We start from the raw sequence: 243,793 nt of genomic DNA, 5'->3' as shown, positions 1-243,793 counted from the left end.
TGTGCTGCTATACAAACCGCCACAAACAATTCAAATACGTCCGAAAAGACCACTTAATTGCACACGTCACGAGTGATCAACATTCATGTCAGCATTTAGAATAATAAACTATCTGAGCAATAATACAGAGTTTTTATAACAATTTTGTATGTTTGTTTTTCTGTCTTTTAGTTTGTTACTGTGTTGCTCGTTGATTGGCATTTTTCTGTAGTCCTTTTGTGTATTTTTACTGTAAAATGAATGTTTTTTTGAGTCATATCGTGTATTTGTGCTGTCATTTTGCATTTTTTGGGAGATTTTTATGTATTTCTGTTGTCGTTTGTGAGTACTGTGGGTTTGTTTTGTTTTTCAAAAAAAATGTGAGTAATTTTGTGTGTTACTGTTGTCGTTTTGTTCATTTTTGTCTATAATTTTGTATTTTAGGAGTATTTTATGTGTTTTTCTCTTTTTTTACTGTATTTTCCTACAATATTATAATTCTTTTGTATTTTTTAAAGTATTTTTGTTTTTGTTTTGTGTATTTTTCTGTCATTTAATTTGTATATTTACTTTGGGGGATGCATACAATTAGACCGAGGGCCGCATGTGGCCCCCGGGCCGCCAGTTGCCTATATCTGTTCTAGAGGAATAAAGGTGAACAGGGCACAATACGGTCTCATCTGTACGTTAAGGATCAATCTATTCAATATACACTCAATTTAGATTTTATAGGTGTAGAGTCCATGTTCTAGCTAGGCAGGATATACTAAGAATAGGCTGTTGGGCCATGAGATAAGCACCCTCATACACACAGTGTTTTACACATATTTATTGAAATTATGGAGCTGTGTGCTGTTGACAATCACAGAGTTCCGCGAAAAGAGTAAATCTACACATTTCAAGGTTGAAGCAGAATGTTGATTATTAATGAGGAGTTTGGACTGCAATTGTGTGATTTTCCTTTCATTTAAATGATTGTATTTAGAGAATATGATACAAAACATGGGATGAAATTTCTTTAAAATCAAAAGTAGCTTTAAGGCAATAGAGTTTAAACAAAAAAAACCCCCTCTCAGGTAGAGACAATGCTTCGTTTGAGAGATCAGTTTCCAGCTTTGGCCGCTGTTGCTGCCAACTGTTCCAGCTTCTGCGGGAGGGTCACGGTGACAAAATGGACGCGGTCCTTCCTCAGTTTCTTCTTGACAGTCTGAGCCTGGCCCAGCTCCATATACTCCTGCTTCTGTCGCTCATACTGGGGCCAGCTGACCAGACCAGGGCCATTTGGAGAGCTGCAGAGGCATTGATGTAAGAGCATTAGAGTAATCTGAGCAGCAAAGCAAAACTCTTACATGAATAATTTACCAAACACTGAATTAAAAATGAATGAATTATACAAAAATGACCTCTAAAAATACACTGTGCTATCAATATGATACACTGTTGTTATGATAGGCCCAAACTTCTATGGTTAGTCTCATTGTTGATGGCAATTTTATCAGAAAGGACAGCAGTTTCCAACACTGAAGTGTCAGGTCCCATAGCTCTCTGTAGCTTTAAAGGGGCAGTAATATGAAAACAAGTTTGGATGAACTACGGCCGGGCCCATGGAACATCTACGCGCTGAATAGCATGTACCACGTTCGCGAGAATTCAGTCAAATGACTTGCTTCCACCGAGTAAAAAAAGGTCTCAGAGAGGCTCTTGACATCCGCTCATAGAATACATATTGATATGTGTCAATGATTCGGTACCACCAACTGTTGCAATATTTGACTCACAAATAAATGAGAAAATGACTGTGTGCGAGACATAATTATAATCTACGTTGAATTACCTTTGAAACGATATATCACACAACAATGTTACTATAAAATTTGGAAATTACCGGAAATGGGGGGTGGGCCCCCGGGGCCCCATTTCAAACAAAGGGCTCCGAGTGTCTCATCATATTCATTCATAGAGTATTCATAACAAACTGCATTCCGATCTAATGAGAACTAACGGAGGAGTAGTTATTTGAAAAATGGGGCCCCCTGGCTCCCCCATGACACGTACGGGGTAATGGGCCCTATTTATGTATTGGTATGCGTCAATGATTCGGTACCACCAAACGTCGTAATATTTGACTCGCAAATAAATGAGAAATTGGGCTCAGAGTGTCGATGTGTGCACATCCATAGATTATAGCTACCAAATTTCTGCCCAATCCTTTCACAAATAACAAAGGAGTAGAGTTTTTAACTAGTGTACACAACAACAACAACAAGAAGAAAATGGTGAGTGGAGTTTTGAGTCCGGTAGCGTGGCCTAAAAAATCACTTTGAAATGGTTTTGCTACAGTGATTTACATTCTTTTAACCTCATTCAGAGAGACAAAGATGGTTCTGTTTCCTCCCTCCCTTGTTATTCCATACTTTGTAAAAAAGTCAGCTCCAAATGGGTGAGGTGGATTTTTCCCCACTAATAGTCATAATGTGGAAACTCCTCTTCCCGACAAGCCTGACTCCTCCTACCCTACATAGGAATGTGAGCTCCTCCCTCTCAAACTACCTCACAGGTAAAACAAACATAGCAAAGTTGGGTTGATTTTACAGTTAATGTCACAGTTAACATTTATACGTTCAGTTTGAAGATAATCCGAAGTGTAACGTGAGCGCTCACAATCAGTTTCACTTTTAGTAGCTGTTATATCGCCTCGTATCACCTTTATGGGATGATCTGACGTGTTTCTGACCCAATGCAATGCAGCGGATGGACAAACCAATGCAATATCACCTTAAATTGATTATTTCTGTGGTCAGAAGAGGTGAGGATGACAAGAAGGCAACGTAGCAGCTCATATGAGTGTTTCAAACAGCTGACTGTTGAGAGTTTACTTCCCTGTGGCGCAGCACGAGCGCTTAACATCAGTTTAAATTTTAGCAGCCGTTATATTGCCTCGTATCGCTTTTATGGGATGAAAATTGACGGACTGTACTGCCCACGTCTGTCCAGCCAGCTCCTGGTCCATCACATCGCCGTCTTTTCTTTTTTAAAGCTCTTTTTTGCTGAGATTTGCGAGTGTCTCTCCACTTCCAGGTTTTTCTTCTTCGTCCGTTATAATGGCGACACTTCAGTGTTCTTCTTCTAATTTGTACGTTGCATTTCCGGGAACAAGACCCCGATGTGTCGTGTATGAACGTACAGTGTGAGCAGTCAGATTGTGTCAGAGTCTCGGACCGTATAGTGTGAGAACATGAATCGTGAGCTGGAGCTGAGTACAACGATTGAAAAAATTGCACAGTGTATCCCAGCCTTTACTGAAGCAGCGTGAGTTTTTACGACTACTCATGCACGAAGGCCCAAGAAACAGCCTTTTTTTAGGAATTGTCTGAAAGTGACTTTTCAGAGGGTTAAAACTCCAGAAAATAGGTGAGTTTGTATAAAAATAAACCTCAAATAGTATGTAACAAATGAAGATGGGTGAAAAAAAGCATCATACTGGACCTTTAATGTACTGTATCTAACTTACCCGTTTCGGGCAAAATTTGCCCAGTAGGCCATCATAGTCCGACAAACCTTTATATCCTCTTCTGTGATGATGCCTGATAGCCCAACAGAGAGATCACTGCATTAACAACACATGTGACCCGAGGATGTTCACTTCTACAATCATTAGAACCTGTTCACACTTCTCAGAGAACATTTCCTACCTATGATCTTTACGTGGTCATCCCAGAAACAAGCACCAAACATCACGCCAACATCATCTGCATGATCCGCCTTCACGAAGCTCGGTCTGCTTTGTTTGAGCACCTCAGGTTGGTACACAAACTCGTAGACATACACAGGAACACCCGCGTCTGCACATTTCAATCAAATCTCAGCAGGGCCTAATCTGAGATGATGTAAACTCGAGTGCAGCTTTTTCAGAAATTTGTTTGAAATTTAATCAGAGGAGCAGAAGACACGCAGTTTTTAAAGTATTTATTTGAGTCTGACCTGAGTGGTATCCTGCTACCGTGACGACCGGCAGTGTCATCACCAGATCTCCAAGGATCTCTGTGAAACCGTCTCGGATCTCCTCAGGTGTTTTGGCATTTTTCAAGTATTCGTCTGTAATGAGACCATTTGCCATGGACACCTGAAACAAAACAAAAAAAAACAGATAATTTGTTGTTTTTTCTACTATAATAAAACTGGGAGGTCATGCCAGAGGTATCCCAATGCCTCTGGAGAAGTGTTATAAATTATATTGTTCTTACTCATACACAATATAGGATAAAACAATATCGTCCCAAGCCATGCGACAGTACTCACTCACATGTGCTATAACTTAGAGAGACACAGCACTGCATAAAGAAAAAATAAATAAAAACATTGCAAATTCAATCAAATTATCTGGTATCAAACCTAAAAAAAAATCAGTCAATGACATAAGCTTTCAAAATCCTTAAAACAAGCACATATTTTTTGCCCCCTAAAGACTAAAATTGGGCTTAAAACTGATAAAATTCCTAAAATCAATCCATGTTCTAAGGTGAACAGGTAGGGGATTAGAACCGACAACCCTCCAGTTACAAGCCTGCTTCCTTAATTATTAATCAACCACTGCCACAGAACAGGGCAGAAAAAAGCAATGAAAACCCACCTGTTTATGATTGGTTTACTTTAAATTAAAATGACAATCTTTTGATTAATTCAAGAGTTGATTTTAAGAAATTACACAAAAAAGAATTTTACTTTGAATTAAGGCACAAAAGCTCTAATTTAATATCATTTTAACTTTCCAATACAATTACTGAAGTCAACATCAAAAAGAAGAACCAAAAAAAGATGTTGCAGTGTTACATGTCCTGCAAAGAAAATAAACAACCTTTATTAACCTGTTATTGTTTCACGACAGTCATAAATGTAGAAATTGTAAAAGTTATAATATATGTAATAATCTTGTTGCTCTGTGAGTTTTTATCATAAAGTCATTTAATATCATGTTTCTGGTTCATTCTAGCTGTTCATTTAGTTGGTCTTTAATCTTTAAAAAAAGCAGTCATTTTTGATAGAAAGGGATTTTTTTTTAACTAAGAATAATACTTTTTTTTTTTTTTACTTTTCTGAAAGTTTTATTTTACAGCTGGTCACATGAGCACTTGATATGGTCCTATCTCTTCAAAACAAAGCTGAATTATTATTTTAGCTCTGTATCCATTTGTTTATACTGTATTTTGCAGCTGTTTGTATTTTATTATGCAGTTAAGGACCTGAATATGAAGTTGTACATTTTGGCCTTGCTCTAATATATAATGATGAATGTTAGTGTAGATGATGAATCTAGTGTAGTTAAAATAAAAACTGCAGACTAGGATGGCAGCCACACTGAGCCTTACCCCTGATGGGTTGAACATGTTGACCACAGCCAGTGTTGACTCTCTACTCATGCCGTTCTCCCACCCTGGGGGGGCAAAGCTCTGCAAGTATGAGAAGAAGAAGAAGAAGAAGAAGAAGAAGAAGAAGAAGAAGAAGAAGAAGAAGAAGAAGAAGAAGAAGAAGAAGAAGCTTTAAGAGGATATCTACTGTCACTGAGGAATAAAATAAGATCAAGACCTTAGGCAGGAGCCATCCAAACTCATGGTTAGTGATGCCCATCATCACCGGGACCTTCAGCACCTCTTTTTTCTTCAGAAGCTCACCGGCTGTGTCTGTCAGAAACACACCGTCCACCACAGCACCCAGAAAAATCGTCATCTGACCACAAAACAAAACACACATAAAACAAGAGCAATCAAATGTGTAAACATGAAAAATGCATCTAAATATAAAAGTTAAATCTAAATGTAAAAGTTAAATCTAAATGTAAAAGTTAAATCTAAATGTAAAAGTTAAATCTAAATGTAAAAGTTAAATCTAAATGTAAAAGTTAAATATAAATGTTAAATCGGTCACCAAGTGTAAAGCTAAATGTTTGGGCGGGGCCTCATGATTGACAGGCACTGACCCCCCCACACCCCCCCACACTTTGCATAATTTCATTTTGTTTATTTTTTTCATTTAAATTTTTCATTAACATTTAGCTTTACACTTGGAGAGTGATTTAACATTTATATCTAGATTTAACATTTAGATTTAAATTTAACAATTAGATTTAGATTTCACTTTTGGATTTAATATTTAGATTTAAATTTTAGATTTATATTTAACATTTTGATTTAATATTTAAATTTAGATTTAACATTTAGATTCAGATTAAAATTTAGATTAATATTTAGATTTAGATTTAACATTTAAATTTAGATTTAACATTTAAATTTAGATTTAACATTTAAATTTAGATTTAACATTTACATTTAACATTTACATTTACATTTATTTTTCAAGTGTATACATTTTCAACAATGATATAAAACATGCTGTTTTACATGAATTTCGGTCTCAAAGGAAAGAAAAATTAGCTAAAGGTGAGGAAAGTGAGCTAAATGTTCAAAATATGTTGGTTATGAAATATCTTTGCCAGATATTGGCAGACAAACAAATCAATAAAATAACGTGGGTAAAAACTTAACCTCCTTGGCAGAGAACACTACTAGAACTATCATCACTATTGCAGTGTGTGAGTACAGTCTGCCCTCTAGTGGCTTAAAGTATATCACACAAAATGTATGACAAAATAAATTCACTGGTATTCATGTTATTTTGTGAGGAACTTTGTACTGAAAATGATGTCAACTTAACCACTCCGTCACCTTTTTCGTAGTTGCTATTATTTCCTCTTGACTTTTCCCTCTGATGCAGCGCGTCATTTGTTCAGTGCTGCTTTGGTCACATCCACTCAGGTTGGCAACAATCTGAAAAAATCATAACGGTAAATAAAACATGCATCTCACAGTGCCTTAAAAAGCAGAAGTGACTGCTTTGTTAATAGACCACAGGTGAGTGAGCAGACGAGTCGACTAGAAAACTCGAAAAGAAGAAACTACGGTTAAATGATCAACGATGAAATATTTAGTAAAAGAAAAAGTTAAAACAAACTTTATATTTTTGCCTGAAAATAATCAGAAATCCAACTTTACCCACAGGATAAATTAATTTATGTTTGTGATACTTTATTTTAAATAAACTCCTTCTGTAGAGACAAACTAATGTGGGGCCCATAGTAAATGTGAGGTACACAAATGGGCAGCGACGACCATACAAGTGTTATCAGTTGGCCTACAGTAAATTACATTTTATTATTATTTCACTGTATTGTTTACCATTGAATTCAAACTAAAATGTCAAATTCTGAGCATTGGAGTCTCTGCTTTTACTACTTCTCAGAACAGATTGAAACAGTTAGCTGATCGCTGAGTGCGTCCTAACCCTTTCCCTAAACAGGCCACACTACAGAACTCACTCACACATGCTGTCTCTTAGAGGAGAAAAAGCCAAAAAGTGACACAAATTGTGAAGCTGTTAATAAATGTCACTGTGTGGCATTTTGCATCAGCAAATTTAACCGAGAATAAAAAAATTTGAGTTTTATATCGTATATCACCATATTGAGTACATTTTTGTTTGTCCATATCACCCAGTCGTACTGTACAGTGTTGATATGATTTTTGTCAATAAAAAGCAGCAGAATGAATAAACAAAGGTGATGTGAGTCAGTGACTTCCTGACTCGCTTCTCTGATCTTTTCCAAAATGTGGTTTTCATGTTCACTTGCCAAACACTGGCGATATTAGCTCTTCTCTCTTTTTGCTCGTTTCCACTGGGAAAAAGTACCTCCTCCGTGGTACCTGGTGCTGCTTTTTTATTACCTCCTTTGTTAAGGTTCCATAAAAGGCTCAAAGCAGACACTGACTGGTTCAGAGAATCATCACAGCATAGAGTCATCAACTCACGCACAGAGAGGAAGCATTTGATTGATATTAATTCTTGAGGATGGCAGCAAAAAAGTGCAATCCGTGTAGTCTGTCAGGTTGGTCCTCAATGGAAGCAACAGTGTCTGGTCTCGAAAGTGAGGAGTGCGGGGCCGTGCAGAGCCAATGAAAATGCCAATGGAAATGCGCCAAAAGCAGACGATCCATGGAAATTAATTCTAAAATGTTTAGAGCGAGCTTTTATTTGCTGTGGAACACGTCTTTAAACACAAGTTGGGGTCTCATTTACATCCCAACGTCCAATATTCCTCCCTCATTAGGGATACCTTGCATTTCTACATTGCTGTTGTCATTAATATTATGACCACTAGAGGGTGCTAATTATTTCCTCTCCATGTACCTTATAGATAGTTTTTACCTGCGCAAAATGCAAAGGAGTGCGTGTTGTGTAGGTGCCAAGCGTCGCCACTCCACTTTGAAAAATGGCTCTGTGAAAAAGTCCTTCAGCTTGTGGAGACAGAATCTGTTTAGCAAAGAAACAAATGCAGGCATCAGTGATCATTATCGCTGATGTTCATGTGTAACCTTTGCCTTCTTTACCAAAATGGATGCACTGATGCCTCCTGCAGACTCTCCTGCTAATGTGACCATTTGTGGGTCGCCGCCAAAAGCGTCGATATTTTCCTGCACCCATTTCAGAGCAGCCAGCTGGTCCAGGAAGCCCCAGTTACCAACGGCGTGCTCGTCTCCAGTGCTTCAGAGGAGGCACAGTCATGTCATGTTGTGCACCGCATTAGGAAATGTTTTAGTGCAACTTACACCGGCTCACCTGAAGAATCCCAGAATGCCAAGGCGGTACTGAATAAGAACCACCACCATGTTTTCATATGCAGCCAAAGGGGCGCCGTCAAACTGGGAGGCTGCTCCCATCACAAGGCCTCCTCCATGGATCCACACCAACACCTAGAACAGATCAGAGCAGCTCCTGTTGAAAACACTCCCCTACTGTGTTTCTAAAGTCACCCACTCCCTAAAAATAACATGCTTTTATAAATAAAATCACAAGCTAGAACATGAAAGTGTTGTACGGTACTTGTTTAAAAGTTTGCTGAGACTTTTTTGTCATCACTGCTGTCACTTCCTTTGTATTCTTATGCTGATTGTGGTTTTTGTGTCTCTTGTACAACACATGGTAAACATTAAAGACAATGTGGGATGGAGAAGACGCCAGATCATTTCAATCATAATTGAATATACCTATAATTTCAATCAGAATTATTAATGCTTTTTCAAAGTTATTTTAGTCGACTATAAAAACTTCCACTTTTCCAGTGAAGTTTGGATTTGTACTCCATGAAATAGCAACTCATTTTTAAGTCTTTTAGAGTATTTTCATGTACACGCGATAATACTAAGAGATGCACTTTGTCCTGTATTTCTGTAAAATCAAAGCAGACTGTTAACAGTCAGTAGGATTATGGAAGAATTTGACAAATCCATTAGAAAGTGATCATCTTATTGTTTGCTTTTTTGAAAAATGTACTTTATCCTAATATTTGGTCTATATTTTTCTCATTTGCATTGTGATATTCCACGTTACTGCACATTTGCAGACCATCTTATATAAACTACACTGTGCCTTTATGATTTCCTTTGATTCTGCTGAAAAAGTGAAGAGATCAAGCACTGTGACCAGTCATTGCAGTACGTACACAGGGAGTAGGGGGCGGGCCTAAGAGCTGAGATATATCTAACATAATTTCATTTGATGGTAAGCACACCAAATCTGTTTGAACTGTGTTAAAGTGCAGTGGTTCAAACAAACATTTCAAAACCAGAATCAGTCAATAATAAAACAGTAAAACACCTTTGTGCAGCGGTGGACTGGGACCAAAATCCAGCCCTGACATTTTCTGTCCAGACCAGCCCACGACATTATCATTATCATATTATCATAATGAGTCTCTGCTGCTCAACATGTGGCTCTTTATGTCTTCATTTTCATTATTAGTCCCCCAGAAATTCTTAAAAGGGGGAAACTTTTTAACCCCTTTTCCTTTCACCATTTTGCAACTTCCTTTGACCCAGTTTTGCCCCTTTTCAAACATTTCGGACACTGTTTTCAGACTTTAGCTGCCTTTTGCCAATAAATATAAATGTTTTCCTATTTTTTGTCCATTTTTGCTAATTCCTTTTGACACTTTTATCAAATTTTAGTCCTTTCTTTAATTTTTTTGGCCACTTTTCATCCAAATAAGCTAACTTTTGCACAATAAATACCACTTATTTCCTTTTTTTCCTACATTTTGCCTCTTAAGTTCCACATTTTTGCCCTTTTTCACTATTGTTTGCCACATTTTGCCCCTTTAAGCTACCCTTTGCATAACATATCTGGCTCCTCTTAATTTGCCCATTTTTGGCTACTCTTGACTGCTTTTGACCAATTTTAGTCACTTCACTCTTTTCTTGGCATGTTTTTGCCACTTCTGGACCATTTTTGGCCACCTGTTACCATGTCTGCCTCCATTCGCTCGTCAAAAAACCCCCAAAAAAACACGTAGCAGACCCAACCGGCCCACTTCAGGTCGACGGCCCACCGAGACAATGCCCAGTATGCCAGCTGACCAGTCCACCCCTGCCTCTGTGTTAACTATAGTAACATCTACCTGAATTGTTCCCCCTGTCCTACTCATTCTGAAATAAGACATCTTCCATAACCAGAAAAACCTCCTCCCATTGTCCTGTGGTCCAGTTCTGAAACCCCAATGTCCACTGTTGGTGATTTTGGCTGGTGATTAGCGTCCATGGCTTTGTTGTCACCATATGTCCATAAATATAAAGCTAATGACCAATGTTCTCTTCTGTTTTCAAAGACAAACTCCTAAAACTAGTTTGAAACTCTCCCACCAGGACAGAGCGTGGTAGACACAGAGTGGCAGGAGGAGCAGATGGAGAGGAAAAGTGTGCGAGAGGTCTTGTAAATAAAAACTGATGATGACTGCGAGGTGTATTGGGTTTATCATGTCATGAATGACCCAACAAATGTCAAACCATGATTTCCTATTGCCAATGAACACATGCACATTTTATCACTACATCATTTTTTTTCAATCACAGATATGTAATTAAAAAAAAAAAAAGTCTCGTCACAACATCAATAATTGGTATCCAGACACGTGGCTCTCTGTAGGATTCTGTGTTGCCAACAAAACAAGAACACAAATGGATCTTTGAAAAACTGTATCACTTGGTGGTGAAAACTGGTGTAAATATTGTTTTGTGAGCAGGATGCTGGATTGACTCCAGGAAGAATAGCTGTACTTGTTACAGCTAATGGAGATCACAATAAATACAATACAATTTACTGGTTCAATAAACGGGAAGAGATTAAAATTCTGATGTGGCTGGTTATGATTTACAGTCCGCATAAACAGGACTGAATCATAACATAACATAACATAACATAACATAACATAACATAACATAACATAACATAACATAACATAACATAACATAACCACGAGAGTGGACATGGGCTCGTCTGTGAACGGTCGCATTTACAGACCTTGGAGTCGCTGTTAGCTTACCAATAAACAGGAGTGAGGCCCAAGGCCAAGGCAGGCTGACTTATACTGTATCATATTTTTCTGCAGTCAGTGTCTTCTCCTCGTCCTTCTCTCTCTGCTCTGTTTCAGGTGTCGTGAAGCTGATGATGTCATTTCCTGATCTGTGGTTCACGGCTCAACTAGTCTGAGACACTCTGATGTTCTATCTCTCTATCCTGTTCTGTTGGTCCTTCTGTCCATTAACCCCAACCAGTCCACGCAGATGGCTGCCACCTCTGAACCTGGTTCTAACGGAGATTTCTTCCTATTAAAAGGGAGTTGTTTCTTCCCACTGTCGCTAAATGCTTGTTCATGTGGATCTTGTTGGGTTTTCTCTTTCTTATTATGAATTTTATATTTTGATAACCGCATAGAGATGACTTTGTTGTAAATTGCACCATACAATTAAAGTTGAATTGATTTGAATTGATGCCAAAAACACACAAAATGTATTAATTAATGCTCAAATTGTTCATTTTTAAAAAGCTGACATGAATGTTGATAATATGGCCCTCAAATCAGATACAATCACACTTTTTTTGGCCCCCAATTTTTAGAAATGAAAAGTTTGAGCTAGTGTAAATAGAGGTTTGAACTATCAAATCAAATTATTAAATTGACTATGTTTCTAATGTACAGTAGGAATTTATCAATTCACCACTTTAAAGCTACAGCCCTCAGAAATCATAAAAAGTCAACAGTTTCCTAAAAAATATAGATTTTGATTTTATTTTATTTATTTATTTATTTTTACACTTCCTTGTGTCATGCATGCATTTTCTACTACTATATTTCAGCTCACTCCCCTCTGAGTCACATTGAAGCATTGCTTAGATGGCTGTGTGCAGTGTGTGTCCCTTACCGGCAGTTTGTCTCCTCTCGACGCCTCCGCTGGGGTGTAAACATTGAGGTAGAGACAGTCCTCAGACACCCCAGGTGGGGTGAACTCCATTAAAATGGTCTTGGAGAAATTCACCACAATTTCTGCATCCTGAACGCACCTGATACACAGACAGAGGAGATGTATGCATACCTGTGTGTGAGACTTACAGCAGAGGTTCTAAACTACTAGGTTAGCAATAGACAACCTATTCAGTGAATGCTCTTTAGTATAAAGCTGAATAACATAACTTTGTTACGAATTTGTGTCAGTAATGTCAATGAAGTCATCAGCATTTCCTTATTACTTTCAAAAACGGTCGGAAATGGTTTTCAGAAGTATGTTGGTCACCGTGTTTGTGTGTCTGTTTGGGTACATGATAACCTGAAAAGTTAGGAACAGATTTTGATGACATTTTTAGGAAAACTGATAAATGGGATGAGGAACATGTGATTACATTCTGGTGATGTTCTGGCTACCAAAAGGAAAAAAATAAGTGTGTTTAAAGTATTTAAAGCAGGCATTTATTATTGATTAAATAATTAGATAATTTACATTTTTGGGGGTTTAGTAATTTTTTTAGTTAACAATGATAATTATACTAAATATTCTCAGCAACTCACAAAACGACAACAAAGAGAAAAATATACTGAAGAATGAAAAGACACAAAAACACAAAGAGAGAATACCAACTATTACCAGCAACACACAAAATGGCAACAAAAACACACTAAATGAGAGAAAAATACACAAGTTCCCAACAAAACACACAAAATGACTCAAAAAAACACACAATAATGATGGAAATGATCTCGATTAAAATGTTCTAATGTTCTAATCAGACAAAGGGGGTACTTGGATTCAGAAATAAGAGAAAGAGGGTATGTTAGCCAAAAAAGTATTTGGAGGCTCTCACATGGGTGGCTGATGAGTGCTATCCCTCTCGCCCTCCCAAGGCTCCACAGCTTGAGGAGCGGCCAGGCGGAGGCTCCCCACTGGGGGCTGTGCGTAGGGGATGCTCAGATACTTCTTCAACCGCCTCTCTGTACCTTTAACGGTGACGTATCCACCTCTGAGTCGGCCATGATTCAGGGTGATCACGAGGTCATCCGCTGCTGATAGAGACAACCAAAGTTAACATGGACACACATAATATCTAATAAAAATTGTGGTGATGAAGTTTTCAGGGAGAGGACGACATCAATATTCTTAGATTTTTATATGATTGTTTTCCGTAAACAATGCGGGTTTCAGAATTTGTGGGCGCACGGTGGATTAGTGGTTAGCACGTCCACCTTGCAGCAAGAAGGTCCTGGGTTTAAGCCCTGGGGTGGACATTTAGGTCCTTTCTGTGTGGAGTTTGCATGTTCTCCTCATGCTGCGTGGGTTTCCTGTGACTGTTATTGACTGGAGTTTCTAAATTGCCCATAGGAGTGAATGGGAGTGTGAGTGGTTGTCTCTCTGAATGAATGTCGCCCTGCGATGAACTGACGCCCCGTTCAAGGTGTATTCCCGCCTAGCGCCCAATGTGAGCCAAAGATAGGCACCAGCAGACCACCGCGACCCTAAAATAGGACATAGCGGTTTGAAAATGGATGAATGAATGGCTGCAATCATCAAATAATGATGACATTTGTACATTTTAGAGTAACTGAAATATGTAGTGATTTACATAATTCATGTTTTCCTCCAACAAGCCAAATTGGACGTTCCAACGGGCCAGATTCTGCCTGCGACCCTTGTGGTTGAAACACTTGTACTAGACTAACTGACTGTTTGACTGGTCAAACTGGAAGACTGGTAAAAAAAAAATAATCCAAAAACCACAGCGATCCATCAACCTGCAGTCAGTTTTAAAACATTCCTTAGTGCAGGGAATGCAAACAGGAGCAGAAGCACACCTGAGTGGAAACACTCAACACAGACATACTAACAAGACTGGGTGTGTTGAAACAAATGGGACTCTTAAAGTTAAAAATAAAATATCTTTAAATCCAACATTTGTGCATGCTAATCTTTGCTGCATTGGTGTTTGTAAGCAGAAACACTCATTTGTGTAACTTGTTCTGTAAGATATGGTTTTATTGGCTGAATACTTTAGTATTTTGCTGCAGTGATGTGACTCAGTGTGAAGTGTTTTCTTACCTGGAGCTGCCTGAGTGATCAGAACCAGGGCCCACAGCAGGAGAACAGTCACCACAGCTCTTCTCATCCTGAGCACTAACAATGACTGACAGTGTCCCTGCAGACAAAATACCTTGTTATTCAACCTCCCTCCCTCGCTCTCTGGGACCTCCCCTCTACACACTCAAACAGTCACAGGATTACAGGAACTTCATCCCCATTGATTTGACCTCTTCGCTGCTCTTTGATTACATCACAGCTGCAAAACATCTGCGCACAGCTGAGTTGACTGGGTAGTAAACAGACGCTGTTCTCCTGCTTCCAGGAAAAAACAGGGGTGTCACGTGTGCACGGCATCAAAATTTACCTTCATGCTAAAAGTAAGAAGGGGTGAGGCGATCTTATCAGCGTCTCCTGGCTTCAGTGTCAGTGCAGAGTATCGACTTGTGTATTCTATATCAAATATTTTGGGGATAAAAACACAAATGAGAGTCAGACCTATCTGTTTCAGAGTTCAAAGTATAGCCTGCTGGGTTTTGAGTGTCCTGGATCAGAGAAAACCACAGAATTAAACGCCATGAATGCAAATAACTGCACATTGTTTCTATTATAATGTGTGTGGGTGGGCAGCTATGACTTAATGAAAAGCACTAAATAAACTATTTAATGCTCTGTTGGTCAGTTTTACATGCGAGTAGTGTTTGTAATGCTAAATGAGCCTCTGTTCTAATAGCTTTAGTAGCACAAGGTACATACCTGAACTAACGTCAGTAAGTTTCAGTAAAGGAAATACTTTATTAATGTGTGCTAATGTATGAAGATGTAATTTTAAGGGATTCATGTTTTATTTATTTTTTTCATGTTTTTAAGTTGGAATTGTGTGTTGTTTGGTTTGTGTGTGTGTGTGTGTGTGTGTGTGTGGGGGGGGGGGTTCCTCTCCTTCTCTCTGTCTGCACTCAGGTGTGCCCAATCTTCATGATTGCCTCCGTTCACTATTAAAGCTGTACTTTAACTCCAAACAGTTTTTGTGTTATTCACCTTTCTTTACCTGATCTAATCTGTGGACTTCTGGTGTTTCTTAAATTCCTCACTTTGATTATTTTCTGCAGCAAAGGACCTTTTTTTTTTTTTTTTTTTTCACCTCCACTCTATTGTTTGTACTTTGTTGGTTTGATTTTTCAGTGATGGATTTTATTGATAACCCCTCGTTTGTCAACATGTCTACATTTCTGACCTCTGTACTTTGTTCAGACACTGCACCAGTGTACTGTAACGGGATAAAACAAAGCTCTGTGAAGCCCAAAATCAATTTAAAGCAGTCTGGTTTAATAAGTGTTTATTACAATGTAATATGGTGACATCTGCTGGTCAAACTTATAAAATATAGTCCTTAATTCATGCAAAGGCAGGAAAATGTCATAAATCTTGAAAACTGATAAATGTTTAATGGTTCATTTAATGTCTAGTTATGGGAGGAAGCCAGGGTACCCTGAGAAAACCCACGCAAGTACAGGGAGAACATGTAAACACACAGAAATCACCCAAGTATGCACTCCATGGAGGCTTGAGGTGAATGTGCAAACCACTACACCACGTGGTATTTAAATTATGTTGTTTCAAAATAAGTCTTTAAAACTTCTTTTAACTTTGCAAGCGTGAAATGTTCAATGTCGATTGTTGCAAAATATGTTTTTTTTTTCAATATTTTCCCACTACTATCAGCATTTTGTGAATTTGGTATTTCTACCACTATTACAACAACACAGTGGCTTTATTATATTTTGTCATCAGAATCAGAAAAGTCTTTATTGTCATTGATCACAGGTGAACAACGAAATTATGACGGACTACTCCCTCCCCAGTGCAGTCATGAAAAAATATCTAAATATAAAAATGCCTAAAATATAAGAACAATAAATATAAAAACTGTAAACATTTACACCCTGTAAATAACCTCCCCTATTGCAACCAATGAGAACCCTCCCCCCAACCATGTTGGTTGACCATGTTAGGTCATCAGCCACATGCACCCTGCTCTCACCATTTGTGGTTGGTTCGTCAGGAAGCTGTTGACCCACTCACAGATGAGATGTGGGAAGTCCTGGTCGGTCATCTTCTTGACCAGAATGTTCAGCAGGATGGTATTGAATACCAAGCTGAAGTCTATGAAGATCATCCTGACATAGTTCCCCTGTATCTCCAAGTGGTTTGCAGCGGTGTGGAGGATGGTGTCGGCCGTCGACCTATTTGCTTTGTAGGCACATTGGTGCTGGTTGAAGTCAAGGTTTTGTGGTAGGCAGGACTTGAGCTAATGGAGGATGGCCCTCTCGAAGCACTTCATGACTAGAGATGTTAGAGCCACCGATCTGTTGTCATTGAGCTGCTTATGGTGTTTTTTGGGGGACAGGAACAATGGTGGCTACTTTCAGACAGGATGGGACCATGACCTGTTTCAGGGAGGTGTTAAAGATCCTCGTTAGGACCCCTGAAAGCTGGTCAGCACAGGTCTTAAGTACTTTGCCGGGTATTCCATCTGGTCATGTCGCTTTGTGAGGGTTTACAGCCTTTAGAACCCTCTTCACTTGATATTCCTGCAGCTCAACCGAGTCAGTGCTGCTGGGGGGCTGTGAGGTTGGGGGTCTGGGTGGGGCCTCGCTGCCTCGAAGCAGGTGAAAAAGTGGTTCAGCTCTTCCACCAGCAAGGCATCAGCATTCCTGGCTCTCAGCAGTGACCGCACCTCAGCTGTCATCCCTGATCTGTTTTTCCACTGTGATGTTTTCGTGCAGGTCTTGATGTAGAACAGTACAGTCTCAGTGTATTCATCCAGGTCCAGGTGATCAAAGACAGTCCACTCAGTGTTATTGTAGCAGTCCTGCAGTCCTTCAGTCCTTTAGGCCAGATTCTAATAGGTCTTGTGGCTGGTCTTATTCTTTGTTTGAAGGCTGGGACCATGAGCAGCGAGATGTGTTCAAAAATGCTCAGGTGAGGGAGGGGTACAGACTTGTATGCCTCCTTCAGGTTACAATAGACGCTGTCTTATGTGTTTTCCCTCTGGTGGGGCCTTGTACATACTGCACAAACTTGGGTAAAACATTCTTTAGACATGATTGAATTCCCCAGCCACAATGAACACTCCCTTGGGATCAGCCTTCTGCAGTCTGCTTATCATGTCGTAGAGCTGGGAGAGAGCCATGCTAACATTAGCATCGGGGCTGATGTACACAGCTGTGGAGCACGACAGTTATCTCCCTCTGAAAATGGAAGGGCCTGCACATAACAGTCATAGCCTCAAGCTCGGGAGAGCAGTGGGTGTTTATGATTTTGCTCTCTGTACACCAGCTTTGATGCACGTAGATGCACAGTTTACACGATTTTTGTCTTACCGGAGTTGCTGGTTCTGTCGGAGCGGTGCATGGTGTGGTCCGCTAGCTGTACTGCCACATACGGTACGAGCGAGTGAAGCCAAGTTTCTGTTATTATTGTCACACAACAGTCACGAGTGTTGTAAACCGTTAGCAGTAGCTGCAGCTCGTCTGTTTTGTGGACCATAGATCTGGTGTTGGACAGAAGAATTCTTGGTAAAGCCGGTCTGTGGGGCTGCTTCCTTTGCATGGCAAGCAGGCCCACTCTGCACCCTCGCTTTTGTTGTCATTCCCCCGCTTCCTGCATCGCTTCCCGGACCCGATAACATAATTTAGAATGACGTTAAATTTATGATTTAATAACAATGTATTATCCATCCCCCTTCTTTTAATTACACCCCATACATTCACCAAACACACACAGTCACACAGGGGATCGGGAAGTGCCTCTCCATTGGGGAATGGAGAGGCACCATAACAGGGTGGTGGGTTGGTACACATATTTGGGCCTCTCCGGTGGGGGCCTGGCCCCTCTGTTGGTGGCTGGGCCACTGCATAGAGTAAAAGCACATCAAGATGGTGCGGTCGGGCGTGGCGGTGGGTCTCGGGGGGGCTTTGCCGGGGTTTCTCCTTGCGGGGTCTTTCCGGGCTGTGTCGGCCGGGTGGGGCGCGGGGGTGCCTCTCCCCCTTGGGTGTGGCTTGGTGCTTGCTTTGTCTCCTGGTGGCCTTGGGGGCGGGCCCCGCGGTGTGCGGGCCCGGGGCGGCCTGCCTCGCCGGTTTGGGGGGTGGGTGTGCTGGGGGGGTGCTGGTGTCCTCACCGGGGTTGGGGCAGGGTTGTTTGGCGCCTCGGGATGATGCTGTTTACTGGGGGGGCGGCGTTAGCTGTTCCGATGGTTGAGGTTGCTTTCGGCCGCCTGGTGGGTATGTCCTGCCATCTGCGGACTGGTGGGTGGGTCCGGGGCATCTTTGGCTGGGGGCTGCTGTCCCGCGCTGGATGTGTGCCGATGGGGTGCCTCCGTCCCCGCGGTGGGGGTCGCCGGTTGCTCGCGGGCTGGCGGGGGGCGCTGCCCCGTGGCTTGCGCTGTCCGGGGGGCGGCGGGCCCTGGGCTGCTGGCCTTGTGCCGTCTGGGGCTGTGCGGTCCTGCTGGGCTGTGGCCGGGACCTGGGCTGGGGTGGGGGGCGCGTCCCGGGGGGCTTGGCCCGGGGGCTTGCCCTTGGGGGGTCCTGGTCCCTGGGGGTACTCCTGGGGCCCGGGGCGCTTGGCCGGCTGGCCGGGCCGGTCCTGGCGGGGGTCTTCTGGGGCGGGTGGCGCGTGCCGCGCCCTTGCATACCTTCTGGTGCGGCCCCTGCTTGGGCAGTCCCCCGTGAGGCAGAGTGTCGGGGTGGGATTAGGGGGCCACATCCCGGCGGGGCGGTCTGGCTTGGCCTCTGGAGGGGGCCCTGGCTTTAAAGAACTGAAGCTCGTGGCGCGGGCGGCATCAGCATCTGGGGCGCCCGGGGGGGCTGGGTTGGGGTGCCTGGGGACTGGCGGGGGGACTCCCAGCGGCCCCCTGGTGCCTTATGCGGCTTGGGGTGTGGTCGTTCGCCCTGGGCGGGCTGCTCCTGGTGCTGCATCCATTCCGGGTCCTCCTGGCCTGGGGTCGGGTCCTTGCTGGCTCTGGGCTCACCGGCGGGTGCCCGCCGGCTGCCTGTTCGGCGTGGCTCTGGTCGTCTGCTGGGCGTGGGCTTTGGCTCCTCCGCTGGGGTCTCGGGCGGGGGGCTCTCTGGGCCCTCCCCTCGGGGGGCTGGGCGCGGGGGTGTGGGTGGTGGTGGGGGGGTGGGGGGCTGGGGGGCCTGGGGGTTGGGGGTTGGAGTCGGTGGCGTGGTGCGCTTGGTCCTTGGCTCCTTGGGGGCTTTTCGGGTGTGTATGGGGGGGGGCAATGGCAGCCTCTCGGCTTGGGACCTTGGGGGCGTTCGGGGGGCTGCTTGGCCGTGGGGTGGTCGCCGGGGGCCCCTAGATCTCTCGCTCTTTCTGCTGGCCCGACTGCTTCTTCGGGCCCGGGGGCGGCTCATGGGTTTTGCAGTAGCGGCTCTTGGAATCACATTTGTCATGGACGCACTGGCCTCGGGCTGTGGGATAACACTCATACTGGGCTCAACCATAGACACGTTGTTCCCAAATACCTGTTTTATGTAACTTCCACTCACTTCCTCCTCTGCTCACAGCCACCACCATTATTCCTAAGCCGCACACTGGTCACCAGACTGGCTTGATAACACAACAATAAGCACAATATACACAACCACAATTTCACATCACATCAAAAAAAAAAAAAAAAAAAAAAAAAAAAAAAAAAAAAAAAAAAAAAAAAAAAAAAAAAATAACAATGTATTATGTAAACACTAGATTTTCAAAGCTGCACAGATAATCTTTAGAGTTCGGCTAAATCAACTTTGCCTTTTCAGATTCACCCTTTGATATTTCCTAAATCATAGACAATGCTAAAGATTGGCCAGCAGATTTTGACAAACACTTATCACTCTGAACCTTTTTTATTTCCAATAGTTTCATTCTGATGTGGTGTTTCAGAGAGCTTTATTTTCTCTACCACTATATTTACCGACACAGATGCAAGCACACACCTGCATGGTATAAATATAGGGTATTGTTACACTTTACATGCAGGTTTTGGAACAAGAGAGCAATGTCAAACGTAGGGATAAAAACTGAGAACATGCAAATGTCAGGGCTTGTAAACAAATCATATTTCCCATATTTCAAGAATGTGGTGTTGCAAAACTCTCCTCCATCAAGTGACCCCATGATGAATGTACTCGGAGTCACAATCATTAAGCCTTTATTACAAAGTACAAGTTTACACATACAAGGAATTTGTTAAAATGAGAAATATCAATAATATAAAACACTATCAACAACAACTGTATGTAGGCGACCATTAAATTAAAAGAGATGAAAAGGGACAGGTTTGTAGAACAAAACAAACAAAACCCTGTATTTTGTTCATTCATGCTTAGATTTATGGGGAGCCGATTGTAAAGTTGCGCATGCTAAAATAAACAGCAACTTTTTGCAACATTTAGCAACAAACCATGTTTAATAAAGCTATATGAATTATTTGACTGTTACTTTTGACCAGATTTATATGTGGTGCAGAATGTAAAAACTGTGTTTCACTCTGTTTCTGTGTCACTGTTTCATAGCCAACGTATTTTTAACATTTGGCTCACTTTTGTTTCATTTGAGACAAATTCATGTAAAACAGCATGTTTTATATCATTGTTAAAAATGTGTTAACAGGAAAATCAAATCGAAATGTTATGTTTGAATCGAAATGTTAAATGTAAATCGAAATGTTAAATTTATATCTAAATGTTAAATTGGTCACCAGGTGTAAAGCTAAATGTTTAAAAATTATACGAAGTGGGCTGGTCAACGCCTGTCGATCACGAGGCCACTTTGTATCATTTCTAAACATTTAGCTTTACACTTGGCAACCAATTTAACATTTAGATATACATTTAATATTTAGATTTACATTTACATTTAGATTCAAATGTAACATTTAGATTCAAATGTAACATTTAGATTCAAATGTAACATTTAGATTCAAATGTAACATTTAGATTCAAATGTAACATTTAGATTTACATTTAACATTTAGATTTACATTTAACATTTAGATTTACATTTAACATTTAGATTTACATTTACATTTATTTTTCATGTGTAAACATGTTTAACAGTGATATAAAACATGCTGCTCTACATTAATTTCTGTCTCAAATTAAAGAAAAATGAGCTAAATGAGAGGAAAGTGAGCTAAAAGTTCAAAATAAATCTTTTGAATTTTGTAAAGCTTACTTTCTATTTTATACTTTTAAACCTGTTTTTATTCCTATGCACCTATTGTTGCACTTTGAGATTTGTTACAAACATAAAGTGCATTATAAATAAAATAATAATAATAATAATAATAATAATAATAATAATAATAATAATAATAATAATAATAATAATAATAATAATAAATATGTCAGCTATGAAAAAGTGACTGAGTTTTTACATTCGGCACCCAATAGAAACCAACCCAGATTACTTGCGATAGAGTGGGACACTCAGACATTACTAGATGGTTGTAATCTTGGTAAAGGTACTATCTATGTACAGAAAAGGTAGAGCTATGACCTGTCAACAAAATCATGGACGGTCAGTGATGATCAGTAATGTGCAGTTTTGACACAAGTTAAAATGGCTTCATGCGTTTAGTTCTGCTGGGTGAAGCACCTTAGAGGATGTGGCCCCTAGATGGCAGCAGTGAACATGTGGAGGTTCACACTGAGGGCAGCAGCTCGTGCAAGGAACCACGTGCGGAAGGAGAAAAGGATATAATAAATGACCAAAAATAATTAGTCTTTTTGGAGACATCTGATTTATTTTGGTTTTAGTTTTTTTTTTTTTTTTCTGTATGGTTTTTGATTGTAAATGTTGTCTTTTGATCAGTTTTTGTATTTTTTGTTAATTCAAGATTCAAAGTGCTTATTGTCATATGTACAGTAAGGAAAGATGTTTTCCTGTACAATGGAATGTCCACACTGGATGGCACAAAAAAAAAAAAAAAAAACATATCAATTTGATACAAAGATAAAAACAAAACAAAGAAAAGAAAAGTATAATAACAATAATTATGATAATTAAAAAAGTAATAAAAGTATATATGTGAAAAGTAGAAAAAGTATAATAGCAATAATAATTTAAAAAGTAATACAGATACAGTATATATAGTTGCTACTGTATATGTAGTTATTTTTTAAATGACATTAATTAATAAATAAATAAATAAAGACAAAAAAAGTACAGAAATATAACTTAATAGGAGTCTGTAATTAATATTTTAAAGAATCTACTTAATGTGGACTAAAACATAATATTGTAATATCTAAACAATTAAAACAGCAGTAAGAAAATATTATATTTGATCACATAAAACACAACTATGGCTACTCTAGAAATGTAAATAAGAAACTACTTTTTTTAAAACAAGATTTATTTATAAATATTCTCTTCAAAGACACATTTCCTTGACATAAGCGTTTACAATTTTACAGTTATTATACATACAGAATTGTTGGGAGGGTCTAGGAGGGATTTCCCATTAGCTGCAGCTATAACAGTCTGTTGGTTATAGGCTTTAACAATACTGTAACAAAACTGAAGAATATTTTTATACAATCACTGCAAAACATCTAGAGAGCTGTAAGCCTGCCTATCTGACATAGTATGTATATTAATGTAAAATCAAAGTGATGATGATGATGATGATGATGATGATGAGGATGGTTGGTCCCTCCAGCCTGCTTTATAAAGCAAGCTGTGACCTTTTTTCCTCCAATTGTTTTCCAGGCCTTCTTTGTAGATTAGCCTGTTTGTTTTCAAGCTTAACAAGAAGCGTTTCTACCTGGACATTTTCATTTTTTCTCGTAATGTGAAGTTGAAGTGACAGGAATTGTCTCTCATATCTCAGACTAACATCTAGGATGAATGACACCTCTTAATACTAATGTCTTGGTGTGTATTTGTGTTTCTCAGCTCACCCAGAGTTGCCTCAGCTATAGTTACCATCAATATCATGCAGAAACATATACGGTACCAGGTCATTGCATGCCATTAGTCAAGCAACAATCTAAATCACCACATTTCATGTTACATCCATGAACAAAAAAATACAATATCTCTTGAATGCAAAATGTGCATTTTAGCCATTTCCTTAAACTCCCTGTTTTACCTTAATATACAATCATAAAATCTATATTTAAGTTTGAGTATTAACACAATTTTGTTACAATTTAAAGTACGTATTTTTGTATAAAACAACTGTTCATTGTCACTTATATAAGATGTTAATGAACACGTTGCTGATCCTGAAAGCAGAATAATGTTTTTTTTTTTTTTACCATAACAACATAAAATACACGTGATATATTGGAATAAAAGTTGTGCTATTGATTAAACTCACTGTATGCCTTACCTTAGGTCAAACTGATGGATCATCAAATGGCAGAAACTCTTTATTGTGATCAGATTAAACCTGCTGTCCTTTTCGCCCTTCCTATCATAAACTGTCAAATAAAAAAACAATCATTTCTGGTATTTGAAATAAATATATTTAAAAAAAGAAGACAAAATGAACTGTCTGGAATTGAAATAAATATGCAGGCAAAGTAAAAATAGATGATTAATATGGAGTTATCCTGTACTGCTGTATTTTTACTGACACATGGTGACAATTATTAAGAGGGCAACCATTATTGGACCTTTGAGGAGTTTGCATATTCTCACTTGTGCTTTTGTGATTCTTGATACTCAAGGTTCTTTTAAAAAAAAAAATACAAAAACATGTTTGATTAATTAGTGTTGCCAAAATTACCCATAAGTTTAAATATTTGTGGGATTGGGTGTTTCTTTCTATATGTGACAGCAAAGTCAAAAGGTTGGAGAAAATCTCTTTTTTACATTTCATTTATTTTATCTTATTTGGAAAATGATGATAGAGTTGAGCTTTCGTCGAAAACGTGTGAGCCAATCCGAGTTTAGTGCGGCCCCTGACGTCAGACGTAAGGGGCGGGGCTACGCTGCGTCCTCAGCCTCTGTAGTAGCAGAAGTTGAGTGTCTCGCTGGAGCTCCATTGAAAGTGTGTGTGGGTAACAGCGGGCGGCCAAAAAGGACGGACGGGGGAAGGAACTAAACACGAAACAAACTCAGCTGCTCTGGTTACGTCACGTTAGTAGTAATTTTACTTCTGAAGACACGTAGAAACCAACGTTCACTGGTGAGACGCGCCAGCGGGTTTCGGCGGAGACGCGCCCTTTGATACGGAATAAACGTTAGCGCGAGAAGAAAGGTGGGAGTTTTAGAGTGAGGAGAGGAAGCGGACAGCCACAGGTCCCAGGTGAGACAGGCTGTCACCCAGAAGATCGCCGTCCTTGGCCGGGACATGCGGATTTCTCTGCTCGCTGGTCGGAGCGCCGCGTCGCATCACAAGTAGCGTCAGGAGGTGGAGAAGAAGGAACGGAGAACAGAAGATCCAGGTGGAGGAGGAGAGTCGGAGCCAGGCTGTCAGCATGTCCCGCAGAAAGCAAAGCAAGCCCCGGCAGATAAAGCGTAAGAGTCACACACACACACACACACGGTGCTGCTTTTTTTTTTTTTTTTTGGTTGTGTACGTGCGTAAATGTGCCACGCGTGTGCGCACGCGGTTGTAGAATAATCCAGATGGACATCCAGTGTTGTAGTGTATTGGTCCAAGTTCTCCAACTAATAACACGTTGGTTCTCCGTTGTGCCAGAGAGCTGCAGAGCCGCGTGTCCGTGCGTAAAAGTTGGTCTTGTTGGTGACGTTTTGTTGTTTCGTCCATCAGCGGCTCAACGTGTCGCCGTTCCTTCCTGTTTAATTCCGTTGTGGAGACGTGTGAGCTGAGATCAGGCACATCTGTGATGAGAATGAGCTCTTTTTTCATTTGTTTTCTGCCGCTGCGTTTCACTTGTGTTTTCCCAGAGATGGAGCGTCAGATATGAGCGCATGGCTGATCTCTGCTGCTGATAAGTGCATTACACACAATTGGATCTCTTTCCCCTTCAGCCTCCCCTTTAACTTAATATTACATCCAGACAGACTGTTTGTGTACCTTCTCTGTTTATTAAACATGAGGGGCTGATCCATCCAAAGTGGAAACATGGATGAATTTGTGAAGCTTCTCCTTTGAGCTCATGAGTTCACCTGCACATGCTCAATGCAGCTGCACATGCAGCTATCGGTTTGTTTGCTTGTTTCATCACAGATGGAGTCACCGTGTCCTCAGAGAGCTGCAGCCCAAAAGGCAACATGTGGAAGTTTAGACTTCCACTGATCACTTCTCATAAATACAGTTGGATTTTATGATGTCGGGAGTGGTGCGGCGGGTGTATAAAGTCATATCTGATGCCAGTGATAACCACTGTTTTCTCTGCTCTCTGGCTTTTCTTTCTGTGACTGTTAGATAAGAAATTATTTTTCATTTTTTTTAAAAATTTATTATTATATTTTTACTGAAAATGTAGTTCAATTTTTATGCAAAAACTTTCTGCTGTAGTGCAAAACCACTTTTTATTTCAATGTTTATTCTAAACTATCTTGAATATTCACTCTGTGAGACAAAGGTAAATACTAAATAAAAAGTATGCGTTTTACAAAGAAGGAAGCTAATTTTATAGTTGTATATTTAACAGTGTAGTTGCATCAGGCAAATTTAAACAACATCTGTTCATTGTTTTTAAATGTGTGTAATATGCAATTCAATAGATAAATAAAGCAATAAACTAATGGTGTATTCATTAGGGTCACCTCTAGTGATAGACCGATATTATCGGCCGATTTTTGCGTTTTTTATGTGTATGGCATTGGCCGATGCAGGCTGCAGCGTTTGCCGATTCGCATTATTTCATATTTGTTAAATATTTTTTTTAATTTGTGTCGTTCTACCTCACATTTCATTTCAATAAATGTTCCTTTTTTAAAAATTGAGGCTCGTACCATTTGTTATCATCATTGTGTAATTGTTATGATGTAAAATGAGGGAGCAAAAGTATTATCGGCTCAAAATATCGGTCCAAGAAAATCGTCAGTCCGTATCGGTCATTGGTCCTAAAATATCCATATCGGTCGATCCCTTGTCACCTCACATTTCTATTACTCAGAAAAGGTTGATTTTTATTTATTTTAAAAAATGCAATAAATTAAACAGGGTTTTATTAAGCACCAGGTTTTAAACTGAAGATCTGAAGCCCAAAACTGCCCCTTCAAAACACCAGACACAGCCTACAGCATGATTTTGCATGGAGTAAAATATACATAATAATACTGATAATTAGGTAAAACTGCTCTGTTAGTTAGAGAATGAAAAATGCACTTGTTTTGCTCTTGTATTTTTCCTGCCTGGTACACTTGAAATCAAATTGTTCTGAATGTAAGTTTGGCCTTAAAACATACATATTTTGGATATATCATCACATTGATTGGTAGGTTTGGAGTGCGGCCTCACAGTTAAAGGGCTTGTCATCATGTGTGTAGTTTGCATGTCTTTCTCCTACAGTTTGTTGGTAGTGACTTGTTTATTGTTTCTCTAAAGGAATCTGGAATAGGCTCAGCTTTACTATGAGTCAATCATCCCTCCAATCATTCCCTTTCTGGTGTCCTTACACGACTCGTCTCTTATCACATTAGTTGGCCTGGGTTACATTTTATTGTGGCTGGTGTGAAAACTGTATGTGGAAGTTTACATGTCCAGGAATCACTATCTAGTTTTTTTTTTTTTTTTTTTTAACCAGGGTTGTGTTTCGAAAAATGACAATGAAGGACTTTCTATAATCACCAGAGCCTCAAAATTTTCACTTCAATTTTTCCTAAATTCAGTGTCAGAGTTTATCTCTTTCTTTTTTTGTTTCCTTTTTTTATTGTTTATTCTTTAATTAAATGCCACTTTTGGCTATTAAACTTCCAGAAATTGTGTCAGACATGGTTATTTAGGCTAATTGATTGAAATGATTGCTATTAAATAATTTAATATTTCTATGCTGCAAAAGCGCACCAAAAGCATGCGCTGAAATCACCTCAGATTATGTAGGACAAGATTTGACATTTGACATTTTCATCTCTTTGCCCAAAAATCAAATCAAAATTAACTGTCAAAGCAATATTGTCATTTCAGGAAGTGAATTCCATAATTTCTGTCAGTTTCCAGCGATAAAGGAAAATCCAAGGCAGTTTTATTGTTAAAATAGTAAATACAAATATTAGTTGATGTCAGTAAATCTGTGTGTGTGCAAATTATTCAATAAGATATTTCATCTGACATAAACTAAACCACTCGCCCAACTTTTTATACATTTGGTTTTTCTGCTGTATTGGACTAGGTATTATGATTATACATGTGATTTTATTTTTCTCTAGTGTCATATGACAGTATATGTTTATCCATGTTAGTGTTTTATTAACAATCCTCCTACGTACTGGATTATCTTCCTCATGGAGATGATTTACACGTGTGTGTTTCTATTTCCTGTTTCCATGCGGTTTGGATTATGAGTGCCCAACTTCACTCCCTACCATGTGAAGGGTTGTTATGGTGACCTCTTGTGTTTGTTTTAATAACGACAACAACAATGCAGAATGTTCAGCCAATAAAGTACACAGGAAGTAAGTTTTTTTTTTTAACACGTATTTAACAGATCGTGTCGATTGATACATTTTTATTGTCCCCACATAGGAATTCCTTTTAGTTGCTGGTAAAAGCCATCTCGACAGGGCAGAAAGCTGCGAGTATCGAGGGAGGGTGGTCGGTGAGGGGGCAACAACGCTGACAAAGGGTGGCCATGACACCCCAGAGACATGCACACGTGTACTGTGCACGCAGACCGAGTCCAGTCTGCGTTTATCAGCCTTGGAGTTTGAAATACGTCCCAGGCCTGACGAGAGTTCACAACCTCTCTGTGGAAACAGAAAAAGGAAATAGACACATTGATACAGTAAGGTCATGAAGTATATAAACTAGGGCTGGGCAATTCCGATTCGATTTTTTTTTTTTTAATTCACTTAAAAATGACTGCTAATGCTAATCAGAATGTGGTTGATCAGTACATCTTGTGTTCTCTGTAAATGTCTACACAGAATCTACACGTGTTTCTGTTCTGTGTGTAACCACAGGGAGGGTTCACAGATACGACTCATCTGACCAAAGCGATGATAGGATAATGAGTGACTAATGTTCATGAACTTGAATGCAAACCACAAAGTTTGATAGTTTGTGCAATGCCTGATCTAAGCTTGATGAACCAAAGATCTACTGTTCAGCGTCTCCTGCAGAAGCAACAGGTTCCCAAATACATCTGTTCACTGTGAAATGTAAACTGACATTTACAGTTATGTTATTTACTTTATAGTTTTTGTTGTTACTTCACCAATAAGGTGATGTTTTCCCCTCTTGATCACTGTAGTGCTCTGGGCAGGGATGGGCAACTTCATCACAGCCTGGGCCACAGAAATGTGATTGTATCTGATCCGAGTGCTACATGATCAACATACATGTCAGCATTTAGAATAATGACCAATCAGAGCATTAATACAGAAAAAAGTGTTTTTTTGTCTTTGTTTTTAGTCATTATGTCCATTTTGGTTATTTGCTTGTGTTCTTCTTGGTGTACTTTATGTATTTTTCTGTCATTTTCTGCATTTTCCTTCTTTATTTTAGCATTTTCTGAGTAACTTTTTGTCTTTTTGTTGTTGTTTTCTGTATTTTCCTGTCATTTTGTAAATAGTTTGTGCATCTTTTGAGCTACTCTGTAATGTGTTAGTGCTTTTGTAGTCATTTTGTTTGTTTTAAGTGGTTTTTGTGTCTGTCTTTGTTGTCATTTTATGTTTTATGACCCATTTTGGGTGTTTTTGTGTACTTTGTGTATTATGTTGGGCTTCATATTTCTTCCAACTTATTGAATTACAATGTTTGAGGATTTGCTTTGGGTGCCGCAAAAAAATAGACTAAGGGCTACATGTGGCCGCCAGTTGCCCATGTCTGGTGTAAGCTATCTCTGATGTTGGAAATCTCCATTATGGTTATGAGTTTAGAGTCAAATCCCAAATGTTCTACTTTAAAAAACGCACACAGAAGGCTGCATTGTGTGGATGAACTCAGCTGTTTGCTTGACCTGAAAACTCACAGCAGAAAAAGCAACAATTGAAGAAGTTCTTCACCTAAAACAACAACATTACTGCTACCTTTTATTAAGACCTTTTTTTCTTACGACAATGGATGTAGTCTGAGGCTTTCTGGAGGCAAATGGTAGAGGAGGTGGAGAAGGGGCTGTTTGTGTTGCAGATAGATATTTGTCTGTGTCTCTTTGTGCGTCATCCTCCCCCAACCGTTGGTGATCTTTCAGCCTGATAAGGCTCCTCTCCTCGATTGTGAAGATAAGGCGAGCCAGGCAGGCGGCCCACTGAGGCTGGATCCCTGGGCTTATATTTTGGCGGTTTAGATTGGAGACATGATAAAACTTGGCGGCGATTGCTGCCGCTGATAGAGCAGAAAAGGCAAAAGGAAGGAGAGCTGGTGGATGGAGGGCACGTTGTAATTACATCTGGCTTGTTGCATGTTCCCAACGACGGCAGGGTTTTTTTTGTGCAAGTTTTTTAGTTTGATGATTAAATGGGTGGTCGGAAACCGTTGAGAAAGGGATGGATAGAGGAAAGAGTGGAGGTGGTTATAAGTGGGTAGATGGTGGGGGGAGGAGTGACGTGTGTGCTGTTAGATGAATGTGTGGTGTGTTTTTAATGGCAGCTCTGGCGCTCCCCCGCCTCGCTCACAAAGATGTTCAAGGCTGATAAGGAGGGCTGCTGATGGTTGATAGATAACACCCTGCAGATACACACTCCTGATTGGGTCCCTGTGTGTGTGTGTGTGTGCGTGAAAGTTTGATTCCAATGACATCAGCGCACCATCTCAGAGGTCAACATGAATAATACGTCGCCTCCCACAACTGAAAGCAAACAAGGACGCCTGCAGAGGCCAGACAAGGAAATCACCACTCTGACCTCCTCCTCCTCGTCTACTTGTTCTTTCTTTCATATTGCAGCGTTAATCCTGCAATGACTGCAACTCCACAAAGAAATATTACTACAGACTGATATATTTATAATTTCAATTATATAGGCTAAAACCTGAAGTTGCTGTTACTGTCAATTTTTTACGGCAACACACCACGATTAAAGTAAAGATAACATGTTTTACTGTTGGTTCAATTTTGGCTTCAAAGGAGCATTTAAAACTTTTATTTTGAAAATACTAACCTCTTTACACAAGGGTCCACAGTGCTTATTCATCAGTAGCTGTGTTTCCATCACCCTTGGAAATGCGCAGAATCTAAATAACGCAATAAAACTGGTAATGGAAACACCTGAAGTTTGAAAATAACACTCACATATCGCAAAAAAGTTTTGACGCGTGTGGAGGAATTGCAGACTTTTTGATATTGAGTCGTAAAAGCGCTATGGAAACACTTTTTTCTGCAACTACACGTCTCAGAATGTGACGTACCTGGTCACATGACCACTTCTCTCCAAGAAAACATGGCGCGGTACGTGTGGACTGATGAGGAGACTGGGACATGCATTATACTTAAAAATGATTACTGCCACATTAGACGTGAAACAACAAAGGAATACAGAGGCTCTGTTTGAATAGACCCTCCTATTTCCTTTCTTATCCACTGTTACTTAACCTCGTGGATGACGCCACAGGGTTAAGGAAAGGAGTTAGGAAATGGACATCACGTTTGTTTTGACAATCAGACGCACTTCCACTAGAAATATGAATTATGTTGAATAAAACAGAATGTGGATAAAAATGTCTCTGATCCCTTTTTCTTGAACCACAAAGTGTCTGTTTTATGTCAGTTATAATCTGATAATATGTCTTACATATAAAAATATATTCATTTTAGATTATTTATTTAAAGTTGTTCAAGGCATATTATGGCATTGGTAACCTACATGATCTCCGTTTTACTTGTCAGCGCTCAGGTGTGCCTGTCTCTTTAAATGTTGTCACCGCAAGGAATTGTAGGTCAGCATTATCTCGTCTCCTTTGGTAAAGGATGCATCAGTGTTTCCTAGGGTAAAGGAGGTAAAAAAGGAAGCATTGAGCCTCTTTTCCTGAGGTTAAACAGAACTGGGACGCTCCTTTATCATGGCCGCCACTTAAACACTTCCAGGGGTGAAGGAAGAGTGGATAGGAAAGGAGATAGGAAAGGAGATAGGAGGGACGATTCTGACGCAGCCACAGTGTTATAAGGAGGTTTGGAGCGTCCAGCTTTTTGCAGCGAAGTCTCGCGGGATGAGATTCACGGGAGTTACGAAGCTCCAGCCCAAAACGACCTTCAATGGAAAGACGTTCAAAGCACAATTATGCTTTGTTGACATTTAGAAATATCGCTTTTATCTTGCAAAAAAAATCTGTAATGGAAACACAGTTAGTGTGTGTAATTCTAGTCTATTTTAACTTTAAATCTCCATGTAGCCTTTAGGTTAGCTGAAGAAAGGTGCTGAGAGAGCGTCATGTAATGGGTTTCCATGGCTACACTGCTGTATCTTGGCCATACATCACAAAGTTGATCTCAAGCTTTGTGCAAGGGTGAAATTTGTACTTTTTCATGCTCCCAACTTTGTGGGATCAGTTTGGGGGACGACAACGGTCCCATCTTGTTTCTGCATGACTGCTGTGCTGCACACCGGTCCTCAAAGCAACGGCCATTGAAACATGGATGGGTGATCAGGGCCAGCGTCAGTGTCTGACTTCATAAATATGCTAGTGGAAGAATAGTAAAAAACACCCCATAAAGCCTTCTAGGAGTTGTTGAAGCTGTCTCGACAATATTAAACTGGCCTTTTTGCCTTCATTGGTCACATATATGTTACACATATATGAAATTTGTCCTCTGCATTTTAACCCATCCCTGGGGAGCAGTCGGCAGCCATTATGTGGCGCCTGGGGAGCAGTTCGGGGTTATGGGACTTGCTCAACATCCCACAGTGATGGCCGGCAACCCTCTGATTATAAGCCCAGCGTCCTTAACCACTAGGCCATTGCTCCCCTTGAACTCCTTAAACCCAATGGTTTAAGGGAAAATGACTTGTACCATAATTTTGGATGGATTAATTATGATTAAAATGATCTAAGGTTATTATATTGACCTAAATCAGAGGTTTCCAACCTTTTTCGGGTCCTGACTTCATTTTTAATAAACAGTATAACAAACATAATGAAAAACTGAGTAGCCAGGATTAGTGCACAATATACGCCAGCTCAGATATTTTTATACTGCATTTAATTTGAACTAGATTTATATTTGAGGAAGTGAAATTATAGAATAGCGTTGTTTTGAGATTGTGTGTGGTGTTTTAATTTGAAAAAGAATTGTATATTAGAACAAATTAAAATCTGTATTTTTTTTTTAATACTAATTACTAGAGAAAGATTTCAGGTGAACCCACATGGGGTCACGACCCCAAGGATGAAAAACACTGACTTAAGTTTTTGTAGGTTTAGACTTAAAACTATGTTTTTCAAAATTTGAACTTGTTTTAACTTCCAGCTGTGCGTGTGCGTGTGCGTGTGTGTTTTTTAATCACCTGTTGGTTAAGACCTCGCCTCACGTGATTGGTATATGAAAACACAATTGAGAGATTAATTCAGTCTTTTGTGAACAGAAACAGACCCAGAAACATTCTGAAAAGACGCCCACATTGCCTGGGTGACTCTCCCTTTTGTGTCTTTGTGTGTGTGTGTGTGTGTGTGTGTGTGTGTGTGTGTGTGTTTTTTAAACTCCTCCTTTGTTCTGTTTTTAGCTTGATGTGAACTTTAGATAAGCCTCAGGGCCTGATCTTAGGGGGAGATAGAGATGGCAGAGTGTGATTAAAGTTGTTATCAGGTCGGAGCAGGCGGACTCAGGAGGTGGGTGGGGGGGAGGGGGAGTTGGGGAGGGTGTGAACCACGCAGGTCTGGGCGGGAGCAGCCGGGGTCCAGACCAAAGCAATCAGTTCCAGCCTTAATGTGATTAATGTTGTTGTATAATTAGATGATAGGTGTGAATATGTTTCTTTTCTCACGCTTTCAAACACCCCCCCCCCACCCCCCCTTTCCCTAACAAGCGTTGTCATCGATTAATTTAATTAAACTAATACCACGTATTACTTATCCTAGATCTGCCTCAGATATCCCCAACATGTCAGGAAATTTTATTGCTAATATTTATCTGCATGTTTTTTTTCTTTACTTTAAATAATTGTAACTAGTAGGGCTGGGCAATATGGACCACGGTATACTACGATATAAATCTTAATATTTTAAACTCAACAAAGTCTGACCAAAAAGACAATTCTGGGTTAAATCTGCTGATGAAAAATGTCACACAGGCTAAACATCTGCGCTACATGTGCTACTTTTGGCTTTTTCTCCGATAGGGGACAGCACGTGTGAGTGAGTTCTTTAGTGTGGCTTGTTTAGATGAAGGTTGCACAATTGATCACATCTTAATTGTGATCACGATTTTGGTTGAAACGAATCATCGGCAATATTTACATTTAAAATACAGGCTCTGCACTCTGTAATAATGTATTTATTTTTTAGCCTTTGGTACATTTTACATTTTCTGGTAATATATTTAAAATTCTTATTTAAAGCTTGATTTTTTTTTTTTTTTTTACTGTAAACTGTACACATATTGTTTGTTTGAAAGTAGTGTCATATTGTCATTTTGATTACAATATTGATCAAAATAATTGTGATAATCAGAATCAGAATCAACTTTATTTACCGTGTAATGTATGTTATACACACGAGGAATTTGACTTGGTGAACTGTGCTCTCTCTAACAATGTAAACATTAAATAATAACAATCAACTAGAAAAAATCTAAACATAAATATAAACAGTAGTTAAAGACGAATATGTGCAAAACTATATAAAATAGTATAATAATAGTAATAATAATAGGATAATAGTGCAGTGATTATCATTTTGGTCATTATCTAATTGAGCTTTTCATGCTGTTCTGAGAATTAGTGAAAGCAGCTACTCCTAAAACAAGTATTTTAATACAAAATAACTAATTTATCTCAGAAATATGGAAAAATTGTAAAGGAGGACACCGTTTGACTGTGATTGTATGAATACAAACAAGTTAAAAAATATAGAATATAAATATATTGTCATTTTCTATAAAGCCAAAATAGAAAACTCAATATATTTTGAATCTGGATACATTGCCCAGCCCTAGCAACTAGTAAAGGCGAGACGTGTCGGCAGAAGAAGAAGAAGGAGAAGTCGTTGATTTCCCTGGCACATGTTAAAGCAGCTCGATGATGACGATTGGATATCAGCCGACCAATGATTGTCACGCTTTAATCAGATATCTTTGTGTGAGGGCTGCATATGACTGGGATCAGTCATACCCACATATACACACATCGCCTGTGCACATTTGCATCGACCTGCACGTTTTAGTGCACGAGCCACCGTGCACTGCTGCCTGTTACAGTTCTTCCTGCTTTTTTTCTTACTATTCTCACTTTAACTCGACTTTTCTCAATTTAAATTTTAATATCAGAGGTGAAAGTAATGTATTACAAGTAACTGAGTTGCTTCTATGGGAAGTGTTTGAGGATATTTCTAAATCAGTCATTTTTACTTGTACTTAAGTACATTTTAAAAGAATGAAAGTAATTCATTACATTTCTAAACCCAACCGTTAGTGAGTAAATTATTATTTTATACTTTTATTACTTTTATTTCATTATTATTTTTTTATTCTAAAAAAATAATAATTACTTGTTTTGTAGTGTGGAATGTTAGAAAAGGCTTAATCAAGTGATGTTAGTTAAGAGAAAACCAATTGGTTGCATACATTTTAACCTTCAACATAATATCTACAGTATTCTGCAATTCAATTAAATAAATAAAAAATGAATTGCATAAAAAAACAAATACATAAAAAATCAGAAATTTGAATCCGATTTTCGACATTTGTTTTCAGGCTGATATCGGACCGATATCCGATATCAATATCGGATTGGGACACCCCTAATCTATTTGTTCTTAGTCGTGCCATTTCTGATCAATCCCTTATAGTTCAGGTTGTGGTTTCTACCCATCATGTTGTTACCCACATGGCACATTAGGCATGACACTGTTTTAATGAGTTAAAGGGGACATATCATGGTTTTAAATCCTTCCTTTTTAGATATAAATCATACAGTTGTGGTCTATATAAAGCGGAACTGCAATGCTTGAGTCTGAATTCCTCATTATTATAGCTCCACCCCTTTTCTACCCCTTTTCTGATGTGCTTCTGAGAGCAACTCTTTTGGTGCGGTCTCTTTAAATGCAAATGAGAGACTCCATACCCCACCCCCTCTTCAGGTGACACTCGGTTCAACTCCACCCTGCTCGGCCATTTTTGTAGTTTGATAGAAGAGATACGGCTATGTAGCGGCGCATAAACTTTTTATTCAGAGGTTATTTACAAAATGTCAACAACAGAAGACTTGTCCATCCAGCTTTACATGTTTGAGCCAGAGTCTGACCCGGCGGGGTCCTCTCGTAACTTCTGCATCCTGGAGCTTGGACTACAAAATAAAAGCGAGAAATAAAAATGGCGGATTGCTCGAAGTGTTGGACCTGGAGTCGATGTCCTAATTTGGCAGTTCCGCTGCAAATACTGTGATGTAATAGTTCAAAAAACGTAATAGAGAATAGATAAAATCGAAACAGATTGAAAAATATGAGCTAAACAGAATATAAAGATATCTACGGAGCACCTGAAGAGACTAATTTGATTTTTTCTGTACTTCTAAGCACTCTAAATATACAACAAAATGCATTTAAGGGCTAAAAAAGTGGATTTAGCATGATATGTCCACTTTAAAAAATACATCTATACTTAGAGCCTGATTATTTTTTTTAACATTTTGAATTGAATTCATTGGTGTTATTTTATTTTTTAAATAATTGTACATTTTGACAAATCTTTTATTTTGTACAGATGCCTTTATGGAAAATAAATTAAGTTCCAATTGTGCAAGATTTGGTCTCTTCCTTATAAAGGTTATACATGAGATGTTTACTGTATGTAAGGGAACCGTGGCAATATTTATTATGAGAAATAAACATGATGGGTGAAAATAACTAGTGACTTTTACTTTGAATACTATTTTATTGAGGTACTTTTTACTTGTACATGAGTATTATATGTATGACTTACTTGTACTGGTACTTGAGTAACAGTACTTTACTGTTAAATATTGATGATGGAGGTGATCATGAAACTTAAATATCATAAGACACAGCTTTAAATGACAAATTTAACATGTTTTTGTTTATTTAAATTGCATTTTTGTCCATTTTATAAACAATTTTTGTATGAGGCAAGCTATAAATGATTAACATGAATCTTTTATTGGATTTAAACTATCATTCATCTTTAACTGTTATTCACTGTTTATTAAATAACAGGTTTTTGCCTGTTTTAGTACAGAAGTAGGCTCTCATCTCTGATCGTTTGATCAATATAATGGCTTTGCCCTATTTTATTTTATGTTTTCTACAAAACCACACATCTAACTTACCACATTAAGCATCTACTGTAACTAATTTATTTTTACTATTTTGTGTAAAACAAAAGAAGTTTTTCCTACACCTATAATACAATACAATACACATCCTGATATGTATTGCAACATTATAGCAGAAATCTGTGAAATTCAGTTTAAAATTTTCCTCTAGTCCATTTTATTTTCAATTTTATTGGCTTACTCGAATTTTATGTCATCACTAATAATAATAATAATATTAATAACTTTAATTTGTAAAGCACTCTACATTTAGTAATCTCAACGTGTTACAGAGACAAGGGCAGAGAGAGAGAAAAAAATAATTCAACGGACAAAAGCAATAATAAAGTCAACAGCGAAAAAAATCAATAAAACACAATTTAGCTGATAGCTTTGGTAAAAATCACTGGTGTGCTAAACTTCACAAAAAATGTGCAAAAAATGCTTAATTGGGATTAAACTAGTTAACTTTTAGTTCAAATTAAATTTTTCTATGCTTTAGAGTGTGAAATTCATGCTTAAATCATGCAAAACCTCCAAAAGAGAGATGGTGAGATTTTACACCAGAGTTCAAAGTTCATCTCTTTGCTACAGAAGCTCGTTGACGTGTGTGTATTTGGAGGATTCTTAGTTCCTAAAGTAGAAAAATACATAGAGAGCTTTCAATTTGTTCATCATTGGAACCAAAGACGAATATAAGTTAGTGTTTACCTATGTGTGGCTCACAGTCTGTGGATGTGCTGTGTTGGTGCGTGTGTGTGTGTGTGTGTGTGTGTGCGCTTATGGGCAGACTCGGTGAAAAAAGGGAAGTCTGCAGAGCTGATGGAGGAAACACCGTTTGTGTGTGTGTTTGTGCGTCGATGAGTTATTACTCTTTCCGGCTATTTACCCAAGGGAAAGCCCGCCCTGAATTATGACTCTCCAACTTGGTGCGGTTGTAAACGGTTTGACCTTTGACCAAATTTTAGTCATTTTTTTGTGTTTTTTTGTGATTTTTTTTCTGTTCTTTAAAGTTATTTTGTATATGTTGGTCTTTTTGTAGTCATTTTGTGTGTTTATGTGGTTGTTTAGTGTGTCTTTGTAGTCATTTTGTGTGTTTATGTGGTTGTTTAGTGTGTCTTTGTTGTCATTTTGTGTGTTTATGTGGTTTAGTGTGTCTTTGTTGTCATTTAGTGTGTTTATGTGGTTGTTTAGTGTGTCTTTGTTGTCATTTTGTGTGTTTTTTGAACCGTTTTTTGTACTTTTTTTTTTTTTTAAATGTTTTTGTGTTTTTGTTGTTACTTTTTGTACTTTTCTTGCCATTTTGTGCATTTTTCTGTTGTTTTTTGTGTTTCTGGAGTTTTATGTGTTATGTTGGACTTCATATAACTCCAACTTCATGAATTGCAATTTTTATGCAATTCGTTTTTTATTTGTTTTATTGAATTGCAGAATACTGTAGATATTATGTTGAAGGTTAACATTTATGTAACCAATTGGTTTTTCTCTTAACTACCTACCTTGACTACATCACTTGATTAAGCCTTTTCTAACATTCCACACTACAAAAAAAGTAATTATTTTTTTTTTAATAAAAAAATAAAACAAAAGTAATAAAAGCATGTATGATTCAGGCTGACATGGCTGCAATATCGAAATCATATCGAAGATGAAAACGTTGTATCGGGACATCCCTAATATGGATTAAACAGAGGGCCGCCAGTTGCCTATGTCTGCATTATTACGACCTCTGTAACCCCAATAACTGAAAGATGTTGACCATTAAAGGGGTCTTAGGGTTCTTACTAAGCCACTTCACATTTTAAATCTTATTGGGTCAATACTTTTTGAACATAACATCAGACCTGCAGGAAGAAAATACAGAATTCACTTCCTGAAATGGAAATTGCAATGTGATATGAATTATCCCTTTACATGCATGATTTTGGACAATCTCCTATATTTACATGCTAGTTTTACACATCAACAGGTGGTTGAATGTGTCGTAAAGAGACGGACATTTAAAATCTTTCCCAACATATCACAAAATGTTTTGTGGAATAACAGACTTTACCTCCTGGAATGGAAATAGCTTTATGACATATGAATAGTTGGCTATTGAATTTGAAAGTAACAACTTGAAATTTAATTTATTGTTTTAAAACTAAACTAGTATGGTAACTTGAAATTTGATTTTTTCTGCTAAAAAAAAAAATCAAAATATTTCTGCTTTTCAAATTCAATTTCACTACAAGGGGACAGACTTCCGGTTGTTTTTACGTCTACACAAACTCCTTTATGGCCCGTTGAGTAGAAATGTATTGAATTTTTGGAATGTACTAAGATTATTATTTTTTTCCAACAGGAAAAAATACAATTTCAATTTGTTACTTTCAAAATTTAATACCAACTATTAAGTTTCTGGTGGCTCAAATCTCAAGATTTTGTGTGAATTCAGTATGATATTCCGATTCGTTAATCTGAAGCATAGAAAATAAAATGAGAACAATAGTTAACTCAAACAACACCCGTGAGCATTTTTGGCATGATTTGGGAAAGTTTCATTGCCAGCAATAACGTCTAATTGGAGAAAGTTGACAAAAAGGAAACAAAACTGAATTTCCTTTATAGATATTTCAGTTACAGAACACAAATACCTATTCAGTGTTTGCACTTCTCACCTTTAACTGTTTCTTGTTTAAATTAAGTAAACAGAGCTTTTGTTTGTGCCTCACGGCTCAGGATTGAGTCCGGACACTCAAAGGACAGTGTGTTTGTGTGGATATATATCATAGTGTGTGTGTGTGTGTGTGTGTGTGTGAGTTCAAGTGTGTGTGAGCCACTAACCTGTGTTATGACAAGGCCCCCCCCAGCGACAGTGATAAGACCAACCATTTACGCCTACTGTGCTGAGCACTCTGTTCCGGGGTGTTAAGGCAACCTGGGCAAACAACAGCGCCTGACCTGCTTTTACAGCCTCACACACACACACACACACACACACACACACACACACACACACACACACACACACACACACACACACACACACACACACACACACACACACACACACACACACACACACACACACACACACACTCTTGTCCTCACCGACCGACAATAAATTCTATTGTAGCTGGAGGCTGCCGGGCTTGAATTCCCAGATCGCAGATATTAAAGCAAACAAACAGTGGAGATGTTCAGGTTCAAAGGTCAAAGCAAAGGCATGGAAACACAAGCCCTGATGTCCTCGCACACAATTTGCTCACACGCCTTAAATAACAGTGACCTTTGACCTCAGGTGCACCTGCTTCTGTGGAGGCCAGAAAAAACTATTGTAACTTTGATTAAATGTCACACAATAATCAATATTATGATAATAGGAAATATGTTTTACCTATAGGACTGCACCATTATTCATTTTAAATAGAAATGAAGGATTATGTAAAAAAAATTAAATTTTAAATGTTTTAATTTCATTTTTTTAAACTAAGGTCATAGTCGTTATGATGCAGCTCTATAATAACTTTTAACTGAGCACTGCTGGCCTCACTTACCATGCTGTGACTCTGTCGTGAGTTACTAGTTTATTTTTGATAGAAAGAAATGCATTGATCTGGACCATAAACACAGAGTGCGTTAAAGATGTTGTCAGACTCATTTACGAGCCCAAAAATTTGGAAAAAAGAGGAACTAGGTCATATGTAATGGCAAAGGGTAGCTTTAATGAGCAAACAATAGTGAAAAAAGGCAAAACAGGGGAACAAAAGAGACAAAATGTAGGGAGAAAAGGAAACAAGTGGTATTTATTGGGCGAAATGTAGCTTATTTGGATGAAAAGTGGCCAAAAAAATGAAATAAAGGACAAAAATTGGATTTAAGTGTCAAAAAGAACTTGCAAAAATGGATAAAACAATAAGGAAAAGGGATATTTATTGGCAAAAGGTAGCAAAGTCAAAAATTGTCACATACTTTTGAAAAGGGGCAAAAATGAGAAAAAGGAAAAACAGTAGGTTAAAAAGGGGTTAAAAAGTTTCCCCCTTTTAAAGGTGCAGTCTGCAACTCTCATAAAAGTCACTTTTTGTCATATTTGATAAAGCTGTCACAATGTAAGGACAACTTTACATCAAACTAGTAGTTTGATGTAAAGCCCCGCCCCCTGCTGCTCCTGCAGCCTTTGGCAGATTGCCAGAATGCACCGCGACCGAGCAAAAAGAACCAATCAGAGCCAGGATTGTGTTTGATGGGCTGTCTGACAGCTGTTGCTCACAGGCCCCGCCCCTTTCCCGGGTTGGGGCGCCGTCTTTTTTTACAGTTTATGGTCTTTTAACAGAGCATGTTATATTACTGTGATGTTGCTGTCGGACTAACGTTAGCTTCTTAGCTCCTCTGAGGGAGGGACGTTGGAAAGTTCGGAGGCAGGGCCACAGAGCAGCGGGGAGGGAGGGATCTGAGAGTTGCGGATGGCACCTTTAAGGTTTTTTGGGGTAATAATTAAAATGAAGATGTAAAAAGCCACATGTTGATCATCACTGACTCAATAACAGCTTCTACATGGTGTCACTGATAATGTCGTGCACTGGTCTGGACACAAAATGCCAGGGCTGAATTTTTTGTCCCAGTCTCCTTGTGGTCACCAGGTAAATTGGTCACCAACTAACGCTTCACATACAGATATGATGACATTTGATCACAGAAGACATGATCCTGATATATTACAGTAAAATAAAAACCCATACTTTCCTATTTGTGTGAATTGTGCTGCATTGAGTGACCATTGTAACTAGCGTGCGTGATTAATCTTTTATGGTCATTCTTTTTCATCTGTAAAAGAATATAAAGTTGAACATACCAGAAAAAAAGCAATATTTGCTAACATTTGTTCAGTTTTCTATATTTCAATTAAAAATATATGTAATAGAAAAATTGCATTAAAAAAATGTTCTATTTAGATTAAAGGGAGAAAAAAGAGGAAAGAAAAATAAGAAAATAATCATTTATTCTCTCTATCTTTTTTTGTATTTCTCCTAACTGGGTCAATGAACCCTAAATCCTGGATGAGATTATATGGAACAAAAGTGAGATTATTCAAGAATTAAGGTTTGTCCGGACATGAATAAATATCAATGCAATTTGAGCGGATGGAGACAGTAGGAGAATAATCAGGAGGATGGGGAGGCGATAAGGGGTGACTCGGCGTCCAAGACAAAGCGAGCAGGAAGAAGAGCTGCTGGAGGGGCCCCCTGGGAGCCACCTTAACAGAAGCAGTGCAGACGGGTGGCTCCGCACACTGTCTGCCTGCAGGAGCGCTCAACGGGTGTGGTTAGCACAAAGACCGCTGCTCTGCTCGCATCCCTCCAAAACACAGCTACTGTACATCATTATAGTTTGCAATATTTATTTTTTTTAAAAAGCACTTTTAAAGTGAACCACATCCTGACCCTCAGCAGGTGGATCATCACAAAACAAAGAGTGGTGTGTGTGATTCTGTATATACTGCTGCACGCGGGTTAGACTGTTTGAACAGGTGTACAGAGTACTGATATTTCTGACTCAAGTACTGTTACATACAGTAAACATCTCATGTATAAACCTAAAAAGGAAGAGACCAAATCTTGCACAATTGGAACTTAATTTATTTTCCACAAAGCCGTCTGTATAAAATAAAAGGTTTGTCAAAATGTAAAATTATTCAAAAAAAAAATTAAATAACATTAATAAATTCAATTCAAAATAAAAAAAAAATGCTCAGGCTCTAAGTATAGATATAATTATGAACTCTAAAACTGAGAAAATAACCTCCATTTAATGCTGTTTTGACGCGGTGCATTACGTTTAATCTGATTGGTCGGCTATGACGTGATGCATTTAATTGTTGTCTGGTCATTTCATTTTTTGTAGTTTCACAATGTCTGTTGATCATTTTAAAACAAAAATTACAATTTACTCAGTAACGTTTGGGTGTGAAAATGTAACAAATTACTTTACTTCTTTTAAAACGTACTTAAGTACAAGTAAAATGAATGATTTAGAAATATACTCAAGTACTCATAAAAGCAACTCAATTACAGTAACGTGAGTACTTTGACTGCTTGAACATGTGACTAAAAGGGGGCAGAGGCTCATTACAGCTGTAACATTTGTTTCATTCCTATTGGCTGCTAACCATGTCAAACAAATTAAAATTCACGTGACTTCATTTATTTTTTGCGAGATTCAAAGCAAAAAGTACTTTATTTCTTGAAGTCTCCTTTTTAAACACACTTTTTATGTAAACAATGAGAATACTTCCTCCAGGTAGTGACATCAACTTTATAATAAGCCATGATATCATCTGGTTTGGTCACATCCCACACACACTCACAGCCTTAAACACGCCTGGAGAGGATGTTCATTCAGTGACATGTGGAGCTGGAGCCCCTCCCTCTCTCATGTCTCACTATGTACTTTATGAGTCATGTGAGGCGGTGGTGTAGCAGTGATCCGGGTCTCTGGATTACTTTGTGCCATTGTAAACCATAGCGCTGTGACTCCTGACTGCTAACCACTGGGTTCCCGCGGATCCTTAAAAAGTCTTAAAAGGCATTAAATTAATGAATCTAAAAATAAAAATGAGGCCTTAATTGAACAACTTTAAAATGTCTTGAATCAATGTTTCAAAAGTCTTAAATTTGTAACACATAATAAGTATGATTTTATGATTGTAATTAGTGTCTCGTTTTGAAATAAATAACATTTGTTTGAAAAAAAAAAAAAAAAAAAAAATCACGACAGCGTGACAACATGGGGAAATGTACATTTAAAGAAAATTGCCCGTCCAACGTAGATTTTTCTTAATGGCTTTTCCTAATGGTTTTTATTTTTTGTGTTTTAGTTGTTTCATAGATTTCTGGTTATTTTTCTAGTCGTCTTGTGTATTTTTGTGTGTTTACTTTGGGGGCCGCCACTTGCACTACACACTGGAAAAAAATTCCCCTATGTGGCATTTTTTCCCCAATTGTGTTTACTGTGAAATTGGTATACATTTGAATTTCAAATGGCATTAAAAAGTGTAGGAACCCTGTAACTGAGTAGCCTGTCAATCATGTGTGTGTGTGTGTGTGTGTGTCCTGACTTTAAAACTAATGCCACTGGTGGTCAGCATCACTACTGGTGCAAACACCCCCATGTGTCATCTTAAATATTGTTTTTCTTCATTTGCAACTGGATTAAAAAAACACAAATTTTTAGAATTTAGGCCTCTGTGTTCTCTTCAGTTTATGAATGTTTTTGATTCAAGTGTTAATATTAAAGAAGGCTAATGTTAATTCATCTGAAAATCAACACATTCACAATTGTTTATATTACTATTTTTTTTCTCTCTGATAATGATGTGTTTAGATAGTCTGTGATTATCAGTTACTTCACATATAAAAGTTCCTTAAACAAAGATAGAATCCATCTGTACCACACTCTACAATGGTGACATTTGACTCTACATTACATTGTCTTTTATTAGACTCCTATACTTCACACTGACTGGAGGAGGAGAGGACAAAATCCCAATGGATAATTTACAAAAATGTATAAATATGTTGACATTTAATGTCAAACATTTTATTACGAATAGGGTTATAGTTCAGGTTTAGTGTTTGCATTTGATCTACAAAAAAAAGATGAATTGTATTTTGTCCTTTTCTGATTTTGTCTGTTTCTTGATTTTGTCTTTTGGACCGACCATGAAAAAAGAAGCAAGCGAGTCTGAAAATGGATGGATGGACAGTAGAGACAGTTTTCAAAGAAGGGGTTGTGATTTTGTCTGATGAAAACTACAATTGTAACACATTAAACCTTAACTTCTCTACAAACTTGACCAAAGCAACAGTATCCAAGTGTGAAGATCTGAATTTGTGGTAAATGCTGTCCTCAGTGCGTGTCGAGATTCTATGTTGGTCTGAGCTTTAAATGTCAATCTGAGGTCAGTGCTGAAGAATGCTAATGCTAAGCTAACAGAAAAACAACTGTGTTTGTAGAAGAGGAAACAGGAATACTCAAACCCTGACATGTTTTTTTTTTGTTTGTCCCATTGATGGAGAAGATGAGAAAATGAAGTTAGGTGAGCTACAAAAACTCACTCTGTCTAATCTGGCAGATGAATGAATGCTCAGCGACATTATTTATAACAGGCGTGTTGATCTAATACAGCCCAGACGGAGAAGGTGTAGAAGCAGCAGTGATAGGATGCTGTGATGTCTTTATAAAGTTAGTTTTTTAGGGCTTCTCCATTTTAGATTCCTCTTGACCCTCTCCTGCCTCTTTCTGTATCTGCACCCTCCCACCTTCATACCTCTATCACCGCTTCTTTCTTTTCTATCTACCCCCCCACCTCCCCACCGCCAGTCCGCCTCTCCCCCTTTCTGTCTCCAGCCAGACCCCGAGCCTCGGCGAACCAGGTCTTGGCTGTATGATAATGTGGAAAGTTGAACTGGCCCCATTACAGCGAGGCTGATGGGAAGCCCGATAAGGCTGTTGATAATGGGTGCAGATAGCGCTGACACAGCGGTCCAATAGCCGAGCCCTGCCTCCCCGCCTTCGACTCCCTTTCTCCCCCCCCCCTATTATCATTCCTGCCCACCGATGGGCTCCCAGAACGCTATCTCCTCTCCATTTCCACTCCTGCGACAGATAAGAATGGAAATACTGACTTCATAGCTGACTGATTAAAGTGTCTGCCTTTCTTGATAATACACAGATAAATTATGTTTTTTTTCTTCCTTTTCTTCTTTTCTTCCTCTCTCTATCTAGAAAAGGGTGGGGCCGAGGAGAAAGGAGAAATCCTCCCCTCGTTTCATTTCTCTCTTCTTCTGGTGTGGATTTTTTTTTTTTTTTTTGAGGAGGAGGGAGATGAAGTGCAAAGACGATTGAGAGATTTCTGCTGCCGAGTGTTATTTCTGCAGGCCCGTGTACATGCAGTGTGGTAGAAGAATGGAGACGACTTGTATTATTGGCTCTTTGAGTCAGTTTTCAAAGCAGCACAAGTGTCCGTGAAGGGCTGAGGAGGCGAGGGACTCAGAGATGGGGGGAGAGATAAGCAGGCAGACGGAACTCATGCAGCCCAGTGACTCCCACTGCAGCTACAACCGGTTCCAGGTTGACTTTTTATCGCCCATCGCTCCAGTTTGATAGCAGAGAAGATCCCTGATGGATAGGCTCCCTGCGTCCAAATCCTCTAACCCATTTGCCTTTATCCGACACACACACACACACACACACACACACACAAACCTCTATCTGCCTTCACTCTCTTATCTTCAGCTCTCCAGCTCTCCGTCTGTCCAACTGAACTTCTGTCCTCCATCGTTGTCGTCTTCCGTCTTCTCTCACCTCTTCCACCTTCCTTCCTCCCTTCTCTGGAGGAGAAATCCCTTCTTCTTCCTCCTCTTCCTCCTCAGGATGAAGACAATAGCTGGGTTTCCATTACAGATTTTTGCAAAAATAAAAGCGACATTTCTAAACGTCGACGTCAATGTATAATTGGACTTTGAACGCGTTTCCATTGGAAGTGGTTTTGGGGGAGGAGCCTCATAACTCCTGTGAAATCTCATCCCACGAGACTTTGCCGCAAAAAGACGGACGCTCCAATCCTCCTTATAACTCTCCGTATTCCTTTGTTGTTTCACGTCTCATGTGGCAATAATGATTTTTAAGCATAATGCTAAGAAATGTCCCGGGCTCCTCTTCTGTCTACACGTACCACGCCATGTTTTCACGGAGAGCAGTGGCCATGTGACCAAATACCTCACATCATGTGACCATGTTTGTCATGTTCTGTGACTTGTATTTGCAGAAAAAGTGTTTCCATAGTGCTTTTGCGACACATTTCAATATCAAAATATCTGAAGTTCCTCCTCATTAAAGCGTAAAAACTTATTAGCAATATTTGAGTGTTTTTTTTTTCACCAGTTTTTATTGCGCTATTTAGATTTTGAGCGTTTCCAAGGGTAATGGAAACACAGCTAGTGTCATTTACTAGGTTTGATTTGATGTCGGAGAGGATGCTACCAGTAATTTGTCAATAAAAGCTGCTCATTGCATTGTGAGCAACAACGTGCCTCCAAGCCCACGTACTGCAGGTGTTAACATTAGATATAGGAGCATCATATAACAGCGTTTCTCAAATGGGGGTACGCAATGACACTACAGAGGGTACTTGAGTGAGAGAAAGTGTAAAAGTTGCAAACGAAAGCATTAAAAATATGGGGTTATATAATGTATTTATAAGAAAGTGCCTTTCATACAACAAGTGTAAACCCTGCGCAAACCCCGCCCACCACACACAGACACAGGTTAAAATAAGGACAATGGCACATGGCTGGGTACAGATGATCTAGGTAAGGAGACATCACAAGGAGCCGTCTGCACCAGGAGCAGGACACAGACCGTGGGTACAGGGAGCTGAGACAGAGCCCCCAGTCCAGCAAAATATCAAAAACTATTCACTAACACTGAGGGCCATGAGACAGACAGCACCACTGCAGCCACGGCCCATCACAGCCCCCAGTGCAGAGGGCCACCTCTGAGGAAACACTGGGATAGTCGTTTTAAACAACTTTAAAGATAACACTCCTAAAACAGTAAAACAACCTTAAAGATAACACTCCTAAAACTATAAAAACAACATAAAACTACACAGAAGACAATCCTGAAACTACTAAAACTATAAAAACCACCAAAGATATCAATAAAAACGAAAAAAAAAAGAATAAATAATGAGTTAAAAGCTCATTTGAAAAGGTGGGTCTTGAGTCTGTTCTTAAAAACATGAAGATCACATTGTGTTGTGTGTGTTTGTTTAAAACCATATTTACTGAGTTAGACTTAAGAGCAGCGATGCTAAAGCAGCAGTGATTACGTGTGTGTCAGCCTTTGTTTTTCTATAAACTAAAGAAGAGACAGGTTGCTTGTGACCCCCAAAACATGTACAGTACATACTTCAATACTCCAAGAACACACAAGATGACTGCAAAATGACAAAAACAGACAAAATGACAAATACTCTAAATGACAACAAAAATTCGTAAAAATGGATAGAGCGAAACAATTACAACTCTCATTGGGCGCTGGGTGGGGGTACACCCTGGACAGGGCGCCAGTCCATCGCTGGGCAACACAGACCACTCACTCTCATTCACTCCTATGGGCAATTTTAGAGATCCCAATCAACCTTACAGTCATGTTTTTGGATTGTGGGAGGAAGCCGGAGTACCCGGAGGAAACCCACGCAGCACGGGGAGAACATGCAAACTCCACACAGAAAGGACCCAGGTGTTCACCCCAAGGCTTGAACCTTGAACCTTCTTGCTGTGAGGCGGACGTGCACCCACAACGGTAATATTAATGATTAAAACTATTCTCAAATTGGCGGCAAAATTACACAAAATGACAACAAATTCATACAATACCATTTGTTTTCCAATATAAATGCTCACATTTTTATGAAGATAAAAGTAGTCCCTGAATAAGGCTCTTGGAAGCTGCAGCGACAGGTTTACTGCTAACTTAATTTGGATATTAAGACTAAAACACAATCTCTAAATATTTAAGATGGATTCAATAATGGATAAATACAAAAAACTGAAAGTTTCTTCAAGTTTAAAACCATCTCATGGGAAATCAGATTTAAAGAGATTAGCATTCAGCAGGTAGATAAAAGCCTTCTATAATCTGAAATAATAAACATGAGGGGCGCGGTCATGTCAGGCTGACTGAGGTTAATAATGCTTCCTTTTATCTGTTCGTTTAAATCAAGGTTCTGAGCCTCTTAGCGGGGTTTGCAGGCTCTCCATAAATGACTGTGTTTTCCTGTTGATCCACTTTCTTACTTTACTCTTAAGCTTTCATTTGGTTCATCATTCTGTTTGTTTCTTGATAGAACGGCCGACATGGCAAGTGACCTTTGGAAGTTAATGTAGAGCCCTGGGAAAATACCCTCACATGCATGTTTTGGGATAATTTCGCAATATTAATGCATAGCAAGTATAGCAAATGGACAGACATGTCAAATCTTGCGCTTTGACAATTAACTTTCCAAGCAGTCAAGTCCAGAAAGGGCTTCTGATTTTCGAATTTAAAATTTCCCAAATTCCGTGTTAGTGCATTTTTGTGTTCACAGAAAAGCAAAGGTTTAGCATTTTGTGTATGTTTGGTTTGATAAACTACAATTGTGGGTTCCTGAGGTGACAGTGGTATGATCCCAGCACACAGACTGGTGAGGTAGGAGGTTCTTCATCAGATGTTGTGTTCTCCAGTGAGAGGGAACACTCACTGACCTCGATAGATTAAACCCAGAGAGGTTTTTCTGTCTGACACAGAGCAAAGTTAAGTCAAAATACTTTTTCTCTGACTCAGAAATATGGCTGCACGCTGTTTGCCAGTATGAATACCACCCCCCGTTCTCTGTTTGCGTTGCCTATATGTGACAGTTTAGGTCTTTTCGAGCACCTTTTTTTTTTTTAACAGAAAATCACCCTAAAGGTTAATTTGGTACCAGAACTTGTCGTTGGTGTTTGTTTTTAAGGCCATGGCTCTTTTATTGCTGTTCACACAGAGCAGTGAAAGGAAGGCTGAGAACCAAAGAAAACACAAAGGAAAAAAAGGCTGAAACTGATAAAAAGCCCTGATAAGAGAATGACTGTGTTGTGTAGGAGTTGATATCAATGTTATCTATCAGTCTTTTTTTCACTCTGTGAGCCCTGCTGTTGTTTTTGAGCCCTTATCTTGCTGCACCAAAATGCCAGGAACAAAAAGAGGAGAAAGAAAGAAATTACCGTGCAGATCATTCACGGGGGGTGGGCTGATAAATTGCTGAAATTAAGACCAAATACATACAGGCACATTTTTATGTTTTCTTGTAAAAGTATTTGCAATTTTTTGCTGTGTTTTTTTTAATTTATTTTTTTATATTCACTTTAAGATTTGTGGTTTCTGTGTAAGCAGCCACACCTTGCTATTAGCAGATTAGGGCTCATTTAACTCTGCGCTGCCCCCTGACACCCATTCATTACACACACAGACACACACTTGTTCTGCTGGCCTACGATAAGCTCAATCTGTCACTAATAGAGAGCCACAAGCCGTCAGACGACAGGTTTTTAGTTTCCCCAATCGTCCACGTCGACAACCGACGTCGGGATCAGGGCAACGCGATTGGTCGTCTTTTGTGAAGCGCGGATCCGTGTGGTGGCGTCCCAACAAAAACACCAAGCCCGGCAGGTCAGGAGCTCGACCCCACTTTACATTTCAATTCCTAATTGCTGTGGTAGCGATTACAATAGCTGTGAATTCCCAGCTGACATGGTGTCCGGTTGACATATTATGGTATAATCTTAGTATAATAATCATGCCTCATGTTGTCAAAACATCCAAAAAGTGTCTCAATTTTTACAAAAGGATGCTCCAAACTGTCAGAGTCCAAAGTATATTTTGCCCTTTCTTTGTGAAAGACTTCCTGCTTTTTCTTAACTCTGGTTTAATTAATCCTCTAATGAGACAGACTTTTCCCAAAGTCTTCCAACAAGTCGTTGTTAAAGTTCTGCAATAAACTGTCATCAACTTCAAACTAGATAATAGACTTGTCCTAACATGCCTTTAATCACTACCATGATAATATAAATGAGTTCAATCACTGCATTGCTATATATATATATGTATATATATATCATTTTGTGTATTTTTGTATCTTTTCTGGTGTAGTTTTGTGTATTTTTGTATCTTTTCTAGTGTAGTTTTGTGTATTTTTTGTATAAATATTTAGTTTTGTGTATTTTGAGTCATTTTATTATTTTTGTTGTCTTTTGATGTATTTTTCTGTAATTTATGTTTTTTGGAGTCATTTTGTGTATTTTTGTGTATTTTTGTGCATTTCTGTCGTTTTGTGTACTTTATTATAAATATTGTTTAGTTTTTTTGTTTTACGTCATTATGTGTATTTTTGTATCTTTCTGTTGTCGTTTTGTGCATTTTTTGTATAGTTATTGTTTTTTTTTGCCATTATAGTGTTTGTGATTCTGGAGTCATTTTGTGTATTTTAGTATCTTTTTTGTGTGTAGTTTTGTGCATTTTTGTTGTCTTTTTGTGAATTTTTTGTAACTCGGGGTATTTGGAAGCCATTGACAGGCACCGAGTTGGGGAGATATTTACTCCACACACACACGCACACAGACATTTCTTGCATTATAGTATAGATAGAAAAGTTATTTAAAATTTCATGCAGCAATAAAAAGCTTTCATCCAACGCTGCTAATGACTGAGACCATAGTTGAGACTAGCATTTAAACAATCCCAAAACTAGTTCTCCATTTAATTCTCCACCTTCTGTGACTGTTTTAGACGTCTGTGTTGTTACTTTCTGTCAGGTGATAACTTATTACTTTATTTGTTTATTTATTACTGAGTGTCAGCGGATTGGCTTTTAAAGCTCCACGTTTGCAGACAGGGCAATGTTGGCACTGACACAGTTTCCACTAGGCCTGGGCAATATATCGATAATCAAGAAATACTGAATTTTCTATTTTGGCGATACAGAAAATGACAATTTTGCCTATATCGATATATTCTTATTTTCTATTAAAATACTCGTTTTAGGAGACGCATTTGAATGCGTCCTAACCCAGACCTTCCCCTAAACAAGCCACACTACAGAACTCACTCACACGTGCTGTCCCTTAGAGGAGTGTTGCATTTTTCATCAGCAAATTTAACCCAGAATTGTCTTTATGGTCAGACTTTATTTGAATTAAAAATGTCAAGATTTATATTGTGTATCACTATTTTGAGGAAAAATATTGAGATATGAGTTTTGGTTTGTATCACCCAGCCCTAGTTTCCACCCAGTATCATGGGATAAATGCATTGGGTTACTCTTGCCCCAGAAAAAGTACTTGTCTAATAAAATGTTTCAAATGTTGTATATGTTGCAAAAACAGTTAAGTTTGATCTCCTGTAAATTGATGATGACAATAAAAAGACAGCAATCCCCTAATGAACTTCCTGATACATTCATAACTATAACTATAACACACTGAATATACACACACCTACATTTTTTTGGAAAATATCATGCATTTCCCCCATATTTTTCCTTATAAATTAGTATGAAAATGTAGTTTTGGCAACATTTTTAGACATTTAAATTATCAGTTTTTACATCAAATTTGGGGAAAAATGATGAAATGAAAATAAAACAGAATTTGGGGAAGGTTGAAAGGCTTATACTGTATCTCTATCCATCACCTGAAACTGACGGATAGAGATAGAAAACGTTGATCGATTGCACTGTTCCAATAAATCACTGTTCCTGATGCCTGAGATGTCACCCGTCACTGTGCTTTAAACTGTGTTTAATGATGTTTAGTGTAGTGTTACCAGACATACGCGCTTCTCACTTTTACATTATCAATGTGCTAAAAACAAATGAAAGCAACAGTCACATAATATTATTATAATCAGGGTTGTTACTCTGAAGATGAGGTAGATCTGGTTGTTTGCATCAGGATGTGTGTGTGTCTGATTTAGGGCTGCACGGTTATGGCCAAAATTATAATCACGATTATTTTGATCAATATTGTAATACCGATTCTAATCACAATTATTTATCATGTTAGGAAAAAAAAAAATCTGTTTTTATTACACTACTTTTAAACAAACAGTATGTGTACAGTTTACAGTGCAAAAATAAAAAATAAATTAAATGTACCAAAGGCTGACAAAATAAATATATTATTAAAGAGTGCAGAGCACGTATTTTAAATATAAATATTATAGACGATCAGCTTTATTTAATCGTTTCAACCAAAATCGTGATCACGATTAAAATTTTATTAATTGTGCAGCTCTAGTCTGACTGTTAACTAGGGGTATTGGCAAGGATGTTGCAATACGATACGTATCACGATACTTGGGCCACGATACAATATTATCACGATATTGCGATATTCTACCCAGTTAATATCACAATTAAACGTAGAGATGAAAAATCAAGTTGCTGTATATGTTCATCAGAAGATATTGATCATTCAGAGGACATAATTAGTCAAAACTATTTGCTTCAAAACATCCTATTTATTGTTTATTATTAGTGTTTTTGCACATTTTCACTAAAAAAAAAAAAAAAGAAAATACAGTGTTACACACAGCGTCATAAAATAACGTGCAACAAGTTTCTTTTCACTGAAAGTCTCAAAGTAACCATGACAACATAATGACGGCACTGTAACAACTGTAAGTGAGAACATTAAGGATAAATCATCCTGAGTTACTGATAATGCACAAAAATAAGAAAAAATAATTTCACCTATTGTACAGTTTAAACACTGATCTGAACAGAATATTATGAAAATAAAATGTCTCCAGCAGTAGAAAACACACAAACACCAAAATGTGAAAAATACAATAAGAAAAATATTGATTAAATATCAGAAAAAAATACATTTATTGAATTTTTTTAAAATTGATTTAAAAAAGAAAAAAAAAAAAGAAAATTTAAATCGGTACCCAAAAAATTGCAATATATTGTGAAATCAATTTATTTTCACACCCCTACTGTTAGTGTCCCAAAAAACCTTAAAATGCTTCATTTTGGACTTTCAGGCACCTTTATTTATATTTGTCACTGATTTAACTTAATGGATAACATTTATTTTTTGAAATGAAGAGGTGAAAAATTGACATCTTAAAGATGAGACCGCAGCAGAAAGATTAGTGAGAGGAAATAAAGAAACCAATGATGGAAGATATTTTAGTATATTAAGGTTCTGCTTTTCTCTGGTTAGATGTTATGAGATCAATCCTGCTCCGATTAGCATCACTCCTGCTTTCATTAAGCTGTGAGGTGTCGAATCGGGGCAGGATGCAGAGAAAGTGCTCCTTGTGTTTCTCACTTGACCCTGTTTTTAAGTTAAAAGGTTCCTTGGCTCTCTCAGGTTACCCCCGTGTGTGTGTGTGTGTGTGTGTGTGTGTGTGCAGCACACTGCCACTATAAAGCATGCTGTGCTGATTTAGCATCAAGAAGCTTTTAGATGACTTAGTTCCCACCGTGGATGGTGGAAGAAGGGTCAGGAGGTATCACACATCGGCTGTAATTTCCTCCAACCCTCTGCGGTTTCCTCGGCCTCACCTCTTTGTGTCTCTTTGCCCTCCGGCCCCCTCCACCTCATCCTCCACCCGTTGCCAGCCAGTCCTCTTGTCTGTGTATTAGTATTAGTGGCAGCAGCAGCAGCAGTGTCCCCTGAAGTAAAGCAATCTGCTGTAATCTATCAGCACCTTATCGGGCCTATCTGAGAGCTGAGAAAGCCGGGGCCGGGGCTGTGGCGCCGCTCTCCGGAGCTGATAAAGTTTCAGAGTTCAGTGATGATGAATGTTAAGAAACTACACCCTCGTTAAAAGCGATGTCAACTTGGCAAAGCCGGGTGACGGGGAGGGGACGGAGAGGTGGGAAGTAGGGGTGAAAAACGAAGAGGTGACGAGGAGGAGGAGGAGGAGGAGGAGGAGCCAAAAAGTGCATCTTTTTGGTACTGGTGATGAGTCAAAGGCTGACAGAGGTGTAAAGAGTACAGATATATCCTACTCAAGTACAAGTACTGTTGCTTGATTGAAATTGTACTCAAGTATTAGGGATGTAACGGTTCACTCAACTCCCGATTCAATTCACAATACTGGGTTCACGATACCATTTTGTCACGATTTATTTTACAAAATGAGACTGTAGACAAATGATGACTGAAAAATATTCATTTAAAAAAAAAAAATACTGTACTATTTTCTTTTATTTCTCATTGTCAAAAGAATCCCTTGATAAACTATGCAAAACAATGCAATTTAATTACAAATAAATCCTGAATGAAATAAAAAAAGAAATATTATATAAATGAAGAAGAAGAAGCCTACTCGTTTAAATTCTGGTTCTACAGTAAACTATACAAAACTGCATAATAGTTCCTTTTCTTTTAAAAAGTGCAACTGAAAATGTATTTCGAGCCTTAACAATTGGACTTAAAAACGAATCCCATATCAAAGAAATAATATAAATAAACAAACTGTGGCTTTCATTCTCTTTCTCTTTCTTTCTCACTTCTTTCATTTTGTTTTGTGGAAGCCAAAATGCTTCCACACTTCTGATTTAAAACACGGTGGTGTGTCCTGAATTTCGAATTCTAAATAGATAGTGCCCTCTATTGTAAAAAATGAATAAATATATTTTTTTCAAAAGTACTGCGATTTCAGAGTATCGATGTGATCCGTGACACCTTTGAATCGATTTTTAACTGCCTCACGATTAATCTTTACATCCCTATAAAGTATAGGTACAACTAAGTCATACATAAAATACTAAAGTACCAGTAAAACAAAAAAGTAGCTCAGTTAAATCACTCTCAAAGTAAAAAATACTAGTTACTTTCACCCCCACGTTTTGTTTTTGGTAATAAATCTTGCCACGGTTCTCTTGCACACAGTAAACATCTTATTTTTTACACATCACTGTTTTTACAAATGTGGCCTCAAACCTCTGAAATGTCCTTATTAAAAGATCTATGTCTAATGAAATGCATTATTTTGCACCGTATTTGTTTTATTAACTGACTACTTTGCCGTTTAGGAGCCTGTGCACCGCCATGTTGAAATGATGTCATTGATGACGTAAATCGTCCCTTTTCAGTCCATTGATTTCTATAGAAGGTGAAATATTCAGGATCATTTAGTAGCTTTTTCAGTCAAAATGACAACTTGTTGCTCTATAAATTAGTAAAAATTAAAGAAGTCGATGTAAACCTCTTTTGTTTACCGAAATTTGATAAACAAAATTGTTCCAGTTCCAACTCCAGCTGTTTTGTAGACGCCATGAAGAAGAGAAGAAGAGCTCCGTGCATGTAAATACAGGCAACCAGGATCGACTGCTGCTCATTAATGCCGACCCAAGTAGAATCTGTCTGCTGCAAAGAACCGGAGTTCCTGTCAGAAACCATTGAAGGTTTGGTTTAATAGGTTAAGTCCGGATTTTTTGCTCTTCTACATGTCGTCTACGAAACAGCAGAGATGGAACTGTCGCCCCCTGCGGTCACAGATTTTTTTGTTTAGCCTCTTTAGATAAACAAAAGAGGTTTACATCGACTTTTTTTTTTTTTTTTTTTTTTTTAACTTTTACTGATTTTTAGAGCAACCCAAAGCAGCACAAGTTGTCATTTTGACTGAAAAAGCTACGAAATGATCCTGAATTCAGGGGTGATTTGCAACACCAATTACGTCATTTCAACATGGCGGCACACAGGCTCCTAATCGGTAAAGTAGTCCCATTTTTAAAAGTTAATAAAATGAATTTGGTGTAAAATAATGCGTTTTGTTAGACATAGATCTTCTAATGAGGACAGTAGAGGAAGAGACCAAATCTTGCACAGTTGGAGTTTAATTTATTTTCCACAAAGGCTTCTGGATAAAATAAAAGTTTGGCAAAATGTACAATTCTTAAAAAAAAAAAATTAATAATTAAAAAATGTGATTCTAAATAAAATCGTTCTCAGGCTCTAAGTATACTGTAGCTACATTTATGAACTCTAAAAAAGTTGGGTGGGTAACAACATAATAGGTAGAAACCACAACCTGAACCCAAGAAAGTGGTAAAATAACCTCCATTTAATGCTGTTTTGACCCCGTACATTACGTTTTAATCTGATTGGTCGGCTATGATGTGATGCATTTGATTGTTGTCTGGTCATTTCATTTTTTGTAGTTTAACAATGTCTGTTGATCATTATGAAACAAAAAAATAATCATTAACTCAGTAACGGTTGGGTGTAGAAATGTAATGAATTACTTTACTTCTTTTAAAACGTACTTAAGCACAAGTAAAATGACTGATTTAGGAAAACATACTCAAAATAGTACAAATACCCATAAAAGCAACTTAATTACAGTAGCGTGAGTATTTGTGATCAGTTACTTTCACCTCCATAAGCTGTGGTATTATTATTGTGCAGGCTTTCAGAGCCAAACCTTTGAACCTCTTAACCATCATCATAATTATCATATTTCTTTATCATTTTCTGTCTTTAAACACCAGCTTAGTAATGATATCACAGGATGATTAGATCACTCGCATGGTCAGAAGCCTCTTATCAAACACAGATTTCAAATCTTTACTCTTAATCTACTCCTGTCAGTTTAAAATGTGTTTTTTGATTATATTATAGCGAAAAATTACACAATTGTCACATTTTTCTAGAGAAATTAATCATTTCCACATGAGTTTAGGAACATTCTCCATCTGTCCTGTTATATTTCCACCCAAATCAAGGAAAACGTTCAGGTTTCTAAAATATTTACAAGGAAGAGATGATACATTTGAGCCCAAAACATGAATGCATGTGATGCTGTTGTCAGTGTTATGTTGTCATTTCTGTTTTCCATCATAATGGAAAATCGGAAGGCCTACATTTGTCAGGTGGCAGCCTGAAGATGAATTTAGCTAATGCTAAAATGTTGTGCATTTACATATTTAAGTCTGTTTATGAGTATTGTCCTTTTTTTAAAAATAATTGAATGTAATCTGAGTTACAAAATGTGTCCGCTTTTCCAAATGTGAACAAGATCTTATTACGTTATGCCAAGGCAAATGCTCCAGGACCTAATTTTGAGCCCTGGCCCAGATGTTGACAACCTCCAATTTTAAGAATCAATGAAGAAACCAGAAATGTAATTTAGTTTGGATTGTAAATTAGCTTTTTTCAGGATCATGTAATTACAACTCAAAACAAAAGCAAAACCGTGATGTGTCCTTCACTCCAAACTGAGAATCTGTCCGTTTCAAAGTTCTCTGAATGTCCCAGTGCGAGCACATCGATGTGGCAGACCTCAAAGTCCCCCCTGATTAGCTGATAACGTGGGCGGCTCACAAAAGCTGCAGCACAAGTAACTGATAAAGCTTCAGGTAGTTGGTCGGCCAGCGATTAGTGGCCCAGTTCACACGGGTCACATTACACGCCGTCTGTAGAACGCTGGGTTTTTAAAGGGTGCTGCAGAGCAGAGCTGATGCTGGACGTGATGATCATCAGCGCCAGGATTAGGAATGTTGGAAACATGAACGGGAGACGGTTTCAGGGACAGGAAAACACACAATGAAACTAGTATAAGTTTTTAAAGTCAGGTCAAAATATAGTTGCCCAACATAGGGGGACATTGATAACACAACACAACACAACATATATGTAGCTTATCCTGAATATTTTGTGCAAAACTAAGTTCAGCAACCAAAGCAAAGCTGCCTAACCTAAAGTATTTATTTTCATATTTTGTACATTTATTTACTTATTTAATTTGTTTCATGAAAATGCAAACCAACATAGATTCCCCATGTACAGTACATCAAATAATATCACAGGTCAAGTTAGGGATGCACGATTATGGCCAGCATGATAATCATGATTATTTTGATAAATATTTTAGTCACTGTTTTAATCACAATTATTTATCATATTAGGGAAAAACCTGTGCTTTTATTGCACTTCTTTTAAATAATGTGTTTACAGTGCAAAATTAAGCTTTAAAATGGAATTATAATTAAAAAAAAAAAAAAAAAAAAAAAAAATCCTAAGAACTTAAAATCTACCAAAGGCTAACTGAATAAATACACTATTAAATATAAATATTGCAGACCATCAGGATGATTTATTGGTGCCAACCAAAACCGTGATCACAATTAAAATTTGATTAATTGTGCAGCCCTAAGTAAATCTGAATTCATAACCCAGCAATAACTCCTTGGTACTAATATGGGGATTCTAGGTAATGAAGACATTATTCCAGTTGGACATTTTTGATGAAAAAACAGCATTTTTGAGGATTTTGAAAAAATCTTTGACGTGGACTGATTTTAAAGAAGAAAAGGAGGCGGAGCATTGATACTTTGCTGTACGGTGACATTCATTCAGGGCTTTTGATTAGTGGCAACATTTTTTATCCTTATGTTTGTCAAAATTATATGCATAAACAGGCAAGTAATCATATTTAATAACGTTTTATTCCCCTTCCGGTATTGTAAATGTAATGGATGAACCATTTCCAACTATAAATTCACTAAAGTGCTTAGCTAAGTTACAATAAATCAATGTAAAAAAACATTTCGTGACAGTTTATATTGTGAGGATTTTTCAAATGTGGACACATTATGTTTAAAACATACTGTAAGAAGACAGTTCAATAAGTAAATGTACTTTAATTTATTTGCATTAAAACAAAGGGAAATATTCATATTTATTATTATTTCTGGGATTTTTCTGGGACACCTATGACCCCAACAGCCAGAGCACCTGGAAAACACCCACACAAGCACTAGGAGAACATGCAAACTCCACTACAAAGGGGTCCCAGGTCCATTATTGGAGATAAATTGGGTGTTTTAAATTGCGAATGCATTGGGTTTGACATCAGTGATGCGATTGATACAACAGATGTTTTATTGAAGATGGCAGAACGTCGTCTGTCTTTCTCTGATAGCTGCATTTTTCTTCGCTCATATGTCATCGTCATCATCTTCACCACCACCTACTAATCTGTAACTGGCACACAAAGAAAAAGCAAAGTGCTTCTCATTCCTTAAGCACACAAAAGAAGACCAAAAAGTGAAGAGAGAGAGAGACTGGGGGGAGGACAATTGTGATTGTGACAAAGTTCATGAGCGTATAATAGCAGCTAATGCGTGGCGGGGCGCGGGCAGCTTTGTTCGCCCGAGTGCCGAGCTCTTAATAGAATCTGATAGACAGCCGTCTCCTCGGGCTTGTGGGGAAGACTCACTCTCCCTCTCCCACTCCTCTCCTTGTCTTACTCTCACTCTATGAAGGAATAATTTGTCAATAATTGGCCGTGTCATTCTCGTCAAGACGGTTTGATAAGGCGTCGGCAGCGTCGCCTCCTTTGGCCACTGAGTGTATCTGAAAAAGAAAGGAAAACTTAGGAGAAGCGAGGAGAAAGGCAGCATGTGGCAGCAGATCTGAGGCGACGATAGGGCCATTAAGCGCTTTAGAAGTATTTTAGCTGAATTCACACAAAGCAAAAATAGATAAATAAATAATGAAAAGGGGGGAAAAGTGGAGCGTCAACTGTCAGGGAAGTGATATAGACTTTAAGAAATCATTTGGGAGGGAAAGGAGATAAAAGATTATCCCTCTTTTCTGCCAACTTATTGCCTCCTCAGCTATCGCTGCTTTTAATTCGCTTACTCAAGCAACCACGCTAACATGTGTGTTCAAAGCGCCTGTTCCAGCATCAGTGTGAGAAAAGTTCCCTGTGAGTCGCTTCCTGCCTCCTCCTAACCACGCAGAAACTTTCCAGAGGCGTTTTTTTTTTTTTTTTCCTCTGGATCTCTTGATATCTCTGGACATTTCAGATATACGTCTGTCACATCATCTGATTAGCGCAACCCACCGATGCAGAGATGCAGACACGTTCCTCTGGAAGAGAACTTCAATTAAAAGAAGTTGCTTCAACTGGTTCTTTCTAAAGTCTTTGTATCTTCCATTTGAATCAAATTTCCAACAATGGGTGTGGGAAATTTATGCGACTGCATGTGGATCAGGTGGTAAAAGGGTCATCTTCTGGTTGAAAAGTTGTGGGTTCGATTCCAAGGCTATACCCTTCTCTGTGTTGAAGTGTCCTTGGGCAAAACACTGAACCCCAAGTTGCTACTAAAGCTTTACCCTACCATGTGGATCATCAGTCACTGACTGACTTTTAAGCATAGTGGTTCCCAAAGTTTTTAGGCTCAAGTACCCCTTTGTCCTTTTTCTGAATCCAAATACCCCTTTTGTCCAACACCGACTACATTATTTATCTCATAATACTGTGTAAAGACAACTATAGAGCATAGCGATGGATGAATCACATTTTAAAGAATCTCGTTTTGTAAATTAGTGTAAGGAAAAAGTATTTAGTGCCTCCTGAATAGATTTATTTCAATAATTTTAATTCAATTAATTACCATCATCATTATTATCATTTTTAACTAAAAATAAACATTATAAAACCCGATATTTTTAATGATTTTATTTGTTGATTTCCCCACTCTCTCTCTGAAGTACCCCCTGTAGTGCCATCGCGTATCCCTTGGAGAACACGTACCCCCATTTGAGAAACACTGGTTTAGTAGAAAACTGTAAATAAAAAAGCGGTGCAGTAACTACACTATACTAAATTATTACTAATAAAAATACAGCTTTGGTAAAATGACAAAATATGAGCCCATCCAGATCCTGTTTTCCCAGCATGCTTTGCAGTGATGTGGCTTCAAACTGGATATTAATTAAAAACATTGATGATTATTGCTTTTATTTGTTTCAGTTCATACTTGCACATATCTGGCTGTTTAGTGTGTCACTATGGCCGTGATCATGGAATACATTACCTCAAACAGAAATATCTATGACATGATATATGCCCTCGCCTACATGTTTTTGGAGATTATTACACATATTCACCATATTCCCCAATAAACTGGTGGCAAGTGTTTAGAAGACAAATAATTCCTATATAGCGCAGGATTATATAGTGCAAGATCTTGCAATATGAAATCTTGTGAGATACAACTGAAGCTGAAAATTGGAGTTTCTAAAACAGTTTTTCTTTAGATAGTTTTTTTTTTTTTTTAACAGTGTCTGTAACGTTAACTCGTGTACTCAGAGTATCTTGGAGTAAACCTGCAAATCCCACACCCACAAGGAGAAGTAATGTGCTGGTGTTATTAGGTAACAGACATAAACAAGAGCAGTCAGAAAACACAAATTTCCGCCAAGTGCCAAATATCCTCTTTGCCAGATATTGACAGTTATCTAGATCGGTGATCCCGATTACTGTCCCCGTTAATAACGATACAGTAGGGACAAATGTATGGATACCCCTATTTTTTGGAGAAAAAGAAATCTTGTGCATTTGTGCAAACCAGATCTGATCAGGATGAAACTTGGTATACATGGATTTTCTTCAATTATGAACAACATTAAAAAAAAAATTAATTTCGCCAATGATGAGATATTGTGATCTTTAGATTTTTGAAATTGATCCAGAATCAGTATATTGATCAACATTGAATGGAATCTTCCATGGTGTAAAGTCTATTATGGTCAAAATGTTGTCATAATCCATTGTTGAACAGACAAACAAATTAACACTGGTGTAAATATTTCCTCCTTGAATGAGGTAATAATGAAATCTGACTATTGTAAAAGATAAATATCTGTGGGGTTTATTTTAATCTGCACATCTTCCTCAAAACAATGTGCTATGCTTTACATATTTGTCTTATTTTAATAATTGCATTCAGATACTTTGTCTGTGCTGTGGCCTGACCAGTGTACCCCTCTTTTTGCTCAAAGTTACCCAGTATAGGCTGTGAGCGTGAACAAGTGACAGCATCTAGATCCAGAAAAACTTTTAATAGATGAGATTATCTGATGTTGAAATGAAGTTTATGGTTGTTTTTTGCTTTTAATTTGTTCCCAAAAGAATTAAAATGCCATGAAACCTTGGAAGTAGCACCATTGAGTAGTTTCTTCAGGCTTTGATCCGTCTCTCAAATTGGGGTCAGCCGTGGATGAGCCGCTCCGGTCCTGTTGGAGTCTCGTCTCCGGTGGACTGGATTAACTGGTGCTCATTAGGTGACATTAGCGATAGCATCGTGTCTTGTCTTTCTGAGCCTGGCACGGCCTCGCCCCGTCTGGTCTTCCACTGTCTTTTGGGGCATTTGGAGCTATGCTGCCTGGCTGTAGCATGTGTGTGTTTGTGTGTGTGCGTGCACATGGATGACTCGTGAGATAATTTTAATATCAGGCCGGTGTGAATTGCTGATAGTGTTTTAAGGCAGTGCCCGGTGGACCGAGCGCTGGTAGTACCTATCTGTAATTAGTAACCATTCCCTATCACTGATAAGAGAAACTACGCCTGACCTTTTCCATTTGGTCACCATGGCAACACCAAACCCCCACCCCAGTGCCACTGCCCTCCCCTCCATATTATTTTAATGATTAAACAGCAAATGGCGTCAAAGATGTGAAGGGCTGATAAGGTGCATGATTAATAATAGCCCTCCACATGGTCCCCTGGTGTGTGTGTGTGTGTGTGTTAGGAGGACAAGCAGCCAGTGTCAAGCTGTCGTGGTGAGAGAGGCTGGGCTTATTCTTGGTGGGAATAATGGAAATTTTAAACCCGTAGTGAAATAAAAGAAGATGGAAGCCGTCGCCTTCACCTCATCAGAAGCTGCGTTTCCATTACTCTTGGAAATGAGCAAAATCTAAATAGCGCAATAAAAACTGGTAATGGAAAAACCTGAATTTCGGAAAAAAAAACACTCAAATATCACTAAAAAGTTTTTACGCTTCAATGAGGAGGAATTTCAGACGTTTGGATATTGAAATGTGTCACAAAAGCGCAATGGAAACACTTTTTCTACAAATACACGTCACAGAACGTAGACGTACATGGTCACATGACCACTTCTCTCCCCGAGAAAACATGGTGCGGTACGTGTAAACAGAAGAGAAAACTGGGACATTTCTTAACATTATACTTAAAGGAACATATTATGCAATTTTCACCCATCTCCATTTGTTCTAAGAATCCCAAAAACATAGTATTTGAGGTTTATTTTCCCAAACTCACCTGTTTTCCAGAGTTTTAGCCTCTGAAAAGTCACTTTCTGAGCAGTTCTGAAATCAGGCCGTTTCGGGCCCTACTTATGCATATTCATGAGTGGGCGTGTCTATAGACGCGATACAAGGCGATATAACAGGTTCTTCAATGCGCCGAACAACAAGAGCGGAGTACACCTCCGCATGAACATATAGTGCTTACACTACAGTGTGTGTTCACTGTGGAGGCGTGGCACCGGCAGCAGAACACACGTTCTGTGTTTACTTTTACCAATAGTCATCACTCCTTTGCTAGCGAGAAAAACAATGGCGGACTTTTGCAAAAGTTTGCGTCAGGGTTGGGGGTGGAGTCCATGGGTGGAGTTACCAGCGGAAGGGAGGGTATTTTCTTTCCCTAAGGTTTTGTGACATCACAAACCCTACAAATTTGAAATGAAGCAATTTTCTCTGTGTTGTAAGACTTACACAAACCACAAAAAAACGACTGTAGGGTTTTCTTTCACATTTTCTGTGCTGGTGGACACTCAAGTTACCTCATATGTAATCAAAAAAACTGCAAAAGTGGATTTTTCACAATATGTCCCCTTTAAAATGATCAGTGTTACATAAGATGTGAAACAACAAAGGAATATAGAGTTTTATAAGGAGGTTTGGAGCGTCCGTCTTCATGCGGCGAACTCTCGCGGGTTGAGATTTCAGGTGAGTTACAAAACAACCTTCAATGGAAACCTGTTCAAAGTGTTGACATTTAGAAATATTGCTTTTATTTTGTGAAAGTAATGCAGTGGTAAACCCAGCTATACTCTCTCACTAGACGTATTGCTGAGGAAGTGCTGTTTGCTCATAAAGAACACATTGTGATGTCCAGGGTTGGTTGGATTCCATAGAAATGCCACTCTGAGGTTTCTGCGCAACTTGGAAACTTGGCGTGTAGCTCAGGATGAGCGTCAGGCTTCCTCTTTTGGAGGAAAATCACTCTGTCACTGTAGAGAAGGTATGAGGTCAGGATTTCTCTGTTTGGAGGTGAAAAACAAAGCATTTGACGGAATCCCTTTGTAAAGTTTTGAAGAGATTTGCCAAAACCAACACAAAAAACGTACATAAAGCCTATGATTTCCCATCTCAAACTTTCCCCAGTTTTGTTTAATCAGTTTTCTCTAACTCTTTGACTTCATTACTGGCATGTGAAACTACCAAAATGGTGTCAAAGATGCTCAATAGGGATTCACAGAGTTGAATTTGCAAGTCGGGCAAAATCTTGTGAGATCGCATGAATTAGCATTTGACATGTCCGTCTGTTCATCTGATCTTAACCCTTGTTAACTCCTTTAAATTTACATACACTTTTACACCTTGTGTACACAGACAATCCGTCTCATAAAGGTGCAATAAAAATTTACTCTATTAATTCTTTCGTTACTTCCACGTCATCAGATCTTTTCAACTACTTCAGACCTATTCATAAATATAAAATGTATTACAATTTTCAAACCCTTTTAATGTTTGTATGGACTTTTTTTTTATCATGAGAACCTCTAGATCTTTTTCAGCAGGAAAAACACTAAATATGCAGTATTTCTAAAAATGAGAGCCAAAGTGAAATATTTTTGATGATGGATTACAGCCTTGACCGTGTCATTAATTGATAGCAGACATCATCATTTTTGGCACAAGGACAGTTTTAAAGAAAAAAATACTCTTGTATATTTTGCAAGATAAGACTTTCATGCAACGGTCTCTGGTTGGTAGGGGGTCATTACGCCTAAAACATGCAGTATGTTCCCTTTATTTTGAAGGTAAAGGCTTTGATCTATTAGGTATTCATTTAAAAATTATTTAGATATTTCATGATTACAGTATATGAAAATAATGTGGTTACAGTGGGAGTCAATGGGGCAAATTTGTTCACAAGGTTACTGTCACAGGACTTTGAAAAGAAAAATTGACTAGAATATTTAAAGCTAAACAAAAAAAAAAAAATGTCTAACGTCTAATGTTTAACACTTTTGTGTGTAAGAGTTTAAAAGACAGAAGTTGCATTTTATCAAAGTAAAATTACAGATACTTACATGACAATTAGGGACGTCCCGATACAACTTTTTCACTTCCGATACGATACCGATATAGCAGCCTTGGGTGTTGGCCGATACCTATCCGATATCAGCACAAATCATACATACTTTTATTACATATTTTGTAGTGTGGGATGTTAGAAAAGGCTTGATTATTAAAAAAAATATACATTATAAACTAATGGGCTACATATAATTAACCTTTTAGAATATCAATATTCTATGATGGAATAAAAAAATAAAATAGAAGATATTGAAAAAATGAATAAAAAAAACAATATCCATTATATCGGTGATTTAAGATGCAGTGCGATAAAATCCGATATTCGTTTTCTGGCTAATATCGGACTGATATTCGATATCAATATTGGATCGGGACACCTCGAAAGAAAATAGAAGAAATTTCATGATTTTAGAACGATTTTCTATCTGTGTGGGCCTGATACCAAATGATCCACAGATTTCTAAGTGTCTAAATAACTTATTTTGGTGTAATAAAAATCTATGAGTGGGTTCAAAAAAAGTGTCTCTTAACATTTGATTTGTGGCTTTTTTTTCTCCTTTTTTCTGTGTTTTGAACCAATTTTCTGTCCTAACGCATGAGATATGATTAGTCCTTTATTAGCCAGTGGTAATAATGGCATATCGGAGGAGATTGAAGATATAGGCTGATAACTAACAGAAATAAACGTTTTATTATGAAAAATAAATCCTGGGGGAAATGTTTTGCACTGTTCACAACCTTTCACATGTTTTTTTTTTTTGTTATTGTGTTATTTGCCTTAATTAATGGTTACAGTAACCACAATAATTCAGTAATTCACATGTGCACCAACTTATTGTTCTGTAATTATTCTTCAGTTCAAACCAGTCAGTGTTAGGAAATTAAAATTAAAGAAAAATAAATTGAAAGTAATGAAAAAGGGTTAATTTTATACAATATTGAAGATATTTTTTAATGAGCAATTTATAATGTTGTTATTGTTTCAAACTATAAACTGTAAATAACACAGTTTTGATGCTTTATGCTTTGGAATAGACAATACTTTAGTACATTAAAATGAAAAGAAACAAAATGTTTTTAATCCACAACATGTTTCCTAAAGCCAACTGTCATTAGTGTGTAAAATATAACGATTACAGATGTTGGAAAGCTTCTGATGGATTCCTCAGAGCTGGACATCATTGGTGTGACGTGTGTGCGTGTGTGTGAAAAAGAACATTTGTGTGTTATGCTGTTGTGTGTGTGTGTGATCTTGTCTCTGCTCCCTTCCATTTATTATCTCTGACATTTGGCTGTACTCCCTTCTCTATCTGACCATCATCTGAGGAAAGCACATTTTTCCCATCAGAAATCCCGTTGTGACTTTTTGCGTTGGAGGAGGAAGGGAGGAGTGTGTGTGTGTGTGTGTGTGTGTGTGAGATGCTTTGGCGGGATTTAGAGGGTGAGATTTGTAGATGTGAGTCGTCTTTTCTCCTCTTCCCCTGGTGTGCTGTAGGTTCAATCAGTGGAGTCATTTTGGATGTGTTTTCTCTGCGCGCGCACACACACACACGGACACACACACACACACACTGTGAACATGGATATTATCTGGGCACTGAGGGCTCCACTGATGCCCTGCCTCTTGAAAGTACCCCCTTTCTTTGCTGCTGCCAGCCGTGCGGCGGGTTATATTTAACCAGTTATCTCCTCTTCATCCCCTCTCCATGCTCCGCGGGGCTATCGCACCAACACCACTGCCCCCATCTCACTTTATTTTTATTTTGATTTTAAGCTTTGTGACAGGAGACGGAGATAACGAATGCAAAGCCAAGTTGTGAGATGCGTCCCCTCCTTTTCTTCTTCTTCTCTATTTTTGCTCTCGTTCCTACAAAGCCTCCCTGCTCGTCCCGCTCCCGTCCACATCTTTCCATCTCGATTGTTTTTTCTTGGGCTTTGCTTGTCTGTCACTTTATCTTTATCACTCCTCTGCCCTTTCATGGCCCCCTATCTCCCACATTCTCTCTCTCTTAGAAAGCGTTTCCTGCTAGGAGCTTTCTCCCCTTCACAGATGTAAAGCAGACAGATTCAGATCCTACAGATGTGCTACATCATGTGGAACTCTGTCCTATTAGATTTGACTTCTGTTCGTCGCTCTACGTACACCTGCTGTGACCTCAGGCACGATGCAGCCACTCAGATAAACACAATAAAACGTAGACAAAAGACAAGAGAAGTTCAGCGATACACAGGAACTGTTTTTCCCAGTGATTACCTCCTAATCACTAACACATATGCTATCAAACATTTCAGAAAGTTCTTGAGGTTTATGCTTGTACTTTTATAATTAGTAACTTTTAAACTTATTGACTCATTACATTTTTTTCTTTCCCAATATTTTCTATTGGAAATTTCAGTTTTTTCAACTTTCAAGCCCTTCCTCCCCATCCATCAACCTTTACCATGTTCAGCTACTACTTCAACCCATTTCAACTTTTTTTTATTATTAATTTTTTTCAACTTTTTTCAACTTTTTGAACCCATTTCAACCTTTTTCAACCTTATTGCTAATGTTCAGCTAATGCTAGGTTAATGCTATTGCTAAGTTAGTGCTAATGCTCGATTAATGCTAATGCTAGGTTAATGCTATTACTAGGTGAATGCCATTGCTAGGTGAGTGCTAATGCTAGATTAATGTTATTGCTAGGTTAATGCTATTGCCAGGCGAATGCTATTGCTCGGCAAATGTTAGTGCTAATGCTAGATTAATGCTAATGCTATTGCTAAGTTAATGCTAACAGTGGGTTAATGCTAATGCTAGGCTGATATTAATGCCTTTCACAGACCAAATCCTTTCAGATCCTTTCAACGCATGCGCGAAACGCAGCCTTTTTTACGCTAGTTCGTGTACTATTTAAAATGTTGAAACCCTGCTATTTAAAAATAATTTAAAATTTGTGTTTTGAGTGAATTTTGGTTTTTATCTTATTTTCTGTTTGGTTTTTGATTGTTAAATGTTGTGTATTGTGTTTTTATTTATTTATTTATTTTCACATATTTGAACGTGTACTATTAAAATATTTAACAAACGTCGTATGGTCGGTTTACCTTCATATATCACGTCCCAGCAGCTCTGTGTTAAGGATTGCGAATGCAGTGTGAAATTAAAGAAAGGACAAAAATTGGATAAAAGTGTCTAAAAGAAGTTGCAGAAATTAACAAAAAATAGAAAAAAGTCTGAAAAAAGTGTTGGGCAAAAATGGGAAAGAGGAAGTCGCAAAATGGCCAAAGGAAAAAGGTGAAGAGGGGTTACAAAGTTCCCCCTTTTAAGGTTTTCTGGGGGAATAATAATTAAAATTAAGACCACAGGTTGAGCATCACTGACTTAATAACAGCTTCTACATAGTGTCACTGATAATGTAGTGGGCTGGCCTGGATAGAAAATTCCAGGGCTGAATTTTGGTCCCAGTTCACTGGTTGTGGAACTGTCCTGAGTTCTGCTGGTAAACCTCCTCATTGGCCGTGTGTGTGTGTGTGCGCGTGTGTCAGAGCTGCTTCATCTCAGAGCGAGCGAGGGAGGAACTCTCACTCTCTGCATACCACTGTAATCTTTCATCTGCCTCCCGTCTTCATCCGGGGTTGAGATCAAGGAGCTGGGATACCAATCTGCTGCGTTGCATCACACACACACACACACACGTGCACACAAACGCAGAGGCCTCTTCCTTTCCTATCCACCTGCCTGCGGTTCATTTATCACGTAGTGTTGCTTTACACCCCGAGCTTTGGGAAACTGTGTGAAAACATATGATGGTTGTTAAAATAAAGTGCTAATGACAGTTAATGAAAGTGATGCTAGTCTGCAGGAAGAACATCCACGATTGTAGGACATTTGTTAAAATAGTAGAAATTAGTGAAAGTAACTCATTGAACTGTGAATGCAAAACATATGCAGTTTATACAAAAATCTGCTACAGGTTTGTTGTTTGGCAAAGGCAGGTTTACATCCTATTCTTTCAAAATAAAGGTGTCATTTATTCATTTATACGTCGTTGTAATGAAAAACATAATATTTATCTTAAACTAAGTATGTAGTAGTTCTCAAACTACTTAATATTTGCCTTTGTTTCTTGTTTTATGTGTAGTTTTTTTTATTAATTAACATAATTAGTCATTATGTGCTTTTTTGTTGTTGTTTTCTAAGACTTTGGAGTCATTTTGTTCATTTGTTTTTGGGGAACTGCATAAAAATTAGACTAAGGGTCACATGTGGTGTGGATCCTACTTACACACCTCATTTATCAAATACCTGATAGTTTTCTGTTTCTGTTAAGAAATAGATTCACATCTTGTTGAAAAGTTGTGAAATTGTGTGTGTGGGAGTTATTATGATAATGCTGTAATGCACTATCAATATTCCCTCTGTTATTGTTATTATTTTGTCTTCCTTGTGTTCCTTACGTCGATTAATTATTCTTCATAATTTTTTGCTGTTTATGAAAATCCTACAATGTCCTGGTGTTTTTTCAGTAGGAGGCTTTAGTGCCTCCTGGTGTAAGGGAGGCTAAGGAAGTGCTCAAACATCCATTCATCTATTTTTCTGACCCTCTTGCTCCTTTACAGGACCGTGGGGTTCTGTTGGTGTCTATCACCAGCTCTTATTAGAGCATTAGAGGCGAGGGTACACCCTGGACAGGCCGCCAGTCCACCACAGGGCAATCTCAAACATTTAGATTTTAATTTATTCAGGGTTTTTTTTTGTAAAATTTTGAGTTCATTTTTGACATATTTTGTTATTTCATCGTATTTTATTTAGTTTTGATCAGATAAACTGTTTCAGGTAAAAATCCCTACACAGTTTGTGTGCTGTCTGCACCCTGAGCTGCTGTCATATCTCATAGTGACTCATTTGAAGATTTCACAGCTAAAAACGGCATTTTTTTTCCTGTATGACAATGACCTTTTTTTAACCGACAAAAAGTGCACGCCTGTGTGTGTTTGTCTGGATGAAGATGTGTGTGAGAATTCTCTCCAAGGCCATGTCTTTGTATCAGCGCCGATATGGAAAGAAACTCAGTCTCTGATAATATTCCAGGGTAGAGAAATGTTTCCTAGACTTCACATACACATTGACCTTGTGTGTGTGTGTGTGTTTGCATCTGCTGAAGAATTCTTCCCTGAACTGGAGCGATTTATATAATGCACATAATGGATTTAGTCTATATCATAGACGTGTTTAGTTTAAGCAGCTATTAATACTAAAAGCATTATTTGCTGCATGCGCGTCAGCTGTCTTATCTCTGGCTTTGGCTTTTTAGATTTTTGGGAGGTAAAGGGTGAGGAGTGGAGGGGGAGGCTTGATGTCTGATACAGGAGGATTCAATAAGTACCTGTTGAATCGACACTCCCCCCCACCCCCCTTTCTCCTCCACCTCCCTCATGTGGATCTGAGGACGGTGGGAAAGTTCAAATCTGCTGCTATTTTCTATCTTTTATCAGTCAGCCTTATCGGCAGCCTTTCTCGTCTGCATGCCTGCCTTCAATAGTCCAGGGTCTCAGTTCGGGCTGCTGGAACTGCTCTCCATCTCCCTCCCTCCCTCCCTCCCTTTGTAGTCCTTCCATTTTCTCTCTCTACTGTGACACACCAACTGTTTTTGCTCTCTGTTTCCTCCTCTCACATAACATCAGCATAACTCGCATATCAGTTTAATAAATAGACACATTTCTAAGGGTTGTAGTACATCATCGCACACTCTGAAACTGAAGCAGTTAGCAGGGATCCCTGCATGACGTGCAGGGGTGGACTGGCCATCTGGCATACCAGGCATCTTCCCGGTAGGCCATCGACCCAAAGAAGGCCGGTCTGGTCCTCTGCGATTTTTTTTTTTTTTTTTTGAAGAGCAAGTTGAGTCAGACATGGTAACAGGTGGCCGTAAGTGGAAAAAACAAGGCAGGAAAAGAGTATAAAGTGACTAAAATGGGCCAAAAGCAGTCAAAAGTGGCCAAAAAATGGACAAATAAGCAGAACCAGGTGGTATGTAATGTCAAAAGGTAGCATAAAAGGGCAAAAATGTGTAACAAAAAGAGGCAAAATGTAGGGAAAAGGGAAGCAAGTGGTATTTATTGGTATTTATAGCTTTTTTGGATGCAAAGCGGCCAAAAAATTAAAGAAAGGACAAAAAGTAGATAAAAGTGTTAAAAAGAACTGGCGAAAAATTACAAAGAAAAAAGATATTGGCAAAAGGTTTTAAAATCTGAAAAAAGTGTCCAAACTTTTTGAAAATGGGACAAAGGAATTTGCAAAATGGCCAAAGAATATAGGTAAAAAAGTAGTTAAAAAGTTTCCCCTTTTAAGGTTTTCTGTGGAAATAATAAATAAAATGCAGACGTAAAGAGCCACATGTTGATCATCACTGACTTAATGGCGTCTACATGGTGTAATAATGTAATAACGTAGTGAGCTGGTCTGGACACAAAATGCCAGGGCTGAATTTTTGTCCCAGTGCACCCCTGGACCCCTACATGACATGCAGGGGTATCGAACTAACCTGGTGCGTTCAAGCATGCTGGGATCTACGAGATACATTCATCTCTTCAATGCGTTGTTGATATTGGTTAAGTGAACACACACACCCTGCTGGACTCAGTGCTGTCCACCCAAAGGACTCCAAGCAGTTTGTCCTTAAACACATTTACTCATCTTTCTGAGTTTAATTTTGTTTTCTTTTGTTATAGATTATGAGATATCAGCATAAACGCCTATGAAAATAGTACGATGCAGAGCTTTGGCGCCCCTTGGGGCTATAGCATAGAATCTTAGCAAAAGAGTGTTTGGTAGGTTATTTGTTGTAACGATACAGCAGAAAAGCATGTTTATGTTTAATTGATGCCACATTTGTAAGAAACATGCATTTCAGTCACGACCACTTTTGTCAAAACAAATGATTTGGATTTTATATAGCGCCTTCACTCGCTTTACATCGATGTGCATGCAGTCGTATACAGTATTTGGCGGTATGGGTCTGTTCCGGGACCTCTTTGCCCTTTCCGCGTGCTTATGTGGAAAGCCGGAGGCCGAGAGCCCACTCCTCCCTGACCTTCCATGAGCCCTAGCTAAAAGGCTAAAGCAAGGAGAGCGGTTAGCAGAAACACCCTGGAACAAAGCTGAGCAGATGTTAATAACAAAATGACACCTAGTTAGTTGGCAGTTGCCACGGTTTAAGTAGTGCATACTGTATGCTTTGGCCAATAGGGGGCCAATCTGGGCTGCTGGTTGATTAAAGGTGTGGCTGGCTTGATGTCTGCGGCCTGCCTGAACTAACGCTTTGCTCAATTTGTGGGGTGAGCAGCAGAGCTTTGTATGCGATATGATTCAATTCAATTCAATTTATTTAGATAGCGCAAAATACAACAAAGACATTTCAAAGCGCTCAACAAAGCTATAAAGTTCATAGTAAAAAAGAAAGAACCCAACAAGATCCACATGAACAAGCATTTAGCGACAGTGGGAAGAAAAAAACTCTCATTGACTATGGTTTGGTGTTTTGTGAAAGGGATGATTAAAGTCTTAAGTAACAAGACATATTGTCAATATCACAATTTCTAGAATTCTTGAGGTAGTCTGATTAAACCCTGCTCTGTGGTCATCTTGGAGGATAGAGTTTGGTCCCAGACTGTGGAGATCTGGGATTGCTACTTGTTGCTCTCAGATTGTCTCCAATGATGACGAGGCTCATTGTTTTAGTGAGAGAAATGTGGGCTGACCCTCACACTGCCTGCACCAAAACATGTTCCTCTGTCACACTAGCTTTGATCTGGACTTAACACTGAACATAATGTTCCACCACATGTTCACATTCCAGTACACGTGTTCTAGACACCAGCAAAAAAGGGGCTGATGGGGAAGAACATTCATGGCAGGGCATGAGGTCGGACATCTGCTAATTTTTCATGGGTGCAACCCACACACACATAAATACATGTTCCTTACAATTTAAACAGCAAATAAACAGGCTTTTTAACAGCATAAGACTTATTGCCAAGAATTACAACAAGGAAATAGTATCCTAATCTATTTGAGATGATACTGATATTTTTTTTTACCCTGAAGCTGGTAAGATATCACATTATCACTCCAAAACACATTTTGCCAAATTTACCACCTTCTGCTTGAGGATCAAACACAGTGAGTAAAGTAAAGCCACACTGGTATAAATTCTTCCTCTAGTACTTGTCATTTATCTCTATTTCTTGCACTTTATCTTTTTTTTGAACAAACTTCACATGCGTGGAACGAGGGTCACCAACACGGTGTCTACGGGCCCCAGGTAGCTCACCTGGACCATGTGAGGGGCCCTCAGGAGCTCTAGTCACCAATGAGCTCCATCTGAAATCTGATTTACTTTCCAGGTTTCAAACTCTCAAAGATAAATACATATGACAGATGTAGTTAGTGCTTAGTCGAGTTAAATACTGCAGCTCCACCTGATAGAGTTTTAGTATTAAATTAACCATCTTTAAATGTCTATTTTCACTGAAACATTGAGACAAATGTTTATAAGTCAGTGGTATGTTCTATATAGTATGATGTACATAAGATATATTTTTAAAACCACATGGTGGATTTTTGTAAAATATGACAAATGTCACATGTTACACGATTGGATAACGGTAGTTTGTATAGCTCGTAAAATAGGAAGATGATCATTTTCAATGCAATGTAATGAAAATGAAACAATTGCATAAATTAGGAGAAATAAAGCGTTTCTGACCTTTTTAAGTTATTGCTAGCTTTCCTTATTATCTTACCCTCTTATAAAAGTGAAACCATGAACATTTTCAAACTGGTAGCCCTTCAGACTATTCACTACCTATGAACTCGCTAGGGCTGCACAAATAATCAAATTTTAATTGTGATCAAGATTTTGGTTGCCACGATTAAATTAACCTGATCGTCGGCAATATTTACATTTAAAATGGGTGCTCTGCTACATATCAAATCAGGCACTTTCTCAACCATTAGTCAGCTGAAGCTTTGAGTTGTGCTGCAATTGTTTCCAATGAGTTGCATTTTGTGAAAGCACTCTGTCATAGTGTATTTATTCAGTTAACCCTTGGTACATTTAAAATTCTTGCGGTAATTTCTTTCTTTTTTTAATAATTTTTATTTAATGCTTCATTTTGCACTGTAAATTGTTCATATATTATTATTTTTTTTTAAAGTAGTGCAAAACAAATACAGATTTTTCCCCAACATAATAAATTATTGTGATTATAATCGTGATTGCAATATTGAGAAGTGATCAATGAATTAAGATTGAACACTGATTCAGGAAAAGTATCTGTTCTCATTCTGTTGGATCTAAGTGCTGCATTTGACACTGTAGATCATACAATTTTGTTGCACAGTTTGCAAACATGGGTTGGACTAAATGGAAAAGTAATGCAATGGTTTAAGTCATACTTAGTGGAACAAAGTTATTTTGTAAGCATTGGGAACTTTGAATCTGACAGATTACCAATGTCCTGTGGGGTTCCTCAGGGCTCTGTTCTTGGACCTCTTCTGTTTAGCCTTTATATGCTTCCTTTAGGACAAATTTTACAGAACTGTAAGGTTGATTATCAGAGCTATGCAGATGACACACAACTATATCTACCACTGAACCCAGATGACAATAGTCCCATAGAGGTGTTGTGTGACTGCTGAGAAAAAGAAAAACTTCTGAATGAGTCAAAACTTCCTTCAACTAAACCATGACAAGACGGAGGTGATTGTCTTCGATAACAAGGAAAAGAGGACTGTTTTCAGCAAGTATCTTGAGTCTCGATCTTTAAAAGCTAAAGACCAAGTCAAAAACCTTGGTGTTCTGATTGACTCAGATCTTACATTCAGCATCAGATCAAATCTATCACAAAAACAGCTTCTACCACCTAAAGAACATCTCCAGAGTGAAAGGTTTAATGACTCAGAAAGATCAGGAGAAACTGGTCCATGCTTTTATCTCCAGCAGACTGGACTATTGTAATGGTCTTCTGACAGGAATCCCCCAAAAGAGCATCAAACATCTACAGCTGGTTCAGAACGCTGCAGCTCGGGTCTGAACCAGAACAAAGAGGTCAGAACATATTAGTCCAGTTTTAAAGTCTTTACACTGGCTCCCAGTCAGCCTCAGAATAGACTTTAAAGTTCTGCTGCTGGTGTATAAATGTGTGAATGGGTTTGGCACCAGAATACATCAGTGACATGTTAGTCAGGTCTGAACCCAGCAGGTCTCTCAGATCTATGGACACAGGTCAGATAGTGGAGCTCAGAGCTCACAGTAAACATGGTGATGCTGTTTTTAGTTGTTATGCTGCAAAAAAGTGGAACAAACTAAAGTCAGCATCACATGTGAACATTTATTAATCAAAATTAAAAGCACTTTTTTGGTCATGTTGTTGATGCAATGTGTTTGTTGATGATTTTAAATGATTTTACTTTATTTTTTATTTAATTTTTTTGCCAACTTTAATGTTCTTTTAGATTCTGTTGCACTATTTGAGCATGTAAAGCACATTGAGTTGCCTTGTGTATGAAATGCACTATACAAATAAGTTTGCCTTGCCTTGCCTTGATCAAAATAATCATGATTATCATTTTTGCCATTATCGTGCAGCTCTGGAACTAGCTCAAAGTTTCAGAAAGGTTGGTGACCCCTGGCGTGGAACATTTCTTCATCTCCATTTCTGTGTATTTAGTTTGTATCACTATAGTGCCACACAGAGTCCAGAGATATGAAGTCAGGGAGTTTAATTGTTGGCAATTGTGGGAAGTAAAGTGTTTAAAAGTGTTTTAATGTAAACTGTCTCTCTGTGGGTGTGAGTGTAGAGAGGAAAGTACAAAGTGAGTCTGGTGGCTGTGAGACAGAGGAGCTGCTCTTAAAGTAGCAAACACAAACATGAAGATTAAAAAAAAAAAGTCATAAAAGCCTCGTCTTTGGCTTATCATAATGCACACATGTTCACTTCTTTTCATTAGCTTCTCAGCAGAGTTTCATGCCACTCACTCTCATTGAAAGTGCAGACTGTGATGCTATGTGGGAGTGAGGCGTCCTTGAGCAAAATGAAACCGTCTGTCAGGGCGAGTGCCTCTGAAGTGCTGCCAGAGAACAAACGTGTGTGAAACGGAATAATACCACAGAGGACTCGATCTATCTCATCACAACGTGTCGTAGCGCCGCCAGATCTGCTCATATTAAACACACTTTATTTGAAACTTCTCACACGCTGAATTTCCTGTAGCGCCTAGGTTCCCAAAATGGGGTACGGGTACCCCCAGTGCAGAGGTCAGCAACTTTTATCACAGCGGGGGCCACAAAAATGTGTTTGTTTGATTGGAGGGCCACGTTGTCAACATTCATGCCGGCATTTTGAATAATGAGCAATCTGAGCGTTAACAAAGAGTTTTTATAGTCATTTTGTGTGCTTTTCTGTCATTCTGTGTATGTTTATTGTTGTCTTGCTTGATATGAGGCATTTTGTGCATTTCTGTTGTCCTTTTGTGTATTTTTCTTGTAAAATATGTTTTTTTGGAGTCATATTCTGTATTTGTTCTGTCATTTTTTGTCATTTTTGTGTACTTTTGTTCTCATTTTCTGTAATTTTGCAATAATTTTGTGTATTACTGTTCTCGTTTTGTTCATTTTTGGAGTAGTTTTGTGTGTTTTTGGAGTATTTTCTGTGCTTTTCTCTTGTCTTTTATTGTATTTTCTTGCAATGTTGTAATTTTTTGTATTTCTTAATGTATTTTTGCTTTTGTTTTGTGTATTTTTGCTTTTGTTTTGTGTATTTTTCTGTCATTTTGTACATTTACTTTGGGGGCCGCATAAAATTAGACCAAGGGCCGCATGTAATACATATGTTGTATTACGGATATATGTTCAATCAACTAAAAATTATGCAAACAAGGGATAACTCTGACAATGTTTTTTTGTGTGCTTACAGATTATTATTATTTTTATTATATATTTTTCCATAACAGGATTGGTAAAATTCAGAGACAAATTTCACTGTATAAATACAATGTATGTGAAATTACATTATTACGTTGTGCAGGAGTAGGGGGTACATGGCTTCAGGTTAAAGGTCTGAAGGGGTACGGGACGGTGAAACGTTGGAGAACCACTGCTGTAGAGCATCTCTGTGTCGATTTACACACAAACAGGCTTATTATAAAACCACAGAATGACAGACAACATGCAGGGGAACGAGTCACCCTCTCAAAGATGTTATAATGTGGATTATTTTTCTTAAACATGATGAAATCTGATGAAATTTCACGCTCCGATATTTAAGGCTTATCTCAGCATCTCATTCACACAGCTTGGTTTAAAATGTAGCGTCTGATTTCTAAACAGCACAGTGTAAAAATTCCCTTCTCATGGCTGCTTTTAATGAATCCCACAAAAGGCTTTCAATATAAACTCATGGTAATGAATGGTCTGCACACAACACAGATGTGTCAGGAAGCCACGGACCACATTCATGAACTCGTCACTGATGATGATATTTAGATTGTTTTGCTTTATTACTAAATCATCATTAACTTCAAACTATTTTAACAGCATCAACAACAACATACGTAACACAATAATGCAATAAAGAAGCTTATTTTGCATTAATTTAATAGTTTTTAGAATCGCTCTCCCCTATAAGTGCTGTAAATGCAGTGAGTAAACTATTAAATCTAGAGAATAAAAAAATCTCTATTTAAAAACTTGGTGCAGGAAACTATGAATTGGAAGGATATGGATGTGGTTTGTTTATATATGCAGACATTATTGCACTTTACATTTTTAAAGAGAAAAGCCTTTTCAAATATGTATTCAAGCCATTTAGTCAGCCAAAATATGAGTTTGGATATTATGATGCACCTAAATGAGTCGTTACATATATAGAGACAGCATGTCATATACAAATCAGTGAGAAATTAAGACGTTTATGTTAAGATAATCGACAAGAAGCAGCTGAGACATACTACAGTAGTAATACATAGCAAAATGTGTTAATTTAACACTTAACAAAATAGGTATTTATATAATTAAAAAAAATATTTATTAAATTTTTTTATTTATTGTTTTATTTATTATATATTTATTTTCAATTTCATTTATTAGTGTCAATTCAACACCTGAAACTCTGAATCATTTTAGCTCTAAGTGTAATAAATTCACACCGACTCACACCTTTATACGGTTGATCGTACTCTTCACAAAAATCAATTGAACTAACACTACTCAGTGTCATTTTAAAATAGTGGTAGTGTCATTTTAACCCTCGGAGTGGCATTTCAATCAACATAGCTGCTAGGGCTGTGCCAAAATATCGATACGACAATATATCGCGAGGTCTAGCGATACGTTATCGATTCACTGGTGCCAAATATTGATTTAATTTTTTTTAAAATTTGTATTACATTTTTATATGTATACAGTATATATATATTTGCAACATACAAGACATGATGAAAACTGTACATGATACACAGATAATGCAGTACATACACAGTGCAATGAGACAATAGGTGAGAAGTGGATATTTACAAATTTACATACTGTATAAACTGTGTGTGCGTGCGTGCGTGCGTGTACAGTATACACTTTGTTTTACTTGGCTGCCATTCATGTGAAATTGATTGACACTGTTTTGTAATTCCTTTAAAATTGATTCAGTGCAGTCAATAAATTCTGAATTGGGATGAAATTTCCTGTGAGATATCGCTTATCATCGTATCGCGATATATATCGCAATATATTGTATCGCGAGGTACCTGGCGATACCCAGCCCTAATACCTGCTGTAAATATATCTTGGAAGTTAAAATAATACTGGAATATTAACACTAAGGATTTTATTGTGTACAGTACTAATGTCTTTATTGGTAAAAATGCAATCCCACTGGCTGGATTACTGTTGTGGTTTAATTCTTATCTAATAAACAAATAGGTCCTGTGTGTGTGTGTGTGTGTTTAGTGTAAACGTGTGTGTGTGTACAGTAGCTGTAACACGGCGTGGCTGCTATCAGGCCTGCAGCAACACGCTGTTCGGACATGGAAAGCAGCAGCAGGCAGATTCATTTCAGCTGAAGCGTTGTCCTCAGAGGAGAGCCCACTATCAGATGGGCCGGCTGCTGTGGAGAGGCTGCTGATCTCCTCTCACCTACACCTCCGCCTCCTCTTCAGGGGAGAGTTTTTCCTCCCCAGGGAGGGGGCATGAAGGATGCACCCCCTAACCGCACCATCCATCACACACCAAAGCTGGCCACTGCTGAGGGTGCGTGTGGGGATGTTGGCCTCAACACAGTATCGATCTTTGGAAGCAGAAGAACCATGACAAGATGTCTCCATTGCTTGTTCTCCTATGTATAAAATCACACAACGTATCCTTTCATCACAAACATGCAGTGAGATGTTTCCCCAGTTTTATTCCAGATGGGGATTACTATATTTCAGTGGTTCTCCCCCTTTCTCTTACTTCTGAAACCATGTATGGTTTTTGATGATGTTTGAGCTCAGATATTTTTTTTTTATTGCATTTTAGTAGGACTAGATTTTTTTCTCACAAAGTGAAAGTATAGAAATTCAGTTTTAATTTTTATAAATGAGAATAATAATTGAAAAAATTCAAAAATCAATTTTAATTTTTCAGAAATTTCAGGCGACCCCACATGGGGTCCCGACCTTGGGGTTGAAAAGCACTGATTTAGTGCTTCCTGAATTGATATATTCTTATAGTTTTTATCATTTCCCATCATCTCATGCCTGGGGTGGGACTAAGACTATCATTTTATTTGTTAATTTTCCTCTCTCTCTCTCTTTCAAATTCAAATTCAAAACAGCAAGTGTGAGAACCATGTACACACGAAAAGATTAAAATAAACAATGAAATAGGCTTTCACTATATATATATATATATACATATATATATATATATATATATATGTATGTATGTAGAACACAATTTACAATTAAGTTATAAATGTGGTAAAAGTTGAGGTCATGTACAGAATTTTACACATATTGATATACACACACATGCGCCCTGTTATACAAGCACATACATACATTTATATCTATACAGTACACATACACAAACGCCTACATATGTATATATTCATACATGTATGGGCAGACTATCTATATACTATATATACATAAATGTAATGGGACTGTAGGGTCTATGGGAGCTGGAGGTCGTTAGAGTTCCTTTTCCTGTCACAGCAGTCAATCTTGCTGCCGTGTTTGCACATTGCTGGACTTCCCCGAGCAGGTTGGGGAGTTTGTGGATGTCAGACAGGTTCTGAAAGTCTTTGTGGGTGTGTATGATCAGGGGGAAGTAAGTGTCTCTGAGGTCCTGGTAGCTGGGGCAGGAGGTGAGGAAGTGCAGCTCGGTCTCCACCTGGCCCTGGGTGCAGTGGGTGCTGCTCTCTCTCTCTCTCTCTCTCTCTCTGTCTCCACCTTGTCATGGTTTGTAAAATTTATTTTTATGGTCTTGGTCTCAGTTTTGGTTTGTCTCAGTCTTGGTCTTGACTATGTCTAGACTCTCCAAAGTCTTGGTCTTGATGCATTCTGGTCTTGGGCAAGTCTTGGTCTGAGACAGTTTGTTCTTGAGTACGACATTATTAATTGCCACAGTGAAGATTCTCCTGCAGATTTTGCCAGTATTTGTTGTATCAACCCCTTTGTAAACCTACTGCTTCATGTTGTTTCAGTGTTCCAGAAAGCTTGGGTTCCTCCATTACTCACTGAGGGTATGGTTTACTATCTCCTCAGCTATTTTTACTCTGCCTTGTCTCAGTGTCTGCCAGAGAAAATGCTCTTTAACTATTCCACCTTGTCAAATTGATTTTTATGGTCTTGGTCTTGTCTGAGTTTTTACTTGTGTCCGTCTTGGTCTTGACTCGGTCTAGACTTTTCCTAGTCTTGGTCTTGTCTTGGTCTCAGTGTATTCTGTTCTTGGTCTTTTCTTGGTCTGAGATAGCGTGGTCTTGAAAACCAAACTATTAAATTCCACATATAAAATTGTCCTGTATATGTCGCTGTTATTCGTTGTGTCAAACCTTTAGTAAACCTATTGCTTCATGTTGTTTCAGTGGTTCAGAAAGCTTGGCTTCCTCCATTACTCGCTGAGGGTATGGTTTACTATCTCCTCACCCAGCTACAGATACCTCCACCTTCTTTCTCCCCATGGAGCTTATTGTTGGCCCCTCATGGATCGTGGTGTTGGGTCGACTCTTTGGTTTCAATTGTGTCGCTCCATCCTGAACCGTCTCCCAGGGACCTTTATCAAGGAGACAAGTCTGTTCATTAAGGAGTTAATTTTCTCCGTTCTATCTCTGATTAGTAGTCAACCTAAAGCAGTGTGAATTCTCAAAATATTCATTCGTGTTATTAAAAAAAAAGGGCGTAAGTAGATGGAATAGGGGATAGTTAATCGTTTAAGTAGTCTTCCTTGGGAACTAGAGTTTTCTTCCTTTCTCTTTCTCTTCCCAGCAATGTAAAGAAATCTTTGCTGAAAGCTGGTCGAGCTCAGTAATTCAGTTTTTAAAGGATGGAGGGAGAGGAGGGGTGGAGGAGAGCAGGGGAGGAAGGGAGAGGCAGAAGAGGGAAAAAAAAGAAACGACTTGATGAAATTCCGCTATCAGCTCCGAACCAATATGCAAAATATCTCGCTGGAAATCAAATAGCTATTATGTTTTCATTTCCACGTCGGCGTATTTGCTTAATGAAGAGGAGACAGATCAGACCGGCAGAGAGAGTCTGCAGGAGCCGATAACCGCCAACGGCTCCCAGCTATCCGCACAGAGTGACGCTCCCAGTCACACCGCTTTTTCACCGGGAAAAAAAAGAAAGAGGGGGAGGGAGAGAAGGTGACGGAGTGTAAGGGATGGAGAGAGAGAGATATGGAAAGGGGACGGAGGGAAAGAAAGAGAGGTGGAGGAGGCTGAGGTGGGGATGAGGGACAGAGAGATAATGAGGAAGAAGAGGAAATAAAGGAGAATATTTCACTTTCTTGCTGCTCAATGTGTGAAAACACCTCCAATCCCTGAAACCCGGGGCCAGAGACATGCCATCGTTCACTATTTGTGTCTTTGATGTTTGCTATCCTGCTGCGTTCAAGAGCACAGGGTGGTTTGTTTATTCCGCCGTGGGCATTCGTCAACACAACAGTCTGTCATTTAGGGACTCGCTAAGAGTTTTAAAGGCTTTTATTTCTGCACATTTGTTCACAGACACTGACAAAGCTTACCAAAAGAACCTCTTCAAAATAGGTTTTATTCTTCATTTGTGTTCATCACAGCGGGAATTGTGTTTGTTGGAAAAATTACCTGTAGAAGTATTTAAGTATTTATTTGAAAGTCTGTATTCAAGCACATAATGTTCATTCTTTTCATTAACTTGGTTAAGGCAGGTTTTTGTGTTTATTTGTTGTAATTTTGTCTATTTTTGAAGTAATTTTGTATATTTTTAGAGTAATTTTGTATATTTTTGTAGACATTTTGTGTTTTTTAGAGTCTTTTTGTGGTTTTGAGTAATTTTCTGTACTCACTTTAGGTTCCACACAATATTAGAATTAGGGCAGCATGTGAAATATGTGAAAACTGGTCAGAATGAGGACACACAAACTTATTTCTAACTGATCTTTTAAATCCTAAACTCAAACTATAATGAAATGTTCATATTAGAGACATTAAACAGGACTTTAAATTAAAAAAAACATAGACTTTTAGTATCATAGGAGTCTTTAAAATGACTGTTGGCTTAAAAGCTTGTATAATGGAATTTGTTATCATTGATGTTAATCCCCTCATGGACATACTTGCAAACTTATAAAATTAACCTGTACTGAGTTCCTATATTAGCCAATCTGTAATGACTACGTAGTTGAACCGGTGGCCATAATTGGATACTTTTGTTGCAGGTGATGTGTCAGTCATTCATCAGTCTGTAGAATGCTAAGAGAGAGTATTGCCAAAGCTGCCACTGAAACAATGCTAATAAAGTTTAGCGGACATTTCTGACATTTTACGAGTGAAATATCAATCATCCTCACAGTAATACCCGTTATTAAAAGTAAAATAAACTATCAATCCCTGTCAATCGTTATTTTTCAGAACACTTTTCCTCCGCACTAATGCAGAAAGTGCTTCAAAGTAACTTAAAATAAGATGGAAGAGAAATTACTGTACGCCCTGCTGAGGAGAACTCTGTCCACCTCATGGTTATGGACCATAGAAAAATATAAAAGTATAATACGTACAAAAAGACTTAGGACATAGGACACAAGGAAATGGACATGACTTATTCTCATCAGTCATAATTATTTGTACAGTAAACACAGTTTTTTTTTATGGTTGGAGAGTCCTTGTACCCTTCATTCTTTGGTTATATTGTTTTAAAACAAAATCAAAAGAACAAATAAATATTGTGGTCATTTTGTTTCACTAACTTATAACCAAAACAGAAATACAGAAAAATGAAAAACCATAGCAACGCATAAGTCACATTAATGATGAACTGGTGAATAGAATTGTCATTAATACATAAATAAATCAAAACTAAAAAAATTATGTTACCAAAAGCCCACACATGATATTATGTGATTAAAAGAACTAGAGGTGGTGTAATGAATCTATTGGTGCTCTCCGTTTCTTGTGATCAACTTCCATGTGTGTTGACGGCTGCCGTTAGCGGTTTTATAATGTGCAAAACAAGTTTTTCTACTGTACTCAAAAAAGCTGTGTAAGTGTCAAATCGTAGAAGTTCTAACATTTATTGTTCCTCACAGTCGATCGTCAGTCACCAGTTTATTTGAATACTATTTGGACCGAAACACGCTCTGACAGAATGTGACGTGTTAAGCTCTCTCTCCATTTTCCCCGTAAATATCCATAAATCACACAAACAGAACAAAATTGAATTTTAAAACCGAAACACGCTGTTTTTGTATTTTTGTTTTAGTTTAAGTCATCAAAGCAAAAATAAGCACACCTTTTATTTGTTATTTTGATTTGGTTTTAAAACAGAATAACCAAAGAACGAAGGGTACACGGATTTTGGAGTACCAGTGCCCACTGTCTGGGTGAGACATGCATCACTCCATTTACTCTCTGGTGAAGTCTCTGAACTGCTAGTGTGGAAAAGTCTCAATGTGTTGATGGAAGCGTGAGCAGCAAAGTCAGTAATGGCACTGTGATGAGAGCGCTCGCTGTTTAAAGTACAAAGTTGATTAGGAGTATTTCTTCCTCGGTGGTGGGTAATTCTGCAGGCTCTGATCAATAAGTGGCTCCTCTCCAGAGCGCCACTCGGTGTCAGAGAGCTCCCGTATCTTCCTCTTCCTCTAAATATCCTCATTTAATGTTTCTTCTCACAAGTCTGTGATCTCACGATACAGACCCCCCCCCCCCCGCTTCACTCCCTCACTTTCCTCTTGCTTTCAGGTCTGATGTATTTTTTCAATGCAGTAGTTATTAGCGTGAGAGCGGCGTGTGTTTAATCAGCTTGTTGAGCATGCAGGTTTGATGTGTGTTGTCTCTGTGTTTAATCAAAGCGCTGCAGGTTTGACGTGGACGGAGAGTTAATAAAGCTGTATCTGCGCCGCCTTCATCAGCTGTAGCACTTTGTTCCTCTTCTCTCCTCCTCCCAGCTTCAGACAGTATCTCCACATCTGTCCACACCTCAGCACATCTGTGTCCATCGACAGGCCTTTTTTCTTTTACATTGACTTGTAGAAAAATATGAAGAAAAAAAAAACCGCGATCCTTTGTTCTTTCTTGTTTTAATGCTCAGATTAGCCATTAAGCTAAATGCTGACATGAATGTTGATAATGTGGCCCTCAAATCAGACAATCCCAATTTTCATGGGTCATTGTGATAAAGGTTTCCCAGCTTTAATATAGGGTACCGGTCTGCAACCTTTATTTTCAAAGGAGCAATTTTTTCTCATCTCACCTGGATTAAAGTCCTTCCGGAGCCAAAAAAAAAACCCATCTCAGTGAAGACAATACAGTGTATAAAATTCTATACATAGTTAAAATTATATTAAATAATATTACAGAAAGTGTTTTTTAGTTGATGTTTGTCGGGCTACAAAAAATAGATTTAATAGCACATGGCCATGTTGGTCAACACATGCTTTTTTTTTTTTTTTTTTAATTTTTTCTTGTCTGCACATGCGGTCAAAGGTCAACACTACAAGAAGTGCAATCATTATGAGACAACAATGTTTTGTTATTGCAATAAAATAAATTGATTTATATTATTGCTTAATTTTGACCATCACTAGCCCTCCCTAAGGAAGGGTAAGAAATCTTTTATTATAGGGAGGATATAAAAAGGGAGAGCAGTGTTACACCTAGGTGGAGGGGGGGAATAGATTATTTTACAGGGAGGGTGAGATGTGAAGTTGTAGAACATATTGTGCTTATTACTGTATGTTGTGTAATCAAGCCAGTATAGTGACAAGTGTGAAGCTTAGCTATAATGGTGGTGGCTGTGGACAGGGGGAATGAGTGAGTGGTAGTACCTAAAGCAGGGATTTGGTCAACACATGCTAATTGCCAATTTCTTGCCACATATCAATATATATATATATACCCTGTCTAACCATAGAGTAATTTAAAGGGATCCTCCACTGTTTTCCCAATGTGGCCTAAAACTAGGGATGTCCGTATACAACTTTTTCATTTCCGATATGATACCGATATTGCAGCCTTGTGTTTTTTTGTTTTTTTTGTTAATAAAAAATAATGCTTATTTTGTATTGTGGAATGTTAGAAAAAGCTTGATCAAGTGACGTTACTGAAACAGAGAACAATAGTCAGTGACCCATTTATTATTAACCAATTGGTTACATACATTTTAACCATCAACATAATATCTACAGTATTCTACAATTGAATAAAATAAATAAAAAAATGAATTGGGGGAAAAAGTTTTTTTTTTCGGAAAATCCGGAAATTTGAATCCGATATTCGATATTCGTTTTCAGGCTAATATCAGACCGATATCTGATCGGGACACCCCTACCTAAAACCTTTGAAATGTCCTTATTAGTAGATCTATGCCTAACAAAATGCATTATTTTGCACCATATTCGTTTTATTAACTTTTAAAAATGAGACTACTTTATCGTTTAGGAGCCTGTGCGTTGCCATGTTGAAATGACGTCCTTGATGACGTAAATCGCACTTTTCAGGAGGTGAAGCATTCAGGATCATTTAGCAGCTTTTTCAGTCAAAATGACACTTGTGCTGCTTTGGGTTGCTGTAAAAATCAGTAAAAGTTCAAAAAAAGTCGATGTAAACCTCTTTTGTTTACAGAAATTTTACAAACAAAATCCGTGACCCAAAAAAGTCTGTGACCACAGGGGGCGACAGTTCCAACTCTGCTGTTTTGTAGACGGCATGAATGTACTTAAGTACAAATATGTGGCTGTACCAGCCTGTCGTTGGCCGATCTGGTTAGATCTCTGACACTAAGCAGGTCTGGGTCTGGTTAGTAGTTGGATGGAGACCGCTGAGAATTCCAGGTCCAGGTATCTGTCATTGTGTCCTTGGGCAAGGCACTTCACCCACATTGCCTAGTATGAATGTAGTGTGTGAGTGAGTGTTGGTGGTGGTCGGAGGGGCCGATGGCGCACTCTGGCACCCTCGCTTCCGTCAGTCTGCCCCAGGGCAGCTGTGGCTACAATAGTTGCTTACCACCACTAAGTGTGGAGTGAAAGAATAATCCCTTAATTCTGTAAAGCGCTTTGAGTGTACAGTATATATGTAAAATCCAATGCATTATTATTATTATTATTATTATTATTATTATTATTATTATTATTATTATTAAATGACATTACTGATTTAGAAATATACTCCAAAAAGTACAATTACACATAAAAGCAACTCAGTCACAGTAATGTGAGAACTTGTAATCCGTTACTTTCACCTCTGTCAAAATCTTCAAGATGTCTACTGCGTTGTTGGTGCTCGAGTCCTTCAGGTTTTTCTAATTTCTGCTTTACTTTACATTCATTCTGGAACAAAGATGATCAAAGTCATTGACAGTTTCTTTGGCCTGAGGCTTGAAATACGAACATGCTCTCTCCAGGATCCGGATGGTTCTGGTTCAGCTCATAACCTCAAAGCTTCCAGCTGGATGAGATACAACATGTGGCTCTTTTTTTTAACTACTTTTATTTCTTCATCTATTCAACTTCAGCCCAATGTTCCTAGATATCATGGCACACCAATTATAAATGCCCTTAACTTTAAGAAACTTGCAAATGAAGCAAACTTATCAACTCGGTCTCCACCAACAAATGGACTTGTTGGAAATGGGAGAAACGTAGCAGGAAGAAGAGCAAGCGGTGCTGGAACTTTCCTCTGATGTCCGACAGCAGCGATACAGAGATTGCTTCATTTAAACTTCAGCCGTAATGAGGAGAGAAATCATAATTCAAACTTACATTTTAAACAGGGACTTTAATTGGAATTTCATACAGAGAAACCCCTTTGTACGATTATGATTAAAGGAAAATTAATTGTATGAAAATGTTCTTATAGATACTGAAAATTAGATCTAGACAAGCTCGGGCCTTGTGGAGCTAATTCTAAAAATATTTTGCACATGATCGATCTTTATTCTCTCCATTTTTTTTTTTTTTTTTATGAAGGTCCAAATCTAGCTGTGTTAATTTTATCTGAAATTAGAGTGAACCATGCAGGCGTGGAAGTTGAAATTAGCCTAAAGATGTTTCATTTACAAAGACAGAAACACTTTGTCAGCCGGCGATTGTTTCCCCGGCATTATCTCTGCCTGCTTTTAATTGCTTTGGAAGTGAAATTAACAGAATTAGAAAAACTGCCTCTCCCTTCTCCTACAAGCTTCTTTATTCACGGGTATTGTTGTGTGCTTTGTATAGATTATAGACGCCTTTTGTTCCAGCATTGTAAATATATACGCCCCCAGTCACGGCTTTAGCGCCGCAACAATCCCTCCGCTGTTGGTTCAAGATACAAACTCCTGAAAATTAATTTACAACCTGTCCGGATGGAGGGGGAACGACACGATTCATTTCGCTCTGATTTAGTGTTTCTGTGCCCACCCGCCTCGACTACTTTCCAGGACGTTAGCGTGCTTCCGATTTCACGTCTCTCTGTGCAGTCTGCAGCACGTTAATCCTTTTTAAAGAAACACTCGCCCTGCTTTAACACCGTCATCGCAGTCTGCTCCCAGGATGCTTTGCTTCTTTCATTTATTTATTTAAAACGAATGAATAAAAAAAATGGATGAAAACTAATAAACAAATCTCAACAGAAATCTCGATAATAAAAAAATTCAATTTCAATATGATGCATTTAATTCGTTCGACAAGGGACAAAAAGAAGCCTGTGCTTGTCCAGTCCCACCCCCCGTTCTTCACCATTAACAACTGCAAAATCCAATGAAATAAACTAAATTACAATTACAATACAAATACTCCAATCGAGCTTTTAAGAAAAACAGACCAAAAACAATCAAAAGTGAATGCACAGGCGCCATCAACATCTATAATTGTCATTTCTGTAATTTACAAAGACAAATCTTTTGTACATTTTTAAAAACTGCATTATTTTCACAAAACCACCCCACAAATGGAAATGCACATCATTTTTAAATTAGTCAGAGCACACTGTTGTCTCAAGTTTAGACACAAACATGTTACATTACAAAGTTTTTATTCCTTAGATACACAAAATATGGATCTAATTAGCATTAGCCTATGCTAGCTTAGCCTTTGCGCCATGTGGAAAGCACAACAAATCACATGTTAACTGTAACAGTTAGCCTATAAATTTACAGCAATCTGTCTGCCTGATATACAATACTGTATAAAACAATTGTATAGGATTTTTTTTTTACTACGGTTGAAAAAACAATTGTAATTAAAAAAAAAAACAAACACATGAGCTAAATAACTTTTTCAAATTAATTAATAAAATGTTAAAGAAAACTTTAAAACTAACTTTAAGAAAAAAATGCTTTTAATCTTCTTTTTTTTTTTTGAAGAAAAAAAGATCGTTTTTTATTGTGGAACGACACAGGTTTAACAAGAAAGGGCTTTTTAGGAGAACAGAAAATCTATTGTAACAGAGTCGTTGAGAGTACGCTGCATTTCAGAATTTTTTTTAAATAAGTCAAGAAAAAAATGAAGTAAGAAAAAAAACAACAATGTAATACTTCTTCATTCTGCATATTGTTCAAAACTTCTATTTCTGGCTCTTTTTCACAAATCCTTTTTTCTAACCTATCGTGTAAGTTCTGGGACTGTTAATGCACTGTTAGACTGTTCATCATATATTAGGACTTCATTAATAATGAAGCAATTTGAAAAAAAAAAAACAAAAAAAAAAAGAGTCTCATATTAAATCCATATTAACTGACTCCCATTTTTGGATGTAATCTTCAAACAGGCTAAAATAGATCAAAAGTACTGTATAATTACTGTGGTCAGCAGGGATTATGAGACTGTAATTGATAGTGATCAGCCCAGCACTAATCACTCTTTTAGCTATAATTTTAAGTATACTCTAATTTGGCTTTAAGGTCCCTCTTGGCTCCGTGCTATTAATCATATGGATTAGAGCGTTCAGCGTGTCCAATTCTTAAAATCATGTTTGAATAAGTCCATTTTAAGATGAAAAAAAGACCCTTGGCTGTGTTTAGGTTTTTTTTCCTCCTTTTTTTGACAAACCCCACAGTCCTAAGCAGCTTGTTATGCTTGCTTTCATTGCCTAATGCTTACCTCTGCAGTTGGATTCACAGGAAGACGCTGATGTAATTCACTCTGTGTCTAGAAGCTTAAACATCAATTTAATGCGGAAAACAACAGATGTGAAAGATGTCTATTTATCTCTTTTCTCTACACGACTACCATCATTTGGGTTGATTCTATCCATTTATTTCATGTGTCAAACACGAGGCGCGGTGTCCTAATCCGGCCCTTTACACCAGTGGTTCCCAACCAGGGGTACGTGTACCCCTAGGGGTACTTGGAAACATTGATGAATCTATTTCCAACATGTTGAGTCATTTTTAAGCCTATTTCAGACACTGTACATGCTCATCCAACATTTTTTCCACCCGTTGACAATAAACAGCATGAATGGAATAAACAATATTGTGGCCTTAATATCCTACTAAATTGTTACCAACATGTTATGCACCTTATTAAAAATGTAGGTAAATATATTCTCTGCTATACAATAATAATAATGCACAAAATTGATATTTAGTATGCATTAAATGTACAGGTTGACATTTTCAAGCTATTAACAACATGTAAATAAAACAAGAAAGGTTATTGAATTGGAGTGACGAAGGGGTTCTCCTCATCTGAAGAGAGGGATCGGAGGGTACATGAGATAAAAAAGGTTGGGAAACACTGCTTTAGACCATCCAATTTTTCCCACAGGAGAAAGTAGAAAAAGACAAAAAAAACATGAATTATTGTGTAAATTACCAAATAATTCAGTTGTAGATCTCTCAGCCCTTTGAAATACACAAATTCAATGAAACTCTACAATTTTATGAGAAAGGTAATTTTCCCATCCATGACTGCTGTCATTTTAAATCTCAATTGGTTCAAAGAACTAAATCTTCCTCAAATTATTACACATAATTAACCCCAAATTAAAGAAAAATGACTCGGGTGTGCAAGGGTAACATCACGCAGCGATCACCTGAGAGTTTGCGTGATATTTCAATTTTGGCTGCAGTTTCTGCCTGACATTAGGCCACCGGTTATAGAGATTAAAAAAATATTGTAAAAATGTGTGATAAAGTGGAAAACATTTAGGTGATGGTTTTGTCCTTCCAGCGTATTGCGTCCTTCCAGCGTATCACGTAATAGATCTAATACAGACCCTTTCCAAAAAAATTACAATATCATGGAAAAGTTGTTTAATTTCCTTTCATAGATTATAGATTCAGGGCCCACAATTTGAACAATTTTATTTATTTGTTTGTTGTTACATAATTTTGGCTTCCAGCTCATAAAACCCACAAAAACAGGAATTTAAAAAATTAGAATACTATGAAGAAATCACCATTTACTTCTCAGTTTTTGCAGAAAAAAAAGAGGAGAAGAAAGAATTGGACTGTTGGCCAGTGATCCATGGTCCTCTTTTCAGATGAAAGTAAAGTGTGCCTTTCATTCGGGAATCAAAGTCCAAGGGTTTGAAGGAAGACGGGTGAGGAACAGAACAGAACATTTCACCCCAAATCATGACTGACTGTGGATATTTCACACTGGACCTCAAGCAGCTTGGGTTCTGTTCCTTAAATGGTGATTTCTTCACAGTATTCAAATTTTTGGAATTCCTGTTTTTGTGGGTTTTATGAGCTGGAAGCCCAACATATGTAAAAATAAACAAATAAATACTTGAAATCGTTCAAATTGTGGGCCCTGAATCTATAATTTATGAAAGTTTAACTTTTTGAATGGATTTACTGAAATTAAACAACTTTTCCATGATATTCTGATTTCTTGGAAAGGGTCTGTAGATATTGCGAGATTTGACATTTCAGCCTCTTTGCCCACTTGTTGAAAGGAAATAATATTGTGTACATGAGTGATATTGTCCAAAAACATGCATATGAGGTCATATTGCAATTTTAGAATGTTTTGTTTAAAATGTTAATGAAATAATAATGAAGACAAAATTGCTATTTCTATTTTAGGTGAATTCTGTGTAATTTCAGTCTGTTTTCTGGGTTCACAGAAATTGGAGGCCCTATGTATAATGTCCATGTACTCAAACAAGTGTACTCAATGATACAAGTATTAGCACGGTCTCTTGTAATTCAATTTATCTCTATCTGTATGTTATAAGTGTCAAACTATGCTACTTAGTAAACTTTGTTTCAGGTAAATCTTCTAACATGGATTAATCCTGATTTCTATCATTTCTTCATTCTACAGTTTTTTACAGAATATTTTTTTTTCCAGCATAAATGATAGCCATGTCATTTACTAGACTTTGTTTTTATTGCTATGGTGATCATTCAGAAGTTTTCAATGTATATGAATATCAATGCTTCTTTATGTCACATTCTTTAAATCACTCTGGTATCTGAAATATAGTCATACGTGCTTTGTTACAATTGTTTTATTCTAAGATGTTAGCTTGTGGCTAATGATTCTGTGACTTAAATCTTGTTTGACTTCATTAATACAGTTTTTCAGCTCCACACTAAAAGGTCCAGGAAAGTTCAACAAACCTGTGGATACGTGCAGTAATTTTACCATTTAACAAAAAAACTGTGCTTTTTGTAAAATATAGCACTGACTTACTAATTTAACTTTGCAGTCTTTGGAACATGTATTATGGAATATGACTTAAAATTTGGATCAAATTTGACCCTTCCTTATAAAAAGGTTAAACCTCTTAAATCTCTCTTAATCCTACAGGTTTGCTCGGGGATCTTGATTGTGGCGAGGAAAACACACCCTGCGACAACCTGAGCCTATCAGGAGAAGAGGGCGGAGCCTCGGACCCAGACGACTCGCTGGAGGGCGACAGCTCCAGTCCACTGCCCTACTCATCACTGTACAATGAAGGTAGGACCGGTTGAAAATGTCGTTTATTACCTTTAAACATTGTCACAGATTTACAGTCCTAGAGAGCTGCTGTCCTGCATTTAAAAAAAAAAACAAAAACACATCTTTTGGTGATACATCATGAGCACAGCTCTATTATTACACATTCATTAGATTCAGGCGTGAAGGTACACAAGGACTAAAATATTAATAACAGAGGCTCTCAAGGTGCAGAGTTTGCGACTTCAGTACTCCACATCCCACAATGCAATGCACGAAAAAGTCAACAAACGACGTGTTTACAGTGGATATAAAACAAACTTTCAAACCTTAATCATTCAAAGTTCTTTCTTTTAGGAGTAAATTATGTTCTGATTCATTGATTTATGAGGCATGCACTATAATCTTATTTAATTATCGTGGTAGCAGCTTTAAGTTTGTCAGTATTTACATCAAATTAGGGAAAGACAATGAAATGTCTAATCTAAATGGTTTAAACCTGACTCGGAATTTGCAAAAAAGTTAAAACGGAGAATAGCAGAAAATATTTTAAATTGTTTAAAATAAAACTTTTTTTTCTTATTGTGGAACAATTGATACCCAGTAAACATTGAAAGAAATTAAAACAAGAAGTCTGTGTGAGTGACTGTGAGCTCCTTATCGAGTGCAATAATCCCCCATGTGTGGTTTACTGGCAGTTATTAGTGGTTATTACCATGTTTATCTCCACATCCTGGCTTTTCTTTAATCAACAGATGTCCTACCTGCTATCTGCCAACCAGAGACAACTGTAACACACTCTGGCTTTGCACGCTTATCTCTGTTTGGTCTAAAATGTTTCTTTAAAAAAAAACACACAAAAAACAAAGAGCAAACAAAAATTAAAGCTGTGTCCGCTCATCCTCCCCCTCCCCCCACTCAGCTGTGTGATAGCAAGAGTTTTCACTCATATTTCTTTTTTAAGATTTCTCCGCTCGTGTTCTCTTTTTTTTTTTCTTTTTTAATCTAAAAAATTCCTGCTCTTGTGAAATTTTTAGGGGCTGAGAGCGATAAGCGTCTGCTGGTTGGCTCGGTTTGATAAACCCATGGAAATTCTGTCAGGTGCTAATCAAGACCAGATTAGAGATTAGTGTGTGTGTGTGTGTGTGTGTGTGTGTGTGTGTGTGTGTGTGTGTGTGTGTGTGTGTGTGTGTGTGTGTGTGTGTGTGTGTGTGTGTGTGTGTGTGTGTGTGTGTGTGTGTGTGTGTGTGTGTGTGTGTGTGTGTGTGTGTGTGTGTGTGTGCGATGTGTGTGTGGAGATTGTAGAAGAAGAAGAAGATGATGAGGGAACTTGTGCATGGTCGCACATGTGAACAAGTTTACAGTAAACTGATTTTAACCCTACACACACACACACACACACTAGGAATGTGCGATATTTCATTGTTTATCATTTATCGTCAAAAACATTCTCATCGGTAAGAATTTGCCATCCCTCGATATAAACGATAACTTCCAATGTCTGAAATTAGCGAGGTCCACGGGCCATTTGTCCCTCAATTTAGCCAAGAATGCCCAAAAAAAAACGTGTTCCATGGGCCAAAACTGCCTCGTTTGTTGTCAACAACTTCCGTAACGTTGTTTACGGAAGCTCTGCACGGTGTGCACCGCCACCGCCCCCCGCACACACCGCCATCTGTGTGTGTGTGAGGTGTTCGTCACGACGACCAGAAGCTACTATGCTGCGATACATCACGGACCACTACTTGGTCAAAACCAGACAACCATCCAACAAAGGGAACCGATTAAAGTTCCTCTGTCAGATCCACCCAAAGTCCCACAAACACAGGGACAGAGATGAACCTGTAGCAACGATTATGAACTGGAAACTCAACTAAAGCTAACTATGCTAAGCTAACCCACCGACACACAGACTGAGCTAAGTGCTAACGCTAACCACTCCATGTAAGGAATAATAGACCAAGTAAAAAGAACACAGAGAAGTCTTACTGTCATATTTAACACTTGTATGGAAGAATAAAAGCTAAACATGTCACACGTTGTGTGAAATAAATATTAGCATAAATACTAATGTCACTATTAATTCATCCCATCCATCCATCTTCATACCCGCTTATTCCCGTTTTTAACAGGGTCGCGGGGGTCTGCCGGTGCCAATCTCCGGCTCTCATAGGGCGCTTGGCGGGGGTACACCCTGGACAGGGCGCCAGTCCATCACAGGGCCACAGAGACACAGACAACCATTCACTCTCTCATTCACTCCTATGAGTGAGACTCCAATCAACCTTACAGTCATGTTTTTGGATTGTGGGAGGAAGCCGGAGTACCCGGAGGAAACCCACGCAGCACGAGGAGAACATGCAAACTCCACACAGAAAGGACCCAAGTGTCCACCCCAGGGCTTGAACCCAGGACCTTCTTGCTGTGAGGCGGACGTGCTAACCACTAATCCACCGTGCGCCTTAATTCATCCCAATTTGTGAAATGCAATATTTTTTAATTTTATTTCATCAGCAGTAAAAACACTACAATAACACTAATAGTGATCCACATGCACAAATATATTCCATAAAATATCAGCTCATGAGCTGTTTGAAGTGTTTGTAAGGAACCTGTTTACACTCATTTATTTATTTATTTATTTATACTTTTTATTCATCGTGATTTTTATTGTTATCGTGATAAATACTAGAAATTATCGGGATACAATTTAATTGTCAATATCGCCCATCCCTAACACACACACACGCACACACACACACACACACACGCACACAGATGCACACACAAATCAGTAATTTTAATTGTTCTTAAGTACGTTTTAAAAGAAGTGAAGTAATTCGTTACAATTCTACACCCAACCGTTACTGAGTAAGTTATTATTTTTTTTGTTGTAAAATGATCAACGGACATTGTGAAACAACAATGAAATGCATCACATCATAGCTGACCAATCAGATTAAACGTAACACATGCTGCCAAAACAGCAGTGAATGGAGGTTAAAGTAATTAAATTAATCAATTGGTGGTATTTTATTTAAAAAAAAATAAAAAAAATTGTACATTTTGACAAACCTTTTATTTTATACTGATGCCTTTGTTGGTTTCTTCCTTTTTAAGTTTATATATGAGATGTTTACTGAATGCAAAGGAACCGCGGAAAGATTTATTACCAAAAATAACCGTGGGGGGTGAAAGTAATTAGTAACTTTTACTTTAAGTATTATATAATCCAGCCACTTTATACTTGTACTTTAAGTATTTTATGTATGACTTACTTCTACTTGAGTAGGATACATCAATACTCTTTACACTTCTACACACACACACACACACACACACACACCCCTGTTGATTTACCTCTCTATTTTCTCTCTCTCTCCTCTCTCTGGGGTTCCTCGGTTGCCCGGTGCAGCCATTATCAGCCCTCTGTAAATCAGCCATGTTTGACGAACCTGCTCTTTCAACCTGGGATCAATACCAGGTCTTTATCAGGCCAGCGCTGGCTAATAAAGGCAGGGCCTCTTATCACCATCTGGAAGACACACACACACACACACACACACACACACACACACACACACACACACACACACGGTCACTCACACATGCGATAACTGCTCCGATAATAACTTTACCCCGGAAAAAACACATTGTAGCAGTACCATGTCCCCCTGTAACACCTCGTCCTTCTTTTCCCGTATAACGAACACACCAGGAGTCATTACTGTAGATCAGGGTTGGGGTCAATTGTAATTGTTTTCGCGTATTTGATAATTAATTACAGTTATGGCATTATCCTAATTGGAATTGTATTTTTTATGTATTTTTTTAAGCTGTTGCTGTCGTAATCGTAATGAAATTGTAATTGAGTTTAGATAATTGACTTTGTAATTGTAATTGCCATGAAAATTCTATAAAAATTGTCAATTATAATTTAACGTTAAACTATGGAACCATGTCACAGTTCTACACATATGTAGTTAACAAATATTAAAATGTTTCATATCAAGCTTTCCCACTATTTACCATTTAAAAAATAAATAAATCTAGGGGTTTACTGACAGAAAAGAGGCTCAGACGCCCACACCAAAAATATTAAAACCTATATTTTTATTGATTAGGAAGACTAGCATGGTAACCAATAGATGGGAAATAAATTATATGATAGATTTTTGTTTTTAGTGTATTTTACAGCTGTTATCATAAGAGATGCTAACAGAAAGCTAACATAAGCTTTTATTAAGTTATTCATTTCAGGCTCAGTGATTGTGATTAATATTTAGTAATTGAGAACATAATTTGAATTGACTTTGAGAATTAAAAAAAAAATGTAATTTAATTGTAATTGGAAAAAAATGTAATTTACCCCAACCCTGGTGTACATTAGCAGGAGTTCAATGTGTATTAAGGACGGTTTGAGCGTCTGTTTCTCTCTATCGTCTTCAGTGTCTGTGGAAATATTACATTCCACATTTAATCATCAGAGAATCACCAGATAAAAATCAAGCTCCCGTCCAATAAATGTGCGTGGCTTCCCTCTGACCCAATCATCACACTCTCATTTGGGCCGACCTGCAGAGTTTCTAAACTGCTTCTCATTACAACCTGATTTAATTAAGGCTGAGAAGTCTGTTTGATGCACAAACTGGGAGATGTAATCTGCAAAGTCAAGATGAAGGCCATAAACTCAGGGTCTTCACTGTTGGGTGGATGTGTTACTCCTTCCTTTCACAACCAAACTACTGGTTTGAATGGTTGGTCCTCACAGGACACCATAGTAATACTAAACAACAAATATGTATTTATTAAGGAAGTTTAGCGAGCATTCCATACAGAGGTGGACTGGGACCATGTTGAAGATGTTATTATGTCAGTGATGCTCAACATGTGTCTTAATTTTAATTATTATTCCCCAAGAAAACCTTAAAAGGGTGAAGCTTTTTAACCCCTTTTTTTTTACCTATTTCTTTAGACCATTTTGAAACTTCCTTTGGCATTTTTTTTTGCCCTTTTTCAAAAAGTTCTGACTTTCTTTTTCACCTTTTTCAGACTTTAGCTCTTTTTGCCAATAAATACCCCCTTTTTCCTATTTTTGCAAGTTCTATTTGACACTTATCCTATTGTCCTTTCTTAATTTTTTTTGTTGGCCACCTTTCATCCAAATGCTTCATTTTTTCCTACATTTTGCCTCTTTTTGTTCCACATTTTTGCCTTTTTTCACTATTGCTATTACACACCACCTGGTTGCTCTGTATTTGCCAGTTTTTTGGCTACTCTTGACTGCTTTTGGACCATTTTTGTCATTTTTTACTTTTTTCTTGCCATGTTTTTGCCACTTTTGGACCATTTTTGCCTCCACTCGCTCATCAAAAAAAAAAAAAAAAAACACGCAGCAGACCGTACCGGGCCACGTTGGGTCGACGGCCCACCGTTACGATGCCAGATGACCAGTCCACCCATGATTCCATATCATTGCTGCTGATATTTACATTTCAAGTCATTTGTAATAACGGATACATCTTTTCTGCTGAATCGGCTTTCCTGGAACCAACAAATCAATCGTTTTTTTTTTTTCTTGACTTCAACTGCTGTTCTTCTTGTTTTCCCCACAGCATTGACTTTCTCACAGAAAGCCTCCCAATCTGCATTTCCAACATTCATTCCACAAGGGTTTTAATAAATATTGAAGTGATTTAAGACACTATAACTCAATCTTAGATGGCACCTTGGCAAATTTTAATGTAATATTCATAATAGTTAATTATCATTCTTAAAATCCCTTGTCCCCCTACAATCAACATATGAAATGAGAACATCCATATACACAGGATATACACTGTACATGAAGACAAATTCTTATAAAACAGAATATATGACTCAAGACAAAGAAGGAAAACATTACTAAATTATAATATTAAACATAATTGGTAACATTGTCAGCATAAGGACTAAAAACAAAAAGTACTCAAATCTTTAACAGTAAACAACAATAAATCAAAAAAGAACAAAATAATAACTGTAAACAATGAACTAGAGCACTTCTCACAATGTTGTAATTTTTTAATAATTAAAAATTGCAGTGCAGAAAGTACAGCGCAACATAATTTCTAACCAGCAAAAAAGTTGGACCAATTAATCGGCTATAATGATAATATTAATATTAATAATAATCAATGTCAATGTCTTTTTTTCTCTAGTATGTTTAAAGTGCTTTACAATAAAATAAAATAGGCAAAACAATGAAACAGATTAGAGGTAAAAACAGTAGAAAATATGTACACAACATACAATAAGCAGTGATATAAGTGGTGCAAAAGGCCGAAGTGTACAAGTGTGTTTTAAGAAGAGTTTTAAAAGCTGATCACAGTCTGCACAGTCAGAGGTAAATCGTTCCATAGCATAAAAATCGGCGATGAATCAGTCATGGCTAAAATTGACCGGATCAATTGATGTGGGGCTCCAGTTTAAACAAGGCAGTAAATCAGGCGCTTTGACTGTAATTGACTGTGTCTGGACTTCTCTGTATATTCTTGATGGTGTACTATAATCTGAAGTGTGACGACTGGACAGAGGACTCCACACTGCTATTAGTTCCATTAGTTTTTCTCCAACATGGTGTCCTCCTTCACTGACCAGCGCACGGACGGACGGACGGACTGAGCCTGGGTTGGAGCGGGTGCTTAAATGAGATAGGAGCGCTGGGGGAATTGAACGGAGCACTGCAGAAGTTTGGAGGCAAGGAGAGATTGTTTGGTGACTTTGCCCTGCAGGTGTGACAGCGGAAGTTCATCTTATCAGATTGATGGAGACTGTCTCACTGTGGGGGGAGGTAAAAGAGGGAGAAGGGAGAAGGGGGGGGGGTGCAGAAAAGTGTCTGTCGACTCCTCCTGATACCTGCCTCCCTGTCTCAGATGATATGGGAGATAATATTGATAATATTAAACGCAATAACTGTGTCTGCTGCTCCCCCTCCCTCGCTGCAGCCCTGCAGGATAAAATCAATGTGCCATTCAATGTGATTTATAGCTGAAAATAATGGCCCTGTTTAGGCAGGGGGAGCTGTGTGTACAGTACCAGTGTTTGAAAGGTGGACGTGACATGAAACTGGATGATGTGTGTCTGTGTGTTTATCCAACCAACCACTGTTACACTAATAATGGGGCGGTGGGGGGGGGGGAGAGTGAGGGCGTCACGTGGTCGCTGGGCATTTATGATCGATTGGGCGCTATCGCTGTTTATCGGAGCGGGAATGCAAGGGTAAACACGGCCTTTGTGCAGACGGTGGAGGTGTTATCGGGGAGGAGGCTTTGGACGGGGTGGGATTTGGGGAAGGTAGGGGGGGGCTGTGAGGAACAAGACGAGATCAGGACAAAGAGTTGTTATAAGGCAGAGGTGGGCAACTTCTATCAGAGTGGGGGCCAAAAAAATGTGTTTGATTGAAGGGCCACATTTTCAACATTCATGTCAGCATTTAGAATAATGACCAATCTGAGCCTTAACACAGGAAACGACAGTTTTTACAGTAATTTTGTGTTTTTCTGTCATCCTGTGTAGTTATATTGTGTAAAATGTATGTTTTTGGAGTCATATTGTGTATCTATGTTGTCATTTTGCTTGTTTGTTAATAATAAAATAATGGGTTTGCAGTCATTTTTTTTGTTTTTGTCCTTTGTCTTTTTGTGTACTTTTTTGTAAATTTCTGGAATTTTGTGTGTTTTCGTTGTCGTTTTGTGTCATATGGAATAATTTTGTGTATTACTGTCATTGTTTTGTTCATTTTTGTAGTAGTTTTCTGTGTTTTTGGAGTATTTTCTGTGTTTTTCTTGTCTTTTACTGTATTTTCCTGAAATGTTGTAATTCTTTGTATTTTTGACCTATTCTTGCTTTTGTTTTGTGTATTTTTCTGTCATCTTGTATGTTTACTTTGGGGGCCTCTTAAAATTTGACCGAGGGCCGCCAGTTGCCCATGTTTGGTTTATGGAATAAACAGTTTAAAGATGCAGTGCTTTAAAATTCTCATTAAAAAAATAAATAAATAAAAAAAATGAAATATGACTTTTTTTCTGTTTTAAATATCGTGCTGGATCTTATTGCAACATCACTTATTGTGATGACTCAGCATTGAAGCAAAGATCTGGGAGTGGCTGGGGAGTAGAACAGCAACAAAAAATAGACAAGATGACTCCAAATACACACAAAATGACAGCGAAAATACACAAAATGATAGAAAAATACACAAATTGACTAAAAAAAACATGAAACAACAAGTGAAACACAAAAAATGACTAATCTAAATCTTAATTCTTTCTCTTTATTGTATTTCTTATTTGCGTTTTTGTAATGTGGCCCTCGAACCACATTTTCACATTTTTGTGGCCCCCGTCTCCGCTTCATCAGTTAGATGAAATACCAAGAATAAGAAATGTATCAACTTAAGAGTGTTGACAAAAGTAAACTTTCCCCTTCGATCTGTTCCGAATCGTCCCCTAAAGTTCAGCCACATTTGTTTAGGATGATGAAATAGTTTTGTGATGTTTGTGATTCAGCTTCATGGAGCTCGTGTTGGAGTCACTGTAACGTTTGGCCCCGTGATGGTGTAAGCACAAGGAAATCAGCAGCAGATATCTTGCACTGATGCAACTATTAATCTAATCTGACTAATCACGAGTCCAGCTAATAGGTAGGACCCAGCGGGCTGATGAGCCGTCCGATAGCAGCTGCACAGGCAAAGTTCAGGGTTCACAAATCTCCTGCTGGATAAACACACGTAGACGTTCAGGTCCGGCCACGTGGAGGACGCTCTCACACTGATGTGTTTGATCAGCGAGCAGAAGGCCGTCTAATCAGTGCGATCAATGCTTTAGGATATCAGTGCTGATTAGAGGAGCACAGGCAGACTCTGCAGAGGGAGGAGGAGGAGGAGGATGAAGAAGAAGAGTGTCAGAAAACGCTGAAGGGAACGAGAGAACAAAGTCAAAAAGACTGAGTCAGTGGAAATGTTTGACTTGTGTATGTTTCAAACAGAACCGCGGACGGAAGACTCCGGAGGAGGAGGCGTGGATGAAGAAGACGTCCAAAAGGACAAACTAACGCTGATGCACAGCAGTGAAGAGGATGATGAAGAGGCGGAGGAGAAGGAGGAAGAGGTGTTACAGTGGAGGGGTCCAGGTTAGTGCATCGCTGCTGCTGTTCAGGTTTTGTGTTAGTTTGATATTAATATCTCATATATTTTACATCGTCATCTATTTATAACATCACTAATGAACATTCGGACTGATGATGTGAAAAGAAAGGACCACATTATTATCCCCCACCACAAAGTGGAAGTGGGATATAGGTTTGAGCTCCGTGCGTGCGTCCGTCTGTACGAGTTAAAGAGGACAGCTTTTCTCAGAAACTGTTTAAGATAGGATAACCAAATTCTGTGTGTGGCTTCAGGGTATCAATACCTTGATGGAGTTCGAAAATGAGAAGTGCGCAATTATTTTTTCTGGGGTTATTGCCCTTGTTTTGTTTTTCTTTACTCTGGGTGTCATGGTAGTCTAAAGTCGCCATCTTGAAATCCCATGGCCTACTGCTCTCTACAAACTATGTTCTTGTATTTTCGGCCTGAAAAAAAATGCTTGTGAATGCGTTTAAGTGTAGTTTTTGATAACACTCCTCAGACTGTGTTTGTGAAAGTTAAGCATAAATGGTGTGTTATATAAATCACTGCCGATCATGGTAAATGTTAGCATGAGCATTTACATGGCTTTTCCCATAGACAATAGCATGAAGCTCGCAGACTTTTTGTACAGTGGTATTTTTATCCCCTGCCACCAAGTGTGGAAGGTGGATATAGGTTTGAGCTCCGTGTCAGTCCGAGTTAAAGAGGACAGCTGTTCTCAGAAACTGTTTAAGATAAGATAACCAAATTCGGTGTGTGGCTTCAGGGTATCAATACCTTGATGGAGTTCGAAAATGAGCAGTGCGCAATTATTATTTCCAGAGCTATTGGCCTTGTTCCGTTTTTTTTTTGGCAGGGGATGTTGAAGACTATGTGTTCTTGTCAAGATTAATGTAATTTTGTTTATATGTTTCTGGCTTTGTAGGCGCTCTGTGGAATATGCTGTTTGAGCCCCCCAGTTTGCGTAGCTACATGGAGAGATTCATAATTCATTAATTGGTTGATAAACTTCTAAATGATGAGCACCTGTCAATCATTCTGTGTTGGTTGATGTCACAAATTGTGAGACTTTCGAGTCCAATGATTTAGACTTAGTTGTCCCTAAAGCATATGATGTTTAATTCTTGTATTTTACATTACAGCACATATAGGGACAATGACAGGTCAGTTTCATTCTCCTCTCATGAGGCCGAGGACTCAGCTTTGGGGCCCCTTTGGTGCTCAGGCGGCCCTATGCAATTGCATATACCGCCTATAGCCAGAAACACCTATGCCCCAAAGCACAGGTGGGTCAAAGCTAAGGTTTCTGCTCCTTTTCCCTTGGTCTGACCAGAGTGTAGACTATTTATTTACTAAAGAGGAGGGTAAAGTGTTGAGATTAATTAGTTCTTCATACTAAGTGCAACCTCCAAATGCATCCACCCTAATGACTTTGTTCACATATAAAGGGATATTACATGTGTTTAAGAGTATAAGTTGATATAATTGACTCCAAAGACATTTCTGACACAAATTAGCTACAAAGTTTCATTGTTTGGCTATAGAATTGCTGAATCTATTCGACAACATACCAATAAATCCCATTGTCACCATTTCTTAGCTTCATTTGTATGCTGTGTTTTTGAATTATTAAGGGTTTTTTTAGTGCGGTCAGTGCAAAAGAAGAAACGCCACCGACTGGAATGAAACATTTTTAAACATCCTGGGAGAATTGTGATGAGCAAATCACCATAATTTTATTATTTATTTCCTCTTATCGAGGTTTGTTTGGTTATTTATTTCCCTCTTTTCTCTCTTGTCTTCAATGAGTTAAACAATGCAAGAAGATTACCGCCCTATCTGGCATTATTTCCCTTTCAAGCCAAGCACGTTTTATGTATGTCTGGGCCAGCCTGTGTGTGTTTACGCGCGTGTGTGTGTGTGTGCGTTTTAATTCCTCTGCTGAGGAACAGAGGATGTGTTCATTATCGTCCTGTCCCAGACTCGTCCCTTTAACAGTAATTGGAGCGATATTAATTGCTGCTCGGTGGCTGGTTGATGGTAGCACCGCGATGTTGCCCTGATAGCACCCATCTGGTTTTTTTCTCTTCTTCTTTACAAAGTAACTGCTGGGTGAGCAAGGCAGAGGGATGACGGTGTGTGTGTGTGTGTGTGTGTGTTGGGGGGTTAGAGAGTAAAGGAGAGAGATAGTCCCTCTATCAGCTCTGGAGCAGGCGCTGTCTTTATCAGGAGCACGATTGGCAAAAAAGAAACTTTGACCGGTCTGAATTTTTCCCTTATCGAGAACCGCCCCCTCCCTCACATCCCCTCCTCCCTCCATCCATCCACCTTCTCCTCCTCAGGTCTCTCCATCACCACTAACAACCTCCCTCACCCTTCCCTCCTCCTCCTCTCCCTCCTCACCCTCCTCGCAGCATCCATCTCTCCCACATCTTCCTCATCCTCTCATTGTTTCTTCATCTTCTTGGTTATTGTCCTAAGGGCCTTTTTTAAAAAAAAAAAGTATACATTGATGATGTTCTTCTTTTTCTTATTGTTCTCATTTGAAGATTTGTAGAGATATATGGATATGTGAGGATGTTTTGGTAACACTTGACATTACGCTATCATCAATCGGTCATTAGCATGAATAAGGTGTCATGAAGGCTGTCATTAAAGCTGAAATATCTGGAGTTTCTGAGAAACGTCTTGATGTCCCGCCCTAAACTGCTTCACTTCCTCCCCCTGCCTCTGCCAACCTACCAGAAGCCACGCCTCTACTTTTCTGCACGCGCATCGCGGTACATAACATATAGGTCTATGGGTCATCGTTATTCTTTTGGCGTTGGACATTTCTGAGGTAAGAGCCAAAATCATATTTACCTGTTTGCTGTTGTTTCCGTGCAGAGTTCACTTTGATTGACAGTGTCCGCTACAGGAAGTCGAAGCCTATTGGCTGGGCGATCACGGCGCTTTTTTACATTTGTATAGGGGTCTACAGGACGAAGGCGGGACTTATGTACATTAATGTATATGAATGACCATGGGCAGTAGACCATAGTAAAAGACTAGTTCGGTATTTTTTTGCATTTGAAAAGAATGACACATAAACATACATTTCTCAGAAACTCCAGATATCAGCTTTAAGTGTTGTTTGTTAAATTATAACACCTTTGGATCTATGATGGCATATTTTGGTTTAGGTGGAGGGATCATGTGGGGTTAGGATACCGAAGGGTTAAGGTTAGGTAGACCTGGACGATATACTGTGTCGATATTCAAGATATATCAAGTTTTCTATTTTGGGGATATCAAGATTTTCATTGCTTATATCGATATATATATATAAATTTTTTATAGCTTATTTTGTTTTAAAATACTTGTTTTAGAAGTCGTTGTTTTCGTTACTTCTCAGAACAGCATGAAAAGCTCAGATGGATTTCTGAGTGCGTCCTAACCCTTCCCCTAAACAAGCCACACTACAGAACTCACTCACACGTGCTGTCCCTTAGAGGAGAAAAAGACTAAAGTGGCACATATTGTGCAGCTGTTTGTTATTAAATGTTCCCCCAGAATTGTCTTTCTGATAAGACTTCATTTGAAATAAAGTTTTGCAGATTTACAGTATATTATATCAAGATATGAGTTTTTGTCCATATGGTCCAGCTCTAGGTTAGGGTAACAAACAACACTTAATGACAACCTTCATGACATGGTATTCATGCTAATGACGTATAAAACTTCAAGTAAAGTGTTACCGATTTTTAAAAAATTTATATTAATTGTTCATTTGACGCGTTTCAAATGCAAATTCATAACAAAATCAAAATTCATAACAAAAAAAAATTTCCTAATGACCAAATATTTGCATAGTTCCATTGCAATCCCTGTGTTTCTGGGATCATATGTTTGTCTTTTATCAACATGGTCCTTTGAATCTCGAGGTGGAAATGATATTATTTCATAATTTAGACAGAATATCACTGAATAGCTTTTTTTTTTTTTGCATTTCCTCTCAGACATAAACATGATCATCACTAAATCAGGCTTGTGTGTACAGCAGTGCATACTTTGCATGGAAAATGATATTTTTTGTGCTATACGTGTGCTGTATGTCTATTCCTGAGGTGAAACCCCAAACTCTGTGTAGTGTTTAATGTTGGTTTCAGGTGTTGTAAGGTTTTCCCACCATCCAATCATTAATGCTGGCCAATGAAGCTCTGCAATCCAACAAGGAAAACTGATGACTGGACTCACAGGCTATAGGGAGGCCTTAGAGCACGTGTCAAACTCAAGGCCCGGGGTCAAATCCGGCCCCTTAGATCATCCGATTCGGCCCGCACAAGAAAGTAAAAACAGTCCGAAAAACCACGAATCATTGTGTAAATTACCAACTAATTCAGTTGTCGATAGATATCTCCAAAATAATACACAAATTCAATGAAACTCCACAATACTAGCAGGGCTCACATTTTCCGCCCATGCTTATATCACATGATGGCAGTTATTTGTTGTTAATTGTTAAAGGAACTCTCAATTTTTCCAAAATCCTCAAATTTTTTTCACAAACCTTCCCCAAATTACATAAAAATTGGCCAAAAAATCTAAAAAATGTAAAGTGAAGGTTGAAATCTGTCACCTATTGCTTTGATATTATCAGGACCGTACATATTTTCTAATTTATTTATACGTGGAAGTGCAAACTAAAGCACAATAATGATTAAATGACTCTTTTTTCCGATATTGTATTTTCACTGGTTCTAGTTTAATTTAGTTTGAAAGCACACACACAGGTTGATTTATCAGGATTAGTTTCAGACTTAGTGTAAACTACTTTTAAACTGCGTGGCTGTGTTCGGCCACATTAAATAAACACTAGTCTATATGGAAATGTTGTTTTGTCTTTCTGATTTCACCAACAAAGTCAACGGTTGATGAGTGACTTCAGAGTGTGACACAGCGAACCTGCACACAGAGCGTTGTTATTCTGAGACTCATTTAGAAACACTTTGTGTTTTGTCTGTCCTCTAATCTTATCTATCGCCATGTCCTTGGAAATTTCTGTCAAAACAAAGACTACAAAAATATTATACTCCGTGAATTCTCAGCTTTCATAGCCGTATGTAGATGTGTGCCCCCCAAAAAAATCCAAAGTCTGATTTATTTAAAGTGATCAGGATAACTTTCCCCCTCAGCAAAGGAATAATTTTCTGTTATCAGACTGCATGTGCTGCAGAATTTAACCATTTTAAAGTGATAAGAAGTCTTAAAGTAGTTCTCTTCACCTCAAACGTTAACCTTTGTATCTTTGGTGCACCTTCCTTCCACTGTAGTCCCCTTACTTTAAACCAGGGGTATCAAACATAGGGGCCGTGGACCAGGACCAATGCGACCTGCCAGGTAAATTTCCCGAATGAAAAATTATGAATAATAGCTGCAATTTCTTTATTTGACCACCAGGGGTGCAACTGTTAAAGTCAAACGAGTAAAATTGACACTTTTCTGTTCATTTCCTGATAAACTGCCTGTATTCTCAATCCATCTTTATTCAGGAACTATTTAAATACTGTTTCCTCATCTGCTGACTGGATAACATAGTAAAATGCCCCTAGTGCTGCTCACTGGAAAGGAAGGATACAGCCTCAGATTTTTCCTTTCAGTTTACCATTTTTATTTCATTGTCTTTCCCAAATTAGATGTGAACTAAACGTCCCAAAATGGTGAATTGAGTTAACTATTGTCAATGATTTTTTATTTTTGTGCTTCAGATGTGCAGAAGGGAAAGTTACACTGAAATCACGCAAGATTACATAACACGAGATTTGGCAGTTTCATCCATTTGCTCCTTATGTTTTTCTATGTGATATAGACATTTCTATTTCAGGAGGGGAACTCTGACATTCAGTGAAATTTTGTTTCACATGATTCTAAAAATGGCCTTTAAATGTGATTATTCTTCCAAAACATGCGTGTGAGGGTGGAGAATTCTGTGATTTCTGTTTTCTTTAATCACAGAAAATCAGAATTCCTACTGGTGAACTGGTTTAAAGTGTAATTTATGTGCATTTAAGCTGGTTTAAAGTCTAATTTATGTGGATTTAAACTGGTTTAAAGTCTAATTTATGTGGATTTAAACTGGTTTAAAGTCTAATTTATGTGGATTTAAACTGGTTTAAAGTCTAATTTATGTGGATTTAAACTGGTTTAAAGTCTCATTTATGTGGATTTAAACTGGTTTAAAGTCTAATTTATGTGGATTTAAACTGGTTTAAAGTCTAATTTATGTGAATTTAAACTGGTTTAAAGTCTAATTTATGTGGATTTAAACTGGTTTAAAGTCTAATTTAGGAGGATTTAAACTGGTTTAAAGTCTAATTTATGTGGATTTAAACTGGTTTAAAGTCTAACTTAGGTGGATTTAAACTGGTTTAAAGTCTAATTTAGGTGGATTTAAACTGGTTTAAAGTCTAATTTATGTGGATTTAAACTGGTTTAAAGTCTAATTTATGTGGATTTAAACTGGTTTAAAGTCTAATTTATGTGGATTTAAACTGGTTTAAAGTCTAATTTATGTGGATTTAAACTGGTTTAAAGTCTCATTTATGTGGATTTAAACTGGTTTAAAGTCTAACTTAGGTGGATTTAAACTGGTTTAAAGTCTAACTTAGGTGGATTTAAACTGGTTTAAAGTCTAACTTAAGTAGATTTAAAAAGCCGTTTCCGGTTCCTTTAGGGGCCGTACCAGGCCCACGGACTACCAATTGAAGAGCCCTGGTTTAAACCAGTGTTGCCTCTTTGTGAGTGTGAAATTTCGCGGCACACATCAGTTCTTTACAAACTTCTCGCTCCTTTCTGTGTACCGATTCATTGAATATTAATCAGCTAATTACATTTCAGAAACCTAAAAATCGCCACAGTAAATCCCAGATATGAGCATTTTAATTTCCCCCTCTGCCTTCTAACCTTATGATTGCGATCTCCTAATTTATTCAAATATTTTATTCACATGGGCTCTTTGTTGTGGTCATTACTGTTGTTCCTTCTCTCTCACACACACATGCACACGCACACACACACACACATTGATGTTCACATTAAATGAAGAAAACCAACAAAAACGGCGCCTTTCAGCGCGTCCCCTTCACTCCTAGATAATACGATTCATTACCGGACTCCTCAGCGTCTGCAGCTCGGACTGTAATGAGTTGTTTACGTGTCAATCTGAATAAACTCCTGAGTCATAGATGAGAGTTTTTATGGGTTTTTTTTTCTTCTCTCTCCACATATTTTTAACGTGTGGTGCCAGCAGCTATCGGAGCTCTGGCTTTGTGGCTTCTGCTGATATAAAAAATATTAAAGTTAAAGAGATGATAACTCCAAATGGATTAGAAGCTTCAGCAGTTTTTCCACTTTCTTCTGGTTTTAAAACAATCAAGATGATGTCTGTGTGTGTGTGTGTGTGTGTGCGTGTGCAAGCATGCATGTGTGTGTGTGTGTCTGACGGGTGGTGGAGGTGCAGGTGGGAGCTGCTTCCTATCAGGGATGGCATGATATGCTAAAGCCGCCTTTTTAATCTACTGTGTGTCCATACTGCATGATATGCAAAATAAATTATGAATAGAAGAAGGGGGAAATCTGTCTTTTCAATGACCTTGCAGGCTGCAGGATTTGATATTTTCTCCCTCGCTGCTTAAAATTCTTTATATGCAAATGGGTGTCAGAGTAATCCCTTGTCATTCGCCGGCTGTAGACCTCTGAGTGCTGTGCAGAAACCTATTGTCAGCAGCTAAGGAGTGTTTAATGATAATCAGCCCCCAAATGTGTTGATTCCTTCATAGATTTATTGGTGTTGCACTTATAAATGCAAAAATAATAGGTTTTATTTCTCATTTACAACCCAGTCGCTACACTGGTGTAAACTGGTAACACCAGCTTCATCACTGAGATAAATTACAACTTCCTGATGCTTTTTAATGTAGCAAAGTTGGTGTTTAGATAGACATTAAAGAAGAACTCTGATCTTTCATTTTAAGCATTTAGGACATTTTATTCTCCTCAGACACGTTCAGCCATGTGCAATGCGCTAATTTACCATTGGGAACAGGATACTCTGGATCGATAGAAGTCTATTTCTTTTTCCTTTTTTAATCTATTTTTGTTTCCTCTCTCAGTCAGAGCAGCATCTTGTTTCATATTATATGTCGTGGAATAGGGATCTCTGTAACCGCCGTGTTGTGTTCCGTTGTTATGAATCAATAAAATAAATTATTAAACGAGTTGGACTTTAAAATCTTTAGATAGGAAAATATTAAAAAAAAACTAATAGAACAGAACTTGTTTCCTCACAAGTTAGTTCCTCATTTTTAGAGATTCAAGTACATGCCTAAAGTTAATTCTTTAATTTTCTCACATTCTTTTCAATGTATTATATTTTTCTCTGTTACCTTGGTTCAATGGTTCAATGTACACAAGCAGAAGTTCAACTAAAGACGACAAAAGTTAACCCTGAGCACTGTTGTTTTATTCTCAATGGGGATGCAAACACCAATATTATTCTATCTTCTATTCTCACACGTTTATATTTAAGCTGTTGTTTTCTCACAAAAATAAAGGCTTTTAAAGTAAATGTCTGAAGGACTGAGCAGCCAATGCAGTGGAAAGTTTATTATTCTATGTGAAATTAGAGCTGAACGATTAATTGCATTTGCGATATTATCGCCGTATCGTAAAATGCGATTTTCTAATCGCAGAGGCTGCAATATTTTATTGTTTTTTTTTCTTGTCCTGTCCTGTTAAGTTCAGAGAGAGTTTAAGAAGTGCAGTCCACATGTTTCCATGTTTCATGAAACGTGAAGTTAGTTAGTTACATATGTTGAAGAGGTAAAGCCACAGATTTGTTTGCTTTATTGTTGTAATCTGTGCTTTAAAATGTATATTTTATATTTATTTAAAGTTTGAATAAATCTGAAATTGTTTATTATGAAACTGATTGATTTATTGCTTGTGTTCATTGAAAAATACATGACAAGAGGCCCTTGAAAAAATAATCGCATAATAAATCGCAATATTGAGGAAAAAATCATCGCAATTAGATTATTTTTTAAAATCGTTCATCCCTATGTGTAATGGTTGAATGTGAGGTCTGATTTCTGAAGCATTCTTTGTGCTGTGTGTGTGTGTGTGTGTGTGTGTGTGTGTGTGTGTGTGTGTGTGTGTGTGTGTGTGTGTGTGTGTGTGTGTGTGTGCGTGCGTGTCTGCTGGCCCATCATCTCCAGCTTCTTATCCCTTTCCACAGAGTTAAATTACTCTCAATAAAGCATTATAATGGCAGGCGTAATAATGGATATTATTATTTACCAGGAATGGTGTGTGTGTGAGTGTGTGTGTATGTGTGTGTGTGGGTATTGGGTTATCATACAGGAGTTAATTATAAAGGAGCATGAAGGCGTGCTATATGCATATTATCGCTGCTGAGTGTCTCATTTATTTTGGCTGAGATCCGTCCGTGTCACATCAGCATTCCCAGCTTTGCAACCCCCGACTCTTCTTCTCCATGGTCTTAGTTCCTCACCAGCAGGTCTGCCTCGTTCCAGCACAGTTTCCACATAAAGAGCCACATGTTGAGTATCACTGACTTAATAACAGCTTTATCATGGCTTTAGTAACTTCATTTAAGTCGATGGTTTCCCTACCCTTAGAACATGTCACTTTTAAAATCGCTGCTTCACCCCTGCATTGATGGACTTTTCTCGCTCACTACACCCCAACGATGTAGGGCAGCTGGTGTTTAACAACGGTTTGGGACTTTCTGGGTTGTTGTTCAGGGTTTACAGCCTCGTACAACAGGATGGACTTGACCTTAGAGTTGAAGATCTGTGTCTTTGTCTTTAGCTCATTGACTGCCAAAGACGTCTAAAGACGCTAATTGTGTTTTTCGGCTGGGGTTGCTAGGAGACAGTGTGACGAAGCTCTCCTGTGAATATGGAACGCCAAAATACAGTAAGAAACCCATTCAACTCTGACCTAGATGGCAAAATAATAATAATTTTGCCATCAAAAGCCTGGTCTCAGTGTTGTTTTTGTAGTTTTATAGTAGGAAACCAATGTTGAGGTGTCACTAAAACAAAAAAAATAATAATTACTTCAGTCATTAATAGATTTTTTCGGAAAAATATGATTTTTCTCAGCTTTTTTGTCACAAACTGGCGATTTGTGTGAAACTTGCCTCTATTCAACTGTTGATTACGGAAGAACGAAACAAGCGAGAAACAAAATAATTTTTTCTGATGAAACTAGAGAATCTAATCTTTCAAAAACTGGACAATCAGATTTCAGATTGTCATAAAACAAATTATTTTGTGGGTCTTAAAAAATCAGTGAAAATCATCTAAATCGCCTGGCAACATGGGGTTTGCTGCTCTGAAAATGGCTGGCAGTGAATGAGTTAAGGAGATCTGCTCATACCTTGAGAACAAGCCTTTGGTTTTTTTCAACGGGTCTTGACGTCTTGGTCCGTCCCTCCTTCTATATTGACAACGCTACATAGATGGATGAACTTGTTGATACATTCCAATTGTTTGCCATCTCTAATGATGTCATTCATGAAATCGATCTGGTTCATTGGAGTCATTTAACTCTTTTATAACTCTGTTATTACCTTTTCCAAAGAAGATTTATTTTTACGGGTGTTTATTGTATTATTTGTTTGTTAGTTTGTTGTCTGTTAGCAGAATTACATCAAAAGTAACAGATTTTAACAACATTTTAACTGAAGATGGACATTATGCCGTGGAATATTCCGTTAAATTTTTGAGCGTGCTCTGGATCGATTTAGAAAAATCAAAAAATCCCAATGTCTCGTCATTGGTGAAATTTCAAATATTCATTGGTTTGCAATTTAACAATCTTTATGAAATTTGACTCATTTATGTTGGGTTGGTTCCTCAATGACTACACCAAGTTTCATCTGGATGGAACATTTCTTTGCGATTTTTCCCAATAAATTGGTTGGCCCATACATTTGGATTTATTTGTATCGTTGTTAATGAGTATAGACATTATTTATTCCAAACCTTTAAAGTGTGAATGATCACGGTACCATGATAAGGATCAGTGATCCAGATAACTGCAAATATACCAATGGGGAGATTTGGCGCTTGTCGGAGGTTTGCGCTGTGTGAGTGCTTTTCTTTCTTTTTTCATATTCATTGTTTTATATTATAGGAGCTACAGTACATAGAATCATGGTTTAGTTACACTACGTAAATATATCCATTTAAAAATACATTAAATAACACTTTAGGCACATCAATGTAGTTTGGCTGCCACCTGCTGTTCAGTTCTGGGCTTTGGTTTTGTGTTATTTCTATCTAAAATAGTACGATTCCCAGTGGAAAAATTATGACTAGTGGTTACTTTAATGAATCTTGTGCTCACGGTGTGGATCAGACACTCTGGCCTACAGCGGAGACCAGAATGTTCATTTTGATAAAGTACATGTTTGACTTATCTGTTATCTGAGTCGCCAGCATTGTAGATAGTTAGCTCCTAGGATCATGAGAGATGTCATCCTCACCGAGGTTAGAAAGGGTGAACCTGCTACAGGGAGGTAGACTCCAAAGGGACAGGTGAGGAAGAAGAAGTGCAGGAGAATGTGTGAAATGGAGAGATGACTAATGGAGAGTGGGAGCAGGGTCAAGGTTTAAGCATCGATGAGGGAGAGAGATTTTAAGAGGCGCATTTCAGATAGTGAAATTAGAGGTGAAGCAAGGGGGGGGGAGCAGGGGGCGTTCAGGGATTGAGGGATGAGGGAGATATAAGTAGCAACCCTGTGGGCTCTGAAACACAGCTCTCTGCTCCGCTCACAGCCTGACCGGAGGGACCGTGCTCGACTGTCTGTCAACGGCTTCGTCCTCCATCGTTAGATTAATGAGTTAGTTAAATTCATATATTCATGATTTCCAGAGGAAAAAAGTGAATCCGCTCTGTGATTGTTGAGGAGATGAAACTCTAACCACTTCTAACAAATCTAAACTGCATTCAGACAGAGGTGAACTGGGACCAAAATTCAGCCCTGTCATTTTCTGTCCAGACCAGCCCACGACATTATCAGTGACATCATGTAGAAGCTGTTATTAAGTCAGTGATGCTCAACATGTGGCTCTTTATATCTTTATATCTGGGGTTTCTGAGAAATCTATGTTTATGTATGATTCCTTTGAAATGCAAAAAAGTACCTAACTGGTCTTTTACTATGGTCTACTGCCGGTGGTCATTCATGTACATAAATGTATATAAGTCCCTCCTTCGTCCTATAGACCCCTATACAAATGGAAACAATCGCAGAGAAACTCCGGATAGCAGCTTTAATTTTAATTATTATTTCTCCAGAAAACCATAATAGGAATATATTTACCTATTTCCTATGGACATTTTGCAACTTCCTTTCTTCAATTTTTTTCCCCTTTTCAAAAAAATTCTCACACTTTTTTCAGACTTTAGCTTCCTTTTTCCAATCTATACCACATTTCCCCTAATTTTTTGTCATTTTTTGCAAGTTCTTTTTGACACTTTTATAAAATTTTTGTCCTTTTTTTAAAATTTTTTTTTTGTACGCTTTTCATCCAAATAGGCTAAGTTTTGCCCAATAAATTCTACTTGTTTCCTTTTTTCCCTACATTTTCCTCTTTTTGCCCTTTTTCACCATTTTATTGGTCACTCTTGACTGCGTTTTGCCTATTTTAGTTACTTTTCAATCTTTTCTATCCACATTTTTTGCCACTTTTGGACCATTTTTGGCCACCTGTTACCATGTCTGCCTTCATTCGCTCGTCAAAAAAACAAAAAAAAACATAGCGGACTGGACCGTCCCACGATGCCCGGTATGCCATATGGCCAGTCCACCCCTGCTTGCAGACGATTACACCCTGGTTATGTCACCATTACAGCACCTATTGCCTGCACTCATACGTCTACCTCTGAGCAACTCAACATCTCCAAATAACATAATGATCACGTCTTTATGCCACAAATTTAGTGGATTTATTAAAAAACTGATCATTTATTAACTTGTATCATCCTCTTGTACAGCTGGCTTCTAATAAAAGTGTTACTTTTGCATCATTTTCTTTATCACCAAAATGACCCATAATCGTCTCTGGTAAAACGTTATGGAGGAAATAATAATAATGAGAAATGTTTTTAGGTCATCAGTAAAGCATGTTCCTTAATTGTTGTTATCCTGCATTAAAAATGGACTAAAATTGGAAAATGCCAAATATGAAGTTAATTGTGTTTATTCTGTCTGTCATACGATGGTATTAAAAAGTAAAAAAAAGCAATGTTACTTATTAAAATCAAGCCCAAGTGTATGATCAAGGCTAAGCGGTGTTAAAAATGTTTGAATGTGTAAAATACAGACGTTCCTATTTTCACGTCTTGCACACGTCTGTGTTGTGATCGTTCAAAGAAACGCTGACCCACATCTGTCCACATCTGTCACACTTCCCGTTCATCATCCTCCAACTCTCCAGCTCTCCTGCATATCAGCAGGCAGCAGACTACGTGTCACTCAGTATGAAGGTGTCCCTGCGAGGCTGTGCCACGCCAGCTGTCAATCACTGTGCTGTCATGTGACCACGGTTGGAGTTGGAGCACGTGTAGTTGAAAGTTGATCAGCTTGATGCACATCTGTCTCAGGTATATGTGTTGACTTTACCTACAGTCAGAGAAAAAATCAGTCCTGGCATTTAGTGTCCAGACCAGCCCACGACATTATCAGTGACATCACGTAGAAGCCGTTATTAAGTCAGTGATGCTCAACATGTGGCTTTTTATGTCTTAATTTTAATTATTATTCCCCCAGAAAACATTAAAAAGGGGAAACATTTTAACTCCTTTTTACCTACTTCCTTTGGCCCTTTTGGAACTTCCTTTGTCCCATTTTTTGCTCATTTTCTAAAAAATTCTAATCTTTTTTTCAGACTTAAGCTACCTTTTCAGAGAATCAGAATCAGAAGTACTTTATTTATCCCAGGGGGAAATTATTTTTATTACTCAAGGAATTTATAGGCTCAATAAATATTACAATAAAAAGAATAAGCACTAAACAAAGAAAGAAAGAGAAAGAAAAACATACATAATTGAGTAAAAGTTTTGCCAATAAATATAATTTATTTCCTATTTTTTGTCCATTTTTACAAGTTTATTTTGACACTAATCAAATTTTTGTCCTTTCTTTATTTTTTTGTCCACTTTTCATCCAAATAAGCTCAGTTTTGCCCAATAAATATCACTTATTTCCTTTTTCCCCTACATTTAGCCTCTTTTTGTTTCACATTTTGTCCTTTTTCACTATTTTTTGCCATATTTGGCCCATTTAATTGGCTACATTACATACCACCTGGTTCCTCTTTATTTGCCCATTTTTTGCCCACTTTTTATTGCTTTTGGCTCATTTTAGTCACTTTATACTCTTTTCTCGCCATGTTTTTGCCACTTTTGGTCCATTTTTGGCCACCTGTTACCATGTCTGCCTTCATGCACTCGTCAAAAAAAAAAAAAAAAAAAAACCATGGTGGACCAGACCGTCCTACCGAGACGATGCTCGATATGCCATATGGCCAGCCACCCCTGCCTACAGGCCATGAATGCATCCTGCTGTGTTGTGATGTTAAGGTGCACTAGTGAGATTTGATTCATTTCCAACTGTGTTCAACGTCCATTGTTTACAACCAGTTTGGCCTCCTTCACTTCTTGATCTTGGCCACGTCCATGCAGCGACAGCCTCAGTGGGTCACAGCTTCTCTCCTCTGATGATTGAAAGGCCGGAGGCTGTAATCTAAAGCAGCGTTTCTGTGCTGCTATCAGCCCAGCTGCCCCTCACACCCAGTGTCTGAGTTGGCAGGCAGGAATGCTTGGTGCTGGACAGAGGTGGCACTGGCAGCCTCGATTACCGGCCTATCAGATTCCTGAGCTCCACCACCACATCCTGCATACCTTCCTCTCACACAAGTACGCACTTTGTGTGGGCAGCATTATGCTCAACATCCTTTTTCCCTGTTGTTTTGGGAGAATCGAATTGCTGCAGCAGGTTGTCTGTCTGAATAGCTTCTTGTGTTGAATCAGATCTATGGACCTGTTCATTGTTTGTCCACATCTGTGGATCTTCTAGTATCTCTAACACAGAGGTGCCACACCTTTTTGACTTTGGATCTACTTTTCAAACCATAAGTATGAGCAACAATAATTATAATGAAAAATAGTCATGTTTGTTTATAATTTTAATTGAAATTTAAGTGAACAGTTAAGAAAGAAACAATAAAACAATGTACACTTATTAACTAACTGCTGGCTATCACAGTTAACGGTGTCCATTCACTGACAGCGCACAGTGCTCTATTGATCCTGAAGGCCTTAGGCAGATTTCATAGATGCTGACAACAACACAAGCTGAAATATGATTGGATAAAAACTGTACCATAATATACTGTACATCACTGGAAGCAGCACAACCAATAGGTTGCTTTCACGTGACGTCACATTGCTGCATCGCGAGAGTGCGAAACTCAGATGGAGGGCAGGAAGTGAAGTAGCTTGAGAATCTACCGTCTGAAATAATCAAAATGTCCATATTTTGTGTAGTTTACGGCTGCTCCAGTCGTTCTAACCGAGAAAAGGAAAAGAGATTTTCTAGAGTAGCGAAGATTGTCGTTCACAAAGGTGATAAATGTAAAAAGCTCACAGAACAACACAGTAAAAAGTGGATTTTAAACCTACGTCTGCGGTCGGGAGGAGCAGAGTCTGCTGATGCCCGTGTCTGTAGCAACCACTTCATCAGAGGTATGTTAGCGAGCTAGCTTTGTTTTTGTGGATGTGTTTATATAGCATTAGGTTGTCGTTAAATGCTCATTTATTATATTATTTATCTTCTTTCTTTCAACCCTGCACACTGTGCACAGTAACAGCTGAACACCCTAATGTTATTTCACTACATGTCATAAAGTACTATTCGGTAGTAGTATATAAGTATGTGACAAACAAACCTCTTGTATCCTTGACCGTCAGGCGTTAACATGTTTGTTTACATTATAGCCGTTACTGCTAGCTGCTAGCATCTTAACACATTAAATAATATAGGAACAAACACTAAACCAAAGACCAAACGATGACCATCGTGGAGCTGTTTGGTACCGAGTTTGTGGACCCACCCACTCACAAAACAGTTATATGCCTCCATACTTTTATAGGCTTTCATCTGCTGTTTGGTGCAGTGTTATTAAATGGCAAACATGTATATATAGAATAACTCCAGGATTGAACTAAAATTTGTGCGCCGCCCCCCTATTGAATTATGTCTGGCGCTGACTCTGAATATCACACATACTACAATCTCGTTTTTATAAAATATGGGTTAAAAATTACATTAAATGACTTAAAATAGAGCAATAGATGCCATTAGCATTTGTTTGTTGTGCACAGTTATAGTTTGTTGAAGCCCAGCTGACCTTGTAACAACATTTAGCCTTTTTTCTTGCTGGAGCATCTCATAGCAAAAGGAAGTACAGATGTGGAAAATATGGCTCTGGTTGTGTTTTCCCTCCATCCTCTCGATATCTGCTGCTTATCGCGCTCTGTCTCTTTCGCCGTGTCTTCTACAGTATCTCTCACTCACCAGTTTCCTTCCTTTATTAGACAACAATCACTCGCCCTCCCGAGTCGTTACAGGGTTTTCACCATGTCAACGACCCCAATACATGTGGTATTAATTTGTTCTTTAGCTTTTAGGGGTGATTTGCTTTAATATTTGCAGGAGGATGATAAACAAGTTCAGATATATGATGTTGCATCGTGTGCCTTGTTTTCTCATCTCTATAAAGGAATGAACCTCCAAACGACCCCGAGTTTTGCCGAGCAAGTTTATCACTCCAACTTTTCCACGTCTCCCCGTCCTCCGTCCCTGCGTCAGATAGGGGCCTGATTGAAATGTCCTTTTTCCCGGCGAAGCCAGAAGGAGTTGTTAAAGCAGACATGAATTAATGATTGAATTAATTATCGGAGTCACACGCCGTACAATTAATTTTGTGGCTTTGCCTCAGTCTTTTTTTTTTCCCCTCTTGCCGATCTGTGCAGAGAAAATGTCAAGAAACATTTTCTAATTAATTTATGTGTGATTATCAGGGATAGTTTCTCGAAGGTCTCCACTTTCAATTTGTGACAGGCTGTGGTGGTGGTGGGTGTGGGGGGGTGTTAGGGGTGTAGACGGGGGAAAGCCAACCTTACCCCTCATACCAAAACACACGATTTCTCTCTCCACACACACTTTAAAAGTCTTAATTTGATCACATCATTCACACCCATTATTACACATATTTATGAAAATCCACACTTTTATTTGTTTGTACAATGGAGGCTAGAAACAATATCTCAGCTTTATAAGATTTAACAGCAATGGATTACAAGTACTCACGTGCATACTGTACTTTTTTTTAAGTATATTTCTAAATCAGTCATTTTACTTGTACTTAAGTACGTTTCAAAAGACGTAAAGTAATTTGTTACATTTCTACACCCAACCGTTACTGAGTAAATTATTATTTCTTCTTTTAAAATGATCAACGGACATTGTGAATCTACACAAAATGAAATTACCAGACAACAATCAAATGTATCACATCATAGCCGACCAATCAGATTAAAACGTAATGCATGGCACCAAAACAGCATTCATTGCTGGTTGTTTTCTCAATTTTAGAGTTCATAAATTTAGCTGTACTTAAATGTTTTTTTTTAATTATTTTTAATTAAATTAATTGGTGTTATTTTAATTTTAAAAAGAATTGAGCATTTTGACAAACCTTATATTTTATACAGATGTGTTGGGATTAACCTTCGGTCTGGTCCCAAAGGTCTACACCGCCGACCGGAGCTGAAATCCCACCCGGGGATTGCCGTATCGAGATATCGTCACACTCCTAGTACTTGTACTGAAGTACAATTACTAATGTAGTAAGATACCGTATGTCATTACTCTTCACACCTCTGACTAGAAGTACCTAGAACTTTTTAGTTCAGGGTAGGACTCGTGGAATCACTGCTGTAACTACAGAGTAAAGTAGTAAAGTTAATGCTATGCTCCTACACTAAAAACCAGCTATTAATAGTAGTTCTATCAGGAGTTAATATTTGGTTACATGTGGATTACAGTTGTAATTTTCTGCAGTGGATGAAGCTTCTTCTCATTAACAGTAGCCCGTCACTTGTTCAGTCCTCACCTCTGTTGTCCTCTGAGCAGAAAAAAAGCCCCATAGCCCCCCTGTCCCTTTCCCAGTTTATCTTTCTTCACATATTTGTGAATTTGCATGTTTGCTTCTTGCTCTTTTCTGCTGCTGTATGTATTTTGTAGATAAAAGTTCAGCAGTGCAGTTAAGAGAAATTAGTTGGGTAAACTGTGGTAAATGTCAATGATAAAGTTCTGTTGAAGCTCATCTGATTAGCACGGCTACGCAGGTGTCTTATCTTGCCTGTGCAACAGAGGGTAAAATGGAAATGATTGCGTGGTCCTGAGCAGCAGATGCCTATCCCACAAATGTCTATCTACCGCTGAGCCGAGCCTGCCGGACTCCAGGGACCCCGGGGTGCCGCCTGGAAGATCAAGAAACAGAAAAGGAAAAGTGCACAATCAGGTCGGCTTGTTCTTAGATTGAGGCCCTTTTTTTTATCAGTCGCCGTTAAAAATGACAAGAGTGGCCATTATGAGAAAAGCCGGGGAGGCTTTTTTTTTTTTTTTTTTTTTTTTTTTTTTACAGCAGAGTGCAGAGCTGACCAAAAAACAACCAATCAGAGGAGACAAACTCAGCAAAGCAGCGCTACAGATGTGGCATCCTTGGATGTACCAACAAGTTTAGTTAAGATGTCCAAACTAGGTTTATTTTATTTTATTTATTTGAGAAGCATATCAATAAAACTAAGATTACAGAAGGTAAATACTACAAAATTGCCACTACAAATGAGTAGACGCATAACACACACATATATTATCGTTTGTGGTCTTTACAAAATAAAATATATAAACGAATAAAGTTTTTTTTCTCCTAGCTATGGCCTGCTTTTAAATGTTGTGAGCAAGTACAAAATATGAAAGAAAGACAAATGTAGTAAAACTAAAAAGCTAAACATTTATTATTTTAATCTTGTTACGGCTTTTTAAAAGATTAAAGAAACACAAAACATCTTCTTCATACATACAATCTTAGATTGTTGTTAATTTATCATATGTTACAGCAGAGGTTACCAACCTTTCTGAAACTGTTAGCTTCTTCATAATTACTGTATAGTCCGATTCTTAAATACTACATTTTCTCTGTTTCACAGTAAGATAATAAGGAAGGCTAGCAGTAACTTAATAGCAAACAAAAGTTGAGGTTTCCTTATGTTTAAAAAAGAAAATATGTATATATATATATATATATATAACATAACACTGACCACACATCAGCTCTGCAACATCTAAAAACATTTGTCACAATGTTGCAGTGAAAATAAACATTAAAGATGGTTAAATTAATACTACAACTTTATCACGTGCAGCAGTTTTTTAGCTTTACTAAATACTAACTACATCTGTATTTATCTTTGTGAGTTTGAATCCTGGAAAGTAAATCAGATTATAGATGGTCATTGGTGACTAGAGCTCCTGAGGGCCCCTCACATGGTCCATGCAGGCTACCTGTTTAATGGTTGCGTTACAAGAACTTTGACTGTTTACCTAAAAAGATCCACAGATAAGTTTCTCCGGCTAATAAAGCTCATGCCTGGATGCAAAGCTCCCTCAAATTGGTTTGGCGCATTTCTGATTGTCACCTCTGTTAGCCAATAGCATGCCTCTTTACCTATAAGGTACGTTATTAGTCAAAGAAGTGGCCAATCATGGATAAAGTCAACCAATCAGAGCATGTCTCAGGGAGTGCTCCAGTTCAAGAGTTTGACTGAATTCCTGCCTGCCCCCCCTCACTGCTCCAGAGCTTTTCACTGTGATCAGATGCCTTGCTGACTTGCTGAAAAATCCACATATAGGTCACCTCGCTCTATAAGCCGCTTGATCAATTTAAAATAAAATAAAAGCGCTGTATTCCCGAGAAAACATGTTACATTCTCGTCAAATATTGGAGTTTATGTGCAGCACTGCATGTTACCTCCAACATTTTGTGTGGCAAAATTCAGCTCATTTATGTCTTAAATCTACGCTGTATATGTTGGGTATGATGTGGGTAAATGGCCATATATATGTATTATGTTTGACTTTTTTCCTGTTCATTTGCAGTTCCATAAATGTCAAATTTAATTGATGCGGGTCTATAAGTTTTTCCCATTCTTTGTGTGATGTTAAGAATGTCTTTATATCAGTGAATTTGCTGAACAGTGTTTGCCCTAAAAGCCTTTTTAAAAAATATACTGCACGTAACCAAAAGGTGATCAACATATGAGTCTACTTTACACATCTACACTCTAGTAATGTTCTGACTTTATGCGTTTCATGTAATTAAAAGTATCTCTAAAGGTTTTTATGGAGTTTTTTTGTACAGTTATAGGTTACGTAGGCTACATAGTTCATTTATTATTTATTTTTTTAAATGTGTCAATCAGCAGCAGCTTCAAGCACTTCTAGGGTTAAACATTTTTTTGTTTGTATCGGAGCATAAATGTTTCAAATCCATCTCGTACTCGTGAGTGTAGCTACTGTAGTTTATTCAGCTTTTTATCCCCAGTAGTTTTTCTATAGCTTTGTTGTTATTGTGCATATTTCCAGCTCTGTGGGGATCTTCTTTGGGGGGAATGATTAACGGAGGGTGTTTCCCTTTGGAACGTGTGTTTGAGGAGCGCGGCGGGGGGACGCGTTGGGATTTGTCATTCAGCAGAGGTTAAACCCCACCTATTACTGCGAGGTCGGAGCAGTGCGCAGATAAAGATTTCCTGTTGTGCCGTGTCAAAAAATCAATAGCTGTGTCTTGATGCGGTCGTTTGATACCAAAAATAGTCTTTTTAGGAATCAATTAGCTCGGATAGAGAAGCACGTCACTGTTACATATTTATGTTCTCAAGGCTGATTGTTTACGCTGATCTTTCCTTTTGAACGATGGTGACGTTAGTTTTATGATGTGTAAGAGGAGAAGTGGAACCGAGTCGTGTTTCCAAACATTCCTTAAAAAACAGACTCATCCTGTATTTGAACACAAAGCTACACGTACCTTTTTAAAGTGATATGAGACGCATTTCTGTGAAAAACAAAAAGAAAGTGTTTAAAGTCAGCGGGATTTTGAAAGGATTCACCATGAAAATGTCCAGGTTTCCAATTGAGCATGTCATAATGCACTTTAAATAAATACCATATCTTGTGTTAGAGCGAAAATGAACCCCCGCCCCTTCAAACTCAACTTATGCTGTTGAGCATTGACCAGATTGCTAAAACCCTCAAGAAGTTGTTCACAGAGTAACACTCGACTCATTTTGAGTCTCATTATGTCATTCTGTGGAGGAACGTTAACATGTGATGAGTGACTCGAGTTTCAAATAAAATGGTAACTTGGTTTAACTGGTGACTGAGTCTGAGTGTTGCCTGGTTGTTGTGTTTTAAACACCATCAAGTCTTAAATTAGCAGATGTGTAAAGAGTACTGATGTATCCTACTCAAGTAGAAGTACTGTTACTTGATTGTACTCATGTACAAATAAATCATAAGTAAAATACTCAAGTACAAGTAAAAAGTAGCTCAATTAGATAGTACTCAAAGTAAAAGTAACGGGTTATTTTCACCCCCACACACATTTATTGTTGGTAATAAATCTTGCCATAGTTCCCTTGCATACAGTAAACATCTCATGTATAAACTTAAAAAGGAAGAGACCAAATCTCTTCATTTATCTCTCTTAAATTTAATTTATTTTCCACAAAGCGCATCTGTATTAAATAAAAGGTTTGACAAGATTCTCAGGCTCTAAGTATAGCTTCATTTATGAACTCTATAAAAGTAACAACATAATGGGTAGAAACCACAAACTGACCCATAGAACGTGGCTGAGAGATGATCAGAAATGGCACAACTAAGAACTTTTAGATTATGTTCAATGTGCCATGAAACGCAAATAAAAAATATAATCACAAAAAATAATAATTTACTCAGTAATGGTTGGGTTAGAAATGTAATTAATTACTTTATTTCTTTTAAAACATACTTAAATACAAGTAAAACTACTGATTTAGAAAATGACTTAAGCAACTCAATTACAGTAACGTGAGTGTTTGTAATCCATTACTTTCACCTCTGTAAATTAGGCCCTACATAAGCTTTAGTTTGTGTAATTCCCACTGAGACGACTCACTAATTAAAGTGTCACAGCTTCACCAATAGCAGCAGTGATCCATAAATCCTGCATCATCACCGCCACCTTCAGATCGGACCCCCCACCACCACCACCCCCCCTTTACCACTCGTCACCCCCACCATCCCATATGTTAATTGTGTTAGTCATTTCATTAATGACGGACTGATTGTTTCATTGTCACAGAGGTCTGGATGCCTCAGTAGCTGCTGAAGCATGTGTATTGATAAGCGTGTGTGTGTGTGTGTGTGTGTGTGTGTGTGCTGGCTCTGTGTGATACCACCTCCACCGTAGTATCATACATAGCGACTATAGCAGCAGTAGCAGCCCCTCTATTGATAAGAACAGTGGTTATTATGCAGGTCTGTGGTGGGCAGGAAAAGGTAGTTAACAGGGATTAGAAGTGTTGGAAGCCTGTTAGTAATCCAGTGAACCTGTTGGGATTAGCGAGCAGCTCTCATTAGCAGACATGTTGTAATAGCACTTTCACTGCTAACATGAGAAGCTTCCTTTAAGTCCTCCCGGCAATAAAAACCTAATCTATACTGTACCCTGTATTTATTACTGAACGGTCTGTCCAAAGCATGATGGCCCTGGGTTGGTCTCCTAGGATGGAGAGCTGGGTCTGCACTGTGTGCAGGTTGCATTGGATGGGTTTGTAATGGGTGATATGAACTAAAAATCATCTCAATAATTGTTCCACAATAAAGTTTTACCAGAAGTAGGATTCTGAGTCAAAGTCATTGCTGCAAAATGCCACAACGGCACTTTTATCATATATCCGTGGTTCTGCTTTAGTTTGTGTGTAGTTACATCAGTCTGTATTTCTCTAAGGGACAGCACCTGTGAGTGAGTTGTGTAGTGTTGCTTGTTTTGGGGCAGGAGCCTGGACATACTTCATGGTCTATATAAATATATTCACATAACTGGTCCTGCCTTTTTCTATATTAAGTATTGATGTAATGCTGAGGACAGGTTTGCAGGTTCTCCCAGTGTGCATTGGTTTACTTGGAGTATTGTGGTTTCATCCCACAGTTGAACCAAAGTGTGAACTAAACACCAGCAAACTCAGTTTGTACCCAGGGTACACAAGATAAATGAAAGAAATAATGATCAATGTGCGCATAAATGCTTCCTGTGTTATCGGAAAATATCTTTCAATCACCGCTCGAGACTGTTCCACCTTTACAGCTTTTAAAAAAAGAGCTGAAAAATGGTTCAAAACAAATCAGTCATGTGATCATCCATGTAAGTTTTTATATCAATAAGAAATTGCTTCGGTTGGTTGTAAATAATGTAAATATTTTGTCCATGTTCATGTGTATATTATGCCCATGTCTGTATCTTTTATTGTCATTGTCTTAAATGTATGAGGCACTTTTTACAGAGAAATTAATTGTTGAAAACGTACAGTATTGGTTCAGTTAGATTGATGATGGTTGATTGAATGGTGATCAAGCCAATCGCAGCCAGCCATTTGATGAAGCTGCTGTTCCAAGAAGGTAAACAAAGAGTTAACAGCGATGAATAGAGTGTAAATAAAGTGACAAAAGTGGCAAAAACGTGGCAAGAAAAGAGTAAAAAGTGACTAAAATGGGCCCAAAGCAGTCAAGAGTGGCCAAATGACAAAAAAGACGAAACAGGTGGTATGTAATAGGTAGCTTAAATGAACAAAATGTGGCAAGCAATAGTGAAAAAAGGCAGCGATGTGGAGTAAAAAGAGGCTAAATGTAGGGAAACAGTTGTTATTTATTAGGCAAAGGGTATCTCATTTGGTTGAAAAGTGGCAGAACAAGTTCGGATAAACTACGGCCGGGCCCGCGGAACATCTCCACACTGAATAGCATGTACCACGTTAACGAGAATTCAATCAAATGACTCGGTTCCACTGAGTAAAAAAAGGTCTCTGAGAGGCTCTTGACATCCGCTCATAGAATATTCATATCAAATTACAGCCCGATTTAACGAGCATTAACAGAGGAGTTGTCATTTGAAAAATGGGGCCCCTGTGGCACCTACGGAGTAATGGGCCCCATTCATATATTGGTATGTGTCAATGATTCGGTACCACCAACTGTCGCAATATTTGACTCACAAATAATTGAGAAAACGACTTTAATGGAAATTGCCGAAAAAACAGTGCTGGGCCCCTAATCGAATTGTGCGAGGCATAATTGTAATCTATGTTGAATTACATTTGAAACGATATATCACATGACCATGTTCCCATAAATTTGGAAATTACAGGAAATAGGGGTGGGCCCCTGGGCCCCCTTTCAAAAAAGGGCTCCGAGTGTCTCATCATATTCACTCATAGAGTATTTTTTGAAAAATGGGGCCCCCTGGCGCCCCCATGACACGTACGGGGTAATGGGCCTCATTTATATATTGTTATTTGCCAATAATTCGGTACCACCAACTGTTGTAATATTTTACTCACAAATAAATGAGAAATCGACTTTGGTTTTTGTTTTTCTATCGATGCGTACACATCCATAGATTATAGCTACCAAATTTCAGCCCGATCTGTTCACGAATAACAGAGGAGTAGTGATTTTAACTAGTGTAAGCAGCAACAACAACAACAACAACAACAACAACAACAACAACAACAACAACAACAACAACAACAACAACAACAACAACAACAACAACAACAACAACAACAACAACAACAACAACAACAACAACAACAACAACAACAACAACAACAACAACAACAACAACAACAACGTGAGTGGCGTTTTGAGTCCGGTAGCGTGGCCTAAAAATGGTTAAAGAATCAACAAAAATTGGATAAAAGTGTCAAAAAAAAACTTGAAAAAATTATGAAAAAGGGATATTTATTGGCAAAAGGAAGCTGAAATCTGAAAAAACTAGAAAGTGTCAACCTTTTTGGAAAAGAGGCAAACATTGGACAGGGGAAGTTGCAAAATGGCCAAAGAAAAAGGTAAAGAGGGGTTAAAAAAAAAGTTCCCCTCTTTTATGGTTTTCTGGGTGAATAATGATTCAAATTAAGACATAAAGAGCCACATGTTGAGTATGACTGACTTATTTACAGCTTTATTATGGTTTTAGTAAATTAATTTATTAAACTAAATTGTGAGTTGACGGTTGCCCCCTACCCTTAGAACACCCTGGTATGAGGACTACGGATAAAAAGTAGCTCATTGCTAAATCTGGCTAAAACATTTACACAGAGTATTGTCCTGGTGTTCATTAACGTGCACTGTCCTCTGCAAATAAATAAATAAAGTACATGAAGTATCACTTATTAGTGGCAGGTTTGCTTGAATCAGTTTAAAGATTGTAGTATTTATCTGTGACCTGGACCCGAGGTGGCGACACAAAGGTGACATGAAAACGTCTGAGGCAACAGGTCACGAACCAGGACATCAATCATTTCAGGAGGAGCTTTAATACCTGCTCAGAAGTTCACTTCTCTGGTGGCTTTCTGGGGTCAGATCCTCCATCAGAGGCGCTGGTCCTGATAACGCACTCTTTAGCTGAGGGATCGTCCAATCACGTGGAGGCACAGTGGACATTGATGCAGTGCTGAGATAAGGAAGGTCACTGTGGCCACAGTCGGGCTCCATCAGTGGACTCTGCACTCTGCTGTTGGGCTGTGGATTGAAATGTGACGCCGACCCAGCTCAGACTGAACTGACACGTGTTCACAGTTAGTCCAGCTTGGGTTTCCTTCTTCTCGCTCATCTCAGAGTTGAGCTGATGAATAAAATATTCAGCTCAGCCTGACCTGGTTCCACAAATCCCTGAATTAGACACTTCAACCAGGGGTCACCAACCTTTCTGAAACTAGTGAATAGTCCAAAGGGCTACCACATTAAAAAACACGAAATGTTCACCTTTTCACTAAAAACTTTTAAGGTGCAACACATACAACAACAATTGTTTTACAGCAAAACATGATGTTCCTATTTTATTAACCACTAACAGCTTTAAATAATCATAAAACTGAACCATTATTAAACTCCACTTTGCATTTTTTTAAAACAACCCATATACCAAATCTGTGACACCTGAAAACATTTGTCACAATGTAATTCCATTTTTCACTGTATATTTTATTGTATATTACCTTCAATTTGTATTCTTTTAGGGTGACATTTGAACATTCTGTCCAGGGACTACAGATGAAAAATAGCCTTCTGGCTAAATTTGGTACATTTTCTATCTGGATATTATTGTACACTGTCCCTATTAAATAAACGAGTAAATAAATAAAATAAATAAATACGTTTCAATGAAAAAAAAACATTTAAAGATGGTTAATTTCATACGAAAACCTGTAAAGTGCAGCAGTATGTAACTCAGTGACGTGCAATCAGGGTAGGCAAGGTAGGCAGTGCCTACCCAAGGGTGAATTGATATTTTGATAATTTATTTCTATTATAACATAATTATAAATTATTTATTTTTCAATTTCCGATAGCGTACAGTACCTATAAGTTTGAAAGTGTCAACCTGTTGTGCGTTTCATAGCCCAAATGACTTAACAGCGCTATTTCCTGGTACGGCAGACACGCTGCACAGTCTCACTCCACTGTAAGGCAGGAGGAGGCCACACCCCTTCTCAAAAGCATGTTGCTGCTCTGCCTCTGTTTCCATAGCGTGTGTTTTTACGTCTTTGCGCATGCGTAGTTAGTTCCCCAAGATGAAAACCATTTACATAAAAAGGCAGCTCTCTACGCTGCCTTTGGATGTAACTGTGCTATGCTAAATGCTATACGTACGTTCACAGTGCATTAGTGAATTGATGCAGCATGGCTGCTACTACGTTCTCTAGCTAGTGGGCGGGATAACACTACAGGCAGGATGACAGCGCTAGAGACGATAAAGAAGCTTTTTTTGAGGAAAAACAACAGCTTTTAAAAGATGGGAGACCAACACCTGAGCTACCAGACCTTCAGCAAAGAGAAAGTCAGAAAATGTTTCATACTTTCTACAGTGAATGGAACAAAAGGAAGGACTGACTTTGTGGGTGTGTCTCACTGAGGCTGTTCTGAGTGGTTGTTGTTGTCTTCGTGTTTCTGTATTTCCAACACAAACAACAGATGCGCTGCCGTGTCATGAGTTATATCTTGTTGGGAGAGTATGGAGGCTATATTAAATAATTGTTTAAGTTTCTTTAATGGTGTTTTGCGATGTTGATTTTGTTAGATTAACACTTGTCAGTAGAAACATATGAAATTGTCATTGGTGTCGACATTGGTGGTCTTGATGTGCAACGCCCCCTGCCCACCCAACCCTAGTGTTCATGGCAGATGTACATCTACAAAGGCACTGACTACATCTGTATTTATCTGTGTAATTTTTTAAGCCGAGCACCTCACATGGTCCATGCGGACTACCTGGTGCCCACGAGCACCATGTTGGTGACCTCTGCTTTAAACTATAATGCATTTCTATACCCAAATGTTGAGTTCTCTAAACCTTTTGCACATTTTATGTGAGACGTTTGTGTCCTGGAGCTTGCTGAGTGGTATAGATCTTTTATGATACAGCTATTTAAACTCTCTTAGTTAACTTTTGTCTGTGGTTGTCTTCTTTTTGCACATCCATAAAGCTTCTGGAGTGGTGTGAAACCTATTTTTTTTTAAATAATTTTGTATAGTTTTGTTGGAGCTTGTAACTTTTTCACATTTTTTGAGCCCTGAATCTTTGCTAGTGGTGCATACTTTTGTGAAATACACACTTTGTATGCATGATGCTCACACACATTATGGTTGTTGAGTGAACTGATCGATTTCTCAAAGGTTTAAAGGATCTTTTCAATTGGACGACCTCAAAACTGCACCGTCTTCTGCAAACCACACTCCTTCCTGTTCCCTCCTCCTCCTCCTTGTCCTCCACCCGCTGTGGGAAACCCATTTTATCAGCGTCTGTCCGTTGTTCTCTGGTGGGGATAGATACAGAGAAGATAGATGAGTGTTTTGACATGGAGAGTGTTAGACAAACACTCTTATCAGGCTCACCACTTTAGTCCGACCCCCCCGAAACCGCCTCCTGAACCAGGGATGAGATGTTAAGGAAGAGGAGGAGAAGAGTTTTCTGTCTGAATGTGGTTTTTTGATCAGAGAGAGAAACAGAAACTCAGATGTTCCTATGGAAGCAAAGCCCCCGAGGCGGGTGGTGTAACCACAGCAGCCAGTGTTAATCCCATCCTGCAGTTCTCAGTGCTGCTGCTGCTGCTTCATTTATCCTACGATGATCGGACACTTCTCCAAACTGCAGCCCTCTGCACTCCCAGCTGTCTGATGTGTTTTTTTTTCCAGCAGATGAATCAGTCCTGCGTAGCGGCTATCGCTAGGCTCTATCTAGCTCAGACCACAGCCGTCACTGCCATCCTGCTGCACTTATCTTTTCACTTTGAGGAAGTACACCAGAAGGACCAGAAGAACCCCGCCTTCCTCTGAACGGGCTGGGACGCACGCTGCTGCGCCTCCTGCTAGCATCACACTCCCCCTGCTCCGGGGGTCGGGGTCAAGTTCATGCTGTGTGTGTGTGCGTGTGGGCGTGCTCGTGTGTGTGTGTGTTTTACAAGTGTCTCATAAAGTTCAACACCATCATGTTCAACATGGATGATTAATTACTGTACGGTACATTGCACTATTAAAATGTCACCAGATCTACTATTGTACAAGTTGTGTCTCAAATTCATTTCATTTATTTTATTTTTTAATATTCTTATGGACTTGAAAAGCTCTCACTCAGAGATGGTATGTAAGTTTGCTCAGAGTTAAAGTCAAATAAAAACATGTTTATTTTTCCAAATGCAATTTTTTTGTGTGTGTCTTTTTTCCCTATAAAAAATATTAATTATATATATAATTAATTTAATTACTTGTAAATATGTAAACATGTACATTAGACATTATACAATTTATATTATTGTATTTTCACTTTTGAAAAAACTTTTAGTGGTATTAGGATACAACATGTTCTTTGTATTATTATTATTATTATTATTATTATTATTATTATTATTATTATTATTATTATTATTATTATTATTATTATTATCCTACTGCAACCTATTCAGTACTGACTTATAATTCCTTTATTGTGACTTTATTGTGAAATTCAACACTCTATTTATACCAAAAAATGGTTAGTTTTCTAATCCTCTTTCTTAATAATATCCCCAAAATTTAAAACCATTGAATAGTTTTTTTTACAACTGTTTCTTGTGATTATTATTCATGTTTTCTCAGTGGTTTAGGTGCTTACCGATGACAACTGACCCAACTTCCCAAATTTTGAGACCGTAATAATGTATTATATGTACATAGCTCAATGTGAAAGCGACTTCATTTTGAATTCATGCATGTACAGAAATACATTTACAGATGTAGCTCTGCTTTTCTCTGCATTAGTTGAAAACCTATAGTACTCTATTAAATGTGAAGTTACTTCTGCAGTCCTGAGTTTCAAAATTCATAAAGAGAAACAGTGGCAGACTTGATATACTGTATATTTGTTTGATTATAACAACTTGCACATTAAAAATAATGTCTGTTATCTGTGTGAGTGTGAAAGATGCTGATGCTGAGGTCTCTTTTCTCTACAGATGAGCTCCAGTTCAGTGGTGATGGAGGTGACAGCAGCGTAGTGGCAGTGAGGGACCTTCATCCAGACACAACATGGGGCCCCTACACTGGGACTGTGCAGTCAGAGACCAGCGCTGACCATCAGGACACAGAGGTACGAGGAATATCAAATTTTTTTGTGGCTCATCTCACCTTCTATATATCTTTGCTGAGAGCTGTATGCACGTTACGCCCTCAATTTAGCCAAGATTGCCCCTAAAAAGCTTGTTCCATGGGCCAACATTGCCTCTAAGTCTTTTGTCAACAACTTATTATTCTCTGGCAGCTCCGCCCCATTTTATTATCAATTAGGATGTAAATGACACTAATAGTGACCCACGTGCACAAATATATTCCATAAAATATCAGCCCATGAAATATAACTATTTAAGTCGGCAGCTATTGTCGCTATTTTTGATGTGTAAATGCTATTTCTGAATCAGATTCTGGTGTTGAGCTATTGAATTTCTTTTGTGTTTGTAAGGAACCTGTTTACACTTTAAGTTGGGAATAGTTTTAATTATGTATTTTGTTTTTATTTATTGTAATTTTTATTGTTACTGTGATAAATACCACAAATTATCAGGATACATTTTTAGTCTATATCACCCATCCCTAGTCTGAGAGTATTGAACCCTTGACACTAGGGGTGTAACTATTAATCGTAAGGCAGTTAAAAATCGAATCATAGGTATCACGGTTGACATCGATACTTGAAAATTGAATCTATATATTTGTCCCTTCTTTTGTCCAGCAGCGTACGCGGCGGGCAGAATCTGCTACTACTTTCTTTCTGGCCGCCTTCTACTTTTAAACATGTTCATAAATGATTCCTTACCCCTTTAGCGCCGAAAGAATATCTGTAATATCACGTGAATATCTGTAAAAGTCATGTTTTTCTATTAGCTCTGTCTACTAGCATAGCATCTCTTCTTCACTGCAAGAATCTGCATGCCTCTGCTGGTCCAAACAAATATCTGATGTAAATCAGTTCAATGACTGTTTTTTTGTTTTTTAAAGTCCAATTGTTAAGGCACAAAATACATTTTCAGTTGCATTTTAAAAAGAAAAAGAACTTTTATGTAGTTTTGCATTCTTTACTATAGAACCAGAATTTAAATTAATAGGCTTCTTCTTCATTTGTATTATTCCTTTAGTTATTTCATTCAAGATTTATTTTTAGTTAAATTGCATTGTTTTGAATAGTTTATCAAGGGATTATTTTGATAATGAAAAATAAAAGGAAAATAGAACAGTATTTCCCCCAAAAAATAAAGGAATATTTTTCAGTCATTTGTGTACAGTCCCATTTTGTAAAATAAATCGTGAGAGAATCGTATCGTGAATCGAATCATATCGTGAACCCAGTACCGTGAATCGAATCGTAACGGGAGTTGAGTGAATCGTTACATCCCTACTTGACACAATATAAAAAAAGCTGACCTGTCCCAAGCCACAATTAAAAGATTGTAGCAACATAGAGCAAATAATTGTACGATTTATCATCAGATTAGTCGATTAATCGTTTCAATAATCAAGGACTAGTCGACTATTGAAATAGTCATTAGTTGCAGCCCTAATCTACAACTGAATTAGTTGGTAATTTACAAATTGTTTGATGTTTTTTGCTTTTGTTTACTTTCTCAAGCGGGATGAATTTGATGCTCTAAAGGGCCGGATTTGGCCCCCGGGCCTTGAGTTTGACACGTAAAAGGTAATATTCTGAAGGGTTTGTGCAGCACTGAGGATCTGATTGGTCAGGTCAGAGGTCAGATGACAAAGACAAAACCCTGGACGTTCATGCATGTGGTTGGAAATGTGTGCAGCCTGTGTGTGTGTGTGTGGGACCGGATGGAGCTGTATCAGAGGCTGTGGATCATGTGTGACTCCATCTAATCATTTAGTGCAGGCGCTGCCGGTCACAGCTTCCTGGCACGGACACTTCAGCGCTTCACCAGTTCAACTGTCAATCAAACTTATTTTAATTTCAATCAGTAACAAACCAACTGATGTGGGTTTATAAGGGCTACACGGAAAGTTTCTTCTGTTTTCCTTCATCATTTAGTAAATAGTGTAGAATATTGTATGTTAAATATCAGTAGCTCTAGTTTAAATGCTCTGGGTTAAAAAAAATTAGCTAACAAAGATAATTGAAGGTATGTTACGGTTCTGTTTATTCAGACAACTTTTTTTCAGGAAACTTGATCTCCTGACATGTTTCGACTGTCACGCCCCCTGTCGTCCCCATCGGGTGAAAGGGGGCGTGGCCAGTCTGACAGAGCTCTCAGGTTGGCCATACCCAGAAATAACCCACAAGGACACATGAAAGTGATCAGTAGATGCTTTGATGCTTTCCAATCGAAGCAATCACCTCTGAGGAAGACTGACAGTTAGCAGTCAACAGTTGCCTGAATAAATGAAACATATTATTTAAAAAAAGAAGACAAAATGAACTTGTTGAAATATAATTGGAGGTAACTGTTAAACAAGAGCTCAATAAAGCAAAACATATTTCTGTACTAATGAGTAAAGTATCTTAGTTTTGCAGTTAAAAGCCAAAAACAACTTAGTGTAACTAAACCCCAAAATCACTTTTTTCTGCTGAATACAAATGTATTTGGGTATAAAGTAGCACTGTTGATTAATTCTGGTCCAACGCTCAACATTTTAGTCAAAGTATTTCAATTTGTCATATTTAGTTGTAAAATGTCAGTGACTGCCCTCTATGGGTTGAAACCCAGCTATTACAATCAACTTTTGCTATTGGCTGAGAACAAGATCATGTGACATTTTGGGACCAGCTTGCTTCACAAACAAGCACCGTTAGCCCCACCCCTTTTATAAAAATCAGCATCTGTGGGCTCTACAATCTGTGGTGAGTAGGTTGGATTGAGAGAAGAGTGAATAGAGAGGTGTATTGAGTAATGAGTAGCTAGTTAGCATAGCATAGATTGTTCATTTGAGATTTTATAGTACTAGTGCAGTGTCCATAGGAAAATGTCTATAAAAAAGTGGGAGGTTAAGTAGCTTTTTCATGGATTGTTTACAAGGGAGCTTTAATTCCTGTTTAATTCAGAATAAAAGTTAAATCCTCTTTAAACTAACCTTGTAAACACTTAATTCCTAATGAAAAAAATTTTCTGAATTAAACAGCCCCGGGTTTCCGCCAGGGACAGGCTGTCCCCGGCTGGACACCGTCCGCCCTCTCCCCTGCTGCCCACTGGCTGATTGGCTCTGGTGCGCCCAAAGGTTGCCTCTAACCCTCTCACTCAGCCAACTGTGCTGCGTGATCAAAGCCAGCAAAGGCTCAATTGTTTGCTCCCGGTGGACAATTTTGTGACGTTGCACACCTTTGAACCAAGCAGCAGCCATGTTGAAAGTCTCAGGTCGATCTGAGCCTGATTCACAGAGATATTTGAGGAACACACACACAGACACAGACAGAGATTCCTTGCTTTATAGATAGATAGACTGGGCGTGTCTTAACTGATCCAGGAGCCCCGCCCATAATCAAGGTATTTTTTGAATTTCCCTCCTAGTGGCAGGTCAGGAGAAAGCAGGGGTTTAGTTACACTTTAGATAACCACGCATTTTCAAAACTTGTTCATCCTTATCCTCTCCTCCCATCCTATTTCGCTCTGTCCTCTCCTCTCCTCTCCTCTCCGCTCTCTGTCCTCTCCTCTCCTCTCCTCTCTCTGTCCTCTCCTCTCCTCTCCTCTCCTCTCCTCTCTCTGTCCTCCCCAGACGTCCGCCTGTCTTTTATCTCCACATGGCGCCATCCTCCTGGACAACAAACCCCAGTGAGTGATTCCTACTTGATAGGCTCTCATTTCTAACATTTCGTTTATTATCAGTGCGGCTCTGAGCGCACAAATACATGCCTGCACCTTTTGTGTGTGTGTGCGTGTGCGCGTGTGCGTGTGCGCGTGCGTGCTGGTTCACCCATCACCTTTTGTTCTTCTCCTCCCTCATCAGGACCCATTTTAAACTCCTCCAAACTGTAAAGTCTGTTTCTTTTCTTCTCACGTGCTTTGCAATTATATGGAAAACATCTCATTCCTGACACATAAAACCCCATTTTCTCCCTCTTCCTCATTTTTTTGTCCTCTTCCTCCCCTCCCCTTCCTCCCTCTCTCCTATCTGCGGACTGAAGGAGTGAGGAGATGGACCTTCTCTATCTATGAGGAGATAGTGGCTGTAATCTCACATTCCTCCTGTGTTTCTCACCCGTCACTCCACATCCTCCCCCTCCTCGGTCCCCCCCCTATGTGGGTCAGCAGGGGTCAGGGCTCTCCTCCCTCACTGTGTTGGAAAGGACAAATCTGCTCATCTCCTCCTGCTCTGAACTGTCAGGAGGTGGATTTTATAACTGAAGGGAAAAGAGTTTTCTCTGTGCCTTCCTGTGTGGGGACAGACGCTAGACGCAGAGTTTAAAAGTCAAGTTAGAACAAAGTCATGGATGGCTAGCCTGTTACCATAGTAACAGGATACAATTATTTTTACACCACAAACAACTACTAAGATTTAATTCCAGCAAGTTCATTTTGTCTTCTTTTTTTAAATGATATGTTTAGGTTTCATTTATTCAGACAACTTATTTCAGGAAATTCACTTTGAAATTTCCTTTGATCTTCATGAACATGTTTCGACTGCCATCTGTCAGTCTTCCTCAGAGGCATCTACTGACATGTAAAACTATACTACGATTTACCTGAAAGAGAGCCACAGCCATTGGTGCAAGGTGCCACACAGGTACTTTTATTAAAAGCAGCTGCACATCAACAACATGTTGCATCACTTTAGTCTGTGTCTCTCTAAAGGACAGCATGTGTGAGTGAGTTCTGTAGCATGGTTTTGGTCAGAGCAGGAGCCTGGAGAGACTTCACGGTCTGGGTTAAACACTTGCTGGAAACTCATGCTGCTGTTGGAGATGCTGCACATCAGACACACACTTGTCTGTGTCCTGTGAGTGAGGGCGTGGCCGTTCGCTCTGAGGGAGAGAGGCGGAGCAGAAAGAGGAGTGGATGTGTGTGTGTGTGAGACAGAGAGAGAGAGGCAGATATGAATATATAGATATGTAGCAAATATAAGCATTAGAACAAAGTTCTATTCATGTAAACCATATTGTCCTTTTCTATATCGAGCGTACTGAATGTGAAAAACTATATCTACATGTAGGGATGTCCTGATATGACTTTTTCACTTCCGATATGATACCGATATTGCAGCCTTGCGTATTGGCCGATACGGATATTGATCCGATATCAGATCAGCACAAACCATAGATATTTTATTACTTATTTTGTAGTGTGGAATGTTAGAAAAGGCTTGATCAAGTGATGTTACTCAAACAGAGAACAATAGTCAGAAACAATAGGTTACTTTGTTGGAGTGTGAACCACAGTCACCAATGGATAGAAGTGCTGGAGCGGAAATTTTATCGAAGAGCTTATATCGGTGATTTTAGATGCTGTAAGATAAAATCTGATATTCGTTTTCTGGCTGATATCGGACCGATATCAATATCGGATCGGGAACCTCTATCTACACGTATCGCTATATCAATAGCAGGAAGGTTTGTATTTTACAATTATAGAGAAAGTGGTAGAATTAGGTTAGGCTGTTAACTTTAATTTTATTGTTTTGATGTAATGATCATTTTATACGCCTGAGCCGCTAAAGTGACAAGAATATTCATATTTTATTAAATATGTTTTATGTACGCAAGTAAAACTTTGACGTGAGCATGAACAGTTTAAAGTGAGCGTGTACTGTAGATATACAGAAGTGAGGCAGGTGTACCAAAATCTGCTGCCGACAACACCAGCATCACTTCCATGTAACAGAACTCCATGTATTTACGCACTTGCGTAGCTGTATTATTTATTACTTATTTATTTAAAACGTTTTTTGTGTGTGTCCCTTTGTTGGCTTCTTACATCATTCCAACTCTTTCAGAGCTGCTTTGATATTTATTTTTATTTTGATATTGCTTTTCATAATTTCTTTCCTCCAGTGCACTGCTTGTTTTCTTCCATATATAATTTAAACCTCTTACATGTCCATATATTTGTATTAAGAGGATTTTTTACATCTAATTATACATGCCATAACAAATGCATCTTAAACTATTTTTTCCACAGCTACATGATGAAAATACGCTTTTCAGGGAGAATTTGCATAAAAAGGAAAACAACATTGTCTTTCATCAAATGTCTATCAAAAATGCTTTATTGAACTTTATTGGAGTCTAAATAGACCTGTGATTTTCAACCAGGGGTATGCGTACTCCTATGGGTACATCAGATCAGTTAAAATTGTTGATATTTCACGTTTTGGATTTTTCAAGTATTCATATTTTAAACAGAGGAGAGAGCTCAGCGTGGCCAGCTAACAAATATAAACAGTGTATAACAAATATAAAGAAGGTACTTTTGATATAGGGAGGGGGTACGTATAATTAGACAAACAGGCTTAGGAGGAATATATGATTAAAAATGATGTTTTCTACATTCATTGTTTTTAAAATTAAATTTCATTTTTTTTCAGAAAATATTAGTTTTTAACTCCCGTGAGGAAACCAAATAAAAAAAAATAAAAAAAGAGAAAACCATAATTAAACAAAAATGTTTGTCAAAAATAACAATGTAATTTAAAATAGATAAAAGTGGAACTGACATGGATTTTTCTGACTCCTCCTTTTTAATTGTTTATATGTAATGTCACCCAATTTCCCCTCAGGGATCAATTATTTATTGAATCTGAGCAGGTTTAATCAACTTAATTTAAATTAACCTAATTTAAATTATCCTGATGACATCATTCCATTTCTTTGGTCAATTCCGTCCGCAATTGCATTAATGTGGAAATTAATCCTGAAATACTCAGAATCCCAACAATATTAGCATTGCATTAAAAAATACATCCACATTTAGGTGCCACATGCATTCAGATGATTAAATAATACAGTGATTTTTAATGCTGTTTCCAGTGGATTATTTCATATCAAATTTTCCTATCATTTATTTATTCCCTCGTTTGATCATCTTCTAAGCCCGCTCACATGTTCAAACATCATCCTGTGCACCAACAATCACATGAGGTGATTAGTTTGATGGTGTCGTAGCGTGTGTGTTATCAGGAGGGTGGAGGGTGTCGTTGGGAAAAGTCGGGGCGTGGTGCCGACAGATCCGGTTCCTCGTCTCCCACACATCCCCTTCATTAGATTACTGATGCGTTAACCACTCTGTCATATGGAAATCCTGCCATTTGCATCTCCTGAGAAGAAGGCATTAAACCTTTGATCTGTTTAAATATGTTCGGCCCGATATGGCTGTTGGACTTGAGAACAGGGAAAATAATGTTTACTGATGGAGGCTCAGCTTTTTTGGTTGAGTGAACAACTATGGATGTAGATTTGTGCACGTCTGCACGAGCAAAGTCGAACTCTGCACTGTGTTCTCACAAATTTTGTCAGCAGTTCATGTTCAAAACTGAACACTAGGGCTATGAGCAAAACATTAGAACTTAATAGTTTTTTTCCAACACAGTTTTACCAGAAAGGCAATTCTGGCTCAAAGTCATGGGTGCTAAATGCCACAAATGCACTTTTATTATTAATCATGGAGCCCCAAGCATGACATAGTTTAAAAAAAAATCATTGTGGCCATGAAATAATGTTTTTTGTGCATGAAACACTACTTTGAGGCCACAAAATAAGTATAATGTGCACACAAAATAGCATAATTTCAATTCAAACCCATTAATGCCAGGCAATGTTTGTAAAGTGCCTTGCACGAGGACACAACGACAATGACTTGGATAGAGCAAGATTCGAACCCCCAACCCTTTGGTTATTGGACGAGTAATTTGTGACCACAATATGATTGGACTTGTACACTCAGGTCATGGTGATTCCACAAACATCTGACTAGAAAAAAACCTGAATAAAAACTAGTTAAAGACAGAAAGTGAGCCCAAACACCTCGCTACAATTTGATGACGCATTCCCACTTTGATGACGAATTTGACGCGGCACTGAGCTGGAGAAGCCCCGCCTCCAGGAAGCTCTCTGCCGTGACAGACATGTAAACAGACACGCCCACAAAGGTGAGCATTTCAGCGTCCCTCCCACAGTGCTATGTATGTATTTTCTACAGTCTACGTATGTAGCAGTGAACGTCCCGCCCCCACGCTCTGTCTCGTGTTTACAAAGCAGCATAAGCTCGGCTACGGAGTGGGTGGGAGGAGGGCGGGCCGTCCTCTGGCCCTATGTCACCGTGCGGGGAGGAGGAAGTCAGTGTCCCGTCTATAGACACACCCACTCATGAACATGCATAAGTAGGCCACAAATCAGCCTGTTTGTGTAGAGTCGCTCAGAAAGTGACTTTTCAGAGGCTAAAACTCTGGAAAACAGGCGAGTTTGGGAAAATAAACCTCAAATACTTTGTTTTTGGGGTTCTTAGAACAAATGGAGATGGGTGAAAACCAGCATGACATGGGACCTTTAATTATAAAAGTAATCCAAGCAGTTATGTTGGAAGGCCTACTCACCCACAAGGATGGAAAACACAAGGTTTTTTTCTCAAAACTGGCACTAATGTCTCACATAAGCAAAAAACAGAGTAACAGCCTTTGGTTGTTTTGTCATGACATCCCCTTTTATTTATTTAGATTAGATTTATTTGATTTTATTTTGTGTAAAAGTCAAAAGTCGTGGCACATTTACAACGGCGTACACCAATAGGTCGTCCTCAGCGAGCCTCCCATGGCAACCCACCGTCACCACTGCTGCTCTGATTGGATCACATGTGACAAATCTGATATTACATCTCCTCTCTCTCTCTGATTGGATCCTTCTTCAATTAACTGATAGTGGCAGTGTAGCGTGATTAGATGGAAGTTGAAGAGGAGTTGTAAAATTTGGAGCTAGGATGAAGAGTAAAGAAAGGAAGCCTTTAAAGTGTGAAAGTCTGTTGCATGCGCCGTAGGGGAGACACTTCTCTCCCCCTCCCTCCCTCCATTGTTGGGCTCATTCAGGAGCAGCCGACAGCGCTCGCCCCACCCCTATCCTGTCTTTCTTGGAAAGGCATCCGGAGGCGAGATCCTAGAAGGAGAAGAGTAGGGGAGTTCAAAGCGTTATCACGCACCAAACGTCTTTTCATCATGTTTTAGAAACAAGCGGTTGCACTAATCCCCCAATAATCTCTCCAGGAGAACTGGGGCGATAAGGAGCGCCACCCACGGCTTTGAAAACACTTTCTTTTTTGGGTACTCTCTTCTTACTCTCCACCTCTCCTCAATCCATCCTCCGCTGGAAGGACACGTGAAGGTGATCACTGTTGTCTGCTTGTTCCCTTTTCATCACTTTCCCACCTCGCTCGTGTTTGTGCGACTCCAAGTGGGTTTGTTTACATCCTGATTTTGATCTCTGCAGTTTATCAGCACTCATCAACAGTGTTTCTCAGACTCTCTCTTCCTCCGCCCATCACATCTGAATGTTAATTAAAATGGTGCTCCTTCAGAAGATGACAAATCAGTGATTACCAGGAGAGTAGGAGGCAACTCCTGCGATGCTCGCCCCATTCAGAAGAAACTCATACTCAAAAACTGAGCCATCCATCCATCCATCCATCCATCCATCCATCCATGTACTTTTTAAGGTACATTTTTTGGGGGGGGAGATGACTCAAGTTGGTTTTACTTACATTATGTATTTAATTTGCTTCATACCTGTGTACACTATATTATGCTAGGCAAATGTATTTGTACAGCACATTTCATACACAAGGCAACTCAATGAGCTTTACATGATCAAAACGTGCAACAGAAAACATTCAGCAGCTTAAAAATCAATAAGAACAATAAAATCAGCAGTAAAAACTTTTAAAATCAGCAACAACATGACCAAAAATCCAAATTGAGAGATCTGATTTTCTGTTTCAGTGTACAAAGTCTTCCGAGTTTTTGTGATTGCGGAAAACTGAATGAAATTTCGTAGTTCTCTTTCTAAAACAAAATAGTCGTTATTATAGTTATTTTTTTTTATTATTATTATTTTTTGGGGAGATTAACATAACAAGTACAAATTCCAATATGACACAGAATATACCCTCACATGCACGTTTTGGCACAATATCATGTATTTACACCCAATTTTTCCTTGTAAATGGGTGGGAAAAAAGATCAATCAATCAATGCATTAATCACTCAATCTTTATTCATAAAAAGCACTTTTCATACATAAAATGCAACTCAAAGTGCTTTAACAAGGTTAAAAACTTAAAAAATGTAATATAACTCGCTGAATATTTATATGAAATCCTGTGATATAACAGACTTCACCTTCTGGAATGGAAAATTTGGAAATCGTTGTATGACACGGACTACACCACATATGTCAAACTCAAGGCATGGGGGCCAAATCCGGTCCTTTAGATCATCCAGTTTGGCCCACAGGAGAAAGTTAAAATGACAGAGAAAACATGCATATTTTCATATAATTACCAAATATTTAAGTTGTTCCCATCGTTGTCCCTCCAATTACACAAATGTAATAAAATGACACAATATTTGTAGAGACCTTAGTGCCTAAACCACACGACTGCAGTCTTATTTTAATGCAAATTAAATAACTGAACACATTTTTGATGTGTAGGTTTTTTTTTTACAAAACTCTTCAAAATTACAAAAAATGGTCATAAAATCAAGGATTTTTGAAGTGTTGCTTGGATGTTGCTTACAAACTGTATATGTCAGTTATAGTGAAAACTAGGACACATTATTGTTAAAAATGCACTTTAATTCTCCCCAACTAATCTGTGGCCCACTTGAGCTTTAAAGGAGACATATCATGCTTTTAAATCCTTCCTTTTTACATATAAATCATACAGTTGTGGTCTATATAAAGCGGAACTGCAATTCTTGGGTCTGAATTCCTCATTATTATAGCTCCACCCCTTTTCTACCCTTTTCTGATGTGCTTCTGAGAGCAACTCGTTTTGGTGCGGTCTCTTTAAATGCAAATGAGACACTTCATACCCCGCCCCCTCTCCAGGTTGCAGAGGTGACACTCGGTTCAACTCCACCCTGTTCGGCCATTTTTGTAGTTTGATAGAAGAGATACGATTATGTAGCGGCACAGAAAATGTTTATTCACACGTTATTTACAAAATGTCAACAACGGAAGACTTGTCCATCCAGCCTTACATGTTCGAGTCAGAGTCGGACCCGGCGGAGCGAGGTGAAAATGAAGATGATGAACCTAAAACGAGCACACAGCGCTAGCATATGAAGACGGTGCAACTGCTAATGCTAACAAAACAATGACAGGGACGTCTTATCATCACACTTTTTAGCGTTATTTACAGCTTACCGAAGTGCTCTGTTCGTCGTCTCCAAAGATAGAAGGAATTGAACCCTCAATCAGACAAACTCTTTTGGCAAATCCTTCTTTATACTGGTGGAGGTTGCTGAAGCAGTCATCCTTGAAGTGCTTCGCGCACACAAAAATTACATTTATGTGAAAATAAAAGTCAACCAGGCACTTTGAAAAGGTTCTGATGCTGGGAGACGGTGTAATGAAGCGTGTGGGTTACTACATCCAACAACCAAACATTTTGACTTATCCTCTCGTAACTTCTGCATCCTGGAGCTTGGACTACAAAATAAAAGCGAGAAATAAAAATGGCGGATTGCTCGAAGTGTTGGACCTGGTTTTGATGTACTAATTTGGCAGTTCTGCTGCAAATACTGTGACGTTATTGTTCAAATGACGTAATAGAGAATAGAAAAATCGATACAGATTGAAAAATATGACCAAAACAGAATATAAAGATATATACGAGCACCTGAAGAGACTAATTTGAGCTTTTCTGTACTTCTAAACACTCTAAATATACAAAAAAATCCATTTAAGGGCTAAAAAAGTGGATTCAGCATTATATGTCCCCTTTAAACTGCACTGTAGAACAAATTCACAATAGTATTTACCATGAAACTATAAATGTTGAGGAAAATCTTGCATTACGTAAACCTCGCCTGGTTTCAGCACGCACTTCTTCAGCAGAGAAATGTGAAATTAAACAAAAGATAATTATCTCAATTAACCGTATCAAACATGTTTTCACGGACTCTACCGAGGTCTTTGGAGTCACTTATTTAGTTTGGGTTAGGACCACTTATCTTAAGTAAAGACGAGACATTTTGCACAGGGTGATGCTTCCTGCTTTGTGAAAAAAGTTTGATCAAGGCTCTTTGTTATTCTGACATGACTGTGCACCAGTGCACAAAGCCAGGACCAGAAAGACATGGACCCCAACCAACTCAATCCTGCACCGTTAAGATGAATCGGAACGAGACCTTCTCGTCCAATGTCAGTGCCTGACCTCATTAATGATATGCAGAATGAATGGGCACAGATTCTGACAGAAACACTCCAACCTTCAGTGTAGATGTTTCAGGGGTTCCAACTAACCAAAAAATACAAGTTACCGAAATGTAAGTCAGAAAAATAATAAGAATAATATTACTATTACTATTCTTAATATTGTTGTTGTTGGTAATAATCAATCCTGTCATTGTTATTGTTTATACTTTATTTCTGAATATTCATCAGTATTTTGTTTTTGTTTTTCATTACTTTTTTTTATATTATTTACAATTATTTATTTAATTATTTATTTCCTAGTTTTATAATGTGACTTTGCCGTACTTTTATTGTTTTATATATATTAATATTAATATATATTAATAAAATTTCAAATGAGTAACAAACAAATAGATAAACTTACTGTGTCATGCAGTGATTGTCATGTTAGAGTCCCTCTTCCTGTGCCGACTGCTGGGATGTTTAAATATTTGTGATAACACCTCTCGCACCTCCAGGCGTGTTCAAAAAAGCAGACGTGATATGAGGCCACTCTTATCTTTGTTGGCTGCTGTGTTATAGTGAAGGAGCAGAGCCGTGTGTGTGTGTGTTGTGTGTGTGTCATTTGGCAAATTGTCTTGTTTACTTCATCCTTTGCTTGTTTTAGTCACTTTGAGTCGCTGTGGGTGGAGTCCCTGGCAGCGCAGACCCAAGGTAGTCAGAGCGTTGCTGACACTTGAAAAACTGTCATTAATGCAAAAATACCTGAATGTTTAATTGAGATTACCGTCAGAAAGTCAACGTGTACACTAGACTGTACATGGGACAAGTTTACACCTCTTCAGAAAATAATCACTCAAGGTGTGGCAGTTTTTTTTTCTTTTTTCTGTTGTGTGGTGGAGATGTTTAAAACCTCTGTTTAATAGAAAAATATAAAAATCTGTTTACATTATGTATATGCTTTTTTGTTTTTATTCATCATTATTATCAGTTTACCTTACAACCTCCTTGTTTTCTGCGTATGCGTGTGTGTTTAATAATAATATAGATAATATTAGTGATGTTTTTATTTTATTTATTTATTAATTTTTAATATGCTACTCTTTGCCTTTCTAATTACCCCTTGGGGATAAATTCGTTTTTTTTTCTAATTCTGATTTTAAATAATAAAACTTTCTTTGTGGTCATTTATATCAACTTTTGGCCTCAAACACATCATATGTAATATCTAGAGATGGAGATATGATTGGCCCACTCATTGTATTGACTAATATTTGCCATAAGGTGTAATAGTGGTTGAGATCTGCAGTGGTTTTTTCTTTCTATATTGAAAACAAGACGTGCTGTTGGTTGAGACAACATGTTAAAAAGGAATAAGGCACTGTTTCCATTAATGAAAAGGAATAACTATTGTTCTTTTGCACAGATGATGTTTATTTGTTGAATACATTAGATGGGGCATCACATTAAAATAGCATGACCTGCTATTTCAATGGAGATATACAGAATATTGCAGAGGTGGGACCAAGTCCTTGTTTTGCAAGTCAAAGTCAAGTCCCAAGTCTTTGCACTTAAGTCCCAAGTCGAGTCCCAAGTCTATAAAGTCGAGTCCCAAGTCTAGACAGTCGAGTCTTGAGTCAAGTCCCAAGTCTATACAGTCGAGTCCCAAGTCTTTATGCTCGAGTCCCAAGTCGAGTCCCATGTCTAGACAGTCGAGTCTATAAAGTCAAATCCCAAGTAGAGTCCAAGTCCTAAACTTTTTTCTCAAGTCCTGAACAAGTCTTTAAAAAAAATACCTGCCCAGACACCGGCAATGATGATAAAAATGAATATGATTTATATACAGTATCACTCTTGTCATTATGGCATGACTTGATATGACTCGTTGAGTCGGGGGTGGAGTCAAGTCCGAGTCTTGAGTCCAAGTTTCCCATCTCTGGTATATGTGTGACCTAAAAATAGGTTGGGGTGAGGGGGCCTATGAATGTATCGTATCAGTCAATATCAGAAATTTAGTATCTGACAACATCGGCATATTGCTAATATCAAACATCCTTAGTCATGTCCCTTTATATGTGGGCATCACCATCTTAGAGATTTCAGCCAATCAGGGTTTGCATATCATGTTATCGTCACGTCAGGATTAATCTTTGTATTTCCGCTCCTATAGAAAGTCTATCGAGAAAAATACATTTCAATCTGATGTTCCAGGGCTTAGTTACATGTCCTTCAGTTCTTTTTATGACTAAGAAGTCCAGGACAATTACGATAAACGGATTTTGTCATTGCACTCACCACAAAAGGAGAAATGGGAATTTGAAAATGACGTTTAGTGCAGCTATCAGTTATTTTACTTCAGATTCACACACGTCTTCTATCTGAACAAGGAAGTCACCTTAAAACAGGTAAATCTATGCTACCATGAAAAAAATGCCAAGGGGGTACACGGGACAAAAATATTTGGGAGCCACTGATCTAAGCGAGCTCCGTCTGTACAGATTTGATCAGTTTTCAACTTCGTGCAGAATCTACAGAAGTCCTGTCATGAAATCCTCCACCTGTCCTCGGCCTGTCACTCAGGGCCTGACGGAGCCTATCGCCTCGAGGCGGGAGGAGAAGGAGGAGGTGAAATCATTAATGAAATACTGAGAGAACATGGAAGAGGACGGTGTGCAGGGTGAAAGAAAACACGCAGCGTCAGAGGAAAAAGCCAGTGTGAGAAAGAAAAGTGCGAGGAACATGGAAGAGGAGGGCTGGACGAGAAAGCAGGAGGAGGTGTTGATCACTCAGAGGCAGAGACTGGCTGCTATCTGCATCTCGCTGTCATCTGCGCTGGCTCCTGGCAGAGGAGGAGGTGTAGGAGAGGGAAAACCTCAATCCTCCCTATCTCTGAGCCTCATCTCTAGCAGTTCAGGAGCCCGCTTTCCAAGTGCCTCATTTTCAAATCTCTTATCTCAGAGCCCGTTTTAAGTATCGCACTTTTATATTTTTACATGTCATTTGCATGCAGCTCATCAAACCTGCTTCCCTTGGTTTTTTTCCTCCTCGGAGGTGAGTGCTGATACGTGGAAGCTGTGCATGAGCACCGCTGCACAAGGGAATAAAGCAACCTCTCCTGTGACTCCAGTTAAAGATTTTTATACGCTCTGGCATCTCAGTGTAAGACAGTGTTTCCCAAATGGAGGTGCGTGTACCCCTAGGGGTACATGATGGCACAACAGGGGATACTTGAGAGAGAGAGAGAGTGAGAGGGAGGAAAATGAATAAATAAAGTGTCAGTCTTGGTCCCACCCTAGGCGTGAGATGACCAGAAATGATAAAAAAAAACTATAGAAATTAATCCATTCATTTGCCAATAAATAGTGTTTTTCCACCTCGAGGTTGGAACCGTAGACACAATGGACGACGCACGCTCACGGAGAAGTGGGCTTTTATTTTTAAAGCTCCTCTTGCTGACTGGCGGCAGTATAGGTCATAAACCCCGCCTCCTCAATGATAACGGAAGGGATGTGGGTCAAACTGTAAAGTTAAAATACTCGTCACACAATCATATATGACTATGATTGACAGCCTCGGATCTTGTGTAGCTCTCTTTGTGAATAGCATAAGCAGTTACGTTGTCAAGGAAAGCCGAGACATCATAAAACTTTTCTGTTTTTGATCTATAGTACTAGTACTAACCTCTTTGATCTGAACAAGCCGTTGGTAGAATTTACAACGGGAAAGATACTTAAGTTTGTGGCGTAGCTGTGCTGCGTAAGTCATCAGGGCAGTATGATTAATGGGCGGGACGTGTTACCAGAGCTCCTCCCACCCGGATCCTACTGCGCAGACTCTGGCTTCATATGATGTCAAATTTGCGAGATGGAAGCGCTCATAAGCACCGTATTTTGGCTTCAAGAATGTTGAGTGGGAACAGCTACAGTGCACGGCCACTGGTTGGGACCCCATGTGGGGTCGCCTGAAATTTCTGAAAAATTTTAATCGCTTTTTGAAATGTTCTATTATTATTCTTTTTTTTTTTTTTTTAAAACAAGACACAATCTTAAACAACAATATTTTTATACTTTCACCGTGTGAAATATAAATCTAGTTAAGCTAAAATGCACTAAATATATATATATACACACACACGCTTTAGGGTCGCCAGAAATTCTTGATATTAAAATGGGGACACGATCCAAAAAAGTTTGGAAACCACTACATACTGTTTTTTTCCACTTATTTATAAAATGAGATTCATTAAAACGTGTGTTGTCACTCGTTCATTACATCATTGTGCTCCATAGTTGTTTTTAAATAGTGTTGTAGTCAGACAAAGGGGGTACTTGGATTCAGAAATAAGAGAAAAAGGGTTCTTGGGGCAAAAACAAACTTTAAGAAGCACTGGTATGAGAAATGCAACATACGCTGACACTTTATTTCCCCTAATTCATGCAATTGTGTAATTTTCATTACATTTCAGAGAAAATTATCATCTTCCTATTTCACGAGCTCCTAAAAAACAACTTTTAACTAAACGTACAATGTAACATTATTGTAAAATGTAACAAATATGTCATATTTTACGAAAATCCACCTTGCGTTTAAAAAAATATACATCTTATATATCATATTATATATAACAGACAGTACCACAACCCATACACCCAATCTGCAATCTGTTTCAGTGAAAATAAACATTTAAAGATGGTTAATTTAATACAAAAACTTTATCATGTGCAGCAGTATTTGACTCTACGGAGTATTAACTCCATCTGTCATATGTTTTTATCTTTGTGAGTTTAAATCCTGGAAAGTAAATCAGGTTTTAGATGGAGCCCATTGGTGACTAGAGCTCCTGAGGGCCCCTCACGTGGTCCATACGGGCTACCTGGTGCCCACGGGCACCGTGATGGTGACCGCTAATAATTCCCACAGCTGAATGAGCTGGGCTTCTGATTGATGACAGAATAATCGATGGTGGAAAAAGACGTTTCCATGGCTACGCTCTAAACTCAGTGGGAAGTTGTCAAAAAAAGACAAACTCAAGATAAAGATTGTAGAATTTGATTCCTCCCTCATCGCACTCTTCTGCCGTTTGTGGCGTTACTAAAAGTAAACTCATATTTCCATACAGTAGTGTAGTGTAACAAGGGTCATCTGTTCACTGCAGAGATGATGGGATGATGCGCGGCGGAGGAAAAGTGTGTGTGTGCCAGTGTGTGCGTGTCAGATGAGAGTAGGTTCCTGATGTTTATCAGCAGTCCTCTATTCTTCTTTGGACTTTTGGGAGGATTCACACAGTGACCTCTTTGTTTGGGACAGTGAGTACAGCCTGGATCGGGAACCAAACCATTTCCTGTAGCGGAGAGATAGGAGGGTAGAGAGAAAGAGATAAAAGATGGGAGGGAGGCGAGGAATGAGAGAGGAAGAGAAGAGATTAAGAAAGAAAGGTGAATGAAAGGACGTCGGATGAGCAGGAAAGAGGAGAAGAGAGGAAGCAGGGGATTGGAATGAATGAGTGAAGGATTGTGTCCGATAAATGAATGAATGAATGAACGAACGGTGGGTGAGAAGGTCAGCAGAGAAGCTGATTAAGTTTCTCAAATGTAAATACAGCAGCTTTTGAGGCGACAGGGTGTAATTACCAACTTTTCAGTTTTCATTACTTTTTCAATTACCCATGTTCAATTACAATTCAGTTATGATTACAGTGACCAGCATTTTTTTTTTTACAATTACAATTAAATTACAATATTTTTGTATCCTCAGAAAATCAATACAATTACATTCTCAATTACTAAAGTTCAATTACAATTAATCACAATTACTGAGCCTGAAATAAATAACCTAATAAAAGTTAACCTTCCTCTTGTGTTAGCTTTCTGTTAGCATTTCTTATGGATAACGTGTCCTAAATCAGCTGTAAAATACACTAAAAACAAATATCTATATTATCTAATTTCTTACTTATTTATTGCTTACCTTGTTAATCTTCCTAATCAATGAAAATATAGATTTTAATATTTTTGGTGTGGGCGTCGGAGCCTTTTTTGTGTCAGTATACCCCTAGATTTATATATTTTTTAAAATGGTAAATCAGAATCAGAAGTCCTTTATTTATCTCAGGGGGAAATTACTTGCGTTAAAATGTGGGAAAGCTTGTTATGAAACATATTTTGATAATTGTTAACTACATATGTGTAGAACTGTACATAGAACTGTAACCTGGTTCCCCATGTTAGCGTTAGATTATAATTGACAATTTTTATATATAATTTTCATGGCAATTACAAAGTCAATAGTCGAAACTCAATTACAATTTCATTACGATTAAGACAGCAATGGATTTTTAAAATTACAAATATAATTATGCCATGATTGTAATTAATTATCAATTGCATGATTAAAATTATAATTGACCCAACCCTGGTTTCCTGGCATTGATTTCAAGTTTCTACATGTGCTGTTCTTGTGTTGGTTTATCTATTCAAACCTCACAATTGTAGATAAATTCCAATTTATTTAGCATTTTTAACTGAATGAAATCCATACTTTAATTAATTACCAAAAATGATATTCCACCCAAGAAAAAGAAAAATAGTGAGGAAATGGCTTTTCAATTTAAAAGCTGACAGTTTCCCCTCCCATCCAGCGGGAGGCGCTATTAACATTCTAACCCATTGCCCCAACCAACCATGCAGTCCAATTAACAAGAGGAAATAATGGCACCAAAAAACACCATGTTCTAAATTGCCTCTCATTCCTACCAGTAACACTTAGATATAATAATCCTCATTGTCTTTTGAGTTGAGCATCCCTTAAAGCTAAATGCTAATGATAAGGCTGAATATTTATCATCTTCTCGTCATAAAATGAGCTTCATCTTGATATTAATGGCCATGTGACCTCTCAATGTCAGCCTGGACTATCTTGTGTGCTTTAGCTGTGTGAACACGCTCTCATCTTCACGACATTTATAGTTCTGCTGTGTAAACCCAACATGACAAGCTAAAAGGTTGTATTAGAGTCGTCCGTGTGCGATTTGCATATGCAAACATGCTTATTCCCCAGTGGCAACATAGAGTGTAGCTTTTAACAGACGTGTGGAGAGGTCTTAATCTGTCCGTCCTCAGGCCGATGCTGCAGGAGGACGACACAAGGCTAAGGGAGATGGAATTAGGTTTAAGGGTCACTTCAGGGAAACTTCTCCACTCCACGCCCTCACTAGCGCTGCTTGCTCTCCGAGGAGAGGATAGCATATGAAGGAGGAAAATGGTGAAATGAAATCAGCCAGGCATCATTTGCATTTAAATTTTATCAGTGGAGGAGGAGGAGGGCGTTTTCAGGTCTGATAAGGAGAGGGCGTCACGGGCTGTGCTGGGGGGTGGAGGAGGGAAAAGGTGTGTATCAGTGTGAGTGTGTTAATGTGAAGTGTTGGAAGAAAAAGTGTCTTTCTGAGGACAGGACGTTGTGGGGAGGGAGGGTTAATATCAGACCAAATAATTAGATTTGCTATCGTGGCGGCGGCAGCAGCAGTGCGGGGCTCAGGCAGATTAAAGTCGGGGCTCGGGCTGGTTAATATTCATGAGGGGACCGGGGTCCGGGGCGAGGGGCTTAGACTGCAGCGCCTCCAACACTCTCCTCCGGCTCAGGATGACGGGGCTTAAGGCAGCGCTCACACACCAAGATGGAAGTGCAGTGTGGAGGCCTGACAGCAAACTGATAGCTGAGCAGAGGCTGCAGGCACAGCTGCAGGAGGATGGAGTGATGAGGACTGCACAGTGCACACCTAACCTACCTGTACATGTGTCAACCAGCACATCCACACCCTCATCGTCTCTGAGAATGAAGTTAGAGCATGTCTCGTTCCCTTTTTCCCTTCTTTAGCGTACTTTCATATAGCCACAGTGCAACAAGTGCACATAGTTTCTTATTATAATTCATTTCTTGTAGTTTCATTGGAAAACAACTTGTCGGAATGCAATCGCCGATGATGAGAGACGGGGATTAAACTGATCCAGAATCAATATATTGATCCAGATCCACTCCAAAATGTTATGGAATCTTCCATAGCATACGTAGTGTCTATCTTTTGTTATAAATCTGTACTTTTACGTAATCATACAAACAAACAAATACATAAATGCCAGTGAATATATAATCATAATCATAATGACATTTTTTTTCCATTTCAGTAGGTGAATACCTTTCATTTCCCTTTGTTTTCCATAATCTTGGAAAATCTGAGGCCCTGATTATGAACATTAACAGTATTAAAGGTAAACTTTTTATTTAGAAGCTTAATAGCCTTTTTATGAATGTCATTTGTCATTAGAATGCAAGATCAATATGTATATATTCAATTATTTATTTGTAAGTGTTTCTGATATTTTTCAGTAAAATGTTTGTTGTCCTCTACAGTGAAATTGTACAATTAGAATAAAAATATTTTCATATAAATTCCAAAATTATGAGTTGATGAATAAGCTTCAGACGGGCAGGAAAATCATAAACAATGAAATTGAGAGATACTGATTATTGAACAAACGGTATAATACTTTGAATCTTCGTTACTGTTTATGCAATGGTATTAAACTTTTTTACATTAGATCTGCCTGAGTTGTGATTGTGTTGCCAGATTGGGCGGTTTCCTGCCCAATGGGTGTTGTTATACCACTGAATGCAGGAAAAAAAAGCGTGATTTTTGGTCAAATGATAATCAGCTGCTCAATTACCAAACCACAAGTTTGTACAGGAAGAGGACTTTATTTAACAAAATAAAAGCTCCACGATGGGAAATCACTCTCTCAATCTGTCAATACAGATCTGGAAATGCAGGAATTGGCTTGAATTAAAGATAATAACTATTGAGTCGTAATAGAGCACTCTGGTTTACACTTTAATCTTGAACATAAGGAGTTTCACTCTTCTTTTACCTTTGCAGAATACTTTTCATATGATTATCATGAAAAAAATATTTAAAATATCCCCATAGTCCAAAGATGGGAAAAAGATTGAAGTGCATATTTTTGTTTGTACCAACATTAGGGATGCACCAAATATTCGGTCACTTATTATATTCGGCCGAATATTGCAAAAAAAGCAACATACAGCCTTTGGTTTGGTGAGTTTAAAGCAAGGCCGAATAGTAGCGTTTGACGCAATCAAACAACGTGCAGTGATTTTGAGTCAGAAAAGTGTGTGTGCGTTGCTGCAGAAGCAGCAGCAGCAGCAGCTCCTCCTTCCCACACACACACACACAGCTCTCTCCGTTGTCCGTCACCACGTAAACCATCCAATTCCACTACAGAGTACAAAATGTGGAATAACAAAGGAGGGAGGAAACAGAACTTTTTCAACTTTGTCCCTCTGAATGAGGCTAAAAGGATGTATATCACTGTAGCAAAACCATTATACAGTGATTTTCGTCATCATACCTCCCCTTTAATGCACTTTAGCTTTTTTTTTTTTTTTTAAATGCATGTTTTGTTTTATTTGAAGGGCTAATATAAATGAAAAACTTTGTTGTGCTTTTTATGAAAAGCAAAGGCTACTGGAATATTTAAAAAATGTCATAATATTCAATTAACATTTATTTTCTTTAAAAAACATGTCTAAAAATGTATTCAAGGCTATTTATACACTATTTTAAAAAAAAATAGTGAAAAACTTAACAACTATATTCGATCTTTGGTATTTAGTATTCGGCCAAGCGTTTATATTTTATTTGGCTTCAGCCTCAAATTTTCATTTCGGTGCATCCCTAACCAACATACTTTACTTTTAGTCCATAACATGTTATGTGTGCTATAGCTTTAGCATCGGAAACACCCAAATTTTACAAATGACAGCCACTGTATCAGTTTGATGAGAGGCCTGGTTTGACCTGAGTGAATGAAGTGGATCCACCCTGTTGCTGTGATTGCGACCCTCCAACCTCCCATAGAAAAGCCAACGTGCTGTCTTTTGTCAGGCTCTTCACTGAGTCTCACCTCGGGCAGATAACGGGGTTTGGCTCCTGTGTAAGATCGTGCAGGTCGACTCTTTGTGGGTCCCGAACCTTCCCAGGTCGCTCTGATCGGCCTCGGACCAAGTGGACTGAAAAGAGGTTTGGATAGCGTCTGGTGGCCTCTTCTGCCTCCTTAACTCGACGACACATCTCTGGCATCTGTAGTGTTTCCTCTGGCCGGCTTCATTACACACACTCACACCAAGAGTCTGGCCACGTGCCGCACTAACGCTCGCCATCTGTGCGACTGTGCAGGGTTGTGTTTGGAATGGAGTGTTCTGGTTGGTCAAGGTTGATTATATGTTCACCCTGAGTTAGGCTTTTATTTAACATACACGCACGTTGACACCACACAAGAGTTTTCTTAGTGTTCTAGTGTGTGCCAATGTTTGCTTTCTGCCTTTTTTCACTGTTTTCTGAATGCCAATGAGTCATCAGGCAGACAGGGTTCCTACATCCAAGCTTCAGCAATGTTTGTCCACTCTGTTATATTGATATTAAATGTGTCTATGTACAGTACGTCTTCCTTGTGGAGCCTTATTATGGAGCTGTGTTGGCAGTGATTCAAACTGAAATCTATCAGCAGAGGTGTAAAGAGCACTGATATATTTACTCAAGTATTAATCATACATAAAATACTCAAGTACAAGTAAAAACTAGCTGATATAAATAGTACGTGTTTATTTTTGGTAATAAATCTCGCCACGGTTCCCTTACATACAGTAAATATCTCATATATAAATTTAAAAAGTAAGACACCAAATCTACCACAATTGGAACTTAATTTATTTTCCACAAAGTGCATCTGAAATAAAAGGTTTGTCAAAATGTACAATTTAACATTTTTAAAAAAACAACATTAATAAATTAAAATTCAAAATAAAACAATTCTCAGGCTCTACAAGTATAGCTACATTTATAAACTCTAAAACTGAGACAATAACCTTCATTCAATGCTGTTGTGGCGCGGTGCATGGGTCGGCTATGATGTGATGCATTTGATTGTTGTCCTGGTAATTTAACTTTTTTGTCGTGTCACAATGTCCATTTATCATTTTAAAACAAAAAAATATTAATTTACTCAGTAATGGTTGGGTGTAGAAATATAATGAATTACTTTACTTCTTTTAAAACCTACTTAAGTACAATTGATTTAGAAATATACTCAGAAAAGTACAAATACCCATAAAAGCAACTTAATTACGTGAGTACTTTTAACTGCGACGGCTCCAGCGTTAGGTTACAAATGAAAACACAATCCGCTGCGTGTCATCGCTACGACACAGACGACACACTTCCTCCTTTCACTGGCAGACAGAGCGTCCATCTTTACACAAAAATGACTGTTTTCTTCATTGATCCCATTGATCAAATAATCCTTTAATAATCCCAGGGGGAAATTGCTTATGTTACAGCCACAGAAAAAAAAAAATCACAAATAAAAGAATAAAATGTTTAACAAAGACAAAAGAAATAATAAATGTTAAATAAGTGTATAATTAAGTAAAAGACTGTTAAAAAATAGGGATCAGATACACACATTACAGTAGTAGAAAATAAAGTAGGATAGATAATACTAATAATAATAAAACTCAACCTGTTGATGCAGTCGTTTCTGTTACAAAGTACTGCATAAGTATTTCATTTGTCAGGTGTTTTTTCTTTTCTTCTATTCCTTTAAATCCAAAAGTACAAATGTTACATTTCATATTACTAAACAGAAGCTTTATTATGGTTGGGCAACGAGATCGACTGCTAATGATCTGATGATCCCAACCTGCTCGTGGATTTCCTCAACATACACAAAAAAAAACGTTTCTTTGGTTGTTGTTTTTTCCTATGCAGTGTATGATTTTTGGATTAAAAAGTGCATGAGCTTCTGACAAAGTAGATTCTGATGGACACTGTGAGGTCCAGTGCTGTAGAAATGCTTCCTCCTGGTGGAGATTTAGAAGTACTGCAACACAGGGTTGTTTGGCCACCCAACAGAAAGCACCTCTGGCAGGAAATAAATAAGTTAATAATTAATAAGTGGTGAAAGTATTTTAGGGAAATAATAAGGATTTATTTAACATAATGGTTGTTATTGTTTTTTTTTATTACAGATGTGTCCATAGTGCTTCACCATGGTAACACAAGTGTATTACAAGGTTAATACGGTAGCATGTAGGGTAACGATTAATTGTAAGGCAGTTAAAAATCGATTCATAGCTATCACGATTCACATCGATGCTTCACTGAAAGGATATTTGCATGGCAACCGACCACTGGGTTACCAGCGCCCTCTGCTGGTCCAAACAAATATCTGACATAAATACAGTGCAGACTGTTTTTTTTTTTTTTTTTTTTTAAAGTCCAATTGTTAAGGCACAAAATACATTTTCAGTTGCACTTTTAAAAAGAAAAGGAACTAATATGTAGTTTTGCATTGTTTACTATAGAACCAGAATTTAAATTAATAGGCTTCTTCCTCATTTGTATTATTTCTTTATTTTTTTCATTCAAGATTTATTTTTAGTTAAATTGCATTGTTTTGAATAGTTCATCAAGGGAGTCTTTTGACAATTAAATATAAAAAGAAAATAATACAGTATTTTCTAGTTTCCCCCCCCCAAAAAAAAATAAAGGAATATTTGTCTACATTACCATTTTGTAAAATAAATCGTGATAGAATCGTATCGTGAACCCAGTATCGTGAATCGAATCGTATCGAGAGTTGAGTGAATCGTTACATCCCTAGTAGCATCACATGTGTAATGTCTGATCAGTGAACCAAAAATATCTGCAGGAAACGTTGACATGGAACCAGCCATAAAGTCTAGAACGGACATAGGCAACTGGCTGCCCCAGGGCCACATGTGGCCCCTTAGTCCAGTTGTTGCGGTCCCCAAAGCAAATCCCTGAAAATTAAAATTCAAGAAATTTGGAAGGAATATGAAGTGCAACATAATACGCAAAGAAAAAATTCCAGAAGTACACGATTCATAAAACATAAAATGAAAATGACCACAGACACAATAACCACTTAAAGTTTAAGTGACAAACAAAATGAATACAAAACACACAAAACAACAGCTCAAAAGACAAACTGTTAACAAAATTACACAAAATGACAAGAAAATACAGAAAACAACAACAAAAAGACACAAAGTGACCCCAAAAACTTAGCAATCGACAAGAAAAATACAGAAAATGACATAAAAATACACCAAGAACACAGAAAATTACAAACACACACACAATGAACCAAAAACACGCAAAATGACAAAAAACTGACAAATCATCAAAACCACAAATACAAAAAAAAAAAAAGAAAGACAAAACCATTTTTCCCTTTTATTAATGCTCTGATTTGTCATTATTCTAAATGCTGGCACTCGGAACAGATACAATCACATGGTTGTGACCCCCACTGTGATAGAGTTGCCCACACCTGCTCTAGAATTTAAGTAATGTCAATTACGTGTAAGTTTAAAAAAAATTGTATTTGTATTAATTAATTTCTCTGTATTTATGGACACTGGTCGGCTGCTGCTTTTTTTTTTTTTTTAAGCTTTCTAGTTTCAAATCCATGCATTTAATATCAGCAGAAGATGAATTTATTGTATCCTTGTCAACATGTGGGTTCTACACACCTGAAATGTGTTTAAAACAAGTCCAAAAGGAATCATTTCTATTTAACCTGTTTTATTCATTTTATTCATGTAAAGGCTGTGATATATATATATAGCCTAACATTTGTGCCTGTGCGCGCTCTCATACCTCCACACACACACACACACACACACAGCTCTTTGTCCACTGTGAATCTGATATGATCTATGGTCGTCTCGTCTCTCCTTTCTCTTCCTTCGCTCCTTCCCTGAGTCTCTCGTCCCCTGGTCGCCTCTTTTTCTTTCTCTCTGCTCAGCTTTGTTAACGCTCTCCTCATTTCCTCCTCAGCTTCTAATCATCTCAGCTCCTCACTGGCCTTTTCATTAATGGGTGTTTATTCGCCACATGCTGACGTGCCTTTATGATGCACCCAATTGATGGCATTTAAAGGCTGTAGTTTGGTGATTTTCTGCTGTAGGCGTTGGACGTCAAACCTGCACATAGTGTAAAGATGGGCTGAAAGTTTGATCATGATGTAGATACAGAACTTTACCAACTGTGCTTTTAGACAGATGGTAAACATTTGTTTAACAGGAATATTAAAAAGGCATATTTTGACCAATGAAGTGTGTGCGTGTGCGTGTGTACAGGACTGCAGGATGACTGTGGTATGTGAAGATCCACACTGCTGGCTCAATCGCCTCCCGCTGACCTCTGACCCCTCAGAAGCTAACTGCACCATCTACAGCCAAGGTGAGCCCTTTCCCAACCCAAAGACCTTCATCTTCACTAATGTGTTGTTTCTATTACCATAGGTGAAAGTAATGGATTACTGGGTGACCAGATATCCCAATTTACACGGGACAGTCTCGATTTTCAGTGTTACGTTCCGTGTCCCGGTCGATTTTCCCCAAACCATTGATTTGTCCCAGTTTTTCACAAGGTCCGTCTTATTTATCTCTGGTCTGTTGCCGCTGATAGAAAAAGACCCTGGAAGCCCATTTAGCTGAAAAAACGTGATCTCTATGGCCTGTGAGCTGTCAATCACAACAGTTGCCATAGTAACGACTGCAATATAAGCCAATTAAAAAGCTCAAAAGTCTTCCACGTGTTTGCAACTCGATGCCGATTGGTCGATGGCATTAACAATATTACTCGTTCGCTTCCTCTCATGGTTTCTTATTCAAAACAATTTTATGTTAACTTAAAATGTTGCTTTGTTCTATTTTGTTTTTTAACTGATGGCCACTTTATATTTAATTCAGCCGTTGTAATACTACATTTAATCCAAAAGGAAGAAAAAAATAATTTAATTCATGTGACCTTTTTTCATTACAAATAAAAGCAAATAGTTTATTTGTTAAATTACTGTCCCGGTTTTGAGTTTTAAAAATCTGGTCACCCTGGGATTACAAGTACTCACGTTACTGTAATTGAGTTGCTTTTATGGGTACTTGTACTTTTTTTGAGTATATTTCTAAATCAGTAATTTTTCTTGTGCTCAAGTACGTTTTAAAAGAAGTAAAGTAATTAATTACATTTCTACACTCAACCGTTACTGAGTGAAGCCACTTTCTATGTTCACGTTGTGGTTTTTACCTATTATTATTATTATTATTATTATTATTATGTTATTGTTGTTACCCACATGGCACATTTGGCACTGTTTTCGAGTTCATAAATGTGGCTATAATTTGAGCCTGAGAATTTGTTTATTTTAAATAGAATGAATAGAATGTTATTTTTTTTTTTTTTTTTTTTTTTTTTTTTTTTTTAAATTGTACATTTTGACAAACATTTTATTTTATACAGATGCCGTTGTGGAAAATAAAATAACATCTAATTGTGCAAGATTTGGTTTATTCTTTTTTAAGTTTATACATGAGATGTTTACTGTATGCAAGGAAACCGTGGGAAGATTTATTACCAAGAATAAATGTGGGGGTGAAAGTAACTGATAAATTTTACTTTGAGTACTATTTAATTGAGATACTTTTCACTTGTACTTGAGTACAATTTCAATCAAGTAACAGTACTTCTACTTGAGTACGATATATTAGTACTCTTTACACTCTCTGTCTATTACTAACGACCTAAAGCGTAACAAAAAACCGTCTTCGTGTCTGCGTCCTCGTGTGTTTTCAGGAGACGAGCTGTTCTGTAAGCTGACCAAGGAGCTGGCTGCAGGGCAAAGGCTCGTGGCCTCCTTGTCGTCTTCTCTGCACGGTGGGAACAACAATGGATTAGCACCCTCGCCCTCATCTTCCTCTGCTGCCGCACTCGTAGCTGGACTCTCACCCACGCTGAGCTTGGCCACCCAGAAACCTGCAGCAGCGTTGATGGATAAAGCTCTGTACCCAGCAGCTCTGAGATCAGACATCCAACTCCTCCCACAGCAGGCGGGCATGGCGGCCATCCTGGCTACAGCAGTGGTTAACAGTGAGTGAAGACAGATTTATGGTATTTCATTAAGCTAGGCACTTTATTTACCTGAGTAACTGTAGATATTTATTGAGGATATAATTCATGCCTGGCGGATGGATTGTCTATGATATTACACAGAGACTACACAGCAGTTTGTTTGTATTGTTAAACAGTGTGTATGACCTCTACAGAGCTCAGATTTCACTCCATCACATACAGTAGACGTAGTATTTACAGGCTTTTTGTTTACTAGAAACGTCAGAAGTACCGTTTTTGTTTTGTTTTTTCTTCACAGAAACTCAAGCCTTTTGCAGGCTTTGCTTTTGAAAGCATTACATAGTTAGATTACACGTTTTTTGTATTTATCAAGTCTTTCCAAAGAAACTAATCAGAATTTTTTTTTTTGCATGGTTTTTACAATTGAGTATAATACAATAAAATTGTGTTTTATTTTTCATTTATTTTGTTTGTTTTAGGCACTAAATACTGCGTTTTAGCCTTTTGGAAAGAAAAAAAGGAATCAGATATATTTTATTTAGAACTTCTATTGAATTGTTCCCTTCTTTTTCTCTTTTGTTTGTTCACATTTGAATATTTAATGTCTTTTTGCTTGATCACAGCCCAAACATCATTCCATCCATCCGTCCATTTTCTTGCTCCTTCTTTCAGGGTCGCGGGGGTCCTGCTAGTGCCTATCCCCAGCTCTCATTAGGTCTTAGGCAGGGGTACACCCTGAACAGGACCCCAGTCCATCACAGGACAAAACACATGCTGACAGACACATACATTCAATTTAGAGACTCCAATCAACAGTCATGTGTTTGAATTGTGAGTCTTGAGATAGACCCTTAAAAGGAACAATTGGGTTGGGAAATGGGATGAATGGAACATTGCAACAGTCGGAGCCAAATGGGCCCCTGTGAGGTTTGACAAGAAATACGTTTTTCATGAAGACAATCCTCCTGTTTGGCCACCAGATGGCAGTGCAGCTCTAACCAAGGCCGTGCTGCTGTTCCTCAGTTGTAAACTGTGTCTGATTAAAAACACAAACAACTATCACAATAATCACAAAATTCACCATTGGAAAAATATCTTAAAATTCAACAAAACATGAAATTATGTTTTTTGATAGTCTGAATGAATTGACTTTATTAAGTCCACGCCACAGTTTAGAAATACTTTTACTGCTTAAATTACATAATTCAGAGGAGCCTTCACACACATAAATTATGACATTATCATATATGTAGTAAATAAGCATAACAATAATAAAATGCAAAGTGAATAATATATTTTTACAATACAAACAAAAATATGAAAAATATAAACACGTGACACATTTGTGTGTCCTGATATGTGTTTTGTTGTAAGCTTATCCAACCAATGGCAAAAATAATAATAAAAAAAATGATGTGCTTGAAATCAGAGACACTTATTCCGTGATGACCTCCCCAAACGCCGTGAAGTCTAAAGTCAGCCACCTGTTTAGATAGTCACCACTATGGCATATATATATATATATATATATACTGTATATATACTGGCACCAAGAATGTAAAGCACATTTTGATTGAGTTGCAAACATGAAGAGCATTAGTTTGCTCATACATAGTTACTGCCTTGGTGTCTAAATTGTTGTCTTGTGTTTTCAGAGGACATTTTCCCTTGCAAGGACTGTGGGATCTGGTACCGCAGTGAGAGGAACCTGCAGGCCCACCTCATGTATTACTGCGCTAGCCGTCAGAAGCAGTCGGCTGCTTCCTCCTCCCCTCCACACGACAAACCCAAGGACTCCTACCCCAACGAACGCATCTGCCCCTTTCCTCAGTGCAACAAGAGCTGCCCCAGTGCCAGCTCGCTGGAGATCCACATGCGAACGCACAGCGGTGAGAGCGCCATCTACATGCCTCGTGAAATAATTTCTTTATTTTTAGGGTAAAGAAGCTTACGGCTGTCTCGCTCTGTCCTTTGCAGGTGAGCGTCCATTCGTCTGTCTCATCTGTCTGTCGGCTTTCACCACAAAAGCAAACTGTGAGCGCCATCTAAAGGTCCACACGGACTCTGTGAATGGAGTGTGTCATGGCTGTGGCTTTGTCTCAAACACAAGGGACATTCTCTACAGCCACTTAGTCACCAGCCACATGGTTTGCCAGCCAGGATCTCGTAGTGATGTTTACTCTCCAGGTCCAGGCCTTCCTAAGCTACCAATCTCTATCGGTAAGTTGTATCGACCCTTCATTAGAAATGTATTTGTCACTTTACTAGAAGGAAGACAGGTCTTGTGTGTTTAGTAGCAGGATTTCTAAACTGTGGAAATGTGGACATTAATGGGCCATAGGCCAAATATTCTGGAACCTAATAAGTTCTGGGACATTTTGGTTGGTTTAATACATTTATTGAATTTTCAGAAAAACATTGAAACATAGACCCACCCCACACTGGAACATCTTAAAACCCATTGTCACATAGAGAAAAGTAAAAAAATACACAGATATAAAGCCAAATGTACATACATTTACCACTTCTTATACAGAGAACGAAACTACAAAAATAGATGAATGCATCAGCCCGTGTCACTTTAAAATTAGTCTTAGACCAAGAAAAAGGCCTCCACACCCGATAGAACCTTATTTCCTGACCCCCCATCATATATCTAATTTTCTCCAAATTAAGAGTAGATATCACATCCTTAATCCAATGTGCCACTGCTGAAGAAGCATCATCCTTCCATTTCAAAAGAATCTAACATGAAGCTAAAAAGGTTGAAAAGGCAATTAGTTTGCTTTCCTCAATCGGTAACCTTTCCGAAGTGACCCCTAAAAGCAACGTAAAAGGTTCTGGTGTTATGTCTGATCCAAGTACAGCAAAAACCGCATCACAGATACCAACCCAGTATTCCTGAATAAAGCAGAGTCAGCTACACTAAAACAAGCTAAACCACATTTATCGGTTTCATATTTTCATCTGTTTTCCTCCTCAGGGCTGAGTCCTGGAGACTCTGGCGTGGTGCTGAAGTGTCAAGTTTGTGGCCACAATGCTGAATCGCCTACCCATCTCCAGCAACATGTACGAACCCATCTGGAGGTCAGGGTCCCAGCAGAAAGGAGCCCCACCCCCCGTCAGAGTCCCACCACATCAGCTGACCACTCTCAGCCATCTCCCCAAGAGAGGGAGCCCTTAGCCTGCATTCCCAAGTCAGACTCATCCAGCCCTGGTGCAAATGGGGGTGCAGCCACACCTCGAGAGTATAGTCCTCTGGTAGACATAAAAATTAAAGAAGAGCCTAACTCGGACTCTGACGCAGAAGTGCATCATCTTAAGATAAAGGAAGTTGAAGATGAGAAGGAGGAGGAGGCTGGCAAAGATGAAAAAGATCAAGAAACAAGACGGAAAACAAAGGAAGAGCAAATGACCCCCACTTCCAGTCAAGCGTCAAACTCCCCAAAGAGTCCAGCTTCTGCAAGCGTGAAGGCAGAACCAACAAGTCCCACCCCTGGCTCTAGTCCTGCTCACGTGGGTGGTTCTGCTTCAGTTGTTCCTGGAGCTGCAATGTTTCTGCCTCAGTACCTGTTTAACCCAGAGGCAGCTATCCTCCCACAGGCCTCAGAGATCCTGGCTAAAATGTCTGAGATGGTCCACAGTCGTCTGAAGCAGGGCCAGAAAGTCGCACAGAACAACCCAGCAGCCTTCTTCCCCTCTGGGCCGACTCCACCAACAGCCACCACTACCCCGCCTCACAAAGGAGCTACCTGCTTTGAGTGTGACATCACTTTCAACAACATCAATAACTATTATGCACATAAAAGGCTGTATTGCTCCAGCAGGCACCCTGGAGAAGGTTCAAGCAATGCTTCAGGTCCTGGATCAACACGAGATGTAGCCACAGTGCCTTCCAGTGGGGTGCTCGATTCCTCTGCATCTCCTCAGGGTGGACTATCAAGCAGGGCAGCCTCTGCATCCCCAACAGACTCTGAGCCTCCGGCAGCCAGTGGAGCAACAGACTTCAGGAGACTGGTGGAAGTAAAGACTGAAACCCCAGGAGGAAAAGATGGAGTTTCATCATCCTCGGAAGGGGAGGGTGGCACAGGCAGTGCAGAAAGGGAAGGTGGGGGGAGAAGAGTAAGTGAAGGCAGCCAGAGTCCTGCGAGTGGCTCTGCTGAGGACGTTGAAGACGATCCAAACCGGACCTTCTGCGAGGCCTGCAACATCCGCTTCAGTCGCCATGAGAACTACACTGTTCACAAGCGATTCTACTGTGCTTCACGGCATGATCCAACCAATCAAAGATCAATGCACATGGCCAAGAGCCCTAATGTGGGCGGTTTTCACCCTCAGCCCATCCGCACACGTAAGCGAAAGAAGATGTACGAGATCCACATGGCCCGGACGGAAGCCTTAGCGAATGCCGCTGCTGCTGCTGCGGCTGCAGCTACAGCTGCCACCGCCGCTGCTGCCTCTGCTCCATCACCTTCTATTCTCGGCCTGGCATTAAAACAAGAACTTTCCCCAGGAGGTGCCGGCAGCTCCAGCCCTGAAGGAGATGGGCCAATCGACCTCAGCAAGAGACCTCGACTGGTACCTCCTCATGGCAATGGCAGCAGCAGTGTGCTCCCAGCCCTACCCCTTATGGATTATCATAAGTGTACGGCCTGCAGCATTAGCTTCAACAGCATCGAGAACTACTTGGCACATAAAACCTACTATTGCCCTGCAACTACCCTCCTACCCCACACCTTGGAGCACCTTCAGCGATTAAAGAGATCCACCTCCACCTCTCCAAAAAGCAAGCTTAAGGATGAACTATCAGATCTCCTTCACCCAGTGGAGGCCAAAGCTCACCAAGCTGATTGGGTCATTGCCCCAGGGGCCGCTTCCAGTCCTCGCCCCCCTGCCTTACCCGCCTCTGATGCTACATCTCCGTCACATACATCCACCACTCCCTCAGTTACCCCTGGAGTTGGAGCCAATGGCACTAGTTCCACACAGTCTGTCGTCTGTCCATACTGCCCCAACATCACCATCAATAGTGACCTGATGGAACACTTAAAGGTGACGCATGGCCTGGTTGTAAGTGTCCAGCTCCCAATGGAGGCTATGCTCCAGCTTTCAAGTGCAGTGAGTCAAAGCCCCAACCTCAGTCCCAGAGATGGAGCTGCTGCAACCACCTCTGCCACCCCAACCAACCAGGCCAGGTTTGGTTCTCGGGTTCACAGAGACGGCATCAATGGCCAGGTAAGCAGTAGTGCCTCTCCAGTTTCTCCCTTGGTAAATGGCAGCCCTGCTGCTGGGGGTGGATCACCTTCCACCGGTTCACCTTTGACTGTGTCACCTCCGAGGGCTTCCTCCATGACTATATCACCAGTACCTGAAGTCTCTCGGGAGAAGTGCGACCAGAGTGGTCCAACTGCAGCTTCCCAACCCGCCACCATTCCTAGCCCTAAAACGCCAATGGTCACCCCCATCCAGAATGGGAACTCTCGTTTTTGTCGGCTGTGTAACATCAAATTTAGTAGCCTCTCAACTTTCATTGCTCACAAGAAGTACTACTGTTCCTCGCACAGTGCTGAACATGTCAAGTGAGCCTAGCAGTGCTTTGCCCTTTTCCTTCTTTTCTAAGTTGAAGTCTTTTTTTCACTAAGATCCAAGATCCTCTCAGCTGGCATCACCACCCATGACGGTGAATGACTGTTACTCACCTGGTAGAACCTGAGACACCGCTGCTTCAGAGTAGCGTTACGAACATGAAGTGGCTGACATTTCCTCTATTGGTCAAAGTTTGAAGTTAAGAGCTGGTGTGGTCATTTCCCCACATTCTCATGATGTGCCCTTTTTGTCCCGTGCTCTTACTTGGTCTACTTGCACAAACTCCCCCACAACACGATGTACAGATCCATGTCAGAAACCTCCCTCCTGTCCTCTGAAGTCAGTTTTTGGACTCGTGATGATAAACTTTCTTCCTTTTGCAAACTTTTAGACGTTTCAGAGCCTATTGGAGGAGGTGTGTCTTGTGTTGAAGAAGACTTGATTATTGTTAATGTTTTACTATCTGTGCATAGTGTATGATGGCTGGAAAAGATCTATAAGGCTTTTGTTTTAAACACTGGCTCTTTTGGATTGCCAGAGACACTCAAGCATTTTTAGCTATAAAAAAATGAATTAAAAAAGAAAGCGTGCGTGGTTACTAATTACTGAAGGATATTATTTCAACAATTCAAAGCTGTTTTCTTTTCTCATACATATTTTTTTCTTTTCTCCCTAAAACTCAAGGGAGGAAAAAAATGTGAAATATTTATCTTTTAGTCCTCACTGATTTCATGTCAACAGAAAACTACCTACCGAGTGTCTGAGAGTATTTTTTATTTGTATATTTTTCATACTGTTGGAAGGAAACTGTTTGGATTTGGGTGTGTTGAAGTGATTTTTTTTTTTTTTTTTTTTTTAAGTGTAGATATGTAATATCTAATCACCAGGATCACATACTGAATTTTGCTCATTAGATTTTATAATGGGTTCATTTCACATCCGCTGGTGTTTTCTATTCATCCCATCAGATCAAAACAGCTTTTGCGGTGCACCATACTTTTGGGGAACCCTAGTTTGCAGGCATAATCTGTTATTTTAAAGATGCATAATGATTCAAATGTGTTTCCAAGCTGCGTTTAAGGACACGTTTTCCTCTCGGTTTAATGTATTATGGTCCAGAAATGAAGGAGGCATGTCCAATAACAGGAGATTGCCACAGACTGTGATCAGTCTGCACTGAGCTCTTGTTTCACTGTTTGGTGGAGGCTAATAAACAAAAGTGGTTCACTTGCCTGTGAATGTTTTGCATTAAAATGCGTACTGGCATCAAAGGGAATTTGTGACAACTGTTTACTCAAAGCTTGGGAATGATACATAGCAGCTTATTGATTTGGCCACATTTCTTAGTCCATGTTTATTCTTTGCAAAACAACACAAAAATGCCCATGTACTCAACAAAACCGAAGTTATTTTAATGCTTATAAGGTGGCATCCATTGGAAATATTCTCAGTACATCATGCAAAATCCATTTCAAGTTTACAAAACATGAACCATGCACTCACACTGGTTGCCAATTTATCGAATGTTAATGTTACCCAATTTGTCGTTACAATTTGTGACTTTTCAAGACTCGTATTAGCGACTTTTTTTCCAAAAGCGACGAGACGCGAAATCTAGCAACATTTTATTTCTGTATTCCCTCCACCTTACATTTTTGCTGCGTCATCTAGTGACTTCTAGCAACAACTTTTCAAGCAGAGAAGTTGGCAACACTGCTTCCCCCAACTTGGCCAGGGATAAAAGTGATCCATGTCACATAAAAGGTTTGAGACGCAAGATTAGCATATTAAAATGTGATGTCACAACTTTTTACACAGCAAAGAAGGATGAGTTCCCCCTTTTATTTACACACACATTAGGTACAAAGTGATTCTGAATGGGGAAGTTCTTTGTCTTTTTTTGATTAGGATGTAAAGAAAGCACTAAATCAGGATTGTTGCCCGTTATGAAGTGCTTGCTCATGTGAAGTGATCAAATCTTGCTACTGTTTAAAGGCTGATCCATCTTTGTCCTCAAAGGAAAGAAGTGGAAGTCATGTCAGCTTGTCAAGAGTTTAGAGAAGTCTTTCCTGCCTTCGTAGTCGTTGCACTGTATTGTTAAAAATGTGCTGAATGTTTTAATTTTACCTACTTTTCTGTAATGTATTTATGTTGTGCAGCACTTTGCCCCTCCTCTTCAAAAACGGCGTCTCAAAGCGACCTTGAAGGACTTGCTGAAAGGATCCGAACTTTTGCATAAAGTTTTTGTTAATAACACGACTCACATGGTTGATGATTCTTTTTGATGTTGGTAATGAAGAAAAATCACAATGAATGTCACATGAACACCTTAATGTCCATGTTTCTTTCTTTCTTTTCGGTTCCACTACACTCTTGTCCAAACTATGCATGGGAAATAAAAAGAAGTTCTGAGAGACACTCTGAAAAGTGACTGCATTTCTTCTCCTTGTGCTGCGTATGCTCTACCTGTGTCAGGAACCTTGACTCTTGACGTGTTTGATCGGTGCAGTAATGAATAGCGGTTGTGATGAATAGCAGCTCCTGTCAGAAGGCGCGATGAGTCACCAGCTTTCCTTTAAGCCCGGATCTAAAACGGCACCTGTAGGATGAAAAGATGTTTGTCTGATTCAAAATTACAAGGCCATCAAATGACGGATTGCACCGCTGCCTTTAGATGCAGCACAAATAAACTGAGTTGGTGAGAAACTTGATGGCGTCATAAACTTTTCAACATTGCAGTGGATAGTGATGCTTCTGTTCAGATGGAAGTTTTACCAGAAGCTATCTTTCTTTTCAAATGATGAGGGGATGCATTTGAAATGAAGTTTTAATGAGGAAAAAACATCAGTTCATTCAAAGAAGCCTTCCTTGCAGCCAATTTTTCTCATTCCTTAAAAGTTTGGAAGATATTCAAGCCAAATGCCAAAAGACAGCCCAACTGAAAGACGGTTATAGCTAACCTTTATTAGTTGGTTAGAGTGGCGATTTAGATGCTGTATATGCAATAAAAACCACTTTAAACTATCAATTGTCGAGGTCCACATGTTTGACAAACTGTAATGTAGTCTTTTTCAAGGAAGTTCTCCATTCATGAAACTCCAACTGGTTTTATGAGGTTAAAGTCATCCAATGGTCCCAATGAAATAATAGAGTTAAGTTCCTGAAGTCCTATATGTGTGAAACAGTTTAGGTTAGGCCTATTTACATTTAATGGTACAGCAGGCCCAGGTGAAGGCAGGGAGTTAAAAAATGTCATAAAGTCCTCACAGCTGAGGGCTAGAGGAATCATGGGCTCAATAGAGCTCTGACTTTGTGTTAGCCTGGCTACAGTGCTGAAAAGGTACCTCGGATTATTTTTATTTTCTTCAATTAGTGAGGAGTAGTATGTAGATCGACTATGTCATAAGGCTGTCATGTATTTACTATGGCTTTCTTGCTAGAGTATTCGTGACTCCTCTGTTTTATTGGAGCGCCACATTCTCTCTAATTTACGGGTTGTTTGTTTGAGTGTGTGAGTTTCAGAGCTAAACCACGGAGCTTTCCTCTGACGTTTAATAGTTTTTTCCCTCAATGGGGCAATTGAGTCCAAGGTGGATTTTAGTAGACTAGCAGAGCTATCGACAAGCAGATCCAGTTGAGAGGGGTTATAATTAATATCATAGTTATTTATTGGATGGTGCACTGAGTTTAAGGCAGCAGGAATGGCCTCTTTAAATTTAGCCACAGCACTATTGGACAGATTTCTACTCATAACTATTTTATTGCACAGTGCGAGATCCTCTAGGATAATGTTAAAAGATATTAAAAAGTGATCTGATAGCAGAGGATTTTCAGGGTAGACTTTTAGTTCATTAATATCAAGGCCATATGTTAGAACAAGATCAAGAGTATGATTTAAACGATGAGTAGCTTCATTAATAGTTTGAAAAAAGCCAACTGAGTCTATTAGGGACATAAAGGCTGAGCTCAGGCTATCACTATCTTTGTCAACATGGATATTAAAATCTCCTACTATCAGTATTTTATCAGAACTGAGGACTAAGTTTGATATAAACTCAGAGAATTCTGATAGAAATTCAGAATAAGGGCCTGGAGGACGGTAAATTATCACAAATAAGACTGGCTGGCAGGTTTTTGATTCGGTATGAGATAAATTTAGAACCAGGCTTTCAAAGGAAGTGTAACTGGCCTTTGGTTTAGGATAGATTAGGAGAGAGGAATGATAAATAGCTGCTACACCACCTCTACGGCCTATGTCTCGTGGCATATGAGTATTTAAATGACTGGGAGGAGTGGGGGAAGCTATGCTGGAGCTAGCACGGTCCGCACCGGCTGGGTCCTGCTTGCTAGCTTCGGTTTTGGTATCAGGGGTGCGGAACCGCTTCTCCAGATTGTTGATCCTCGCCTCCATATCTAACAGTACGCTGCATTTTATGCAACTACCATTGTCCCTAAAGGAGGACGAGGAGTAACTAAACATCTGACACACCGGGCAGGAGAGCGGAGGGGAGGAGAGAGAAGGCATAGGTGCTAAATTTAAGCTAAGCTAAGCTAAGGACAAAAGGAAGTTTAAAGGAGATTACACTGCCTCTAAGAGGCGAGATTGCTTTTTACTTAACCTTCGTACGTTTAACTGTACGGTAGAAAATTAAAACAAGTGTTTTCAAGGCTAAAATATCAATGACAACAAGTTTGATTAGCGTTAGCAGAACACAGGAGTAGAGCGCTGCAAGCAGCGGTAGAGTGTAAACAGGAAATGATCGATACGTCAGCACGTCACCAGCCACCTCAGCACGTCACCAGCCTGCTATGGGAGGTGAAATATGAAGAATTGGTCAAATCTGATGACATGTTAACACTGATTGGCTGAAAGCTCCAAGATTGGATGCCCACATATAAAATCATATGTGTTTGGGGTAAAAAGTTGATATAAATATCTCCACTTTCACAATTTAGTAGCAACATTTTAGAATCAGCTTTAGACTAGTCATCTGAAGTGCATTCATGTGATCGGATGGTATCACTCGAGAACACTGTTTCTCAAATAGGGGTACGCAATGGGATCACAGGGGTACTTGAAAAATAGAAAGTGGAAAATTTACAAATAAAAGCATTAAAAATAAGGAGTTGATTGATCTTGATTAGAACATGAACTGAAAATTGTATTTCACAGCATGCCTGACAAAATAAAAGTTTCTTTCACAATAAAAGACAAGTCCAACATGTACTCTAGCGTAGGATATCTAAATCGAACATCATAGATATCTTTGATTGCGCCACAGATCATTCAAAGGGTATTTACACTTTCTGTCATTTCCATAATTTCCAGTTTAGGCCTTACTGGGTAGATGTGGGATGTGAGCACTTCTACAACTTAAAAAAAAAGACTCAAAAAAAAAAAGTCAAGTTTTTGAGAGCAACATCTTTTCATTTTCATCTTTGGCCTTGAGATGGTTCGATGACTTTCACTGCTCAGGCTTTTGAGCAGATCAATTCAGCCCTCTGATTTTACAGCCGCTCTAACAGAATATAAGAGACTTTAAAAAGACCTTGCATTGAAGATAAACCCTCAACACGGGTCATCCATCACATACTTAGATTTACAGGCCTGTAAAAAGGACTCGGATCTTTTGCTGTTGAAGCTTTAAAAAGCTTGTCAGGGGCATTGAATCTTTGTTTTTTATATTCCGTATCTATATTTCACATGAAGAAAATCTTATTATATTTTTCTTTACTTTTTTTCTGTATTTTCAATAATAGTCTTGTCTGTGACTCTCAGTTTATAATGGAAATACATTCACTCCATGTTCACATTGTGTGCTCTATATTCTATTATATTATTGACTCCAGCCCCGACACCAACAATCACCATGGCAACCAGCTTTAAGATAAGATGTATGGACTTCACCCTCAGAAGTTCTTAAGCTCAAGGTCTTTTGTTATCATTTTGTGTATTTTTATGGCAGGTTGTCTTGTCTTTTTGTAGTCTTGTGTGTTTTTGAAGCAAGTTTGTGTATTTCTCTTTTCCTTGTGTGTATTTTTTTTGTCATTTTGCTTTATTTAGTTGTGTGTTTTCTGTCATTTTGTGTGTTTCATCATATAACCAATATTATTAGATTTTTTCTCAACAACAACTCCAATTCATTAACATGAATATATAGTAACAGAACAGGTAGTTTATTTTCATGATTGTTTGCCAGATTGATTTAAAATATTTTTTGTGTCAGTTAGGTTTTAGTTGGAAGCAAATTCTACAAAATCAACCAGGTTTGTCATTATAATAAACATGTTTTACTGTACCTCTCCACCTAGTTGTCCAATAATAAAGATTCTATTTTATGTTACACAACACTGTTTCTCTATGGTACGTTGTGTGGGCTAAAATTGTGTTTGTTTACTATTTTCTTATAAAAGAAAAGAAAGATATGCTAGCTGAAGGCAGATAATTTTAAAACTATTTTAGAGAACAAAAAACAAATACAAGAAAGACGTCTGGAACACAATTTACTCCAAAAATACACTAATTGAATCCAGAAACTCACATCATGGCTTTAAAAACACACAAAAAAGGAATTCACACAAAATGAATGAATCCATTGACATCCAATCAACAGTTTCTATGAAACTACATTTCAGAAATATATGTGAATTTTGTGATATTTTCCTGATGAAAATAAGTTAATGTTAAATCTAAATCCAAATATTAAATATTAAATCTACATCTTCTTCTGTGTATTTTTACAGCAGTTGGCAACCAAGGCAAGGAGAAATCTACATGTTAAATCTAAATGTTACATTTAAATACAAATGTTTAATATATATGCTAAATGTAAAATGTAAATCAAAATGTTAAATGTAAATCAAAATCTTAAATGTAAAGGTCAAATCTAAATTTTACATTTAATTATAAATTTTAAATATAAATCTAAATGGCAAATTTAATCTTAAATGTTAAATATGTTATTTGCTATAAATTTATAAAATAAACAGCAACTTTTTGCCACATTTAACAACAAACTACGTTTAAAAAAAGGCATGCGAGTTTTGTGATTTTTTTTTCTCATGAAAATATTTTAAATCTAAATGTTGAATCTAAATGTTATTTGCTATGCATCTGGTCAAAAGTGACACACAAATTCACAAATGTTTTTTTTAAATTGGAGTTTAAATAATAGTTAAAATAGAATCCTTTTATTGTCATTGTACAAAAGTAAAAATGTTATCAGTATAGAGGTTAATCACAATAAAAGTGAATTTGTATAAAAAGTTCATGCTGGTGTCTATGGTGTTGTTTAGAGAGTGGATGACTTTTGGGAAGAAACTGTTGATGAGTCTGGTGGTACGTCATTTGTATCACCTCCCTGAGGGCAGAAGGGTGAACATGTGATGACCGGGGCATAGAAGTTATGTTTATTGCTCTTCTGTGGTATCGGTTGTTTGCAATGTCCTGAAGTGAGGGAAAAGGGCAGCCAATTATTATTTCTGCTCATGGTCTCCTGTAGTGATGGTTTGTCTACAGATGATCAGGCTGCGTACCATGTTATAAGTTAAGATGCTGGCATAGCGGTAGAAAGCGACCAGCGGGTTCTTACAGATGTTTCTTTTCAGGATCCGGAAGAAATGGCGCCTCATAGTTTTGTGCCGTGTTGAATGCTATTTTGTGTGATTTGATAACCCTATGTTGAACAGAAGAGTGAGCATCTGCCATTAACTTTCACCATCCTGTCCCTGATTCCTATGCAGTGACGGGTGTCCATGCTGTTTTTGTCCTTATGTTATATTTGACAGGGTCTGTGCTCTGGTTAGCGTTCTTAAAATAGTGCTGCCAGTGGTGCGTGTCCAGCAGGGATGTGAGTGACATTGTCCTCAGGCTTTTGTTGACTCTAGTTCAACTCAAATCTGCAGCCGACAGGAGAGACATAACACACGGATGAAAAAATGTGTGACGCACAAAGTCTGAGTCTAAGTTTTAGCCTCCAAGGATTACGATCTTTCTCCTGCTTCTTCGTGATGTGCAGCCGCATGTGTTAGAAAACATAAAGCAGACAGTCATTAACCATATCTTTAGTCAGTGTTGGAGAGATAAGGTGTTGGAGGACCTGAACAGAGATGAAGCATGCAGGAATAATGTCTATAATCAATGCTTGACCTTAGGTGAGGGTTCATGTGACAAACACACAAGCAGCTGCTTCTGTTGGTTGCTTGTTTTATTCCCCCAGAAATGTTTACCAGAAATGTGGACCTTGGTGTCAATAAAAGTCAGGTGCAGCATGCTTTGTCCGGCTGTGTTGGGTCTCTGGAGATCAGCTCGTTCAGACACTCACTGGAATATAAAGCAGAGCTGTAGTTCGTTACCTCACTACAGGTGTGACCAATTACCATGTCAGAGTCAATACAAGTTCTTAGGGAGAACAGAGACAAGGATTATGGGTGTTGAACTATTTTGGTTATACTGTTATAATAATGTGTGGAGTGAAATCTGCTGTGCCAGTATGAATACATATGTAGAGAGAGTATTTAAACGGGGTATCATGTCTTTTTCAGGCACATAGTACCATTCTGTAGCATACTCAAATAAATATGCTACACACATCTTTTGGGAAAATGCAGCAAATATTTTTAAAAAACTTAAAATAAATTTCCCTCTGTAGCACACGGTTCATGACGCCTCGATTTCGCCTCTGTCTCTTTAAGAAACTCCAAGCTTGTCTGACACGCCCATGAACACTCCCCCTTCAGTATTCATGCAAACACGCATGGATGTTGTTTACTTCTGTTTTTGTGTGCGCTGTATTTGGTTGCTTTCTACATTTTTACATCGCTACAATAGTCCGATCAACACACAGTGATCTCTCAGCTGTTTGCTGTGACTGCAGCTGATTTGACGGAGCTGGAAGCGGGAGAGAGGTATGAGTTTTATTAACATTTTTATTTTATTTTTATTTTAATGCGTACGTTAATGAGTACAGACAACATAAGCCATGGGTTTCTTACAAAAGTATTTATAATAATAATAAATGAATAGCTAAATCTGAGGAGGCGGGTGCTGTGGGAGAGAACATAGGAGGGGGAGGGGCTCTGCGGTGGGCGGTAACTCAGCTGGTGACGAAAGGTCCGAGGCGTCTACAGGAGGTGGGGGCGTTCCTAGGAGGACTCAGGCATATTTACACCTAAAATGGTTGCCGTCAGAATTTTTAAAGATTACTCAAACATACATGAATGAGCCAAGGCAACACTCAGGCATGTTTTTAATGAGGGAATGATATAGTAACATGATATAAATCTTGAAAAAGGTGATTTTACATATTACCACCCCTTTAAGGAAACATCTAAATGCTCAGAAACAAAAACAATAAAAGTGAACAGAGGGAGATGATGTGTGCTTACAAACAATGCAGAGCTACCTGATGGAATTGTTATATTTGTTGTTTCTATTAATAACGAGTCATGTCCCAAAGCCCTAGACAGATGTGCATGTAAGAGTCACTTTTGGATGCCATTGCGTCGCTTTGGAACCACAAGACTAGCCAGGCGGGCAGGCCACAGAGGCGACCCAGGCAAGTTAGAACCACCCTCCCCCAGAGACTACACATCCCCCAAGATGCTCCACAGACCCCAGGGGTCCTGCCCAATCTACCAGTGCACCCAAGCAAGCCTAAAGCCCCTGCCCATGGGGCCCTATGTATTTGCATCGCCTGCATATAGCCAAAAACGATTCTGGAAACACATTTAGAAACCATTGTTTTAATCTAAAGAATAGTACAAATTCTTAAATTAAGAATTTCTCCACATCAACAACACTGTACTTCTCTAAAAGTAGTCTTCAAAAATAATTTAGGACTTACATCTGTATTTCTGTTTAACACATTGGGTGAAATGGCATTTGTTGAATTGGCTGTAGTTGCTTTTACACTCACATTTAGCTCCACCTTTGTTTGTCATCTTTTCCTCTCTCTTATGAGACATGCCATCTTTAGACTTCTTCCACTTCAACCTTTGCTGAGACTGTTATGAAGTGGCGAATTAACAAAATAAAATGCAAATTACAGAGTTTAAAGGGGAAGGTGGATTTAATTTAATCAACTAATGAACATATCGTTGCTAAGTACTGGTAATCATGTACATAACCAATTAGGAGAGGACGATCTGGTTGAAAGAAGCTTTCAGTTACATAACATTTAGATTTATTCAAACATTTGTTTGATATATTATGCAAGTGGCTTTTGTACATTTGTAAGAGTTTGAACCTACTTTTGTATTAGAAAGTGTAGTTTATGCTGCTTTTAGAATAGAATAGAATAGAATAGAATAGAATAGAATAGAATCAACGTTACTGGCAATGTAATGTATGTTATACACACGAGGAATTTGACTTGGTGAACTGTGCTCTCTCTAATAATGTAAACATTAAATAATAATTAACTAGAAAAAAAATATAAATATAAACAGTAGTTAGACTAATATGTGCAAAACTAAATAAAATAATATAACAAGATAACAATAACAAGATAAGATAATAATAAAATAATAATACTAGTAATAATAATAATAAGATAATAGTGCAGTAGTGCAGTGATGAGTAGTGCAGGTGAACATTTAAATGAAAATATTATGTCCATGAACATTTCGCAGTGACAGGTTGATCCAGGGTTGTTATGTTTAGTTCCAGGGTTATTTCACAGAAACAGGTCTGACACTCTTTGACTCTTTAGCGTTGATCAGAGTGACAGCCTGGGGGAAGAAACTGTTTTTTTATGGCGGGTAGTTTTGGCGTACAGTGATCAGTAGCGTCTGCCGGAGGGGAGGAGTTTGAACAGATTGTGTGCAGGGTGTGAGGGGTCTGCAGTGATGTTACCTGCCCGTTTCCTGACCCTGGACAGGTATAAGTCTTGGATGGAGGGCAAATCGACACCAATGATCTTTTCATATATATATATATATATATATATATATGTCTTTTCATTAATATAATATAATATATCTTTTCATTAATATAATATATCTTTTCATTAATATAAGTAAACCAAGCATTTTTACTGTTTTAGAGAAAGATTAACATTTTATTGACCTGTTTTGATTCTTTATTTGGCAAGGTTAAGCTTGTTTTTGATAAATCTCAAGTCCATTTTATACTATTTTGTAAAATAGCATGACATGGGACCTTTAAACATTAATTTAGGTCAATAATAGGTGGTACTTGTTCAAGAAGTATGCCACTTTCATTTGGTCCCACTAAGTTGAGGAAGTGTACAGCCCCAGCTCTACAGACGGTGACGGCCTCGGGAATTGTTGCTTGAAGTCTCTTGAAAAGTTCAATTTTTTTAAGTTTGAAAGACTTGTCACACGACTCAATTGCGCGATCTCGTCGCTGAAATTGCTCAGGAGGTCACTTGACGTTGCGCCATTTAAATTGATTTTAAATGCACCCTAAGTTTGGTTTCCACCCCGTCTCTGAGTTTGGGTTAGTCCTTCTTGTTTTTGGCGCCCCCTCCTCTGTCCTGTGTGTAAGTGCAGTGTGTATGTGTTAATTTCTTTCTCTCTGAGATGTCCAACTGGAATCCCATTCCAATGATTACCTTCCTAAACTATCGAAGAAGTGTTTGTTTTCGGTGTTGGAACCAGTTTGAGTAAAAAGATATAGTTTTTATACTTTGTCATTTGAGTTCTATTGAAATAGATGTATTACTAAAATTTTACTCTCTCCAATCTTCCAACACCTCACCCTGACTGAATACCTTGTTTCTCGTCCTCCTCTTGATTTGTCTATTTTTGATTTGATTTTGTTTTTGTTTTCTCCACAGCCGAACACTCAGCAGGCCTCATTGTGTGGACAGGTTTAGAATATGCTAAGTGCTACTGGAAGTGGTGATTATTCTCTGATTAATTCATCCTTAGTGGAAGTGTGTAAAAGTGGAATAAAATAAGTCATTAGATATGGTCCATCAGTGGAAAGACAACACCACCTTTAAAGGGTGTTATTTAGTATCAAATGTTACAGTACTATGACACAAAAGTGGGTGTGTTGGGCATAAGGATGAGGATATGACTACAGGTACAGGGCACTCTGTAGATCAATAAACACCATTACTACTGCACATCGACTGTTAATGAGTCAGTGGCAGGTTTACAGTGATTGACCACAGAGTATGTTCATGTCAAATCTGAGATAATTAAATGGGAGAGAAACTCAAACTGCACAGCCAGGCACTTTCTCTCTGCTACCACCCATTAACACAGACCTCTCTGACTTTTATGACCCTCACCAGGTTAAAAAGCTCTGTTAGGACATTACAACAATATGAAACCACTGATAGTCTGAATGGCTCTCACCTGGGAGGTTGTTTTTACGTTCAACAGTTTCAATATGCTGTATGACAGAGAGATGAGTCAGCAGAAACTGGTTGAAAACACAGAGTTTCTTAATAATACAGCAGCTGTGTAATAACCACTTAGTCACACAGAGGGACTATGGGAAAATAATAGGCAGCGACAGAGTTATTAGTTTTTCCTCATCTTTGCCACACCCTGCAGAGGAGGTTCAATACACTTAAGCTGAGTCACATAATGTTCTGGATACTTTTTTCATCCTTCCTATAATTTTAAAACTCCTGTTGTAATAGTGATTTAATTTTTGATATATAATATTAATATTTGTGATTTCTCAAGCACCTGTTTTGCTACATCACATTATACTTTCAGCACAACCAAAATAGCTTAATGTTTGTCACTCCTTTTCATGTCCCACCCTAACTCAATCTTCCCTGTTCCTTTCCCCTTCACCAGGACGTAACACTGCCCTCTCTTTTTATGTCTTTCCCTCTAATAAAGTTTAATCTTTCTTGGATGCGCTGGTGATTGTCACAATTAAGCAATAAAATAAATGCATTTGTTAAAAGAATAAAACATGCATAGCTGTCATAAAAAGATTGCACTACATGTAGTGTTGACCTTCGATGGCTTAAGCGGACAAGGTAAAACAATAAAAAATAACACCTGCAATCAATTTAGAACATTTTCCTCTGATAAACATGTAATCTGGGCGTCTCTGCCAGAATGCACAAAATTATAAATATTGGGAGGACGAGATTCAAACAGATCAGTTTTCCACAATGTGATTCAGCAAACATGGCGCTGATGGCAGTGTCTTGTTGTGTGTGGTGATTTATCACATTTGACAGACAGGTGTTAACTGTCACAGCTTTACTCACAGATGGCTGCAGGTGTTGTTGGAGGAGGAGACAAAGGAAGAACAAATGGCCATGGAGAGAATGCAGCTTTTCTGCTGAGTCAACATTTATGGAATTAATGAATCAAACATAATGTAAACATTTCATATGGGCTATTTTCTCCTTTGTTGTTCTATCTGTCCATCATTTCTTGACTTCATCTTTTTGTTTGCTGTAATTTTTCTTCCACGAAACCGTCAAGCATTTCAGTTTGTGCTTGAGGCCACTCTGCTGTCCAACATGAGAGTTTTTGACCAAAAAAACGTGAATTGTTACTGGTGACCTATTGGTACTGCACCTTTTTTATTGCTTATGTTTCAATTAGGTCAATATATGGATATGAAAAGTGCTATATGTACAAGAACACATGCAGAGCACAAACCTCCACCAAGCATCAAGTTTCCTTTTTGCCAGATATTCACAGTAAACTGGATCAATAATCCTGATCATGGTTCCTGACCATTCTATATGGTAATTCACACATTAATGGCTTGGAGGAGAACTTTCTATCCCCATTAATAACGATACAGTAGGTACAAATGTAGGGGACCGCCAATATATTCCATAAATTGTGATGAAATGTGCAATCTGGCTCTGATTCTGGATGAAACTCAGTGGGGTATTTGAGGAACCAACCCCAACATAACAGAGTCCAGAGTTCCAGCGAGATTCATTTTGTTTTCTTTTTGAACAGTACATGTTTCGACTGTCATCTGCCAGTCTTTGTCAGACGAGTTCTGCTGATTGCCTTTGATGGTTCCTTTGAAGTTTCACTTGACTTCAATGTAATTGTTCCAGCAAGATTTATTTTGTCTTCTTTTGACTCATGAAACATGTAGGTAGATAAACATTTCCATAAAAACCTTGACTGAATAAACAAAACCTCAACATAACATACTGTAATGATAAGCCTCAAGCCGTTATCCAAGTTATATAGCCTTTAATGGAGGACGTTATAACCCGACTACTGTGGGCCGTAATCGACACCAAAATAAACAGAACAAAGCCATAAAGAACTGTCTTACTGTCATTCACTCACATTTCACACCGGGGACAGAATGTTCTCTCTTTTTCCTACTTACGCCCGCCCTTTCCCCACCCTCCCAGTCAATCAACACTCAGAACACACATAAACAAAGACACACATTGGCAGAGAAAGCTGCACGAAACGATGATGCCTTCAAGGCTATGGGAGATCTCAACATTAGTGAGTCATTGAATACACAACAAGTAGAACAACATGAACATAGGACCCAGTCCGTTACAATACTGTTCAAAAACAAGACAAAATGAATCTCACTGGAACTATTCCATGGAACTCAAGTGAAACTTCAAAGGAAGCATTAAAGGCAATCAGCAGAACTCCTCCAGAAGACTGGCAGATGACAGTCGAAACATGTCGGGAGATAAAGATTTCCTGAAAAACCTAGTCTGAAAAACAAAACCTCAATTTAACATAACCAAGTCCAATTTCATAAAGATTGGTCAATTACAAATCGAGGCATGAAATTTGAAATTTTGCCAATGACGATAGATTAGGATTTTTCAAACTGATCCACTTTCAGTATATTGATACGTGTCCTCTCCATAATTTAATGGGATCTTCCATAAGGTCCATCTTTGGTTCTAATTTTGTCAAAATCTGTTGTGTACTTTTGACATATTTGCTAAAAAACTAACAATAAACCAAAATATGACCTCCTTGACAAAGGTTATAAAATCAGATTGAAATCACATTAATATGTAGTCAGAAAAATATTTAATATTACGGTGATAAAACCACAATTGAAGAGGAGAACGTGTGGTTTTATATTGTACCTTGTCTTACAAAAGGCTAATAAGCATTCAATGCATCACTGCTGCTTTCTGTGGATAGTTTATCAGCACACCTTTAATCACTACTTTGATGGCTCCGCCTTCTAATATGTAATACTCTGTACACTGTCTTCAGCTCCATCCATGTAGTTGTAGTGTATTCGTGTTTGTATATTTCTACAGCTTTGTTGGGAGAATTTTGCTCAGGTTGAAGCAGATTGATTTGGGCTTCACTAATAGCTCTTTAGATTCCAGTTATCAGACACAACCCTCAATCAATGTGCTGTGAACACAAAAGGAAGAGAGAGAGACCATCTACTCTTCATGTCATCTGAATATAATGTTCATTCCATGCAGTGAACGGTAATGGTAATGGCAACAGCAAACTGATACTTTACTGCATCTCAAATAGGTTTTTCTTTTTTTTTTTTTAATATATAAATAAAGAGTTTTGTGCACTGTGCTAGGCTTATCAGAAATCTTTATTCAACACCATTAAATCTCCATTGGTGGCAGACGCTTTTCTTTCCATCAATGGCTGTTGTGTCTCTTTGGCCTGACTTTTGAAGCATTAAATATAAGCAAAAAGAACGTTTGTCTTGACAAACAATGTAAAACCAGCATGATGTGTACATTTGAGCACAGTTTCTACGTTGTGATAAAGGCTTAATGTAGCACAGAGCTGTGGTATTTAACCAAAGGACATGAACTCTAATTTCACTTAGAAATGAGGCATAGTTGCCCATGTGTACAGAACATCATATGAGGTTTCATTCTATAATATACTTTCCATTAAATCACATCATTTCCAATAAGCTATGGGATGCCGATGGTAAAGTTGTGCATGCTAAAGTAAACAGCAACTTTTTCCAACATTTAGCAACAATAGGAAAATAAACAGCAACTTTTTGCAATATTTTGCAAGACATCACATTTAAACATTTTTATTTTTTTTTATTTTTAAAACGTTACCTTTTACTAGAATTATAGATAATTGTGATGTTTTTTTTCATAACAATATGTCAATGTTAAATGTAAATACCAAATGTTAAATCTAAATGTCATATCAAAATCTAAATGTTAAATATGAATATAAATGTTAAATCTAAATGTTAAATCCAAATGTCACAGGTAAAACTAAACATTTAGCTAATATGCAAATGCACTGGAATGAGCTTTTGTTTTGTTTTTTCCTGTGAATTTGCATATTAGCTTAATATTTAGTTTCATCTGTGACATTTAGATTGAACAATTATATTTAACATTTATATTTAGATTTAATATTTAACATTTAGATTTAACATTGACATATTTTTATGAGAAAATAAATATCACAGATTTCACAAATGTTGCTGTAAATCGGGTCAAAAGCATAGACTGTAAAAAGAAAGGACGGGACAAACTCCCCGGTGGAGTGAAGCTTTTATTTTTCGAGCTCCCCCTGCTGACTGGCTGCAGTATAGGTCATAAACACCACTCAGGACAGAGCACCTTTGGTTTGAAGGAATTGACTTAGGATAATACCATAGATCACATTTACATTATATAATTGTCAAGCACAATTAGAACATTAGACGGATCTTCCTGTTGGTTAACACTTAATTCAACATCTGTTTGTGAGCATGAGGTGTTTCTTTGTTGTCACTCTGCTGTAAGTTTCCTTTTGGCTCCTCCTCCAAGTCCTAATTTACCAGCTGGCTGAAACTGTTTTCCCAATGCAACAATAATCCACATTCATACAAGTGAGCTGCAGCTTCGGTGATAGCAGAGCCCCAGTTAAGCACATTCTGCTGCTTTTTACTACACTTCAAAACAGAAGATTAAATGGCTGCAGCTCCTTACACACACGCTGAGGGACTTTTATGTTTCACTACATACAGTATCAGCTCTGGTAAAGGCTTTTCATTTTTCCTCTAAAAAGCTGTGGCCCTCTATTTTCTTGCTTGCTTTTGTTAAAGTGCTTTTACTTGTTGAACTGAACAAATTTTGGTGTCCAGCAGCCCAAATGCAATGTAGGAGTAGGAGGTCAAACAAATCTAGATATTTTTTAGAGTGACAGACAGACTGCTGATACATACATGAGATTTCAAAGATTGGGAGATGAAAAAGAGAAGGGATATTGTTTAAAGAGGAAAAGTGTGAATTAAAAAACAATGTCCATTAGAGAAATGGGCTTGTGAGACTCCAGAGGGAAAGAGAGGGAGATCTATTTATGCTCTCTACAATCACACACTGATGAGACGGGGTGCAATAACCATAGAGGAACTAACCCATGAATATGAGCCTCATCAGGATTCAACTCAACACCAGGGGTGGACGGACAAAAATTCATCCCTGGCATTTTCTTTCCAGAGCAGCTCACTATTACATACCTGTCAAGTTTTGGATTTCAAAATAAGGGACATTTTCTGGCGCCCATTACGAGCCGTCCCGCCCACCCAGCCAAGCTCCAGTATCCCTTATATTTTAAGACAAGTGTACAAGAAATCTAAAATATCCACTTGTCAACCACTTACTAAATACAATTATGTGATTAGAATCTGGTAGGCTGACCTTTATTAACATTGAAATGCTGTGAACATTCCTACTAGGGCTGGGTGATATGGACCAAAACTCATATCTCGAATTATTAAATTATAAAACAGCCTAAATTACAACATGAATAGGTTTATGAAGCACGTGTATATTTTATATACTATATATAGTTTATATACAAGTCAACACGTTGCATATTTACAGTTAATTTCACATGGCTTGTTAGACATTAACATTTTATTTTTATTACATATTTTCTGATAATTTCTCATGCTCACTCATGTGGCTTTCTGGTATTCACTTACGACTTATTATGCACATTTGTTGCAGACTTTACATCATTTAACACTTTTTGAAAGAACTGTATATTTGTGATTGGCTGATTTACGTGTTCCTTTCACTGTGTGAGACGTTATAATCTGTTACTAATCTAACAGAATGTGTAACTGTGTCCCATCCTGCTGCTCTTTAGGAAGGTAAACTCTCTGTCACGTGTTCTGTGTTTTTTTCTCGCCGGAACGTCTTCATTCATCATCTCTCTTCTGAGTTGTTTCCGGGTTTTTTGCCGCTGTCGGCACTAATCTTGTGAGAACTGCCGCTCAGGCCATTTCAGGTTCAGTTCTCAAGAGGCTAGTGACGGCGTTCAGTTTAGTAAGGCATCTTTTAATCATTATTACATTAAAATACGGGATATTTACGAGAAAATACTAATACTAGAAGATGGCAGGAAAGGGGGGTAAAATACGTGTTTCCCGGCTAAAACGGGATACTCGACAGGTATGCACTATTATCAGTAACCCCATGTAGAAGCCGTTAAGTCATTGCTGCTCAACATGTGGCTTTTTATGTCTTAATTTTAATTATTAGTCCCACAAAAAACCTAAAAAGGTGGAAAGTTTTTAACCCCTTTTTCCCATTTTGCCGCTTTTTCAAAAAGTTTTGACACTTTTTTCAGACTTTAGCTATCCTTTTGCCAATAAATAGGGTTTTGACACTTAAATTCAATTTTTGTCCTTTCTTTATTTTTGTTTTGGCCACTTTTCATCCCAAATGAGCTACTAACTTTTGCCCAATACCACTTGTTTCCTTTTTTCTCTACATTTTGCCCCTTTTAGTACCACATTTTTGCCCTTTTTCACTATTGTTTGCCAAATTTTGCTCATTTAAGCTTCCCTTTGCCATTACATATTACCTAGTTACTCTTTATTTGCCCATTTTTTATGCCGGGCTACTGGACTCAAAATGCCACAGACTTTGTTGTTGTTGTTCTTCTTTTTCTTGTGTGCACTAGTTCAAATCGCTACTCCTCTGTTATTCGTGAACAGATCAGGCTGAAATTTGGTAGATGTAATCTATGGATGTGTATACATCGAGGCTCGGCACCTGATTTTTGATTTGGAGACCAGTGGGGAAAGTCGATTTCTCATTTATTTGCGAGTCAAATATTACAACGGGTGGTGGTACTGAATCATTGGCACATACAATGAATAAATGGAGCCCGTACGTGTCATGTGGGCCCCATTTTTCAAATAACTACTCCTCCATTAGTTCTTGTTAGATCGGAATGCAGTTTGGTATGAATACTCTATGAATAAATATGATGAGACACTCAGAGCCCTTTTTTTTAAAATGGGGGCCACCCCCCATTTCCGTAAATTCATTTTCATTTATTTGTGAGTCAAATATTGCGACAGTTGGTGGTACCGAATCATTGACACACCAATATATGAATGGGGCCCATTACTTGGCATGTATTCACTGGGGTGCCCCCCCGAGGCCCCATTTTTTTACTCGGTGGAACCGAGTCATTTGACTGAATTCTCGGGAATGTGGTACGTGTGATTTGGTGCTGAGACGTTCCACAGGCTCGGCTGTAGTTCATCCGAACTTCTTTGGCCACTCGTGACTGCTTTTGGCCACTTTGCCATTTTTGGACCATTTTTGGCCACCTGTTACCATGTCTGCCTCCATTCACTTGTATAAAATAAAAAAATCAATTTAAAAAAAGGTAGCAGACCGGACCAGCCCAACCCTGCTCAACACCTAGCAGCTGGGATTGAACAATGTCATCTGTGTTATAGCCACAAATGTATTTAGAAAGGAATTTTAAAAAAAAGTATTTTAATGTGTAGGAAACACTTTTATTGAATTATTATGGCTCTTTCAGTGACATTCTCCATTTGTCTCATCAGTGAAGGGAAGAAAGAGCCTTAACTGCATTGTTAAAACCTCTCAAAACTGCTGCAGTTCAACAAGGACATGGACGCTCACTTTGGGTGGCATGAGTGATTTGCAAAGAAAACATAATTATCAGTCAGTCTCACATTTTTCCTTCACTTCATTATGAGACCATCAGGCCACAGGCATGCTGTCCCCCACACTTACACAAATTGCTCCTCAAGGTTGTTTTTTATCCTTCTGTTATCAGACTTTTAGTGGCATTCTTTTCTACACTGACGTCAGCGTTGCTCTTAGCTCAAACATTTGGCCTCTGCTTGTGAAACTAACAAGATTTTATCAAGTATAGCCAGGCATTCATACATTTCTATTGGGGAACAAGTCACTAGGTGCACTTGTGCATTATGACTTATAGTTGTGGGAAACAGAAGAAGTACAGAAAAGCTGAAGAATGGAGACAGACAGAAGGCTTCTCACCAGGATTTTTTCACAGTGTAGGGGGATCGCCCCTCAGAAATGCAGCCAGGGGTGTTGTCACGTGGGTGCTGACGTCAAGTGAATATTATCTACAGTATATGCTTTATTTTGCTATATTAGAAAGTACAAAATATAAAAAAATGTGGCTGGATATCAGAAGTAAAATTATCACAATACTGCACTTTAGATGATTGGTCCAAAATTGAACAATTGTATGTTTCTAATTAGTGTAAGAAATGACTTTGAAATAAGTAATTATTTTCAACTTTTAGCCTCAGTAACATATACTATCCATTTGTATGTGGGCATCGCCTTTTCTGAGTTTTCATCCAAACAGTGTTTACATATCATGTTGTTGTCACATCAGGAAAACTACGTATTATCACTCCCATATTATCTCTATCTAGAGAAAGCATATAAATGCAATGTTTTAGTGCCTAGTTACGTGTCATCCAGTTCCATGGAAATTATGACGTCATTCCTACGAAGACCAGCAACTTTATTGTGGATGGATTCTGAAGTTGCGTTTACCAGGAAAGGAGAAATGGAACTTGTTGGGATGTTGTAAAGAATGAATGAAATCCTACATCCTATAATCTCCGTAATTCTAAGAAACTCAGCTAAAACTTAACCTGGCAAGAGCCAGATTGATGTGTAGCCCTCCCTTTAACTCGGGTTCTCCACATCGATCTGGGTCTGTGGCAAATCCTTTCGGAACAAGGGAGGGGCATGAACAGAGTGCTTGGAGCTGATTGGGTGAAGCACCTGTCAACCATGATTTGTTTTAGCCAATCACACGGTAATCGTCTGCATGCGCCGCAGAGACGCTGCTACAACAACAAGAAGACTCCACTGGTGAAAACTTTTTTTTGGCATAATAATGCTGCAGTCATTATGTCGTTTAGTGACTTTTGCCGTTTTTGCAACACGAGTATGCGAGTTAACGGCACGTTAACCATCCTCCTGCGTCGACATCTTTCTATTTTGATTCAGAGCTATGCCAATAGCGGTAGCCCAGCTAGTTCTCTCCCCGCAACTGCACATGCGCCAGTTTTGCGTCAGCACTTCTGCCTTTGTCACACCCGGATATCCCTCCCTAAACCACAACACTGCTTCATGATTGGTTCGAACCGTTTCGGTTCTGATTCAGAAGGCAAAGGCAGGAACAGTACAAGATAGATTCTGGTGTTTGTGAACACCAGGAGAATCCAACTTGTAGGCAAGGTTAGCTAAAACTGTAGCCAACCCAAAGTCAGAACAAAAGAACACAGCACACACACAAGGCCAATATGTTCAAAGAGGGAAAAGTCGACAACTCTGCAAAGTGGGCTTCCACCTGAACTTTTTTTTTACGAAAACATATGTATCTTTGGCCTATTGTTTATTATTATCACCAAACTTGCTGCAGTTGATGTCCCTACTTTAGTTAAATTATGTATGCCTTTGTAGCCTTCCCTACTGAGAATTGGCTTTATATTTCATATAAAAAATTTTGGGCGGTAGCCCGGCCTACAGATTTCTGTTTTTAAAACATGATTTTTTGTCACCCAGTATTATATATTTCCAAATTCCACATTATCTGTAAGCACTCAGGGTCCTACTTCAATCTGAACAGAAATTTGCCATGTAGAAGCTTACAAAAACGTAATTTGTTATGGGTATGTGACTTTCGTAGAAAAGTGGCTGGGGCTTAACGATGGTACGTAATGCTACAATCAGAACCATTGAATGTCTTTATCCTCAAAAAATGAATTGGAGTTACGTGAAAGGAGCACTACTTCCTTGTTTGTCCAACACTTCGACCTCCACGAGCGTGTGTTTAAAGTGCTTTTTTTTATTGCATATATAGCTTCTAAAATCGTCGCTCATTCATACTAGTGAAGTTACATACTGTCTTTGCTTTGTGTTGAGGATCCTTTTAATTTTTTCTCTCTCTCTCTCTGACTTCTATTTGCTTCCTGGAAGTAGCAGTGGTTTATCAGCTGGTGTTAAGGAATCATGGATTGTTTTCTATGATCTCTTCAGATGACCTTTTGGTGCTTTTGCAGTGTGGCTTGATGGAAACCCAGGTTAGAAAACCAGTGAAACGCAGAAAACAGTCATCACTAAACGGCTGACCAGGAAGAATCTCATCGATTGTATTGATTGGGAGCAGTTGTGTGGAAGGGAATCTTAGGAGGTGAGGGGTTAACGGGTGTTTTTTAAAGTGCGCTCCACCATAAGGAGTTATACATAATGCAGGCACTGTAACATTTACCTCCCACTATGAAACCAACTGTGTGTCACATCCATACAATACAGTCCTCACTGCTGAGGCCGTAAGGATGTCGAGTAGGAACAAATATTTGTTTTCTTTTGCTTGATTTTTTTTTCTTTCTTTTAAGCCTGTAGTGTAGAAGATATTTGGAGGCTTGTATATGAGGCCATCACTGTAATACGTTTTGTTACAATAATGGCCCCATACTTGTAGCAGCACAACAACATGCTTAAGTGAAGGCAAATATGTTTACAGGAATTTGAAATAACACACAGTCCTCCTGATATATAGCCTTAATGCATGTGTAATACAATTTCAGGCATTCTGGGATGCATTATTACAATTTGGGGTAGTTATTACAAAATAAATCATATTTATACATATACAACAACCATTAACCGCAGTAATAATTCTGTTGAAATACACAAAAATCTTTTTACAAAATGCACTATTCAAAATGCATTAAATGTGTTGTTGGCTTATCATGTAATGTGGTGTTACTAGGCTGATTCTGCTGAATGTCCAATGGTCTAAAATATGACTGTGTGGTATTTAAGGTGAAGTGAATAAAGAAAGAGGCTTGACAAGGTTCTGGTATCACAATAAGGGCAAACGCATTATTGTTCTTATTTCATCTACCAATCACACAGGAAGTTGAACCATATTGAGGAGATGGGAGCCTAGGGAATAAGATGGATACAAAGGAGAATAACTTAAAACCAATTGTAGTTTTTGGGTTTATTTGTATTTTTTTTTTTTTTTTAAAAAAGTCAATATTTTAATTGAAGAAGCTGATTATGGATTTTCTTTTGATTGATGAACCAATCCTACAACTACAGTTTACAGCTTGTGAAGGTGAAGCTATGTTTGTTTATGTGTGTCTGTGTTACCTTTGGGTCTCTGGAGTTGTCCATCACCCAGCAGGTAATCATTCACCTCTCAGTTGGCGACCGGTGCAGAAAGTGACCTATTGATTTAGCTGTCGGAGCCAATAACTACATAGGTTTAAAGGCTGTTGGCTGGTTGTTTTCCCGTGCTTGAGTGCAGCTGCGGTAACCGAGCATGTCATAAAATCTGTCTGTTCCCACCGTGAGCTGGAGATTTTCCACTCAACATTCAACACGGCGAAGATCAGCAGTGACCCAGGAAAGATTCCTGTCTACACAACTGAAAACGGTTTTCCTAAACATATATTGTTACCCCTTTCTCTGATTTCTGAATGCAAGACCCTCCTTTTGTACAACAATAAAATTTTACTCAGAATTCTATGGAAAAAACCACTATAGAGCATAATGATGAATGAATGAGTGACAGCACACATTTTAAAGAATCTCATTTTGTAAATAAGTGGAATGAAACAGTATTTAATGCCTCCTGAATAAATTTATTTCTATAGTTTTTTCATTTCCGCTCATCTCCTGCCTATTGTGGGGCCAAGACTAACCTATGTATTTTCAGTTCATGTTCTAATCAAGATCATCATTTTGCAGGTTTTTGTGTCATTTTGTGTATTAACTAACCCTAACCCTAACCCTAACCCATTTGTGTATTTTGTTGTTTTTCTCTTCTTATAATTCATAATATTTGTCTCTTATTTTTAGTGTTTTTGGTATTTTTGAAATTATTATCTCTCAGTATTGTGTATTTTGTAGTGATCTTGTGTTTTTCTCTCATTTAGTGTGTCTTTGTTCTTGTTTTGTGTATTTTTCTCTCTTAGCGTGTGTTTTTGGTGTCATGCTACAAATCTAGATTACCTCTTATCTCGCTAACTTCTGGGATTTATTCAGTGTGTGCTGGACTAAGCTCGCTGAAGCTTAATCAATATGGCAATTGATGCTGAACAGCTAACCTGGTCGTGAGCAGGTTTTGCTCTGGCTTGGATGTTAGCGAGTCCTAAAGCCCCGCCTCCTGACCAATCAGATCTCTTAGAAAATGACCTGCTCATTGTTGGTTGATCCTGGTTATGACAACCGAGTTTACAAAGAAGATAATTAATTATAAATGCAATCATTTCATTTACCAGTGACATCCTTTAGGAAAGATATAGATTTATATTTAATGGACTGATTTACAGTCAGCTGATGAAGGGTGTGTGGCTGTAATCACTTGGCTTCAATTAGCGTGTTATGATCATACAGTAGGTGATCGACGTTTGTAAGACAGCTCCTGTCTGACAGGGAATGTTTGGTTAGTTGAAGCCTGCTAACAGAGATTAATCCAATCTAGATTTAACTGTAACATAGGACTTTGTGTATTTCCTATATTTGCTTGTTTGGCTGTTTTTATTTTCAGTATCTCTCTCTCTCTCTCTCAAGTGCCCCCTGTAGTGCCATTGTGTAGCCCTCGGAGTACACATACCCCTATTTGAGAAACACTGGTCAATTTACAGTAGTAATTCTTAACCTTTTGTTCATCTTATTTGCACGTCCTCCCGCGGATGGGTGTGTGTGCGTGATTACAAGCGTTTGTGTGAGGATATGAGGTGTTGCACACAACATACCCCTGTTAAATGTTAACTTGTTGTTTTCACTATTTATTTTGATCTGTTTGTACAGTGTTTTGAAAGGTACCTATAAATGAAATGTATTATTATTTCTCACCGCAGTCGGCCAGCTGTGTGCGCGTGGCTCTGTGCATCGAGGTGGTCAGATGGGCGCAGCAATCAAGAGCAGGTGTGATGAGCACGAAAGCAAAAGTAGGAATATTTGAAACTTTAATATTTCCTTGCAGCCCAGTGCCTCATGGACCATGGACCAGTTTTGGTCCGCGGCCAGTGGTTGGGCACCCCTGATTTAAAGGGTACCTGTAGCAAACTTTAAAGTCCGTGTAGCAGGAATAAATTTGTGTTATGAGTTTGTCACACCACAGAAACATGTGTCATTGACCACTGAGCCAAATTTGAAAGATGAAAAAAAATCACTCAGTATATAAAATTAGGTCTCAAAATCATGGAAAAACAAGCACTTCTCTGCTCTGAAACGCTGGGGGCGTGTCAGTTAGAGCCGCCTCCCTGTACTGTGTCCATGAGAGCGGCTTCAGCGTCGATAGTGCTTCTCCCATTGGTTTTCCAAAAGTGCTCTGATTGGGCCAAACGAGATGTCAGCAGAAAGGTCTGCTCTGCCCGAGTCCGAATATGTGTTTTTCTCCCGGGTACAGTCAGAACTGTGCCTGCTAGAGGTGAAACACACAATTGCGATGCAAAAAAAGTTCGAATATATTGGTTTGTTTTTGGCTAGGGGCCAAATTGCGCCCGCTGGAGGCCACGGAAGTTTGGTGCGCTTCAGCAGCAGGGTTTATGCTAATGATGGCTCTCGAGGACTATACACCTTTTTGCGGGATGTCAGCACTTGACTTAGCAAAGTGCACTGCCATTTTAAGAGGGGTAAACATTTGCCTGACAACCGCTATTTACCGCTGATTTTGCAGTCTAGCTGATTTTTTTTGTATAATGCCCAAAATCCTGTGAAGTCTTTGGCTGTCATAACCACGTCTGGCTGAAGGAAAAGATAGCCTTTTACAGAATACCGACAGAAAAAAGCCAGAAACGGAAATTATGAATGCGAACAAACGACGATGGAACTTCATGGAACCCAAAATCAAAGTGTTTGCAGCAGACATTTTGTTAATTGTAGGTTGTGTATTTTGGGGATCTATTTTCTTCCTGACTGATTTTATGACATTGATTATGAATTATCCTACATTTAAATTGTAATTTATTCAGTAATGACTAAAATGTTTAAGGCTAGTTAGCTAGCTAGGGCTAGACCTAACTAGAGGGCTTTCATGCCGGGTTTGTGAATGCCAGAGAACCACGAGTGAGCATGAGAAATTAAAATTAAATATGTATTGAAAATAAATTGTAAATGTCTAACTTGAAGACAAGCAATGTGAAATTAACAGTAAATATGCAATGCGTTGACTTGCATCTGAACTGTAACTATATTAATAAAACAAATGTGCTTCTTATACCCATTTATGTTTAAATTTAGGCTGTATCATTATATTATTAGCAGCACTAGCCTAGCATAGCCACATCGCGTAACAATCCAATTATCATGATGACATACTGTAGGCCTATATAGGCACAAAAACACATACATAAGGCTACCTTAAAGAAAAGATATGCATCCAAGCTTTTGCAAGTCCTCATCTTCTCCATTGTGTAGACACCAGGGCTGTTAATGAGGTACTTGTAAATATCTGGCCAATGGAGATCTGGACATGTTGTCGGGTCTTTTTCCATGAACCTTGAAGTGCTTGGTATGGACATGATTCCAAACCAACCAGATGTAACTTACCTTCATATCGGTGCTTGGCCTTTGGCTCTAATCTGCTGAAATATTCATACAACAGTGAGTAAAACCTTGTGTTGTTCGCGATAAATAGTATAAATAGCGGTTGTCAAGCAAATGTATACCCCTCTTAAAATGGTGGCAGGCGTTGCTAAGGCAAATGTTCCGGATGATGTTGTCACCGTGAAAAGTAGTATATGTTTGAACAGCGGTTTAGGACCCTAACTTTTTTTTTTTTCGCAACAGCACCAACTGAAGGTCGGATGTTTGGGAACGCAGGTTTATGAGCTGGACTTAGAGCGTGGACTTTATTCTCAAGATGGATGGTGATAAGCATATTTTTTGAGTTCTGAATCATATCTACTGTAAATTATGCCTGGAACACTGTGTGCTGTGAAAAGAGGAGAGTAGAGGCAGGGGCGGCTGTGCAGCCCCGGAGCCGCAACGCCTTCAGGGACACAGGCAGACTCAGACTTTTCAGCTCTGATGCCGACGACTCAAAAAATGTGAAAAAAATGGTGGCTTATTAAAAATAGCAAATTTATGCTAAACGTTGGAGGTGTTAATGCGATGCTTATCATTTTTTTTTGTCATTAAAGTATCAAAATAATTAGCGCCCCATGCGATAACATTGCACCTGGCGTTGTGCTTTAATGATAATATATTATTTATATGAAATATCTGCGCCATCAATGTGTTGTATAATAGTGTTTTTTAGTGTGTTACCTTTAGGCTTTAATCAGCTTATGAAATAATGACATTGTTTGGTGAACTAATTGTTAACTACATTGTTAGTGAAAAAAAAAAATATATATATATAGTGTGTGTGATCATCAAAGTGTTGTGGTTTTAATATGCTGGTTTGTGTTCACAATAAAAAAGAAGAGAAAAATCATTTTAGTTCTGTATAAGGTGAATAACTGAATGTTGATTACATGATCATATGTGCTTGCCTAATACATATCAATTTTCAAGAATAATAAAAAAAAGTGTTTAAAAACTGTAATTTTGGTAAAAAATATCATGGTCTAAACCAATGGGCCTCAGACCTCAAGCCTCAGACATCCGGCCTCTAGTTGGTGCTGTGGCAATTAAAACGCGAGGGTCCTAAACCGCGGTTCCTAACTCAATAAGTCCTAGACCGACGGTTTCCGGCTGTGCAAACATGTACTATTGATGATTTCTGACCCACCCATTAAATCCTGAACACAGAAATTTGAAACACAGTTTGTGAAGCCTAGCTCCACAATTAAATTCTAAATGGTTGAATGGCTTTTTACATGTTTTAAGGAATACATTGATGACCTATTTATTGTGTTTCGAAGAAAACTGCTGAAGTTGCTTTACACGGCCTTTAATTACAAGCTCTAACATGATGTAATACTCCAGGTTCAGTCATTTCTCTTGAGGATTTGAATTACTGGAAAAACCTCTCCATCTCCTTCACCATGGTCTCTCCTGACCGCTCCTGTTGTGCGGAGCGATGACTTTCCTGTGTGTAAATAACACGTCTGACTGCAGGCTGTGGCTGCTCGGTGTGCAACAGAATCAGCAACAGGTCGAGACATGTCAGACGTTTCTCCAACACTCATCCTTGTTGTGTTGGTAGTAACAAATGAAGAGGATATTAAAGAAAATGTGAAGAAAAGAATCTACAAAAATGAAAATGTTGCATCTTGTGGTGTGGATGATGACAAAAAGGTGATGTGAAAGAAGTCTTCAGGACAACTGACTTGTAAATAATAGGCAGTTTATTAATACAATCAGAGTCCAAGACATGTTAAAAAAAAAAAGTGAGACCTGTGAGAGCTGTGGCCGTATCATTGGAAACTAAGGAGAATCGTTTTTAAAAAGTGGTATCTTGTTTAATGCTGCTTGCGTGCTGCTCAGCTGCAGGGTTGCCAGATCTGGCAGACAATTATCAGCCTAAGCTAATGTTTTGCAACCCAACGTTTCCAAAAGAAGCAACACTGCTCTGCTGTAGTATTCTCTCTTCTGATTGGGTTAGAAATGTCCTGCTACTCTGACTACACATAATATATGCCTTTATTATAGGGTGACCAGATTTTAAAAACTCAAACCCAGGACAGTAATTTAGCCAAAGAAGACAACAGGTTAAAATAAACTATTTGCATATGCTTTTATTTGTAATAAAAGTCACATAAATTATATTATTTTTTTTTGGCCATCAGTTAAAAAAAAAAGGAGAACGCATGAGAGGAAGCGAACGTGTAATATTGTCAATGCCGTCGACCAATCAGCATCGAGTTGCAAACGCGTGGAAGACTTTTGAACTTTTTAATTGGTTTATATTGCAAGCCCTACTATGGGAACTGTTGTGATTGACAGCTCACAGACAACAGAGATCACGTTTTTACGCGAAATTCTCTTTCATGGTATTTTCTGTCAGCGGTAACAAACCAGACGTCAGTTTAAATGAGACAAACGGGACTAAACTTGTGAAGAAAAAAAAAAAAAAAAACAAATAAATGGTTTGGGGGATGCCCAAACCCGGACATGGGGCGTAACTCAGAAAACAGGGACAGTCCCGGGTAAATCGGGACGTATGGTCACCCTACTTTAGTAGCATCTGTATGGGTTGTAATTACATGTGATGAGCATTTTCCATTTTGTATAGGAAATATTGCTATACATTTTTGTGTGTTTAAACTATTCCTTGCAATATAGACAAATTATCATTCACTGAATGTAATGAAGCAAACTCATCCTGCCAAGGCTGTTTTTCTTATATAAGTCACAGTTACACAAATGCAATCGAGTTTCATTGATCTAGCTTTAGGTTAGCCTTGGACTTTACAGAGGTGTGTACAGTATCTGATGAATGCATTGATTTGTTTTGTTTTTACAATCGTAACAAATGTTGAATTCAGAGGACAAACAACCTTTAGAGCCATTCATTGATGAAAGATTCAAGGATGTTCAAATGAAAAGTGTGCTGTGACTGTGTCAGTGTGGTCTTCTTGTTTATATGACTGTTAATAAATATGTCATGGATAATATTTGGGAATAATATGTCAGGACCAAGGGCCTCATGTAGAAAGACTGAATTAAATGGCGTGAAACAAGCGAACACTTGAATACAGAGACAGGCGTACACTCATAGAAATGAATCTGTGCATACGACTAGATCCACATATCTATCCTTTGAACATCCCACTAGTTCAGATATTATGAGCTCACTTAAACTTGGGTGAAAATCCAGTGAGGCATGAAAAATGTAAAAAAAAAAAAAAAACGCCCAAAATGTTAGATTTTTTTTTCTGAGAAGGAATAACATGGTAACCAAGAGGTGAAAAACAAATTAGATGATAGATATTTTTTTGTGTATTTTACAGTTGTTTAAGTCATGAGACAAACTTATAATTGTAATTTTAATTGGAAGAAAAATGTCGGTCACCATAATCGCAATTGAGTTGCAGTTTAACATGAATAATTGAAGATGGAATTGTAATAGAAAAATATAATTGACCCCAACCCTGGTCCACGTCGCCATGAACATATGTAAATCAAATTAAAATACAGCGAGGTTCCCCTCAACGTGTTCAGAAAAAACACAGTGACAGAGCAATATGTGGGCAACCCTTTTTTTTTGGAGTGAATCAGATGTTCTGGAGGCGCTCGTAGGCTTAATGTTTAGCTCGCTGTCCTCCATGTGGGCATAAAAGTGTCTGTGGGAATGTGTAACAAGTAAATGTGCCTCATAGTGTAAAAGCCCACACACACACACACACACACACACACACACACACACACACACACACACACAGCACTCTTTTGTGGTGAACAGTGTGTTGGAGTGTGTGTGAGGCTGCTAATGATGGCTGGATAGGAAGCAGAAGTGTTTTGATGTAATGGTGTTTTGATGGCTGACCACCTGCGTGGAGATACCAGCGCACAGTAGAGTTACATTGGATCACTTTCTGCCACCATGACACAGCCATTAAAATGTTCATATGATGAGATAACCATAGTCTGAATGTTTTAGATGATTTTGGGGTGAGAATTGTTCTTAATTTCTATGATATAAGTTATGTTACAGCTACGGTATGAAATGGTTGTGAAATGGACCTATTTTGGAGCAATTTTAGTGGCTGTCATGAAAGGACATCTTTCCAAATCAGCTTATAAAATGAGAACTCCATTGTTCAAGTTTACGGTCCATATAGGGCTGAACGATTTTGGAAAATATACTAATTATAATTTTTTTCCTCAATATTACAATTGCAATTATTTTTTAAAGAGCCTCTTGTCATGTACTTTTCAATAAACACAAGCAATAAATCAATCTGTTTCATAATAAACAATTTCAGATTTATTCAAACTTTAAATAAATATGAAATGTCAATTTTAAAGCACAGATTACAACAATAAAGCAAACAAATCTGTGGCTTTACCTCTTCAACATTAGGGATGGGTATACACTACTACTCTTATCGATCCGGTACTTTATCGATACCTTACTTCTTTTTAAATCAATGGAAAAAACACAAAATAACAAAAACAAAAAACAAAAAAAACAATGAACATCAGTTTATTTTTGAACATTTTTAACAATATGGCACACAAATAGTTCTAAATAAAACACGACATGTATAAATAAAATAACATTTTTTATATTAACAAAACACTAAACCAACTATCTAAACAATGCAAATAGTCAAATCAAGCATATAAAACATAACTTAATGAAAAATTGTGCAAAAGGAGAATTAGGGAGCTGTGCCTCTGATGGCAGTGGCTGCACTGGCTGTTGTGTTAATTTACTCCTGTTTTATCATATTAACTCACAACGTTTTAGCTGTAAGATAATATATGATCGCAAGTCACTACTCCAACTAAACGTTGACGGCAGCCGAGGCACGGTAGCGGCCGATGTGCGGGGAAACTGCTACGCCGAGGCGGCCCACGAAGCAGCGGGTTTTCCTGCCAGCACCTGCCGCCACTGGAGGAGACGGAGGCGGCGCGACAGACGGCAGAAGCGTGGCTGTCATGGAGGACTATCGGCTAGGCTAAAGGCTAAGCCGTGCAGAACACCGCACAGAGCGCACACAAAACTAATCTGCTTCTGCTGCTCTGGTTCTGCAGCGGCACACACTTTTTGGCTGAAAACAATAACAAGAGTGTGTGGATAACGTCTATAGACACACCTACTCATGAAGCAAGGCGAAGAGGCGAGCACTGTCTACAGTAGCCCCTCCCATCAGTCAGCTCAGTCAGAGGACTGGCAGGCAGCACGGTAGTATCAATGCATGGCTGACGCGTGAGGGTTAACGCAACCTTAAAAATACCGGTAACAGGGCCGATAAGGATGTAGTCAGTCCAAAAAAAAAAAAAAATCGCAGCCTTTGCGATTAGAAAATTGCGTTTTATGATATTGTGAGAATATTGCAAATACGATTAATCATTCAGCCTTTTGTATCTGATGTAGAGGCCAAATAAGAACAAAAGAGCAACGGGGTCTCGTATCGGGGCTCCTTTAAACATTTGCCTTTGTTCCAACAGCATGAACAAGAAACATGACCCCTTGTTTGTTGGAGCATTTTCACACATTTAAGACCAACTATTGACATTGACACCTGCTATTAGCATTTAGAATGACCTGCTATTTTGGCCCAACAACAGCATCATTCCCCGATATATGTATATTTGTTATAGATGTATTCTACAGCAATAAAGCCTAATATTTAATGAATGATTTAGTTGTGTAGTCATAGTCACTCAAAAAACTGGATATTTTTCAGACCAATTTTGCATTGTTTTCAAATATCTTAATCATTTAGTAAATGTAAAAAACATGACTTTGTCTTTAAATATCTACATATTTGAAAAGTTTTGCCAAAAAATTGAGCTACACAGGTAATCTTTACTTTTATTCAATAAAACTCTATAAACCAGAATCCGCGGACCCAAAAGCCAATCTTGTAATGCAATCTAAAACATTGTAGACTGATGCAGAACAATGAGAAAAGAAAGTTTAAAGACCGTTATCTTGTTGGATTAGTTTGATTTTAAGATGATTGAAATACTTTCATTAATATGGAGAGTCTTTATTTCAGCCCTTTCCTAAAGCTCATTATGTTTATGCATCAGTTCTCTTCATTAATGTGTCGCCTCGCTGTACACAAACAAGAAAATTAACTTTTGGCATTGGATTCTTCAAATAGATGGTTTCATTTTCTCCGCTGAGCACATGCCGACGTATCGTGGCATTACCAAACTTACACGTTGTCATGGGAGATGTTAGCCCTGGGTTGTTATGAGATGCCTATTATAAGATTGCTGCTGCTGCTGCTGCTGAGCTTCATTAGCGGCGAGTCTCAGAGAAAAATGCGGTGCGAGGCATACTTGTGCTCATATATAAAAGGAGCTGTGACATGTCAGGCTTGGCCTCTGTTAACTTCTAAACACTGCAGTTATCTGATATACAGTTATTTCTGCTCCTGCCGCGATGGGCTCATTACATGTATTTATCCATGATCGTAGCAGCGCTCTATGATGTGTTCAGCATGAAGGACATCAGACTGACAGCATGAGACCTCCCATTATGGAGACATAAAATGACTCATTCCGATAAGTACATAAATAGAAAAGATGCTGTGGGGAGCAAATACCATAGAGATGTTTTTTGCTCTGCAGAGCAGCGAGGGATGGATTTTTGACAAAAGCAGAACGACAAAGCACTGGACGGAACCTGTATTTAAAGGGCTACTGTGGGGAATTTTACCTGCAAGTTCTATTAAAAGATCATGTGAAACAACTGTGGTTCAGGTGGTAGGAGTCGTCTATTGTTTCTAAATTTATCTACACCAGTGGTTCTCAAACCTTTTTCTCTTATTTCTGAATCCAAGGTCCCTTCTTTGTCCAATTACAACATTTTGGTTAGAAAACTATTTAAAAACAATAGATAGAATGAACGATAGAATGAACGCGTGATAACACACATTTTAAAAAATTTCATTTTCTAAGTAAGTGGAAACAAACACTATTTACTGCAGTGGTTCCCCCATTTTGATATGAAGAATTTCTTTGTGACCCCATTGACATTTTTTTTCTAGAATTAGTTTTTGATCATGTTTGAGTGTGTGTGTGTGTGTGTGTATATATATATATATATATATATATATATATATATATATATATATATATATATATATATATATATATATTATTGTTTTTACTGCATTGTAGTTTAACTAGATTCGAAAAGCTAAATTATAGAAATACAGTTGTTTAAGGTTACGTTATAATAAAAAAGAATAATCATTAAAAAAAATTCAAAATTCTAAATCAATCAAAAAAATGTCACTTTTTCAGAAATTTCAAGCGACCTCATTGAAATAGTATATCTATAGTTCATAGAAATCTACAGTTTTTATCATTTACGGTCATCTCACGCCTGGGGTGGGACCACTTTGTTAATTTTCCACTCTCTCTCTCTCTCAAGTAGTAGTGCACGTACCCCTAGGGGTACACGTACCCCCATTTGAGAAAAACTGTTCTCGACCAGCGGTTTCCAAACACATTGCAGGGGATACTCGGAAAGATTTAACAATTAATTTAAAAATAATCAGGAAATGTTCCTAGTTCCTTTTTAGGCTGTTTTTCGGACAAATTAATAGTACTATTGCTCAATAAAATACTATATTTACTTATAATTTACTGAAATTATTATCATCTTGAGCTGCAGAGGCTATTTTATCAGTTTTGACAATAGGAGATAATAATTAGCTCCATTTGACAAAGGAGACTATTTACTTACTATTGAAGTAATCACATAAAAGTTGTAGTTGAGACATTTAGGGGTTTAGGAGAGCCCGCTGTGCAAGAAATTAAAAACTTATATATATATATGTGTGAAGAACAAGCTAGAAAATACAAAGGGGGTACACAGGACAAAAATTTGGGAACCACTGACTAGTGTAACAGTACTTAGGTTTATTTCTATAGTTTTGATCATTTCCTGGTCATCTCCCTCCAGATGTGGGATATTTTCAGTTCATCTATAATCAAAATCATTTTTGTGTCAATTTGTGTGTTTCGTCATTGTCTGTTCTTATTGTTATTCAGTATATATATTTTTTTCACTTTGTGCGTTTTTGTTCTCATTTTTTTTTGTGTGTCTGTTGTTGGTATTATTTAAATTATTCTATAACTTGGTGACGTTTGGTTGTTTCTTATGCTGTTTTGTATGTTTCTCTGTTATTTTTGTGTGTTTTTTTGTAATCTTGTGTATTTTTTCTCTTATTCAGTGTGTCTTCGTTGTCGTTTTGTGTGTCGCTGGTAATCGTAGAAAGTATTTTTCTCACTTGGTGTGTGTGTTTTGCTTGTCATTTTGTGCATTTTGTTGTATGTTAATTTGATTATTTAGTAATATTCAGTGTGAAAATTATAAAACCTCATGTTTTTTATGCTTTCATTTGTTAATTTTCCTCTCTCTCTCTTTCTCTCTCTCTCTCTCTCTTGAGTACCCCCAGTAGTGCCATCGAGGGGGTACACGTACCCCCATTTGAGAAACACCGCTCTAGACAACATTATACACCAAATTTTAAGATGGAAAAACGTATTCAAACTCAAACAACTTGAAACTGTCACGTTTAAGAGGTCGTTTGTAGAAAAGGTTGAGGGAGAAGAAGACCTAAGTACAGGAAGGCAGAAGTCATTTACAACATTTAACAGTTTGTTTAATGCCAGAAAACAAAACCCAACAGTTACAAAACACTAAAAACGAACAAACTGCACAATGCCAAGGTAGAGGAAACAAAACAAAACACAAATAATAAACACTTGATAGTCAGAGAAAGAATGAAGAGCTGTTCAGTCAGCGATGCTGCATCTCTTTGTTTAACATGACGTGACAGCCAGAAAAATGACAATTAAGTCTTTTTCAGATCACTTGGCTCAGAGCGCCTGCATTCTGTTTCATGTGAAACACCAGTTGTGACGTCTGTCGTCTGATTGGCCCGTATGGGACAGGCTCTCAGTCGATCTGTTTTTATCACTGCCGAGCACATGCATACTTCACAAAGATAGACCACAGCAGGCAGACTAAACCCTAAATGTGGCACACTCTAGTCACTCTAATCCAGAGATCGGCGACCTTTATTCTTTTGTCTACAATACAACGTTGTCACTGTGACTGTGCTATTGTAACTCACATCAAAGAACAATCAATGAACTTGGTCCGACACAGTCAAACCACTCTTAGTAACTGTAACTTTACAAGAAAGTTTCTGCTCAATTTCTGAATTGTGTAGGGATGTCACGATTACCCATTTTCATGGTTAACTGCGGTATTAAACTTTACAATTATTTGATCGTATCACTTCCTAAATAACGTTGAATCTGCAGAAAATATTATTCCGGAACCATCAGCGCAACCCGCTCAGAACAAAAACTAATTTACACAACAATCACACGTCAGTAATCTGTTCTTGCAATCTGTAAAGTCCCTCAGTCTGTCATTACCTCCTTTTGCTTTTATGCATTTATGATAGTATTGAATTATCATGATGTGTTTCATTCCTAATAAATGATCATATGATATTATTAGAAAAATGTCCAATATTTATACATTTTATACTTCTTTTAGTATTTATATATGTATCTACTGTAGTTAATTATTTGCATTTATTGATTATTTACACAGCAGATAAGACAAGCAGATTGTTTTTGATTCCAATTGGGATTATTACATTTTCCTTGCCCTTTTTGTTATTTTTTCATTGTTATTTTGTTATTAGAGCATGCACAAGGATGGAAATACTGTAAATTGTGCTGCAGATGAGGTTTTTGTCTTCTCGGTTATCTCAAAGCTTTCTTTGGGCAAAGTGCAAGAGATCAAGCAACAATTCTGTAAAACACTGGGATGCTCTGAACCTCAGCGTGCATGCTGACGTCTAAACAGTCCTTCAGAAAGCGCTGAAGGAAACTTTTAAATTGGTGCCTCAAAAATAAGCTGTCTGAGATCAAGTTCACATGGTCTCAAACTCCCACACGCGTTACAGAGACTGTGTCCGTGTCAGTAGAAAACAGCAGAGAAAAGTTGTGCTGGAAGTAATGATGGTGTTTTCAGCCAATCCTGGAGCCTTTCTTGGCTTCACAGGATTTCCTCCCACAAGCTCCAGACACATAAGAAACAGCTTGATGTGTGAATCAGCTCCACTCAATTGTTTTAATGAGATTTCCTGTTTTCAGTAGTAAACACTTATCTCAAAAAGACCAATGAGGCAAAGCACACAATATTTCACATCCAAATAATGCAGGGGTGTCAAACTCATTTTAGTTCAGGGGCCAAATACGTAACAGTTTGATCTCAAGTGAGTCACTCATTTTATGCGGGGAAACAATATGTAAAAAAAAAAACGACAATAAGTGACAGATATCAGTCCCAACTGGATCTTCACTTTACATTTCCTAGATATTGTGACCAATTTCTATTTACTCAAGACAAATATAATAAAATTATTTGAGGAAAATTCAATGATTTTGTAAGAATTTTGAGTTTTTTCAGCAGTTTAACACTTAAGTTTTAATTCAATTCAATTCAACTTTATTTGTATAGTGCAATTTACAACAAAGTCATCTCAATGCGCTTATCAAAATATGAAATTCGTAATAAGAAAGAGAAAACCCAACAAGATCCACATGAACAAGCATTTAGCGACAGTGGGAAGAAACAACTCCCTTTTAATAGGAAGAAATCTCCGTTAGAACCAGGTTCAGAGGTGGCAGCCATCTGCGTCGACTGGTTGGGGTTAATGGACAGAAGGACCAACAGAACAGGATAGAGAGATAGAACATCAGAGTGTCTCAGACTAGTTGAGCCGTGAACCACAGATCAGGAAATGACATCATCAGCTTCACGACACCTGAAACAGAGCAGAGAGAGAAGGACGAGGAGAAGACACTGACTGCAGAAAAATATGATACAGTATAAGTCAGCCTGCCTTGGCCTTGGGCCTCACTCCCAGTGGCCTAGTCAACACTTATTATAAAAGTGACAAATCTCTTTCCGTTTATTGGTAATTGGTATGTTATGATTCAGTCCTGTTGACTGTAAATCATAACCAGCTACATCAGAATTTTAATCACTTCCTGTTTATTGAACCAGTAAATGTGACCGTTTACAGACAAGCCCATATTCACTCTAGCAATCAGATCGTTATGATTTTTTATTGACACAATTATTAATGTTTTCTCTGTAATTAGGACCCGAGCACCAGAAGTGATGTTCCAGTAAGGATTTCTATTATTATTATTATTATTATTATTATTATTATTATTATTATTATTTAGGTTACCGGCACTTTACTTGGATTTGTGAGGCCCTTCCTGGGAGTGCAATTTCATGAAGTTTTGCAGGATGGTATAGTTTGGTGAATAATGTAACTTGTCTGTTCATGCAGTTTCAGGACTCATTAGCGCCAACTAGAGTTTGTAACTTTTCAGTGGTTTAAACTAGCTGGATGACATTCAGTAGGTATATGCATTGGACCCTGACTAGCAAAAATGGAATTTGAACCGATATTCAACAGGAAGTCTGCAATTTTAAATTTCGCAGGCCAAATTTGGCACTTTTTCAAAATTTTTGGCCAAACCACATTGTGTTTAAACGTGAACTCCTCCTACAGCGTTCATAATTTCCACATGAAATTTTGGATTTATGTTCTTGAAAAGTTGGAGACATCCTCCTGTAGACCAAATTGGATGCTCCAAAGGGCCAGATTTGGCCCCCGGGCCATGAGTTTGACACATACTAATGTGGCCCTGATCATTGGATTACATCATACTCGGCACAGCTGAACAGGATGAGACCCACAGGTCAAATTAAATGAGCTTCACTTGTCGACTAACAAATAATCACAATATATCAACATATCACATGATCGTTTTTTTTGCTGAGAGAAAAGTCGCAGATCTCTGTTGTTCTGGGAAACAGCACTGCTGTCCGTCTCTGAGACTATGCCTGTTTGTTTAAGTTTGTGGGAAAACCAGAGAAAGGGAAGTTGGGGTTGAACTCCAGTGGCAGTATGACTGATAGTCTGCAGCTCTAGCCTGCCACTAAGTGAGTTTTCCAGCTAAAATCCATGAATCTCGGGGATGTAAACCATCCGTGCAGTGAACTCGGGTCACGTATGTTTGGTTTAAGCTTTTGAAACATTAATCTTGTTTCCTAAAGCAAATCTTAAACCATCTTCCCTGACGAAACCAAATCATTTAAAGATTTTGAGCCTTTCTTCTGAGGCTTCTCCCTCTATTTTCTGATACTGTAGTAAGAGGTAAGGTATAGAAACTAACTGTACCCAGGCCTGGCCCTAGACCTCTTAGAGCGGCACACTTTTGGGGACCCCACACTGCCATTATTCTGTTATAAAAAAACAAATGAATGACATTTTTCCCCTGTATGAACATGATGGCCATAGTTTACTAACGACTCCTCTGGCTGAATGATCCTGAGTGTCAAACATTTTAGATTTGTACGGTTGTCGTACCGACAACCCCCGATACTATTGGTACGCTTTCCGAAGTACACGTACGAAGCGTTTTAGGATTAGGGTTAGGGTTAAATTATAACCCAATATCACAATCATTTTTAGGGCTAGGTTTAGGGTAAGGTTTAGTCTTAGTCACGTGACCTAAACTGGCCAAATAGGGGCGCTGTGTACGGATAGAATGATGGTATATTGATACGGCAACCGTACGGATAGCTACTGCCAACTTTTGAAATGACATTAACTCTGATAAAACATTTTAACCTTTAGGGTTAAATAAAATGTATGTGTAGCAACTTTGATGGGAGATAAATAAATACAACCAGATGTTAAAGCCTGATTTTACAGTTATTCATAAATGATTATTTTCAATAAGCCCATAATAATGTATTTGCATAAGGGATTCCTTCAAATACACTTTCAACTCTCAACTATTCTATTTCACAGAAACACAGTGAACAAGGTCAAAACTGCAAAAAGACATTTTTCTTAAAGTTAAACATGAATACAAATATAAATTGAAAAATACAAACACTCATTGCAACAAAATAAATATGAATAGTATTTGCAAAGTGGTGAATGTAATTGTTTATAACTAAACAAAGAGGCTCAAAAGAAATTGTTTGATTGTTTGAAAAAGTTTAAACATCCAAATGAAAAAAAAAAATATTTAAATATTGTTTAGAACTTAAAAAAAATTTAAAGCAAAGTTTTATAATGTCATCATAGGAAATCTGTCTTTCAACCTCGTGTTTGATTGTTCCTCTGAAATGAAGGTGAGTCATTCTACTAAATTAAGAATTTTCAATGATATGACTCATTTTAATAATGACTATAAGAGTAAGGATCACAGGATTAGGAGTCTGAGTGCTAAATTATCCTGCTAATCAGTTCTTTTTGCTCTTTCTGAGCTAATTATTGTTCACTTCAGTTATATAAACAGCAAACTACGACCGTCATAGGTCGGGTTGCCAACATTCCATTAAAAAACGTATTTAAACACAAAACTACTCGTTCTGCACTTTGTCCTGTATTTCTCTGAAAATCAAAAAAGTGTTTTTTTTATTATTTTATAACTCAATGGAAATCGAGTTATTGCCTTATTGGAAACAACAATTTCTGAAAGCAAAGTTCTTGTACTTTACAGCCAGCTCGATATCATTATGGTCATTTTTACACAAGATGTGTTTGAGGACGAATGGCAGAATTGGCAGAGAACAGCTGATCATTTTATTACCTTGATTTGGATGAGTTTGTGTTGTGTTTCTGATGAAGTTCCATGAGCTATAATCTGTTGGGGGACCATAACTAAAGTAAAGACGAAATTAGAAATGAGAAGAAGAGGTTCTCATTAATGGTCAGAGGATGCAGAAAATTCTACCTTCTCCACCTGGACCATCACTGTGGGATGCTGAGCAAGTCCCTGAACTCTAACTGCTCCCCAGACGCTGCTCCTTAGGGATTTATGTAACTCTGCATATGTGGTAATAAAGGTGATCTATCACCGTTCCTTCGCCTTATCCCTTTGTTTCCTGCTGTAGCTATGCCTGGGACAATAATCAATAAATTAATTTATCGAAAGATAGATAAAATGAACTCAAATACTTTTCCGGCGTCGATATTTATCACCATGTGCATGTGTGTATGGGGCGCAGATTGTAAAGTTGTGCATGCTAAAATAAACAGCAAAGTTTTGCGACATTTAGCAACAAACCACATTTAAAAAACATTTGTTAATTTTTATGTTACTTTTGACCAGATTTACAGCAATATTTGTGAAATTAGTGATATTTCTTTTCTCGTAAAAATATGTCAATGTTAAATCTAAATATTAAATATAAATGGTAAATCTAAAATCTAAATGTTAAAACTAAATGTTAAATCTAAATGTCACTGGTGAATCTAAATATCAAGCTAATATGCAAATTCACCGGGAGTACCAAAATCGAATTCTGGTGAATTTGCATATTAGCTAGATATCTTGTTTCATCCGTGACATTTAGATTTAATATTAAGATTTAGATTTCATATTTAACATTTAGATTTCATATTTAACATTTAAATTTAACATTTAGATTTAGCATTTAGATTTAGATTTCATATTTAACATTTAATGCTGTAAATCTGGTCAAAAGTAACATAAAAAAAATTCACATACATTTTTTAAACGTGGTTTGTTGCCAAATTTTGTAAAAAGTTGGTGTTTATTTTGGCATGTGCCTTTACAATTGGCGCCTTATTTGAGTGTTTGTTTTCCTTGTCTCCCGCCTCCAAGTTGGCTTGATGACATCGTTCTCAGCACTTATGGGCTTAGCAGAGTGAACTCTCTTTTCAGTCCCACAGAAGGAAGCTCTAGCATCCTCTTGCAGATATTTGCTGATAGAGGGGCTAGCCGCGGCAGCCTGATCACCCCCACACACGCCTTCGTAGGCCTGGGCATCGTCCGAAGTGGACCTACGATGTCCCCGTGTCAGAGGAGTAAAGGACAATGAATGATTACAGACACAAACCCCCTGAAACGGTGGCAGCGTAATGGTTAAAGAAGCAGGCTTGGAATCAGAGGGTCCAAGGGCGTTGCCTCACCCCTTACACTGGGGCACATGCCCCAGTGTAAATGAGCGATGCCCCAGTATCAGAGGCAGTACCGGGAGTTATATTGGTGGGTCGTACCAGCCCGGCATTGCCCGATCCCGTTAGATCTTGGACGCTAAGCAGGTCTGGGTCTGGTTAGTAGTTAGATGGAGACCACTGAGAATTCCAGGTGCCAGAGTGGGCGGACAGTCACTCCAGTGGTATCTGTCATTGTGTCCTTTGGCAAGGCACTTCACCCACATTGCCTTGTATGAATGTAGTGTATGAGTGAGTGTTGGTGGTGGTCGGAGGGGCCGATGGAGCACTATGGCAGCCTCGCCTCTGTCAGTCTGCCCCAGGGCAGCTGTGGCTACAATAGTAGTTTGCCACCACTAAGTGTGGAGTGAAAGAATAATACCTTAATTCTGAAAAGCGACTTTGAGTATCCAAAAAAAGCACTATATAAAATTAATGAATTATTATTATTATTATTATTATTATTATTATTGTTATTATTATTATTATTCGGTACAACCAGAGTAAAAAGAAAAGTTTTTGCCATACATTTACATCTTTTATGTCGTTTTGTAATATATTAGGTAGCCCACGCATTTTTTTTTTTTTTTTTTTCTCTAGTCCTTTTTTAATCCATATTTGAAAAATGGTAGGTCTGCACCTGACAAATATTCTACCCAGAAGTTCACAATAAAATAAAGATATCAAAAACTAAGTAAAAAGTAAAGAATAAATTGCTTAAATGCCTAATTATTGTTCTCAACACTGGTGAGTGTTAATGGGAGCTTGTTGACATGCACAGGTATCTGCTCTTCTCATCCCACAGTGAAAAGCATTAAGTATTTTACTGCTTAATTTGATAAGACCTTCTTATACACTATGTTTTGGCTTTGCCAGTAAAGGGAAAACCAGACAAGTTCATAAAGCAAGTTGTAAGGATTTCTGTGTTAGATTAATTGGAGTCCTAAGGTTACAGGTAATGATGAAGTTTGTGTCTCTCTCGTTGATAACATTGATTACCTTCAAATAGTTTTAATGAGTTTGATTAAAAAGCCCTCCAGGTTTGTAGCTATATTTATGTCTGTCACCAATTAGTGTTTGGGCATATGTACAAATATATTCTATTGTATCTCTTTGTTGTACATTGCTCCTGCGTCTTCACTAATTCTTGGTTGAAGGAATAATCGGTTCTTTTGAGCCTCTGTGCAGAAATTATAACCAATCTGTGTGTGTTCATTAGTGGCTCATCACCCTGGATGTTGGCAGTATCAGGCTGGAAGGATCAAGGGTGGGAGCTAAAGGTGTGATGAAGACTCAAGTGGATGATGTGCATGAATTCATCAGGAATCTAAAGAGACCATGAGTTGGCCTCATCAGAGGCAGAGTGGTCTCCCACTCCAACACCATGGAGGCGTCACCTTAATGACACGTCTGAATGAAAAAGTGTTTTTATAACATCGCTGCAATCTTACATGCACGGAGAAGCCTCTTTATACTTATATATTCAATCAATTGTTTTTTGTTTCTTTTTTAAGCCTCTAAAGTATACAGTAAAAACTCATTCTGGTGAATTTGCATTTTAGCTAAATATTTAGTTTTACCTGTGACATTTAGATTTATCATTTAGATTCAACATTTAGATTCAACATTTAGATTCAACATTTAGATTCAACATTTAGATTCAACATTTAGATTGATATTTAACATTTAGAATTATCATTTATATTTAATATTTTAAATTTACATTTAATATTTAATATTTAACATTTACATTTAATATTTAGCATTTACATTTAATATTTAACATTTACATTTAATATTAATCATTTAACATCAAGATTTAGATTTAGATTTAACATTGACATTTTATTTTTATGACAAAAGTAATTTGAAATAAAACATTCTCAGGCTTTACGTATAGCGGATTTGATTGTTGTCTGGTCATTTTATTTTTTGTAGTTTCACAATGTCCGTTGATCATTTTAAATCCAAAAAGTAATCATTTACTCAGTAACGGTTACTAATTACTTCTTAAAATTGCTGGTTTGTTTAAAAATATACTCAAAAAAAAAATTACAAGTACCCTTAAAAGCAACTCAATTACAGTAAAGTGAGTATTTTTAATCTGGAAACTGACAGACAACCTAAAATAAATCTTTTATTCATTAACAAACTATTGACTGCTATGGTTGTAAAGATCTATCATGTGTTTCAGAGGCTGATGGATTTTTGCACCTCACACTGAATCACTCACTTCTAGCACAGCTCAGGTTTCTGTGTGGGTCAGTGCCACAGTCATTACGACCACTTTTTGCATTTTCAAGCACATTGGCAATGAGCAATAAGTCAAAGCCTTTACACAGCGATCACTGCAGCCGCTCGATGACACCTCGACGCACCAGCCCTGGAGTTAATTCAGGGGTGTGTGAAATGATTATGGCCCTTGAGGGAAGCACAGTACCTTGTTCCATCTCGCTGTTAGTAGAGATTTAAAAAAAGCACATAATTTACATTTATTCCATTATTTTTTCAATATTCAGATTTTTATTTTTACTACTAAAACCAGGGTTGTGGTCAATTATAATTGTAATGCCATAATTGATAATGAATTACAATTATGACGTTATAATTTAAAAAAGAATATAAAAATATTTAATCTCTTTGAACTTTCTGCCTCCTCCTGCACTGTGTTTTTATTGGTGATATTATGTGTTGTTTTTTTTAATTGTACAAAATAGAAAAATACAAATCAATAAATAAAAACCATTAAAAATAAATAAATAAAAAATAAATAATTTCAGTTAGTAATTTCTTTTTGTTATTTTATTACTAGACGCTTCAGGCGACCCCATTTTATTTTGTAATTGAGTTCAGATAATTGGCCTTTGTAATTGTCATGGAAATTATATAAAAACTGTCAGTTCTCTTTTTTTTAATGAAATTCAGGGATAAACTGACAGAAAACCTGCTCAGACACCCACACCAAAAACATTAAAACCAATATTCTCATTAATAAGGAAGCCTAACAATGTAACCAAGATATAAGAAACAAATTAGATGATAAATAATATTGTTTTTAGTGTTATTTACAGCTAATTTAAGACATGGGTCAAAGCTAACCCGTTATCATAAGATAAGCTAACACAAGATGAAGGTTGAGTTTTATGAGCTTATTCCTTGAGGCTCAGTAATTGTTATTAATTGTAATTGAGAACATAATTGTAATTGACTTTCAGGGTCAACGTAATCATAATCAGTTGTAAATTAACATGAATAATTGATGATGTAATTGTAATTTTTTTTAAATGAAATTGACCCCAACCCTGATTAAAACTAAAGCCAATCAAAAAGTAATTAAAATCCAATCTCGCCTTCCTTACAGAGGCACCAATCCTGTGTCTGTTCTACCAAAATAGTCACTTCTAATGCACCTCGCTGTTAAATATGAGCGCCATTACATCTATATTGTGTAGATTGGCAGGCTCTACACTTAGCTTTTAAACGGTGATCATTATTGAAGTAGTGCAGGGCAATGAATGCTCAACCTGCAGGCGTGGGGTTGACAGATGGCTGTTTAAAATTAGAAGTTACTGAGTGATTAAAACACAATGAAACTCGCAGGGTTTTCTAATGAATAATGGCTAACCGACACGTTCCTCATCAGTACTCCGTGTGAGGACAGATTAGGAAAGATTTTTGCTCAACGCTAACACCTTTAGTTGCATCTTAATCAACACATTGAAACACATTGTTCTCCTAATACTAATGTGTTTCACATCAAGAGGAAATTAGATAGCACGTAGAAAAATCTAAATTTCCACTGCTGTGAGTCACAAAATAAACACAGAGCTCTATAACAAGAGCCTACGTGAAACTACAGGCCGAGGTGAATTCACTGATATAAAGGTCGGTAATTACGTACCAAAACACCGCCACAAAATCATACAATACAAAACAGAAAAAGTCAACAATGATGACAAATTGTGTCTGACCTTTGTTGTTTCTCATCAAAAGTTGACCAATGTGCATAAAACTCCATATTTTCATAAATCCAAATTGTGTCATCAGATAGATACAACCATCACAGATATCCAGCCATGTCACAGACGAGAAATCTGTCCAATGTGCACATAGCACTTAAGCGTAAAATGGCAGGTTTCTCCTTTATCCAGCTCTGATTGGCTCGGACTAAAGCCTGGTCCCGTAGTGTTTAATATCACCAATTTCTACAGGCTCTGAGCTTTAAAATGCTGTGTCAAACGATCTGATTGGTCAAAGCATTGTTAAATAAGAGCCATGCGTAACAGCATCAAAGAGTGGAACAAAAAATAGCATTACGCATGACACAGCAGAAACCTGAATAAAAATGGTGTGTTCATTTCAAGCCAAATTGCACTATCTTGTGGTAAAACATAATAGTAATAATGATTGGAATCAATTTGACTGACATATTACAGTTACACACTTGTTCCCAAACTTGTGTAAAACTTGGCACAGTTGTGGGAAAGTGGGCTTCCGCCTGAACTTTTTTGTACAAAAACATGTATCTTTGGCATAATGTTTGTTATTATCACCAAACTTGCTGCAGTTGATGTCTATACAATAGTTCAATCATTTCTGCTTTTTTAGCCTTCCCTAATGAGAATTGGTTTTATAATTGATGTAAATCTCTGGGGGGGGTTTTTGAGCAGGCTACAGATTTCTGTGTTTAAAACGTGATTTATTGTCCCTCAGCATCATCTATTTCCAATATGTCACATCATCTGTAACCACTAAGGGTTCTACTTCAATCTGAACAAAAATTTGCCATGTAGTTCATGTAGAAGCTTAGAAAAGTATAATTTTTTATGGGTATGTCATTTTTGGAAAAAAGTGGCTGGGGCTTAAGAGGTTAAAAACACTAAAGTACACCATGGATATTGATTAGATGATGAAGGGATGGAATTTAAGTGCTACACTATTTTTTTTGCACATAGCATGTACAACACGTACAGAAGGAGAATGAATAAATGACTGGTTGAATAAACCTCAATGGTTAGACTCTAGTCGAGTCTTGAGGGAACGTCCTGTACTTCTGTTGATTTTGGATAAACAGTGAAGCTTGTCAGACTGAGAGCAATTTCTTCAGAGCAAACTGTTGTTTATTCACACTTTTTGTTGTAGATGATTATTGCTATTGTGTATTGTGTAGCTACTATCTATTCTGAGGAGAGCGAAGAGCAGTTACAGTGAGAAAACAAGCAAAAAACGTCAGAGGCATAAACCAAAATTGATTCATACAGTGGCCCAGCACATTGTTTATTAAAATAGCTAACAGTTTTTATGCTTTGTCTGCTTGGTGCACATACATGGCAGTGGATATAGAAATGAGTGATAAAAGTAAGTCTTTTTCAGCTCGGAAACATTTAATGTATGAAGTAAACTGTTGGTTAAAGACTACTGGATCTTTAACAGCTCAGAATCTTAAAAAATATGATCTGATACATTTTAAAGAATATTTTAAACTCTATCATATTTTAATCTGGCAATTGAGGTGACAACATTTTTAACACCACTCTTTCATCTTTCAATGGGCAAAATAAATTGGACTTAAAATAGGCGTGTGGACATAGAGCCAGTTTTTATATTGTTAATACCACAGCACACCTTCAGGATGTCCATATATTTTCATTTAGCACCTGTTCCTTTAAATGGTTCAATAGCCAAGACCTTCCTTTACAGCAGATGTCGGCAACTTTTGTCACAGCGGGGCCACAAAAATGTGTATGTATGATCGGAGGGCCACATGATCAACATTCATGTCAACATTTAGAGTGATGAGCAATCTGAGCGTTAACAAATAGTTTTTATAGTAATTTTGTGTATGTTTGTTATTGTCTTGCTCTCCTTTTGTGTATTTTCCCTGTAAAATATGTTTTTTTGGAGTCATATTGTGTAGTTGTGCTGTCATTTAACATTTTAAATGAGTAGTATTTTTTGTGTATTTCGGTTGTCATTTTTCTTGTTTGTTAGTACTGTGGGTTTGCGGAGTCATTTTTCATCTTCTTGTCTTTTTGTGTACTTTTATTCTCATTTTCTGTAATTTTGTATCTTTTTCTGAGTAATTTTGTGTATTACATTTGTTGTTTTGTTCATTTTTACAGTCGTTTTTTGTGTTTTTGAAGAATTTTCTTTAACTGTGTTCTGCAATCTTGTAATTCTATGTATTTCTTAATATATTCTTGCTTTTGTTTTGTGTATTTTTCCTGTCATATTGTGTATTTGTGCTGTTATTTAAAATTTTTTGGAGTATTTTTTGTGTATTTCGGTTGTAATTTTTCTTCTTTGTTAGTACTGTGGGTTTGCGGAGTCATTTTTTTATGTTTTTCTTGTCTTTTTGTGTACTTTTGTTCTCATTTTCTGTAATTTTGTATAATTTTCTGAGTCATTTTGTGTATAACATTTGTTGTTTTGTTCGTTTTTAGAGTAGTTTTTTGTGTTTTCGAAGAATTTTCTTTAACTGTGTTCTCCTCCAATGTTGTAATTCTATGTATTTCTTAATATATTCTTGTTTTTGTTTTGTGTATTTTTCTGTCATTTTGTACGTTTACTATGGGGGCCACATAAAATCATACCGAGGGCTGCATGTGGGCCCCTTGTATACAGTGATATATATTTCTTTTCATTATAGAGTGCCTTTTGAAAAAAGTTTTGAAATGTGTTTTGCTCCAACTCTCAACATTCACTGTGCAGTATTCACTCTGAATGACTCAGCTTTTAGAGGAGCTGACACTGTGCTGATGTATTTGAGGCCTTTTAGTCTTTATATTTGCATTTCTTTTAAGTTCCTGTGCCTTATTTTAGTCTTCTCCATCTTAGAAGGCCTCTCTGCAGTCTCTTTTATGTACGTCTACCTTTAGCTCCAGCTTCCACTGTGACACGGTATGCAGGCTCAGCCAGGAGCTGCTCATGCCACCTATGGGGCAACACAGTGACACACATAATGTTTATGGAAAGAAGGTAGAACAACAGTTACATTGACCCTTGTTTATCACTGAACACCATTGCTCTGAAAGTCAGCCGCTCTCACTGTTTGCACCTGACATTCTAACCTATGTGGAATCATGTTAAAAAGAAAACTCCAATACACATTAATCTGTTTCATCTAATGCTTTTATTTGATACATTTAAAGCTTTGGTTTATTACTTCTTTTGTATCAGGTCAACGAGTACTACCAATAGTACTGCAATTACTTGGGTCTCAAATATTTTATTGCATTTGAACACTTTTTGCTTTGGTTAGAAATGTATTTTGATTGAAGTAAACTTTATTTAAATATTTTTTTGTTTAAAGTATTTTTTTTATTGAAAATGTTTTTTTTTTTGTTGTTTTTTTTTTTTTAATAATAAAGACACAAATCTACCTCAATAGAGCATCAGTTTTGTTTCTCACTTTACGCATTGATGAGCACAGGAGCTGAGCTCATTCATGTATGATTATCATCAGTGGATAACAACAATACCACTGCAACCCTGAAATAGGAGAAAGCAGGTCAGAAAATAGATGGATGGATAATAATAATAATAATAATAATAATAATAATAATAATAATAATATTAATAATAATAATAATAATAATAATAATAATACACTAATAATATTCACTCCACCCAATTCACTAATTTCTTAGTATTTGTTAGTCGTTTGTAAAGTTTTGTGCTTGTGTGCTATGTTCACTCACATCATTTGCATCTACTTGGGGGCTAAGCACCCCCTGTCCTTAAAATCTAGTGACAGCCCTGGTTGTAATGTTTCTAAAGTCAAAGGCAAGCCTTAATTTTCCTTTTCCCCGCCCCATATTTGTATATAATGCTTATGAGTGACACTTGCTTTTGCACATGCACTAGTTCACTAAAACTGAGTACATGTACTGCAAATTTGAGCACTGGTACAGCGGTTGATATGACTGAGATCAAACTGATGCTCAAACGGCTTTCCGTAGATATACAGTTTAAATGTTTTTTTTTGTCTTAGTGTACTATTTATTTTCTCTGAGTATATTTTGCTTCATGAACTTTGTCGTTTTTTATATGTAGATTTGTATTTTCAACATTACTTCTGCCTCTGTAAATGTGCCTGTTCCCTCACACCTAACCTCTGACAGATGTACAGTATACAGCACGCAGAATAAAGGTATCACAATCAAGGCAGTTTGTTATCCATATTAAAATTGATTGGAGCGTGGTTATACTGCAATCAATTATCAGTTATTACTGAGTGTAATTCACAGGCTTGGTAAACTTGTTTTTCCATCTTCTGTTGTTTGATCATTAGCACGCATTAACACATGCAGAGAGGCAGCCTTAGCTTTGATGGACTACATGTTACTGAGGATAATGTGCTCGTCTCTTCTTTCATTACCAATAAACTAAACGCTAAAAATACAGTTTGTTCACAACTTTTAATGAATCCAGTCACAGTGGTTTTCTGAATTCACACATGAGGCAGTGAGGATATGTTTTTCCTCATGCTTCATAGGCCCTTGGCAGGTTTTCCTCATGGAGACAGATGGAGGTGGGTCAGCAGGAAATAACAGAGTGGCTAAATGTCATGTTGACATTTTAAATGACACATTCATGTCACCATAAAGTGGAGGTATCGGTAGTTCAGAGGGATACATTATCATCAGCTCTTTCTTCCTGGTGTGAGCTGTATCTTATCCATCCATCTGGATTTGGCAATAGAATACATTTGTTTTACATTATAATAGAAAATGACAGAATCAAATACAAAAATGCGCAATAATAGCATTGAAACTTTTCCCCACAGCTCTAATAAAATGAAGTAAATAACAGGTTAGACATGGAGGTGCTTGTTGATGGAATAACTTATTTTTAAAGACATATTTGTGTGCTCCTGTATTTGTCAGGATTTTATTATAGTCCTGATTTTATCTCACTGGGTTTTCTTTTCTTCTGACCTCATAAATCTCCTCCTGCTTACATCCTGAGTTGCTTTTTTATCCCCCACAGATTTATTTAAAATCTGTATAGGATAAGAGGCATGGTGGTTCTGGCTATCTAGATGCATCCATGGTAATCTGGCTTTAGAATCCAGCAATCCAAAAACAGCAACAATAAACACTTTGACATGTTTGACAAACTGTGATGTAGTGAATACTCAAGACAGTCCAACATTCATGCAACTCAAACTGGTTTGATGAGGGTTAAAGACATCTAATGGTTCTGATGGTAGCGTAGACTTGCCTGTCTTAAAGTGTTTTCCTGATTCAGTTGAAAGCATGTGTGGATCTGTAGTAGGATTGCATATTTCTCCTTCCCTAGTGTGATGTCAAACCAGAATAATTGTTTTTTGTTTGACTTAATCAGAATTTTGGATTCTGTATTTTTGGAGCTTGAGTTTTATTCCTTAAATTTGGATAACCAATGACTTGTTGATGGCAGCAGGCACCGGTTCACCCTTTCTCTACATCCTCTTTGATTTAACTGATATCTCCTTGGTCTCCTTCATCAAACTTCACTGGTCTCAACTGGTTTCAGAAAACATCGTATCACCTGTTGAGTTCCTCAAGGCTTGGTCCTCGGCCCCTCCTTCTTCTCATTGTACATGTTGCCACTTGGCCAGGTCATTGGTCACTTTGGATTTCCCTTCTATTGTTACGCTGATAACACTCTACACCACAATGGCCCCTTCCCCTTTACCCATTTCACCATCCACTTTACTTTCATCATCGCTCTCCACCCTCACCCTCTGCCTGGAGCATGTAAAGGAATTGATGATTCAGAATTTCCTTTTTTTTTTCTTTTTCTTCTTTTTTTTTTTCTAAACGACTCTCAAACTGAGGCCACAATGATTGACGCTCCAAATCAGATTTTGTTATGCCCCAGGATGTCTTCAATTTTTCTGGCCCAGACATCCCACTCTCCTCCTCTGTCACCAGCCTCAGGGTCTAATTTAATCCCCCATCTCTCCCTTGAATTCCACACCACAAAACTGTACAATACCTCCTTTTTTTGTTACTTTAAAAACACTGCAAACGTTCGATCATCCCTCAGCCTCCCTAACACAGGAAGACTTATCCATGCCTTAATAATTCTCGACTGCACTACTCCCAACTCGATGCTTTTTGGCATCCCAAACAATACATATTCTCTCCACTGGCTCCCCTTTTCTGCCAGAACCCTCCAACATCTCACCATTCTGACAGAATTCAGTAGCTTTGAACTTCTAAATGAAAATTATCTAAAATTATTTCTTGACTTGACAGAGTTTTCCGCTGTCGTGCTGCAGCAAAACACTTGGAAGTGGCTTTGAAATGGAAAGCACAGAACCTCCACTTTCATTGAGAGGCAAGGAAGGCAAAGAGCTCTCGTTCTCTGTGAGTGTGTGTGTATGTTTTCTTATTTTGGTTTTCTCCTTGAAGTTTATTTCAGCTAGGACAATTGTCATTTTTTATTCTTGTTTTCTTTCTGCAGCATCATGTTGGTATAACTACAATCAGGATGCTAGCCTCAGGGAAAACTGCAAATACCTTTTAACCTCTTTTGATTGATGATTTGTAAAAGAAAGAGAATCCCAAAGGTTATCCAATGACCACAGGGACTAACAGAAAACAGAGCAGTCTTTCCTCTTTGTAAAGCAGCCTCCTGTGCTGTTGGACAGTTCCCATCATGACCATAATAAGCCTCGTGGGGGGAAGTGAATCAGATTACCAGGTCCTGAATCAATTTATAACATTAGCACATTCGTAAAGTCGATTTCTGGATCAATAAGATGCTGGGAGTTGAAAATAAAGGGAAAGCTTAACTCTCGGAGGTGCTACTGTAGATTTGTATGTGTCAAACTTCTTTTTTAAGTGTGTGTACGTGGCACCCTGAGTAAGTAGGCAGTGTTTTGGCAGGGCCGGATCCAGAGATCTTTCAGGTGGGGGTAATAACAGTTGCTGCTACTGACCTCTGTCTTTAATTAGAAACAATTTATCGTACAGTATTCACATTTTCACTCACTGCATTCCTTTTCCACAGTCAACATTAAAATGCTGAATGATGGGTGGTGTTTAGCTCAGTGGGTTGAGCGCCCGCCCCATGAACGGAGGCTGTAGTTCCTCACCTGCAGCCGGTCCAGGTTCGATTCCCGGCCTGGGACCCTTTTCTGCATGTCATTCCCTGCTCTCTCTGATCCCTTTCCTGGCCACTAGAGCCCAAAAAATCCTTTAAAAAAAAAAAAAAATGCTGAATGACATGTCTCCTTGCTTACCATATTCTCCTCAACATCTAGCTCTAATGTGCCATTAGTAAGCTCACCAACAGTTGACTTTACCCCATTGTCAATGATCACATCATATATTGCAATATTGTTTATAATTAGTAAAAACATTTTTAACCATTACGATCAGTACTCAATTTTGTAGTTAACAGAAGTGTTAAGCAGAATAAGCAGCACCATAAATTGTTACAGTGAACAACAATGTTGTATACATAAGGGCAGTGATTAATGACGTGATTAATGAAGCGGGTTATGCAGAACACTGAGATGTTTACTGTACAAAGCTGAGCACTAACTACTGAGTAAGAGACTCTTATGCTGGGTTTACGCAGAGCCCCAACACGTTAAGAACGTAAGGAATTTATATTCGGGACCATGTCTTGCAATTCACTGTCACATACGACTCAGTACAAAAAATGAAACGAGTCAGCGGCAAATGAGTCATGCTCTGTGATGCTCAGTCACTGACATGGGCACGTGCTACTACACGCCAGTGTGGATCACCACAAAATACAGCACACAGCACCACCTATTATTGACCTAAATTAATTTTAAAAGACTTGTACTCTTTATTTTTTTAAAATCTAAAATTAGACTAAAACCTTCTTCAGTTTTTGTCAACTAAAACTGAACTAAAACTATCGAGGTGCGTTCACACCCATTGCAACTTCAGCGACTCTGGCAACTGGAATCATTCATTCAAAATCAATTGAAATGATGCGACGTTGAGCAACGTCAAGCGACCTCCCTTCAAGTGACACAAGTCGTGTGATTCGGTAACTGGATCGCTCAAAGTTGAAAATTTTAAACCTTTCAAGTGACTTTGAGTGATGCTGTGTCGCGACATCCAATTCTAAGTATATTTTGAGTAAACTCATCCTTTAATAACTTCCTAAGTTAAACCGTAAGTACAAGTGGCGCTGTCTAAGTGGTGTAAACGTACGGCCTGAGAAGAAGTGTGCAGCCCTCTCAGTGCTTCTGCCGGTTCTGCAGACACGTACTATTCCTCGGTCGCCATGTCACTGGAGCGACCAAAAAGCGCAACATTGTTCAAGTGACTCATCACAGGCGATTTAAGCGACTATAATTGCTGAAGTTGCGCTCGTTGTGAATGCACCTTTACATTTTGACATGACTAAAATTCAGTGACGTGCTGTCAGGGTAGGCAAGGTAGGCAGTGCCTACCCAAGGGTGAATTGATATTTTGATTATTTGTTTTAATTATAATATAATTATAAATTATTTATTTTTCCATTTCCAATAGCCTACAGTACCTATAAGTTTGAAAGTGTTCGCATTTTGTGCGTTTCATAGCCCAAATTACTAAACGGTGCTATTTCCTGGAACAGCTGCACAGTCTCACTCCGCTGTAAGGCAGAGGGAGGCCACGCCCCCTCCCAAAGGCACATTGCTATTCTGCCTACGTTCCCATTGCATGTTTTTACGTTTTTGCGCATGCGTAGTCATGTCCCCAAGATGACAACCATTTACGTCCAAAGGCAGCGTAGAGAGCTGCCTTTGGACTTAACCGAGTAGTAAGTTCACAATACATTAGTGAATTGATTCCATGTGACCGCTGCTGCTACGTTCTCTAGCTAGTGGGCGGGATAACACTACAGGCAGGATGACAGCACCAGAAATGATAGAGAAACTTTTTTTTGAGGAAAAACTACAGCTTTTAAAAGATGAGAGACCAACACGAGTTACCAGACCTTCAGCAAAGGTAAGGTCAGAAAATGTTTCGTACTTTTCACAGTGAATGGTACAAAAGGAAGGATTGACTTTGTGGATGCTCATCACTGAGGCTGTTCTGAGTTGTTGTTGTCATTTTCTCTGTGTTTTTGTGTTTCCAACACAAACAACAGATGCTCTGCCATGTCATGAGATATATATTGTTGGGAGAGTATGGAGGCTATATTAAATAATTGTTTATGTTTCTTTAATGGTGTTTTACGATGTTGATTTTGTTAGTTGGCTAAATGCTTGTTGGGTTTTTTCTTTCTTATTATGAATTTTATATATTGATAAGCACATTGAGATGACTTTGTTGGAAACTGCTTTATACAAATAAAGTTGATTTGAATTGAATTAACACTTGTCAGCAGAAACATATGAAATTGTCATTGGTGGTCTCGATTTGCAACGTGCCTACCCAACCCTAGTGGTCACGGCACGTCACTGCTAAAATGTGACTAAAACTAATAAGCATTTTCATCCATAACACTAAGACTAAGATGGCTGCTAAAAACAACACTGATTCATACACTGAGACAAATTAGTATTCAACACGTCAACATTTCTTGTTGGACTATTGACATAAAATGTTCACTAGATTTAAGTGAGAGTGCAAGTAAATCACACAAACAAAGAAACCAAATCAAATATATTTAGATAAGAAGTCATAAGAAACAAAGTAAAGAGTATGCCTGTGTCTAATCTTTCTGATTATCTCCCAACGTAATGAAGGTATGTAAGGTCTTCTGATACATGGATTCGCTCATGTTTAATGTATTCATTGAGAATGGAGGTGAGGTTGACTGGAGGTGACTGGACGTTTTATCTTTTATTGTGAGCTGATTGAGCCCTCAAAGAGTTAAGCTAACGAATCAGAACAATTAGTGCCACTGGGAACTTATAGTGGTGTAATTTGTCCTTTAACAGTCATCTAGGATGGCAGAGATGAATTAATCTAATTGCATTGTTTGGTTCAGCCTTTGTAGACTGTAGATCCATGTCTGTACATTGATTGATGTTTCTAATAAATGGCTTGCGTAGTGTATGTTAATAAGACGGCGTACAGTAATCCTCTTCTTCTGGTTTATGATTACATGAAGTATGAGTGAGTCTGTTTTAGTGGTTTTCACATTAAAAAAGATTTATACGAAATGTCGGCTGAGGACATTTTTAAAGCAAAGAAACAAGACGATTAGAAACGTGTGGATGAGTTCGACTGATCCGATAGTCAAACCAATCAATCAAGCCATCATGTGTTCATGTCAAACTGTCTACATGTTTATAATAAACACATTGCAGCAATGATAAATGACATACATGGCTTTTTAAATGAAGGGAAGACACAAAATCTCAGGCGTTGCCAGGCGACAGTCGGTGCCTGGAGGCCCCCATACATTTCTAACTAAAGCAAAGGCTGGAAGTGACGTACACATTGCACCATGACATTTAGAAACACAACTCGTGCATTTGTAGTGCAAACGACCAAATTTGTGAACAGAACATTAGTTTGTGATCTGGAAGCAAATCCGTTGAAGCAGAATTATGGATGAAGCATAACTTTAGATACTGATTTATCGCTCACCTGTTTGGATTTTGTACACTCACACGGTGTACATCCTCAGGTCTCAGAGTGAGGTATCAGGAAAACCTGTCATTTATCAGACCAAAAGGACTCATGACTCAGCAAAAATTCAGTCAAATCTGACAGCCTCACTTGTTACACCAAGCGTTGTCAAATGGCATGGCCTCGGGCTTCAAAATAAAAGTCATCAGACTCGATGGCCGTTTTATTTCGAGGGAACCGAAAGTACACATGACGAAGTCAGTTGAAAAGTTGTACTTAACCTTTTATGATTTTTAAAGTTAAGATCTATCAACAGAATGTTTGATTAACTAGTACAGTGCCCGTCAGAAGTACTGTATGTATTCATGTGGGAGCTTAAGTAGAGTTGTCAATTATGGTCAAATGAGTATTGGTGTTGGTGCAGAACTCCTAAAAGGAGACTTCTCCAGCTGGAATGTCCACCATTGTACTTTACTACAGAGAACGTGAACGTGCATCGACTTTAGTCGGGCAACCAAAAGTAACACCCCGAAACAGCTCATGGGGCACTTTGCTTGTAAAAAGATCTCTGATTGGCTAAAACGTCACGTCACGCTCCTGGATTTCAAAACCTCTTATACAGGACCAAGAGAAGATGTAAAAGTTCACTGCCCTTTCAAAACAATTTGGATTACAATATGCTCAAAGGTGATTGTTTTTTTTTACCAAATGAAGCAAAAAATAAATAAATAAATAAATCTTACATACTGAGGCTTTAATATTTACTTGGTGCACCATTCTGGAGCACAGTTATCACAGCTACCGCCTTTACCAGGATTAAAACTGAAATCCCTCACTAGTCTCAGAACCATTGAAATAAGATGGCAAACTCCTGTTGAAGAAAGCAATAAACAAAATCCGTTTTGGAAGGCAGACGATACACGTACCAAGCTGCACCTAAAGACCTGAATGAATTAGGAAAAAAAAGTCCTCAGTGAGAGCACTTAGGGACGCAAGAGTAATCAAACTGTGATATTACTGTGTGATTATCATCAGCACCAGCCTTTCTGACAGTGATCCAAGAAAACAACAATCAGCCCATGCAGCTAAGTGACGAGCAGTCAACTTGATGTGGAGACAACAGTTGCTCCAAATGTGAAGCCTGCCTGCCTCCCCAGTTAAGGTTGTTTTATGCTTTCCGCCTCAATGTGCTGAGACGCAGGAATCCACATGACACAACGCATGTGGCGTACACCGTGCGGTTTGCGCTCCCGAACTGCAGGGGGTAGTGTATTACAAACACGGTACAAAAGTACAGTATAAGTAGTAGTAGAAATTGGAGTTTGTTTCCCTGTGTTTTATGAAAGTGGTGAGCCAGCTCAACTCTGTTAAGATCCTGGGGACATGTTTGCTTCCACCGGGGTCTCCACTGTGTGGCTTTTTTTGCTTTCACATACTGTATCTGTCCTGTAGATTTTTCCAGGTTTTTCTCACCTGTATCTTGTCTTTGCCGAGTGTGGCTGCAAAGTCACACCATGAATGATTTACTGGCTGTCGCGATGATCCTTGCTTGAAGAACCATACAAATGTTTGTATTTTCTAATTTCAGCAACCAGTAGTTCCTGTTTGTCCACCTTGATCCGTGCGGCGCCGTCTGCTTTGTTTGAAAAACAGACGCATGTATAGTTGCACGATACCCACGGTACCCCGCGGTACCAAATTGTAATGATTCCTACTATACTAGAAAGTCTACACTACCGTAGATTATGATACTACCAGTGCCAGTTTCCGCTACATAGCGGGTGCCTCAACTTTCCTCCCGGCTTCTGCACAGTCTAAGCTCACTGCATGCTGCTACTTGCTAGTAAACAAACCAACATGGCAACTTCTGCAACCGAACTACACAGCTGCTGAATGATTGGCCTGTTTGCCTGTAACTGGTGACGTACGATGATATGATAGGCTGTTTCCGCACGCTGGGTCCGCCCGTCTGTTAGCTGATTGGCTGTTTCTACACCAGCATGAAGGAACTGAAGACAGCTCCGCTTTAATAAAAACTTGCTTCAAAACAAACAAACAAGTGGAAGTTCTGTCAGCCCAGAAGCGTGCATGGCTACAAACACGAGACAACACCCTCACCATGGCAGAAGCACCGAGTGCGGCGAGTCTGCCACGGCGGTGTTTTCGTCAGTGGTGCCACTAATTTTGCTCAAAAAACAAACTCCAAAAACAAGGCAAAAACGGTAAAGCAATAGGAGATGGCCGTCCACTGTGCAGGCGCTGCCACCAAGCTATAGGAGCTAAAGGAGGGAACACTTTTTTTTATTCCAAAGGAGGGAACACATCCAACCTCATAAAACACCTGTAACGTCACCCAGATTTATATGTGCGAATACCAGGTTATTATGAGTATGGTGGGCGGTAATGCTCCTTGCTTTGGTTACCAACCACTGTAAAATTACACAGAATAAGAAGTATCAGTATGGACTATGCTCTGTTTATTTTCTCATTGGCTAATATTAGGCTACATACTACATGTACAGGATGAGAAATCAGTTCCTGTTTATGGTTTATTACATAAAGAAGCTTTATTGTCTAATAGATTATTTTTTAAAAGACAGTGGATTTGTTATCCTAAGTTGATTATTTATGTTAATTAAAGATAAATTAATGTGCAAAGGAAACTGAATGGTTATTTCATTTCAACCATATAAATTCTAACTTTATTTGTTTTTTGTTGCTTATTTGCTTTTGTTCATGTACTCCTATCATGCACCAAACACCATTATAAGTAATTAATATGTATTTCTAACTTGTACAAATACATTGCAGTCAATATAAATAATAATAATAAAAAAGGCGGCAGTATTGCGATATTACCCGGAACCATGATACTTTGTCTGGTATAGTATTGTGGTTATGCATAAAACACCCATTAGTGATAACATGGCATGAAAGCTGCTTTTGACCCTACCTTCTCATTTGGCCATGAACAGATAGTACAGTAACTGAAGCGTGTGCAGTTATATATAAAAACAAGCACAATGTATTAACTTATTAATATAGCTCGTTAGATTTGCCTTGCCAGGTATGTTAGGGGTGATGATAGCTTGTCAAACTGTAACTTCAAATTGCCAATGGCAAGCATTAATGTTGAGTCCTGTGTTCGTACATCTGCACACTTCTGGACTGAGATTTTAGATGTTTTTCCAGGAATCTGTTGGAGCCACTCTCCCAGTTTGGGGGTCACTGCCCCGAGTGCTCCTCCTACCTACTACTACTAGGTGGGCTTTGACCTTCCACATCTGCTCCAGCTGTTCTTCAAACCCTTGACACTTTCTTGTGTACCTTCTTCCTGATGTTGCAGGTGAAAGTAATGGATTAATCACATTACTGTAATTGAGTTGCTTTTATGTGTACTTGTAGCTGTACTTGTTGAGTTTCTAAATCAGTATTTCTTTTAATTTCATCATTATGCTCTATAGTTGTTTTTTCACAGAATTCTGAGTATAATGTTGCCGTCAGACAAAGAGGGTACTTGGATTCAGAAATAAGAGAAGGGGGTACTCAGCCAAAAAGATTTGAGAATCACTGCAATAAAGGATACATATTATAATTGTTAAATATAAGATTATATATATTTTATAGAATGTACACAATGATCTACACGTACGACTTCAAAATACAAACTCATTGATCAATGTCCATATGTGTCAATATTAAATTAAAACTAGCTCCCTTTGTAGCCTTAGTTTTTGCATATCTGATAAACACACTCTTCACATGAGAGTCACACAGAAAATGTATGTACGTTGCTCTATTATATCCAGCCAAACAAATGGGGGGGGGAGGCCTTTTATAAATGCTGGCACTTATCCTGCAGTGTTAATACAAACAGTCTGTCAGTGTTTCCCAGTGAATGGAGTCACAATCTCAGTAGATACAAGAGGACAGAGAAGACTTGGACGAGCTGCTTTTTGTTCCCCGTCAAACCACTACGTGTTGTTCAACGCAGGAGAAGCAGCCAAAAGAGAGCCGCAATTTCCATGTGAATACATTCTCCCAAGACGTCACGTGTTAAAAGCAGACTGACACACAAGAGGCTTGAGTGGCATCGAGTACATTGACGTGGGCGCTTTGTGATCCGACCTTCAGCACCACTTTGCCCATCAGAAGCGGGTTTTTATCCACAATATCAGCACTTATGAGTACAATTTTGAGCCCACACTAACAACAGTGGCCTGCAGCTCGGCATCAAGTTGCTATTATGAAGAAAAACCCATTTTCGCAGCATTGCAAAAATCCCACCGGGGACATCAGTGTGTTTTAAATGCCAAACACTCTACGAAAGATCAGAATATGGTCAATTGTTCTGACCATTCACACAACATGGATAAAAATATGCCTCATTATGGGTCGTGATTGCACTTCCACGCTTATTAAAGCCTTCTACGGAAATGTTCATGTGTGATTCAATTCAAGTCCTGTTTCTTCTTTACTCTCTTGATTAAGAGGGAAATGGCTCAGAACATGATTTCAAAGTCCCCATGTCAATGGTTCTCAAACTTTTTTGACTCAAGTACCCCCTTATCTCTTATTTCTGAATCCGCCCACAACATTTTGCACGGAAATGATGATGGTGTAATGACCCCCTACCAACCAGAGACCATTGCTTAAAGGTCCCATATCATGCTATATTTCATCTCATTTGTTCAAAGAACCCCAAAAACATAGTATTTGAGGTTAATTTTCCCAAACTCACCTGTTTTCCAGAGTTTTAGCCTCTGAAAAGTCACTTTCTGAGGAACTCTACACAAACAGGCTGATTTGCGGGATACTTGTGCATATTCATGAGTGGGTGTGTCTATAGACGCGACACTGACTTCCTCCACCCCGCACGATGAGGTAGGGCCAGATATACAAGTGTACAAGTGTAATTTATTCTTTAAAACTGTCATTGTGCCAAAAATAATAATAATGCGTTAATTTCAATTCTGTCATGATTTTAAAAAAGTCAGTACAAACATAAAAAGGGTTTGAAAATTATAATGCATTTTATATCTCTGGATTGGTCTGAAGTAATTAAAAAGATCTGATACAGGTGAAGATTATATATTTATTTCTTTATTTATTTTTTAAGTACATTTTATTGCATTTTTATGAGACGAACCGTTTGTTTTCACAAGGTGTACAAGTTTATGTACATTTTGGGTTAAGGCGATAACGATGGCTGCATTGCTGGCCAAGGTGCCACTGATGCACTGAACAAGTCAACTTTAGGGGTTTGGATTCCACTTGATCAAAGCAACTTAGCAGACAGAGTTTGTCCACTGATATGATCTGTTTGTCCGTCTCTGTGTGTTGCTTTTCAAATCTGAGTGACATGTTCACTCTCATGCATGTAAGGCTTAAATGTCAGCCGGCCTGTGGTGTTGTTTTGTTGAGTAGATCGACCCATGAGGTGCTGCAGTGGGTGAAGTTCTGTGCTATAAAAAAAAATGTGTGACACAATGACCAGAAGGGTGAGAATTTACACAAAGAGCTGCTCACTGACTGCATTAGTTCGTCTGTGAAATACATTAGTGACTGCAGGACCTTGTCTGAGTATTCCAGCTATTAGCATTACCAAATCTTGATACACTTATATAAAAATGTGCTGCTAGGAGGTTCTGGCTGCTGGGTTTGATTCCTGGTGCATGACTTTGGACAAATAATATAAGAGAAATCATTTATTCAGATCAACCTGGCATATGGAGGAAGGAATAAAGTGTTTCCTTCTTATATCTTATCGTATTATAATAAAAGTTGTACAAACTAATTGCTCTTATAAAAAGGCCACAATAATTCAACAATGAAAAAACTTTATTGAAATTCCAAAGTGTGCAATGAAATTCGGGCACAGATATCATAAAAAGACATAAGCATATTTTAAAATAAATGATTACAAAATATAATAGATAAGAATAAAAAATAAGGTATATATGCATATCCATATATACACATTTACATACCTACACATGTACATGTATATATGCATACACATACTGTAAATGCCTATACATATACACTGTGGTTATTGCGGTCATGTTGTCATTTATTAATCCCTGATCTTGTCGCAGTGATGGGCCGTGCATCCAGCTAACTCATTAGTCAAATACGATATATATGGTTGCAGCCAGGTCTTCGTGATCAACACAATGCAACAATGACTGAAAAACTTGTTGGCTGAATTCTGTAGCATCAGTTTGACAATTTTGTTTGTCAAGGACCTGGCATTAGAGAGGAAGAAAGTGGGATGTGGCAGCTTGAATGTTGTCTCTTTAGCCGTGCAAGCGCAGCGGCCCTGCAGCTTTCCTCTTGAGCTTGGCACCGGGGAGAAAAAAATCAACAAAGACTCCTGTCCTGGCTTTGTCATCTGGGATGCTGTGGGAGCGTTGGTAATCAAATGTAATAGTCATCCCACAGCATAATCCCAAACTCAATAGATCCTGACGACTGTTTGTAGGGTTTGCCCGACATGAAGCAGTATTTCCAAGCAAACACACCAAAAGCGACACAACAAAAACAGCCCTGCCATCACTAGTGACAAATGTAGGAATGAATGTTGTGTTATTGGAGAGTTTTCTGATGTTTTAGACTGAGACTCTGACATGAATGCACATATGACTCTGTGGTTACTGCCCTAATCAGTGGCTCTCCCTCCACAAACTCACACAGACAGCTGCACAGTCACAGAGATCTGCGGAGTCTGTTCCGTGCAAGTATATTTGGGACTTTAGACTGTTGCTTCTCTTGCTGGAATGTCCACCATTGTACTTTAATACAGAGGAATTGAACGCGCATTGACTTGAATCGAACAGCCAATAGTATCACCCCAAAACAGCTTGTGATCTCGAATTAGCTGAAAAGTTGCGTCACGCTCCTAAACCTCATATACAGAGCCAAGAGAAGCTGTAAAATTACAGTGTCCACTCAGAACACTTTGAATTACAATATGCTCAAAGCACGCACGCACGCGCGTAGCTGCTGCGCGCTGGAGTGTGAGTGTTTGGTCAAAAGTCTCACAACACAAGCAGTAACAGTCTCCACAAACACCAAAAACAGACACTAGGTTTGTCAGAAGTTAATTCGCTATGAGAGGATCAGCAAAGTCTCCGTGTCAACACAGAGCAACGGACTGAAATATTTGAAAAACCCGCCTGTGTGCTTACAACGTCATACTCTCTGATTGGCTCATTTCGCTGTCAATCAAAATTGAATTAGCCTGAGACAGATCATCCAATCATCATCCATTATTCCAGCGTCCGGAACAGACAGATCCAGCCCACTGCTCCATAGACCTCCTGTGAAGCCCGGCGTCCGATGGGCGGGACTAAGTGCGTCATAACCGAGCATTTATCAAATGAGCGTCTAGTTTGACTGCAGTGGATCAACCCCTAAATCCTGTCCCATTGAAGTCAATTGAAGCTGAACTTCACCACTGTTTATTAACACTGTGACGCTGCTGATTCTGAACTATACATACATGTGTTCTGTCATATATTTAGTCAATGAAATGTACACACAACACTACATATTTGACCACTGATTTTAGGGGAAGCTGAGGTTCCCTTGTAGTCTTAAAGCATCCGCCACTGGCTCAAAGGTGATTTTTGATCAAATGAAGCAAATACATACTGCAGCTTTAATATCATATCAGCAACTAACAAGGCAGAAAACGTGCACAAAATACTTCTTTAAAATATGTATAACGAAATATTTACATCAAGAGTCTGCAGTGAGAGAAGGAGATGATCAACACTCGGTTCATACACTCTAATATTCTCTTCTGTTCACAATGTTTTGTGCGCAAATTATATCATCTCACATGAGTTTGAAAATGACTGGAAGTCCTTTGAAGCTGTAACCAATTAACACATTACAGCACAGGTTTTTGTGTCAAATTTTTGGACATTTTGTGCGTTGTTCACATTCTGCTGGCTGGAAAAGGGAAACAGTGCCCTTATTGGAATTTAATCAGCTCTGAGTGACCTTTACTTTAACTACCCGCCCGTGCTTTTGATGCCGATTAAAAATGAAAGAGCTGCTGAGAGACGGTCATTTAGAGAAGGAGCTGCAGGTGATGGCTTTTATGTGTGTGTGTGCATGTGTGGCTGAAAAGATGTGCTAAACACTCCGAACACAAAGGTCTTGAGACAAAACAGTTTTGTCTTTAAAGGGGACATATCATGCCAAATCCACTTTTTTAGCCCTTAAATGCATTTTGTTGTATATTTAGAGTGTTTAGAAGTACAGAAAAAATCAAATTAGTCTCTTCAGGTGCTCCGTATATATCTTTATATTCTGTTTTGCTCATATTTTTCAATCTGTTTCGATTTTTCTATTCTCTATTACGTTTTTTGAACTATTACATCACAGTATTTGCAGCGGAACTGCCAAATTAGTACATCAACTCCAGGTCCAACACTTCGAGCAATCCGCCATTTTTATTTCTCGCTTTTATTTTGTAGTCCAAGCTCAAGGATGCAGAAGTTACGAGAGGATAAGTCAAAATGTTTGGTTGTTGGATGTAGTAACCCACACGCTTCATTACACCGTCTCCCAGCATCAGAACCTTTTCAAAGTGCCTGGTTGAGTTTTATTTTTCACGGAAATGTACCTACATCTGTGGGTAAGGTCATTTTTGTGTGCGCGCAGCACTTCAAGGATGACTGCTTCAACAACCTCCGCCAGTATAAAGAAGGATTTGTCCAAAGACTTTGTCTGATTGAGGGTTCAATTCCTTCTATCTTTGGAGACGACGAACAGAGCACTTCGGTAAGCTGTAAATAACGCTAAAAAGTGTGATGATAAGACGTCCCTGTCATTGTTTTGTTAGCATTAGCAGTTGCTTAGCAGTTGCACCGTCTTCAGACTTCATATGTTAGCTCTGTGTGCTCGTTTTAGATCCTTGATGATATGGCCTACGTGATTTAATTTAAGTCTAAAGTTTTCATTAGTTATTTCATTTTGCCGTTTTTGTCTTTGAAAAGACTATTAAAATGCATTTCATGACGTTAGCTTGGCGCTAGCGTTAGCTCTGTGCTTGTGTTAGCTCACTTGTTAGGGTTCTGCAGGTTCATCATCTTCATTTTCATCTCGCTCCGCCGGGTCAGACTCTGGCTGTAACGTGTAAGGCTGGATGGACAAGTCTTCTGTTGTTGACATTTTGTAAATAACCTCTGAATAAAAAGTTTCTGCGCCGCTACATAGCCGTATCTCTTCTATCAAACTACAAAAATGGCTGAGCAGGGTGGAGTTGAACTGAGTGTCACCTGAAGAGGGGGCGGGGTATGGCGTGTCTCATTTGCATTTAAAGAGACCGCACCAAAACGAGTTGCTCTCAGAAGCACATCAGAAAAGGGGGAGAAAAGGGGTGGAGCTATAATAATGAGGAAATCAGACCCAAGCATTGCAGTTCCGCTTTATATAGACCACAACTGTATGATTTATATGTAAAAAGGAAGGATTTAAAACCATGATATGTCCCCTTTAAGGTTTAAGGTTTTACTTTAATGCAATAAGGTCAAATAAATGAGACCATAGACATCATATACGTAGAAACGTACCAATTCTAAATCATACTAATGGTTAAAATCTGAAATTAAAATCTTTTGATTTCCTCACTTGTCTTTAAACCACCTACAATTTTCCAATTTGCCTAATACCAAAAATAAATCCTATGTTTCATTTTCTGCAGTTTCTCTGAATCTCTTTAGAGAAATATGGGTTATTTTATACTACTGAAGGACATTTTTGTTATAGTTACTCCTTTGTGACCATTTGAATAATTGCTTTCTGGTCAGGAAAAAGCTTGATTTATGAAAATTTCCCTCACTGTGAGGCATTGGCCATTAGGTTGAAAAGTTAAATCTTGTCTAAAGCTGCATATGCTTACGTGACCCAGTTGATGTAGTCTGATAGTTTATCAAAAATGTTTGCCATTAGAGCGTTATTGAATTAAGTGTTCACAAATTTTATCTTCAACATGCCCCTTTTATAGTTTCCCAAATTAGAGAAGAAATCAGTCAGGCCGTCGTCTTCTTCCTCCTCACCTGTGTGTGCCGTGCAGCTGCAGCCGAGGTAGGGGGTTTACCGGGCCAGCCAGGCGGGCCTCGCTGACACTGCGGGCCCTGAGGAGCAGTCTGCAGGAACGCCCTCCGTCATACAGGTGGAGACGTGACCGGGGGCTTTCTGTGATCCACCTGCAGGGGGAGTCAGGCATGGTCAGCTGAGAGAGCTTGTCCTGGAGCAGGGCCAGGATTATTGTATTGAAAGCAGAGCTGAAATCCACAAACAGGATCCTGACATAGTTTCCTGCTGAGTCCAGATGCTTTAGGATGGAGTTGAGGGTCAGGTTGACAGCGTCATCAAGAGACCTGTTGGCTCTGTAGGCAAACTGTAGGTGGTCCAGGAGGGGGTCTGTGATGTCTTTGACAATGAGCTGAGGATTCTACCAAAACTCAGTAAGACAGAGGAGGTGTTTCTCGATCAAGTAGCCTAAGTTATGAATTGAGTTCTTTGATGGTAACATTGAACATGACGCGCTTCCCCAGGAGGGGAGGAGAGGAGAGAGGGAAGCTGCAGGGTACCTGGTGCAAGGTTCAAACGTCAAAGTTCTTTGTGCGGCCCTCAAGGGATCGCTCTCAACATGCCCCACCCCGTCCATCGTCTTGCCTAGACAAAGGGGCATCTAGTCACATGCAGCACAGCAGCGTACAGTATTCATAACCATGTACTTAACACAAAGCCGTTGAATCATGCACGCTTCCACCTGCAGTGTCAGAAAGCCGTGGAGGGAAATGAGCGCTAATCGCCATACTGTGAGTCCTTTCTGCAGGCCTTTGCTCTCTTGTTTCTTGGAGTTCATTGTTGGGTCCACGTTGCACGACTGGAATTGCTGCAGCACAGAAAAGCACTTAGTGCTGTCTAATTAAACACATGCTTGATACTTAGATATAATGATGCCTGTGCTAGTAATAGTTTATTGCACAGATTCAATCCACATCAATGTAACCACTATACTATAATTGTTTCTGCTTTGTGGATAATTACAATAATTACTGTTCCAATCCATCTATGAGCAAAAAGCAGTAATGCTCAATCAGCTCATTTTAACACTCTGCTCATTTAGTTTTAATTGTTGCAAAAGTCCTTTGATTTAAGGCAAGACAAATGTATTTGTATCGCGCATTTCATACACAAGGCAACTCAATGTGCTTTACATGATCAAAAAGTGCAACAAAAAACTTTCAACAGCTTAAAATCAATAAGAACATTAAAAAAAAAGTGTCACTTTGATTTAGTGTCATATGGAGCAATTATTAGTGATGTGTGTTGTTGTTTTTCTGTTTAAATATCGCATTGTGTTACAAATAACGCACACTTAATATTGTGTGAGTAAAGGTCTGCACTGTTACATTATGAAGTCTTTGGTTTTGAAAAGTACCTGATGCCTGAGCTGTATGTCCTGTTTTTAAAGGACCTGTGTGTGTGTGCAGATGTTGCCGCTCTGCAGCCATAAAACCCACTGACATTGAGCCAGATCTGTTTTCTGTTTTTGTTTTTTACCTTATCTTCCTTCGTTTTACATCCCCTTTGATTCTGGAGGACTTGCATTGATTGCTGCAGGGTTCCCTCGACTCTGTCACACTGTTAACTATACATATATATATATTGCACACACCGGTCTGAAAACTGCAAATTTGAGCCAACAAGAAACTAATGCTAATTGAAGTATGTCTGTTGGCCTTAAATACAGCAGAAGTAGCAGAAAACACGTTTAAAAAGTTAGTTTATGAATATAACCAAGGCAGGAGAGACCAGTGCTGAAATCCTGACATGACTCTTCCTGGGAATGTTTGTTTAGCTTTTTCTCAGCTTTGGTCAAAATAAAAAAATTTAAAAAATAAAACGCAAGTAGTAAAACTGTACTCAAATTCCTAAATATGTCATATGTTGCCTAAGGGTTTAGTCTGTACTGTAACAATATGAAGTTTTTGGTTTTGAAAAGTACCTGGTGCCTGAGCTGTATGTCCTTATGTGGCATAAACTGGCAGAGAATGAGATTAAACCTGAATCTAAATGTTAAATCTAAATGTCACGGGTGAAACTAAATATTTAGCTAATATGCAAATTCTGAATAAAAGCTCATTCCGGAGAATTTGCATATTTACTAAATATTTAGTTTCACCCGTGACATTTAGAGTTAACATTTAGATTCAAATTTAACATTTAAATTTTGATGTAACATTTAGATTTAGATTTCAGTGTGACATTTAAGATTTACGTTTAACATTTATATTTAGATTTAACATATATATTTAGATTTAATATGTAACATTTAGATTTAACATTTATATTTAGATTTAATATGTAACATTTAGATTTAGATTTCAGTGTGACATTTAAGATTTACATTTAACATTTACGTTTAACATTTATATTTAGATTTAATATGTAACATTCAGATTTAACATTTAGATTTAGATTTAATATGTAACATTTAGATTTAACATTTAGATTTAATATGTAACATTTAGATTTAAAAAAAAATATCAAAAATTTGCTGTTTATTTTAGCATGCGCAACTTTAAAATTGGCACCCCATAGTCTGCTTCTGAATATTTACGTATTCTTTTATTTCACTCCTGATCATAAGAAAAGGAACCTGATATGATGGTGTTGTTTATCAATACATATATATACTGTATATATCCACAGAGACAACTTGCAACATCAAATGTTTTTTAATGAATTTTTTTAGAGGTTCATAATTCTAAGCCACAACACAGCACAGGTAGACTGAGAAACCAAAGACCAAATCAGCAGCATCACAAACATCACTACAGTAACACAAAACACACATCATAGTTTAGAAATGTGTGATTAAAACACACTTTAATCCACAACCAACCAGCAGCTCTCCAGGGCTAAACAGGAATAAAACACATGCGCGCTCACATGCATACACTCTAGCAAGTCAGAGGTAACAATCTATTCAAATGTTTGGAAATGTTTACACGAAAGTCCGCTTCTAGCCGTTTCTGTCGTCACCACAGAAGACAAAACAGCAGATCTGAATACAGTTGTTGGACAAAACCAGACAGTCAGAAGGTTCATTAACTCTTGTTGTTATTGTGCTGATTTGTACAATAAAATATTGTCCAAAATTAACTTGAATATTGTTCACCTTTGAAATGTATAATGCTAATCAAATGTGTACATTTTAATAATGTATTGTATCCACTAAAACACAAAGACCATTTTCAGCCCTGGTATTAACTAAAAATCATTATTTTTTGTGGTCATTGATTTGTGGCCTCTAAAATAAATTGATTCCCACATACAGCTGGCATGTCTTTTAAATAACATAACATAATTCTTTACGTGTTATATCAACACAACAAAACCTGCAAAGATTACATACAATATTGTTTTTTTCATGTACAGTACACACAACAGCACAGTGAGAAAACAATCATTCAACACATGAAAGTTTATAAAAAAAAATAATTAAAATAACAGGAACAGAAATCTGAGGCGCTGGAAAAAAATTCTGGTAACATGAAAGTTATGTTTTTGTGTCTGTTGCTTCTCAGTGTTCTTCAGATGCATGAGAAAAGGTACAATGTTAAAGTCAGTCACACTTCTAGGAAATCAATCTGTCCATTTCGGAAGCAACACTAAGGCCTTGTTTACACGAGAACGCTCACGGGTAAAAACAGCAAAATATTTTCCCAAATTTCCGTATCGTTTAGACCAGCGATTCTCAACTGGTGGGTTGCAGACCTGTACTGGGTCGTGGACAGTTGGTAAAATATTAACAAATACTTTGTGTCTCTCATGTTGGTCTTGTCTTTTGACAAACATGCTGTAAAATCCATGTTGAAAGGAAAAATATATGGATTTATGTTTTCAAAAATATTATTTATATATGTGTATGTTTTCAACAGCTATTTTTGGAAAAACTGAAATTAATTGGTTGAATTGTAAAAAAAAAATGGGTCCTGATTTAATGACCGTGGAAAAATGTGGGTCCCAGGGTGAGACCAGTTGAGAACCCCTGGTTTAGACGGCACCGCGGTTTTCATGAGGTAAAAACGCAAGAATCCAAGACCACCTTCCAAAGTGGAAAACCTGGTGATGCTCCACTGTCTCGCCATCGTGTAAATACTATAAGCGGCAAACTGCGATTTCTCGTCGCAAACAGATGACATCACAAGCACGCGTCAGTGAACAAAACACCAAAATGACTACCGAGCTACAACTAGCCTTAGCTGCAGTAAATGCAGTACAAGAGTCGTGTCAGCAAGTCACGACTCCTATTGGAGGGGGGAGAAGAACAGAGGAAAACCCTTCTTCACATCCACAACGTTTCTGATGGACCGGAGAAGCAGAAGAGGGATTGACAGGAAGTAGAGAACAGAAGAAAGGTTTTACGTTGCCACCTGGCGCGCACCTTACATGAATTAATAAGGGAGTTTCACACACTGTAGCGTTGTCTTGTGCACGCAGAATTCCACCTCAACACGCTCGTGTAAACGCGGAATTAAAAGTGGAAACAGCACGCCACTTTCGCGTTTTGGTTTGAGAGCATCTCCATGTGAACGTGGCCTAAGTGTGAACTATTTTCACCTGCTGTTGTGCAAATGTAACAGACAACAGGTGGAAATGGGAGGCAATGAAACAGACTGGCCTTCCCGTTCCCAAGACCTGAACCCAATCAAGCAAATCTGGCACATTAAGTTGGAACAGACAACAACAAAATACACAAAATGACACCAAAAATACAAAGACATGATAGAAATTATTTTGATTAGAACATGAACTGAAAACACAAGGGTCAGTCTCGGTCCCATATCGTGAGGGAGATGATAAATCTATTCAGGAGGCACAAAACACTGTTTCATTCCACTTATTTACAAAATAAGGTTGTTTAAAATGTGTATCACTCATTTATTCCATCATTATGATCTATAGTTGTTGTTTCACAGAATTCTGAGCAAAATGTTTTAGTCAGACAAAGGGGGTACATGGATTTAAAGGTAAAAGAAAAGAGTATTTAAGAGTGTTTGAAAACCACTGCACTAGTGGCTGAAACAAATGTCACAGCCATGTAGGGAGACGTAAAAGAGTTCTACAAAGACACAAATTAAAGGCAAGTTAAATTTAAAGAGAATGCAGTTGGAAGGTTGTTTTCTTAAATCCTATCGCAGGCAAATCAATATTTTTCTGTTGGCATTACAGATTTTTAATGGAGCCAAACTCAAATTGGTGTCACCATAACGACCAACAAAGACGTGTCATGAAATCTATCTGTTATCGTTTTGCATACCTAATCATATGTAATCCCATTTTTACTATGATGGACATGATTTCCATTAAAGGTCCAAACATTCATGACGCTTGATTCGTTTAGCATTCAGTTAAACAGGGCGAGGTCATGGCTACTATCCATTGAACATAAATATTATGCATTAGCAGAAGACCTACAGTCACAGCTCGACTTCAAGAGGAGAAATTAGTTTCATTAACAGACACCAAATTAGTTTTAGAGCCAAAGCATTTCCTTAAACTGCTGTTGGGAAAACAAATGATGAACTGTGATATTTTGTTGTTTGTCGTTTATCATTTTCAGGCTCCAGCGTTTATGTTACGATTTTTCTCCATGCTAAGCGCAGAGGAAACAGTGACACATTTATCGTTAATTAAGACGTATCACGAATAGGAAAAGGCGCATCAGAATGGACACAGATAGACGAATTATTTTCCTTGATTGTTTTGGTCAACCATGTGCAAAATATGCACTTTATCCACCTTATATCCACTCATTTTAAATGTAAAGGGAGATGGGTTTGATTATGAAGAAATATAGTGGGTGCTGGCACTCTCCAGTTACAAGCTGATGCAGCTAGCCAATGGAACCTTTCATTTAAATTAGCCTGCTAATGCTAGCAGTAGGAAAATGTAAGTCATGCTTGTTCTTTAAACTATAAAGACGAGACAGAATGGTAGATACAAACTCATAGAAACACACAGGGTGATTTTACTCTTGAGTAGCTATAGCTAATGCAACCTTATGTTTTCTTATGATTTGATTAGCCTGTTGTTTTTTACAGTGAGGAAATGTACCGGTAAGTCATGCATGTTATTCTATTAAATATAAGGTCAGGACTCCAAACTGAGCGCATTTATGACACAAGCTTTTGTGCAAAAATGTAAAAATGCACACACTAGAGTTACGCATCAATAAACAAAGTAGGATCTATTAAAGTAAGCAGCAAAGTACACCAAAAAAAGACCTCAAGGGGAATACATTTGTTACATCAATAACAACAAAGCACTGCACGTTATTATTTACAGGTTTGAACAAAAGAGAAACACTAAAGAAGATAGTAGGAGTTTTAAAGAGTTACTCAGAGAAGCTGCAGTATAATTGCTGCATTTAACATTTTCCCTTCCTTGCTTCTTTATTATCGGTACACAGCTACAGCAGCCTTCATGGGACTGAACTGCCAATCAAACAGGCGGAGGATATTGTAATTAACAAAAAGGACAGACAGGATTTGAGCTCCTTTGATATGTCCTCCTTACAATGCCAGACATACTGTAAGCGCGTCCCTATGGAAGAATATTAAACCAAGACAGAGGCTCTCCAATCAGCCAATCCCCAGTGAGAACGCTCACCGCGCTGATTCCCATCAGAGGAAGACAGAAGCAGAGAATAAAAAGATGTCTAAAAGAATCCTTCATTGTTTGCTGCACAAACTAGTGTTAACCACGTATTTATCTGTAATTTAATACATTTACAGTTACAAGGGGTTCTTTTCAACAATTATTACCATTGGCACTGTCTCACATTAAACACAATACAGAAAAACGTGTTTAAAATGCAAAGTAATGGAATAAATTAGATGTGAATCCATAGTCTTATTGATCCTGCATTTTTAATTGAATCTCTGTCAATGTTCACCAGGGTTGGGGTCAATTACATTTTTCAATTGTTTTAATTACATTTTCAATTACCCATGTTTAATTACAATTCAATTACGAATACAATTGCTAAAGTTTAATTAAAGTTAATCACAATTACTGAGCCTGGAATAAATAACCTAGTAAAAATCATCTGTAAAATGCACTAAAAACAAATCATCTAATTTCTTTCCTATATCTTGGTTACCTTGTTAGGCTTCCTAATCAATGAAAATAAAGGTTTTAATATTTTTGGTGTGGGTGTCTTCCCTGTATACCACTCAATTTGAATTTTTTTTTTTTTTTTTTTTTGAAATGGTAAAATGTGGGAAAGCTTGATATGAAGCATTTTATTAATTGTTAACTACATGCATAGAACTGTAACATGGTGCCCCGGTTTAGTGTTAAATTATAATTGAGAATTGTTCACCGCAAAGAATGAGTTGTTCATAACGGTATGACTATGAAACTACAACTCAGAAATGGAAAAGTCATCATTCTGATCGACTTCTGTTTTTTGTTATTTACATATCGAAGCACAACATCAATGCTCTCATTTTACATCTGAGATGAATAATTAAAAAATGTACACTATCAACAAATAAATACATGTGTTATCTACAGAGTTACAACTCCGCAAACTCTGAGTTTCTTTGTTGGCTTCAGATGCATTTGCGCCGATACATCGTAACAATCCACATTAAGAATGCTATGAAGGACTGAAACGCTAATCCAGTGTAAACCTAGTCTCAAACCAGAAACCAGTCTTCAAAATGTAAAATTTAATGGTAGAAACCAGAGTAAAACTGGTTCTGTGTAGAAAAAAGTCTCTCTCTGTGGACAAAGAAAAGCATCGCCCACACTTTTCATTGCAGTTAGTGTTTGTAAAGTCTACTCTTTTTTTTTTTTTAGCTTTTTACCAAAAGTTGTATCTACAAAATAATAATAATACTTCAAACAAAGAACCAGAGCTGTACATTTGGCACAGATTTGTAAACATGTTAGTTTGAGCAGTTTTTAGTTTACTTTACTTTGTGGCGTTTCTCAAGGTAAAAAGTGCAAAAAGAGAATTGATCGAGAACAACAATCACAAAACTACCTGGTCTCTTCACCTTCTTTCTTTTCTTTAAAAGTTTGTCCGATATATTTACAGTACAAACAAGAATAAAGGGCACCAGAGAAAGATGGTTTACTGTATGTGGAGTATGCATGTTCTCCCTGTGCATGTGTGCCTTTTTTCCAGCTTCAATCTACAGTCCAAGTTTATTCATGTAAACTTGAAGATGCAAGTTTCTGTTTTGTTTTCATTTCTTGATGCTGTTATTTTCATTTTTTAACATGATAGAAATGAAGAAATGAAATTAAAAAAAAAGTCCATAAACATGTACGTTGGTTTAAATAGAGTCGAGGTAAATGGGTGTGCGTTTGTCTCTGGGTGTTGATGTCCCATCCAGGATATACCCAGCATAGTGCCCAATGTGAGCACCAACAGATCCCAGTGACCGTGTACAGCAGTGATTCCCAACCAATGGTACGTGTATCCAGGGGGGGACTGGGACAAAAATTCAGCCCTGGCATTTTGTGTCCGGACCAGCCCACTACATTATCAGTGACACCAGTCAGTGATTCTCAACATGTGGCTCTTTATGTCTTAATTTTCATTATTATTCCCCCAGAAAACCTTAAAAGGGGTAAACTTTTTAAACCCTTTTTTACCTATTTCATTTGAACGTTTTGCTACCTTTGTCCCATTTTTCCCCCTTTTCAATTTTTTTTTTCCGATTTTAGCTCCTTTAGCCAATAAATATAATTTTTTCCTATTTTTTGTCAATTTTTGTAAGTACTTTGTGAAACTTTTATCAATTTTTTGTCCTTTCTTTATTTTTTTGTTTTGCCACTTTTCATCCAAACAGCAAACTTTTGCCCAATAAATACCACTTGTTTCCTTTTTTCAATATATTTAGCCTCTTTTTGTTCCACATTTTTGCACTTTTTCACTATTGTTTAGCCATTTAAGCTACCCTTTGTTAATAAATGCCACCTGGTTTGTCTTAATTTGCCTATTTATTGCCCACTTTTGACTGCTTTTGGCCTATTTTGGTCACTTTACACTCTTTTCTTGCCACGTTTTTGCCACTTTTGGACCATTTTTGGCCACCTGTTACCATGCCTGCCTCCACTAACTCGTTAAAAAAAAGTAGCGGACTGGACCCACCAGGACGATGTCCCGTGTGCCAGATGGCCCGTCCACCCCTGCGTGCATCCATTAAAGTTATAAATAAATAACAGAATAAACTCAATGTTGACATTTAAAGACTCTGATCTTCATGTTTTCTACATAATTCCAACAATTTGAAAGAAAACTTGGTCCATAAATTTGGTTCATGATTTGATCAAAAGGCCATGAGAGTAAAAAGGTCGGGAATCGCTGCTGTACAAGATAAATTGGGTACAGAAAAATGAATAAATAATACAAACAAAATGGCAACACTAGAGTATTTACAAAATATTCAAAACGTCTTGTTGTGTCACTGATCTTAGGTCAGTTCCCTTCCTCGTTGCAGGTTGGCGAGGTCTTGACTGAACCTCTTCTAAAAGTAACCGGACTGATCTCACAGCAGTTGTCCGCTGCTTTCCCATTGGCCGTCGTCATATCCTGATGAGTTTCTAGGTTCTGCTCTGTATTCATTTTGCCAAAAAAAACCTTGTTCACCTTCTTGTCGGTTCCGTTGCCGTTGCTGTTGTGATGGTCCCGAATGGTGCCAAAGCCAGACTGCATCATAGACAGCGTCCTCTGGTGTCCATCTGTCCGTTGGCAACGGTACAGCCCTCGAAACGCAGAGCGAAACTTCTGAGACATGGCGTTGTATATCACAGGGTTTATAGCGCTGTTTGCGTAGATACATGTTCGGCAGAACAAGAGAAACCAGTCATCCAAATACGGCGTAGAGACGAAAGAGTTGATTAGGACGAGGGTCCGGTAGGGCATCCATAACAGAGCGAATAAGATCACCACCACAGCCAGCATCTTAGTCACCTGAAGGAAACACAAACAGGTCTGTTAGGGCTGGAACAGGGAAGATATTTATCAAATACTGGCACCATGACCTTCTAAAATAGAGCAAAAACACCAGCAAAGTTACACCATCAGTTAATACATTTATCAAGGCTCTACACTAACTTTTCCAGCTAACTTTTACTTTTTTTTATTTGAGGGGGGGTACAGCATAGCCACACATGCTGATGAATAGTAGCTTTGTAGTAGTACTGTAGTTTTGTATGAAGTAAAGATTGACAATGACTCCAGATATATTTGCTGAATGTTTTCAGGTTTCAGTGTCATTATTAAGTTGTGGCTGAAATAATAGGTCATTTTTTTAATCAAATTTTAAAAGAACAAAAAATAATAACAGTAAAGCATAACAACAGGTTACATGTATTCTGTTTTTTATTTTGCAGAAAGGCTGTACTTGAATTTACTTAACAGTAGCATAACCAACTTAGCATCTGCATGACTTCACCCCATGGAGTTAAATTTAGAGGGTCCAGCTCTGATAGTGGGGTCTCCTAACCCTCTTCCCCTGGTCAGGGGTCTGCAACCTTTACTCTACACCTCATCTCAACTGGATTAAAGTCCTCCTGGAGCCAAACAATACCTTCTAAATGAAGACAATACAGTGTATTAAATTATATACTATTAAAATTATATAGAATAATGTTTGATTTTATTTGATTTCATTTTTATTGATCATGCAAATGGAAACTTCTAAACTGTTTAAAATAAAATAAATTGCATCTTCAAATTCTTACACATCTCAGTTTACATGAACACAATGTTATATAAAGTTCATGTATTTGAAAGGCTACAAAAAGTAACTTGAATTTGATAACACATGATCATTGCATTGAAGTGTGGGGAAGTGCCTGCAAAACATACATCAATCCAATTTTTCTTTTACAGAAAAGAGCGATTAGAGT

General features: G+C 38.2%; 3 protein-coding genes across 5 annotated transcripts in view; 1 reads left to right on the top strand and 2 right to left on the bottom strand.

Moving 5' to 3' along the window:
* Positions 1 to 792: 792 nt before the first annotated feature.
* On the bottom strand, positions 793 to 14,531 carry ces3 (carboxylesterase 3). 2 transcript variants are annotated; one of them, XM_028449968.1, is made up of 13 exons: positions 14,448 to 14,531; positions 13,219 to 13,417; positions 12,285 to 12,423; positions 8,647 to 8,780; positions 8,418 to 8,571; positions 8,236 to 8,340; positions 6,699 to 6,800; positions 5,563 to 5,703; positions 5,346 to 5,426; positions 3,961 to 4,102; positions 3,672 to 3,821; positions 3,491 to 3,563; positions 793 to 1,268 (listed from the first exon to the last, which is right to left on the bottom strand). In XM_028449968.1, the coding sequence occupies exons 1-13, from the start codon at positions 14,512 to 14,514 to the stop codon at positions 1,082 to 1,084; spliced, it is 1,674 nt and encodes a 557-aa protein (XP_028305769.1). In that variant the 5' UTR covers positions 14,515 to 14,531; the 3' UTR covers positions 793 to 1,081. The 2 variants fall into 2 exon arrangements, with proteins under 2 accessions (XP_028305769.1, XP_028305770.1); XM_028449969.1 differs by having other exon boundaries at positions 1,082 to 1,268; positions 13,219 to 13,414; positions 14,448 to 14,522.
* A 9,909-nt stretch (positions 14,532 to 24,440) lies between these two features.
* zfpm1 (zinc finger protein, FOG family member 1) lies at positions 24,441 to 166,942 on the top strand. Its single transcript, XM_028451225.1, has 9 exons — positions 24,441 to 24,947; positions 93,157 to 93,306; positions 102,313 to 102,456; positions 132,401 to 132,534; positions 159,025 to 159,127; positions 160,520 to 160,813; positions 162,451 to 162,684; positions 162,773 to 163,015; positions 163,779 to 166,942. The coding sequence occupies exons 1-9, from the start codon at positions 24,908 to 24,910 to the stop codon at positions 166,376 to 166,378; spliced, it is 3,942 nt and encodes a 1,313-aa protein (XP_028307026.1). The 5' UTR covers positions 24,441 to 24,907; the 3' UTR covers positions 166,379 to 166,942.
* Positions 166,943 to 241,746: 74,804 nt separating this feature from the next.
* trhr2 (thyrotropin releasing hormone receptor 2) overlaps positions 241,747 to 243,793 on the bottom strand; it is a 28,376-nt gene continuing 26,329 nt past the window's right edge. The window contains exons 6-7 of one of the 2 annotated variants that reach the window (XR_003674292.1): positions 241,981 to 242,852; positions 241,747 to 241,933 (exon numbers count right to left, since the gene is read on the bottom strand). Coding sequence is in view for 1 of the 2 variants with exons in the window: in XM_028450160.1 (XP_028305961.1) it covers positions 242,358 to 242,852 (495 nt within the window). In the remaining variant the exon portion in view is untranslated. Of the gene's footprint in view, positions 242,853 to 243,793 lie in introns of both variants that reach the window. The other variant, XM_028450160.1, reaches the window with a different exon arrangement.

This window comes from Gouania willdenowi, chromosome 6 (genome assembly GCF_900634775.1).
Source record: "Gouania willdenowi chromosome 6, fGouWil2.1, whole genome shotgun sequence".
In the NCBI taxonomy this organism is placed as follows: domain Eukaryota; kingdom Metazoa; phylum Chordata; class Actinopteri; order Blenniiformes; family Gobiesocidae; genus Gouania; species Gouania willdenowi.
This window is presented reverse-complemented; position numbering and strand designations above follow the sequence as displayed.

Coding starts and splice junctions, on each gene's coding strand:
- zfpm1 (XM_028451225.1), top strand. CDS start 24,908: ATGTCCCGCAGAAAGCAAAGCAAGCCCCGGCAGATAAAGC. Junction 93,307..102,312: donor CTCATCACTGTACAATGAAG/GTAGGACCGGTT, acceptor TGTTTCAAACAG/AACCGCGGACGGAAGACTCC. Junction 162,685..162,772: donor CCACATGCGAACGCACAGCG/GTGAGAGCGCCA, acceptor TGTCCTTTGCAG/GTGAGCGTCCATTCGTCTGT.
- ces3 (XM_028449968.1), bottom strand. CDS start 14,514: ATGAGAAGAGCTGTGGTGACTGTTCTCCTGCTGTGGGCCCTGGTTCTG. Junction 12,424..13,218: donor AGCACTCATCAGCCACCCAT/GTGAGAGCCTCC, acceptor TCTGTGTATCAG/GTGCGTTCAGGATGCAGAAA. Junction 4,103..5,345: donor ACATGTTCAACCCATCAGGG/GTAAGGCTCAGT, acceptor GTTTTGTTTCAG/GTGTCCATGGCAAATGGTCT.